The following is a 240,977-nucleotide window of genomic DNA, read 5'->3' on the forward strand; positions in this document are numbered from 1 at the left end:
CTGATGGACACATGCAATCAAATACCATGCTGTAATAAAAAACAAGGAAATATTTACGTTGTTGAATGGGATACCAAGAGACAATGCTAATCAGCAGGAGCAAACTGTGGAACACTGTGCCAAAACAGGGAATGGAAAGTATGTAATATATACTTATAACGTGTAATATATAAATACATATCTAGATATATTTGTTGGTGTAATCACAGAAATGCCCAAGAGAAACACTCAAGAAAATGGTAGCCCTGTAAGGCTCGAATTTCCTGGTGTAAATTTTCTAAGAATTTCCTGAGTGGCCAGAAAATTTTCTGCTATATATATTCTTTTCATCTTTTGATTATATGCTGTGAATATGTATCTTATTTTTTAACAATAAATCAATATAAAGTATATAAAACCCTCATGCTACATAAGCATGCAACATGTATTAGTGCTTATTTAAAATTTCAGCTTAATGGTAACTGATTATCTTCCACTAAAATAAAGATACCCAGAGAATTTTAAAAATCCACTGTTTAAAAATTTAAACACTACAGATTTTATAATACAGGACTAATTTTAAATAATTTATAATACATAAATGATTTTATAATACATATATAATTTTAAACAATACAATTTGTCTTCTTATAAATTGTAAAGGCATTTTGTTTAACTCATGAAGTCCCACAATCTGGGTCTGTAATCATTCACACTTCTCAGAAAGGTATTAGAGTATCTGCTAATTTAAAAAAATCTACTTCTGCAAAGAACATGATTAGAAGGAATAGTTTTCCGGATACAAATGAAAATTTCTCAGGCGTTAGTCTTGGAGCAATTGAGAGCTTTATGGAGATAACAGGTATCACCTAAGCTTCTCTCAAACATTATTAGATTTTGAAGAAGGATTGGAAATACTGAACATATTCTAGAATTTTTATTTATGGTCGAATTTTGCTTATAGTTCTGAGTTTTGAGCAAATTGGGCTGAATTGTGAATAAATGGAGAATTCTTCTTCAATTTGGCTTTCATGTGTAGACCATCAGGCTGCACTAGCTTTTTCCTCAATAACTGTGCATTTTGGTTTCTCACTTTTATTAGATGTGTCAGTTTCTGGTGTGCAGCACAATGTCCCAGTCATGCATATACATACATATATTTGTTTTCATATTCTTTCTCATTAAAGGTTATTACAAGATATTGAACATACTTCCCTGTGCTATACAGAGGAAACTTTTTTTTAAAATCTATTTTTATATATAGTGGCTAACATTTGTAAATCTCAAACTCCCAAATTTATCCCTTCCCACCCACTTTCCCTGGTAACCACAGTATTGTTTACTATGTCAGTGAGTCTGTTTCTGTTTTGTAGATGAGTTCATAGTGTCCTTTTTTCTTGTCTTTCTTTTTTTTTTTTAAGATTGCGCATATGAGTGATATCATACAGAATTTTTCTTTCTCTTTCTGGCTTACATCACTTAGAATGACGATCTCTAAGTCCATCCATATTGCTGCAAATGGCATTATTTTATTCTTTTTTATGGCCGAGTAGTATTCCATTGTATATATATACCACTGCTTCTTTATCCAGTCATCTGTCGATGGACCTTTAGGTTGTTTCCATGTCTTGGCTATTATAAATAATACTGCTATGAACGTTGGGGTGCGTGTGTCTTTTCAAATTAGAGTTCCTTCTGGATATATACCCAGGGGTGGGATTACTGGGTCATACGGTAAGTCTATTTTTAGTTTTTTGAGGACTCTCCAGAGTATTTTCCATAATGGCTGCATCAAACTATATTCCCACCAACAGTGTAGGAGGGTTCTATTTTCCCCACACCCTTTCCAGCATTTATCATTCATGGACTTATGAATGATGGCCATTCTGACTGGTGTGAGGTGATACTTCATTGTAGTTTTGATTTGCATTTCTCTGATAATCAGCGATATTGAGCATTTTTTTCACATCTATTGGCCATTCGTATGTCTTCATTGGAGACTGTTTAGGTCTTCTGCTCATTTTTGGAGTGGGTTGTTTGTTTGTTTGTTTTGTTATTAAGTTGCATGAGCTGTTTATATATTCTGGAAATTAAGCCTTTGTCAGCCTCATCATTTGCAAATATTTTCTCCCATTCCGTAGGTTGTTATTTTGTTTTGCTTATGGTTTCCTTTGCTGTGCAAAAGCTTGTAAGTTTAATTAAGTTCCATTTGTTTATTTTTGCTCTCATTCCTGTTTCCTGGGAAGACTGCCCTAAGAGAATATCGCTAAGATTTATGTCAGAGAATGTTTTGCCTATGTTTTCTTCTAAGAGGTTTATTGTATCTTGTCTTATATTTAAGTCTTTAAGCCATTTTGAGTTTATTTTCATGTACGGTGTGAGGGAGTGATTGATTTACATGCTGCTCTCCAGTTTTCCCAACACTTCATTGATTTACATGCTGCTCTCCAGTTTTCCCAACACTATTTGCTAAAGAGACTGTCTTTTCTCCATTGTATATTCTTGCCTTCTTTGTCAAAGATTAATTGACCACAGGTCTCTGGGTTTATTTCTGGGCTCTCTTTTCTGTTGCATTAATCCATATGTGTGTTTCATGCTGTATTGACTACTGTAGCTCTGTAGTACTGTCTGAAGTCTGGGAGGGTTATTCCTCCAGCTTCTTTCTTTTTCTTCAGTATTGCTTTGGCAATTCTGGGTCTTTTGTGATTCCATATAAATTTTAGGATTATTTGTTCTAATTCTGTGAAAAATGTCTTCAGTAATCTGATAGGGATCACATTAAATCTATAGATTGCCTTGGGCAGTGTGACCATCTTAACACAATATTTAAACCTTACAGGTTTAAAGATAGTTGTCAGGTTCTATCTTTCTAGTACATAGTGAGTCGGCTTTGGAATCACATGAGGCTACTTCCTTAACCTCACTAGCACTTATTTATCTGCTAAATAAAATAGGATGTTAAGATCACCAGTGACACAATTATTTTGAGGATTAAATAACATTAAGTATGTAAAACACTGGCCGGGGAGGGATAAATTAGGAGTTTGGGGTTAGCAGACACACACTACTGTATATAAAATAGATTTTTAAAAAAAGGCACTACTGTGTAGCACAGGAAACTATATTCAATACTTTGAATAGCCTATAATAAAAAAGAATATATATATGTAACTGAATCACTGTGCTGTACACCAGAAAGTAACACAGCAGTGGAAATCAACTATTCTTCAATTTAAAAAAGTCAATTTTTAAAAGTATGTAAAGCCCTTTGCACAGAGGCTGGCACACAGCAATGGGCAGTAGATGCTCTTTATGATTATTTTTGTTTGCGATAATCAAAAAATCCATTTTGAGGAAGTCTTTTCAGAATAATGTGAATTTTTTTCCTTTGGAGAAAAGGAATACTAAGGACTTGAACAGTGGTCTTATTGGTTCAAATCAGTGTATCACTGATTTTGGTTCAGCAGGTAAATATAAACTTTGCAACTGAAAACAGTTAATCTTATGGCTCCTCAGAAAAAGAACAGACGCAAACCCTCCTCACTGGGGTTACTGTGAACTGATATCAACATCTGTTTTTTTGTCATATCGCGTCCCGCTCCTGGGAGAAGAATCTTGTCCTCCTCGGAGTCCCCAGGGAAAGCCCTCCACACCATTTCTGTCTGTGGGATGATTTCTGCTGGTGGCAGAGACTTGGCGGTGCCCTGGTGGCATCTGCTGTCTTCCATTGGCTCAGTGTTCCAGCTCAGAACACCTACAGTCAGCAGCCTTGGAGAGTCACCCATTTAGCAGCCAGGGCCTGACAGCGCCTCTTCCATTCTGTCTGTGGTCACTGATCTCGTAGTGGAAGCAGCATTTCTCTATATGATTCAGAGTAGGGGGCCTTAGTTAGGGCTGTCTCCCACTCATTGACACCAAGTGCTCCCTTTGGGAGCAGAATAACGTTGTCTCCTTAAGGACTTCTATGTTGGCCCCCCTCGGATTTCTAATTTTGCGATCAGAGCCTAACTGTGTTACATATAGGATCCTGAATCTTTCTCCCCAAATTCTGGTGTCCTTCCTGATTTCTTACCTTTGACAAGGCGCTTGGGTTTTCCTTCAAACTTGTCTGGGTCCTAGTGAGGATCTCAGTCATCCATGGCCTGTGCCCATGTGAGGGTGTCAGCTCAGGTGTGGATGAAACGCAAGTTTATTTTTCTGTAACTCATCTTCAGTTCGATTTTGAATGGCCTATTCCAAAGGATCGGTAATACCATATTCTTTGCCAGTTTCTGGTATCCCACCTTTTCCCAGCTGGGTTGGACCTAAATCTGAGAACATCTACTTTTTGGTGGCAAGTTGGGAGCCTCTGGTTCCTAATGTCATCTCTGTATGTAGGCATCCAGGGAGGAACCTGACTAACTCAGTCATCAAGCCTCCACTGAGTTCAGAGACCCCTTCTGCAAGCTCCCGTTTAGGTGTGGAGGCCGCCTGTCTTTCCTCTTCCACGGCACACTTGGATGTACAGGGATACTGTTTTGCTCTCACTCCAAGTCCGGGCATAGGAAATCTCTGGGAGTCTGTCTCCCCCACCCCGGACCTACCTACTCCCACCGCGAATGCACATTCTCTCTCTAGGGCCCGCTGCCCGCCTGGGCTGTACTCAGGAGTCTGGGCGCTTTCCTTCTGCTCTCAGAGCTCACCAGCAGCTCCATGGAGGTTTGCTTTTCTGCAGGCATGTGACCGGGGAACATGGTTCAGACTCCCCTTTTCTGCGACAGTGGAAGCCGACCCACCTGCTTCTCCTCCTCTCCTATCTCCACCACTCACAACCTCTTCACTCCCAACACAGCACATGGGTTTCTTTGCTTGAGTTCTAATGTTTCCTGCAAGTAGAAAGCTGTCCTCTTACAAAAGATGTTTTATTCAAATCTCTTGCTATTATATGCCAGGCGTCTTTTTGGTTCCTGCAGAGCCAACCCTTTGGCAACCGCAAAGCCAGGCAGGAAGGACTTTTTCTTTTTACTCTTTCTTTGTTGTCACATTGTTTCCTTAAAGCAACTAGCACCGAATCCCTAGCTGCTTGTTTGGGGTCCAGCAAAGCACAGAAACACTGAGAGGAGAATGCTGGTTGGCAGACGTATCTGTTAATATTATCCTGCCACATTTAGTAGGAAGAGATGGAAACAATAATCATAGGGCTCTTAGAGCAAATTCTCCTCCCTCCATCCAGATTAAATTGTGTCCTTAGCCTTAAGAAATAGTGCATAGTTCTGGCTCTGTTCCTGGCTACACAGAGGCTTCAGAACTCAGAACTTCAGAACTCAGAAACCCTGTCTTAAGTAATCAGAGTGACAATGAGACAGTTTGTCATCTATGAGAAGGATTTATCTTACTAGTTTGGTTCTGGAGAGGTTTCCAAAGGTATGATTCTGTTATATGGTTGGTTCTAGGAATATGACAGTTTATATAAAGCTGTGACTTTCCTGTGAAAAGTCTAGATAAGTGAGAGTAACATGTGGATTAGTCTTTTACACCCAGGAAACTGTGTAACAGAGAGAATCATGTTATACTTTCTGAGAATTCAGAGGCGTCCTCCAAGTACCTCTGCAGTCTTAACTTTCATTTTGAAATATGTTGGTATTAGTACATATTATAATAAACTATTACTATTTATGGTTAATTATAATTTCTTGCAGTTTGAGAACTGTGTGTCAGATACTAAAAACACCTAAATAATCATGTAGTCCCCATAAAAACCTTCAAAGATACATATTATTATCTTAACTTATAGATGAGGGAACTGAGGACAGAGAGACAAAGTAACTTGCCCAAAGTCCCAAGTACCTATTAGACCGAATTTGAACCCCAAAAGTCTGATGGCCAAGAAATGTGTAGCTACACTGCCTAGTTAACCATGCTATTCATCATGGTAAGAACAGTTAAGAAGTTACAGTGTATAAGTGACCATTCTTGGAATAAGCTAAAATGTGAGTTTAAGCTAGAAGATCAGAATAAAAATTTTAATTTTTACTTATCACTAAATAAGAGACAAAGTCTAAGTGACCAGTTTGCAGCCTGGAAATGAGACTGGAGTAAGAAAGAGAACAATTTTCTTCTTTTTACTAAAGTATAGTTGGTTTACAAGGTAGTGTTAATTTCCGACTTACAGCATAGTGATTCAATTACGCATGAGAACAACTTATTTTGACTCTGTTACTTATCAAGGGACCCAAAGGTTCTGTGCTGAGCTGTTCTGGACCTTCAGGGAACCACAGCGGATAAACACCATGGAACTGAAGGTCATCAACTCACAAAAAATTAACATTTTACATGAATTTCAATGTGCTGGGATTTGAAAAGATCAGCCTGTCGGGAGCTGATACAGAGAACCTTCCGATATTGTACGTAAAGGCACATGGAAGTGAAACCTGTGGTTAAGAGTTTCTCTAAACATTCTCCTGACACTGCCAGAAGTGCTGGGCACAGAGAAATGAAAACACAAAAGAAACTCCTGTCCTCGTGGAGTTTAACGCTAATGGGAGGAGACTGATCAAATCACTAAGTTAATTACAATACTGCAAAACGCTAAAGAACAAACCACTCTTGTCCAGAATGAGGCTTTATCAACGGTGCGACTGCGTCCTCGCACAGAAGGGGAAGCGTGTGCACAAGCCCCCGAAGTAAAGTGCGCGGAGGGGACGCAGGCTCCCGGGGAACGAGCTGCCCTCGTCTGGAGCCTCCGCACTCACTCCCGCTGTCGGCGGAGAATCAAACTACAACTGCACGACCGCGGGCGAGCCGCCACCGGGCTGTGCCGGCACCTGCTAGCCGACTGGCGCCTTTACCGTCACGACGACCCTCCCAGGTGGGCACTTTTATTCCTATTTTCCAGAAGAACGGGGTTTCGGAGACGCAGCCCCAGGCGCGAGCGGCGCTGAGGCCGGAACGGGGATGGCGCCTGGCAAGCTCTCTCACACCACGACGGCAGGAAGAACGACGGGACGCGAGCGAAAAGAATAAAAGGGACCGGGGCTGCAACGTGAAGGGGTGAGAAAAGCGGGAAACCCAGGGACAGAGAAGGTGCCGCCAAGCCGTGCGCCAGCTGCTCGAGGGCTGTGGACGCAACGGGCAGCGGCACCGGAAGTCGGGCAGCGGCGCCGGAAGTCGGGCAGCGGCACCGGAAGTCGGGCAGCGGCGCCGGAAGTCGGGCAGCGGCGCCGGAAGTCGAGCCGCGGTTCCAGGACCCCGCGCCGGAAGCGGCTCGTCAGCGCCGCCTTTCTCTGCGGAGCGGGCTTTCCTGGGGTTCAAGCTGCCCGGTGGCCACGCGGTGGTGCGAGCCGCTCTCAAGCGCATTTGCAGGTCACAATGTCGCACCCTTCCCCCCAGGCCAAGCCCTCCAACCCCAGTAACCCCCGCGTTTTCTTGGACGTGGACGTTGGAGGGGAGCGAGGTGAGGAGGCGGGACGCCCCGGGAGGGGTCGGGGCCCCCGAGGTCGGGGTGCGGCTCGGGCCGGGGTCAGGCCTGAGGCGCGGGGACGGCTACCCACGCCGGATTCTGGAACACTCCGGGCGTCCGTGGCAGGCTCGAGCCTGCGCTCTTGAACCAGTGCCGCCGGGTGCGCGCCAGTTTCTGGAAATTTCTGTCCGGAGATGGTGGCGGCCTTTGGGTTTGTCTCCTTATTTGCTCGCATCTCCCCGCCGCCCAGCACCGTCACGTGGGCATAAAATCAGAGGACTTTGTGTTCAGGGGATGTTCGGAAAAACCCCGGGTTATGCGTCTGGTGGGCTCCCTTCACGCGCTGATTTGCCACGCGCCGTATATCTGCATTTGCCATGTTACTTATAAACTAAAGCAACCTTTGCTTATTATTATTTTTTCTTATTAGTAATTCTTAACTGAGAGGCGCAGTCATACTGGGAGCGTTCTCTCAAGTTTTCGCGTTGGGGAGAGTGAGAGCAGTGTGGCAGACTGGTTGCCTAGGATACCGCAGCGGCCCCGAAGCTCCCGAGGTCTCGTGAATCAGCGCATTGCTTTGCCGCCGAGTGCCCCGGTTCTGCAACACGTTGTAATTGCCGGCCAGGCAGGGTGTCTGAGTGCGTGTGCATACGGACACACCCGGATTCAGAGACCCGGGGGTGGTTATGGACACACACACGCACACAGACTTATGTGTACATTTAGTTCGTTTTGAAATTTAATGCTGAGTTTATTTCTAGCTGCTTTAGGAGTTAGTCTAGCTAGAAGGGAAACTTTTTCAGCTTTTGCTTCAGGGACAGCACTACGCAGATTCCACAGAGCACAGAGGCTATAGCTGTACCTGAAACTTGGCCAGCCTCACCACCCAAAGGATATTCATTTTCTCCTGTTGGTTACTTGGTGATTGTAAGTTGTGAGCACATGTCGGAGAAATTACTCAAAGCCATTTGTAGTTAAGCGGTGTCATTATATGGGGTTAATCTTCTGGGTACTGTACTTACGATCCTTTATAGTAAGATAGTTGCTTCAAATTCATCTAGATAGGTGGTACTTAATGTGAGGCAAACCAAATTTGAATACTAGAAAAATGACCAAAAAAGAGAACTTGGTATTTCTGTCACCATAATTTTACCAGCTCTCCTTTTCTCATTTGCCTGTTTGGTTGTTTTGTATACTAATGCAATTTCATTTTTTTTCAGTTGGTCGAATTGTCTTAGAATTGTTTGCAGATATTGTACCCAAAACTGCAGAAAATTTTCGTGCGTTGTGTACAGGAGAAAAAGGCATTGGCCCCACCACTGGGAAACCTCTGCATTTCAAAGGATGCCCTTTCCATCGAAGTATGTGTACATTTTCTGAATCTGATTCTTCCAGCGATAAATGAATCCTGTTTTGTAGGAGTTACAGAAGAAAACACTGAGTAGGGGGTGAGAGTTAAAAATGACTGTTAGTTTCCAAGAGGATGCTCTGACATCTGAGACCGTAGCTCAGTTTCATAAAGGCTGGGCTGTGAGAGGCGGAATTACCGAGGGGAGGGTGCTTAGGTGTATTTATAGAGAGATGGACTGCCCTGGCTTCACCAGGGTGTGGCTGTGATAAACAGAGCTTGGATAGCTTGACTGCCTGGGGTCAAAAGGTTATGGCTACTTCTTGGGCAGGATCGCTTGGGAAGATGGCAGCTGATTTAAGATTGGACACCTGGTGTGATGTGTCATTAAAAGGTGATCTTTCACACTGCTCTTCACACTGTGCGTCCTGCCTTTGGTGATAATTTGATGGCTCCCGCAACAGGCTGTAGGCTCCATGCGTTCAGGAACTGTATCTTCTCACAGTTTTGTCCTGAGCATGGAGTATAGTTGCTGAGTAGGTGCTCAATGAGTATTTAGTGAGTAAACAAATAAGTTAAAGTACATGTTTATATATATATGAGTAGTTAATTTAAAAAAACTTGATTAAGAAAAAAATAACATTGATTTTAAAATATTTAAACTGTTGATTTACTTTAGTGTTTAATAAAATATCAAAATATAGGCATACCACAGAAATCCTGCAGGTTTGGTTCCAGACCACCGCAGTAAAGTGAATATTGCCATAAAGCGAGTCACACAAATTTTTAGTTTCCCAGTGTGTACAAAAAATTATGTTTACACTGTCCTTTAGTCAGTTGTGTGCAACAGCATTATGTCTTAAAAAATGTATGTACCTTAATTTAAAAATACTTTATTGCTAAAAAATGCTAGGTCTCTAAAGGGCTTTCTGGGCAGAAACATTGTACATTGTACGTGGTGCATTTTCTGTGCTGGGGGAAGAATGTGCCCTGTGACCTTTTGGGGCCGGGGGAGCATAAGGGAACTCAGGGATTCCTCCAGGCTCTGCCTGTATCTTCCCTTTACCATCCAGCCGTGTCTCCTCACTGCCTTGCTAAAGCACTGACAGTTCCTGAGACACGGGAGTCCTAGGCAATCTCTGAACGTGGTGGTGGCAGTGTTCTTGGGAGCCTTTGGTCTAAGCGCTTCCATCACAGTGTAACATCTCCAGGGGGTGGTGGGCTTGTTCAGGAGGCATCATTGAGTAACCAGCGTGTGCCCAGCCACACATGTGGTTACTTAAGGAGCTAATCATTTGCTGAAAGAGACAGATCGCTCTGATGCGTATTATGAAATGGAGGTAGAATCAAGATACTGTGGTGGGGGAAATTAGGAGATCCAATTTTGGGGTCTCTGACAGTTTCATAGGGGAGGTGCTGTATGATCTCACACAGTGAGTGTTAGGGCATCAGACAGTAACTGGTTGGAACTCACTGGGAGAAGCGTTTTGAGAGTCTGGAGCTGTTGGGATGGGTGGGGAGAGACGGGAGTGACAAGACTAGAGACACGTTTTAGGAAGCCTTCGTCACTGTTAAATACTTGTTAGTCAACGTTGCTGAGGTTATTTTGTAGTTTCTAATAGCTGTTTTCCTCTTTTGTAGTTATTAAGAAATTTATGATTCAGGGTGGCGACTTCTCAAATCAGAATGGGACAGGTGGAGAAAGTATTTATGGTGAAAAATTTGAAGATGAAAATTTCCATTATAAGGTAAAGTTGACAAAAATGCATGTTTATTGCTGATAATAAAGGTTGTGTGTGTGGGAGAGTTGTTGGATTAGGGTAAGTGCCTCAGGTGTGCTTTGATTCTCCTTTTCTTGTGAAAGGTATCGTATTTGTAAATATGCATCTTTAATACGAAAAAATTTTATCCAGGAGTGACTTTATTTGGCAAGAACACAGTTATTTCATTGTGATCCAGGTTTATGTACTTCAGTAAGGCCAGTGAGTTTTTACTGGTGGCCACCACGTGGCAGACTTGTCTCTAGGAGAAGTGTTCTCATCGGAAGGACAGTAACTTGAGCATCTTTGTGGTTAAATTTGAAGAGCAGCCACACCATCGCTAATGTCCAGGCTGTTGGGCTTGGGAACTGGCACATCTGGTTGGTGTCCAGGCTCCTGAAGGACATTAGTGGTGCCTGTGCCATCTCATCGTCATTGTCCCAAGACGTCCCCATCAGGGTACGTGGCGTCAGTCAGGTTGTAAGAATGGACGTGTTAAGTACAGAAAGGGAGATCTTTGGAAGTGAGCAATGTGAGCAAGGTAGTTGGGTTAATTTGATAAAATGTCATCAGTCTTTTAAAAGTATTTATTGACTGCAGCTGTACGTGCTTAGTGCTGTCATGGGCGCCAAAGGGTTTATGAGAATGAAAAGTCTTCACGGTAAGGAGCTTAAAATCCTGGCAGAAAGACAAGATTAAAACACATGGACAACTGGGGAATAAGTGATTGAGACTTTCTGTGTCTGCTCTGGGAGAAAGGTGTCACTGATGAGGCCCAAATGGTGTGAGAAGATGAGGAGGAGGAGGAACGGGTACCTAGGCTGGCACACCAGGCCCTGCGGGGTGGCTGAGGTTTGGTTGGATGGGAGGTGGAGTGTAGGTGCCAGTGGAGGGAGGGAGGTGACTGAGGGAAGACACAGGCATGAGGAGGCTGAGGAAATAATAATATTGGGGGGGAAGCACCAGATTTTTGGGAAGGAAAAAGGGAAGCTACCAGAGGGATGAGACTAAGATCAGGTGATGAACACACTGATCAAAAGAAAGGGGCCCGGAAGGACAGGCGCTTCTTGCAGACTCGGCCTCGGAAACCGTAGGAGATGCAGGCATGGGTTGCGGGCGTTTCCCTGGGAGGCTGACATGAGTGGCCACGTGTGGCCCAAAACGGGACACGTTCAGGAAGCCCAAGGGTGAGGTGGGGAGAGGAGGAACGCGGGTCTCACAGAACCTGCGGACAGGTAGGTGTGCAGTGGGACCTGCTTCAGGGTGTCTGCAGCAGCTCCTCCAGGGCCGTCTCCTAAGCAGTGCTCCCCTGGGATGCAAGCCGTAATCCTTGGCTTCCTTGGAGGTTAGGAAGGTCACTGTGAAGGTCCTGTGCATGCCGAGTGTCCTCAGTGTTCCCAGGTTACTGATGTGTAAAGGAAGAGTCATGATTCATGCAGGCCTTAAAGTAAGAACACTGTCCAGTGCTTTTCCGAAGAAAGAGCACCTGTCATAAAAAAAGCTCTAAATTTCCACAAGGCAGCACCTTCATCTTAAAGATGGAGTGCAAGCGTTTTCTCAGTGTGGCCAGTTTACAGGGACCAGGCCTGCCCCCACTGTTGTGTCTCTTGTCTAATTTGATTTCATAAGCTTTCCTTAAAGTTGAGAAGCGATGAAGTGCCCTTGTTTTCTGAACTAAAGGTTGCACTTTATGCAAGTCAGATTACACCCGTGGTTTGGTCTCGCAGTTGGATGTGAGTGGTCAGTAAGGAATGGTTCAGGCTTACCCTGACCAGGCTCTCAATGCTTTTATCTCTGCAGCACGATAAGGAGGGCCTGCTGAGCATGGCAAACGCCGGCTGCAACACCAATGGGTCCCAGTTCTTCATCACGACCGTCCCAACGCCTCACTTGGATGGGAAACACGTGGTGTTTGGCCAAGTCATTAAAGGAATGGGTGTGGCGAGGATTCTGGAAAATGTGGAAGTGAAGGGGGAAAAACCTGCCAAAGTGAGTAATGAGTCCCGGGGCGGCCCCTCGTTGTCTTAGGATGTGTAAGTGAGGGGGTCAGCGATTGTTGACTGAAAACCGTTGGGGTGACTTGTGTGGAAGCCTGGACCCGCCACTTCTTCAAAGCTGTTCTCTGCAGCGGGAGAGATGAGGGCAGTTCAGAAGGAGATTCGTATTATTTCAGCTTCAGTCTTGGTGATTTTCGGTAGTGAAGTCTCCTGTATCTGCACAGCGTGGTGTCAGTCTGTGCTGGCACAGAGCGCAGAGCACAGGAAAGCAGGGCTCCTGGTCTCCTCTCTGCTGTTTAACTTGTGGTGTTAGCCTTGATCATGTTATGTAACTTCTTGGCCTATTTCCTCGTCCTGTATAAATTTCCTGTGGGTTTAGACCAGACCGTGTAACCCTGGAGGTCCTGGTGTTCTGAATGTCTGGGGGTCACAACGGCCATCCTTCTCGACCTCACTGGCCGTGAGGGAGGGGAATTGGAGACTCGAATACCTACAGGTGGGAGGCTGCCTTGAGTACGAGGGAAACAGGAGTCAGCTGAAAGCACGTGCCCCACCGGAAGGAAATTTCACAGAAGATGATAAAATGTCCAGCTCACCCTGCGCTGTCGCGTAGCAGTAGGACACTTTGTGCCCTCGCACCGTGCTGCTACTTGGAAGGCGTGTAGAGGGCATTATTGCACTTGGAGCAGCTGAGCCTCCTAGGGTCAGCCTGTCACTTCAGGAGCGACTCGGATGGTGTTGGTGCCTTGCAGCGGAGAGCTTTTAAACCCAGAGCTTTCTTGTAATCACCGTTAATGTGGTGGTGCACTTCTACAATTGAGGGTTATTTTTACAGTTGTGCGTTATTGCAGAATGCGGGGAGTTGAAGGACGGGGATGACTGGGGAATATTCCCAAAAGACGGTTCTAGTGACAGTCATCCGGATTTCCCTGAGGATGCGGACATCGATTTAAAAGACGTGAGTACTTTCAGATAAACTTCAGTTACTTAAATTGCTAAAAGTATTTAGTACTAAAATTTTGAATTTTTTGTATCAATCTGTCTTACTGACAAAACTTAGCATTAAAGCACATTACACATTCAAACCCAGCATATTTGTGTTCTTTGTTTTATACAGGTAGATAAAATTTTATTGATAACAGAAGACTTAAAGAACATTGGAAATACTTTTTTCAAATCCCAGAACTGGGAGATGGCTATTAAAAAATACACAAAAGTTTTAAGGTAATAAAATATTTTTTACGAATTGCTTTTAAGAACTTGTAAATTGAATTTTAAACTGAAATTCAAGAGTTTTTTTTTGCTTGTTTGTTTTGTATTTTTGGCATATTACTTGCAGAGTAACCCAGTGTATTGAAATAGTTACATTGCTTCGGTTGCCTCCAGATTCTTATATTGAAAAATTTCAAAATACAGAAAAGTTAAGAAGAGTACATGAGTGGGGAAGGTGTAGCTCAGTGGTAGAGCACATGCTTAGCAGGACGAGGTCCTGGGTTCAATCCCCAGTCCCTCCATTAAAAAAAAAAAAGCAGTACACGAACACTCACGTACCTTTACCTGCTTTCACCAATTTTTAACTTGCTCTATTTGTTTTTTCAGAATCATTTGAAAGGAAGTTGCAGATTCTGTGACAGTTAATTCCCTAATATTTTAGCAAATGTTTCATAAGAAACAAGGACATTCTTCTGCTTAGCCTTAACAGCATTAAAAAATCTTGGAAATATCATTGATACAATATTATCTAGTACATAATCCGTATGCAGATGTCCCCAGGTGGTGGTGGTGTTTTTAACTCCAGAATCCATTGTAGCAGTTGGTTTTTATGTCTCTAGCTTTCTAACTTTCTAATGGTCCGCACTCTACATGGTTTTCAGTCATTTGCATTTTGTGGCATCCAAGTCAGTGGCCTTACAGAATTCCGTCTGCGTTTGTTTATTGCTTCCTCAGGTTCAGTTAGCGGTTGAATATTTCGGCACGAGGACTCAGACGGGATGCACGTTTCCCGTGACGTCACATCCTGAAGCCACACGGCAGCCTGGCCTGTTTTGAGGTCTGGCACCTGGCTAAAGTGGCGTTAGCCGGATGTCCTACAAACGCACCTGCCCTTTGTCAACAGTGCCTCCTCTGTGAGGTGGTCCTGTGCGACTGTGTGAATACCTGGTTCCTGACCTTCCGTCAGGTGGCTTCAGCATCGCTGAAGATCTTTGCTGAATCCGGTGTTACACTGAAGCTTGGACAACTGTGATTTTCTAGTTTTAGCCTTCAGTTACTAGCTGGCATTCTTCTGTTTGAAAGGACCCCCCCCCCCCCCCTTATGGGGTATCTTTATAGACGTGTGGTTTTCTTTAGCTGAACGTATTATACTACTACCGTCATTCTTTCTGATGCTCAGGGTCCCACGTTCATCCAGGGGACGCCCCCTCTCCCGTATCCTTTTGATGTGTTCCTGTTCGTCTGTGAGCACGCGCTTGCTTTCTGGCACGAGGCCTTCTAGGCTCATCTTACACTTAACCTTGTTTCTAGATCTACTTTCTCCAGGGAGCCCTGATTCCTTTCACTGGGGTGTAAACTCTATAGAGAGCAAAGTCTGGGGGCCAGGTGTGCTTACTGGTTCAGGGCCCTTCTCAGTAAACAGAGTTGGGAACTACATTAAAATACATTCAGGATCAACACGACTTCTCCCGTCCGTTCCCTCCCACAGTGAGCATCTCGGCTCCAGTCCTGATTACATTGCAGAGTGGACAGTGGAGACCTGAGTTTTAAAAGACAAAAGTGTTAGCGTATAATCTTTAGGTTTGGGGGTTGGTCTTAAATCAGCCTCTTTGAACACTCTGGGAAAGGAGTTGGAACAAAGAAAACAAATCTTCTAAAGGAAAGTATTTAATAAAAGGATTGTTGGCATGGAGAATGTTAGCGTCTGGTGAGCTTTTGTGCAGAAGTGAGGCGGCAGCTGTGGTCTCGTGGAAGCAGCAGAGTGAGTCATGGCGGTGGCTTCACGCTGCTTTTGGTCCCGTGTCCTCCAGGTACGTGGAAGCGTACAAGGCTGTCACCCAGGAGGCCGACGCTGCCAGGCTGCAGTCCGTGGCTTTAAGCTGCGTGCTGAACATCGGTGCCTGTAAACTGAAGATGTCCGACTGGCAGGGCGCGGTCGACAGTTGTCTGGAGGTAAGTCTGTTGACGTCAGCTTTTTGAGAGTTGGATTGTGACTTATTTTGAGCTGAAAGCAGTTTATGTGATATTAGCATGTGTGTCTTACTGCATAGGCCCTAATGAGACTCAAAGAACATAAAGCATTTTATCCCTAAATGTTTTGTACCTTCAGCTCTTCCTGTCAAACCATTCATTTAGCATATGACACCGTATCACCTAACTTCTCTGCAGACCCTTTTTCCCTCAAAGCACATGTATCAGCTCATTTATTCATTTAACGGTTGAGCTCCTGTTTGGTGCTGGGCTTAGGAGACAAAACCAGGAACGATTAAGAAGGTGGCTTATGGAGTCAGTCAGTGGATGTGGTGGTTTTGTTTTTTTCTTTTTTTTTAGTTTTCTAGATTCTTTTTTTTTTTCTAGACATGGTTTTTTCAGACACCATTGTCACTTACTTTCTGATCTTGAGAGAGTTCCTAATTTTAGAGAGTTGTGATTTCTTTGTATGCGAATGGAGACACTCTTGGGGTTGCTGTGAAGACTGTGTGACGTACGTAAAGCATTTAGCACGGTGCAGGGCACATGATAAGGGCCTCATAGAGATTTAGGTATTTTTAGTTAAAAGGCAACACACAGGAAGGTCACCTGTCTTCGCGGGGACATCCAGGAACACTGGCTGACACGGCTGCAAAGGTGGCGGCAGTTCTGTCCTTAAATAGAGCACCAGTGAACGCCTCCCTGTTGAGGAGTTGGAAACAGTTTTCAAACTACAGCATGCATTTCTGAAAGCCCACCTCTGGTGCTGTGTATGTGTGTGTGTGTGTGTATTTGTGCAGACACGTGCGGTACAGGAGCAGAGCACACTCCCTGCTGGCGTGGGGCTGGAGGGACAGCTGTGCCTTGCTGGGTGGCAGAGTTCCCCGGGCACCACGCCTGCGGGCCGCGGGCTGGGCAGTAGGAGCCCGGAGAGGGGGCAGCGGGCCTCGGGGGGACGGGCTCCTCCTCCACGTCCATGCCGCACCTGCCCGCGCCCCACAGAACCTCACACCCACCCACTGGCTCCGTGGCCCCAGAGCGGTGGAGTCGTTTTGGAGCTGACAGGCAGTAAACTGAAATCTATTGTGTACCTGCCGGGTACTCAGTATTTGGATAAAAACACTAATTTTCTAATTTTTTGTAGGCACTTGAAATAGACCCATCAAACACCAAAGCCCTGTACCGGAGGGCCCAGGGATGGCAAGGATTAAAAGAATACAATGAAGCATTGGTAAAATTTTGTCCTCAATTTTAATTAAAAAAAAAAAAACCAAAAACACCACTGTCATGAATCATCATCTTTTATTTCTTTTAATGTTTTTTCAATTACAGGCTGATCTTAAGAAGGCTCAGGAGATTGCACCGGAAGATAAAGGTAAGGGGGCAGTTTCTGTAGTGAAAGTCTTTTGTCCTTTAATAACCCATCCTCACGACCCACTGGCCCCTTGTGTGTAGGTGCTTGTTGAGCAGGGGTCACAGACGCCTGCTACCGGCCAGGCCCCGTGACGCTGCCCTGAGCCCATCAGGGGCCCCGCCTTCAGAGCTCACACCCTGGTCCCTCCCAGAAAACTCACGTTCACGTGTCTGAACTGTTCGCTCTACTGTATCGCTTGGCGACTGGTTCCTAGTCCTGTCATTCTGGATGAAGAGCGGCATTAGAAAACACAGTATTTAATGTTTGGCAGCATTCCTTAAGCTGCACGTGGCCATAGCCTAAATACTCCAGCCACTGGGTGTGTTGTAGGAGCGTCTTGGAAAGCTTCGGGCACCACCCAGTTAATGTTCTGACTTGCTTGTTTTTCAAATAAACCAACTACAAATAGTGATACTAGATCTGGATGTTAAAATACGTCTTGGTCTCACTGCTGAAGTGAAGCAAGGGCCACACTTGGTGTCCTCCGTTGTGGAGATGGAGAAGGCGGACTTCATTAGTCTCTTGGTTGACAGTCTTCTAAAACACTTCATGGTTTGTGTGATCGCTTTTGCAGAGTAAAATACTCTGTCATCAGGGCTCAGTTCCACTTTAGAAAGGAGTTTATGAGGGGGAGTAACTGTCACCCTAATTATTTGGATGTTTGGAGAACAACTCATATTACATATTTATTTTGCAGCTATCCAGGCAGAACTGCTGAAAGTCAAACAAAAGATAAAGGCACAGAAAGACAAAGAGAAGGCAGCGTATGCAAAAATGTTTGCTTAGTAAGGAACCCAGCTTTGCTTAACTACACGCTGGTTGTGCAAAGGGTTTTGTGTGTTCCGTGCGCCTGATGTGTTCCCTTCGCTACGTCAGCCCCACTGTGTACAGCCTGGGAACACCCACAGGGACTCACTCTTAACACATACAGGGAAGTTGATGTTTTTAAAAGTGGCTGTGTGCATTATTCACACGGAATAACGGTGTCCAGCCTCTTTAAACCCCTGAAGACATATCTTCTCTGAATAAAGAGATGGAAGTTTGAGTGTGTGTATTGTTTTTCTCAGTTCTTGGAGGCCTCTCTGGTTGGTTTGTCCTGGTGTTTTATACATGCAGGTGACAGACACACATGGTTGGGGGTCAGCAGCCTCCCTGAGGGGTAGACAGTCTATCGTGGCTCCTTGGCCCTGCGCTGGTAGCTCGGCAGCCGCGGACGTGTGTCGCTGCATCCAGGAGGACCACTCGTAAGCAGCGTGGTGGCCTGCTCTGGAGTGTACACTTGTTTTACCTTTGAAGTCTTGGATTTGACAAGTCAGATGTACATGAAAGGCCGACAGTGTATTCTGCTGTTGGTACTGAATCTTGGAAGAATTGGAGAGGTAAATAGATGCTACATAATTTATGAAGTTTTATTTAAGAGAAATATTCATGATTTTTTTTATGGGACAATTTTACATATAGTATAGTTATTTCCCTGATAATTATTTTATGAACATTCTGATCAGTAATGCTCCGTAAGGTAACTTGAAGTTAGCTTGCCACCCACTTCAGAGAGACTGGCCGTCGGGTGCACCGGGGAAGCAGGTGCACCTCACATTCCGTTGTAGGCGGGGCCTCCGCCCCCTTCGGGTACCACCCAGTTAATGTTCTGACTTGGGTCTTTAATGTCACATGTTTTGCAGTGCACACAGTTCTGAGCGTTTATCTGCAACCGAAATCCATCACCTTGTTCCAAAGGCACAAACTCGTAAACTCCTGTGAGGAAAAACAAAACGGTGCTGTGAGGTCCCTAACTTTAGACCTCAAAGTCTAGGAGACGTGAGCTATGAAAACCTTGAAGGTTTGTAGACAATGTTTACTCACAGGGACTATTACAGAGATCTTGCTGTGTGCATTTGCTGTTGGTGTAAATTACAGACAAAAGCAGAAGGTACAGCAGGATTTGGCCGAGTTAGTATTACTAATGAGGGAACTCGACGTCGAGCGGTGTGAATTCATGTTATACACAGGCATACTCGGGAGACGGTGCAGGTTTGGTTCCAGACCACCGCGGTACCTCGACGTCGTAACAGCGAGTTACATGAGCGTTCTGGAGTCTAATGTGTATAAGTATGTTTGCACCATACCACACCTGTCAAGGGTGCAACAGCATTATGTCTAAAAAATGTACATGCTTTTATTAAAAATACTTGATTGCTAAAAAGTGCTAACCACCATCTGAGCCTTCAGTGAGTCATAGTGACAACAAACATCACTGGTCACAGCATCTAATCATGGAAAAGTTTGAAAAGTGGCAAGAATTACACGTGACACAGACAAGAAGTGCGCAGACGCTGGGAAACCGGCAGCAGAACGATGTACCCCGCGTGTGTCCGCCTACGGCTGCAAGGACGGGGCGTGCGGGCCCCGCCTGCAGTGTGACTGACAGCCCGCGTGGGGCAGAGGCGATTAAAGCCCTCGGAGCGCCCACCCTGGTCCCCATCCAGAAGGCGCCGGTCTCCGTCTCCACGCCCCTGAGTGCTGCTCCACCGTCCTGGGAGGCCCGATCCTGCTACAACTAGTGACCGCTCAGCACTAAAAGGCACAGTGTTCCCGTGGGCCTAAAGCCTGGGACCGTTTCCCTGAGCTGGAGGCGGCTGTCGTGTAGTATTTTAGGTATGTACACACGGGCCACGCGCTTGTGTGCGTGTACGTGTGTGCGTACACTTACAGGAGCAGCCGCGACAGGTGACTTAAGTCACGTGAACATGGAAAGGCATGTGGTGCTTTGTTCCATCATCCTCACCTTGGGCTGAGAGTAGACAGGGAAAGGCCTTTTCCTTTTTTTTTGAGAAATGCCACCTGAATCAGGCTTAAGAAAACTCCCTACCACTTTAACATCGCGAGTTAGAGTAGGAGCCACAAGAATGTTACTGAGGTTTCAGAAGGGAGCTGGACGTGGGAGTCACCGACAGTTTCCAGGCCAGGGGAGTTTCTCAAGACGCCGGAAGCACGCTTCCGACTACACGGACTTCGGGGGCGGGGGCCGCACTGACCTGCGGGGCAGAAGCGCTGCTCCGGCCCGTCGAACACGGCCAGGTTCCTGCTCACGGGCACGCTGTCGTCCCTCAGGGTTAGGTGTGCCGGCTGGTCGTGTTCGTGGTTCGTTCCGCTCAGAGCCACGGACGACAGGAGGTCAAAGCTGATCTGTCCGTCCGGCTTTGGATACTCAATAGGTGTGCAGTCCTTGGCTGGCTTGAGCTGATCAGAGTCAGAACCTTCTCAAGTTTTGAGGAAGATTTTAATAAAGATATAACATTTAAAAGTACTTCCTTAGTTTAGACATTTTTATTAAAACTTGTAAATATTACACTAAAGAAACAGGACTTCAGCCCTCTCAAAACAATGATACACTGTTCTCGTAAAGCTACTGAATTTATAATTCGCCAATAAAGCAAGTCTTAAAACGTTAAAAAAGTTGGCCAACTTCACTACTCATCAGAGCGCCTTCCTGACTCTTCAGTGACTGACATGCACCCTCTCAGAGTGGGGAGTTACCTTTATGTTTGAGGGTCCAGGGCTCCATCCCTCTGAATATCCAGTAGAAGATTCCGGTGTAAACCATCCCTCCGTACACACCCAGGACCCCGTGGCAGGACGGCCTGATGTTCCGAACAGCATACAGCTCCTTCCACACCCACGATTTCTTCAAGCTGTCCTCATACTCAGTTACATGGAGTCCTTTTCATTAAGAACATGAAATGCTAAGTGTGAAATTGCCACAAGGAGTATAAAGCACTTACTGTCCGGGTCCTTTGCTATTGAAATAACGATGAACCTCAGGCCATTTTAAAAAGTGGGTGGTCCTAGAAGACCACGTGTTGATGTCTTCCACAAAGATAACCCTTCCATGTATGTTGTCAACAGGCAGTAAGGCCAAACTGGTAGATGGAAAATTAGTGTCAAAATTCAGTGAATCTCAAAAGGAAGCTAAGACTCTGTACGGTACCTATAAAAGTGGGACGTTTCACGACTCATCAGTGACACACTTCTGCCTGTTACGGTTGAACCCATCATGTACCGGCTCTGCCTAAGGCTCACGAGCTTGGTGGCGGCCATCCTCCCCGCGGGCTGTACCCCTCCCCGGGCCTGGAGACCTGCTCGCTCCAGTCCTGTCCGCGTGGGAGAGAGGAGCGGGGCCGCCGGGACAGCAAGGACAGGTCCTTGGCGAGAACGCAAGGAGCATTCAGGCCCGCTGTCAGCCAGCGCCCCCGGCCTGCGCTGGCTGGTCCTGCCCCCCCCCCCCCCGGTCCCCCCTCCTGCCCTCCCTGGCCTCCACCTCCACACAGGCGCTTGAACGTGGTCAGGCTGCATATTCTATCTGGAGGAAGGTCTGTCACCTGACCCTAAGAGACAAGGCTTCTTTATCCAGCGTCTATCAAGCAGCTCCTGGTGTTTGTGACTCAAAGTGAATGAAGCCCCTGCTCTCGGTGTTTTCCATCCAAGAGGTGGGAGACAAGAGGCAATAAATAAGGATATGGCACAGTGAGCCCGACGCTGGGCAGTAACCCTGGGAGGCCGCAATGTGGGAAGAGGGCCTGGATGCCCCGTGTGTGCGCGCGTGCACGCGCGTGTTGCAGATTAACTGGTTCGGGGCCAACGTAAGGCCACCAGGAGAGACCTGAGCCCAGGGAGGGGCCCGGGGTGGGCGGCGAGCAGACACGGGCGCACTGGAGAAGGGGCAGCTGAAGGCTGGCTGAGCCGCTCGGCTTTACTCTGAGACATCTGGGTGGCACTGAGCGGTCCCGCTGGCAGAGGGAGCACAGGTGGCGGTGCTGGCTGCGCCCGCACTCGGGAGGGCCAGGAGGTACAGGAACGGGCGCTGTCCGCGGTGATGCTCATGTGCAGGGCAGGCACGCGGGCCTCTCTCCATGCCAAACAGACAAGAAACCACCGAGGTCTTAGACTGTATTTACTTTCACCCTCTCTCTGTGTTTAAATAGCTTCTTTTCAAATGTCCCACTGAAGGCCCTGGCAATTTTCTATACTCTAAATAGGAAGTTCTTACCTATTGTCTTTGATTGGAGATTTTCACTAGTTAGTTGATTAAAAATAGATTCTGCTGCCAAAATCCCACTTTTCATGGCTGTGTGGGTGCCTTTGATCTTGGGAACGTTCATGAAGCCGGGGCTACAGCCAATCAGTAGCCCACCAGGGAAGGTGAGTTTCGGTATAGACTGAGGAGAGGAACAGTCAGGGCGCATTTGTTAGCTTGCACTGAACAAGCAGAACCCAATACTCCAACTTAACAGCCTCTTTTAAAGCTGTAGGGAAAAACTGGGGAAAAAAGACATGAAAATGAATACAGAGAAGGAAGACAGCGGAGCAAGGGCACCCCCTCCCCTGAGAACGGGGCTGGAAATATGACTATTTGTCCATGAAGACCTTTCATTCTCCCTCTCCAAGATGCACCCACATGGGACAGACTTAAAGCCAGAGCGTTAACGTTCATTTTTATTATGGTTTTTCTTAACGGGGGCACTGGGGATGGAACCCAGGACCTGGTGCGTGCTTAAGCATGTGCTCCGCCACTGAGCTATATACCCTTCCCCTCCAGAGCATTAAGATTTAAAGTGTGTTTATTTATACGTATCCGTGTCATAATTAAAAATATTCTCTAACCCTGAACGACTATTATCTACATTGCAATCTGCTTTTACACACATTGGGGGTAACACATGATTTACAAAGGATCTTGTCTTAACTCTATTTATCCTTTTATTTTACTTTGACGTCTAGGGAGGGGGACCTAGGTCCCAATCATGACATCACTATAATTAGCTAGTACCTTAAATGATCTATTTACATTAACCTAAGAATAAGCTGAATCTCCAAAATAAAAACTTAAGATGGTTGTTTGGGCGTCAGAACACATTTCTGATGAAAAGCAGCGTGATCAAGGGCGGTGATATTTTCTGTCTCCGCCCCACACCAAGCAGCTGACTTAGGGACCGTGGGCGGGGGCGCACACTGTAATCTACAGTTAGAGAAGGGACAAGGAGGGGCCAGCGGGGGTGCGCTTCCGTCTGGGCTTTTCCTCCCCTGGAAGCTACTCCTACAGCCATGGGTCTTGATAAGAGAGTGGTGGGTGGCGGGGGCCAGGCCGGCAGTGCTGAGGGGCCTGGGGGTGGAGCATGGGGACAGGGAAGCCACTGCCTCAGTGCAGGGGGTGTGGTGAGCCCACCGCGGCCATAGCCGCAGCTCCTGTGGTCACAGAGTTCGAGCTGTGACAGGGAGAGGCGGGGCTGGGGACAGAAGGCAGGCTGGCAAAGGACAGGGCCCAGTTCCCTCAGCAGGACCCGCAAGAAAGGAAGGAATGCATGACTGCTTCTCACACCAAGCTCGGCACCAGAACCACGTGGGTCAGAGAGTAGACAACGGGAGGGGCTTTCTGGAACGCTGAGGGCTGGAAGCAGAGGGGACGGCCAGGAACCTGGGGAATGACAATGACCTTCTCAAAGAAGGCTGGGCCTTGCTAATAGTAGGCTTGAGTCAAGAACCAAAGACTGAAGTTTAATAAAAGGACACGGATTGCTGGTGTAAATTCTTCCAAATTGGTGCTTAAGTTCTAAGAATAAAAATATGGCCAAAAGGAATGGGTGATTTTCAGTGCAGGGAGGACCCTACCCTGCATGGGCAGTGCTACTGGGAGCTGGGCATCCTGTTAAGGAACTAGGGACTGAGGAAAAGTCGCACCAAGAAATGCATCCTGGGACATCTGTTAAACTGGGGCTAAGTAATTAGAAACCCTCCAGGCACAGTGAATTTGGGTACAGACTGAGGAAAGGAATAAAAAGTCACGTGATAATACTTGTTAGCTCAAAATAAAGCTGAATGTTCCGAATTTTTACATCTTAAGAGTCTTCAGAAACTTAATGGAAATTAAGTTTCTACATCTTTAACTAAGTCAGAAAATTTAGGTAAAAAGTGTGTGTGTGTGTGTGTGTGTGTGTGTGGTGTCATCTCTGTCGATCTAAAAATCACCCGAGATGCTGAAGCAGACGAGGCTGGTGTTTTAAACACGAATCTGCCCTTACTACTGAACATGCCAAACCTTTACACTAGGAATTAAAAAGAGCAGAATTGGGCTGACAGTGGCTATTGAGGACATTATTCAAAAGAGCTTAATGGACTTGAACACAGGCAATTTAATAAACACTGTTTCACATGAATTAATTATTCTGGAAACAAAAATCGCCTCCTAAGTGGTACCCCGTACCTTTAACAGAACTTGGGGATGGTGCTATTTTAGGGTTCTAGTGATTACATTCAGAATTTCGCTATGATGTTACAAATCACCGTTACAATAATAATGTATTTAGAACATCACTTTAAAGGTTAAATCAGTTCTTCGCCCTAATTTTCTATGATCTGTGACTTTCACAACAGACTTTTCTTTTTTAAAGATACGCAATTTCTAAAATAGTTCTAGATCCCGAGAACACAGGAGACAGAAGGGGTCATCTTTATCTTACAGATGGTCCCCGAAGGCCAGAGGAGTAAAGTAACTTGAGCAAACCATCTGGTCTAAGTTCTAGAGCAGATCTTCAGGTCATCTTACCTGTCTCATGCTGTTCCCACAACAGCACTAATAGCTTTTATCTTACTGGTATATACTTTATGCACTGACTGCATGTGGAAGGACTTATTTTGAACAGATGCTAAAATAGGGCAATCAAGGGTAAAAACTTAACAGAGGCCTCCTAAAAGCCATAGATGTTACTAGGTAATTGAGATGAATTAATTACCTTTGCTGAAAATTACATTTGTCCTTGAGTTTCCTGGCAGCTAAAGAATAAAGGAAAATATCTTGATCACATAGTTTAAATTTTCTGTTTAGAAACAGACCAACAAACAAAAAAAGCCCATGAATTTGTCCCTAGAAATCGAGATATTCTTAAAATGGATTCATGGTGTCATTGATTTATCTATGTCGTGGTACAGTTTTATAAATACTAGGGTGCTTTGCTTAGTTACTTAAATTTTCTTCCTATGAGATAATTTTCTTTTCTTTATCTACATTTGTTACATCACATTTCAAGGTTGAATTTGTAATACAGAAACAAGAAACAGTGCGGAGGGTTACCTGAAAGCCGCCTTCATTGAGTGCCCTGGCTCCGTATGCAATCCTTTTCCCATCTTCCAACGTCGGCCGGATGCTGGGGTGGTGTTTCCACCTCTGGAACTCTTTAAATGGACTTAGGTACGGATTTTGATAGTCTAGACCAACCTTAAAATTTTTATATTTAAATTAGATGTTTATTTCAAATTATATCAGGCTAAATTTTTATATTTAAATTAGACACTTATTTCAAATTATATCAAGCTAAAATATTGCTCAAAAGTGAGCAATATTTATCAGAAAATACATTCATTAAATTTCCTATACTCAAAACACTTAGAAAAATACATGCAGTGACTGAGATTTAAATAACTGAGTAAAATCTGTTTGGAAAAGAAAGGGCAAATAAAAGGAAACCATGTGTTTATAACTGGCAAAACTTTAAAACAATTTAGGACATACTAATAAATACTGTGCTCTGTAAATCTAAGTCCAAATTAGAAAAAAATATTGGTAGGTGTCTTGCATTATGTTTCTACAAAAGGAGCTGCCACAGTTTATTATTCGTTTATCAACATCAACTCCAGAAAGAAACAGCACTACTGAGGCCAGAATGAAGAGGCAGAATGCAAGCACACTTAAAGAAAAAAAAAGAGGACAGGAACTACTGGTTCTATTTTACAGGGCATTGCCAAAACGCTGAAATTAATAACTACACCTTTGTTGCTCTGAAAAAGATGAAGTTTCTGTACAAACCACACAACAGCGCTGCGCTGAGCACAGCGAACCCGCACGCACTTAACACGGCGACAAGCCTAATTGTGGCCTAAACCACAGGCTGCGGCCAAGTGCAGGTGCGGCCACAGGGAATGGTCTTCCCATTTCTTGTAACGGTCAAGATGTAGTTTGTTGCAAAGATGTGAGTGACCGAAAGGGAGAAAATGCTCCTGTTTTACAAGGTTACGGGATCCAGCCGCGAGCCACTGCACCTCTGCGGCGCCGGGCCCCGGGGCAGGCGCACGCCCGCGGGTCTCTGGGTGCGGGGCCGGAGCGCCTGGCCTGCGCTGGTTCTCCCTCCCGCAGAGGAAGGCCGGCCCCGCCGCCTCGGGCACGCGCGCAGCAGCCGGCACGGGGCCGGTGCAGTGGGACAGCGACGGCCCAACATCCACAGCGGCCACCGCACGTCACACACAGATGACACTGGACAGTGCGTGAAACAGGAAAAGCCCTTTACAGCCTCCGGATGCGGAACCCTGGTTTCATAACCCTGGAGGCCCTCACGGGGACTGTCCACAGCGGGCCCAGAACTCACCACCAGGCCGAGGGCCACGAGCGGCTCGCCTTCATTCAGGTGGTAGAGAAAGGAGCCTCCATACGTGTGTCTGTCCAGCGGCCAGCCCACTGTGTGGTCCACCCTCCCTGGCTTCCACTTCTTCTCATCAATAAGCCACAGCTGAAAAAAAAAGCCCAGAGTATTATTTAAATGTTTATGTCATCACTATGGGTAAAACATACTAAGGTTTGTATCTTATGTGTGAAAGTGACAAGAGACAAGCTGTAACAGGAGAAACAGAATGAGGACTTCAAACATCCAAGAGAGGGGTGTCACCCCGCAGCAGGATGAGTCGGAGCAAAGTCACAGGGGGGAAGGTTAGGGACTCTAAGACACTCATGAGACTCTCAGACTGGAAGGTGTCCAGGCGATTACAGGGGACGCCATCGGAGAGACAAGGAAGCTTCCTGGGGCCGGGAGATCGGGTGGGGGTCACATGGGCATGTCCCCCTTGTGAATACCCACCAAGCCCGCACCTCAGAGCTGTCACCTCACAGCACAGCTGTTATTCTGCAGGAAGGAAGGTCACTCTCTCCCACACTACCCTCTCCCCTGCTGAAGGGGATTCATCACCTTACTTTCACAATGGTGAGTTTTAAATTTTAAACCATTTCCGTATGAAACAGTATCTAAAAATCAGGCATCACTGGCTATCAGGTAGTGTTGTGCAATCCACCAGAACTAAGCCCATATTCACAACACAGTGAATCTAGTCACACACAGAATCTGAACCATTCTGAGCTTTACCCTAAAAAAATTTTTAACTGAAGAATTATAAGGAAACTTTTACACTAGTAAACCTCGGGTTTGAGAAAATAGATTAGAGACTGGATAAATAGAAAAGATGCAACACTTAATCTAATTACACTTTAGGTTGCAGATGGCTAAAATTTCATTTAAAGCTTATTTTCCAATGTTATACTATAGCTGAGTATATATTTCATAAAATAAATTCTCTTTATATTATAATTTTGAATAAACAATTCCTGTGAGGGGTGGCCATCTTACAGAAAGCATTTGGGTAGCAGGTCAAATTGTATTAGGGCAGACGGCATTACAATGAAAAACAAAATCAATGTTACAAATATGTTCCACTTTTTCTTTCAATCAACATTTGATAAAGCAATTAGAACATGTACAGACAATTTAGAGAATAGTGGACTTTGATTAGGAATATTTTCTAGTCCCTTAAAAAAAATCCCAAATATTTTCAGTCACTATGAACATTTTGAGTCAATAAAAAAAATACAACTGTAAAATTAAATCAGTTGTATAAACTACACGGCAAGACAGATGAAGGTAAGCTTCATCTTCCAGAATTAAAACCATGGAGCCAAGCCCAGATACCTCCTTCAGCCCAATCCCATAGGTCTGGGGCTCACAGCTGGCCCTCAGGTCGAACTTCCTGTAGAGCTGCTTGGCCAGGTGTCCGTGGCAGCCCTCTGCAAAAACTGTGACTTTGGCGTGCAGTTCCAGTCCTCGCTCGAAGGTGGCCTAAGAAATAAAAATCGGTTAAACCGCAATGTTTGACAGCTGAAAAAATATTCACACTCCGTCAGCTGCGAACTGAACTATGACTCAGGTGCAGAAGGGACAGTGCAAATATATCATATTAGGGTAAAGCAGAGCACTGTTGTACGTGGAATCGAATTTAAATTTTATCACGTATCTTGTGTCTTTGTTACAGTTTTCTTTTGGACCTCAAAGGTACTAGACTGAATGGTTAAATCTGTAAGAATTAAAAAAAAAAACAAATAAAGCATGCTCACCACCCCCACCCGAATTATCTACAAGTGACAATACAGGTAGGAGTGAAGGGGGTAGCGAGGCGGGGGAAGGGATCAACTGTATGGTGACCGACGGGAACCAGACTTGAGGTGTCATCACTCTGCAGCGTCTACAGACGTTGAATTACAACGCTGGACACCTGAAAGCTACATAATTTAAAAACTTTTTTGTAAAGTGAAAGGCCATCTCTCTGCTGTTCCTGATTTTCCAGTCCCATGACCTGAAGCAAAAAATACTATGAGTAGCTTTCTTGTGAATCATGCCAGAAAATTTCCATGAATAAAAAAGTGTATACAGAGTCTACTCATCTTTCTAACACAGTCAGGATCTAAATATACTCAACGACTCGCATGCACTTTAATCTTACTTGCTATCTCCTGCTGGAGGTGCACGATAGAACTGAAATGTTTCTCCCAAAGGGAGAATAAAGCTCCGACTCAGCTCCTTCTCTACTGCTGTCTGTATTTTGCACTTACATCTGGCACATGGTAGTTACCCAATAGTTACTGAATAAAGAAATACAGAATAAGAAAATCTCTTATAAAATATGTTATTTACCGATACCTCTCTGTTCATAGATTTGCATGTACACATGCACACAGACACATTCACACAAAAAAAGGCTGACGTGGACGAAATGTTTCATAACTGTTTTCATGTTATAAAGTGACTTGCCGAAGGCAATATACACCAAATAAAGCTTGATTTTTCTAATGCTTGAATAGATTTCTCTAACTTTTCAACCAATTCTCAACAGCTGTACATTTAGGTTGTTCCAGTGTGTTTCACTGTTACAAGCACCGCTCAGATTAATATCCTTGGTGCTAAATATTTTTGGTCTAAATGGTACGAACTATTTCATGACTAATTTCACACCTTTCGCTACTAGCGTTTGCTGGTGTCTGTTTTTCTTGTGCGGTGCTCCCCCACCGTCATGCACGTGCACAGTCTAGAGGTGACACCTTTTTACTGTCCCCTGTCTCTCACTACATTACACTGTACTCGTCTGTAAAGCGTGTTGTCAGCCTGGCATGTGACGTACACATGTACGCACTGAGACACTTCCACAGACACTTAAACTTTTTTGGTTCCTGGTTTATTTTACAAAAAGAGGATCATATAACACACATTTTTCTAACTAGTAACGCTTCAGGGAGTCTCGTCAAAGGACCGGGCAGCTCCAACCTCCCTCTTTAGTGGCTGGGCAGTAGTCCGGGGGGCACCGGAGGTCATTCAGCCATTCTGTTAGTGGACAACAGCCAGCCACTCTGTGTCCAGTTCATCTGCGACAGTAAACAGTGTCACACAGAGGACACCCCTGTACAGGACCCTTATGATACTGGTGCTCTTGTTCCTGGAGGAGGTTCCCAGGGGGGCACCGGAAGGTCAGAGGGCACACCTCTTTTCATCTTGCTGGGTATCACCAGACGGTCTGCCCCGAAGCCTGAAGCAGCTGACATCCCCACCTGCAGTGTGAGAAGACCCCTCCCTGGGCCCAGCTGCTGACAGAGCTAACGGTGCCTCTTACAGTTTCGCCAAGTGCGGTGCCAAATCACTGCTGTTTTAATCTGCACTTTCCTGACCACTGTTTCCAGCATCTTTTCCTTTTTGATTGAAGAACTACTAAATGAGCACCTCAGTGTGCCAGGTTCTACGCCAGGCACAGGGAGAGAGAGAGAAAGAAAGGAAGACACGTCCCTTTCCTGCAGGCGAGTCACAGAGCAGAGCTCAGTAAGGACCTGAGGGTATAATCACACTTGTGACAGTGCCCTGGGAGGAGCACATGGTGTCAGGATGGGGCGGGGAGGGAGGTCTCCGGGCAAGTGGGAGGGGCTCCGGGAGGTGTGACACTGCGGACGACACTCCTCACAGGGAGGGCTCGCCAGCACCTGCTCTTCCGTGAACTGTCACTCTGTAAGATTCTGCCCATCTTTTAACGTGCTGTCTTTTTCTTGTCAGTGTACACGGGCTCTCTGACATCACAGGCAGTCAAGTATGTTTTGCCCAATCTCTGCTTATTCGCAGACTCTATAGTATTTCCGGCACACAGAAGTGTCTAAGTTTTAAATACTTAAAAGAGGTCTATCTCTTACAGGTTTTCAATTTCTTGCCTACACAGGATGGCTCACTCCACCCCTAGGCTGTGACTGTAACCTAGATTTCTTTCTGATTTTTTTTTTACTGTTTTACAAAATCATGACTGTTAAGAAAAAATGAGGGTCCGACTCTCTTTGCTCCCAGAAGGACAGGGAGTTTTCCCAGCACCACTTATGAAACAATTCTAGCTTAACGAACTGAACATCCCTGAGCACACTCCCGCTTCCTCTTAGAGGCAGCCTCCCCTCCGTGTGCCGGACCCCCATCCCAGCCCCTCCACTCAGGGCCGTCTGACCCCGGGCAAGTTACTTACAGACCTGGGAAACGGAAGCACGTCCAAATCCCACTTCTTACAGCCACGCGCCTAACAGACCTGAGGCTGGGGCTGTGGAATAAGCAGCAGGACACGTGGTCCGGACTCAGTGAGGAGGCATTCAAAGCCGTGGGCCTGCAGAGAACGTAGGTGTGGACCCGACATGCAGCCTGGAGCCTGGATTGTTCGGAGGACGGGAGGGAGGGGAGGAGGAGCAAGCAAGGCAGCAAGAGGCCCCGAAAACACAAGGAAACCAACAGGAGGTGGCGTGGAAGCCAGACGGTTTTTCCAGGAGGGAGACGTTAGCCCGCTGAGCCGGTCCTGCCTCCGGGGCCGTGAGAGGACAGAGGACTGACCCTGGGTGACAGGCGGGGGTCTGTGGTGGACGAGTGTCAGGGAGAGGACGTGGAGGAGCCTGAGTGTGCTGGGCTGGCAGAGGTGGACCAGCGGGGTAAGCAGAATCACCCCTGGCTCCCCCCGACCTGTTGTACCAAAGTACTTTTCTAAAACCTCTGATTTGGGAGTTTCGGTTACTAAGAGTCCACTGCACTCTTCTAGGCTTTTCTGTCCGTATAAATACAACATAGATGACACAACTATTTCTACAACTACAGAGCACAGAACACAAAACACACCCTGGACAAATACCAGGACACACACACACACACACACACAGGAAATATCAGAATGGTAGACTTTGTGTGCTCCGGTTTTGCTGTAATAGTAAATATGCAAATTTTTAAAGAATAAAATGTGATTTAAAATTAAATGATCATGATACAGAAAAGAGTAACCACAACACAGGAGAGAATTCAGAGAAAACGACATCCTTTAATTGTTACTGAGCCCCCCACGCCTGAGTTCCCTCACCAAGTTCATGGCTAATCTCTCTATTCAAGACTTTACTCCTTCCTCGTTCCCTCTGACCTCGACCCTCTGCTACTGAACACCAACCACCCAGAGGCATGACCAGGCTGCTGCTGTGGACAGTCGGTCATGACCAGAGCTGCTGCGGGACACCCCGTGCATCGGACGTACACACTCAGGGCAGGAGGAGCTCAAAGAGCGCCCACCCCAGTCGTGGACCACCTGCCTGAGAATTGTAAACCATGGACATCCTGACTCCCGAAACTGGATTATGAAACGTCACAGAACCGGCACCAGACAGTGATTAATCCTAGCCTCTTTGTTCTTCCCGTTCAAAGAATCCCCAAGTCAGAGACCAGGCGGCAGGGGACCTGCCCTCACCTGACCCTGGCTCGGCGCCCTGCGATAAACTCTGACTTGGCTGCAAACTCGCACTGCCGGTCCAGCCCTGCGCTGTGGGCACTTGAGCCTGGGCTCAGACGCGCTATGAGCGGCAGTGTGAGGTAACGGTTGTTTGAAAACCCAGGGATGCATGAGACACCCTGGGGCTTGTTCAATCACCTTCCTGGGCCCTGCTGACAGGCCCACCGAGCCTCCAGACCTCGCGCGACTCTGGTGCAGCGGTCAGACCACCGGGAGGGATGGCGGAGCGGGGAGACTAAGAGCAGGAGGCTGTGCTTCGGGGGGCGCCGGCCTGGGAGCCCAACTCTACTGAAGAACGGTTGTGACCCACAATGGCAAAGAACAGGTGCCCGAGTCACTCTGCTGTATGCCTGGAACTAACACAGCTCTGGGAACCCACTCTCCTTCCACATGATTAAAGGCAAACCAAAAAGAACAGCAGAGAGGACAGGCTGAGCTCCCGAGGCTGCCGGAGGCCCTGGCAAGGCCTGGCATGGCCTGGCACCACACTGGCTCCGGGCCGGCCCTCACGGAGCCTCTCAGCTGGTTGGGAACTTCAGACAAGGAACAAACCAGCATGAAGAGATGAGTTAATTTATGCAAGTGTGAACGTGTGTTTTGCTCTTGTCACTGTAGGAACACAAGGCATTTTTCCTTGTCCTTTCCAAGAAATCTTACAGGGTGTGAGATCCGAGTCTCAAGGGCTCTTCTTTTATGAACCCCAAATTAACTATTTGTGGAAACTTCTGAATGAGAGGAAGGCAATCAGGTTTCCATTTACCTAAAGATGTCAAACTCCTGGCAAAGACTGCATCTGCATTACTGACGGCAACACTGCCAATGACTCCTGCCCTCAGGCACGGGGACTGGAGGCGGTGGAGCGGCTGGTCCCTGACCTACGTGGTATGTTTGTTGTTTTTTGTTTTTTTCCTAGGCCACTTGTTTTTTCTCTTCCCTCACTTTATATTCTCACTCTTACATAGGTTTTTAAAAATATCTTTATGGAAGCATATTCAGTTTACAATGTTGTGTCAATTTCTGAGTTATGTATTTATACATATATATATTCCTTTTCATATTCTTTTTCTTTTTAAAAAATTTTTTGTTTTATTATTATTTTTGGGGGGGTGGGGAGGCAATTAGGTTTGTTTGTTTACTTATTTATTTAATGGAGGTACTGGGGATTGAACCCAGGACCTTGTCCACGCTAAGCACACACCCTCCCCCCATATTCTTTCATTATAGGCTATTATGAGATACTGAATGTAGTTCCCGGCGCTCTACAGTAGGACCTCACTGTTTACCTCTTTTATGTACAGTAGTGTGTGTCTGCAAATCCCGGACTCCCAATTTCTCATTGAACGACCACATCTTACTGATACCCTCATTAACTAATGAGTGAAATAAAATCTGTGACGTGTTTGTTTTATATTCGTAGGAGTCAAGTTTTTATCTTAAAAAAAATTATTCTTACACGTTATATTTACTTGCCTAAATTACATTCAGTGCAAAAATGCTTCTGTATTTTTACCAATGAGAGAGAGAGTCCACATTAACACCGCTACTCACTCATGTGCAGTCTGCAGCCAGGCCGAGCTATACCGCCTGCGAGTTGGCCCTCCCAACCCCCACCTACCCCACCGGCCTGCTCAGTGCAGACCCTCAGCGGTTACCTTTGGTGCCCCGTCCTTCTGTATCCCTACATCGTTGGTGGCGACCCCCTTCACACTTCCGTCTTCATGATAAAGGACCTAGAATGCAAACACATTTCCTTATCACCTCAGGATTCGTAACTGCCTTGGAAAGAAACAACGAACAGCCCTAGACTTTCTAGGAGGTGAACCTGTCCTCTTGATGACAGGCTTAAGGATGTTCCAGGGAAAAAAAGGCAAGTTTCTAAGACACAGCCTTCTAGATGGAGCAGAACGCGGCCCAGACAGGCAGAGATGGAAGAAATGCTCCATCTGATGGGGAGGGACGGGGCTGGCGGAGGGGACACTGACAAAGCAGGCGAGATGCAGCAGGGAGACTTCTGCTGGGTTCGGGGGTCAGAGACACATGCGTGAACCTGGAGTCAGGGCCAGGACAGGCAAGGGCTGCCAGTGGGGTGGGACAAGGACACTGTCAGGGAAGCTCTGTCCCCAGGGAGCTGCGACCCGGACACAGACATCACAGAGGGGTTGAAGACAGCCTGAAGGTGACTCAAGCTTGTTTCCAGACCACGGAGGAAGGAGGGAAACTGTCCAAAAGTGTGATTCCGAAGATGAAAAATAACAATTCTCCGTAGCCCTTACTTGCTCTGTTTCCTCTGGAGGAAAACGCTCTTTGGATAGAAGAGAACAAAGTGTAGTTATTATCACACCGCAGGAAGCCCGGGAGTGGAAAGGCGGAGCAGGACTCGCAGCAGGGCTATGACAAACAGTTATCAACTTTTTATTGGGCACCCGGGAAACACAGCAACAGCAGGATGTGGCTGTGGCCTGGACTGGAGGTCGGCCTCCGAGTAACAAACACCGAGGAGGAGGAGAGGTGCAGAAGAGGTGCAGGAGAGCTGCGGGGCCCTCTGAGAATGTGTGTGCGTGCGCGTGCAAGGGCGCGCTCATGCGCATGCGTGCGCACACGTTCAAAAACCGAAAGTCACGGACTCTGCAAACCACCTGCTGTGACTGAGACAGTGACTCCCGGTCAAGAACAGCTTATGAGGAGAAAGGCACAGCCACGTGCACACCTGTGCCCCGGGGAACAGCAGCCAGCAGCAGCAGGCGCACCGCGGGGACCCGGGTGTTTTGTTTGACTTGCACACTGTCAGGGCGAGAACGTTTTTTGAGTTTTCGCTGGTGACAAGAACAAAAGAACTCCTGCTCCCATGCAGAACCTTCTAGCGTTTCCTTCAGACAACTTAACTATAAGTCCTTTCCTGTCTCTCTTAGATCTATGGGAAGCGTGTCAGTTAGGAGCGAAATGAGCCCCGCGGCAGGCCTGTATCTCAGCTGTGCGTTTCGCGGGGCCTCAGAGATGGCTCTGCCGTGTGAACACCGAGCATGGTGTCCGTCTCCGTCTGCGGGGGAGTCCGGGCTTCCTGCTGTTCCAAGCTGTCCCTCCCTGCGGGTCAAGGAGACACAGCAGGCTTTACTTCCCTGGATAAAGATCGTGAGCACGCATGTAACACATCGCAGCTGCCCGGCTACGTGAGGGGGTGGACGGCCCGTAACTGCGCTGAGGTCTCGGCTTAGTGCTCATTCAGTAGTAACAGTTTCAGTCTTCTTTATAATTTGGAGAGGTGCTTTTTCTGCGTTGGCAGGAGACTTTGTTTTTAATAATTTCCCAATAATACTTAGTGAGAATCTACAGTAGGATGTGGCTGCCAAAAGAGTTCTTTTGAGGGAATTATTGGAAGAACAGCTTCTAGAATGAAGGCGGCAACAGTCCTGCTGCACACGAGGCTGGAATTCCTCCCCGTGCTGCTTTAAGGAGGGGACAACAGGGGATGCGCTCGGAGGACAGCGACAAAACAGACGCATCTTGAAGTACGTTACATGACGGCTCTAAGAATGAACAATATGTCATCGGGGAAAGAAACACACCAATGAAGGTGGGGAAGAAGAGCAGGGCGTCATCGTAACTGGAAAGCTGCCCTTGGAAGGGGACACAGGGTCGCTCTCTGTAGTACAGAACAGTGCATAAATGTCTCTTCACTGCAAGGAAGAGGGTTTTACCAACAACCCAGACGTCAGAGGCCTTCTTCACCCTTGGTGTGTTCAGTCCCACGCCGGACGACCACTTGGTGTAGGCACGAGGGATTCAAGCATTCTTTGGATTAGCTCTTGTTAGGATTCCCTCTAATCCTGCAATTCTAAAATCCTATGGCCTTTCTAAAATATTTATTTATTTACTCTGCACCATTCTTGGGTTATACTCCACAGACAAAGGGGTCCCATCCACTAAGCACCAGCCACAGAGCCGCACCCACCTCGGCGGCCGCGTAGCCGGGGTAGACTTCCACCCCGAGCGCTTCCGCCTGCTCGCCCATCCAGCTCACCAGGTGCCCCAGGCGCACGATGTAGTTGCCGTGGTTGTTCATGGGGAGACCTGCAAACATACGCTCATTTTACACGTCGGACTTTTCATTGGTAAACATCTCCAGAACATATATACTCAATTTAGAAATTCTAATCACATGTAATTTCTGCATAAATACACACATTATCTTAAGGCCAGTATTCAATTTATTTTCCAACAATTCTGGTTTAGAACTCAAATGACTAAATTGAAAACAACATTACAGAACTAACTTAAACATTTCTGGTGGCTTACAAGACTACCTCAATTCTTCTAGACTAGAAGACAGAAGAACCGAGCTCTAGTCCTGCCTTCCTACCCAGAGTTTCACAGCTGGCTTGTGGGGAAGTCCTTCAAGACCCTGGGCTTTACTTTTCTCAACTATAAGAGGAAGAGCTTTCCCCAGAGGACATGTAGTTCCCTCCAGCTGTGGGACTGTACATTCGACGACTGTCTATCATTCCCTACCTGGAAGAATTGGCACAGGGATTCTGTATTTCTCTGTTAAAATCCCAAATCGATCTTCTGTTACGGGAGTGTTCAGTGGAGCCTGGAAATAAAAGGGGAGAGAAAAGGATGTTTTTAGCTCATACCCATGAAATATAAATAACAAACAAAAAAACTGTATCAAAAAGGAAAGAGAGCGATCCTCCTCACTTCTCCTTCATCACTTCCTTTGGAAAACTCGACACTGTCAATCCTTGTCTCCCTGAGATGGGTGGGAATCTTTCTAAAACCTGAGTAAGCCAGTCTGCATCTCAGGACTGTCTTTCTCGGGGGCCTGGAGGGCTGTCTTTGGAATGTGAAGGCAAGGAGGGTAGCTTCCTGTCTCCCTGTCTCTGTGGGACATGAGCCTAGGCACCTGCTTCCAGCTGTCACTTCCTGCTCGATGGAAACAGAAGAGAAGTTTTATTTTTCCTTCAGGTAAAGACAATTAACATGTGTGGAGTGGACTGGACCTGCCCAGCTACATAAGGCCTCGGTCTGAAAAACGTTTTCTCCTAGATCTGATATTATGTCAGTAAGTCAAAGATACCCACTTCTGACGTACGATTGAAGAGAGAACATTCATCAGGCACAACCATGGTATTTCTAGGTGAAAGGAGTATGCTGCTTTAGAGAGGAGTGCGGTCATGTGTGCTAAGCACCACGGCCGCAGCCCAGCTTGGTCCCGCCTCAGCCTCTCCGAGGTACGTCACCGTCACCGTGGTCTCGCTCCCCGTACTAACGAGGTCGCCTCCCGTAGACCCTGCCTGGACGGTGACAGTGCCTGGACTAATCCTCCTGCTTGTGATCGTGTGCCCCACCCCTCGGCCTTCAGAAACCTCTCCTTTCCAGCAGCTCTTTGGAGCCCCTTTCTATTCCCTAGACGACTCACAAGTCACCAAATAAGGCTAATTTGACCTTTAGATTCACTTGGCTAACTTTTGTTTTTTCAGTCTTTACGAAGTGTATTCACAGATACTCAACACTCTATAACCTGAGAGGTGGGAGAGGTGTAGTTACACATCTGATAGAGGAAAAAACTGAGATACACAGAGTATAAGAGTTTAACCAAGGACATACAAATAAAACAGTGCCATCATACCAGACTTTGCTTCTCTATGTATCATGCCAGAGATTTTTCTGCTTAGATTATTTAATTTATTATTACTATTATTTCCTTAGAAAATTAGATTCAGTTATTCCCTGTGGCTTTAGATACTGCAACATCTCAAGGAAGCTACCTAACATTATTAAGAACAGTGATATAAACAACTACGGAACAAGTTAGGAAAGACCCTCTAAACCAAAACTGTATTCCTAGGTCTTCTCAAGGTGAGGCCTCCTCATAAAGCCGGTACACAAACACAGCACGTGCAAGGCATTAGGTAAAAGTGAGTTGACATCTTAAAGTTGTATTCTATATGATTCAGATTTTTGGTCCTTTTTAACTTAACTTGCATCTCCAATTATCCTCTAAGAGACAGAATTCTGTGAAGAGGGTGTCCCATATCCCATTAATTTGGAAACAGAGCTACTACAGAGGTCAGACTCAGCACAGAGAATAATTTTTCATACTCCCTTCTCCTTCCAGTCTGGGAAGAGCTCCTGGAGAGCACGGGGGTCAAGGCAGGCCCCCGAGAGGGTGTGAGCCCCGATCTGGGCCGCCTTCTCCACCAGACACACGCGGAGGTCCTTGCCGTGCTGGGCGGCCAACTGCTTCAGCCGGGCAGCGGCCGAGAGCCCGGCGGGGCCGGCGCCCACAACCACCACGTCCGCCTCCTCTGCAAACCTCTCCATGTTCACTCCTGCGAGGGGAGGAGGGGAAAACACAAACAAACACTGGGTGACTATGATCCGACAGAAGCCCAGGCTCACAGGTCCCCACCCTCCTTCAGAGCGTCGTTTACACACGTCGCCCTCCGCTCTGCGTGAGGATTACACTACATTCTTCATTGTCTTAGTGGAACGTTCTCTTCCATTCTGTTCCAGGGCACGTCTGATTTTGGCTTTGAGGTTTATTACTATCACTTCTCAAATATCTGCTTATCTAAATATTAATATGTACCAGATTTGGTAAAGTTATACAATATCAGATGATTTTACACCATCATGAAAGATACAGTATTTACTCCGACGGAAGGATCCAAAAGAAGAGTCTCAGCGATTTTACACAAACGGTCACTCACCTTCCCATCGCTTGTCCTTGTCCCGGGGGTAAATGGTGTAGTGGGTCGTAATTCGAGGAACTACAGAAGTGGAGGACCATCTTGCGGCACACAGAGGTAGGTAATTTTTCTTAATTTTTAAGGCATGATAGCATGGATGTGCTGCACAAAAATTAGGAACATTATTTTTTTTTAATTAGTTTTACTCAGGAGTTGACTGGAAAATAAATTTTTTTAAGCAAAAAACCCCAACAACCCCCCAGCAAAAACCCCCCAAAACAAACTTAGGATTGGGGATCCTCTCTGGCTTCTGTTTAGTTTTCCTTTAATTAGCCCTAAAACCTTAAACAGATCACTTAACTTCTCTAGATTTCAGTTTCCTCATCCAAAAGAGTAAAGGGTTTCTAGGTTGGTCTGATATCAGTAGGGTCAGGGAAGAGTGAGCTCTCGCTGTGGAGCTGTCAGGTGACATGACAGGTGTGCTCTGTCCTGGATGAACAATTCAGAGCCTTTCCTCACAAAGCAGGGCTTTCAATTAGTCATATTTACAGAGCATCTAACAAACGATCCAGTTTCCTTCACGTCAAACTTAACCCAGAAACAGGATGACTGTGTAAGCTGTCATCTGAACTGGCCGCTTCTGAGAGTAACGAGGGGCAGTGTTAAAGACAACGCTGGGACAATGTGGACAAATCACATTCTATGCTCAGCTTCCTGTTAAATTAAGTTGACCCTCCCATATGCCAGTAACTTCTGAGCACCTCAAAAATGGGTATATTCTTTGAGTTAGCAAACGGAATTTTATGGAAATAAACAGAAGTGTGCAAAGATTTATCTGCAAGAATGTTCATGAAACCTCTGTTGTCCTTAAACCTTCACCTCCGTCTCCCTCCCTCCCTTACCTGAAGCCCCACACATCAAACCTCATGGAAAGGAAGGGCGCCCAGGTGGGAACTCTCTGCGCTCCGGCCTCCAGCGCTGGTGTAATCTGTACTTGTGCCCACCCTCCCTTCATGCTCTCAGGTCACAACAGCTTCACTGGGACTAACCCTTCTGCCTGCGGATTTGCGGCTTACCCTTCCCGTCTTCCCAGAGGCATTCCTACGTCAACCCCCCCCCCCCCCAACTTACGCCCGGTTTCTTCCAGTTCTCACTCCTTCTCTGGTAATCCTCCCCATGTAAAAGGCAGGACAGAGAATCCTCCCTTGGGAATAGCCCCGGAAGACATAAACACTTACATCTGGAGCTATAATCACTTAGAAGTCCGCTGTGGGAGAAGAGGCAGAGTAGGTCCCAGTGTGAGCCTATATATAGGCATAAATATTTGCTGACTGACTATCGGTCCTTTTTATATTCTCCTTTATTAGGGTACTCATTTATGACTCATGATATTATTAAGCAGGTTAGTGCTTTTTCAGTGTAATTTTCTGTTAAAAGGCACACTAGAGTCGTAAATCAGAGGCACTAAAATGCCAACGTGAGGGAATGAAAAGCTAAGCCAGAGGCTGCAAAACACTCAGTTGATAAAGAGCTGGAATCCAAAATATACAAAGCACTCATAAACACCCAACAAGAAAACAACTCAATTGAGAAATGGGCAAAAGATCTGAATAGATACCTCAGCAAAGAAGATATTTAGATGGAAAACAAGCCTAGGAAAAGATGCTGGACATCTTGTGTCATTAGGGAACTGCAAATTAAAACAGTGAGATAGGACTACATGCCTATCGGAACGGCCAAAGTCCAGAACACAGACATCACCAAATGCTAAGAGGACACAGTGGAGCAGCAGGAGCTCTCGTTCACTCCTGGGGAAACGCAGTATGGCGCAGCCACTTTGGAAGGCAGGCCAGGCCGGCAGTTTCTACAAAGCTAAACACACTCTTAACATAGCATCCAGCAGTTGCCAGTGCATTCCTTGGTATTTACCAAAATGAGCTGAAAGTAACATCTGCACAAAAACGTGCAGTCACGCGAGGTGAGTCATTTCTAGAGGGCCACTGTACAACACAGACCTGCAGGCAACAGTAGTGTACTGTGCAGTCGGAACTTCGTCCAGAGTGCGTATCTCATGTTATCACAACAAAATGAAATATGCAGAATTAAAAAAAAATCTTCACATGAATGTGTAAAGCAGATCAAAGCTTGGAAGATGTCCTTCAGTGGGTGAATGGATAGTCTGGTGCATCCACTCAATGGAATATTACTCAGCACTAAAAAGAAATGCACTATTAGCCATGAAAAGATGTGGGGGAAATGCAGACACATATTGAAAGAAGCCAACCTGAAAATGCTACATGCTGTATGATTCCGACTATACAAAACTCTGGAAAAAGCAAAACTATAGACACAGTAAAAAGACCAGTGGGTGCCAGGGGTTCAGGAAGAGGGAGAAGGAGTGTGTATGGAACATGGGGTTGTTTGTGGGGCAGGGAGACTGTTCTGATAATGTAATTGATGGTGGATACATGTCATTACACATGTGTTAAAACCACGGGATGTACAACACATAGCGTGAACCTTAGTATAAACTATTGACTTTGATAATAATGTTATCAGTATTGGCTTCCTAGTTGTGCCAAATGTACCACACCAATGCAAGATGTCAGTGGGGAGTGGGGGAAAGTTACACGGAAACTCTGTGTACTTTCTGCTCAATTTTTCTTTCAACCTACAGCTGCTAAAAAAAAAGTTTATTAAATGAAAACAAAACAAACACAAAAGACAACACAGAAAAAGGCAGCAGTTAAGTGTACACAACTTGGAGGCTGTCTACTTTGTGTTCGAATTCAGCAAGTTATTAACTATCCCCACCCCATCAGTTCCAAAGTTTACAGTCAATCTTTGCCTTGGAAATACTGTGGTGTAGGATTTGGTGCATGTCTTACCCAGAGCAAGTAGCTAATACACATTTATTAACTGGGTAGGTACCTTCCTACTTACAATTTTAACTGTCATCCAGGAATTTGAAAATCCCTGGTTTAGTTTCCTAAAACTAACTCCTGGGTTACAGAGCAATAATAATAATAACGAAGCCTTTCCCAGCTTTTGTCTGTTGTAATGAAGCATCTATCTGCAAATGAACAAGTTTCTAAGCATGGAATAAAAAATAAATAGTAAAGATCAACAAAGAGTTTTTTATGGGTCTGGAATATATAATGACATTTACATCTTCATGGACATACTGCTCAGTTAGGAATTTTCAGCACCACATCTTTTTTTTTTTTTTTCAGTTTTTAACACTTCTCTTTCATTTATTTGCAAAACAGGTATGCCAAAACATATTAAAGACGTAGATGACTTGAAGAACATTATCCACTACCTTGACCTAACTGACTTTTGTAGAATACTTTATTCAACAATGGGAGACTATACATTCTTTTCTGGTACACATGTAATATTTATCAAGATAGACAATATTCTGGGCCATGAAACAAGTCTCAATAAACTTAAACTGATTGAAATCTTACAAAATGGGTTCTGTAACCACATCAGAATTAAACAGAATTGTATCTGGAAAATACTCAAATTTTGCAAATTAAGCAATAAAGTTCTAAAAATAACTGGGTTCAAAAAGAAATCACAAGGGTAATTAGGAAATACTTTGAATTGAATTAAACTGAAAAACAACATATTAAAATTTGTGCCATACAGCTAATGAAGTCAGCACCACATCTTATCCTTCATGAATTTATGCGACTTGTGGGGTGGCTCCAATCCCCATTTACAGCAGATGAGGAGGAATTCAGGTGATTCCAGCCAATCCCGGTCTAACTCTCCCAACACCAGTCACTCCAAGACCACAACTGGATTTCAAGTGATCTCAGAAGTAACAGAACCTGAGCTGTGGGGAAAACAAGTTGTTTTCTTTTTTTCTTTCCTGATTAAAAGGAGACATGACAGCCTGGCATTGGCTAATTATTTTTATTCATTAGCATCCAACTGCATAATATATTCTTACGTTTTCTTTCCAATACAATGACTTTTTTTTGAAGTTAAAATCTGGCAGCAGACAACCAACAGTTAAAAATTATGATAAATGCAGGAGGGGAAAAGATTTGAAGTGAACTCTAAAGCCTCTTAAACACTAAAAAATCTGTTTTTGATAATCACTGTAAAGAAAAAAGTGTCAAGGTAACTAATTTTATCTACTTGTAAACAGTATACTAAAAACCATAATATTGGGAATAATTTTTTAAACCACAGTTAAACCCTTCGCCTATCCTAAATCTTGAAAAAAATGATAAAGGTATCACAGGAGAGCCCAGTTCCACTGTTCAAATACAGTATTACCATTATTCAAAAGAACATTTAATTATTAAATATTTAGCAATATATTTAACATTTAATAATGCTTCATTATTTATTATTAAACATAAATTTATGATGCACTGTAGTTTAGTGTATGAAGTTACCATTTGCTTCTGAAACTGCTGATTTGGTGTCAGACAACACTAATTCTATTGCTTATACAGTGACTGATTTTCTCAAAAATATCTGGAACTGGATCATCTGATTTCCTCCTGGGGGCTGGAAAGTAAAAGTCATGACCTTCACCCCCTTTCTGAAAACAAATCTGGAACTTTAGAGATTTAAACACTTAGACATCTTGGCTGGATTCTGGTGGAGAAGTGAGGTCAAAAGTCCACTGAACTCCGGACATGTCAAAATCACACCAGTGGTGCGCCTGCGTCCGTGTCTGATGCCAGCAGTGCTAACACTGGGCCATGAAAATGGCGATGACTGAAACATCTGAGGAAGATGGAAATGGTGATTTTGGTGGGATTTGGCTAACATTTGGCCCAAGAATGATTTCAGCTAAATTAAGAGTAGGGCAGACAGCACCCCGCTCCTTTGACATTACAAAATAACATAGAGCATACTGTGGGTGAAGAATGTCACCGGCCACCGCTGTAAACAAAGGACGTTGCTGCCATCAAGCCCTCAGCCACAGCAGCCCCCCCCCCCCTCGCCCCAACCTGAGAAAACAGGACACGGGCCCTAGATAGTTAAGGTGCACATGAAAGGGATGATTTTAATGAGCCCAGACTCCTGCATCTTCCCATACACAGAAAAGTGCTAAATTCATTAACTTGAGATATCTGGTTTTCTCTAATTAGCAGTAATCTCGTGATGCTCCGACTGCATGGGGGTTTTCTGCACAACTCCTGTATCTCCTGGCTCCTCCCTACCTCTTGGGAGCAGTCCCTCAGAGAGATCTGGGAGGCTGTCTCTTGGGCTTACGTTCTCAGCAAGCCTGCCAAATAAAAGGTAATTCTCAACTTTTAGGGTGTGCACTTTTTTTTTTTTTTTTTTTTAGTTGACAGCTTTGGGGATCACACAGAGACCCAGAGCAGACCTCTCTCCTTCGCCTGAACTCTGTGAGGGTCTGGAGCCTGGTATCAGCAGAGGCCTCTTAGGCCCATTCGCCGCCTCACAGGGTCCAGACAAATCTGCATGAGTCTCTCCTGGTTCTCAGTTCTCCTGATTATTGGCTGATGATGCTAAGTTTCACCTGGTGGTGTCTAACAGGTACCTGGCTCCCCATTTGAAAGACACTGGGAGTTGCTGAACAATCCGGCCTGGGTGACTAAGTGAGAAGCTGGCGTAACATCTCTGCCTCCAGTTAACAATCCAGCCAGGTTCCCGTATGCACAAGACTTACACTTACAAGTACTTACTTAATTAGGAAATAAAGGAAATCTTGCCTGAAAATGACTAACATGGGGGGGAGTCTTTTATTGCATATGCAGTTAAGTTAGGGAAAGTGGGCTTGATAAAACATCTTTTCAGAACTCTGATCTTAAAGAAACAAAAGCCCTTCTTGAGGGGAACTTGCATTTCTCCTTTTGTGTCTTTGAGATGTAAATGATTTACCTGATCATACTCAGTGTTTTGTGTGTATGTGTTCCAAGAACCTGGACTCTGCCATCTGGAAGGTACACACATGGTGGACATGTGGCAGCCTACTGAATAGACTGGGATTCTGAGCAGTTGTCCACCTGACCCTGCCAACTCTCAAGGGCTTTCTGCCATCCTAACCTTCACTGCATCAGCCTGTACGACGAAGGCCTTTACCTCCTTAGACTGTTTTGGGAGTAAACCTTCTGGATCTTGTTCTGGTGCCATCCTTCACACTCCTGTGGGGAAGCCGCTTGCACCTTATTGGTTTGAGTCACTATAAAGCTATATCTCATTAATGGCCAGAGGATGGATCTTTTAAATTGGAGCAGCTTCTAAACTGGTGAATGTTTACAGAGCTCTCACTGGAAGCAGCTGTTCTATTGCTACCTATGGAAAAGAACAAATTAGAAGGTGGAAAAAGATATATATATAAAATGGTTAACCTAAGAACTCCTTTAAAACAAAAAAAACCAGACTAGTTTGGGAAGCCTTACTTGTCGTCTCCACTTCCCCTGAATGGGTCGTACAGATGCTAATAAAAACATTAGGATAATTAATGTTAACTAGGTTGATTAACAGGGAGTTAAAAAAAAAACTGAAGTGAAAGTTTAGAGACTTACTCCCAACGAGGTGAAAATTTTAAAGACACTTGTCTCAAAATGATAAAGAAATCTACAGACGGTTATTAAGAAATGAGATGACTGGCAGCCAAGACAGTGGAGAAGCAGCAGCTGGAACTCACCTCCTCTCAGACACAGCAAGACCACAACTAACTGCAGAACAACCATCGACAGAATACTAGAAACTACCAGACAAGACCTTCTGTAGCTAAAAACTTAAAGAAACCATGAGGAGACTGGTAGGAGGGGTGGACTCACGATATAATCAGGTCTTGTACCCTCCGGGGGGGCGACCCGCAAACTGGAGAATAATTAAATTGCAGGGGTTCTCCCAAGGGAGCGAGAGCTCTGAGTCCCATGTCAGCTCCCCAGCCAGGGGGCCCAGCACCGGGAAGAGGCGCCCCCAGCATGCTGGGCTTTGGAGGCCAGACACAGGAGCTCTGCGAGACTGGGGGAAACAGAGACCATACGCTTAGGGTGGCACCGGAAGTCCCACACTCGCTGGGACCAAGGGCAAAAGCAGTCATTTCTCAGGAGCCTGGGCCAGAACTACCTGCTAGTCTTGGGGGTCTCCTGGGGAGGCGTGGGGCAGCTGTGGCTCACCCTGGGGGCATGGACATGGTGGCAGACATTGGGGGTGTTCATCTGAATGAACTCTCCTTTGGGGAGGCTGACATCTTGCTTGCACATTAGCACCGAGACTTGGCCCCACCCAACAGATTTTAGGCTCCTGAGCTGGGATGCCTCAGACCAAACAACTAGCTAGGTGGGGATGTATCCCCACCCATCAGCAGACTGCAACAACCCCTGACTCACAGCCACCTCTGGACATGTCTCTAGACACGGCCCTGCCCACCAGAGAGCCAAGACTCAGCTCCACCCACCAGTGACAGGCACCGGCCTCTCCCACCAGGAGGCCTGCACCAGCCTCTAGACCAGCCTTACCCACCAGGCGGCAGACAGCTGGAGCCAGAAAACTTCGATCTCACAACCTGCAAAACAACTCCACAAACACAGGCCAGAATCTGCCCTGGGACCAGCTGGCCACAGGCCCCCGGGTGACGAGTGGGGAGTGCACTGCCGGGACACATACGACATCTCTTAGAGGGGGCCACTCCTCCAAGGTCGAGAAACGTAACTAACGTGCCATACACAGAAAAAAACAAATAGAAATTAAGACAAAATGAGGCAGCAGAGGAATATCTTTCAGACAAAGGATAAGATAAAACCCCAGAGGAAGAACTAAGTGATGTGGAGACAGGCAATCTATCCGAGAAAGAGATCAGGGTTATGATCATAAGACTGATCAAAGATCTCAGGAGAAGAATGGATGAACACAGTGAGAAGCTAGAATTTGTTAGCAAAGAGACAGAAAAATAAGGAACAACCAGAGGTGAAGAATGCAATAACTGAAATGAAAAATACACAAGGAACCAATACTAAACAAGGCAGAAGAATGAATCAGTGAGCTAGAAGACAGAGTAGTGGAAGTCAATGCCACAGAACAGAAAAAAGAAAAAAAGAATGAAATGAAATGAAGACAGTTTAAGAGTATTCTGGGACAATATCAAACGCACTAACATTCACATTATAGCGGTCCCAGAAAGAGAAGAAAGAGAGAAAGGGACCAAGAAAATATTTGAAGAAATAATAGCCAAAAACTTCCCTGACCTGGGGAAGGTGTGATTAGATTAAATTCAATTAGGTAAATGGATTTTGTTTTACAAGTAGGCTGGTGCAGAACTGGACCCAGTTTCTGTCTTTGTTAAGAGAACAAAGTTTTCTGGAAATACTGCTTTTGATAACAGATTGTGTGAACTTCATTGCCTTTAAGTGATCTGTATTTGCTTTTGAAATCTTTTGTCACTATGGTTAAGTGAATAAACATTAGTCCACAGTAAACTACGATCCTATTTGACCAAGTGTTTCGAAACCTTTTTGATAGTTTTGACAGACTTCCCAAATACTGAATTCTAACTAAAGTTCTTTTGACCTCCAGCTAACTCTGGGACGCTTCAAAGAACCCTGAGACATATCAAAGAGAGATATTAAACTAATTAGGTTAATTTATGTTAAATAACATGGGAAACATTGTCAAATGGGCGAGGATAAAAGCTTCTAAGGTTAGATGTCATTAATAAAGATATTCCAAAATTTATATGGAATTCCTGAAAGTCTGATACATTCTGGTGTAACGTGATCAGTCATAATTCTACTTACTACCTTAAAAATGTTGTTTGTCACAGTATATCCAAGTTTCTTGTCGGCTGCATTGTAATGTGATCTTTAACCACGCCATTTTAAGCCTTTTGTCATTTATAGATTATCACTGTTTTACTCTGATGCTTTTATAAAATGAAAATCTTCAAGATTTATAAAAAGGCCTTTCTGACAAATACAAGTTTTGGATAACTTTTAGATCATACCACTGACTGGAAAACCTCTCCTCTTATGACATGACCTACAACAACTTGATAAAGTGTAGCTCTGTAAACAAAGATGAAACAATTATCTTTTTCTCTCTACCCGATCCCTCCAGAGTTTGGCTTCTCCAGCGGGCTTCCCTGCAGACTCAATGGCTTATTTCCACCAGATTACAACTAGTTATACTAATCATTGTTTTAATTTGCCCTCGGGGCTTCAAATTATTTACACCTTGTGCCTCTCTCTGCTGTGCTATGACTTTATTATTACTAGCTGTGTTACTCACATCCTGTTTTGTAAGATTGTTGTCTCTTGTCCCAATATGTAACCAGGCCTCCAACAAAATTAACGTCTCGAGACAGTTGATCATATATATAACTCTACATAGAACAGCTGTAATAGTGCAACTCTAGATACGGCAATAAGCAACAAGGGAAAAACATCTCCTGGATCATAACAAACCAGAAAGACAGACGATCCAGAGACTTATAGATTATTAACAGGGCCTGATCCAAAAATTAACACAGAGTGGCCTATCAACAGAATCTTCACCTGACAAAGGTATGAGCCTTCCTAGCACCGTGAGACAAATTGGTCAAGAAATGCCTCCCACACGCTGGTCAAATTTATGACTAAGAGGAGACACTATGGACAAAGAATGTCACCAACCATATTGGTAAACAAAGGATGCTGTGGTCATCCACCCAGCAGCCACTCCCAGCTGTGCACCCTGAGGGGAGTCAGGATAGAGAAAAATAAGATACTGGCCCTAGATAGTTAAGGTGCAGATCAAGAAATGATTTCAATGAGTCCAGACTCTTGCATCTTTTCATACATAGAAAAGCAGTAAATTCATTAACTTGATATTTCTGGTTTTCTTTACTTACCAGTAATCTTGTGATATTCTATCTTTTTGCAGAAAACTCCTGTATATCCTGATCCCTCCCTTACCTCTTCAGAACAGTCCCTCAGAGCGATCTGAGAGGCTGTCTTCCAGGCGTAAGTCCTCAGTATGTCCACTGAATAAAACATAATTCTCAACTTTTAGGCTGTGCATTCTTTTCAGCCAACACTATCTACATATTAGATATAGTAATACATGCACGAGTAATAGAAACTTTAAACAAAATTCTAATTATTTAATATATGGTGGCCAAATTTGACAAAATTCTACTTCCATGAAATTTACCTAAGAATATCCTTGAATTTGCAATATGTATATTTGCTTATTCTATAACCAAAAATTAATTTAAATAAAAATTAAGCCAGTTGTGAGAGAATTCAAGATCCTGTAGTAAACTTAAAACATTTTTTTAATGTTCTTTTTGTTTTTAAGTAAAAAAGAAACAGAAAACCATCCAAATGCGTCATTCTATCTTCTTTTTTTGAAGTGAAAGGGGAAGTAATAAGGTATCTCATCAAGTCATCGTGATGATTCTAGAGGCAGTCAAAATACGAAAAGCCCCTAGAGATAATTTTAGACGAAGAAGAGAAACTCCTGGCTCCAGAAAGAACCGGGTGACTCGGGCAGCGCAGGAATGTTGACACTGATGTGACAGATGAGACTTGGAATCCCTCAGAATGGACTAGGACGGCTGCAAAGTCGCAGGTCCGGTGGGACCAAGGAGAAAACCGTGCAAACACTACTGTACCCACTTTCAACAAGGCAGCCGGTAACACCTGAGCTCTGGGATGCGGGACAGCGCCAGGGCTCGGGAAGACGCTTCTCCCAAGTCCGCGGCAGCGTGTTGACAAGTCTTTTCGCTCACGACCTTTGGCCTAGTTATCAACTCGTCCAATTGGGACAAGCCCAGCGGAGGCACCGAGTCGGCCAGAGGGCGCGCGCGCCGCGTGCCCTCTGCGCTGGTCCTGCCTGAGAGGCGACCCCGGACAGCCGCGCGCGCCCCTCCCCGACTCGCGACCTCGCCGTCCCCGTCCCGCCGGGTCCCCGCTCACCCGGGCAGGCCAGCCTGGCCAGCGGTACCAGCATGTTCGCGGTCGCCCGGACTCTGGCGACACCGCGGGGGAGGCGGGCTGCGGCTCGCGGGGCGCGGGACCTCTAGGCCGCGGGTGGCACCATCCTACCGGGATGCAGCCTGTCTTAGTGGAGTCTGCCTCCAGCAGCTCAGCGGGCCGCTCGGGCTTCCCCGCGCGCCCGCCTCCGACTCGCTCTGCGCCTGCGCCACGCGTGACGCGCCGACCTGCATCGCTTCCGGGTCACAGCCGGGAGGGCGCCGGAGCGTGCTGAGAGACCACAAATCCCAGGGTGCCGTGCGCGCGCGGTGCCCAGGCAGTGGAGGCGGAGCGGCGCGCACGGCACTCTGGCCGTTGTAGTCTTCTGCTCGAGGGTACCGGGAGCCCGGGCGGAGGTTGGTGCTGGAGCGAAGAGCCGCCCTAGGCGAATTAACCGGCTTCGGATTGGCTGTTCCGAGAAAATGACGAGGCTTCGCGGTCCTGGGCAGAGAGCCGCGAGGAGGCGGGGCCTCTGGGCTTTGGGCGCGAGCGGTTGAAAGGCGTTGGTGTCGGTTCGGCTGAGGGGGTCCGGCCCCGCCGCCCAGCCCGCTCCATGGCGGAGCATGAGGAAGCGCAGGTTTCCTCGCCGCCCCCGCCACCGCCCTCGTCTCCGTCGTCGTTAGACGGCTCTTCAGCATCTTCCCCCGGTGTCCCTGTGGGCTTGAGTTGGCCAATTCCGAGCAAGAGCGACGTTAGGACAGTGGACCCCCTGGAGGAGGTGGAGCTGCAGATCGGAGACGTGAGTGTCGGGGAGGCTGGCCCGCGGCGGGGCGGGCGGACGGGGGACGGAGCCTGCGGGGGCCGAGGGATGCGGTGTGTGTGGTGGCGGGGCGGGGGGGTCCGAGCATCCCGCCCCGGCCGCACCGCCGTCTTAGTGCCCGGCCGTCTGGTTTCCCTCCCGGCTGTAACCCGAAACCGCGCCCACCCCGCCTGTGCGGGTGGCGAGGGTCAGGCCGCGATGCTTTCCCGGGACTTAGGGCTCCGCTGTCCTAGCTGGCCGCCTGCCCGGAGCCGCCCGCAGCGCGCTACCTGCCCCAGGCTGGCTCTGCGCCTGGCACACTTAGGGCCACCGCCCCGTGGTCCGGAGCGGTTTCACGGACGGTTCAAAGACCCCTCCCTGGGTGGCTGGGATGCCAGGTCTGGACGGTTTCTGTTGAATCTCGAATTTCCAGACACTGGCGCGCGCACACGCCCCACCAGAGGGGCGTGTTTCAGTTTTTCAGAACTCGAGTGGTCAAGTGGATGGGGTCTGTAGGGCGCGATCTTAACTGAGAGACGCCCCCTCCCCCCGCCCCCGGCCCGGTGCAGACTGCAGACTCGGCCCGAACTCCGTGATCTCATCGCTCACGCAGGATTTGTGGCTTTAAAAGATGGCTTAAGTGCTGACACAGTTTGTTTTTGCTGAGCAAGGCTGTTTCCAGGGGAGCAGTAGAATGGCGTACTGATGTGTTATCTAGGAACGGTGTTATTTAATATTGTAGTTGAAAAAAAATTTGATCAGGAAGTGAGTTTTCTACCAAGAGTCAGGTATTTTCTGTTTGACTTTGTTGATGGCTGTTTGTGAGCTCATTGTCTGTCATTTGGTCTCTGCGTTGTCGGGGTCTGCTGCGTTCACAGGTGAAAATAGTGGAGTGGTGCCCTTGTTACCCACCGGTAAGAGCTGTTAGTGAAGCCCCTCAGATACTTCTGGTACTTGGTGCCAAGGGATCCAAGTCGTCTTGCTGAGCTAAATGAGACGCCAGTGTATTTTCAACTAAAAACATACTGACTGCCATGTCTCCTACACAGTGGATATCTTCCTAGCAGACGTATTTCCTCAAAGTTTACTTCATATTCAAGAATTTCTTACCGTTCCTTGAAAGAGCTGGTATTTTAGTTTGAAGATTTTTTTTAACTTTTAAAGAAAATAACTTGAACATTGGATTCAAGGTTCTAAGTTTATTTTCAGCCTAACTTTGTAACATGAGGTAAGAATGAAAAAAAAATGAGCTTCTAATGTTGGACTTCATTTTTAAAAAAATTTCAGGCAGCGTTTTCGTTAACCAAACTTCTGGAAGCCACATCTGCAGTATCAGCTCAAGTAGAAGACCTTGCCTTCAAATGTACAGAAAATGCACGTTTCCTTAAAACATGGCGGGACCTCTTGAAAGAAGGCTATGATTCTTTGAAGCCTGACAGCTGATTCATCTGTGTTTGTCTGTACGTCCTCATGTATGGCGTCTGCACGTGTACCGTATGTAGAGGATAATCTCCAGCAGTTCTCTATACTGAAACTGAAATTTTTCTTGGTTTCTTTATTTTGATGTGGGTCAGCATTTGTTTCTCTTTAAATAATTTCTTCCTCTAAACTTTCATGGACTCTTTTATGAAAGTTAATTTGATTTGTACGTAGTATTAATAATGCCACAGTGTTACCAGTAGCAAACTGGGTAGACCGTTTATCTGTTCAACTTGCAAGATGCCAAGAATGGCAAAGGTTGAAGTTGAGCTTCGTTTTTTCTGGACCAGGAGAGGTAACTTTAAGGTTTTACCACTGCTAGATCTAGCTCTGTTAGGCTAAGTTCCCGAGAACCAATGATTGTCTGACTTCTGTATTTCCAGCACCTAGACCACTATCACCCAACAATCACTAAATATTTGTTGAATAAGAGTTGATAACAAAATTAAAAACTGTTTTTTTTCCTATTTTTAGCAGGAAGACTATGATTGTTTCTCTAAAAAATATTTGAGTCAGAACTTCATTGACTTAAAGGACATTTTCTTTTTTTTTTTAAACAGGGATTTGGACTTTAACTGGTAAAATATATGATAAATATTTTTTTGCCCTTCTATGATGCTTTTCAGAAAATCTTTTAGTTCGGAAAATGAAACATGTCTTGAAAGAAAGCAAATTTTTTCCCCTGTGTGCTTCTAAGGTTAACTGCTTTTACAGCTCCTCGTATTTGATGTTGTTGTATGTTTGATGGCTCTCTTTAAAGTGTCTTATCAAAATTACAGCTCTGTAGTCTGAATTTTGAAACTTTGCAAGCAATAATTCAAATTCTAAATATGATGATTCTAAACAAGTTACTTTTTGAAAATGCATCAAATTTGAATGATATAATTGTTTTCATATTATTTGACCTGAATGACAGTGTTCTATTTTACTTGTCCTGAATCCTCAGTTGCTCGCTCTCTCTTTTTTTGGTGGGTTTATGTCACGTGTCAGCGATTAAGCCAAGCAATCCTCTGCTGTGTAACTTCTGGACATCTCTGATGTGGCGTCTTAATTCTTTGTATGCAAAGAATACTGTACAGAACTGTAATCTGTCCAGAACTAGATTTTAAAGGCCCCCAATGGGCCTGTGAAAGGGGACAAATGGACAGGAAAGGATATCTTGTTTAGCTTATTAGGTCATAGTTCTAAATTAATTTTTTTAGTTAAAGATAACACATATGGTGTCCTCCTATACCAAAGAGAAGCCTATTTTGGTATTAGAAAAATATCTTTCTTAAGTGTCATGAAAATTACAATGTTTAAAATGTACAAAAATAAACACTTGTTCAAAGCAGATGTTATTTCCATTTCTTTGAATTTGTTATTTTAAAAAGTTGGTGTTGTAATATTTCAAACCTAACAGGAAAGATGGGTGATTTGAAGAACATCCCTGTACTCCCAGCATGCAGAGTTAATAAATATTAGCGTTAGGTTACGTTTTCTGCAGATCTCGGTATGATGTCAATGTTAGACACATTTGAAGCTTGTTACCTCTTTGAGCCCACTTCCCCTTCTTCTCTGGAGGTGGTGCATATTCTGGTTTGTGTTTTTACATTTTTAGTACACATGTATGTTTCAGAACACTACAAAATACTGTGCTGAAAGTAATATTGTCAATCAACTATACTTCAATTGAAAAAGTACTGTTTTGTGTCGGTAGTAACCAGCCTCCAGTTGGCCCCAGTGGCCTCCTGCTGCTTGGTATTCATGCCCTCAGGGTAGTCTCCCTCCTTGACTGGTGCTGACTTCTGTAACTACCAGGATACTGATGAAATGCAGCGTGTGATTTCTGAGACCATTTCTTTTCCTTATGGACTTACAGGTATTACATATTTTGAGTACTAACTAATGATATATTACGTATGTTTCAATTATCTTCTGTAGTCTGCAGTTTATCTTTGTGTTTGATTATAGAATCTTCTTGAATAAAAGTTTTTAGTTTGAATGTAATCTTACCAGTCTTTCGTAATAGTGTTTTTTGGGTCGTGCGGAGGACATGTCATAAAGATACTCTCCTATCCAAGGTTTAAAAAGTTTGTTTTTAATGTTTAGGTCTTTAATCCACCTGAATTTATTTTTGTTTACAGTTCAGTGTTTGGCTCTTCAGTGTTTACTGTGGTATAGTTGTTCCTCCAAGTACCTGTTTCAAATGCTGCATGTCACTCAAATACCATGTAAATGCCTAGTTCTGAGCTCCCTGTTCTGTTCTTCTGATTTATTTGCTTGACCCCATGCTAAGATTCTCTATAACCCCCCCTGTTTTAGCTGTGTCATAAGTGTGATCTGTACTACTTGGGTTTTGTGTGTGTGGCTTCCTCTCACTGCCCACCTCCCCTGCATGTTTTTTTAAGTTAGAAAAAACATGTTCATTGATTTCTAATTTTATTTAATTGCCATCAGCTTAGGTTAACCTGTTCTGTGGACACTTTTAGTTAATACCTCTACCAAGACTCATAGCTGCTGGCATCTGAAGTCCCCAGTCCCGCAGTTCAGCTCTGCTTATAGTTTCTGTTGCCATGTGTGGTCCACGGAGAAGTTCATCTTATTTCCAAGAATGGCTTTAAAAAAAAAATCATCCCTATTAAAATTTCTTTTTGCTCCGCTTCATGGGAGAGGTTAGAAAATAGCTCAAAGCATAAACATTTTCTTAAAGACTTAAGAAAAAAATTTTAAGCTTAGTAGCTCATTACCAGTTCTACACAAACCTCAGTGGACAGCTTACCATTCTGATGATGTAAATTTTTAAAAGCCTCAAGAGGCTGAAGTCAATAAGTTGGAATTTTTAGCAATAATATAGTGTATTTGGTTTCAAAAATTCTGGATATGAAATATGCACTATCAGACACTATGCTAGGAGCTGTATCAACATTATTTCATGTAACCATTTTAGCTCTTTGAGGAAAGTGATGTTATTCCTGTTGACAAAATAGAAAACAGGTGGAGATGAAATAATTTGCCTGAGAATCTTTGATGTCAAAATTAGTATGCTTGTTTATACCACACCTAACTGCCTAGCTCTTGGTTAGACTTGTTAATATTCAAGGCTACAATTTTATTTACTCTCCCCATACGTGGCGGCTTATTTTACATGTCAACTTGGCTAGTACTCATGTATTTTGGTCAGACATTCTCGGTGTTTGTGGGAGGGTGTTTTGGGATGAGATTAACAATTATATTGGTAGCCTGAGTAAAACGGATTGCCCTCCATAATGTGGATGGGCCTCAGTTCAATCAGTTGAAGGCCCTGGAACAATGGCTCTTCCTGTCTGATGACTTTGAATTTGAACATTGGCTTTTCCTGGTTCTACAGTAGCTTCTGGCCTTTGGACTTGAACTGGAACACTGGCTCTCCCAATTTTGAACTTACCAGCCTCCATAATCACGTGAACCAATTCCTTACAATAAATCTCTTTATGTATATAAATATATATAGTTTTGTTAAAAGTACCACATTCTTCATGTGGAAAACTTACTGGTATCATGTCAAGTAAGAACAGAAAGGACTCCAAGCAAGCTATATTTTTAACAGGATTAAATTTCAGGTAATTTATTTTAAAAGAAATCTATACAATTATGTAGTCAATAAATTTGTGTTTTTTATTCCAGTATTTCATGTTTCAGACTTTTTTTTTTTGGTGTATGTACAACTACCTGAAAACGTTTGATTCCTGTGTAAATTTGCAAATTATGAAACCAAAAAATTTCAGTAGTTCAGAGAGTGAAAGAATAACTAGCTAAAAAGTTCATATCTGATGAACTGACCAACCACGTCAACAGAAGGCAAATTCATTCCTTGATGACATCTAGTTTCTCAGTAGAGTCAAAATGGATCATAGAGTAGAGTAAAACAAGCAGACCTTTTTTCCCCGAAGTTCAGTTCCTTTATCAATGCGTCCTAGGTTTTCTGTCTTTTTCCTTAACTGCTTTATTAACATATTAATCCACATAATGTAAAATTCACTATCTAAAATGTACAGTTCAGTGGCTGTAGTATAATTGCAGGGTTGTCTGTCTACCACTACAATCAATTTTAGAACTTGTTTTTGCCCGGGAAGATAGTTTGTACTCCTTAGGCATCACCTTCCCAACTCTCCCACCCCAGGAACCTCTAATCTACTTTCTGTCTCTATGAATTTGCTCATGTAAATGGAATCATACAGCTATTTGAACTTTTATGCCTGGCTTATTTCACATTCATCATGTTCTACCATGTGTCAGAACTTCATCCCTTTTAATGGCTGAATAATATTCCATCATATGTATATACCACGTTTTGTTATCTGTTCATCAGCTGATGGGCTCTTGGGTTGTTTCCACCTTTTGGCTACTGTGAATAATGCTATAGTGAGTATTTGCATACCGGTATCTGTTTGAATCTTGTTTTCTTTGAGGTATATACCCAGGAGCGAAATTGCTGTATCATTTGGAAATTCTATGATTAGAGGAACCACCAAACTGTTTTCAACAGTGACTGCATCATTTTACATTCCTACCAATGTAGAAAGGTTTCAGTCTCATATCCTTGCCAATACTTGTTATTTTCTATTTTTTAAAAAATGATAGATAGCCCTCATAGTAGGTGTGAAGTGTTACCTCATTGTGGCTTTAATTTGCATTTTCCTAATAATCAGTAATATTGAGCATGCACATTGGCCATCTGTATATCTCCTTCGGAGAAATGTCTACTCAAGGCCTTTACCCATTGTTAAAATTTGGTTGCTTGTCTTTTTTTTGTTGAGTTGTAGGAGTTCTTTACGTATTCTGGATATTAAACCCTTCTCAGATATATGATTTGCAAGTATTTTCTTCCACTCTGAAGGTTATCTTCACTTTTTTGGATACTGGTCTTTGATACACAAAAGTTTTAAATTTAGATGAAGTCCAGTTAATTCATTTTTTCCTTCTGTTGCTCATACTTGTGTTGTCATTTCTAAGAATCCATTGCTAAATCCAAGATTTTGAAGATTTCCCATGTATTTTCTTCTAAGAGATTTATGTCATGGTTAAGTTGTTGATTCATTTTGAGTTAATTTTTGTATATGGTATAAGGTAGGGGGTCCAGATTCATTCTTTTGCATGTGAATATCCAGTTGTCCCAGCATCATTTATTGAAAAGACTACTCTTTTCCCATTTGATTGTCTTGGCATCTTAGTTGAAAATCAGTTGACTGTAAATATGAGGATTTTATTTCTGAACTATCAATTCTGTTCTACTGATCTAAATGTCTATCCTTTTAGCTTTTCTGATTCATTCATTTGCAATACTTTTATTCTCTTTTTACATTCCCATATAATGGTGCTCATTTAAAGCAAAAAGACAACTGGGCAGGAAGTGACAGAGAGGTGCTGTTTTGAGTTACTATCAAAGCATCTTTTCTCATAGTAACGAATATCAGTATTCGCTCTTAAGTGTATGGAGACTTGAAGAGAGGTAAGATGGCTTCTTAAAACAAAACATCTATATTTTGCGAACAATCAGGCATTTTCTCTGATGCTAGTATTTGATTATTCTGAAACCTTAAATTTAAATCATACACCATGATTCTTATGTTTGCTGATAAGCAAGACAGACAAAGCTCTACCTTAAACTAGGAGCTGCCAGTGGACTTTGTATATTCTTATAGTTAAATACAATTTAACATTGGAGTTTTAAAAAATTCTGTAGTGTCTCCTCCTAGGAATTTACCGCAGTGAATACTCAGTAAACGAATGTGTGCATAGTGAGTACTCAGTAAACGAATGGTAAAAGAATGAACGAACCTTCCTGAAGTAGAATTCTCTTAATTTCCTGTACAAAATATGTACTAGAATATACACATTATCAATATAATTTATTTACCTTTTTATGGGCATCAGTCATTTTGATTTTTCCCAAATAACCTCATGTCCTTGTAAGCTAGTTTACTTTAGCCATTATTATAAATTATTTTGTGTCATTTATTTTATACTAATAAATCCATCATGAAGTATCCCACAGTGTTCTCTGTAGAAATGGGTTTCGGAGTCAGTTATGAATAAGAATTGAGTCTAGTTGATTGAGAGATTAGTGACAATTCACAGGGGTCTGTGAAGAGAGCTGGCTTCATTAACTCAGAGGGCACCTCCTGCAGGGGCCACATCTCTACCCAGATGAACGATGGAGTATATGTTTTCTGACTTCCTTTGCTGTCAAGAGATCTTCTTTGTCTATAGTTGTACCAAAACTGATGGATCATTTCTTTGAATGGTCTTGTGGTCAGAGTATAGAGAATCGGGTTCAAAGCACTGTTGATAGGCAGAATAAAAATCACCACCCAAGAGGTTATGGTACCTGGAGGAGAAAAATGAAACACCTTAAATGTTTATGGATGTTTACAAGGTATAGAAACACCTTTTCCCTGTTTCTCCCTCAGCTGTCTTTTGAGTCTTAATTTTCCCCCTTGATGTCCCATAATTAAATACCAAGTCTATATGTGTTTCCAGAATATATTTTTCCAGGGTGCCAGTGTTTTGAGGGAGGTGCTGACACTGCAAAAACACAGGTTTTTGCTAAGTAGCTTTTCTTGAATACACCAACAAAAGTATTCCATTAGATAGAGATATTTTCTGCCAAGTGATTACATATTAGTCTGATATGATTCCAGTTTAGGAAAAACAATGTTTAACATTTAAATCATACTTTTTCAAATGTTTTAATTACTAGATAGTACATGTAGTATTTCTCAAAAATATATAGATGTATCTCTAATAGATTTTTTTTCCCCTACTGTTTGGTTTTTAAACAAGTATGCATTTTTAGGCTTTTGACCAGATATTTATTTCAGTAAAAACATCTTTGGCTAACTTTATCTTAAAATCACTGTAGTATATATGCAACTACCAAATGCTCAGATTTTTATTGTAATTCAGTGTATGCTATCTTCCTTCTTTATTACTTATAAAATGTAAGGCACTACCACCAACAACCATGGGATAAAGCAAAATTAAAATTGTATGTTTATAAATTTTTAAAATGTGATTATATATCGCATTATACATACAGTAAAGAGGATTTTACACATTTTTTTATCGTGGTAAAATATAAATAACATAAAATTTTCCATTTTAACCCTATTTAAGTGTATAGTTCAATGGCATTTCATTACATTGTTGTACACCACCATCCATCTCCTGAACTTTTTCATTTTCCCAAACTGAAAACTGAAACTCTGTACCTTTAAACAGTAACTTCCCACACCCTCTTCCCCTCAACCCCTGACAGCACCATTTACAAACTTTTTGTCTCTGTGAATTTGACTACACTAGTTACCTCATATAAATGGACTCATACAACATTTGTTTGTGACTGGCTTATTTCAGTAGCATTGTGTCTTCAAATTCTATCCGTGTTGTAGCATGTGTCAGAATTTCATCCCTTTAAAGGCTGAATTATAATTCCTTGTGTATATGTAACACATTTGGTTTAACTTTGTCCATTGATGGACACTTGGGTTGTTTCCATATTTTGGCTGTTAGGAACATGCATACATGAATATGTTTAATTCCCTGCTTTCAGTTCTTTTAGGTATATACTAAGAAGTAGAATGGCTGGGTCATATTGTTATTCTACATTTAATTTTCTATGGTGGAGGACCCACCATACTGTTTTCTACTGCAGTTGTGCTATTTTACATTCCCATCAGTATGAGTTCCAATTTCTCCACATCCTCACCAATAGTTGTTTTTTTCTTTGTTTTTGATAACAGCCATCCTAGTGAGTGTGATACACACTATTTTTAAATATCAAGAGTGCTTTTATCATCTCTCACTCTGGGGTAATGTTCTCTAAATTGCTCTGTATTCTAGGAAGAAAATTTTCCTATGTTCTGAAAAAAGTGAAGTAATTATTTGATAATCACTTTGACTTGTTTTCTTTTCTGGTCATCTCAAGCATGGGATTATCAGAATTTCAACACACTGAGCATAATTTATGTGAGTCGTTGTTCCTTTGCTCCCAGAGTGATTGTGTTTTTGGCATCTGTGGAAAGACTTGAACAAGGCAGCAGCCACTGGCATGTGCTGGGAGAATCTGTCCCCACCACACCCCCACCCCGTGCTCTGGCTCTGGCCCCTCTGGCTCCAGTCCCCCATCCCCAAGGTAGCAGCTGCCAATGTACCCCGGGAGAATTCCCCTGGCTCACATGGGACTCTGACTCTAGCCCTTTCATCTCCAGCCCCCAACCCTACACCAAGGCAATGGCCTTGGCATGTTCCAGAAAAAGCTCTGCCCTATGTTTGTTTCAGACCCAGCACTCCCACCAGAGCCACTGGGCACACGCAGACAACATAGGGTGCTCCCGCACGAGGACACATGTCAAAACCAGAAGTAACTGTTACAACTGATTTCACAAAGTGAGACAAAATGAGGAGACAGAGGAATATATTCCAAATTAAAGACCAAGATAAACCCCCCCGCCCCCAACTCTACAAAAATGGAGATAAGTGATTTTCTTGACAAACAGTTCAAAGCAATGGTCATAAAAATGCTCACACAACTCGGGAAAAGAATAGAGGAACACATAACTTTAACAAAGAATTAGAAAAGATAAAAAACCACTCAGAGCTGAAGATTACAAAAGCTGAAGTGAAAAGTACACAAGAGGGAATCACAGTAGATTAGATGATACAGAAGAATGCTTAGCAACCTGGAGGACAGAATAGTGTAAATCACCCAATCAGAACAGCAGGAAGAAAAAGTAATTTAAAAAAATGAGGCTAGTTTAAAGGACCTCTGAAACAATAACAAGTATACTAATATTTGTATTATAGGGGTCCCAGAATGAGAAAAGTGAAGGAAAGGGGCAAAAAAAAAAAGAAACACATTTGATTAAATAATGACTGAAAATTCCTCTAGCCTGATAAAACATATATCCTGACCCAGGAAGCACAGAAAGTCCCAAACAAAATGACCCCAAAAAGATCCACACAAGACATATAATTAAAGTGGCAAGAGTTAAAGAGAAAATTTTGAAGGCAGCAAGAAAAAAACCCAAGAGTCACATATAAGGGAACCCTTATGAGGAAGGCTACTAGCTCATTTTTCAGTGGAAATTTGCAGGTCAGAAAGAAGGTGCATTATATAGTTAAAGTGATGAAAGAAAAAACTTGCAACCAAGGATACTCTGTCTGGTAAGGTTATCATTCAGAACTGAAGGAGCACTAAAGAGTTTCCCAACAAGCAAAAACTAAAAAAGTTCATCACCACTAAACCATCCTTGTAAGAATGGTTTTTAAGTGGAAAAGAAAAGGCCATAATAAATAATAAACTAGATGAAGGAAAAAAGTCTCACTGATAAAGGCAAATATATATTAAAGGCAGTGGATCAGCTACTTAAAAGAGCTAGTATGAAGTTGAAAAGATGAAAGTTGTGAAAGCAACTATAAGTACAATAAATAGTTAAGGGATACACATAAAGATGTAAACTATGACATCAAAACAAAACTCAGGAGGGGGATAAAACATAGAGCTTTTAGAATGTGCTCTAAGTTAAACCGTCAGGTTACAAGTCTCTCAGCCTCTCTCTCTTTCTCTCTTTAATGGTAACTGCAAACCATAAATCAACAACAGATACACAAAAAACAAAGAGAAAGAGACCCAAACATGACACTAAATGAAATCATTAAACCACAAGAGAGGATGCTAAAAGAAGAAAAGAACAAGCAAGAGTTACAAAACAACCAGAAAACAAACAGCAACGTGGCAATAAGTACATACTTATCAACAATCACTTTAAATACAAGTGGACTGTATGCACCACAAAAAAGACATAGAGTGGCTAAATGGATTAAAAACAAGCACCATCTAAGTGCTGTCTACAAAAGACTCACTTCAGAGCAAAAACACATATGGACTGAAAATGAAGGGATGGAAAAACATATTCTATGCAAATGGAAATGAAAACTGGATTAGCAATACTTAAATCAGACAAAATAGACTTTACAGTCTATAACAAAAACCAGAAAAGGGCATTATATAATGATAAAGGGGGTAAACCCAAGAAGAGGCTATAACATTTGTAAACATATATGCACTTACCATAGGAGCACCTAAATATGTAAAGTAGCTGTTACTAGACATAAAGGGAGAAACTGACAGTAATACAATGATAGCAAGGACTTTAATACCTTTAATTAATACTTTAATTCACATCAATTGCTAGATCATCCAGATAGAAAATCAACAAGAAAACTGGCTTTAAGTGACACGTAATACCAGATAGACTTAATAAATGTCTACAGAACATTTCGTTAAAAAACAACAGATTATGCAGTCTTCTTAAGTGCACATACAACATTCTCCAGGAGATACCACATGCTAGGCCACAAAACAAGTCTCCAAAAATTTAAGAAGATTGAAATAATATCAAGCATCTTTCTAACCACAATACTATGAAAGTAGAAATCAATTACAGGAAGAAAGCTGGGAAACACAAACATGTGGAGACTAAACAACATGCTACTAAAAAACCAATGGGTCAACAAAGAAATCAAAGAGGAAATAAAAATACCTTAAAATGAATGAAAATAGAAAGACAATACTTCAGAATCTATGGGACACAGCAAAAGCAGTTCTAAAAGGGAAGTTTATACTGATTCAAAGCTATTTCAAGAAACAAACAAAAAAATCTCAAATAGACAACCTAACCTTACACCTTAAGGAACTAGAGAAAGAACAAACAAAACACAAAGTTACTAGAAGGAAGGAAATAATAAAGAGCAGAGCAAAAATAAATGAAATAGAGACTAAAAAAAAAAAAAAAGTCAATGACACTAAAAGCTGTTTTTTTTTGAGAAGATGAAAGATGGATAAATTTTTACCCAGACTCATTAAGAAAAAAAGAGACAGAACTCAAATAAATAAAATTAGAAATGGAAAAAGTCAAAGTTAACAACTGATACCATAGAAATACAATCATAAGAGAACACTACTAACAGTTATATTCCAATAAATTGGACAATCTACAAGAAATGGATAAATTCCTAAAACATACAATCTTACAAGGGTGCATCAGGAATATATAAGGAAAAAGGTATTCCATGCAAATGGAGATCAAAAGGAAGCTGGAGCCACAATACGTATAGCAAATAAAATACACTAAAATATTGTTATAACAGATGAGGACACTACATAATGATCAAAGGATCAACCCAAGAAGATATAACAATTGTAACTATATATGCATCCAGCAGAGGAGCACCTAAATGAATAAGGCAAATACTAACAGACGTGGAAGGAGAAATTGACAGTAACACAATTATATTAGGGAACTTTAAAACCCCACTTACATCAATGGACAGATTATCCAGATGAAAAATCAATAAGGAAATACTGGCCTTAAATGATACATTAGACCAGATGGACTTAATTGATACATAGAGAGCATTCTATCTGGAAGCAGCAGAATACACATTCTTTTCAAGAGCACACAGAACATTTTCCAGGTCACAAAACAAGCCTAGACAAATTTAAGAATATTGAAATTATATCAAGCATCTTTTCTGACTACAATGCTAAGAGACTAGAAATCAACTGCAAGAAAAAAAATGCTGAAACCACAAACACGGGAGGCCAAACAATATGCTATAAAAACCCAATGGATCACTTAAGAAGTCAAAGAGGAAATAAAAAAATACTTTGAGACAAATGAAAATGAGAACACAATGATCCAAAACCTATGGGATGCAGCAAAAACAGTTCTAAGAGAGAAGTTCATAAAAATACAAGCTTACCTCAGGAAACAAGCAAAATCTCAAATAAACAACCTAACCTTACATGTAAAGCAACTAGAGAAAGAGGAATAAATAAAACCCCAGGTTAGTAGAAGGAAATAAATCCTAAGGATTAGAGCAGAAATAAATGAAACAGAGACTAAAAAAAAAAAAATAGAAAAGGTCAATGAAACTAAAAGCTGTTTCTTTGAAAAGATAAACAAAACTGATAAATTTTTAACCAGACTCATCAAGAAAAAAAGGGAGAGGGCCCAAATCAGTAAAATCAGAAATGAAAAGGGAGATGATATAACCGACACCACAGAAACAGAAAGGATCTTAAGAGAATATTATGAACAACTATATGCCAACTTAGAAGAAATGGACAAAATCTTAGAAAGGTACAATCTTCCAAGATTGAGCCAGGAAGAAATAGGAAATATGAACAGGCCAATTCCCAGTAATGAGATTGAACCAGTAATTTAAAAACTCCAAAGAAACAAAAGTACAGGACAAGCTGGTTTTATAGGTGAATTCTAGCAAACATTCAAGGAACAGTTAACACCTATGCTTCTGAAACTATTCCACAAAACTGCAGAGGAAAGAACACTTCTAAAGTCATTCTATGAGGCTAGATACCTGATACCAAAACCAGACAAAGATATCATAAAAAAAAAAGAAAATTACAAGCCAGTATCACTGATGAATATAGATGCAAAAATCCTCAACAAAATATTAGCAAAATGAATCCAACAACACATTAAAAAGATCATACACCATGATCAAGTTGGATTCATCCCACAGTCACAAGGATGATTCAGTATCTGCAAATTAATCAGTCTTATACACCACATTAACAAATTGAAGAGTGAAAACCATATGATCATCTCAATAGATGCATAGAAAGTATTTGACAAAGTTCAACATCCATTTGTGATAAAAACTCTCCAGAATGTGGGCATAGAGGGAACATACTGCAACATAAAAAAGGCCATATATGACAAACCCATGACTAACTGTATTCTCAGTGGTGAAGAGCTGAAAGCACTTCCTCTAAGACCAGGAACAAGACAAGGATGCCCACTCTTGCCACTTTTAGTCTACATAGTTTTGGAAGTGCTAGCCACAGCAATCAGAGAAGAAAAAGAAATAAAAGGAATCCAACTGGAAAGGGAGAAATAAAACTGTCACTGTTTACAGATGACATGATACTATACATAGAAAATCCCACAGATGCCACCAGAAAACTACTAGAGCTCATCAATGAATTCAGTAAAGTTGCAGGATACAAAATTAACATATAGTAACTGGTTACATTTCTCCTCACCAATAATGAGCTATCAGAAAGTGAAATTAAGAAAATAATCCCCCTTACAATCAAATCAAGAAGAATAAAATACCTAGCAATAAATGTTACCAAGGAGCTGAAAGAAATGTACTCTGAAAACTATAAGGCATTGATGAAAGAAAATGAAGACATCAAATAAGTGGAAAGATACACTGTGTTCTTGGATTGGAAGAATTAATATTGTTAAAATGTCCATACTGCCCAAAGCAATCTACAGAGTCAATGCAATCCCTATCAAAATATCCATGGCATTTTTCAGGGAGCTAGAACAAATAATTCTAAACTTTGTATAGGACCACAAAAAAAAAATGGAATAGCTAAAGCAATCTGGAGAAAGAAGAACAATGCTAGAAGTATCACACTCCCTGACTTCACACTATACTACAAAGCTATGGTAATCAGAACAGTATAGTACTGGCACAAAAGCAGACAGAGAGCTCAATGGAACCCATGCACTTATGTTCAATTAGTCTATAACAAAGGAGGCAAGACTATAGGATATGGAAAAGAGAGTCTCTTCAATAAATGATGTTGGGAAAGCTGGACAGTTACATGTAAAAGAATGAAATGAAAACAAGTTTCTCATGCCATACACAAAAATAAACTCAAAATGGGTTTAAGATTTAAATATAAGACCTGAAATCATAAAAGGCCTGGAAGAAAATAAGATGTATGCTTTTTGCCGTCAGTGTTAGCAGAATTTTTGGATGTCTCCTCAGTCAAGGGAAACAAAAGCAAAACTAAACAAATGGGACTTACCTAAATTAAAAAACCTTTTGCCCAGCAAAGGGAACCATCAATAAAATGAAAAGCAACCTACCGAATGGGAGAAGATATTTGCAAGTGATGTGACCGATAAAGGGTTATTATCCAAAATATATAAAGACCTCATACAACTTAACATCAAAAAAACAAAAATCTGTTTAAAAAATGAGACCACCTGAATAGGCATTTTCCCAAAGAAGACATACAGATGGCCAGCAGACACATGAAAAGATGCGCAACATCGCTAATCATCAGGGAAATGCAAATCAAAAGCACAATGAGACATCCCTCACACCTGTAAGAATGGGTATCATCAAAAAGACAAGAAATTACAAGTACTGATGAGGATGTGGAGAAAAGAGAACCCTTGTACACTGTTGGTGGGAATGTAAATTGGTGCAGCCACTATGGAAAACAGTATGAAGGGTCCTCAAAAAATTAAAAATAGAATTACCATATGATCTAGCAGTTCCACTCCTGGGTATTTATCTGAAGAAAATGAAAACACTAATTGGAAAAGATACATGCATCCCAATGTTCATTGCATTATTTACAATTGCCAAGATGTGGAAACAACCTAGATGTCCATCAGCAGATGAATGGATAAGGGAGATGTGATGTATATACTACTCAGCCATAAAAAAGAAAAAAATCTTATTTGCAGCAACATGGATGGACCTGGAGGGTATTATGCCTAGTGAAATAAGTCAGAGAAAGACAAATACAGTATATTTTCATATATATCTAAAGAACAAAACAAATGTAACAAAACAGAAACAGACTCACAGATATAGAAAACAAACTAGTAGTTACCAGACAGGGGAGGGGGAGGTAAAATAGGTGAAGGATATTAAGAGTTCCAAGCTACCAGTTATACAATAAATAAGTCAGAGTTACAATGTATAGCACAGATAATATAGGTAGTATTTTATATTAACTTTGTATGTTGGTAATCTATAAAAATATTGAGTCACTATGTTGTACACCTGAAACTAATGTAGTATTGTAAGTCAACTATACTTCAATACATTAAAAATTTAAAAAGAAAAGTATATCATTTAAGACAAAAATTTAATTTACAAGTAACTCATATTAATCTAAAAATAAAATGGAATGGCTTAGGGAAAAAAAAGAACTGGACAGCTTCCTGCCAATAAACATTTTATTGATGAACAGAGCTTTAAGTATATATAACTCTGACTTATACTTCTTGAGATGTGTTAGTGTTAGGGATCATAAGTGTCTTTCTTAGAGAAACTCTGTAGAAAGAGATTTATTTTTTCTTTACAGAAAGAAAAAAAATTGTACCTGGTATTTCTACCTGAAGCAATGAAAGAAATTTCAGTACAAAGATGGGCATCCAACATAAGGCATCAGTAAATACAATAAAGAAAAACCGTTTGGCTAAGATCATCTCTTTTCTAACTTGATTCCGAACTTCAGTGGCTGTTAGGGCGCTTTGATGAACGCTGTAAAACATGCTTCCATAGGAAAAAACTATGATGATAAACGCTGCCAAATTAATACCTATGAAGGACACAAAGTTTACTATTCATGAATATGAACATTTTCAAAACAAATAAACATTCTCTTAGCAGTTATTACAAAGAAGATACAAAGACCACAATGTGTTTTCTGTTCTTCGTAAGAATGACTAAAGTACAAAAATCATGAATTAAAAAATTTAAATATCATTGAAGTAATAAACAATGATGAAATGTTTAATTTTAAAATGGCATATTAAAATTAGATTATAGCCATTCAGTGAATATCTTGGGCTTATTAAATTAATCTTCCTCATATTAATTTTTTGGTAATTCAACTATTTTAAGCTCTACTTTGAAAATGTTTTCACAAGAGAAAACACTTGTTTGTCTACTCTCAAGCCAAAGAGTTGTGTGACTACTTTGAATTTGTTCATGTTATAAAGGCAGAGTTAAAATATATTTTGCTTAGTATTGTTAGAGTGAATGCGTGAAAGGCAAGTGTTTAGTAGCTTGTCTAAATTAATATGATAAGGTGGTAATTTAGAAAACAGATCCCTTCAGGAGATTCTGATACAATCCACCCCAGTGTCACTTTCGCTTAGAAGATCTGAGATAAAAAGCTGTAAACGTTAGAAGGTATCATGAGAGTCCTACTGGGATGTATTCTAACATTAGAATGAAAGCGCTTATCAGACAGAATTTCTTACCAAGAAAAATTGCCACGGAATAAACCTGGGCTCCAATACTTTCTGTATCTTCTGAATGAAGAGGGAAACATACTCCGTTGGTGCCGTAGTAGTTTTTGAAAAATTCCTTATTGCTCAGTGGGACGAAAGCCACGATGAAGCCAACAATCCAGATGAGAATCAGAACGGTGATGGTTCTGCACTTTCCGGGTCTCAGACATCGAAAAGGGTACACAATGCAGATGTACTTCTCCAGCGTCAGGAACGTCAGGAGCAGCACCGACACTTCCGTGGACAGGATGGCCACGGAGCCCAGCAGCTGGCAGTGCGGGCTCTCCGTCCACAGCTGCGCGTGCTTGTTGTACTCGCCTCGGAACTTCAGGTCAAAGGCTCCGATCGAGAATAGGTAGATGCCCATCAGGCAGTCGGCACCTAGAGCGATCAGGACATTTCACAAATTTAGAGAGAAAAACAGGTAAAATGAAGTTATCAGTCAGTAGTCATATTTTTAAGATTAGCTAAAAAATAGCCAAGTTTCTTCTGTCATGGTGGGGAGGTAGTTTTTATTCTAAGAATTAGTTTGTCGGTAAGGACCACTTCACCAACTCTCTTTGGTCCCCACCAGTAGAGACCCTCTGCAGCTGATTGTGTAATCAGTTCTCTGCTTTTGACTAATGGACAGGTCTGTGAGAGCAGGGATCTTGTCTGTTTTGTTTTCCATTCTAGCCCCATCACCTGGAAGTGTTGAATAAATGAGTAAAATGCAATTATGTTGAGCATCCGATTAGGGACAAGATGGGGAGGTTATAATTGGGTCCGTCTCTTCCCCTGAGATTCTCCTCAGGGGAGAACCAGCTAAAGGCATCATTCGAAAGCCCAGAGAAGGTAATCCAGAAGTTGCTATGATAGCGTAATGACTATAAATTTTGAAGTCCATAATTTAGAAGACACGACTAATGATGAAGTTCTTTGCAGTCAGTGTAGTTTTGCGGGGCTTAAATGATTTACCAGAGGTTCTCTCTGATTCTCTCTTCCCATTTTAACATCTTCCTCTGTCTCTTTAGACTTCTCCAGCCCCCAGATCAGCTGTTAATGTGATACACTTCTTGGAGTATTCGCTTTTTAAGCAAATACTACATATCAGAAAGCAGGTGATTTTTGTTTGTTTGTTTGTTTACATACAAGCATTCTACACAAAGATCCTAAAAATCACATCATGGTATAAATCATTAGGCTGGCCCTAATCTTTAAACACAGAGGCTATATTCTAGCTTTTATCAGGGAATTTGAGCATATTCAAAATGCTGTGGCTAACAATACAGAGTAGTAAACAATTTCTGAGTTCTGCTTCTTGGCTAGCTTGCAATGAAAAAACAGTTAGACATTAGACTTTGAATAGGGTGTGGATAAGATGTGGAAGGGCACGCAGAAGAGTAGAACATGGTGTGGATTGATGCTTGTTTGAAGGAGGATGGCTAAATCACAGGCCACTTGACCCAGACTGTACACCCCCTGAGAACTGGTTTATAACTTTAATCTATTTTTTTGTATTCCTCATTTAACAAAATACCTTGCAACCACATTTTCAAAACTTAAAAAATTTAACACTATCTTAAAAACACTTGCTTATTTAAATGTTTCAAATTATGAGTGGGAAAGATGTTAGCAGGTTAAAAGCAACTTTGGAGTCAGTGTCTATGAACTGGATGTGCAAACAAGAAGATAATAGCAGGTCTGGATGTGACAATGTGGCTATGGAAGTTTCTCTTTTATTCATTGCAAAAGATTTTATATGCTTTAATAAAATACCTTCAGAGAAGACAGCAAATGAACCAAAGCTTCTTTATGAGACAGAATTCATGAGTGGGAGCTTCAGTCATCTGTGTGAAGTGACTGAGTTTTCTTAGTTAAAAAACTTTCTTACTGCTAAAGTAATTTTATTTTCATTGTAGTGAATGTGAAAATGATATACAAGCCAAGAGGAGAAACTGTAAAGATCTCATAATTCTGCTACTCTGTTTCCTTATTTTCTAGTAGCAATGCTTTTTATATATTTTGAAAAGGTAAATTCCTCATTAGCCAGGAGGTACTCACAGCAGAGAGAAATGATGGACATGGCGTGCAGTCTGTTCTCAGATCTGATGTAAGGTCGCGTACAAATAACAAAGATGTTTCCAAAGCATGTGACTGCAGACACAACCCAGACAAACACTCTCTGAATGATGCTCGCCAGGAGATTCTCTAAAGATGAGATGCCATCAGTGTTCGGTTTGCAGCTGCGGACATGTGGGGTGTAGCCACAGTACTGGAATTTCTTAAAATAGCTGAGGTACAAAGAGAAGGGGAAAGAAGATTGTAAATTTGATTCAGCGTCACTCTACATGCATATCAGTTGTCTACATTTTCTCAGTAGAAAGAAAATGTCTTAAGATGTGAGGCCAGAAAGAGAAAGAAAAATACCATATGATATCATTTATATGTGGAATCTAAAAAAAGAGAAAAAGAGGACACTAATGAACTTCATCTACAGAACAGAAACAGACTCGCAGACATAGTAAACAATCTTATGGTTACCTGGGGAAAGGGGGGGTGGGAAGGGATAAATTTAGGAGTTTGAGATTTACAAATGTTAGCCACTATATATAAAAATCGATTTTAAAAACCCACAAATTTCTTCTGTATAGCACAGGGAACTATATTCAATATTGTGTAATAACCTTTAATGAAAAAGAATATGAAAACGAATATATGTATGTATATGCGTGACTGGGACATTGTGCTGTACACCAGAAATTGACACATTGTAACTGACTGTACTTCAATTAAAAAAAAAAAAAAGATGTGAGGGATACTGCAGCTTGAAACTTAAGTTTAGTTCTCATTAACTTGATTTTACTGTAAAAGAACATGTGAGAGCAGCAAACAAGCAAAATGAATATACAAATGTTAGGTAAGACTTAGAATATGAATGAACTATGAACATGTGATCCAGGCAGCCCACCCAAGGAGACAGTCACTGGGCTTTTAGGGTTTGGTGTATGTGAATGCACTGTTACCGAACTCCTACGATCACTGCAGCTGACTTTGCTTTTTCACACTCAGGGGGAGAGAGTTAAGTTCTTTGTCCTCTGTACTTCCATGACTTTCCTATTACAGAAGTTAATCATGTGATGTGTAACTACTTGCTAACATGTATATCTCTGACACTGGATTTTGGTACACAGTAAGGTGTTCAGGAAGTATTTGTTGAGTGAATTCTTTCACCAGTAGAGAGACCTCCCTTGTTAACAGTCACCACCTGAATAATCAGTAATTACTACTGTGTTACCACCAACACCCCCACCGTTTTTTGAGCATCTTCTAAGTATCAGGGGCAACCCCTCACATCAGCTCCATGAGGTTGGTGTCAGTATCACCATACGAGGAGATGAAGCTTCAATGGAGACAAATTATCTGCCAGGAAATTTTCTAATAAGTGTAGAAATTAGGATTCAATTTCGATCTATTTGCCCCTAAAGCCATGTACTCCGGCATAAAATAGAAATGATGTTTATCGTATAAAGAGTTGCAGTAATACAAGGTAACTTGAGGATTGCAGTATATCGTCCTGCAGTTTCACTCTTGCTGCCTGGATCCCTGTATCTGATGTGGCTTCTGCCCAGTTCAAGTCGCCTCCATGAGTTGTTTCTCGGGTTTTGTGAGCTATGCCATTTTCTCCCAATAAACTCTGCTTTGCTTAATTCAGTCGGAGTGTTTTATGTTGTGTGCAACCAAGGGAATTTTATAAGCATTCTCTCTGAGGAACTATGGAAAGCAAAAACAGTGTCCTCTGTTGGATTTAAAATACAAGCCAGATGATAGACTGGTGGTCGCTGACATGCCACTTTCTAAATTATTGAGAATTAATTACCTTGGCATGGAGGTCATTCTAATCCTGGCTATAAGATCGCATTCAATTAAAGAAAATGTTTGTAAAGCATGTAATCAATGGTGCGATGAGACACACTGTTTGAATGAAAGATTTTTCAAAGTTTACCCTTCTGTCCATGTACCCTTGCCCCAGTCATGCCCTGATGCTCTGGGCAGTTTTCACTGAGGAGGGCTTCTCTCTTCCTTCCTCCTTGTAGAGCAGTTATTTATCTATAATTGTTTTGTGCTGTCTGTACACACTCCTCTTTCATCTGGTCTCATTCATGCCACGTGTACAAACGACTAGCTCATCAGGCAAACATCAGTATTGGGAGTGGCCGCAGAGTGGAGGGGGGCTCACGAGGCTGAGTGGGTTCCCGCCGCACTCCTGTTCTCTGCCATCCAAACACATCTCCTTTGACGCCACGAAACTACGGAAAACTAAAGTCACTCTAGGCAACGTCAGCCATTTAAGAGTTAATTATTGTTTAGGTGAATTAGTCCGTAGGAAATACTAGCAGATCGGATGCATTGGGTGTGGCGGTATTAGCACAATACACTTGGAGACGGAAAAGATTAACATCGAAGTGAAGAACAAGAAAAACGTCTGCTTACATGTGAGAGAGATTCGCGAGAGGTCTGAACATCCTGTGTTGGATATTGGAAATTTCAATTCCTTCCAGGCTGCTAAAAATATCAAATTGATTATCAAAAAAACGTGTTGTGCAGGGTATAATAAAATGAGTTTTTGTGAAGGAAGATTTAATAAAGTGCTGTTAGTTAACACTTACTCCGAACCAAACATTCATACTCAATCTTCCCGAGGCACTTCCCCACCACCTTTTTCATTCTGTTATTTATGCACATACATGTCCCCTGTTTGGGATTTTTGCTTCTCATAGATCGTGGCACAGTAATACTCAGTAAGTACTTGATTTTTTTTTTCAACTGAAGCATACTCAGTTACAGCGCTCAACAAGTATTTGTGAAATAAATGAGCGAGAGTTATCTTCTAGACAATGTTACAATAGCAGAGGCATTTTACATTCTTGAAATGTTTCTAATAAGTTTTAAAAAATAATTTTTTTCCTAACAAAATGCCATTTTACTGAGGGAACATTTAAAAGAACTGAAGCTTATCTTCATAAGGCAATTCTTAGATCCTAACAGAATTTGTGTGTGTGTGTGTGTGTGTGTGTGTGTGTGTGTGTGTGTGGTGTAGGTGCTGCAAGTAATGATTTCCATAATCTAGAATGTTGCCCCTTGGGATAACAATGGCTATAATACATTCTTAGATATCCAGTGCTAATGAAGGGGTGAAACGCATGTATGCCTGTAGAAGATCAAAGCGAACCATCCAGCATAAGCTCCTGGTGATTATAGAGAATATAAAATAATCATTATCTAATTTTTGCTTATAAATACAGAAGATTAAACTAACAGCTATTTGTTTGTTTATAGCCCAGCAAGCACTCATCTTAAGTTTTTGTGGAGCTTAAGTAATATCCTGGGAATAAAGCTTCTGATTTGAGAGGCTCTATAAATCTTATTTTACAGAATTTATCAGTTATCAATATATAAATAAAAATTCCATCATAAAACTATCCCCATAGGTTTATACTTACAGAGACTTGAGTTTGACAAGATAATCAAATTGGTTTGCTTGAATTTTCTGGATTGGGTTATAGGAGAGATTCCTGTTTTTTAAAAAAGGCAGCAAAAGGTCATTTCTAGAAACTACTTGAGTAAAGAGGAAGGGTATCTGTTGACTTAGGGTTACCTTTTGTTTAAAGAACATTAACCAAAAAGGACCGTACTGGCACTTGCCCCTGTAGGGCTCACTGGACATTTAAATGGAGTAATGGAGAAAGAACACTTGGACAGTGCATGGCCCCTTTAAGTGCTCTGTGACTGTGTCAGTGAGAGAGAGAAAGAGAGCCAAGACCACGTGAGCACGAAGGTGAGACTGTCAGGAAACAGCTCCCACCAGAGAGGCGCTCGGGTACCCAAAGGGAAGACACACCTACTTCTGGTTTTCTACCCTATAATCAGATGTGGTTTCAATTAAACAATAACCTCATTTCGTTGAAATTTATATTAATGAAATCACATTGAATACATTTTACAATAAATCATGCCAAGAGTGGCATATTGTATTAGCCATTTGTGAGACACAAAATGAAAAGTAAAAAAGGCTGTAGCTGGGAACAAAAGAGGTGTAGATGGAGTGACAGTACAGCTGAGTTTAAATGGAGAAAGTTTCAGAATCTTTGTAAAACAACACCTTGAAACAAGGACTATTGATTAAAGGAAACTTCTCAAGGCAGGTTCACTTTTCAAGATTAGACCATTAGTTGGGAGGGAGGAGCTGCTGGAGGGTGGTGATTACAGACAGAAGGACAGAGAGGGGGAATGACAATGAAACATGAGTTGTGTGAAAGAAATGAAGGGGACCCAACCACCTGCAAATAGAAGGAAACTATCTTAGTATAACAAAGGTTGTATGTGAAAGTCCATAGCCAACGTCACACTCAGCGGTAAAGGCAGAGAGCTTTTCCTCTAAAATCAGTAATAAGACAAGGATGCTGACTTCTGCCATTTCTATTCAACATAGTACTAGAAGTCCTAGCCAGAGCAATTAGGCAAGAAATCAAAGGCATCCAAGTTGGAAAGGGAGATGTAAAATAAGCTCTGTTCACAGATGACATGATTTTATGTGTATAAAACCCTAAAGATTTCACACACACACATACCCACAAAAACTGTTAGAACTAATAAACTCAGTAAAATTGCCAAATATGAAACCGACACACAATAATCAAACAATAATCAATAATCAAATGCAACAACAAGCAATAATCAAATGCATTTCTATACACTAACATGAGCAATCCAAAAAGAAAATTAAGAAAACAATAACATTTACAATAGCATTGAAAGAACAAAATACTTAGAAATAAACTGAATAAAGGTGAAAGACTGGTACTTTGTAAACAAACTTGCTGAAAGAAATTAAAGAAGTAACCAATAAATGGAAGGACATTCTGTGTTTATGGATTGGAAGATTTAGTATTGTTAAGATACCAACACTACCTAAAGCAATCTACAGGTTCGGTGTAATTGCTGTCAAAATCCCAATTTTTTTTTGCATAAATAGAAAAATACATCCTAAAATTCCTATGGCATCTCAAGGGAACCTGATAGCTAAAATAATCTTGAAAAAGAAGAACATAGTTAGAGATCTCACTTCCTGATTCAAAACTTACTACAAAGCTACAGTAATCAAAACAGTGTGGTACTGGCATAAAGACAGTTATAAAGAAAAATGGAACAGAATGTAGAGCCCAGGAACAAACTTTTGTATATATAATTTATAATTTGTTTATATAATTTGTACAGATAATTTTTAACAACATGCCAAGAAAGTTCAATGGAGACAGGTCGATCTTTTCAACAAATGATGCTGGGAAAACCCAACAGACATCTACATGCAAAAAGAAAAACCAAAAACAATGTGCTTAGACTCTTAGCTTACACCATGTACAAAATTTACTCAAAATGGATCAAAGGCCTAAATATAAAAGTTAAACTGTAAAACTCTTAGAAGAAATCATAAGAGAAAAGTTTCATGACATTGAATTAGGCAGTGATTTCTTGCATATGATACCAAAAGTATAGGTAACAAAAGAAAAAAATACAAAAATTGGACTGAATCTAAATCAAAAACTTTTGTGCATCAGGAAACACTATTAACAGAGTGAAAAGGCAACCTACTTAATGGGAGAATGTATTTGTAAATTGTATACCTGAAAATGATTTAGTATATAAAATATATACACTCCTACAACTTAATAACAAAAAATCAAACAACCCAATTTAAAAGTGGGCAAAGACTTGAACAGACATTCTGCAAGGAAAATACACAAATGGCCAACAAGGACATGAAAAGATGCTCAATATCGTTAATCATTAGAGAAATGCAAATCAAAATCACAATGAAGCACCATTTCACATCAATTAGATTGGCTAGTATTAAAAAAAATAACAAGTGTTGTTGAAAACATGGAGAAACTGGAATCCTTGTGCACTGACAGTGGGAATATAAAATAGTGTAGCTACTATGGAAAAGAGTATTACGGTATTTCCTTAAAAAATTAAAAATGGAATTACCATATGATCTAGTAATTCTACTTCTGAGGCTATAAACCCAAAAGAATTGAAAACAAGTTCTTGAACAGATATTTGCATCCCCATGTTCGTAGCAGCATTACTCATAACAGCTGAAAGGTGGAAGCAACCCAAATGTCCATCGATGGATGAATGGATAAATACAATGTGATATAGACACTCAATTTACTATTATTCAGAATAATAATATTCAGAATTTTTAACACATGCTAAAACATGGATGAACCTTGAAGACATTATGCTAAGTGAAATAAGCCAGTCACAAAAGAACAAATATTGTGTGATTCCACCTATATGAGGTGCTGAGAGATGTCAGCTTCATAGAGACAAACCAGCATGATGGGTGCTGGTGTGTGTGAGGGGGTGTTGATGGGGAGTTACTGTTTAATAGATATGGGGTTTCATTTTTGAAAGATGAAAGTTCTAGAGATGGATGGTGGTGATGTTTGCACAACAATGTGAGTGAATTTAATGCCACTCAACTGTACAATTAAAAATGGTTAAAATGGTAAAGTAAATATACATATGCCATGTACGTTTTATCACACTTTAAAAATAAAATATATTTAAAAATAAAGGTACAAAATTAATATATCAGCCTTACAATTGTGAGAGCTCCTTCAGATCCTTAAACACATGTGGTGAAAGATTTTCAATCTTATTACTTCCTAAATCCCTAGGGAAATAATTGCAAACATGTCATATTATTTTCTTAAGACTTTATCCATAGTTCTGTAAATTATTAGAAAATGATAATACAACTTTCAAATAATGCTATTAGTGAGTTATATTAATTAATAGAAGTCAAAGCTTTTAAAAAAGGGAGTGAAATGGTAAAAGATAAAAATATTTTATCCCACATTATTACTCAGAGACAATACTTGATGGTATCTGATCTGGTTCTAATAGATACAATTTTCTAATTCCATTAATATACATGTTGTGCCTTCTTCCTTTCTCTTCTTCCTCTCCTTCCTTTCTCCCTCCCTCTCTCCCCTCCCCTCTTCCTTTCTTCCTTCCTTCCCTGTTAAAGTAGAAATGTGGTTTGGAGCCTTAATGTTTTCTTTTGCTTGGGTTTGTTATGATCTTCAGGTGGAAGTGGACTAATTCAGGTGCCAGCTTCTCCCACAGCTGACATACACGGGGTCTCATACCCTCCTGGGATGGGTATGTCACGTGTCACCTCCTGTATGTATAGGGGTCAGGCTGCCTATCACGGTGTGACCTTGCAGCCTAGTTGTGACAAGATTTGATGGTAGCATCTCTTGTGGTAGCTTTGACAGTGACAACTCTCAGGAGAAACGCCTTGGATTCTTCTAAACGAGATAATCTTTCAACAGGCTGGAATTCTCCAGCGTGATCAAGAGATACTAAAAGAAAGCCTGCGCACTTGTCTTCTCCGTCTCCAAGTCCTGTTAGTTGCCACAGGGGGAGGTAGGAGATGAGACCTATTTGTTGCATAGCTTGGAGTGCTTGTAAATCAGAAACTGGATTATTCAACTTTGAAGGGCAGCATAGTTTTAGACTAAGTTTTTTAAAACTAAAAATAACTAGCTAATATAATCAATATTATAAATGTCTTTGCTGTTAATGTTTTGTTTTCATATTGTAAACATGTAGCTCTGTCCACACTCCATACTCTTTTCAGAAAACATAAAATCAAACTAGTTGCTAACCCAAACTTTAGCAAAAATCAAATTGAAGAAATTAATACTAAAAAATAAAAATTGTCTGAAGGATTTGCACTCCATCCATTGTCCTGCATATACTTTATTTGGACAATCAGGTGCTGTGAACTTGGACCACAAGGCTCTGGTGTATCAGAGAGTTGTTTTAATGTCCTTTGGAATTGTGTCATTGATCTTAAAAAAGGGACTATAGATAGCTGTCTTAACTCATCTCTTTTTTCCACTATTACAGGTTGGGATGTTATCCATGGCAGGGTCTCATTTCCTCACAAGATTATCCTTTGGTTTCAGAATTAGCAAAGTGGTGTCTTTTTACCTGCTGGTCTCTGAATCATAACTCGCTAGGAAACTTAGAGATAAATCTGCTGTCCCTCTCTTGCAGTGGGTCAGAGTGGTGTAGGATGTATTTCATTTATGAATTTTCCATGACTTTATTCTTTTTCCACAGCTATGTTTCCTTTACCTTACTTTACTAAAATATTTATTTTATATTTTTCTTTTACACATATTTTTAAGCTATCAGAATTCCTTTGTGGCTCAAGGTGTATATATATAATGCTAAGAAAAGAAAAAGTAAATATTGCTTAAATGTATAAAAAATGTATAACAAGTATGAACTGAAATAATAGAAAATTCTTATCAATATGTGTAATCAAACTTACAATTCATGTAGTTTCTGGAGAGGTGCAAGCGTGTTTTCATTTAGGTAATTAATTTTGTTCTTCGTCATTACCCTGAAAGTAAAAAGAAAAATCTGATGTAGCTTCTGGGGGTAACAGATAAATGAGTCATTGGAGAGGAGATTAACAGCCTGCAAAAACAAAGATAATTATATGTAGTGCATTTTCACATCAAGATCCTTTGAAGTAGTAGCATGATAAATTACCCAATCTAATTTTAATCTTCAATTTCCCAGATCTTTTAGTTATGATAAAAATAAAATATTTTTGGAATTTTTAAGTGAAGCAGGGAAGAACTCGGCAGGGGAAATAGGGAAGAACTTGGCTCTCGCAAATCCAGACTGTCGCACAGCAAAGAGCACGGGGAGCTGTCTCAGCCGCCCCTGCCCTCTGCGGGGCACACCTCTCTAACAAAACGCTCCGCCCTCTCAACAGTAGCACGCATGCTCGTTTGGCAGTTGATGTGATTCTGGGTGGAGATGCCGGAGGAAGTCTAAGCTGGACCAGCTCAGAAGACCTCTCCTTTGGGATGTCAAGTCAGACTGTACCTCCTGACAGTTCATTGCTGCACTGATCCCGTTTTATGAGCCAGCATAAAGGACTAACTCAGAAAAACTTTGAAAGGATTTCCAGTTCTTGCAACATCGTGGGACATGCCTGGAAGTTGCCCTCGTCCCATCCTGAAGTATTTATTTCCTCCCAGCACTCCAAGCCATCACCATTTTCTCCCAGTCTCCCTGGACCAGACAAGCCCAGGCACCTGCCAAGAGGAAACTCACAAATGACTGCTTCATACACAGGTTTCCTTGAAAACAAATACAAGTGCAACAGAAAAGAAGTGCTGCGGTTTCTAAGTATCTGTTTGGTCTATGCCCTTTCAGTGCAATTCGGTTTTCTTTGGGTAATTACTATGAACCGTTTTGCATGACTAAGGGAGAGAAGCCTGCATCTGAAGACTGCTGAACTCACCGCAGAAAAGTTCAAGCATCTCAGTGGCTTTGAGCCCGTTGGAATGGGCGGGGAGGGGGCGTAATTGGAGAAACATCATTGTATCAGTGGTAGCTATTGCATTGCCTACACAGGGGTTCTGTGCATTCTAGTATGATTTTCAAACTTTTCCCACGGTAACCTACAGTTAGAAAAATGCATTTTACATTGAGACATAACATACACCCACACAACCCCAGAGTCATGAAACAACACATTTAATTATCTCAGTTGCACTCTGAGATTTTTATTCAATGCAATTTCATTTAAATAATGTGGCTCAGGACATAGTATATTGTTTTTATCATCCACTTGTGAACTTCGACCCACAGTTTGAAAAATACTCTTCTGGAAGAATAAACTGCGAAGGAGCAGTTGTATTTTTAAATTGAAGGAAGCCCCAGCATCCTTCACTTTCAGGAAGAGGCAACGTGAATTTAACATAAGTCAGAGAGGCATAAGGAGAAATTAGACTCGGTGACATCCTAAGGTTTATCCTGGTGTCCACAGTTACATCCTCAGGGATGTGAATACTCCGCAATTTTTCAAAATTACAATTAACTTCTCCCCAATCTTTGCAGTAATAATTCTTACAGTTTAGGACTTTAACTTAGTATTTCTCAAACTGAGATCCAAGGATAGTTTCTAGGTGGTTTATGAGAAATTCGTTCCATTAAGTTGGGAATTACTTAAGTTTGAGAAAAACAGGTCTCATGTGATACAGTGTCATTGTGATGATTGATTCCTATATGTTGTGACTCTGTGGTTATGCCTGGTTTGAACTTCAATAATTTTGCCATTGTGCTTCAGTTTCAAAAAGCTTCAAGCTGAGTGGGAACATTTGCTGTAATTACTTTGCATGTTTATGCTAGATTATACTCACACAAATGATTCATTTTGTTTGTAAAGAGATATAACATTACTTCCAAAGGACAAAACATTACTTACAAAACAGTTAAGTTACTGCAGGAAATAAAAGTCAAATTTCTTAAATTATGGATATGGTTGCCTTCAAAGTCCCTGAAATAGAAAAATCAAAAATGAGAAAGCTAAGTTTTAATCATAGACAAATAAATTGGTTAAGAATTATTTGATTTCTGCTAAAATATCATTTTTCACATACTGTTTATTTCCTATAGATTCTCACATGGTGGCCACTTACATAACACCTGAAATTGTATAATATAATGCCTCTTTTGTTCTGTGTTAATGTAAAAAGGTTTTAAAAAATCACATTAAAAACATTTGTTATGGTAAATACCAGCTTTGTAAACAGACATCTAGTGGTGATCTGTATGAAACATCTGTCCAGAGTTAACCAATGGCGTTTCGCTAAGTGATATGAGTCTCTTTGCTACAGAGGATGCTACTGCCCAGACGATATTTAACCTCCACCTCCTTTGCCCAAACGCTCCGTAGAGAAACATTCTCAATAGCCCTGGACCACTGAGAACCCCAGTTCCAGTTGCTTTAGTACATGGCCACCCCGGCCAGGGCAGACTCTGTCCTTGGTGCTGCACTCCCACTTCAGGGCGTGCGTGCAGACCCTCCTCCAGGCCCCTTGTTGTGTGATCGCAGGTCACCAACAGGAGTCTGGTCTGAGCAGCAAAATTTGCCAGAAAGTTTATGTGTGATCGTCTCTTCTGCATGGTTATCACAAACGTGTTCCTCTATTGCCCGTCTTTTATGGTATCGTTCATTCACAGTGGAAGTTTGTAGAACAGGGTTAGCTGGGCTTAGGGATACACTTTCAGAAGTAGATGCTGGTCTTCAGTCTACTCAGTCTGCCCCCACACTGAGCCTACTGGTCACCATCCAGCAGAGAGCCATTCAGGAACAACTGTGACTAAAGTACGGGAGCTGAAGGGTGACACGACTGCTCAAATCTGTAAGGGAAACTTGAGGAGCATTAACAGAAGTGCCTGTATTCTGCTGGCCAGGCTACATCTGGGATAGTCAGTTCTGTTTTGGCACTGCAGGAAAAATAGATGCTGACAAATCAAAGTCTGTCCGGATGTAAGGGTTCTAGAGATCAAGTCAATGGGATGTCAATGAAATAGGCATGTTTATAACAGAGAGGAGCAAGCCAGAGAGCTATATTTGAAGTCAGGGATGGGTTTTTCTCTGTTGCATCAGATTGCAAAATTAGATTGACTGGTTGAAGGACCCAAAACATTTCAAATTTACGCTCACAGTCAATGGGGTCCGGAGAATGAGCTTCCCACCGCTAGTGTGACTTAGCAGGGGCATTTATCGTAACTCAGAGGTTTTGTAGACAGGATTTCTGTACTGTATGGAATATTGTATTAAAATCTTACACCTTGACTCTAGATCATCCTTCGAAAGAAAAACATCTATTACTCTATTAAGTTGGACACCTACAGTACTACTTTTTTTGGTTGTTAGGTTTGGCTAAGGCTTTTTGGTCTCCTATAAATGGTATGTTGTCAATGACAAGAGACCTTCTTTCTTTCCCCAATTTTGTTGTTGCCACGAATCTGCCACCAGGTGGTGACGCTCGCCTAAGCCTCACAAAATAGCTTTAGGTGCGTTGATGTTCTTTTCTTGTTAACTACTTGTGAAACCTTTTTTTTTTTTTCTGTTAAGGTAGAAAAAATATTTCAGTTGCTCTTAATTCACTAATTTGTAAAAATCACTAAGAAGCACACCTTGAGGCATAAATTAGGGACTTTTGATTAAACTGTTAAAATTTAATGCTGAGTTTATTTTCATCTTTGTGAATTTGCTTTGGCTTTCTTCCTAAAATTAGAGGTTTTTGTCCCTGAGATGGAGAGATCTGGCTTGCCGCACAAGTGTTACCCGAGGCATACAAATCCGCTCCTTGTTCCAGAGCTCCCAGCAATCCGGGACCTGAGAGCATGTTTTGCTTACTTCATGTCTGGACCACTTTTCCAACTGAATGAGCCTCTGAACCTAACCATTTTATTTTCCCCTTTATACAAGGCAGAACTGGCTGAAAATGAAAAATGTGCTTGTATCTGAAAAACGATAACAAAAAACAAAAACACCAATAATCTCACCTGTTCCCTCTCCACTTCCTCTCTTATCCCCTGGTGGCGCTCTAAACATGCAAACCTCCCCTATGTCTGCTTCCTCACCTGCCTTCTTTAGACATCTCTGGTTCCTACCTCATAGAGAAAACTGAGGTGATGAAGGATGGAAAAGCCTTTGCCCTTCTGCCCGACATCTGTAACTTACCTGTATGTGCATCTGGTCTCCTATTCTCAGAGGAAGCTATGACCCACATCCTGCTTTAGGCTAATCCTGTGTGTCATGAGTTTGGTTTGTGAACATATGTATCTTAAAATATATGATCAATTTTGGTGAATGTCTTTGGGCATTCTTCACTATCAGGTTTATATTTATTGGGATTTTTAGGTTCAGGTGCATACAACAGAGACCCAACTAAAACAGCATAGCTACACAAGGGCTTTTTTGTTTGTTTGTTTGTTTGTTTGTTTCAATTAAAGAAAACTAGGGTTAGGTAATTCAAGGCAAGTCTGGGAATTTTACAAAGTTGTTAGAAACCTAAAATCTTTCATATTCACTGTTCACATGTCCTTGTCTTCATGGTCCAAAATGTTGCTAAAACTCAAGCCATTGCATCCATTTTTTTTCTGGATGAGCAAAGAGGGGAAGGGTCTGCCTGTTTCTTTTCAAGGAGATTTCCTGGAAGTTCCACACATAATTCTTCCCCCTCATTAGTTAGGGCTCAGTCACTAGGCTCCTCTCCATGCAGGGAGGCTGGGAATGCAGTATTTTAGCTGGGCACATTTCCCCAAGTAAACCGGTTCTGTTGTTGAGAAGGGACATCGCAGTTTGGTGTGGATCAGTGTTAGCTTATTAATTATGTATTTAGTTCTCCATATCCTCTTTCGGTTTCACTTATCTTTCATGGACTGGAAGAGGTGGATTACTATCTCTTACCACTGTGTGTCTATTTTTCCTTTTGTTTTGGTTGCTGTCTGAATCTCTTTGGGGCACGTATACTCCTAATGTAATATCTCATATTGGAAATTGCACACTATAGTGTTTAAATGCCCTTCTTTGTACTGTTGGCCAGAATTCTGCCTACTTGGCCAAAAATATACGACGCCTGTGTTTTGTTTGTTTGTTTGTTTGCATGTACATGGCATACTTTTGAGCAGCCTTTTATTTTTAATCCCTCTTAATCACTTATAGTTGCAATGTTTTGGTTAATAGTCCTGAGTTAGGTTTTACTTTAGAAGCCAATTTGAAAGTCCTTTTTTGTCTTTAGTAGATGAATTTAGTCCACTTATATTTATTGATATGACTAATATAACTGACCGTAACCTGCTATTTAAAAATATTATTATATTTACAGGTTGCTATGTTTATACGTATTATAACCTATATATTATATAGATATTGGTTGCTATATTTATAGGTTAAAAATCTTTCAACAAATGGCTTAAAATTTTTACTTCTTCCAATATTTAAAAAGGCTGAATATTCTATTGGTTATCTTGATAACTACCCAATAGACTGTATCTTCTCCTTCTTAGAGAATAACACTAGTACTCATTAATTTCCTATTAAAAGAAGTGATGAAATTAGTATATATTGTCTTCCTTTCTGTTCTTCTCTCTCTCCCACCACAGGATTTTGATCAATTACATGCTATTTATTAGTGTTCACCTTAAGAATATCAAATATCCACATATTGGTAGATCTGTTAGTTTTAAATGACATCTCTTGACTCCTAGCTATTCTATTTTTATGGTTCTGTGGTTTCCACTTCATTCATTTTGAGACTGCTCACCCATCTAAGATTATTATGTCCTCTTGCCGAATTGACCCCTTTATCTTACATGTTATCTCTCTTTATCGCTGGTGATAGTCTTTGTTCAGAAGTCTATTTTTTCCTAATACTAACACAGTCCCTCCAGCTTAAAAAAAATTAGTGTTGCACTTCTTATCTTCATTTTACAGTGTGTAGTATCTCCATTTTTTCTGGTTGCCCCAAGGTTTTTTCTTTATCTTTGGTTTTCACCAGTTTGACTGATTTGTCCAGTTTTTTTTTTTTTCCTTTTCTACTTCTGCTTGTTTTTTTCTGAGGTTCTTAGATTTTTGGTTTGTTGTATTCTATTAATTTTAGAAAATTCTTGGTCATTCTCTCTCCAGGTACTTCTCTGAAACTAAGCAGGACCCTGTGAGACAAGCCCCCCTGTGTCCCCTGACCTGCCTCTTGTTTGTAGGAAATCTTTAGCCTCCTAGGCCTTCCCCAAGTTCCAAAGAGAAGATTTAATCAGGAAAATGAGAAAATGCAGAAACAAAGAAAAACAGTCAAAATAATAATAGTTTAGCCATAAGACAAAGTCAAGGGCCTTTAGTTCCTCCTCGGGGGCTAGAGATGATATCCTGAGCTGCATCCTTGAGTCATTTTCAGATACTGAAACCCCCACCAGGTGGGAGAAGTTAACTTTGTGCTGACCATTAGCACGTAGACCCCAGACTGATGGGAACCAGAAGGCTGATGAATAAGATTCCCAAAATACCACCCAGTTACCTTACCACCAACCAATTAGAAGAATGTTCACAAGCTGATCACACACTCTGTGACTGCCTCCCTCATCTTGCCTTGAAAAGCCCTTCCCTGAAAGCCATCAGGGAGTTTGTGTCTTTTGAGCATGCTCTGCCCATTCTCCTTGTTTGGCACCTGCAATAAACACTGTACTTTCCTTCACCACAACCCAGTGTCAGTGCATTGGCTTTACTGTGCATCAGGCGAGTGGACCCAAATTTGGCTTGGTAACATCATCTGTCCTGATTTCCCTCTCTCTCTCTTTCTTTTTTCTGTGACTCCTTTTACACATTTTTAGACAATCTTATGTTATCCCACAACTTCGGGATTCTCTGTTCTGTCCTTTTAATTCAAATGAGAGCCTTCTGTCGGCCTATCTTCAAGGTCATTGATTCTTTCCTCAGTTGTGTTCAGTCTGCTGCTATACCTGTCGAAGTAATTCTCTGATTCACTTTAACAGCTTCCCTCTCTTTGCAGACATTTCCCATGTGTTCATCTATATGGACCACCTTTTCCACTAAACTGTTTAACTGATAAATCATTAGTATTTTAATTTTAATTTCCTTGTTTGGTAGTTGTAACATTTGAGCTATCTCTGGGTCTGGTTCTGTTGATTGCACAATAATTTGACAGTGGAATGTTTTTCTTGCTCTTTTAGGGATAGGGCTTTCTCAGTATTGCTGTCCCCCATACCCCAGATGCCCCAACCCAAGTGAGCATCACCCACTACTTTGTAACAGGGCAGAGTGCTGGGCTGGAGAGGTTTATCTGCCTCTACCACTGGAGCAGACAGCTTTCCCTTCTGATGCTCCTTTGGAAGCAGTAGATCTCTGCCTGGTCCCTGGCTGCAGGAGGACTTTCTGTCGCTCTCCTGGTGGCATAAAGCTTTTATTCATAAGAGGAAAGAGTCTAGGGAAGAAGGTGGGTTTGTGCCCCTGTCCACCAAGGAGGACTCTCTCTGGTTTCCTTACCTGCTCCCATCTTCTCTTGTGAGCTGGGGGAGACCAGAGGAGAAGAATCTGGTGGGAGTAGCTGGCTCCGCTTGAGTGTGGGTTCCCAGTTATTCCAAAATTTTACATAAGCCCACACTTAACCTTCACAGGTTTATTGAAATTTTAGCTAGTTTCTTTGTACCTGCTCCATGACGGTCAATTCTTCACCCTGTGCTCTGCCAAAGATGAAACGTTGTGTATGTCCCATCTCTCCTTGTCACTCCTTAGGATTCAGTTCACTTGCTTGCCTTACTACTGTAGCTCTCTGACGGGCTTGAGAAAATCCTGATTGTGTAGATTACAAAGTTCTTTCTCATTGGTAGAGGGAGCAGTGATGTCTTGTGACTTTCTATACCTTTAGCAGTATTGTTGGAATGTGGGATTGTAATATACGATACATACTCTTCTGTGACTTTTTCTTTATATTATATTTTACATTATGGTCTTGACATTGAGCCATGCTGATTGAAGCGAGGAGTTCACTCATCTTCATTGAGCCCGCATGTGTATCACATTTTATTTGTCCATCATTTCCATGGTTTCCAGGACCTTGCTCCATAATGTATCCTTGTTTTCTGTATTTTCAAATTCTTTATATCAGCTCTTTCTGCCTATATATAAACTTGCTTAGTCTCATCCTAAAATTAAATTTACTTTATTCTCTTGATCTTTAGCTCACCTTTGGCTATTTTCCCATCTGCTTATTTATTACTTATATTTCTTCCTTTTTGAATTTCACAACTTTTATTATTGTGTTTATAGTTTTATTTATTGCTTTGAAAGAACAATAAAAAGTTTTAAGCACATGTAAAAATATATATAAATATATAAAATTTATATAAAAGGTTTTAATCTGTTGTCTGTCATATATCTTGCAAGTATATTATCCTGGGCTGCCATATGTCTTTTTATTTCACTTATATCTTTCCACTTAATCATAGTTAAAAAAATTTTTGCCAACACATCTATCAGATTTTCTAGTTGATACTTTACTAAACAAAAGTTCGTGTGCAAGGTAGAACTATTGTAATTAATTTTTAAAAATGAATACTTACAAAGCAAAAAATAATTATTACTAGCATTAAGATTGGAATAATGTTCACCATCAGGAATACATGTGGAATGATTTGTTTTGGAGAGCTAAAATTTAAAGATTATAATTTTAGTAATGAAATATTTAAAAGTCCACCTCTTTAGTAATAAATTCTAATCATTTTTATTTTAATCTGAAATGTACATATGGCTGCCTTTTTAAAAGCAAAGTAAAGATTTATTATTGTATGTGTGTAGTACCTGCCACATTTGCTTCTGGTCTCAGTGCATGAATTTTTACTTGCTAATTTACTTATGCAAATATTGATCAATTTTACTTCATTACTAAGTTTGGATTACTGAGCATGTAATAACTGTTAATGACTGTTTATTCTGAGGAGGAGATAATTAAGTCTATTTATTTTTAGTGGAGGTACTGGGGATTGAACCCAGGACCTCATGCATGCTAGGCACTCACTCTACCACTGAGCTATACCCTCCCCACTTTGTAATAACTGTTAATGAATTCTTTTGAATCAAAATTTCATCACTACAAAGGCTACATTGAACCTAATTTGCCCTTTCCTTGATGACTTAGTTTGTCATCAGTGAGGGTACTGTACTGTCATACCAAGATGCCCTCTGGACTTTGTAATGATTTGGGGGCTGTTTCTGTTCCCTATATGGTTCCAAACTAGTGTGTTTTGAATGACTGTTTTTGCTTTTTATAGCACTTCTTGCTCCTGCTTTACTATCAGGTTGATAATTACTACTTCTCACTAAAGTCAACATCTCTAACTTTCCCCTCCTACTATTAACTTGGCACTTATAATCTGCTGTGAGCTTAGAACTCAAACAACCAAACTTTTGGGAACTTCCTACGAAATGAGAGACAGAGGGAATTTTCACAAGATATGCAGTTTACTGAATTGTTATTTTGGATTTATTTCTTCATGTTATCTGTGTTTTAAATAGACACATTTACTGGGTAATTGAGTTCTGCATAGGTAGAGTGGTGCTAATCACCACAAGCAAAGCTACTATGGGAAAAATTCTGTGGAATATATTCTGTTGTGATGGACTTCAGAAATCCCTGCCTCCAAAGTATTTTTGGGTTCTTTTTGAGATGTTTTACTTTGGTGAGAGTTTAGAGGCATTAGTTTAGATAATACGGATGCTTAATAAAAAAAAAAAATCATGCTAAGAAAATTTGAGGAAATGTGACACAATATTAACAACCATCCTTTGGGAAGAAAACCTAACATCTGAAGTAAGCTAGGCAAACCCAGAACAGTCAGTTGCCTCCTGAAGGGAGAGAGACCGCAACTTACAGCCAGTGCAGTCTCGGCATGTGCTGGCAAAGGGGCTTGTTGGGCAGGCGGGTAAGGACGTTATTCATCAATGCTCTGAAAAAGAAGAGAAACAGAGAAGAGTCCCATTTCCCATTTCTTTTCTCAACTTACGTCAAACACGATTTTATCACGATTCTTACAAAACGGTGAAAATCCACTAAGTTGTTGTCTTCTCACTTTAATCTTTTCCTAGATGCTGTGTTAGATTTCAGTGCATGTTAATAGTACAATCAGACAAAGTAGCTGTCATGCGGAGAAAGCAGTAGGTCAGCAGCTGGAAAGAGGCTGTGCCCTCCGGTAAGTGGGCAGTCAGAAAGGAGGTGACTTTGAATGACGGTGGTTTTTCTTTACCAAAATTAATATAGGCAGGCTAGTTCTGGTCTGCTTAAGAATATTCCAATATAATATGTCAGTGAGGCTGTGTTCATTTTTGATGAACTGACATTCTGGAAGACAGAAGATCTTATAAAATGGTTAGAACCACAAAATAGCCTCATAGAATATGATTAGAGATGGTTTTTAGCTGAAAGGCCTTTGTAGGGCTTTAATTCCAAATTTAATGCCATTAAACTTAAAGCAGTAATTTTCTTTTTCTTTTTTTTTTAATTGAAGTACAGCCAGTTACAATGTGTCAATTTCTGGTATATAGCACAATGTCCCAGTCATATATATATATATATATATATACACACACACATATTCATTTTAAAGCAGTAATTTTCATTCATGTCTTTTCCTTCAAGTGAAATATTTGCTTACGTTCTTAATACTTACAGGAGAATAAGAGAATTTAGTCCATAAAACGTTAGTGGGGAAATTCGATTGAGGGCATTATCTTCGATTATCCTGCCGGCCAGAAGAAAAAATTGATTCATTTATATATTTTTTCGAACATAAAAACTAATACTATGAAATGCCACCCAAAATAAACATACAGCCATTCTAGTCTATGGAGATCTTCAAAAACACCTGGCTTCAAGAAGGTTATCCTGTTATGACTGAGATACCTGAAAAAAGAGAAACGACTCCAGTAAATTTGTTACCTTCCTAATAGTACAAGGAAAAGAACAATAGTCACCCATCTTCAAGTTTCTCACATGCTGTTCTCATCGGTCATTTTCCTGCCTTTGGTCTCTAAAAGTTCTTTAGCACTTACCTTTCTGTGTCTAGTTTTTAAATTCCCACTGATCAACCAACCACCCATCAGTCAATCACTCTGTCTATTCATTTATTCATCAAATTATTTTTTTAATCAAAACATAGTCAATTTACAATGTTGCATCAATTTCTGGTGACCAGCATCATGTTTTAGTCATATGTACACATACATATATTCCTTTTCATGTTCTTTTTCACTATAGGTATTGAATATAGTTCCTTGTGCCATGCAATAGAAATTTGTTATTCATCTATTTTATATATACTAGTTAGTATCTGTAAATCCTTTACTCCCGGTTTATCCCTTCCCACCCCCCTTCACCGCTGGTAACTGTAAGTTTGTTTTCTATGTCTGTCTTTCTGTTTCATAATAAGTTCTTTTGTGTCATTTGTTTTTTTAGATTCTGCATATAAGTGATGTCATATGGTATTTGTCTTTCTCTGTCTGACTTACTTCACTTGGATGGACAATCTCCAGGTCCATCCATGTTGATGCAAATGGAATTATTTTATTCTTTTTTATGGCTGAGTTGAGCAAACTGTTTTTGAGCACCTACTGTACAGCACTGTGCTAGGTATCAGATCCCTTTCTTCGAGGGGCTTTGGGTCTAGAAGAAGACAGCGTGGGAGCAGGCGGTCACAGAGGGAAAAGCGAGTGTATGTAGCAGACAGTTGCCCTGACTTTGTAGCAGAGGAGACACCAGGCTCTGCTGGGGGTTGGGGGTACGGAGTTTGGACGGGTGAGGAGACAGGAAGTCTTAACTAAAGGAGGCTCAGTTGAGAAGAGTCTTGGATGGAGACATGTCACGAATGGCTGGAGTGGCTGGAGTGATTCTGCACAGGGGAGACGGCTTGTGCAAAGGCAAGAGGCGTAAAGGGGGGCAAAATGAGGTGAGAGGCTCGCCAGGGGACTTAGTGCAGCTTCGCCACAAAGAGGCTGTGAGGAGTGAGAGAAGATAGTCACGAAAGACCACATTCTGTATGACTGCACTCATACGACCGTCCAGAATGGGGAAATCTATATACAGAGAAAGTAGACTAGTGGCTTCTTAGGGCTAGGCTAACGGATGGCGGCCAGCGGGGTAAGAGCTGAAGAGTATGGGGGTTTCTTTTTGAGGTGATGAAGACCTTCTAAAATCAGTAGTTTATAAAACCACAGTGATAGGCGCACATATTTGTGAATATAGGAAAACCACTGAAGTTTGCACTATAAATGGGTAAATTGTATAATATGTGGATTATACCTAAATAAAGTGGGTTTTTAAAAAAACTTAAAAAGAAAAGAGAGAGTCTGTGAGGAGAGATGGGAGACATACCAGGGGCAGGCAGGGAGATGCTCTGGAGAAAAGGACATTGAAGTCTTCCTGGAGACTCTTTCCCCACCTCACTCACCCAACTTGACCTTTCACTCTTCTGCAGAGCGAGCCGACTCTCTGTTCTACGGGGCTGACGCTGACCTCCTCTTGTGTGTTTATTTCTATCTCAACTTCTCTAGTGCAGCAACTCGCTGCTCTGAGTCTGCTATCAGACAGACTGGTTCCCAGCTTTGCCACTTGTTAATCGTGTGGCCTTAAACAATCAACAGCTTCTGAGAGCCTCAGTTTCCCCAAGTGTAAAATAGAAATAATACGAGTACCTAATTTATTGGGCTGTTGAACATTTGAGGCCGTGCACATCATAAGCACTGGGTGCATCTTATTAGAGCCATGTCTCTGTTCAACTTCCAACTTCAACTTCTTTCCTCTCCACCTACAATTCCTATGCAAGTATTCCTTCAAATTCCACTTCCACTGATACATGGACCACACCAGTTTCACTCTTTTCTCCACCCTGACAGATCTTGGTGCTGACGTCCTGGAAAATTCCTCCTGCCAGGAATCTCCTCTTCCTGCATCAGGGTGACTTTGCTTGGGGGTGGCAGGGATAGTGCCTCGAGTTAGGGCCACTCCCCTCCTTCCCTTGCACATCCAGAGCCCCGGCTCAACACTTCCCCATGAACACCTCAGGGAGCGGGGAAATTATTGGCCCCGGTACTTACAGCTTGGTGAGACTGGACAGTCCTCTGAAAGCATGGATGGATATGGATCTAATCTTATTGTTTTGCAGACACCTGTGAAAATGATGATTAAAAGGAAAACATAATGAAACTGAGTTTCAGTTTTGCCAAATGAAGAGTCCTGTGGGTGGATGGTGGTGATGGGAGTGCAAAACTGTGGGTGTCCTTAACGCCCCTGAATGTACATTTAAAAATGGTTAAGACTGTATGTTTCACGTCGCATGTTTTTTGCCACAATTAGAACTTTTTAAAAATGAAAAAGGGTAGCCACAACAAAATAATGTAGCGAAACTGCATGGTACTTTGCTTTGCTATTAAGTTAGTGTATGATTAGGCTCGTCTTTATGTAGAAATTCCCATTATAAAGGTAAACATATGAGAGCTAAAATTTAATGTTTGAATTTTCTATGAGTGAAACTTTAGTTTACTGCATAGTAAGGCATTCACTAATCAAAGAGGCCTAGAGGCTTTGTTTTTCTTTAACTTTTTAACATTTCCTGCTGTAATTCTACAAACTTGACAGTGCTCGACACAGTGCTGGTAAAACTACAAGTATGTGAGATCGTTAGGACTCCAAACCATATTCCATGCTGATCACAGATCAGCCAAGTGGACTTGAATTTTATTAATGTGATATCCAAGTCTTAACTCCAAACAGTGTTTGAGGAAACTCATCAGGAAGATAAATGATGAAAGAGAAAAACAGAAATAAAGAGAATCCAGACTGGAAGGATATAAATTAGCTTGGAAGGCCAAGCCAGAATGATGCGGGTTCACATAGTTCCCCGAGGTCACGCTGGGTGTTGGGCCTGGAGTTTACAGCAGGTCAGAGGAAACAGAACCCGGACACCAGCCACTGCATCACACGCACCCATTTAAGCATCGCACACCTGTGCACACCAGCCACAGGTTGTGAACAGGACAAGGAGGGGCTTCGAGCCTGATTTCCTCTTCTGATGCAGGTCACCATTGTCCTTTAGGGTTTTCTGAGTTTTTGTATAATTTTTCACAGATTTTAGGAGTAATAAAGGATAAGCCCCTATGAAAGAAGTCTCTTAATCAGAAACGTCGACTAAAGGAGAGTCCCTATTTCTCCAACATGCAAGAAAACCTCACTTTAATTGTAAAATATTATTATTAAGTCTGTCATCCACCTAGCATGCTGAGGGTCCAATCGTGTAGGAGATAATGCAGCTTCCTCACTAAAGCACAGTCAAACTTTCATGGCATTCATTTATACATGAGTTTATACCTGAGTCGTGGTGTTCATTCATTTATTTCTAACTATGGTAATGATCTACTGAACAATAGACTATATTGCCTGGAGTTTGAGACAAACTATGTCTCTAATAACCTATTAGAATTTTTTTTTGTAATTAAGCTATTTTGACCTCTTACTTGGAACAAATTGGTTGTTCAAGAATTAATTCAGCGTTTGTTGTGTGAGAAATGCTAAATGACTGAATTCTGATGTTTAGAGTTGAAGTCCTAACCCCTTTTAAACGATGTGGACATAAGGTGGAGCTGCAGCTCAGAAAAGTCCTCTTACTCCCAAAATCAGAAAACAGAAAAAGGAAGTATCTTGAAATTTTTGTATCAGGCCTGATTTTGAAAAGCTCTTCCCTGTTAGTCCATCAATGTCTACAAAAAAGTTCTGAAAAGCCATTTTATTGGAATTTAATTTTCCAATATGAAACACTTTTCCGCAGCTCATCGGAGCTTTGAGAACATTTTATCAAAGTGGGTAAATATTTCTTCTGATTCTACTCTGTTTCTGTTATCCTAAAGAAAAATGTACAGGTGGATTGTATCCACGTACCAGAGTTCTCCAGTGGTTTTTTGTTTTCGTTTTTTTACAGAACTAAAACCCATATAGACGTGAAAATGAAGCCAGAAGTTCTGAGACATTTTCTAGATAGTGTGGTGCCGGCATTTCAACGCAACCGTTTAAGCACATGACAGTATGATCTAGCCACAAAGTTGACCTAAAGAGCAGGCAGCCGTCACCTGGTCTATTATGGATCCTGCAAGTACATAGATAATCTTAAACTGAAGGGAAGCTGCATGTCAGATAACTACTCAAGGGTAAAATAAAACTCAGCCAACAAGGCAGAAGTGAAAATGGAATTAAGTCCCCAAACCAGCATGCTTGGAGGTTTCAACCCACAAGGACTTGCTCTCTCAGGTAGAGCTTGAATTTGCAAACATAGGAAAGCTCTTCACTATCTAATCTCGATGGCAGATCTGGTGAAAGGCCATTACATCTTTCTCTAAGATGCACGGAGGGGCAGCGAGTGACACCACCTGAGTATCTTCACCAGGGGGGAGTGTGGTGGGAGGATTCACAGCACACGTCCTCCAGGTTCTTTGGGGGTAGGTATCTGAGATTTTTCTCAGATGGCTTTTAGAATTGCTCAGGAAAAAAAAAAAATGTTACCTCGTAGTCTCCAGCTAACAGTGAAATAATTCCCCAAAGAGGGATTGGACTTAAACAGTTGGTTCTTGCAGAAGTGGGAAGAAACAGGTATGTCCCCTGCAAAAGTCAGCTAATTTAATACCAAGAATTAAAATTTTTCTTACAGTTGCTGAAGATCATGGTACTTCTTGAAGCCATCACGAGGAAGCTTTCTTATTAAGTTCCACTGAAGCGACCTGAAATAAATGCGAATTTTGGTTCTTAAAGTTTTTTCTTTACTTTTAAAAACAGTATGAGTAACTATAAACTTTATTTACTTTAACACCAGCTCTCAGGAAACACTTTGCTTCATGGTGTCACTCTTGTATTCCTAATACCATTTAAAAATTTTTTTAACAGATTTTGAGAGTTATTTTCATTTTATTTATTTAAATTAATTAATTGTATTGAGATATAGTTGATCCACAATATTATATTAGTTTCAGGTGTACAACAAAGTGATTCAAAATATTTATGGATTATACTTCATTTATAATTATTATAAAATATTGGCTATATTCCCTGTGATGCAGCTCATTTATTTAATACATAGAAATTTGTATCTCTTCTTCCCCTGCCCCTGTCTCATCCTCCCCTCTTCCCTCTCCCCACTAGTAACCTCTAGTTTGGTCTCTATATCTGTGAGTCTCTTTCTGTTTTGTTATGTTTACTAATTTGTTTTATGTTTTAGATTCCACATGTAAGTGACAACATACAGTATTTGTCTTTCTCTGTCTGACTGACTTCACTGGCATAATATATTCTAGGTCCATCCATATTGCTGCAAATGGCATTTTATCCTTTTTATCACTGAGTAGTATTTCATTGTGTGTGTGTGTGTATGTATTTAAAACATCTTTATCCTTTGTTCTGTTGATGGGCACTCGGTTTGCTTTCATGTCTTGGCTATTGTAAATTATGACGCTATGAACAGTGCGGTACATGTATGTTTTTGAATTAGTGTTTTCATTTTCTTCAGATATACACCTGGGAGTGGAATTTATGGGTCACACGGTAGTTCTATTTTTAATTTTTTGAGGAACTTCCATACTGTTTTCCACAGTGGCTGCACCAAACTGCATTCCCACCAGCAGTGTATGAGGGTTCGCTTTCTCCACAGCCTCACCAACACTTTTTATTTGTGTCCTTTTTGATGACAGCTATTCTGACAGATGTGAGGTGTACCTCATTGTAATTTTGATTTGCATTTCCCTGATGATGAGTGATGTTGAGCATCTTTTCATGTGCCTGTTGGCCATCTGTATGTCTCCTTTGGAAAAATGTCTATTCAGGTTTCTGCCCATTTTTTAATCATGTTCTTGGTTTTTGTGACATTGAGTTGTAAGTACTCTTTATATATTTTGTATATTAACCCCTTGTTGGTCATATCATTTGCAAATATTTTCTCCCATTCAGTAGGTTGTCTTTTCATTTTGTTGATGGTTTCCTTTGCTGTGCAAAGGCTTTTAAGTTTAATTAGGCCTCATTCGTGTACTTTTGCTTTTGTTTCCTTTGCCTTAAGTTGCTGATCTGTTGATTTCAAAAGCATTTTAATACTCCTGCATTTTTCACTCTCCTCCCCCAACAACAGTTGTTTTTGACATCACATTGTACATCTGTTTGTTTTGTGTATCCCTTAACCGCTAATTGTGGATATAAATAATTTTACTACTTTAGTATTTCACTCTTCCCACTAGCTTTGTATGAGGTTGATTTACTACCTTTACTGTATATTTGCATTTACCAGGTTTTTCCTGTAGTGATTTTCACGTTTCTAGTTGGGTTGTGGCCTTTTCTTTTTTGCTTAGAGAATTTCCTTTAACATTTGTTGTAAAGCTGGCTTGATGGTGCCGAACTCTTTTGGGTTTTGCTTGTCTGTGAAACTTTTGAGCTCTCCTTCAAACGTGGATGAAAGCTTTGCCGGGTACAATACTCTTGGTTGTAGGTCTTTCCCTTTGATCACTTTCAATGTATACTGTGCCACTCCCTTCTGGCCTGTAGACTTTCTGTTGAAAAATCAGCTGATAGTCTCATGGGAGTTCCCTTGAATGTTACTTTTACTTTTCCCTTGGTGCTTTTAATATTCTCTCCTTATCTTTAGTTTTCTCATTTTAATTACAGTGTGACTCTTTAGGTTGATCCTGTTTGGGACTCTCTGTGCTTCCTGGACCTAGATGTCTTGTTTCCCCCCAACCAGGTTAGGGATGTTTTCAGCTATTATGTCTTCAAATATGTTCTCCACCTCTCCTTCTGGGAACCCTGTAATGCAAATGTTAGTGCACTTGATGTTGTCCCAGAGGTTTCTTAAAATGTCCTCATTTCTTTTCATTCTTTTTTCTTTTTACTGTTCAGCTTGGGTGGTTTCCTTTACCCTGTCTTCCAGTTCACTGGTCCATTCCTCTGTATCATTTAGTCTATTGTTGATTTCTTCTAGTGTGTTTTTTCATTTCAGTTATTGTAGTCTTCAGCTCTGTTTGGTTGTTCTTTATATTTTCTAACTCATTTTTAAAAACTTCTAATTCTTGCTCTGTGCATCCATTCTCCTCCTGAGTTCTTTGATCGTCTTTACACTCAGTATCCTGAACTCTTTCTCAGGTAGATTGCCTATCTCCATTTCACTTAGTTCTTCTGGGGTTTTATCTTGTTCCTTCATTTGGAACATGTTCCTCTGTCACCTCATTTTGCCTCATTTTCTGTTTTTATTTCCATGTATCTGGTACGTTAGTTATGTTTCCCGACCCTGGAGAAGTGAGTGTTTGTAAGAGACGTCCTGTGTGTCCCAGTAGCACACTCCCCTCTGGTCACCAGAGCTGTGTGCTCTAGGGGCTCCCCCTGTGTGGGCTGTGTGGGATCCTGGGTCTAGTGCCTGCTTACTGGTGTGTGGGGCCAGGGTTGTGTCCAGGGTGGCTGTGGGTGCAGGAAGTCTGAAGGCAGACTCTGCTGGGTGAGGCTGTGTCTCCATACAGTTAGTTGCTTGGCCTGAGACGTCCTAGTCCTGGAGCCTACAGGATGGTGGGCAGGGGTAGGGCTGGGTCCTGATGCTGATAAACAGAAGGAAGACTCCACAATGGCACTTCCCAGCATCAGTGTCCACATGGTAGAACAAGCTCCTCAAAACGGCTGCCACCAGCATCTGTGTCCTCAGGGTGAGCTTCAGTTGCCTCCTCCTCTCCTGGAGACTCTCCAAGATGAGCAGGTGGGTCTGACCCAGGCTCCTTTCAGATTACTGCTTCTGCCCTGGGTCTCGGTGCATGTGAGATTTTGTGTGCGCCCCTTAAGTGTGGAGTCTCTATTTCGCACAGCCCTCTGGAACTGCTGAAAGTAAGCCCTGATGGCCTTCAAAGCCAAATGTTCTTGGAGCTTGTCTTCCTGGTACAGGACATGGAGCCCAATGTGGGGCTCAGACCCTCACTCTTTTGGGAGAATCTGCAGTTATAATTATTCTCCTGTTTGTGGGTCGCCCACTTGGGGGTGTAGGTCTTGACTGTATCGTGACTCTGCCCCTCCTACCTGTCTTCTTGTGGTTACTTCTTTCTGTCTTTAGTTGTAGAAGATATTTTCTGGTAGGTTCTGGTCTTTTTCATTGCTGGTTGTTTTGCAGATGGTTGTGATTTAGGTGTGCTTGTGGAAGGAGGTGAGCTCAGGGTGTCTGTACTCTGCCATCTTGAGAACTCCTTCATAGTTCCATTTGGACTAAGTCTAACTGTTGATCTTGTATTATTAGAGATATTCATCTTTTCTTAAATTTAACTTAGAACATGGTTTAATTCTGACAACAAAGACATAATAAAACTGGGAAAAAAATTTTCAGTTGTGTTCTCCCTTTCTGTTTTTATTTAACAAACAGAAAGCATCTCAGTTTTTGCATGACAATAAAAATAGTGTTTTCTTGTTTAAAACACATCCAAGAACTTAAATAATTTTATATTCCTCAATATTTCAATTCTCACATTCCACTACCTTTGCTTCCTTTAAAAATTAGTTACAAAGGAACCTGTCAATTGGTACATACAATTGAACCATTTTTAATCAGTAAGTGATTCCATTGCGATTTCTAGTAAATCGTATAGAAAGATTTCCCCTAGGGTCACAATTTGATAGGCAGCTTGACACAGACCAGGTTCACATAATTGTTGTTGCATTGGAAAGGACCTAACCTTTAATTTTTTAAGCAACGATACATGGTAGGAAAGAAATAAAACAAGCAAAAAACCCAAACTATCAAAGTTGGGGGGGGCGTCCCTTGTATGAATCATACACAATCTTTCCATGTCAGTTTCTTTAACAGTGAAAGGATGGATTTGGACTAGATGACCTCTAATAATGTCATGCCATTGTTATTACCATCATTATATGTTATGGTGGAGCAGATGCTCATTGAGAAAAGAGCAACAGACTTCACTGTAGTGAGTCTGACTTGCTGTGGAATAAACACATGGAAACACTTCATCAGGTGAAGACAGTTTCATACAAGACTCTAATGATGTTATTAGCTTTCATGTTGGTTTTGGACCAGTGCTGCTTGAACTTGGCAATGAATCCTTCTTATAGAAAAAGAATTTCTCAGACTCCCTATGACACATTTTTGGAAACTAATAGGAGAAATAAACTGTTCTGGAGTCTAGAAAACTGTGTATTCTCAATGCGAGTGTTAGTATTCCAAGGGGGTGAAAATTGGTTCTTAGGGAGTGAAAAAAAATCTTACTTTTTTAATGGATAAAGAACAGACATATGTAAATAGAAACATAGTATACACATAGTATTAATATATCACAGAGGGGGACAAATAAATGTCTGAAAAGGCTTGGGAAGGGGGGCAATATTGGTAAGAAAAAAGGTTAAGAAGCATTATTCTAGACTATGCATTCCAGTCGCTTAGTGATTTTTTAATAAATGAAGGTCAAAGTTTGATTAACTAGTAACCCTCTCTTGAAATGCCTGTTACCAGATGTTCTTTCATTCCTAATATTAGCGAACTGAAAATCCCTTTTTTCTGCTGATGAGTCTCAGTTGGCTTAGACCTTCAATTCTCCTTTATATCCAGTTTATATGTTTGTGTTGTATAAAGACAAACTGAAATATTTGAGTTTGATTTAAGGATACTGATGTGCTCTCAAAAAAGTCCCATACATTCATTCATTCATTCATTTTCTCAACAAATGTGTTGAATGCCTTCCATTTGCATACTGGGAAAAAAGGTAATATCCTTGCCCTTAAGAAGCTTATACTCTGTTTGGATGTCAGATAATATACTTTGTTTTGATTGTCAGAGCTATCTCTAGTTTTTATAAAGAAAGCTCTTATTATTGGATTATGTGCTTTTAGTGATTAAATTCTAGGATCTACACGTTAGCTGTCACACAAAGCTAACATTTAGCAAGCTAGGCAATGTATACATAATACTTTTACCCGTTTGTCTCTTTTGTTCACTAGCATTTATATGAAATGTCTCAAAAAATTATAGTTTTGAAAAATATTACTTGGATTATTGTCCTCTTTGATACTTCAGTACTTACTTACATATGAGTCAACTCGCTCATTTCTGGCATTTCCCTATGATAGTTCCCGCTCAAAAATATGGTACAAGCCGAGTAAAAAAAATGATATTTACTCTTAATATATTTTCTGTAAAGCCTAGAGTTCCATTTTTCTATGGAATTGAACAGAGACACTGATGGGAGTCAGTGTTCTGCAGATAAAGGTGGAAATGGATAACCTGGATTGAGCCCTTCAACCCAAAGCACAAGAAAATGCTATTTTTCAACAAAAAATAAAGTGTAATAGACATAAACTCCTGAGCTTGAGTCCCGCTTCTCCAAATGCCTGTTGGAAATTTCCCGAGTGACCGTTAATCACCAAATGAAAAAACATCTAAATTGGAGTTCAAGTGCTCCCCACTGTCTGTCACCACGTCTCCCCATCACTTTTACTCAAGATGGAAACCTTGGAGTCATCTTCAGCCTTGCCTTCTCCCTGGCCTTTTGTAGCCAATCCTTCATGAAGATCTGAACCAGTTTTTTTCTTTATACCAAGGGCTGTAAACTCGTGGCCCACAGGCCTGTACACACCTCTCTGTGAATGTCTGTCTGCATGAATTTATGTGTCTGTACGTGTTGAACCAGGTCAGTTTTTAAAACTGGAATCAGAATGCCTTTAGGTAGGGCTTACACTCCCACCCTAGTCATCATCATCTCCACTTCCATTCCTCCAGTCCCCTCCCTCTCTTCCTTTCTTCCACAAAGGCGAATTAAATTGTTGAAGAATGGGTTCAAATCTTACTTGTGGGAAAATGAGAAATGCTACTATCAATGTATTCATGGATTTGGATTTTCTAGTAATCTGACACAAGCAATATGGGTGGTAATGTTTTCTTCTTTGAAAACCAAATGAAATCATCACACATTTTTATACCCAGCCATTCTAGTCAGCGTTTAGATCATGGAAACTCAGTGGTACCTCAGATTTTTTGGGGGGAGGGGATTTTTTTTTCTAGTAGGACTAATTACTAAAAAAAGCTGTGGTAAATTGAGGGTAGGATAGAATGCTGTCTTAGTACAGGTGGGAGTCTCACCTCTGGAAAACAAGTCGTCGTGGCTTAACCTGCCTGCTCTCCTCATCTCGTTACCAAGTTGGATAAGTCCCCCAGACTCTGCTAATTTGATGGTACCTATGTACAGGAACCAAGCTGAGGCTCTTCCCCACCCCTTGTATGTGTTAAGCACGTGAGTTGCAGTGTTATGTGGTTTGGGTTGAAAAAAGGCAAGTCTCGCCAACATTTGTAGCCTTAAAGATCCCTCCTAGTCTGTCCTCATATATACAAAAGTCAGAGCCATAAGGCACTAAAACCTATGGAAGAAAACCAAAAACTCAGCAAAACTTGGACTAAAATGTTTGTCCTCTGCTAATGTCTTTTGAAAGTTTCAGCCAAATGTCTGTTTGTGTTGCTGAAGTTTGTTAAATTCAAATTAATATTGGATCCATAAACTGCTTATTATGAGGATAATTTTCTCTTACATTCATACGTTTGAGTTACTTCAGGGAAAAACCAACATCAAATCTCTGAGTCAAAATATGGTTCAGAAGAGGCAGATTTTAAATGTGAAGTTCTGGAATATTTTATCCAACTTGTTTTACTTGCTTCATATTTTTATTTATACATGAGTGTATTACAGTTTATTTCCAATAAAGTCAAAAACTTTTCACTTTTGACACTTTTCCAATAAGTGTCAATTCTTGTAACAAGAAAGCTCTATATGATAATTTAATTGGTAGCCTTTTTTCTTTAGTAGCACATACATTCGATTGCATCTTTTGTTTAGATGAAATATGGTGGTACTAAATACTCTGTAAGATTGTTATGAGGAACTAAATAAGTGAATATATATAGAATAATTTAGAGTAGGATCTATCTTTTAATAAATGCAAATAAGTGTCAGCAATTATTATAATTGACCAAGGAACAATGATATCATCTTTGAATGACAGTGCATTAGTAATAATGACAATTAAGCCTTAGTTACAACACATTTTACAGGTGCTGTTCTGGCAGTCAGGGTGAAGCCATTCTTTTCTACTTACATCAAAGTCACATTTGAAGAAACTGACGGAACAGCTCGTAAATTGGTCTCATCACAGTTAAGCTCTAAACCTCGGCAAAGACATTGCCCGGGCACAGAACCGACCACTGAATAAAGAGGACGTAGTGAGGAATGGGGATACCGAGGGACCAGGAACAGGAAGGTAATGAAAAGAAAGAAACGAAAAGCTATGAGAAAATTATATACAAAAGTGGGTCACGTCTTAATGTAAGCCATTTGCGCAAAGCTTTAAATTAAGGTTCCAAGGTTTTGCTTTTAATTTAACATTAAAATGATGCTAGAACTCTAAGATAAGGAAACATACACAGTTACCAGTTCATGCATTTTTTTTTAAATAGCTAACTGCTCTTCTCCAGTTGGTGCAAAATAATGAATGACGTCATCCTCTCTGACTTGTCCTCGGAGAGTAGCTGTGCCCAAGGGCGACATGACAGTGTGTGATGGGCTTTGTTGTTCATATTAAAGCTGCTACTTAAGAATAAAGTATCTACGAATAGCTTTAATGGAGGACTAAGCCATTTTTAATTAGCAAGAAAGAGAACTAAACTCTGAACTCAGTGCTGGTAGAATTTTTTTTTTTTTGGAAAACTCAGGAGTTCTTTAAAAGATTTTTAGTGATCTGCTTTGACTTATGCAGGGATGTAGAGATGTCCACAGCTTCACTTATGGAAGTGAATACTTTTTATGCTGAGCCCTTCTGTTCTCGCTGGGTGTTGGAAAAAGAGGGACATTAGGACGCATGCTTTGGCAGTCTCATGGGGCTTTCATGATAGTCTTAAAAGATGTGATCTGATATTTCTAAAGTCTGTTAGAGACTTGCAGCGGTGTGTTCATATAGCTAAACAATGAGGTGGGATTATTATTCAGTGTGATGGACTGTCTGATTCCTGACTTGATGGGACTGGACCAGTACTGAGAGCGATGAGGCGTACCTCCCTTCTGCTTTTATCTGCAAGCCCTGCACTTCAAGCAGGGGTTACAGACTCAGATATCTACAGGGGCAGGCAAAGCAGGCATCAGCTGTGTCCAGATGACCCGTGGAACAGCTTCTCCTGACCATTGCCATGTGTGGCCAAGTCAACCAACATCCTCAAAGAAGCCAGAAAGACAATGCTTTGTATATAATTACCTACTTAAAAATAAGAATAGCTAACTAAAGCATTGTCACTGCCAAGAAGAGATTCCGGTGACAAAGCTGGTGGGTGGTGGTAGTGAGCACCTTGGCACCAGCCTTGGACACAGTGACGTGTCCCTTTGCTCAGATCTGAGGCCACAGATGTTTTTCCTCTCCTCCGAAATAACTCTGCAGACTCCTTACGGGACCACGAGAGCGCAAGATCACAGCTGGGGTTTTCTGCGTTTTGTAAACAGAGGCTCTGCCAAGAACTTTTAAACAGTTTTATGGTTGTAAGTGACCATTTTGGCAAGGATTCTGTCTCTCTTGGTGAAGTCATGTGCTGATGTGACTGTTGTGGGGAAGAGAAGGGAAGCGTTGGCAAGGAAGATGAAGGTCCTGCGAGGGACAGTAAGAGGGTGAAAACAGAGGGCAGTGAAGTCAACATTAATTCCGGTGTGTTTTTTCTACTTCTATAGACTGAGTTGAGATAACCCATACATGTGGATTACGGGGGTTACTTGTGACGGGGAAAAATGAACAAGATAACACCTACATACCCAACAACAAAACAAGGATGAAGCAAATTATGTCCCTTAAAATATGTATAGTATTTTGAAAGGTTTGTAATAATATGGGTACCTGATTATGCCAAAATGCTAACTGAAAATATGATAAAAATGGATGGCACAGAAAATTGCAACTATGTTGAAATTTCAAAAAAGATGATGAATGCACCAGTAAGTTAATGCTGGTAGCTTTTGAGAGGTGAAATTATGGCTGAGTAAAGAATTCTTGACAAGTCTCTGTGCTTTCCAAACTCCTCACATTTAAAGTGTATTAATGTATTCGTTAATGATGGATATGTTTTCCATGATAACTGTTCTTGGGAAGTGACTTTATAAATGTGAATTCCATTCATTCTTTCATTCAATCAAAAATTATTGGAAGCACTTCTCACATTAATTTCCAATAAGTCCTTATGATAATCTGATTTAAATAAAGTGATACAATAGGAACCTTAATTTAAGTTTCACCCTCCCAATTTCACACTAGTCTTCCCATTCCATTTTTACACTGCTTTTAAGCTTGAAAAAAGACATTTAATTATTCATTACCACCCCCCCAATCTGTCTTGAAAGAACTGTAATTAAAATTAGATATTTGTTCATTACAAAAAATTGTTTAAAAACTTGCGTTTGTAATTTTTGAACCATCATTTTTGGTGCAACTGTATTCTGATGCACGTATACTTAGGACACACTTCTCCCAGAGTTCAGGATTGGGCAAAAATTTATTTCTCTTGCTCACTTGATCCATTTCCCCCCCTTTTGTTTGTTTTTGCTTTGCAAACCGGACTATGAAAGCTATGTAACCCATTATTTTCCCTCTTTGACCTCATTCCTCATTGCTTTTCCCATTCACCATGGAATTTTTGTCTTTTACATCACATTAGTTGTTTAAGCCTGTTAGTAGCCATATTTTTATCGTAAACTGCCTAACAGCCTTTTGGGAATAGGTGAAATATAAAAAGATTTTATTGAATTTTAAGAAATGAAAAGAATTTATAAAAAAAAAAGAGAGAAAATGAAAACTACATTTTGAGATAAAATGGTTTAGTCCCTTAGTTTTTTGCATTATATTAGTAGTTAAATTATACCTGTTAACTTTTTCCTTTCTCAAAAACTTTTAGCTTTTTAATGATCAAGTAATTTGTTCTTCAGATTTTGACAATAAGACAGTGTGAGGTTGAGACAAATCACTGAGTAATCTGAGAGACTCTCAAGAGGGACGTATAACCCCTTAAGTTGGGAAGTGCTCCACTTTTTATTAGTCTCATTTGAGTAGAGAGGACAAAAGCTAATAAAAATGTTTTTAAAAAGCTACACTTTACAATTTGTGGTGGAACATAAAGGGAAAAATATAGTAAAGGATTCTTTCCCCCAACCCCCGCTTTCAACCAAGGTTTGAAAAGCTAGTGTTAAAATTACAACTTCAAGACACGCACTTACATTTGAATATTTTATTAAAATGGACAAAATTTATTTAAGAGGAGTAATTTATATAAATCTTCCTGATCTAAAATATTATACTCTCCCACTTCCCCCCAGGGTTTTTGTAAATTTTTGGTATATGTCTAAACATAGTAGGTTACAATTAAGAAGGCTTTTTGGTAGCTCTGAAGTACGGTTTAGACCCCAGAAGCTTTTTCGCTTACAAACATTAAAATCCAAGCAGCTTCTCTGATCTTCTATTTTCAGTTTTCTTTATATCAGAGTTTCTTTTAAATCAGTGTTTTTAGTGATTGTGAAAAAGGCCCTGCCAAATAACAATGCTGACTGCTGACATTAATTGTTTTCACGACAATATCTGGCATGATTTATTACTTTTATAATTATGATTCCCGAATGATTTTTAAATAAAATTCTCAAATTGAGGCTGCATTTCTAATAGAAAATTATAATTTTGCAAATAGAAAACTATAATTAATTTTTTTTAATGTTGGATCTAACTTTGAAGAACATGGTGTCTTACAATGAACTCAGAGGCAAGGACTCTCAGCCCCTCCAGTTACTTACGGCATTCAGATGTTCTTGCCTCAAATGGGTACGGAGATGTCGTAATAATTTTGTAGTAATTGGCAAAATATTTGTCAAGTTGCGCAGACCATCCATTGTTGTCTCCTAAAATAAAATCAGAGAGCAGAAAAGTTGAAGAAAACAGAAATATTCTGGGGTGTTGGGGAAAACAGGTCCGCCTTAAAATAAACAGGTGGTCGGCAGACTTAGAGAGGGAGACATCGCCCGGGGGCTTGTCAACACTGTGAGTTGCTGGCCCTCACCTGGAGTTGCTGATTTCATAGATCTGAGATGGATCTCCTCGTCTCCATTTTTAACAGGCACTGTAGGGGATTCTTCAGCAAGTGTTCCAACCAGATTTCAACAAACAGCACTTTAGATGTACTGAGACCCAGCGCACTGTTCTTAGCCTATTAATTACGGTTAATTGTCTTCAGTTGTTTAACCTGATATTGGAGATGTATTAACGTGGATAGATAAATGGCCATGATTGTTAAATAGGAAAAGAAAAAAAAATAACATGACCGGCACCATCTCATTCTTCTTTTCTTTTTTTCAAAGGCATGGTGGTATTGCTAGGTAGTTAGATAAGTGGGGGCACTGGGCAGACAGGTGGAGGAGAGAGAGAATGGTCCAGACGATGGCATGGTGCCCACCTCCAGCATTAAGGGGCTTTACTTCCTCTAAATGAGTGCCAGCAAGAAACTGGTTAGAACCCGACAGCTGTGACTACGCGGCAGTGACAAGGACCTAACCGGACATGACCCAGTGCTCACTGTATTATAATTAACACTGCAGTTGAGCCCCACCAGGGGTTTCTCTGTGTGCCTCGTGGGTAAGGACATGCGCAAAGCGGGACAAACATGACTGAGCACTCCAGGGGCAAGAGCTGTCAATCAATCAAAAGATCACCTCTGAGCAAGGGTGTAAGGGAAAGGGGAGCAGACAAAGACTGCCGCTTTCCTTCCCTTGGATGAGCCCGCCTCCTGTTCTTGGAGGTGCACTTTTCCTTTTCTTAAATAAATCCTTTGCTGCACAACACACTCCGCCTCCTGTCTGTAGTCTTGTCTTTCAGGTGAGACAAGGACTGGGGTCTTTTCTTCACCTCTTGGGGTAACAATATCACAGATCGCACTGAGTGTTTATCCTCTGAGCCCTTACGGATTTTCTCATCTATATTTTCTGATTTTGATATTAAACTCTTGCATAATTTTTTTAAATAAAATCAAACAAATAATAGTAAAAGTCTTCACTGAGTTGGGGGAGAAAAGAAATTTTTTCCTCACAAAATTCCTCATGACCTTTTCAGTTATTTTTAAACATGAGACCATGAAGCCATTCATGTGGTGGAGTGGACAGTGAATGGGGAGGCAGGACCAACTTCCCTGTATCATCTGCAGATGGCACAAGCCTTCATCCCCCTGTGGGGGGGGGGGGCGAGTTTGAACATGACCCTTTCCAGAGGTTCCAAAATTTTTTCAGATTGCTGCTAAGACTCTTTAAGGATGCATAAATATATAAACAGATGATAGAAATGATAAAAGTTTATCCTTCTTCCATAAAAGTATTAAATCTAGCATTGATTTTATGAGTTGTTTCTGCACATATGTATAATTCAAGCCTGAGACTAAGACCAGGTATTAAAATTTTGTTCAGTTTGCTTGGATTTGGTGAACTTGACTTAATCATATCCATGGTTTTAATTCTTATCAAAGGATTTCAAAATTACGTTTTTAGCCTGCACTGTATCTACTGTGTAACATGGGATCAGTTCACATGTTGCGCTGGTTGGGGCAGCTGGGCCAGTGATGGTGTGGGCAGCCGTCAGTCTCCGGATGGGAGCCCTGGTGCTGAGTTCCTGGGTCCCCTGCCACCAGTGGCTGCGGCCCACACCTCCATCCCTTCTGAGAATTTTCTAAGTATCTAATTTCTGTTTAACAGACCTAGAGTGAGTTCTCTTTCTTGCATTAAACCCTGATAGATATAGAGACTGACTGAATTGTTGAATTAAAATGTTGTTTAAGTGTGACTGGATTTTTAGTTAGTTTTCAGAGCCCAGGCGGAGTCTCATGATTTAGAACAAGGCAGTGCATTTTTTTTCCTAAACCCACGAGCGTGAGTGTAATTTAGTTCCGTGGTCTCACTGTGGTAACATGGGTGATGCTTTCCCGAATTTTCCCCCATCTTCCAAGTGGATTCTGGGAGTGGGGTCAGAGTAGACCGCTCAGCTCTCCTGGGCTCCAGAAACACCTCTTTGTTTCCTCGGATGTCAAGTGTGAAGTTTACCGCATTTGGATTGTCCCCCTTTCCTGGGTTGGCTGAGTTTGTTGACTTTTAGGCAAGTTTTTACTTTTAAAAACTTAGTTCATATCTTTAGATACAAGAAAGGAAAATTCTAGGAGAGACTTAAATTCCCCCATTTTTTAATGGAGATTTTGAATATTAGCACTTAGCGCTGAGAGGACTAATATTCAGCAAGTACCTGTGTTATTACTTTATTTTATCCTCATAGTAACTCTATTTGGCCATTATTGTCAACTCTACTTACAGGTTGAAAAAACTGATTCTGAGACGTTTAAGTGATTTGACTAAGAAACAGAATTATTAAAAATACCTGAAAATTAAAATAAAATTATTTAAATCTTTTATAGGCCCCAAAGATTATTTAATCAGTTTATATTCTACCTATACAATTCCAACTTTTATGTGACACTGCCTTTAAATATTTAGCTATTACTGGGAGGGATAAATTAGGAGTTTGGGATTAACATATACACACTACTGTATATAAAATAGATAAACAACAAGGACCTAATGTATAGTATAGGAAACTATATTCAATATCTTATTCTCTAATGGAAAAGAATCTGAAAAATAATATATATACATATACACGTATAACTGAATCACTATGCTGTATACCAGAAACTAACACAACACTGTAAAGCAACTATACTTCAATTAAAAAATTTAAAAAACATTTAGCTATTACTGTTACCTATTTTTCTGTTGCCTGTTTCATTTTCACTCTAGAGGCTCTTACACCAGCATTGTGTGAATTACACAAAAATGTATTTAACAACCAGAAGTAGTTACTAACTAGAATTTAAGTTCGTCATTATCATTATCCATGGAATCCATGAAAGTATTGCTAATCATTAAGGTATTACTAAAAAAGTTTTTTAACAAATTAATTTTTGTGCTAATGTTATGATTTTTTTTATCCATTTATAAATGCTGCACGTAAAACATGTGAGTAGGAGAAGTCATTTGGCTCTGGATATGTTGAGGAACCGATTATTTTTATAAGCGAGGTTTTGTGTATCTGTAGGGCAAGGGTGAAGAGGGTCCGAAGGACTCGACCCTGCAGGCTGCCGAGGCCTTGCTGGGGGAGGAGGGGTGGCGTTCATGGTCACATCCGTGTTCCTGACACAGCTACCTGGACCTGAGTCACAGCGGTGGCACTTCATTGTGGTGACCGTGTCCCAGAGCCAGGCCTGTTTCTGCGGGTGGCCTTTCCCGGCTGCTGTGACATTCGTGAGACAGGGAGGCTGGCTGACCTCCAGAAGTTGTTGCTTCTCCTTCCCTGGTTCTCCAGCAGGCCCTGTATGCAACTGAGCTTTCACAAGTGAACTGGTTGAATCTGTGGCATTTTAACCATTAATAGATGGTACGGGGAGCGGGGGAGGTTATAGCTTAGTGATGGAGCACGTGCTTAGCACGCACAAGGTCCTGGGTCCAATCCCCAGTGCCTCCATCAAAACAAAAATAAGTTATAAAACCTAATTACCTCTCCCTCCCCCCAAAAATTACAAGTTAAAAAAATTTAAATAATAGGTGATGCAGGGCTCAAAACTGTGGGCCTTGGTGGCCTCTCCTGATCCTTCGTTCCCCACCACCTCTCTCTTGTCCTTCTGTCTAAAAGGGGCTCACTCCGCATGGCGTATTTGCAAAGCTTTGGTGCAGCAGATCCAAATGGTGTTGTAGTTGACATTCCCATCTCCTCTCTGTCTCTTCCTGAATCCTGTTCCTTCCTCTCCTTTTCTGCCCTGTTGTGCCTCGACACACACATGCAGTTGAAAAGCCAGGCTAAGAAGGAGAAAGAAAGGGGGAATTTGAGAATCTGAAGGAAAGGGGACAAGACTGCTTGTATTTCCCCAAAGCAGACCACATATTTTGTGGGGAGACCCCTTTTTAAATAGCAACGTCTTCAAACAAACAAGCTCTTTACTAAGGGGTATTCACCTTCCTGCCTGCCTTCCCGAAGCATTCTCTCCTTCCCACCCATGACTTCCTCTCACCAGAAGGCAGGGATACAGAACATAGGAGATGTGGCCCAAACTGCAAAGTTGGAAAGCTAGCTTTCTTAAGAGAACAGCTTTTGGTATGTGTGTTTCTATATTTTAAGCCCTATATCCCTCATATTTTAAGGACGTAGTGGGCAGTGAGCGGGATGACTTCACCCTTTAGTAACGATCCCACTGAAACTGATTCTCCGATTTTCCCTGAGGAATCACAGAGCTGTGCATAGGGCAGGGTACTAAAGAGGACACTGTGTTAGGGGACACGGCTTCTAGGGGTGTGGGTAGTGGTATATGAACAGCATTGATTAAATATATATATATTTTCCAAAAATAGTTTTTTTCCTAAAAAAGCTAAAAAATGATATAATGATGCTGTGAATAAAAATGAATGACATAGACCAAGAAAAATCCTGTCTTACCTGTGGCATGAGCTCAATAAATACTTGTTAATTCAATAAATGAATGAATGAATGAATAAGTGGATGAATGAATGAAAGAGTGGGTCTCGGCCCTCCAAGTCACTTCAGAGAAAACCCAGCCTTCCTCATGCAATCATAAAATTTGGGAACTGGGACACTTAACCAGAACACAGATTTCCAGGCTCCTCCGCTGGAGATTGTGATCTGTTTGGTCAGCATGGGGAGCGGTGAACTGTATTTTCCGCAAATGGCGCTAGAGGAGTCTTGCAGAGAGTTCTGGGAGAACCGCAGTGTGGGATTTTCTCCAGCGCAGCCCTTGTCACATGGCAGTGGGGGACAGCTACATTTAGTATCAGAAACATCCTGGCAATTGGAGGGAGCGGTTTTTTGTTGTTTTTTCCTTACTAAAGTTGCTGACTGTTGAGGGTCAGTCTGGTAGTCCAAACACTCGAGATTAATGGGAGTGGTCCCAAGTTTAAGGGCATGCACGTATCTCTTGTTACTCTTATTGTAACTTGCTTCATACTGTACTGTTTAGGGAGGAGGGTATAGCTCACTGGTAGAGCGCACACTCGGCATGCAGGAGGTCCTGGGTTCAGTCCCCAGTACATGCTTTAAAAAGAAATGCTATGCCTATTAACATATATATTTTACCTCCTTAAGAGAGTCTGACAGAAATTAGTCTTTTGACCTGTGTATTTTTATTACCTCAGTGACTTCTAAAGCATTTTAATAGCACAAGGGATTTTTAGGGCAATGAAATTATTCTGTGTGATACTATAGTGGTGGCTACATGTCATTATGCATTTGTCAAAGCTCATAGAATGTACATCAAGAGTGAGCCCTAATGTAAACCATGGACTTTGGTTGATAGTAATGTGCCCATGTTGGTTCATCGATTGTACCAAATGTGCCACACGGATGAGGGATGCTGAGGGTAGCGGAGTGTATATGTGTGAGTGGGGAGGGCTATGTGGGAACTCTGTATTTTCTGCTCAATTCTGTTGTGAACCTAAAACTGCTCTAAAAGAATGAAGTCTATTAAAAACAACAACAACAAAAAACCAAAAACCAAAACCAAACTAAAACAATACAAAAAAACCCCACAAAAAATAAAGTACTTTTAATATAAAATATGGCTGTTTACTAGCTCTCACAAAGTATATGAAATGGTAAATCTTTATTTCGTCTGCACCAAATGTTAGTTATAATTGAGTTTAATGGAAAAGTGGGTTAGACACACCAATCTGAATTCTAGAGAGGGCATCACTCTCCTCTGCACGCTCAGACTCCCTGGCATTGGCATTGTGGAGGTGGGGGGCAGGGGGTGTCAAGGGATGAGGTCTGGGTGGGAATGGGAGAGGTTCGAGTCCCTCGAATGCACTCCATGCTTTGTTACGGTGCTACATTAGGGTTTCCTCAGTTTCCCAGGATTCTCCTTGAGAGGAGAGTTATGTGATTAAATATCCTTGGGAAATGCTGCATCCTGTGGTCCCCCTTTGGAATTGATAATGCATGCTAGTATGAGGACAGGGAACTCAGGCTTAAAGAAATATCTTTAAAGTTTGTGTAACCCTGTTTATATGACACCTTTGACCACATTTTGGGAAGTGTTTGCTTTTGCATTTGTACGAGAAATAGCAGGTCCCAGAGGAGTGGTTTTCAAAGTGCAGATTCAGGGCAGGTAGTATCGGCATCATGTGGGGACTTCAAAGAAAAGCAAATTCTTGGGCCCCATGCCAGGGGCTTTTAATTAGGAACTCTGTAGAAGGGGCCCGCATTCTGTGTTTTAACAAGCCCTCCAGCCACTCTGACTCCTACTGAAGTTTGAAAATCACTGCTCCGGACTAACTGATTACTTTCCAGGTGTTCTGAATTCGGTAATAAAATTGTCTGCATTGGGAAGGGGATCATTTCAAAATTTTAACAGGTGTGACATTCATCTATGGGTTAAAACGCTAGTTTCTGGGCTCCACCCCGCCCTGCCCCGCAGCCTACCCGCCCCATCAGGGATCAGTGTTTCTGGGGGTGGGGAGCAGGACCCGGCTTCTCTCCAGCCGGCAGGAGGCTGCTATGCCTCCCAGACATTCACCGTTCCCGGGTTCCTTCGAGGTTTGGATTTTGAATATTCAGAAGCCGAGGAACTTGTTCCTCTGTCACATGCCTCTGTAAGAGAGGATGCCGTGAGGCTGTGTGTGAAAGGGTCTGCACTTTTATCAGAATGAAGGCATACATCCTATTGCTGATTGATGAATGAATGAATAGGTGGTTAACTTCTAATTGGATTGACGCGCAGCGGAGGTATTTACTCGGTTCTCAGCACCTATTCCGGGGACACAGTGAGTGGAGCATGTTTTTCTCAGAAAGTAACGGTCCCCAGAGTAGAGGTGCCCTGGGCCATCAGAAGAGGCCCTGGGGTGTCGCCTGGCCTGGCAGAAAAGTCATCAAACCCGTAGTGTGAGAGCTCCTTGAATCTGAGTGACAGCAGTCGTCTGCTGGACAGAATGCATATGCCTCTTTCTGGTTCTTAGTACCTTTAGAGGCAACTCTTTGAAGAAGTGGAAGGTGTAACATTATCCTGGGCATATTTTAAAGGCAATCGGGGCCAATACAGAAACTTCCTTTTGTGCCTATTCTGTAGGGAGCCTTCTGGGTTGGAAGTCTTTGTGCCGTGAACTCAAACGTCATTTACGCGTTGTTGGATACAACAGATAAACCTATTGGGGTTAAAATGAGGTTTGTCTTTTATAAAAAAAAAGCCAAGGCTCAGCTCCTTAGGTATTTCCAGTGCTATTTTGAGAATAATAAATAGAAAACCAGCCGTTTTTGAACATACAATGCATAGTTGTGTATTAATACACATATTTATGACCCGTGCTACTTTTCGCCTGTGTTTTTAACCTTAAAAGAGACGAACTGTCACCTTTAATTCTAAAATGAGAACAGCTAAGTTCTACGACAGACTATCTGGCACTGCCTTCATCCTGACAGCTGTGTGAAAAGCTGTATTGAGGAAATGAAAGACCGTTTAGCATTCCAGAATTTTAAATGCAGGTCCAAATCACAATTAAAAGGATCCTTGAATACACTTCAGACAGTCTTACAATCCTATTAAAAAGCATATATCCTCACCATCACACCCATAAAAAATACTGTTTACCTACTACTCAGAGATTATTAGTAAGTACCAGCCAGTGACAGGCAAATATTCTGGGGTATTAAAGTTTTCTTTCCTTTGCATTCCTTGCACTCAGCCTTTTTCCTATGCAGGAGGCTAGAATTATCCACTTGCATTGCTTTGGGGAAGGGATGACACAGCAGTCTGCAGATAACAAAGGAGTCGAATTCTAAGTATTTGATTGTTTCAGCATTGGCCATAGACGTGGGGAAAAAAAAAAGAGCTGGGCTTTGCTGTTTCTAGACTGGACAGGAGAGCTGGACCAGAGACCCGGAGGGGAAGGGTCTTCCTTCCCTTCCCTCTGCCTGGGCGGAACCAGGGGAAGCCAGAAGCCCCTCACCTTCACTATATCCACAAAGACCTTATTTCCACATTCTAAGGTTCCTGGTGGACATGCATTTTTAGCAGACGCTAACATAATACATCACCCAAAATGTACTGTAAGAGGTTTCTGTTTTCCCTGTGGATCAACGAAGTACAGATGTGGAAATAGTGACATCCTCTCCCTATAGGCAAGGCTGTGAGCGTGCAGAGCAGGAGTGATGTTTAGAGCCTCCCGCGGGGAGCCCCTGAACTTGGGTCTTCATGGTAGAGGGATTCAGCCTGCCTCCAGCAGGGGGATGAGGCTGGGCTGGTGTGACCGTGATGGGAGCCTTCTCCATAGAGACATCTGTTTACAATGCAGAAGGAGGGGTGCTAGCACATTCTAATCTGGAAATGCAAACGTTCCTTTTAAATAAAAACCTGGATATAATCAATAAATTCTGTAGCATCTGATAATTTGATGCTATTTTAATATTTCATTTTTACTATTGAGTTAGAACTCAGTTTGAGATGGACAAAAATAATTCATGAACTTGAGTCCTTATCTTTTTGTAACCAGGTTCCTTTGGTATTTACCCAGGCATATTCTTCCAAGTATCTCAGAGTTTTAGCTGGAAAAGTGAGAAGTTCCTCTTTTTTCGATTTGTCACTGTTGCACTAAACACTGCGCATATGACTGTTAAAGATTTTTTTTTTTTTTTGGCCTCTATTCTGATGGCATCTGTGATAGTTCTGGGTACAGATAAAAAATAGGTTAGTAGCAAAAATGTTTTTTACCAGAGAATTTTGAATTTCTAGACGGCTGTGAGGATTTTATGTTTTATTGTTTCCTGTTAGTAAAAATAATTTTACTAACTTGTGATCAGATAATTTGTTCTGTGTTGTTTCTACATTTGCGAATTTATTGAATTTTTATAGCTTAACGTATGTAAATTTTTATAAATGCTTAAAGGAATTTTTGAAAAGTTGTTTTTATTTTGAGGGTATTGAATTCAATATCTACCTGTAAGTTCTGTGAGATTGTGCGTTAGGCCTTCATATTGTTACTTATTTTTCTATCTCCTTAATCGATCGTATGCTGAGCTAGGGGTTTTATTGTTGTCCTTTTTCTGTTCTACTTGTACTTCTGCAGCTTTACCTTTTTGAATTTTAAAACTGTTATTTGGTGCATAAAGTTCCTTGAGAGATACAAAATAAATGCATTAATGATATATGGCAAAATCATTTGGGAGTTATATCAAACCACGTAATTCAGGGAAAAAATGTGTATATTTCCATATTGAGTTTATCAGTAAGGATCAGATTTGTGAAAATGCTGCAGTCAGTTTTGACCAGGACTCCCCTAGTCTGGAGTCCAATCAAATGTAAACGATTCCTGTGATAGAATGAAAAAGATGTCAGCTGCAGAGTAATAGACTATGTATTGCCCAAATATTTTAGAAGGAAAATGATCTCTGTGAATTCAGATAGAAACTTTAATCGAGCTTTAATCAAACTTGATTAAAACTTCTCCTTGCATTGTGTCCAAGAAAAATGTTCAATGATTTTGATGTCTTATGTTTTTGTTTGAGATATTTTATTTTTTAATATTTAATATGATTTTATTTTTTATGGATTTTCAAAGAGAACTGGAAACGTAAGACTACTTGTTTCGAATGTTTGTGATGATACAAAACTAACAGTTCTTTCTAAATATAATTAGTTTATATTATAGGTCAGTACATGGGGAGTCAGTTTAATTTATTTGATGGCATTTCATTTTTTAGTGACTTCCTTAAATTTTATTACCGCTGTTTCCATTTGACTTATTTCTCCACTTTTATAATTATTATTAGTGTCAATATTTAAATAGTTTAAGGGAATAAGGAAGAGGGTTTTGGAGCTATTTTTCTAAAAGGTCTAATTAAGAACAAAGTTCCCCGTTTCAGAAAAAAGGTTTTTTATTTGACAACATACTAAGCTGTAAATGATCACTCTTAAAGAGATTTTTAGCTGTGCGTTCTTCTTTTATTTATGTCTAAGATATTGTATTTTATATGACTGCAAATATATTTAATGTTGCTTATTCAAATATGCGTGAAGGTTACATATTCTGAAAAGGGTCAACTTTCTGACTTAATTTAATAAGCATCAAACCAAATTTAAATATGGATGTCTTAAAAATGAACAGCCCAGGGAGCATAAATTATCCAGATACCATAAAAAGAAGGAAAAAAGCACATCTGGTGAAGGAAATTAAAGCAATGAGAAGCCAGAAGAAATAACTACATCTAATACTTTGTATCACCTGGACTGTGCAGGCGGCGTGAAATTCTGACATCGTTTCCGGGAAGTTCCAGCCTCCTGCCGCACAGACAGCAGCAGCATCTCAGCTGCGCATCTCTGAGGCTTTGGGCACAGCTCCCTCTTTTGGTATTTGCAGCTAGTAGAGTGTCAGTTCTTCTTACAGAAACTAAACAATTTGATAATAATGGAGTCTGTTATTGAGTTGTATGAGCAGGTTAGAATGCTGGCATGCCACGTTGAAATCCTGATTCCAGTTTATTTCTGCTGTGGCTACTGGGTCGTGTGCCCTCCTTATTTTCTCCTCACTCGGGCTTGGGTCAGCGGTTCTCAATGTCTAGCGTGCCCCTCTTTACCCTTTCTTGTTTACTGAAGTATAGCTGATTTACAATGAATGTTAGCGTCTGGTGTACAGTATGGTGATGCAATTATATATATTTCCCTTTTCATATTCTTTTCCATTACTGTTTATTACAGGATATTGAATATATTCCCTGTGCTGTACAATAGAACCTTATTGTTTATCTGTTTTATATACAGTAGTTAGTATCTGCTAATCCCAAGCTCCTAATTTATCTCTCCTCCATCCCCTTTCCCCTTCCAGTAACCATGTTTGTTTTCTATGTCTGAGTCTGTTTCTGTTCTCTAAATAAGTTCATTTGTGTCTTTTTTTAAGATTCCATATAGAAGTGATGTCATATGGTATTTGTTTTTCTCTGTCTGACTTATTTCACTTAGAATGATGATCTCCAGCTCCATCTATGCTGCTGCACATAGCCTTATTTCATTCATTTTTATGGCAGAGTAGTATTCCATTGTACATATATACCACAACTTCTTTATCCAGTCATCTGTTGATGGACATTTAGGTTTCCATGTCTTGGCTATTGTCAGTAGTGCTGCTGTGAACATTGAGGTGCGTGTGTCTTTTCCAATTAAAGTTCCCTTTGGATATATGCCCAGGAGTGGGCTTGCCGGATTATATGGCAACTCTACTTTTAGTTTTTAGAGGAACATCCATACTGTCCTCCATAGTCGTTGTACCAATTTACACTCCCACCAACAGTGTAGAAGTTTTCCTTTTCTCCACACCCTCTCCAGCATCTATTATTTGTGGACATTTTAATGATGGCTGTTCTGACCAGTGTGAGGTGGTAACTTCATCATAGTTTTGATTTGTATTTCTCTAATATTTACCAATGCTGAGCATCATTCTAAGTGAAGTAAGTCAGACAGAGAAAGACAAATACCATATGACATATTGGCCATCTGTGTGTCTTCTTTGGAGAAATATTTATTTAGATCTTCTGCCAATTTTTTGATTGGGTGGTTTGTTTTGATACTGAGTTGTAGGAGCTATTGGTATATTTTGGAAATTAAGCCTTTGTCAGTTGCATCGTTTGCAAATATTTTTCCCAATCAGTAGGTTGTCGTTTCATTTTGTTAATGGTTTCCTTTGTTGTGCAAAAACTGATTAGTTTGAATAGGTCCCATTTGTTTATTTTTGCTTTTATTTCTATTGCCTTGGGAGACTGACCTAAGAAAATATTAGTATGATTTATGTCAAAGAATATTTTGCTTATGTTTTCTTCTAGGAGTTTATGGTCATATCTTATATTTAAGTCTTTAAGCCATTTTGAGTTTATTTTTGTGTGTGGTGTGAGGGACTGTTCTAATGTCACTGATGTACATGCTGCTGTCCAGCTTTCCTAACAACACTTGCCAAAGAGACTATCTTTTCTCCATTATATACTCATGCCTCCTTTGTTGAAGATTAATTGGCTGTACGTGTGTAGGTTTATTTCTGGGTTCTTTATTCTGTTCCATCCATCCGTATGTCTGATTTTCTGCCAATACCATGCTGTTCTGATTACTGTAGCTCTGTAGTATTGTCTGAAGTCTGGGAGGGTTATTCCGCCAGCTTTGTTCTTTTTCCTCAGGATTGCTTTGGCAATTCTGGGTCTTTTTATGGTTCCATATAAATTTTAGTATGATTTGTTCTAGTTCTGTGAAAAATGTCCTGGGTAATTTGATTGAGATCCTACTAAATCTGTAGATTGCTTTGTATAGTATGGACATTTTAACAATATTAATTCTTCCAGTCTAAGAGCATGGGATATCTTTCTGTTCTTTTTTTTTTTTAACTCATCTTCCATTTCCTTTATTAGTGTTTTATAGTTTTCAGCGTGTAAGTCATTCACTTCCTTGGTCAGGTTTATTCCTAAATATTTTATTTTTTGATGTGATTTTAAAGGGGATTTTTTTTTCACTTTCCCTTTCTGATATTTCATTGTTAGTGTAAAGAAATGCAACAGATTTCTGTATGTTAATCTTGTATCCTGCTGCTTTGCTGAATCTGTGTATCAGTTCTGGTAGTTTTTGTGTGGAGTCTTTGGAGTTTTCTATATATTTCTTTTTCTTGTCTGAGTGCTGTGACTAGGACTTCAAATACTGTGTTGAATAGAAGTGGTGAAAGTGGGCATCCTTGTCTTGTTCCAGATTTTAGCAGGAAGGTTTTCAGCTTTCCACCATTAAATATGATGTTGGCTGTGAGTTTGTCATAAAAGATTTTTATTGTGTTGAGATATGTGCCCTCTATACCCACATTGGTAAGAGTTTTTTAAATCATACATGGATGCTGAATTTTATCAAATACTTTTTCTGCATCTATTGAGATGATCATGTGGTTTTTGTCCTTTTTTTGTTGATGTGTATCACATTGATTGATTTGCATATGTTGAACCATCCTTGTGACTCTGGGGTGAATCCAATTTGATCGTGGTGTATCATCTTTTTTTAAAACTTTTTAATTTGTCTATTTTTATTGAAGTATGATCTTTTTTATGTGTTGTTAGATTCAGTTCACTAATATTTTGTTGAGAATTTTGCATCTATATTCATCAAAGATACTGGTCTGTAATTTTCTTTTTTGGTGGTGTCTTTGTCTGGCTTTGGCATCAGGGTGGTAGTGGCTTCATAGAATGAGTTTGGGAGTGTTCCCTCCTCTTCAGTCTTTTGAAAGAGTTTGAGAAGAATCAGTGTAAGCTTTTCTTTGTATGTTTGGTAGAATTCCATAGTGAAGCCATCTGGTCCTGGACTTTTATTTGCAGGGAATTTTTTTAAATTACAGATTCTATTTCACTTCTAGTGATCACTGTGTTCAAATTATCTATTTCTTTTTGATTCAGTTTGGTAGGCTGCATGTTTCTGGAAAACTTGTCCATTTCTTCTGGGTTGTCCAGTTTGTTGTCATGTAGTTGTTCATTGTATGCTCTTATGTCCTTCTTTGCCTTTCTTTACGAATTTTGTTTTAAAGTCTACTTTGTCTGATATGAGTATTGCTACACTTGGTTTCTTTCCATTTCCATTTTCATGAAATATCTTTTTCTATCCTCTCACTTTCAATCTATATGTGTCCTTCACTCTAAAGAGGGTCTCTTGTAGGCAGCATATTGAAGGCTCTTGTTTTTATTATACAATCTGCCACTCTGTGTCTTTGATTGGAGCATTAGTCCATTGATGTTTATGGTAATTATTGATATATATGTTTGGATTGCCATTTTAAACCTTGTTTTCTGGTTGATTTTGTGTTTCTCCTTTGTTCCTTTCTTTTCCTTTTTGTTTTTCCTTTTGTGGTTTGATAGTTTTCTTTTGTATTATGCTTGTGTTCTCTCTCTCTTTTTTTTTTTTTGTGAACCTATTATATGTTTTTGATTTGTGGTTACCCTGTTTTTCAAGTATGTGAACCCATTACTATTCCTGCTTGCTTTAGACTGGTAGTCATATAGGCTCAAACATATTCTATATTCCCCACATTTTGATGTCCTCTCTTATATCTTCATATTTACCTTTTTGATGTCCATTATAGTTATCATTGCTTTCACAACATTTTTTTTGGTTTTTAAAAATCTGTGTGCTGGCTTATTTAAGTGATTTACTTTCCAATTGTGATTTTTCTCTTTCCTATAGATTCTTGCTTCTTTTCTATTTAGAGAAAATCTTTCAATATTTCTTTTAGGATAGGCTTGGTATTGCTGAACTGTTTCAGTTTCTGCTTGTCTGAGAAATTCTTTCTCTCTCCTTCTATTCTAAATAATAATCTTGCTGGGTGAAGTGTCCTAGGTTACAGGGTTTCCCCTTCCAGGACTTTGAATGTATCTTGCTGCTCCCTTCTGGCCTGTAATGTTTCTGTAGAGAAATCAGCTGAGATCCTTATGGGAGGGTCCCTTGTAATTAACTCTATTTTTCTCTGGCTACCTTTGGAATCTTCTTAACTTTTAGTTAGTGTCCATCTGAATGACACGAGGAGCTCACAGAAACACTGCGGAGTCACTGGCTGCATTTCTGATTCAGAAGGGATGGGGCCTGAGAACCTGCATTTCTGACAACTTCCTGGGTGCTGCTGACGGGTTTGGTCCTGAACTACATTTGGAGATCTGCTAGTCTAGTGAATTTCAAGAGAGTTATGTGATTCCAGCATATGAAGACCAGGGACAGTTTACATAATATTTGTTACAAAGATATGTCTTCATAAGAGTGGGTTATGATTTTCCTCATATTTCCAAAATTGGACATGGGACTTTTTTAACTGTTGACAATGGCAAATAAGAAAATTTTTAAATGATCATACTCTTTTTTGTCTAATAAAATTTTGAACATTAATTGCTTTTCAAATACCATGTGTATTTTTAATAATTAGTATTAGTTAATTAAACAAAGTGTTGTTTATTTGCCCATATGTAAGGTATTTATATACACCTGTAGCTAGAAATTGTTATTCAATCCATGCTCTGAATATTTATTTTTCATAAAAGTTAGTGGTCCACACCATTCCCTGCTCATGTCAGAGACCCTGAAGATGACATACAAACAGGACCTTGGGGATAGATTGCTTACACTACCTTGTCTCCGCTTGCTTCATACTTCCCTTAATACCTACAAACTAGGACTTCCCTGGTTTGGAGTCCAATAAAATATAAACAGTTCCTGGCATAGAACTGGAAGCTGTGAATTCCAGAGTAACTTCCAAGTATATAGTCAATAATCTGATCTGCACAGGTTTATTGCATGCCTGGTATATGACAAGTATTTCTGTGCAAGTAATTTATTTAATCCTCATAATGAATGTATTATTCCAATTTCACCAGTAAGGAATGGGATTTAACCCTAAGAAATGATTCACTCAAGTCACAACAGACAGAAAGAGGCACTTCGAAGATCTGAGCCTGAACCTTCTGATGCCTGGTTAAGGAATCTTCCTACAACTTTGTTTCTATTTTAAAAAGAAATCAAAGAAGGTAAAGAAAAGTTATTATTGGTGCAATTATTTTTTTAAACTACTCACAACATACTGATTTTACATGAGTGAATTTGGAGTGCTAATTGGGAGAAATTGATTCCAACTCAGGATGAAAGTGTTTGTTTGTTTTCTTTTTTTAGATTTCTGTTTTAGCCAATGACAGGAATAAGGAAGCTTTTTGCCTTTTAAACGCTCTAAACCTTTTGCAAAGCTGATAAGATACGGACACTTTTCTCATTGAAAAGGCACATCTACACAAATACACAACATTTTCTAGTTTTCAAGGGATTTACAGAGCCCCCTGAAGAGTTCCTTGATTCTCAAAGAGGCCCCTGACCCTAAGGTAAAGACCACCTTTCTGGGCTGCTGAGCCCAAGTGTGGGGAGGGACGGTGGGAATCTTTTGACATCTAAGTAAGATTGAAAAGCAACTTCTTGGATTTTTTTTTCCTTTGGAAGTAAAGGTGTTAAAATCTTTGTAACAACTAGCCTACCAACTTAATGAAGTGAGCTAAATAGTAATTAAGATCTCATTTATAAATATTGTGGTGGGCTTGGTTTGAAAGAGGAAAGGACAGAAGACTAGATAAGCATGAAACAGAAGGCGGAGTTGAGAGACATTAAAAGAAGGGACTGGGGATGGTTGGAGAGGAGGAACAGAAGTGGGAGGCAGGTGGAAACGAGACGGAGAGGCAGGGAGGGGCCGGCCTGAGACCTGCAGAGAGGGGACACCCTGGAGCAAGAGGAAGGCAAAGAGGTGGGAAGTAAGAAACAATTATGGAGCGATTCTCCTCCACCCTGATTTTTGTTCCCATTAGGGACGGTTTCCACAGGCATGATGCCCATGACTGTCATCAGAATTCAATTCTAAGTATAAAGAAATAGACCCTGACATTTTCCCTAGAGTTACATTCTCTCTATTAAAATTCACCAGGATGCAGAGTAATGAATGTGCTTAACAGCCAAATATAGAAATCTACATAATTGATCTCCCCCCAAATAAACCGTTTAGGAGATGTGGGAAAGCTTACCCACCTCCTGAATAACTACCCCAGAACCAAGAGGACACACAGACACACACGCACACAGACACACACCCCTACATACACACAACAGTACAAAATCAAGACTGTAGAAAAGTATTTCTTCAATTATCAGCTGCTGTTTCAAGACAATAAGTAGACAGATGAATCATGGTTGCTCCTGGAAATATTTAAATTGCTTAACAGACAGAACTTCCTAAGGTCATGCGGCTGGGAAGCCTGAGTGTCTGGGAGTTAGTGTTTGTGGGAAGAGCAAATATAGAACCAACTGTGGCAGAATTAGCAAGAGTGGCTGCAGTCTGGACTCCCTCTGCCTGAGCTCCTTGCAGTTGACATGGAGGTCCTCTCAGCAGGAGAAGGGGGTGTTTCCCCTGCTGGGACAGGGCTGGCCTGGTGACTTGCTTTGGGAGGGATGTGGTGGCAGTACCAGTGTCCCCAGCTGTTCCAGCCCAGGTCCCAGGCAGGATGCCAAAGCTGACCCTCAGATCACCACCGAGACACTGAGAAAGCCCAGCAGAGGCCAGCAGACTGTGCAGCTGATCTCAGCTGAGCCCAGCCCTGGTGGCCAACCCCCGGAATCCGAGCTAAGCCACTGAACCTGGAACCCAGCCGCAGGTGACTGACAGACCAGCTCGCATTTACAGAGAGGGCGATTATCTGTTGGGTGCTTGGCTCAGCATCTTAGACACAACATCTCAGCGAGTCCTCTGACCAGCTCAGGGATGCAGGCACTCTTAATTATCTCCATCTCATGGAAGACTCCCCAAAACTGATGCCCTGGTCTCTGGAGCCTGATGGCGAAACTCTAATGTGTGTGGCCTCCATCGGAATTTGCTGCTTAGTGGATCCCAAGAAACTGGGACAGCTGGAAGGATTAGGACATTCTGGAGGGTTCCTCTTGTTACTTGGTCTCTTTAAACTTAGCAGGAAGGCAAGACTTCCCAAACCCTCTTCCCCAAGAAGCTACTTTTGGGGCTGAGTATGCTGTCCTCCCGGGTTCCACTTCCCACTTCCTGTTTCCTGCCACCATTGCAGTTGGTGGGGAGCGCGTGTCTCTCTCCAAAAGTGCTGGCAGCTTGAGGGGGAGGTGGTTGGCAGTGGGCAGGACACTTGCATCTTAGTTTTTTGAAAATAAAAACTGTGTAGTATTCAATTATTTTAACAAGATGGGATATATATATATATATATTTTTTTTTTTTTTTTTAAAGAAGAAAACACATATGCATGGCCACCCAAATCAAGGGCCAGTGTAGCTTACTCCTGAGTTACCGCCACCCCCAGAGTCTGTGCTCCAGACCGAGAAGTGTAATTCCTTCAAGGCAGTGTCTTAAAAAGTCTGTGACTCTTGAGGGAGTGATGACAGCGAGGTGTCTCCAGGGCATCAGCTATTTATGCAGCCCTTAGAACTGTTGTTCATCTGTGTCCTCCAAAAATAGTACTTTATTTCCCCATGAGTATGAAATCTCCTTATTTTACATTTATTAGCCAAAGCCCATTTTTTTCCTCCAGTGAGTCAGATCCAGCCAATTCAAGTTCTTTTATACATGTGGGTCTTTTGAGGCTTCAGAAATTTGAACAAAATCCCCACTGAAAGCCAAGTTTTCCCAGATATTTTCATTGGCCAGACGCCCCGCTTGTTGGCTTAATAAGGTCATGAATAGGGCTGTTGGTTAAATGACAGGCCAGCTGGGCTTCCTGTTTCTTGTCCTTGTTAGGAGGTCTCATCTCTCCTTCACGGCTGTAGTGAGCAGGAGGCAGGAAAGCAACAGTGGTTGACACCTGAGTGGCACCTGCTGCTCGCCGGTGCGCTTCTAATTCTTTATGTCTTCCCAAGTCTCTTGTTGTGCCAGCTTCAAACCAGGCAGCCTGGCCCGGGAGCCCGCATTCTGCTTTAAACCATTCTGCGGGTTGAAAACATAACTATGTCCCAAAGCCACCCCTTCCCTGAAATATTGCCTGTGATACTAATACACAAAAGAATGGATATATATATATATATATATATATATATATATATATAAAATTTTTATCGGAGTATAATTGGTTTACAGTGTTGTGTTAGTTTCTGGTGTACAACATAGTGATTTGGTTATACATATATATTCTCTTACAGATTCTTTTCCATTGTAGGTTATTACAAGGTACTAAATATAGTTTCCTGTGCTATAAAGTAGGACCCGGTTTGTTTATTTTATGTATGGTAGTGGGTATCTGCTAATCCCAAACCCCTAATTTGTTCCTCCCTACCTTTTCCCCTTTGGTAACTATGAGTTTGTTTTCTATGTCTGTAAGTCTGTTTATGTTTTGTAAATAAGTTCATTTGTATCATTTGTTTAGATTCCACATATGTGATATCACATGGTATTTGTTTTTCTTTGCCTGTTCACTAAGTATAATATTCAAGGTCCACCCACGTTACTGCAGATGGCATTATTTCATTCTTTTTATGGCTGAGTAATATTCCATTGTGTGTGTGTATGTGTGTGTGTGTGTGTGTGTGTATACCACATCTTTTTAAAATAAGAATGGATAATGAAATAAATGTAAGATTTCTTAAAGTGCCCTACATTTTGTATTTCAACTTCATTTTCTCTTTTACATTTCTCTTTGTTCTGAGCTGTCTCAGGGACTTAACCTTAATCCTCCCACCCCTGGTCCTGCCGTGACTCAACCCCCGTCCTTCTGCCCCCGGTCCTGCTGTGACGTTAGCCTGGTCCCCTTGCCCCTGGTCCCCCTGTGATGTGCCCCTGGCCCCCTGGTTCCCTGGGCCCGCGGTGACCAAGGCGCCGCACTCACCGCAGTTGTCCTCGTCCGCCCGGTTCCCGCAGTCGTCCACGCCGTTGCAGTGCAGAAGCTGAGGCAAGCACTTGGTGGTGTTCCCGCAGGGGAAGTAGCCCAGGGCGCACGGGGCATCCTGCCCACTTGTGGGAGTGACTGTGACGAGGGAAGGGGAGAGTGTCACACAAGGCACTGCTGAGACTGCTTCCCCCTCCTCTGCAACTCCGGTCCACCCGTCCCTGCGGGTGCCGCCCTCCCTACCGCAGCCCCAGCTGCTCCCTCGCCCGACGCCCCCAACTCTCCAAGACCCGCCACCCCCAGTGGGTGTTCTTTTCCGTGTCCCCGGAAGATGCCAGGAGTCTCTTTCCTCTGCCTCTTGTCAGGTTTCCCGCCAGGACTGTCCCCGCCATCCGTCTCCTACGAAATTCCTGCCCATACTTTACAGTTGAGCTCAATTCCCCTCTTCTCCAAAAATCTTTTAGCCAGTCATTTAAAAACTCAGGACTTTTTTGCATCCTGACTGTTGGCTCAGAATCAAGGCTCGTCTGGTTCTGGAGGAGGAGGAAGAGGAAGGATGCCAGGACGGCACCCTGCTCACTCACACATCGGTCGGCTCCTCAGGATGAGGTTCTGTGCCAGACTTTGTGCGCAGAGCGCTGAATGAAACAGAGTTCCTGTCCTTTTCACACTGTCTTATTTCTCTTAGTGACAAGCATTAAGGTTCCTCCATGTCTTTTCATGGCTTAGTAACTCATTTCTTTTCACTGCTGAATAATATTCCATTGTCTGAATGTACTAGCATTTATCTATCCATTCACCTAAGGACATCTTGATTGTGTCCAAATTTTGGCAGTTTTGAATAAAGCTCCCAGTAACATCTATGTACAGGTTTTTGTACAGACCGATATAAATTAGCTATGCCATTTTAAAACCTGAGATTTATATAATTTCAAAGATAGATGGTAGAATCCAAGATAATCCTATTGCTTAGTATCCTTACCAAGTTTATAAATCTTTGGGACTTTCAAAAATAATAGTCAATTTTAAAGAAATAAAAACAGAATAGTTTGAATAGTCAATAATGCTTATTGTGTAAAAACATATTTGTGGTCTATCATCGAAACATAAGAAGAATAAAAGTGACTATTTCCTTTGGAAGATACAGTGGGACCTTCTAATAACAGGGAAGTGACATTTCTCATAAGGGAGCAATCCACCTAGGTCAGGTTTTTACTGTGCTTGTTTCATAGCACATAATTTGATGAAGGAAATAGTCAAATCTATGTACTAAGAAGCTTCTTGTAAATAGTGTTCTCACTTGTGAAATTATTTAAAAATTATCAATCTTTTCTCAACACATTGATTAAAGCAAAGTCAAAACAAAGGATTTGTATGCCCCAGGATGTCATTAGTAGAACATCACACATTTCAGAGACCTGAAGTGTGTATCTAAATAAACTGATCTGTGTTGAGACTGACTTTTTTATTTTTATTGATTATTTTAAGAGCAAACTTTAAAAACCAAGGGTTTCAGAAAAATTCTTTGGTGAATTGTCAGCCTTCAGCCACAGTGCCTGTCTGAAGATATTTTAACTAGACATACCTGCCTGTGTTTTCATGCTGCTGTTCTGAAAATTCTTCTCTGAGTAACTTACTCTTAGGGATATTTTGATTTTATGTACTGTCTTTAAAATTTCTATTTAGAGGCAGATATAGTTCGTTAATGATTGTATCATGAAATTAAGTCCTATATTTTCATAACATTATGATTCAACAAATATTTTTGAAATCTTAAATAGTAAGTGATATCTTTCAAATAAGTTTTTTTTTTATTTCGAGATGATCTCAAACTTAAAGTTGCAAATATAGTATAAAGAACATTTTCCCCCCATTCTTGAACCATTTGAGATTAAGTTCCTGACCAGATACCCCTAAAAACTTTGGCATGTGTTTCCTGTTAGAAAGAACATTCTCCTACGAGACGGACATTCCCCACATTAGAACTATCAAGATCAGAAAATTGACATTGATATCTTGCTGCCTTTTAAAGCTCAGAACCCATTCAAGTTTCACATATCGCCCCCAAAACATCCTTCATAGTAAAGGATTCAGTTTACAATCACTCCTTGCATTTCCTTGTCACAGTTCTTTAGTTTCCTTTGAACTGAAGTCATTCCTCAGTCTTTCCTCATCTTTCATGACCTTGGCACTTCCGAAAATTGCAGGTGAATTACTGTGAATGCTCCTGAATTTTGGTTTATTTCATCATAAGCAGATTTAGGTTATGCAATGGGAGTGTTTTTTTTAAACTAGGACCATTTATAACTCCTATATGTGTACAGAAATGTTTGCCTAAGTTCTGTTGAAGCTAATATTGCTACAGCTGTAATCCTATGCTTACAAACACTAGTTCAAAATTATTGTGTTCATCAGCTTCGCCTCATTATTTTTATTGATTGGTTATAATAAATACATTTTATAAATATGTTCAGAAGTTTGAAAGCCATCGATCACTTAGCTTGTTTCTTCAGTTACATGCCTTGGCTTTTCTGTCCCCCAAACTCATTATTCTATGTATGACAAGCAGTTGCCTGTTATAGAATTCACATAAATTCAAGGTTTCTCAAACTTTAAAAGTGTATCCCTGGTTTTGATGATCAAATATATTTTATAAATGTGTTTCTGGAGATTCTGATATATTTCTCAAAGAGGTAAACATATACCTTGCAAAAGATTATCTTTTTTAAAAAATATAATTAATTTATAATATATTAATTTCAGATGTACAACATGGTGTTTCAAAATATTTATGGGTCATACTCCATTTAAAGTTATAAAATATTGACTGTATTCCTTATGCTATACAATACATTCTTGTAGCTTATTTATTTTATGCATAGTACTTTGTACCTCTTAACCCCCTACCCCATCTCATCCCTCACTCCTTCTGTCTCCTCACTGAAAACCACTAGTTTGTTCTCTATGTCTGTGAATTCCTTTTTGTTCTGTTATATTCGTTCATTTCACTTTTTAAATTCCACATGTAAGTGATAACATACAGTATTTGTCCTTCTCTGTCTGACTTTTTTCACCAGGCATACTATCCTCTAGGTCCATCCACATTGCTGCAAATGGCAATATTTCATTATATTTTATGGCTGAGTAGTATTCCATTGTATATATGTACCACCTCTTCTTTATCCAGTCATCTGGTGGGGGACACTTAGGTTGCCTCCATGTCTTGGCTATTGTAAATAGTGCTGCTATGAACGTTGGGGTGCATGTATCTTTTCCAATTAGTGTTTTCATTTTCTTCAGATATATACCTAGGAGAGGAATATATGGCTCATAGGGTAGTTCTATTTTTAGTTTTTTGAGGAACCTCCATACTGTTTTGCACAGTAGCTGCATCAAATTACATGCCCACCAACAGTGTAGGAGGGCTCCCTTTTCTCCACATCATCACCAGCATTTGTTATTTGTATTCTTTTTGATGACAGCCATTCTGACAGATATGAGTTGATACCTCATTGTGGTTTTGATTTGCATTTCTCTGATGATTAGTGATGTTGAACATCTTTTCATGTGCCTGCTGGCCATCTCTGAGAATCTCTGTTTAGATGTGTCATTTGGCACTAAATAAAGAAGACTCAATGATTAATGATTTCTGGATGTCAGGCCTAAACAGGGGGAAAAAAAGCCCTTTTCCTCTCTCTGTTTATGTTCCTCTCAGGTGTGAGTGGATTTGCAAACTCACATGCACCAAGCTTTGAAGCACATGGGAAGGAGAGAGCAGAAGAAAGACAATGAATTCTTCATTTCAATCCATTTTTTTTTTTACTTATTTTAAAATTAAGTTTATTTAGTCCTAAATGCCATAGCAAGCTCTTTTCAGATAAAGATTGAATCAGTGAGATAGAAAAGTTTAAGAAAATGGGATTTAGTGCAAATGTTGGTCGATGTATTTCTAAATAAGTTTTTGAAGGCTTTCTGACCACAATAAATGAAGTGTTAAATGTATCTGGATAAACAGATGCGCTGGGAATTTGTCGGGCAGTGGGACCAGGAAATTAATAATTTCAGCAGAGACTGGGTAGCAGTAGGCTCAGAACTGAATTACAACACTTGGCAGAGCTCTAGAGATGCCGGGGACAGTCGATGATGGTGACAGCGTGGTGGCGCTGGCTCTGTCAGCATGGTATAAGTTCATACGTAATATTGGTGTAAGTGCATCTTGCTTTGAGAGATACTTGGAATTAATTTTTTATGACTACAGTTGTTTACTTTGAATACTCTCATCTCATACAAAAATCACTCATAATATAAGAAATTTTATAAACGATTTTTTTAAAGCACCCTAACTGAAAAATTACTCCAGTGCATAAAAATTCAAATAAATATTAGTCAGAAATTGAAGCAATTGGGGAAAAATGCTTAATAATTTTAACTGCAACAACAGAAACATTTTTGATGAAGCACTTCAATCGCTTCCTCCTCCTGGAAATCCTTTGAGATTAAGTGGATGGAAAAACAGGGAACAGTCATATATGCTGATTGCCAAGTGAGACACAGTACTGAGGGAAAATCAGTGCCTTTCTTTTTTTCTGCCAGAGAACAAATTATTGTCATTCCCATATGACTAAATATGTGTACGTGCCTTGAATGCACTTTGTGGGGCTGTGGGAGCTGTCGTACACCAGAAGGAAAAAATGGTGCAGACTTTGTGCAGTGCCCTAGCTTTCTCTTCGACTTAATTGGGTTCCCATGTAATTCAAGGGCCAAAACCAAAAAGCACGAAGCATTTTTACAATGCGGTTTTGAGGAAACTGCTCTAGTTTCCACATAGTAAGGTGACTACGCTGTGGCTGTCTGTCATCATTTGGTGGGGGGGAGGGGCCATGATTTGACCTGAGTTATGCCCAAGTCTTGAATCCCTCCATCAGAACTAAAATCTTAAGGGTTTCAATAAACATTTCTGGAAGCTACATTCCTAATGATTTATCATCAATGGAATAAAACAGCTTTGGCTTTTTAATAGACCTTGCCCGAAACACACAAGCACTTACTATTGCGTCTAGGGAAATCATTTTCTGTGGAAAACACCAACTCGGTGAAATTATAACCCTCATTCTGTAACAACATTAAATGTTAATATGGAAAATGTTACCATGGTTGCTCTGGAATCAGTGCAGTCACTGCATTAAAGGCAGCTCTGTATACTTATGTTCAAAATCAAGGAGGTGAGTGTACTCGGTACATTTCATCGTTTCTAGTGTTTCTGAATAGCTAAGACTTGGGCAAGCACTAAGAGAAGAGTTCCACTGGATTCTACGACTTATATCCAGCCTTTGAGATCCCTTTTGTAATCAATGGAAAATATGCAATATTCCTGTTTTCATGGGTAACTACCCATGTATCAAAAATATAGAGGGGGTTTGCTAAGATACTTTGTTAGGAAGTAAAATTAAAAATAAAAAAACAAGGGAATATATCCAGAGAAAAATCTAATTTGAAAAGATACACGCACCTCAATGTTCACAACAGCACTATTTATAGTAGCCAAACATGGAAGCAACCTAAATGTTCATTGACAGATGACTGGATAAAGATACATATACATGTATCTTATGTGTGTGTGTGTGTATTATAGAATACTACTCAACCATAAAAAAGAATGAAATAATGCCATTTGCAGCAACATGGATGGATCTAGAGATGATCATACTAAGTGAAGTAAGGCAGACAGAGAAAGACAAATACCATATGATATCACTTATATGTGGAATCTAAAAAAAAAAATGACACAAACGAACCTATTTACGGAACAGAAACAGACTCACAGACATAGAAAATGAAATTAAGGTTACCAAAGGGGAAAGCGGGGGGAATGGGTAGATTAAGAGTTTGGGATTAGCAGATACACACTACTATATATGAAACAGATAAACAACAAGATCCTGCTGGGCAGCACAGGGAACTATATTCAATACCTTATAATAGCCTATAATGAAAAAGAATATGTATATATTATAACTGAATCACTATGCTGTGCACCAGAAACTAACATAACACTGTAATCAACTATACGTCAATAAAAAAAAATGAAAAACCAACAAAGAAACAAACAAACAAAAAAACCCAACAAAAAAACCCACAATGGCAAAATTTCCCTATATTTAACCCATTTATTTTATAATTTCTATCTTAAATGCTATCAGTAACTATTTCAGATATCCAAAAACAAAACAAATAAAAATACCAGTAATAATTGAGGGTTTTTAAATAAATATATGGTGTAATTATAGAACTATACACTCTTATATAGATATTCAGTTCAACAGTTTGGAAAGTGAGGTAGATATATATCTGCTAATATAATAAGATATTCAATGCATATCATTAAGCTACAGAAAGTATGTTGAACAATAGCCTATATAGTTTGATCTTATTTGTGGAAAATAAAGGAATATATAATACTGTGTTTATAAAATTCTGATATATTAACTAGAAACTGTTACCAGTGGTTGTCTTTGGGAAGTGGGACTAATAATGGCAGGATAAAGGGGAGATTTTTCTCTTCAGTTTATACCCTTAGGAAAATTTGAATTTTTTTTTTTCAAAGTGAATATTCCCTTAATAATAAAAAATGATCTGGAGCAATGTACAGCTAATTCAAATGCATGAAAATTTGGTTCCTTGTCTACAGATGAAAAAACACTGATTTCTAATTCGCTGGTTTTCTTCAGACCTTTAGTGACAGGCCAGTGATTCTCAATCAGGGATGATTTTGTAGCCTAGGGGACATTTGTCAAAGTGCAGATCTGTTTTATTATCATGACTTGAGGGGAGCTACTGGCATCTTAATAGGTCGATTCCAGTGATGCTGCTTGAATATCCCACGATGCACAGGACAGCTCCCCAGACAAAGACTTATCCATCCTAAAATGTCAACAGGGCCCACGCTGAGAAAGCAGGGGCGAGGCACTGGGGAAGCACCAATGGGAAACCCCCGTGTCAGCAGCCTAAACACGTGCTCACTCGCAGGACAGGCAATTCGTTCTTTCTGTGGCTGTTTGTCTTCCAGTGGAGATTTTCTAGTTGATTTCATGAGTTCGGGGAAGTGGATGCACATTACCCGGCAAGGGCACCAGGGCAGCTGCTGTAGCTCTTCAGAGGTTGTGACGCTGTTGTTTTGGCTGATAACTTGGGGAAGGATTTCGGCCAGTAAACTTGGGGAATGGGCGGTCCTCCGACGCCAGAGGTGATAGTCAAGTTTGCTGTAAGGAATAATTTCTTAGCTACAAGGACTATCAAACAACAGACTGGGTTACTAAGACAATCTCTCCAGGTTGTGAAAAAACTGGATAGATAATTTAAGTATGTTCTGCCAAAATTAAAGGAATCAACCCCAAAATATTTTCAGGCTGTTTGAACTAGTTCCATCAATCTCTGAATAACATCAACAGATGTTTAAAAGAAGCACATTTTAGACTTCAAATTTGATATTTTGAGACGTGCATACTCTGAGATACACAAAAATCCTTGAAAAAGTTCAATTGTCCATACCTCAATAAAGCTAGAAAAAAAATAGTCAAAAAAATCCACCGTCCTGACAAAATCCAAATGCTCAGTATCTCTTCATGATGCTGCCTTCGTCCAGCTTCTCATTTTAAATCTTTGGTTAATGTTCTTTCTCATAGCTTGTGCTGGACCATATGAATCAGACACTTCGTTTCCCAAGAATGATGGGAACTCTTGGGAATGCTGGGAGTCTCCCTGTCTGAACTTCATGCCACGCAGACTGCAGACCTCACCCAGAACTGACCCAAGGACAGAACTGTTTACAGCCCCGAAATGTGCAATGCACACTGCTGCCTCCTTCCAATAAAATGGGAGTGGGGGTGGGGGCACTAATGCCACTCAGCAGCGGTTCCCTCTTCCATATGCTCTCCCTTCTCCTAGATGAGCACTTCATTCCTTCTCTCCTCAAACCTCCACCCCCCTGAGGCCATCCCAGGAGCCCCATGGCACCCTACGGACCACCCTCGTGCACTCCGCCTCCTCCGAGCCCTCTGCTCCAGTCCCTCTCCTGAGCTCACCTCCATCCCTCTCACCTGCTCAGGACAGAGCCAGTGATTCTCCCTCCTATCTCAGCATCATAAGGTTTTTACCTCTTTCTTAGATCGTTCCCACTAGCCTGAAACAGGCTCTTGTGTCTCCCTTCTTAAAAACAAGACAAAAGAGAACACATTTCATTCCCCCTGCTAGGTGCCTCCTCATTTCTCAACTCCCCTCTAAAGAGCAAAACTTGTCAGAAATTGTATACTGGTGTTCTGATTCAGTTTTGGGGTGTTTACCACTAAACGTTTAGAGCTCTTATGAACACAAGAGTAACTTTCCTTTGTGAATCTGGGTTATCATGTTTGCAACAGGGAAGAACAAATCTGACTCCATATTGGGTGTTTCTTTTACCTGAACCTGTGTATCTATTGCTTTTGCTACAAGTTCATCACTAAAGGGATGCTGCCTGAAAGCTTAAATTATACATAATGGTCCAACGCTGGGAACCCTGCCTCCCAGGTAATGAGCGTTAAGCTAAAATACCTTTGCTGAGCGCACAGGAAGCATCCTGACCAGGCTGACCCGAGAATGACTGCGGGAAGGAAGAAATGACACATCTCCTCTGGAGTCTGGCTGGAACAAGGAAGTGTTTGCAACAACTTACCACCTTTTTCACTTTACCTCCTCACCTCCTCCTCTTTGTTCTATGAAAGAAACTAGCATCCAAATCCAGGCAAGATAGTTCTTTGGGACACAAGTCCACCATCTTCTGGGTCTGCTGGCTTTCCAAATAAAGTCACTGTTCCTTGTCCCAACACCTCGTCTCTTGATTTATTGACCTGCCCTGCGGTGAGCAGACTGAGCTTGGACTCAGTAACATGCTGGGCAGGACAGTGATGCCTTAGGGCCTTTGAGGCAATGGTGTCCTATAACTTTGACCACAGACTCCTTGGCTTTAAGAGTTCTGTCAACTTTTTATGGTTTTTCCTCCACAGTTCTCTACCAGCTGTCATTCAACTGTCATTAATTTGTCTGCCTCTGTCATCTCAGTGCTGCGATCACCATTTCTAATTTATTACTTGAATCTGCTACAGCTGAAAACGCAGATGCCCAGACACGACATGACTTCTGTGTAAACAGGGAACAACTGAGCTATGAGTGTGGGACTGAAAAAGGACACACTTTCCTTCTTTTCTTAAAATTTAATTTAATTTATTTTATCTGTGAAATTTGAATGTATTTGAATATCCCAGCCTTAATGCACAATTAACCCAAGTCCATTCCTCGATTTTGAAAGCCTCACCTAACATGGAGATGGCAGTTCACGTTTCATCTGCTCAACACTGATAGATGTTATTACTGTTTTTCTGGGATCAGTGGCCTTCAGTTGGGTGAGATGTTATTATCAACATTGCGAAGGGCTTAGTATCCCACTGTCATGAACGCTCAGCGAGCACTTACTGGATGAGTGCACTCATTTCCCACCACATGGAACAGCTGAAAGTTCTAAATTTTGTATTCACACATTTCTAGCGTATGCCTCAAACTATGGTGAAGCTCCCTCCTTGACTTTCCAGCTATCACATTGGATTCCTGCTCCGTGGTGTGACAGCAGCAGTTTACCCATGACACTACTGGTACGGCTGAGACGAAAAGACCCCAGGTCAAGGGTGGGTGTGCATCTTAACAGCTCACTTCCACCCGCTCTGTCTCAGCCGTGTTCCCTTCCGGATTCTCTCACGTCTGGCTAAGACGTCTGCAGTGGCTTCCTTTTCATTACACTTTAGCCTTTCGGGCAAAGCATCCCCAGCTGGCCACAACCTACTTTCTTAAACCTCAGAGTCCACTACATTACACTTTGCACTCTGATCAGTCGTTTGTTTCTTTTCTTTTCCTTCCACGTTTTTGGGTATTTACTGTATCAGTCACTAGCACCGAGCACTTTACATACCTTATTTCATTTCATCCTCAGAACAACGCCATTGCTCAGTTAGGAATACCATCACAGCTTTGCAGTTTAGAAGGCAAGGCACAGAGGAGTGAATTGCTTGGGGATCCCAGAACAAGAAAGTGGCGGGACTGAGAGTCAGACTCTGTCTGATTCTGATTTCAGAACATGTGTTCTCAACCACTCTGCCTCCGCTAGTCCCCCCATATTGCCCTGCCTGCGAGCCGCTGAACAATCACTCACACTTCTGCTTCCCTCTCTTGGCTGGTGACAGTGTCCTGCATACCATGTTTTCACCTGGGTCTCACCCGTCACGGCCAAGATCAATTATGCCTTCAGACGGACATCCTCTCTGACCACGACGCTGCTGGTGCGGCTGAGGAGACCTGCCCCTCTGTTGGAACCTTTCAGCGCAGGGACGAGATGCTGGCTGCTTTACTGGTGGCTGCTTACTAGCTAGCAGAGTCCAAGAGGCCCATTCAAGACTGAAAGCCGTGTTTTCCCGATTTTGCCTTTTTTTCCGGCGTTACCGTGACCACAGACCAGAGCGGTTCCCACGGCTTGCTCTGTACCCCTGTGCCCCACGTGCCCAGCGCAGGCTAAGTGTGGCTGCCGCTGGGCAAGGGGGCACCTTGGATGTTCCCAGCTGTGCCCCTGTGGCCTCTGTGTAGGTTTTGTAGCTTTGCAGCTTCCTGTTCTAGGACACGGGGATTAGTGGAGCTCCCTCCTGGGTTTTTTGCTGTGATTAGACATAGTTAATGGATGTGGAGGAGTCCCTTACTGCCTCTCACAGACATCACAGGCACTAAATGTGAATTTCTCTTCATTTAAAGTCCAGTGGTCTTAATTTCCAGATATTTTCTATTGTCACTGACAGCTGTGCTTAAAATATATCTAATAGAGTCTGTACCGTACCATCCATGAAATTGTAAGCAGCATGGGCTGGATATCCACTGAGATGCTAAGAGTCACGTGTGGTCCACTTGGACCCTAAGACTCTCTCTGACACCAAGCAAATAATGCTTATGCCTTCCTCTCCTTACAAATGTCTACTGGGAACTGGTCAATACTCCTCTCCATCTTTTGTAGATCTCTCCATCCTCAAATCTTCCACGATTGAGTCTTCATGAACACAGCCACCCGGGGGTCCTTGGTTTGTGCTGCTGAAGGCCTGACTTCCTATTTCTGTCCACACTCCCATCTCAGGTTAAGAGTGAAGGCTGAGATGGGAGGTGCTTGCTAATTCAGGTCTCCGGGTGAAGCCGTGAGGAAGGATTCATTTTCTCTTCCCTGGTCATAGTCTGCGATTGCTGACCCTGAGTGGCTGACGGCTGACCTGCCCACCGGTTCCCAGCTCACCAGACCGACAGGTGGGTGGGACGCTCATCTGTGGCAGGTTAAGAGGAAGCACCGTTCCTCTAGAACTAGGCAGAGAGGCCGTGGATGCGCGACTGTTTTCTTTCATATTCCTCTCTCCTTTCAAAGAAAATCCCTTTCACGGCTCTCTGGTCCTTACAACTCCTTTTAGGGGTAAAGGACTCTCTCGCCCCTCTTCCTCCCACACCTGCGATCCTTCCGCAAAGGCGGCCTCCTCCCCACTGCGCTCCCGGGTGTGTGGACTCCCCTCATCTTCACTTCTTTCCCCACAGAATCAGCCACTGTCACTTCTTAGTGGCAATGGCCTCCCCCTCTGCCTCTTTCCCACCTGTTCTCCTCACAGCAGCCAGAGGGATCGTTCAGAAGTAAATTAGATCACAAAAATGTCCCCTCGCAAATCTGTGAGCGTCCCATGGTTCTCAGCATAAAAGCCGAACTTCCTACCCTCCCCTTCTGCCCTCCCACGAATTGACCCCTCCTATTCGCTGGCTTGGTTTCTTTCCACTCTTCTTGCCTCACTTAGTTGGGGCCATACCGACTGTCCTGTGGATGAGCTACGTGTGGTCTTGCTTGAGGGTTTTCGGGTAGCTGGTTCCACCCACCTGGACGCCTGGATTGTTCTTCCCTGGGGCCCTGGCTGCTTACTCCTCATCATTCAGGCCCACCTTAGACTTCGGATCACTCTGTCTGAAGATTCTTCACAATCCTTGCTGGTTACTATCCTGTGACACTGTCCTTTTTTTTTTCTTCTTCACAACGCTTTCTACTATCTGAGACATTTTATTTATTAGTTTACTTCTTCTGGGACTTAAATATCACCACCAGCATGTAAATTCCCTTAGTGAGGGTGCTTTCTTATTCTGTCCGCGATTGATTTTCAGTGTCTGTGTTGGTGCTGGGGAATATTGTAGGAATTCAAAAAAAAAAAAAAAAAAAAAAAAAGAGTTCAAGGAAAGAAAGAATGAATAATTGTCCATGTATCTGAAACATTTAGAATGGTATTTTTTTTAATGGATCTGACTATTTTTCCTTTTAATTCCATTAGTTCCTAGTTCATAGGTTTTTTAAAAAAAAACCTTTTATTGATGTATATACAGTTAGAGTGCATCAATTTCTGATGTACAGCACAATGTCCCAGTCATTCATATACATACATATATTCACTTTCATATTCTTTTTCATTAAAGGCTATTACAAGATATTGAGTATAGTTCTCTGTGCTATACAGAAGAAACTTTTTTTTAAATCTACTTTTATATATAGTGGCTAACACTTACAAATCTCAAACTCCCAAATTTATCCCTTCCCACCCCCTTACCCCCAATAACCATAAGGTTGTTTACTATGTCTGGGAGTCTGTTTCTGTTTTGCAGCTGAGTTCACTCGTGTCCTAGTTTTTACATGGTGGTGCCGTGAAGATCTCCTTAGTAGCTATGGCATGGGGCCTGTAATGAGGACTAGTTTTTCAGTAAAGCTGGTGGTGGAATAATACTGTTTTTACCACAGCTGTAGTTTGTCATCAAATGACGGTGAAAATCCGAAAGGTTAGATTTTAGATTCACAGTCTAGAATATTCATCTGCATTAACTGCGTGAATAAACATTTATTTCCCTAGATTAGCTAGGTTTCTTTAAATTGACATGAGATTAAATCAGCATCAGATTTACTTTTCGGGGGAACCAATAAACAAAACTTTGTGCTTTCATGTGCATGGAATTCTTTCCGCCCTCCTGTGGAAACCCTATTGTGTACACTGATATTGCAACTCCAGAATGTATATGATTTTCTGACTATGTTATTTCTAGAGTTAGTAGAGTTTCCAAATGTGCATTTAATTTACACCAGAAAGTAATTTATCCAGTGGAATGACATTCCTTAGTCCAGCTGAAGGTGAATCACTTTTTTTTTTTCATAAATGTATTGAAAACTATTTTTTTTAGTGTTCTGTGAACTGTAGTTAAAACATTTCTAGTTGTATCAGAAGCTATTAGCATGTTTTTTGACATAATGTGTATAGTATTTGAAAAAGAGCCCATTTTCAGTCATGTATCTCTTTTAGTTCATTACCTGAGTTAATAATTACCTGTGAGAATGATATAAAGTATTCTTACTTTAAAGATCTGGGCAAGCACTTTCTCTAGATGGCATGACCACAGTTCTGCATTTTTAAGGGAGATTACAAATGTGCTGAGGGTTGAAATTGTCTTGATGCATTTTCAATGGGAATAAACAAATATCTTCACTTGTATCCACTTGACATGGTTGGAAAATACAGCTGAATATTTGATAATGTATGTTTCGCAAATTCTCAAGAGTTCATATTTTACTAATGTATGTCATTCTAATTATTATTTCAAACCCCTAGGCTTTGTGTTTATAATTCCTGTTTGCCCAATGCCCCATGCTTATAGGATATAACCAAATATACTTCTTTCCTGGTTATTCCTTTTTAACCCTTTCCCACCAATATGAGGCAGTTGGACTGTACTTTATTGCTCAGGGAAGGGAGACCAGAAAAGAACCTTTCTAGAATGGTCAACTGCCAAAAACAGTCAACTGCAAATCCAGATGCTTGAGAGACAGAGAGAGAGAGTTTTTTTTTTTTTTTAATTTTAATAGGCTTTTTTGAACACTTGGCTTGAAGATCAAGACCAAAGACTGAAGCACACAGGGCATTGAGTTTTTCCACAGCCTGCAGAGAAGGTTAAGTGTGTTGCCCTGACCTTGGTGAGAGCTGCACGTGAGAACAAAGCATCCTGTCCCATTGGAGTTTCAGGCTCCTTGGGGGAAGGGAGAAGGTGGGAGTCGCCAAGGGCGGGGGCGTTACCCAAGCAAAGGTGATTCTCCTCTTAGATTCTAATACGCAGCCCAAGGGAAGGGCACGACTCCGGAAGCCTATGCTCTGGTTGGTGCGAGGGGCCGGGTGGCAAAGGGAGAGGTAAGGCAGAGATGGGGGTCTCAGTGAGCCCCAAGTCTCCCTTGGTCCTCGACAGGGGAGGAAGGACTTCGGGGTTTTCTTAGGCTAACGAGAGAAGGCTGGCTGCGAGCAGACAGTCCACGGGAAGTGGCCTTATTGCTTGGGTGGGAAACATGGGTTTTCTGGCCTGGTAGTTGGAGAATGTGAAAGTTTTGCATGCTTAGTAGGTACTGATGCCAGCACCCAGAGCAATGAGTGAAATAATCTGTGAGAAGCTGGCAACAGAAGTAGATATTCAGCCCTCTACCTGCCCCTCCACGTGGATGTTTCAGAAGCTGCCCTTGAACTACTGGGCAGAAGCTATTGGGTGGAACCGGAAAAGGGCAGACCAAGTAAGAATTCTTCAGTGATTGATAGTACTTTAAAGAAAGAGTGCCTGATTTTTAAACCAAGCTACTTGGAATGAGCAAATTTAAATGTCCTGTTATTTTATGTAGAAGTCGTGAATGCTAAGTTTAGTCATAGAAACATAAAATTTCTTTCTTTTCTTTCTTTCTTTCCCTTTCTTTCTTTCTTTTTCTTTCTTTTTTTCTTTCCCTTTCTTTCTCTTTCTTTCTTTCTTCCTTCCTTCCTTCCTTCCTTCCTTCCTTCCTTCCTTCCTTCCTTCCTTCCTTCCTTTCTTTCTTTCATTCTTTCTTTCATCTGGGTGTTAAATTAAGGGAACAAGGAGGCCATTATACTGAGGTGGCTCTAAAGCCAGGCGCAGAGGTAAGCAAACCAAAACCAAAGTCCATCAAGGCCTCAGGGTTATGAAACCCAAGTGCTAAGAGTGACCAATCAGAAACAGCCAACGAGGCTTCAAGCAATCAACAAATGCCCATCAACAGTTTCCTCGCTTTGCTTTGGTAACTTTCTCTCTCTGTCTCCCACTCACCCTTTTCAGGTTTGGAGCTGCCCAATTCTAATCCATTTTTGCTCAAGTTAACTATTAAAAATTTTAACATGCCCATTTTATCTTTTAATATGAAATGTGTGGCCTAAAATATGAAAAATTTCTATGATATATGCTATGCTATCTGGTTTCGATAGACTTAATATTAATGATGGAACAGAATTGTTTAAGTGCAGGTCTGTGTGACGGTTTGTAACATTTCCCTCCACCTTCAAACTCTGTGGCAGAGAATGCTGGCTGGCAGTTCTTTTAACCCTCTACTGTGAACTCCTCCCCCACTGTGTGCTTTCTGCAGGAAAAAAAGGACAAACTTCTTTTTTTCCTCCTGAAAAAATTAGTCAGAATAGAAAAGAGACTTTGTGCCCAAGAACAGCAGAGGAGGATGTAGCATTAGGGGTGAGGGCTGAATGATAGGGAAATAAGATGCAGATGGGATCCAGGCAGCCTTGGACCAGAAAGAAATCTGGGGGAAAAGAGGCAAGGCTCCAGGGAATGAAGAATTACAGAGAAGAGGAAAGGACATGGGACTTAATAAGATTCCTGTAGATCTTATACAATCAATGGACTGTTCTTTAAACCTTTTCAGAGGCATGGATAAAGGTGAATGACCTTCATGTATCCAAGGGAACTCTAATTCAAAAAGACACATGCACCCCAATGTTCACAGCAAAACTATTTACAACAGCCAAGATATGGAAGCAACCTAAATGTCCATCGACAGATGACTGGATAAAGAAGTTGTGGTATATATATATATATATATATATATACAATGGAATACTACTCAGCCATAAAGAAGAATAAAATAATTCCATTTGCAGCAACATGGTTGGACCTGAAGATCATTATATTAAGTGAAGTGGGCCAGAAAAAGAAAGAAAAATACCTTATGATCTTACTCATATGTAGAATCTAAAAAGAAGACAAATGAGCTTATTTACAAAACAGAAACAGATTCACAGACATGGAAAACAAACTTATAGTTACCTGGCGGGGAAAGGAGGTGGGAAGGGATAAACTGGGAGTTCAAGATTTGCAGATACTAACTACTATATATAAAACAGATAAACAACAAGTTTCTTCTGTTGAAGAAGGAACTACCTTCAATATCTTGTGGTAACATATAATGAAGAAAAACAAAAACATAGATGTATGTTCATGTGTGACTCAACTATTATACTGTACACCAGAAACTGACACAACATTGTAAACTGACTAGACCACAATAAATTTAAAAAAAGGTGAAAGCTCTTGTTCTAGATGACTTTCTTTAGATATGAGCCCATTCTAGGACTAGACCATGTATAATTAATGGCTTTATAACAGTTACATCATCCACAACACAAACATGCCTTTCCCTGTTCCCTCCGCTGCCTGTACCTCTGATCCAGCTGAGTGATTTCACTGCGTTCTTCTTTTATCTCTGAAGGCTTGCACTCTGCAAACACTGCTTATTTTTGTTCAATCCCATGTGGCCTCAGTGCTTCCTTTGATTCCTCCGTGACACACTGCCTTGTTAAATTCCATTCCTGACCAGTACCACATTCATTCTCCATTTATCTATCCAGGCATCCATGATAACTCTTCCACAGGCAAACTGTTGAGAGGATACAGTCATCTTAACATATTTGGCCTTGACTTATCTGTTCTCATGTTAATTTAATAATTCTAGCCTGTGTGCCTGCATGTCTGTCTTATATGTCTCTCTTTGGTCTGTACTTAGAGGGGAGGGAGGACATGTATTTAATTTATTCTCCTAGGTAATCATGATAATGGACCAGGAGAGAGTATGGAACTTGCTACATCTACTAGCTTAGAAACTTTGAAAAAGATGCCTAAGAGAGCAGCAGCATGCCAAGAAGATTTGTACAGATTTTTTTTTCCATTAAAGTGGACATGATGGACAGTTGATTTGCCCCAATAGTTCACATCCAAACTGGGGATGGATGCTCAGTTGCTGAGAAAAGTTATTAAACATCAACTAACAAAATAATCCCTTTTTCCAGGGAGCAGAAATTCCTGTGCTATGAGCTCGGGACAGCAGGGGTAATGACTGCAATCAGGAGGGCAGAAATAAAAATCTATATTTAACTCAGCCAAGCTCACCACCTCTCCCGATCTCAACACAAAGAGGGGAGGTTAAATGGAGGTTACGAGGAGCTGACGGACAGTGTGATGGGTGACGTCTTCACGTCTAAGTTTGAAATGTGTGAGAAAGTAGGAACATTTATAAACCAGGAGGCAGTTTTGCAATTTCCAGCAAATCAGCTGCAACACAGAAAGCACAAATGGCAAATCTCTGGACCACTGAAAATGAGTCCAACATCTCCAGCCTGCTCTGGGAAAAACCTATTAAAATACCAAAAGGCCGGGGTAGGAGGGGAGCAGCTGAGGATGAGAGAAAAGGGAGACAAGAAAGATGTGGATGGGAGTGGACATGGGAGTGCCCATAGTGGCACGTGATTGGCGTTCTCAGCGCCGATGCACCTGAGGTCTTAATTAGTTATTCTCATTCATTTATAACTGCAATGTGTGTCCTGGATAAAGTCTTCCCCAAAAGCCATGTGGGGTGGCTTCTCTGACCTCTCTCAGCAGAGCCAGGCACACACATTTAGACACGCTGTTCAGAATTTGTCAATTCATGTCGATTTGCACATCTCAGTCTCTAACATTTCAATTTTCAGTCTGTAAAGTCAGGTTTATCTGTTTAAAAGCGGCTGCAACTACAGAAATTTGCATGCTCATGACTTCCTTACATGGAGTATTGGAACCAACTTACTAAATGTTGCAAAAATCAGCCCAAAATGTCCATGAATAACTGCAAAATGGGGCCGGGTGGGGGATGACCTGAATACGGTGTGTTTAATAGGCAACTGTCCTCTAATCGGCAAGGAGGGGATCTTAGGGAGAAGAGGTGGGTAGAAATAAGAATTCTGATGACAAGGTTTGGAACCAAGAGAGGACAGTTTCTTTAGCGTAGATTTTGTCCAGAGGGGTGGTGAGTTAGGCTAAGAAAGAGAGAGAACCGTTGAGATTAAAAAAGGGAGAAATTAAGTGCGAGGGGAGGAAGGGGACCTGGCTGATTAGAACTGGGTGTCAAATCCGGGCCCCCCGGAGGCCCTGTGAGGAGGAGCTGCTGGGATTCCACGTGGAGGGATGAGAAGGGAGAAACTGACCACAGAGCAGGGTCAAAACCCCAAGGCAGTGGGAACATGGCTAAGGAGATTCATACACAGCGTTCCCTTTATTTCGATGCCTGGAGCCAAAATGCAAAGACAGCCTCACCCTGCCAGGTGAACAGGAAGTCAAGCCGGCAGAGAGAATTTACTACCAGCGTGGGAGTTACTTGCTAGCAAATCATGAATGGTGGATACCTTTGGGTAGCATCGCACGGCAGTGAAGTTGGGTTGCCTGGCTTCTGTAGGCCTCCTTTAAATCCCCAGGAAGCTGTAAAACACATGACTCCATCTCAGGAAATCGTGTGTGTGCCAAGGTGGGGTAAAGGAGGAAAGAGTGAGTTTGGGGGGCTCTACTCTGTATGAGCAGAGTCTCAACTGTACCTCCTCCTCCTCCTGTACCTCAAGTACCAGCCTCAGCACAGGCACAGAGACAGAAGACTCAATATTTTGGGGGTTGGGGAGGAAGGGGTTATAGGAGAAGTGAAGCACATTGGTATTTGGAGCCCAAGCTACTTGGGGGCATCTAGGGGAAAGAGGGCACTGTCTTGAAAGGAGAGGCAGAGAGATTCTGAGAGTACAGATGCCTCCTGGGAAGCAGACGGTTTCCTTCCTCCTGTCCAGCAACGCTCAGTGTCCCACAGCCTGCAGCCCTCAGCCTCCCCCGCCTTGGTGGGATGCCCCAGGGCCCCGTGCCTTTGTCTGCACGGTGCGTGATGAAAATGCTGCCTCTTTAAAGATGACGTAGTTGTCTGGGGAGCAGCATGGGAGCGAGGAACGCGGATGCAAAAACACCCACTGGATCTGAATTCACTCTGAAAAATGTGGAAGCCCCTTTCATGAGGGTTCCTCCGGGCCTGACTGCAAGCCTGGACTCAGGAAGGTGTAACAAGGACCCCTCTCTCCTCTGCCCAGTCTCTCCTGGGTTGTGAGAATAGTTTAAAATGATCTGCCAGGCAGGTATGTGGAACGGGATACCAGCGTAGCAGATGGGCAAATCTCAATTTTTGAGGCTAGGACTGTGCTGGATAATAAATGTATGCGAATAACCTCGGTCTAGGTTCTTTGACGGTTCACCCTCTATCCTACATGCGAGATGGAGACCCGCTTTCAGCAGTGAGTAAAGACGGGGAGGGCACAGCTCAGTGGTGGAGCACGGGTTCTTACTCAGCACCGGGTCCTGGGTTCCATCCCCAGCACCCACATTATATAGATAAATACCGAATTACCTCCCTCTCGCCAAAAAAAAGTGAGTAAAGGATAAGGAAGCTGACAGCAAAAGGGAGCCCAGCCACCGGCCTCCGTCTCCTCCTGGGCGAGAAATGAGGGCATTGAACTCTAGAAGCTTTATGTTGAACTCAAAAAGTCTAATTTTATGAAACTTAAATTTAAAAAAAATACTTGAGAGACAGAAGAGGAAACTGTTTAACCAAATTGCAATTTACTGGTGACTCAGACAGCTGGAGGCAGAAAAAGAGACTTCATATAATTTTTCCTTAAATGAATTAGATAAGAATCAAGAGAAAATACTGTTAGGAGACAATAGTACAACTAAATTTTTTTAATTGAAGTACAGCTGATTTACAATGTTGTGTTAGTTTCTGGTGCACAGCATAGCGATTCAGTTATACATCTATATATATATATTCTTTTTCATATTCTTTTTCACTATAGGTTATTACAAGATATTGAATATAGTTCCCTGTGCTGTACAGTAGGTCCTTGTTGTTTATCTATTTTATATACAGTAGTGTGTGTATCTTAATCTCAAACTCCTAATTTATCCCACCTCCCCTTTCCCCTTTGTAACCATAAGTTTGTTTTCTAGGTCTGTGAGTCTTTTTCTGTTTTGTAAATCAGTTCATTTGTGTCATTTTTTAGATTCCACATATGAGTGACATCATATGACATTTGTCTTTTCTCTGTCTGACCTACTTCACTGAGTATAATCATCTGTAGGTCCATCCATGTTGCTGCAATTTTTTTTTACACCTAAATATTTTTGTCAATGAATTAAGTCATGTCATTGAATGGCCTCTTAGTTCAAGCTCACACTCAACCCTCTGCCAAAAACAAACAAAAAAATGACTTAAAATCTCAACTGCCTTCTGAAAAGGGTGAATCTCATTGTTAAAGAGTACATCCAGTTATCTGCTGTCCCTTTCTGTAGCTGATCCCATGGGTGGGCATGGAACTGAGTTTGGAGACAGGGGCTCGACAGGAGAGAGCTCTGGGTGGTCCTTCATGACAGAATGAGAACTGAAGCCCCTGGGGTCACGTCAGGGTGGGGGTGGGGGACAAGCTGAGGAGGAAGGCGGGGATGGGTTGGGGAGAGGGACCTGTGCACAGACCAGAGACCAGGGCTCCACGTGGCCTGGAACAGCCCAGGAAAAGCCCGAAGGTCCCCCTCCGCAAAGATCATTCTCCCATTTTCGAGAGCACTGATTATTTTAAACAGATATATTCATTATTATAGAAGATTTAAGAAATAACGAGACTCTAGTTAAGTCCAGTAATACTGAAATAACTGTAAAATAAATCTATGTAACAGAAATCAAATCTCCGAATTACAATAAAATGCACCTATTTTACAAGAAAATAGCAATTTCAAACGCAAATAGCCAGAGACCCCACTTTATACTGTCCTTTCCCCCCACTCAACATTGATCTTTGCTGTGCTAGAGACTAATACCAAAATTTGATATACACACAACTTGCCCCTGTTTAGCTCCAAAGAAGGGAAGGGCTTCTGGTTTCAGTGATGGACCCTCGTGGTTCTGGTCAGGGTGATGGGTGGAGGTGCAGAATTGAAGAGGATGAGAGAGCACTGGATGGCTGTGCATAAGATGGGATCCAGAGCCACTGGGCTGTGGAGGAAACGAGGGGACAAAATACCCAGGAGGAGGGAGAGGTAGGCTCAGGTAAGAGGTAAGTCACTCGGTACTGGCCCTTCCTCTGTGTATAGCTCTGGGCCGGGGGCTGCAAACCAAAGTGCTTCCCGAGCAAAATCCTGGAGGCAATACAGGTTGAGTCTAAATTTCCATACAAATTATTTAAGCATGTGTCTCCATTCATCAATTTTTGGCACACACTGAGAATATATGTAAAGCAGATGGTACCAGCTCATAGGGGAGATTTGTAAATACCACCTGGGTGAATTTCTCAGACGCCCCTGGGATGGGGAGGGCCTTGCTCTCATGGAAACTTTGTTTTTGTTTGGATTCACCAATGACCTTGGGCTGGTCAATATTTCTCTATTGCTTAATAACGAAAATGGAGAAATATGTAACTTGCTGAAGGATCAGTAGGCTAGACGAGGGGTCCTGTTCTGGTCCCTTTTAATTCTAAGATATTGTAGCTTTAGAAAATATTAGCACTGAATCAAGTTTTACTAGCACAGGCCTTCCAAGGACACAGACTTGGACTGAAATCTCTTTTGCAAGACCTCTTAAGGATGATGCCAGGCATGTGACTTAATATTTCTCATTTTCTGTTTCCTATTTTGTAAAGTAAGAATATCACTTAAGGTTGTTACAGGGATAACGTCAGATGATACTTGTAAAGCATTTGGCACAGTCCGCGGTCCATGGAGAGCTCTCAATAAATGGTTGCTATAATGACCACCACATCCATAACCACCATCCCAGAACTTGAAATTAAAATGGTGCAAATGCTCACAGTGTGTTTGTTGAGAGATTTTTGTTACTGTTTCAGTCTCCTTACCAGTAATGAGTCTATGCAGATTTTGTTCATTGTTGGATGACTGGGTAAAGTAGCTCTGGTATGTATACACAAAGGAATACTACCCAGCCATGAAAAGAATGAAATCCTGCCACGTGAGACAACATGGATGGACGCTAAGTGAAATAAGTCAGATAGAGGAAGTCAAATACCGCATGATTTCACTCATATGTGGAATCTACAAAAATAAAACAAAGAAACAAAATAAAACACAAACTCATGGATACGGAGATTAGATTAGTGGCTGCCAGATGGCAAGAGGGTTGTGGGGTGTGAAATGGGTGGAGGGGTCAAGTGTATGGTGACGGATGGTAACTCGACCTTGCGGTTGTGATCACTCTGTAGTGTATGCAAACGTTGAATTATAATTCTGGACACCTAAAAATCATACAGTGAAAAAATGCTTATGGTTTTTTCAGTCCAAAAATAAATCTTGCAAGAATACCCAACTCCAGGCATTTCAGCTGAACAATTTTGTCCTAACGTGTAATGAAGCTTGCAAAACTCTTTAGTTCACAAATATAATAATTTGTTTTTCTTTATTCAGATGACAATGATGCATTTGCACAGACTTGTTCTTTTTTTTTTTTCTATTTGAACAGTAAAAATATGATTCCAAATTCAGAGGAGGGCAGTCCAGACTTGTGAGCAACCTTAAAACACGGGAGGTGAAATGTTAGACGCTTCTGTGGTCTGTATATTGGCAAGTCTCTTCTTCTAGCTTTTGGAGGTGGGTGGATGCATCGTGTACTAATGGTCTGCTTTTCACGTACTAATGGTCTGTCCAGGACCATTCCCCTCCACCCCATCTTGGTCCAGGCCAGTGCCAGGACCTAACGCAAATACCAGGTGGCGCTGTAGGTATCCGCGTGAAATCTAACAGTGAGGACCTTACCAGCCGGGCCAGTTCTTGGGGAAATACTAAAGGGAATCAAATTTATATTTGAGCCTCTTCTATTTCCTACTTCCTTCCTTGTTCCCTGCCTATCCAAAGCATTGGAGGTGGGGAGGGGACAGCTCGGTGGTAGAGCACATGCCTAGCATGCATGAGGTCCTGGGTTCAATCCCCAGCACCTCCATTAAATAAATAAATGTATAAATAAATTTAAAAAACATAATTACCTCCTCCCCTAAAAATAAAAAATAAACAAACTCAGTGTGCTAAGTGAAAGGATTGCTTTTTCTTCATGATACTGGTTAAGGGCTGAGTAAAGCATTTGCTGATAAGGACTTGTGATACAAGAAGTTGCCAAACAAGTGCAAGGGGTCCCCACAGACCATCACCCAGCTTCCCCTTGTGGTGCAATCTCACACAACCATAGGACATCATGAAAACTGGGAAATCAACATCAGCACAATACAGCCAACTGGACTATAGATGGAGGAGTTTTTAAGAATAAAGAAATCCTCAAGGCTAAAAGGAAATCTTTTTTGAATCTTTTTTTTTTTTTTCCCTGCATCTTAATGTGGCTCCTCTCTGTGTGCACCTAGGTTTTTGCCCTGTCTCACTGTTTGGTCATCCTTGAAACCCTCTCTCTTCTCCACTCTAACCCTTCAGAGCAAGGGTCATGCTGCTTTTTTTTTTTTTTTAATTGAAGTACAGTCAATTACAATGAGTCAATTTCTGGTGTGCAGCACAATGTCCCAGTCATGCATATACATACATATATTCATTTTCATATTCTTTTTCATTAAAGGTTATTACAAAATATTGAGCTTAGTTCCCTGTGCTATACTGAAGAAACTTTTTAAAAAATCTATTTTTATATATAGTGGCTAACATTAGTAAGTCTCAAACTCCCAAATTTATTCCTTCCCACTCCCTTTCCCAGTAACCATAAGACTGTTCACTATGTCTGTGAGTCTGTTTCTGTTTTGTAGATGAGTTCATTAAGTAACTGGCATTCAATACATACTTTTAGTTAAAAGGATGACCAGTAATTGCTTAGGTCTATAGAGGGCCTTCTGTTTTCAAAGTCCTTTTGTATTTACTATCTACTAAGAATGATCAAGGTCTAGGAAAGAGAGCAGAGACTAAGGAAGCCTTCCAGTCTTGGCACTATTTAGCTTGAGTCTTGTGACGAGGTACTGAATGTCCTGGTCTTGCCTTCCTCATGTGCTTAACTGTGTCCGTGTAATAGAGTTGTTGTGAAGATTCGAGGAGGTAATTTACCTAATAAAGAACCAAACACACGGGCTCTGGGAGGTAGACAGGGTCAAAGATTTTATGGCCCTTTTACAAACTAAGGCTCTCAGTCACTGCGGGAAATTACAGAGCGAGGACATGGTAGTGCTGTTAAGCACCTTAAATCTCCCGGGAGAGCACACTGTCTTTCCTGGGCAACAGGAGAGTGGATTGAAAAACAAGACTATCAACACCCACGGGGTAGTTACAGAGATTTAAGACGTTGTCCTTATGTAGTTGACTTCTCCTTGGCTATCTGCACAGGAGATCCTCTCCTGATGGGGGGAGCTTGGTGATGAGATAAGCTTGCAGGTAAGTCATGGGTGTGGGTTGCTACTTTGGGGGCACCTATCAAATACCTGCCCCATCCCACCCGGTGACAGCATGTGGCCGGGAATCCGACTTGCCTGGCTGGGAGGCGTGGAAGAATGAGAACTCAGTGCCCAGGACTTACAGGACATTACCAAAATCTTTTAAGGATCCAAAAGATAAATGTGGAAAGGGTTTTGGAGGGTTTTGACATCATCATCTTCATCACTATTATCCATTTTCTGCTCATGAAAATAAATTTTTATGGACAAGAGAAAACAGGGAAACAGAATTTTTTTTTTTGCTGAACGTGGACCATTTTTACCAAATGGCTGGGAACACATGAGCCAAACTGCCTGTCAGCTTGCCCTGAATACCTTCCACCCTCCCCTGAACCCCTCACACTAGGATGCTTCTCTGCAAGTATTCATTTGACTTATTCAGTCTGCTCATTTCATTGAAATGGAAGAGGAGATGGCAAAAGATGTTCTGGATTTATGAGGCTGTTGGCTGCAAGTGTCAGCACTTGGATTCTATTAGAAACCTGCGATTTTTGATGTGGTTTACGATTTGACTTTGCACCTCTATTTGGAAGATGGAAGTGTCAGCAATAAGATTAGAGCTGGAGAAAGCTGGAAACTAGGGTGTTTCTCCAGGATTTGGCATCATTTCCTCGGTTTGGATGCTGTCTCCCCCTTTAGACCATTAAAGTAAAGTGTACTCGAAGTCAGGAAGAGAGGAGATAAAGGAAAAAAAAATCACTTTGGGGCAGTACATGCATTAGAATTGGGAGAGTTAGGGTTGCAACTGACTCCCAGACATTCCTCCGTGGAATGTCTCCGTGTAAATAAACTTCTGCAAACTTTGAAGAGACAGAGAAATGTAAACATGCTTGTGAATTCCCAGTCTGTTAAAGCTTAGTGATTCCCAGCACCATAAGGTATGAAAGGTTCCCAGAAGGTTTTCTTTCTTGGTTTGCTTTGATTTTTCTCATCATGTATTACCTGAGAAACAAAAACATCTAATTTCTATTCACCTGATGTTTGAATAAGGTTTAGTGCTGAACAACTCCTTCTTTTGATTAAAAAAAAAAAAGATTTTCTGAAAAATGAATTAGGGCACACACAGAGAGGAGGAAAAAAAAAATCACAATAGCAAAAGGAAAACTTGGGCTCCTCGTGTATCTGTGGGGTTTCACTGCTTTGTGCTTTCCTTTGTTCTTCTTTCCAGGAATAATGAGAAACCTTGCTAAATAAAAAAGGAGTTTTCTGAATGCATTTCCCCGGGAGGAGGGTCACTTACGATACGATCACAAAAGACCGGGCACAGGAAGGGGAAGAAAGGTACAGACCCCCCAGGTATGTGAGCGGGGCACATCTTTGGAACACAGTCTCTTTAAGGACCACTCCTCTTGAAATAAACCATGATTTATAAAACAATCGTTAATATCAGTGAGACCAGCTGGTTGTTCACAAGCACAGGATTACATGACACATTAGCCTTGTTTAACTCTTGAGCTGACAATTTATCCCAGTTTTTAATTTAAGTACCAGAAATGTGTCGAGAAGAATGATTCTGAAGTGAGATGACAGTTTTATCAGAAAGAGCATCTGTACCTTAAAAGCATACATGTAAGAAACACACATTTGTACTTTTGATTATGTCATAAAATCCAAAGGCATACAAAATAAATACTGAGCATACTTACAGTATTTCCCCAAAATCAAGATGTAGAAGAAGACAGGACCAGATGGCATTTCCTTCTTGCCGGGAAACAGGTTAACGCAGGTGAACACAGCCAGGTCCTGGTTTCTGAGCCGCGTGCAGGCACGGAGGTTGTGTGCTATTTCTGTCTGCGATCTGAGCAGCTATAAACCTGCCGTCCCTTCCTCTCTCACCGCCTCTCCCTCTCTCTTTCCATTTCCTCTTCTCTCCTTTATTCCTTTCTCTCTCCCAGAATCTCCCCTCCCCACCCTCCTTCTCTGACAGCCTTGATATCCCTTTTCACACGCACGCACGCGCGCACGCACGGACAAAGCTGAGCAGGGATGAAAAGTTTCAGGCAGAGAACGTGCAGGCTCTTCTTGACTCCAAGCACTATCCTGTTCCCCTGTCCTGCGACAGCTACCGAGGAGCGTGTGTGGGAACACTGACAACCACCTGAATGGATCAAAGTCAGGCAGCTAGAAGGAAACAGGACTCAGAGATACCTCACAAGCCCAGACTGCTTTTCCCCCTAGTGACTCGCGAGGAGGGGAAGGGCAGAACCACACGGGGCAAGATGCCTTTGTGGGATGAAATCTCAGGCAAGATTTAAGTGTAACAGCAGCAGTCTTTCATGTTCTGTCTGGGCTGAGGCATTTGAATGATAGAATTTTGTTCAAAGAAAGATCTAGAGGGAGGAGGAACAGATCTTCAATGTTGTCAGACTCGTGAGTTCATTGACGGTGGAGTAAAACCTTCCTCGGTTTGAGTCTGTGGCTTGAGAGCTGCGGAGCTGCTGATTCTGGGCTGAGCCTTGCCTCTCCAGAGGGAAACACCTCTCCAGCCAAGCATCTGTGATGCTCAGCAGAGGGCACACAGGACGTCTGGCAGAGGTCCTAGTGCACGCAGGTGATTACTACCTGGCAGCCATTCATCTGACGATGATTTTGATTATTTTTAGCAGTGGGGGAAAAAGTTTGCAAATGCAAAGAACATTCGCATGGAATGCCTTTTCTTTAAACCAAGCTCTATCATTCTTATTTTGCACTATGATCATTTATTGCCAGAACCAATGAGCAGCGTTTGGACATGAGAGATTTGTTTGTGAGGTTAATGTCTCCTACCCACAACACATGTAGAATCTATTTAAATTACGTGACTTTATATTACTGATGCCGACCTATTTAGAAGCCTATTTCTAAATGGTGGCTAAAAGGTTATAGTAACACTACTTTCCTGTCTTCTTGTAGGAAGAAAGGAGTCGAAAGGAGACACGAGGTAGAGGAATCTTCACAATTCCTTATTCGTTTAGCAGAGGTGCTTAATGAAAACACCATTCTTTTGGTGGAAATGCTTATGGTTAACTGAATTTGAACACTCATTTAATGTTCAATAAGTGTTCCTGACATGTTTACTGTTTATAGTAACACTTGAAATGTTTTAAGTAGTTTTAAAGTAATTTTAAGTAATTTTCTTAGATTTATTTTAGAAATAGTGTTTCTGGGAAGGATGCCCAGGACATGTCATGGGCGTATCTGAAAGAGGGACCTAGAAGAAGCTTCTTGACATTAACGCTGAGGAACTTGCTTTAGGAAGTGTTTGGCGTAAAGCAAGCTATTGAGGGGGAGGGCAAAACTCAGTGGTAGAGCACGTGCTTAGCACGCATGAGGTCCTGGGTTCAAATCCCAGTGCCTCCACTAAAAACATAATAATAATTTAAAAAATAAACAAGCCTAATTACCCCCCAAAAAAGCTTAAAATAAATAAATATAAAGTTTTAAATAGTAAGCTGTTAATACAGAGATTTTCAAAGTAATCTTAATGTTGTTGTCAGCTTGGAACGTTTTGCCTGAGCTGATATAACGGACATGTATGCTTTTGCTAAAACAGCTGTTTAACTGGAGGAAAAGTTTTAGACATTTGCTTATATCAGGATACCAATTCTTTCTTACTTCTGGCAAAGACAGAGAATCGGGAAAACTTATTTTATATAGGCATGTTGCTGGAAAAACACCCAGGAGTGAACACAGGGTCCCCCTACCATACATTGTACGGGCACTGTTTTTATTAGGGCCAGAGAATTCTTTATTTGAGGTGCTGTCTTTTGGTTTAGTGGCATCTCTGGCCTCTACCCACTGGATGTCAATAGCACACCCTTGATGCGACCATTGAGGATGTCTCCAGACATGGGCTGATGTCCCTGGGGGGCAGACTTGCTCCCGGTTGAGAACTGCATTGTAGCAAAAGACTCCCATGAACAAAATTTAAGTACTGATTTTTACCAGCTAGTTAGAATTCTTCTTACCTACATTTAAAGGGCGTTTTCTCATTTTCTGGTTTCACAGCTTTGAAGACATTTATTAGAGAGTTTTCAAAACAAACAGACGTTTGTCAACCTGCACCGTGGGCCCCGGAGGGTCTGTGATGTCACTCCCTCTGTCTGGCTAGGCACATCCGGGTTTCCACCCCGCATCTGTTGCTGACATGGGCTAATGTGTCAGCAATTACAATTAACACATTTTCTTATCTTGAAACCTGTTCTTAAAACTTTATTGCAACTCTCTGAATAATTTAAAAAATTCTTCTATTTGGAAAGCACTTCTGAGAACAACCCAGTGAGTCAAGCCAGACGAACTTGACTGTGCTCCGTAGATTCAAGTTTCTAACCTTGTGGTTTTTCCAGCCCACGACCACTGAAATTCACCACGATGTTCTTCAGCATCATAGCTAAAGGTGACACAATAACCCTTGAGGGCTTTTGCCCATGCTTCTGAACCTACTGGCCACCATCATTTTCAGCAGTAGAAACAGTCCTGTTCTTAAAGGTTTGTTTGATTGTAGACCTGGGCAAGTCCCAGTGAAAGAGGCTGGAAAAATCTCAATCAGGGCATCACGATGTAGAGATATTCAGGTAATGGTGAGCCACCTGATGCAATTAGGATAAGAGATTTGTAGATACACACTAATATTTATAAAGTAGACAAGGTCCTACTGTATAGCACAGGGAACTATATTCAATACCTTAGAGTAACTGAGAGTGGAAAAGAATCTGAAAATGAAAAAAAAAAAAGAATAAGTGCAATCCAGGAGCTTTTAAAAATGCTTGCTGTTACGTTGTTCATCTCTGGCTCCATTTCTAATTGACAGCTGCCAATCAGGCAACACTCTTGCGATACCCATCCTCTCTCAGCCACCCCCTAGGCAGTTTTAGCTGTGTCGATTTAGCATTAATTAAACAACTCTGGAGTGAAACGACTTCTGGGGAATGGTATCAAGCAAAATGCACAAAGTGCGACAGAGCAACAAGTAGGGACAGGTATTTCAAAAGACACCGTGTACAAATTCTAAACAATTTTGCCCTCGGTGGAAGTGATTAGAAGTTATTATGCCCTTTCAGCAGAAAATCAGCGATTAAATGGTAAACCAAGTCCTGTGTGGATTCATGTGTCACCTTTGAGGGGTATGACTGGGACGTAACAGAATTAAGTTATCCTCTGGAAAGCTGCCAGTGTGGAGAGGAGGAAGACAGGGTTAGCAAGCTTAGCGCCGTCTGTCTGTCTATCTGGTATCTAATCTACCTAGCTAGTCTGTTATCTATCTATATATCTGTCATTTATCATCTTACCCAGTAAATACCAGTTGATGGCATTTGTTAAGTGCAAATTCTGTCTAGAGCTTAGTATTATTAATCTTGCTGTCCTTGGTTCTCTCAAACTATTGTAAGTGAAGACATTCAAGTTTCAGGCTCATTCCAACCAGATTGAGCCCACCTAGTTCAAGACAGTGTAAGGGAGCAGTTCTCTGCAGCTGGTGGAGCCAGCGGGTGGGACCTGGAGACTGGACGTGCAGTGTCGCGTTTGGACCACCTGGGCGCCCAGAACTCCCGTCTTCCCTCGCTTCTTCCCTGCCAACCCACGGCGCATGCTCACTCATCAGAATGTCTGGCTGCAGAATTCCGGCTCGAGTTCCCGCCTCCTTGCTGCCGCAGGAGCCCTCCTCTAACCCCTGCTCACTTGCCCAGGATTTAGCTTGCTGTGCCTCCGTGGGGTCAACCGCACAGGAGATTCAGTGCTCTCGGCCCTACCCTGGGAATCCCGGTCTGCGCGATGCCTCTGCTCGGCTCACTGGGGGCTACCTGATTTACGCGAGGGCCATCTCCTATGTGCCGGAAGGAAGAATGAGTTGGAAAAGTAAAGGTGGCTTGACCCAGTAGCGCCAGTAGGAGATGGAGAGTTCCTGCCCCAGTTACGCCACTAATGAGGCGGATAACCTCCGAGCAGTCACTGAAAGGCTCTGGTCCTCCCTTGGAAATGGTAGCGGAGAGCCAGGGGTCATCAGTCGTTGGAGAGGGCAAGACATTAGGTTGATTAATTTAGGTAACGAAGTAGGTATAAACGTGGATGTTCATTTCTGAGCAACGAGTTGGTACAAATCAAAGAGATACTGACAAGGAGGATGAGTCTCCCGACCGTTGGGCGCAAAGATGAGCAGTGACAGCGGCTGCAGTCCGGACGCGAGGCTGTTGTGTGACAGATGGAAGTCGGCTAGTGTGGTCCAGCGTGTCTGCAGACGAGCCACTGCCAGAAAGAACACAGCCGTAGTCATGGCCAATTACGAACACACATTGGCTTTAGACAGGTGTGTCCAACAGACGGACAACACCAGGCACCTGTGCCGTTTTCCAGGAGCCATATTTAAAAAGGTGAAAAAAAAAAAACCAGGAGAAATTAATTTTAATAATAACTTTATTAAGCACCCAATTTATCCTTCCATGTCTCCTTCCCCCCGGGTAACAGTAAGTTCGTTTTCTATGTCTGTGAGTCTGTCTCTGTTTTGCAAATAAGTACGCTTGTGTCCATGTTCTTAGATTCCACATGTAAGTGATACCCTATGGTATTTTTCTTTCTCTTTCTGGCTTACTTCACTTAATATGATATCTCCATGTTGCAAAGCAGAACTATTTTGCTGAGCCCTGCTAATGAGAGCTGCAGCCTGCCTTTCTGACCACCTGTGGGCATAACACACTAATCTCTTCTCCAAGGGAAACACCCCCGAAGTTACGTGCAGTCACAGTGCCAAGCGCACAGTTCAGGGTCTCTGGGTGACGCCCAGTAGGCGGTTCCGACCTGAGGTCTAGCGGTGGGTTCTCTGGACTAAACCTCTATGAACTCCGAAGACAAGCTGTCTGCCCCCGACACGTGGTAGTGGTCCGGGACAAGATAATGGCCATAAACACTCTCATTAGAAAGGGGATTGGTAGGGGAAACGCGGCAGACAGTCTGCAGGACTTCCGAAATTCTGCTGGGCAGACGAGTGAGGCTCCCCGCCCCAGGTGGGCGGGGATGCTCCTTAATTAGGCAGAGTCTGCACCCTGGGAGGGCCTTCCAGCCCCTTGTCTGGTCTGCACTAATGGAGGGTCCTTCTTCCTCATTATCGGAATTCTCCGCATCTAAAGTGGATGTTGGAGAGTGTGCCCTCCAGTGTCCTGGGGCTGAGCAGAGGCCACAGCCTCCTCTTTGCCTTCAGTTGGTTGAGTACCGCCAAGGTTGCTTTATAAGCGAAAAAATCGCTGTCTTTTTTTTTTTTTTTTTTTTAATTAAGCTCAGGCTAGTGGTCCTTGTAGCAGTACGACTCAACTCTTTTAAGAACTTTGCTCTGTTCTTATTTATTTGGTTCCAATTAGTTTCAGTTAGTTTCTTGTGTCAATAGGCACCTCTATAGTTCTTTTCTTAAAAAAGTTTTGTGAACTTAATTCCCAGGTTGGCTGCGCTGCTTTTCTTGCCCCCGCCGCCCCCCTTTCTCTCTTTCTCTCTAATGATTTATTGCAGGTGACCTGAGTCTGTGAAGTTTTGCTGACAACCACTTCCTTCGTCTTTTCCCTTGGTCCAAGTGAGAGGATTTACAGAACCACACTCTTAAGTTTCGCTTTTACTCTCAGATATTTCAGTGCCTTCAAAGATTTTTAGCAATGATTGTAATGGCCATCACCCTAATTTAATCCTTACTGCAAGGCTGATTTTGATTGACCTTTGTTGCTAAGGGAATTTTTCAGTCTTATCTTGCACTGGTTGTGGTTGAGAAGCACACAGTCCTAATTCTTCAAGTTCTGAGTTTCTGGACTCTAGTTCCCTTCATCTATTTTTTTTTTTTTTACAGACTGGCAGCACCCGATACATCCTCCTCTGTTTCTGGGATCTCTTGTCCCAGGATTATACGCTCATTAGGTGTACGATCTGATTGCCAGGTTGTCACTGGTCACAGTGTTGCCAGATCATTTGCCACTTCTTAACATGGATAACTGTCCTCAGCTTCTGACAATTTCCTTCCTGTCTGCCACCTGGCTTTTAAGCCAAATACCGGCTATTTTCTGTTTGTGGTTATGACAGCGCTCCGTATCTAGCCACCAATTTCTGAATCAGCCAGTACCTACTAGGTTGTACTGCAGTAAAAAGCTGGCCCCACAGAAGTTTAATTCTTATATTGGGGTCCCTCAGGGACCCAAACGGATAAGATTCTATCTCTTTTCTGCATTTTTTTTTTAATTTACAATGTTGTATTAGTTGCTGGCGTACAGCGTAGTGATTCAATTATACATATATACATATATTATTTTTCATATTCTTTTTCATTACAGGTTGCTACAAGCCATGGAATATAGTTCTCTGTGCTGTACCTTGTTGTTTATGATAAGATCCTATCTTGATACACATTTCCTTGGTCCTTGGTTGTGGTGGGGAAAAAGGAAAGGAGAAAACCACATGCCAGTCCTAAGCCACAACAGACAACAGAATACAGTGAAGCTTTTTGACTGAATGACTAAACTGCCAACTTTTCAGTCTGGGACTGAGGAATTGCCATTGCTCTCCACCCCTTATCAGCTCAGTCACGCCCACAGTTAGCATCTCTCACTTCTGACAAGCCAGTCCCCGTTTTTGTATTAGTCAGGACTCCCTGGGTGCAAGAGACTTAAACCCAGCTCAGCCGAGGGCATCGGTCTCTCTGCATCTGTCTCTGTTTCTGTTCTGTACTCCTTTACTCCCTCTGTCTCTCTTGCTCTCTTTGTTTTTTTGTCTCTGTTTCTCTCTGCTTTATTACTTTAGATGGGCTTTCTCCATGTGGTTGAGATGATGTCTTTTGGGAACTGCTGATTCTCACCTTTTCAGATCCGTAGTCCGTGATCCCCAAGGGAAGGCTAGATCGCCTGCTCTGTTTAGAGAGCTACTGGGGCAGGCCTTTTACGGTGGCTTTTCAAGTTGGCAGTTTGGGAAACAAACCGGTCATGATGCAAGAGGATTGCAGGGGGAAAGGATGTGTGTTTCATTTTCAGAAAAATGGATTTTTGCAAGTGATTAACAGTTGTCACTGGGCTTTGTACCAGGTGTCAAACAGAAGTCCAAGGGGTCGACAGAAAGATCAATCTCTGACCTGAAATAAAACTATTCTATCTTTTTAAATTGTGTACTTTGGGAAAACCTGTCTTAGGAATCTGTGAAGGAATTTTTGGAATGTTAAATGTTCTCTTCAATCTGCTGGACAGGGAGCAATGGGAGAAAAGACATTAAGTATACAAAAGACTAATTTTACGTTGCCTTATTTTTTCTGGGAACAAGAAAATCTTGTATTTGAGATGGAATATTTGAGGCCCAGTGATTTCAGAACGTCCTGCTATGAAGACCTGAAGCCAGGCTCTGTTGTTGGAAACAAACCTGACCCTGTTGTATCTTTAATTCCAAGCTAAACACCTGTTTGTTCTTAGATCACAGAGAATCTTGAATACAGTGAAGCAAATGCCTTTTTTTAATTGAATTGCAGTCAGTTTGCAATGTTGTGTCAATTTCCAGTGTAGAGCACAATTTTTCAGTCATACATGAACATACATATATTCACTGTCACATTCTTTTTCACCGTGAGCTACCACAAGATCTTGTATATATTTCCCTGTGCTACACAGTATAATCTTGTTTATCTATTATATATACACCTGTCAGTATCTACAAATTTTGAACTCCCAGTCTGTCCCTTCCCACCCCCCACCCCCTTGGCAACCACAAGTTTGTATTCTATGTCTGTGAGTCTGTTTCTGTTTTGTAGTTATGTTCTTTTTTTTTTTTCTTTTTAGATTTCACATATGAGCGATCTCATATGGTATTTTTCTTTCTCTTTCTGGCTTACTTCACTTAGAATGACATTCTCCAGGGACATCCATGTTGCTGCAAATGGCATTATTGTTGTCTTTTTTATGGCTGAATAGTATTCCATTGTATAAATATACCACTTCTTCTTTAAACAGTCATCTGTTGATGGACATTTAGGCTGTTTCCATGTCTTGGATATTGTAAATAGTGCTGCTATGAACATTGGGGTGCAGGTGTCTTTTTGAAGTAGGGTTCCTTCTGGATATATACCCAGGAGCAGGATTCCTGGGTCATATGGTAAGTCTATTCCTAGTCTTTTGAAGAATCTCCATACTGTTTTCCACAGTGGCTGCACCAAACTGCATTCCCACCAACAGTATAGGAGGGTTCCCTTTCCTCCACAGCCTCTCCAATATTTTCCATTTGTGGACTTTTGAATGATGGCCATTCTGACTGGTGTGAGGTGATACCTCATTGTAGTTTTGATTTGCATTTCTCTGATAATTAGTGATATTGAGCATTTTTTCATGTGCCTATTGATCATTTGTATTTCTTCCTTGGAGAATTGTCTGCCCATTTTTGGATTGGGTTGTTTAGAAGAGGTAAAATTGTCACTATATGCAGATGGCATGATACTATATATAGAAAACCCTAAAATGTCCACACAAAAACTACTAGAAATAATCAAAAAATTCAGCAAGGTAGCAGGTTACAAGATTAACGCACAAAAATCAGTTGCATTTCTTTACACTAACGATGAATCAACAGGAAAAGAAAGTAAAGAAACAATCTCCTTTAAAATAGCACCCAAAGTAATAAAATACTTCAGAATAAATCTAACCAAGGAGGTGAAAGACTTATACATGGAAAACTATAAAACATTGATTAAGGAAATTAAAGAAGACTTTAAAAAATGGAAAGATATCCCATGCTCTTGGATTGGAAGAATCAATACTGTTAAAATGGTCATGCTGCCCAAGGCAATCTACAGATTTAATACAATCCTTGTCAAATTACCCAGGACACATTTCACAAAACTAGAACAAATCACAATGAAATTAATATGGAATCACAAAAGACCTAGAATTGCCAAAGCATTACTGAAGAAAAAGAAAGAGGCTGGAAGAATAACCCTCCCAGACTTCAGACAATACTACAGAGCTACAGTAATCAAAACAGCATAGTATTGGTACAAAAAGAGACATATGGACCAATGGAACAGAACAGAGAGCCCAGAAATGAACCCATAAACTTTTGGTCAAATACTCTTCGACAAAGGAGGCAAGAACATACAGTGGAATAAAGACAGTCTCTTCAGCAAATGGTGTTGGGAAAACTAGACAGCAGCATGTAAATCAATGAAGCTGGAACACTCCCTTACACCATATACAAAAATAAACTCAAAATGGATCAAAGACTTAAACATAAGACAAGATACAATAAACCTCCTAGAAGAAAATATAGGCAAAACATTGTCTCAAATACATCTCAAAAATGTTCTCCTTGGCAGTCTACCCAAGCAATAGAAATAAAAGCAAGAATAAACTTTAAAATGAAAAAAAAATAAATAAATGAATAAAAGCAGGAATAAACAAATGGGACCTAATTAAACTTACAAGCTTTTGCACAGCAAGGGAAACCATAAGTAAAACAAAACAACAACCTACAGAATGGGAGAAAATTTTTGCAAAAGATGAAACTGACAAAGGCTTGATCTCCAGAATATATAAGCAACTCATACAACTTAATAAGAAAAAGAGCAAATGCCTTTGTGACGGTGTATTGTAGAAAGACTTTAATCATCAAAGGAGTAAGGAATGTTGCCAAATATCATTCTACATCCTGCTGAAATATTTACCAAACGAATTTACATACTAGTTTACTTCATTCAAATACACTACATAGTTCTTAAGGAATCTCCAAGTTAACATATGGCTTCTCCCACTGAACTATGAAAAGTGATTTCTACTGTATAAATAGACTGCGGTGTCCAGCTAAACAGGTTTTCTTTGTTTAGAAGCAAATGATACCAGCAAGAGTTACTGCATGTCTAGTGTATAAGGTGGTTTGTCCTTGTTGAGTTCTGAACTTAAAATACCCACCTAGGCTATTTAAAAGAGGTCTCAGAATTTTACACTTAAATTGTGTGACTTGGGATTTAAGTTGAAATTATCCGTTTGGTTTGTTTTGGGGTTTTTTTGGGGGGGGGTAATTAGATTTATTTATTTTTTAATGGAGGTACTGGGGATTGAACCCAGGACATCGTGCATGCTAAGCACACACTCTACCACTGAGCTGATCTACAACCTGATCCCTTTAAGCTGAAACTGTCTGATTTGAAAAGCTCTAAATGAACAGACAGAGAAAGACAAATACTGTGTGATATCAGTTATATGTAGAATCTAAAAAAGCCAAACCTGTAGAAACAGAGAATAGAATGGCAGTCCCCAGGGGCTGGGGGGTGGGGAGGTGATGTTTAAGGATGCCAGCTTGTAACTAGGAGATGACTAAGTTTTGGAGCTCTAGTAATCCACAGCGTGGTGATTACTGTCATTTATTACTGTAATAGATGCTTCAACATGGCTGAGAGACTAGATCTTAATGTTCTCACCATAAGAAAAGAACTGGTAAGTATGTGACACGATAGAGGTGTAGCTAAAGCTACAGTGGTCATCATATTGCAATATGTAAATGTGTCAGATCAAGAGTTGTTCCCCTTGCACTGCTGCAAACTCTCCTTTTCTTTCGAGTCATTTCTTATTTGTCAGCCAGTCAAAGGTAGAGAGTATCAAGAAGTGAAATAAAAACAGTTCAGTTAGTTTTGTGCAGTGTTTGTACTGGTTTGATAAGTATTCATGTGTAAGCTGCAAAATACAAATCATATAATTTTGATAATTTTGCACGCAAGGTAAATGCTCTTGTATTTGTGAAAGCAGCATTACACAATATAGAGATGGACAGCAAAATGTATGCTCATAATTTAAAAAATTTTTTTTGACTTAGAGCAACATTAAGTAGCAAATAAAAAACATTGGGGGTGGGGAGAGAGAGAGAAAGGGAAAGCCTTTATATCTTTTGTAGCTTAAAATATATTTTTTATGACATCTAGTTGATTTACAATGTTGTGTTAGTTTCTGGTGTACAGATTCAGTTATACACGTATATATTCTTTTTCATATTCTTTTCCACTATTGGTTACTACAAGATATTGAATATAGTTCCCTGTGCTGTACAGTAGGTCCTTGTTGTTTATCTATTTTATATACAGTAGTATTTATCTATTAAGCCCAAACTCCTAGTTTATCCCTCCCCTTTCCCCTTTGGTAACCATAAGTTTGTTTTCTATGTCTGTGAGTCTGTTTCTATTCTACACATAAGTTTATTTGTATCATTTTTTAGATTCCACATATAAGTGATATCATATGGTATATTTGTCTTTCTCTGTCTGACTTACTTCACTTAGTATGATCATCTCTGGGTCCATCCATGTTGCTGCAAATGGTATTATTTAATTATTTTTTATGGCTGAGTAGTATTCCATTACACACACACACACACACACACACACACACACACACACACACACACACACACACACATCTTCTTTATCCAGTCATCTGTTGATGGACATTTAAGTTGCTTCCATGCCTTGGCTATTATAAATAGTGCTGCTGTGAACACAGGGATGCATGCGCCTTTTCAAGTTAGAGTTTTCCCTGGATATATGCCCAAGAGTGAGATTGCTAGGTCATATGGTAAGTCTCTCTTCTAAGTTTTTTAAGAAATCTCCATACTATTCTCCATAGTGACGGCACCAATTTGCATTCCTACCAACAGTGTAGGAGGGTTCCCTTTTCTCCACACACTCTCCAGCATTTTCATTTGTAGACTTTTTGATTATGGCCATTCAGACTGGTGTGAGGTGGTACCTTGTTGTAGTTTTGATTTGCATTTCTCTAGTAATTAGTGATAATGAGCTTTTTTTCATGTGCCTCTTGGCCATCTGTATCTCTTCTTTGGAGAAATGTCTATTTAGGTCTTCTGCCCTATGTTTTTGTACCTTTAATGACACCTTTTTCCCCCTGCTTTTTGAAAAAGGAGTCCTGACATTTTGGTTTGCACTGGGACTTGCAAATTCCGTAGCTGACCCTGTGTTTGTACCAACATCAAACTCTGCACAGGTGTCAATTTCCTTTTTCCTTTCTTGGCTGTTTGGGGTTCGTACAGGAACGAGGACCCGGCAGCCACTTTGAAAATATGGGTGTCCCCCTAAGGACTCATTCAAGATGAATCTTTAAGAAATGCATCACTTTACAAGCTCTTTCAATGTCAGATTGATGTATTTGTTACATCTGCATCTCAGAAGATGAACTTAATACTTTAAAATCTTGACTCAAGTGCTATTCTGAATACCTGGGAGCAGAAGTGTGACATACTTTGCCGAAGATGGGAATTCTTGTCTCATAGTTTATTCATAGCAAGTATCAAGCCTGGCTTAATTATTAAAAATTAGGAAATATGTCTGTATTCAATAATGTAATTTTATACAATTCTGAGAAATAATATATTTTATTGCAGAGTGAGCAGCATCACGTTAGCATTGCTGAAGCAACTTCACATTGTGTAATGATTTTAATGCTGTTGTAACTCAAATTGGCAGGTAAAGCAGACTTCATTTCCCTCCGTAAACATTTATAGTCCAACTGCCTTAGGACATTATGTCTTGCAGTATCTGGCTCATAATAAAGACTTGAAATTGCCCATTTTGTTTGGCTTATAGCATTTTTTGATAACTGCTGTGTCTATTCTTACCTAGCATTAAAGATTGTAGAATAAATGGGTGAATATCACATAAATAATAATTATTTTTATTAACAAAAAAGAAAACTGACTAATGGGTAGAAAATTCAGTGACTAATCCTTTAGGTAATTTATGGTTCAGTTATCTGCTTTGTTTTCCTCCTCTTCCCCTGTCTTCTACGATGACCCTCTGTCTGTTTTTATTTGCAACATTAGGAAATAAATGGAGAGATATTTGTACTCTTGTTTGGTTAGCCATTCAATCAAAAACGTTTATAGACCAACTGAATCTAATCTGTTTTTGGAACAGGAAAGCTAGACACTATGTTTTAAAAATTGCAGATGGTCCCTAGTACCCATCAGTTGAATAATCACTCAGTAATTATATTGCTTTCCTTACATCCCAGGCACTGGGAACTCGGGGTTCCTGCCCACAGGGAACTAACTCTCTTTTAGTAGCAGAGACATACAACACACATGCATGTGTTCTTGAGCTCAGCAGTCAAAGAGGGCGGTGCTAAGAATGGACATTAGAGCCATATCCTGAACGAGGGGATGGGGCATTCTCCCACTGGCGATGCATCCTTCTCTTTTCCAACACTTGTTGTCTCTTTTCTTTTTGATAGCCGCTATTCTAACACATGTGAAGGTATCTCATTGTGGTTTTTATTTACATTTCCCTAATGATCAGTGATGTTAAGCACCTTTTCATGTACCTGTTGGCCATGTGTATGTCTTTGGAAAAATATCTGTAAAGATCCTGTGCCCATTTTTTAACTGAATTGTTTGTTTCTTGCTATTGAGTGGTATGAGTTCTTTATATATTTTGGATATTAACCCCTTATCAGATATATGATTTGCAAATATTTTCTCCAGTTGGGTAGGTCACCTTCTCCTTTGCTGATGGTTTCTTTTGCTATGTTGAAGCATTTTAGTTTGATGTAATCTCACATGTTTATTTTTACTTTTGTTGCCTTTGCTTTTGGTGTCATATCCAAAAAATTGACAAGATTTATGTCAAGGAGCTTACTGCTTAGGTTTTCTTTTAGGAGTTTCATGGTTTCAGGTTTTATGTTCAAGTCTTTAATCCATTTTGACCAAATTTTTGTGTATGGTGTAAGATAGTGGTCCATTTTCATTCTTTTGCATGTGGCTGTCTAGTCTTCTTAACACCTGTTAATTTCTCTAATGATTAGTGATATTGAGCATCTTTTCATGTGCCTGTTGGGCAACTGGATGCCTTCTTTGGAGAAATGTCTATTTAGGTCTTCTACCCATTTTTTGATTGGGTTGTTTGTTTGTTCATTTTTTCTGATGTTGAGTTGTATGAGCTATTTTTATATCTTGTATATCAGACCCTTGTCAGTCACATTGCTTGAAAATGTTGATGCAAATGTTTTCTCTCAGGGAATTCCTTTTTCATGAGAACTGACTGGACTCCTGTGCTCCTCAGCAATCTCAAGTCAGCAAACTCATTCACTTTCTGAATAACTGTAATCTCACTCCCACACTGTTAATATTCAAGAAAGAGATTAAAAGGCATAGCAAAAGACAAGAGATAATGTGTTGGCAAGGAGGTAGAAAAAAGGGAATCGTCCTACACTGTTGGTGGAAATGTAAATTGGTGCAGCCACTATGGAAAACAGTATGGAGATTCCTTAAAAAGTTGAAATATGATACAGGAATTGCACATCTGGACATTTATCTGAAGGAAAAAAAACACTAACTTGAAAAGATATATGCACCCCCATGCTCTTTGCAGAATTATTTACAATAGTCAAGATATGGAAGCGACCTAAGTGTCCATCCATGAGTGAATGGATAAAGAAAACATTATATATATACACACACACACATACACACACATACATGATATATATAAAACATGATATATACAATGGGATACTACTCAGCCATAAAAAGAAGGAAATCTTGCCATTTGTAGCAACATAGATGAGCCTTGAGGACATTATCCTAAGTGAAGTAAGTCGGACAGAGAAAGACATATATTGTATAATTTCATTTGTATGTGGAATCTAAAACAAAAACAAAAACAAATCCCCCTTCCCAAATCTGCCAAGAAACTGAGGTCATAGATAGAGAGCAGATGGGTGGTTGCCAAAAATGAGGGTGAAGGGTGGAGGGTTGATGAAATTGCTGGTGGTGAGGAAGTCAAAAGGTACAGAATTCCAGTTGTGAAATAAATGTCATGTGGATGTAATATACATCATGGTGACTAAGGCAAATAATATTGTGTTGAGTATCTGAAAGTTGCTAAGGGAGTAAATCTTATGAGTTCTCATCACAAGGAAACAATTTTGTATCTACGTATGGTGTTGATTGTTAAGTAGACTTCTTGTGATCATTTTGCAATACATACAACTATCAAGGTCTTATGTTGTATACCTGAAACTGTTATATGATGTTACATGTCAATCATACCTCAATTAAAAAATACTGATTCTTCACTGTTTTAAGAATAAAACAGCAGTGAGTAGTTAGACACCAGTACACTGATATTATAAGGATAAACAAATGAAATTATACACATTTTTGATCATTGGTTTGTTTGGAAATTATTCATTCATTATTTCATCAAATTTGTTTTTTCTGTCCCATTTCTGCTTCTGGGATTGCAATTACCCAAAATTAGACCTTTTGATATGTCTCTCTGTTTGAAAGTTCTCTTAGAAGTCTATCTGATTGCTAAATATCTTCAAATTAAATTACATCTGGAGATATGGGTTGATATTTAGGAGTATTTCTTTTTTTGCTTTGAGTGTTAGAAAGCTGAAAAAAAAACCCCGACAAAGTTAAGACTCAATCAGAGAAAATATGTTTTGCTTATATGATTTCTTCCCACACTTATATTTTCAGTTTCCATTTTGTTAACATAATTAAATATTACTATTTTGCAAGCCATCTGTAATTATTTTGTGAGAGCCACAGCATAATAACTATGCAGTATACAATAAATGCTTTTGAAGAAAATGAAAGAGCTTATCCCAGGAAAACTTACAGAAAACACCTCCTAAATGCCCAATGCATGAAATCTGTGAAAACTGACTCACCAAAAGAAATATAGTTAAATGCTCATCCAATGAGTATAATATGTTTTAACATTTTGACATTTTTAAATTGAAGTACAGTCAGTTACAATGGGTCAATTTCTGATGTACAGCAAAATGTCTCAGTCATATGTGTATATATATATATTCATTTTAATATTTTTTTCATTAAAGGTTGTTACAAGATATTGATTACATCATTCCCTGTGCTATACAGAAGAAATTTATTTTTATCTATTTTTATATATCGTAGTTAATATTTGCGAATCTCCAATTCCCAAATTTATTCCTTCCCACCCTCTTTCCCCTGGTAACTGTAAGATTGTTTACTATGTCTGCGAGTCTGTTTCTGCTTTGTAGATGAGTTCATTAGTGTCTTCTTTTTTCTTGTTTTAGATTCCGCATATGAGTGATATCAAATGGTATTTTTCTTTCTCTTTCTGGCTTGCTTCACTTAGAATGACAATCTCCAGGTCCATCCTCATGTGTTTTGAATTATTCCATTTACTATGTTAGATAAGAGATGATCCTGACCTTGAAAGCATTTAAAACTGAGAGAAGTGCAAAACTATACATAAATAATAATTTTGTAATGAATTTGTGATGTAAGTCATGGTGACCTCTGCTTGTGTAGACAGGAAGGAAAGTTCTGTGGAGCACAGGGAGTAAATGGTGAGGAGGTGGTATTTGATGTGGGTCTTAAGGAATGTGTGAGATTCTGACAGATGGGGGAAAAAGTTAACAAGTCACATGGTGAACTATATTGGAAGTCAGCAGAATCTGGGGCTTGGGAGCAGACTAACAGCATGAAGTGGGTGGTTAAGTTCACAGAGGAGAATGTGACCAGAGGAGGGAAAGAGGGCTCCATAGAGCTGAATCCCAGGAACACCCTTGCAGGGGCTGAGAAGTAGCAGAGAGTTTAAAAGCTCTAGATCAAACATATGGACCAATGGAACAGAATAGAGAGCCCAGAAAAGAACCCACAAACTTTTGGTCAAATAATCTTTGACAAAGGAAGCAAGAATATACAATGGAATAAAGACAGTCTCTTCAGCAAATGGTGTTGGGAAAACTGGACAGCAGCATGTAAATCAGTGAAGCTAGAACACTCCCTTACACCATACACAAAAATAAACTCAAAATGGATCAAAGACTTAAACATAAGACAAGATACAATAAACCTCCTAGAAGAAAATATAGGCAAAACATTGTCTCACATACATCTCAAAAATGCTCTCCTAGGGTAGTCTACCCAAGCAATAGAAATAAAAGCAAGAATAAACAAATGGGACCTAATTAAACTTACAAGCTTTTGCACAGCAAAGGAAACTGTAAGTAAAACAAAACGACAACCTACGGAATGGGAGAAAATTTTTGCAAATGAAACCAACAAAGGCTTTATCTCCAGAATATATAAGCAGCTCATATGACTTAATAAGAAAAAAACAAACAACCCAATCCAAAAATGGGCAGAAGACCTAAACAAGCAATTCTCCAAGGAAGAAATATAAATGATCAATAGGCACATGAAAAAATACTCAATATCACTAATTATCAGAAAAATGCAAATCAAAACTACCATGAAGTATCACTTCACACCAGTCAGAATGGCCATCATTCAAAAGTCCACAAATGACAAATGCTGGAGGGGCTGTGGAGGAAAGGGACCCCTCCCACACTGCTGGTGAGAATGCAGTTTGGTGCAGCCACTGTGGAAAACAGTATGGAGATTCCTCAAAAGGCTAGGAATAGACTTACCATATGACCCAGGAATCCTGCTCCTGGGTATATATCCAGAAGGAACCCTACTTCAAAAAGACACCTGCACCCCAACGTTCATAGCAGCACTATTTACAATAGCCAAGACATGGAAACAGCTTAAATGTCCATCGACAGATGACTGGATAAAGAAGAAGTGGTGTATTTATACAATGGAATACTATTCAGCCATAAAAAGACAACATAACACCATTCGCAGCAACATGGATGCTCCTGGAGAATGTCATTCTAAGTGAAGTAAGCCAGAAAGAGAAAGAAAAATACCGTATGAGATCGCTCATATATGGAATCTAAAAAAAAAACAAACCATAAATACAAAACAGAAACAGACTCATATACATAGAATACAAACTGTGGTTGCCGGGGGACGGGTGGTGGGAAGGAACTGGGATTTCAAAATGTAGAATAGATAAACAAGATTGTACTGTGTAGCACAGGGAAATATATACAGGATGTTGTGGTGGCTCACAGTGAAAGAGAATGTGACAATGAATGTATGTATGTTCATATATAACTGAAAAATTGTGCTCTACACTGGAATTTGACACAACGTTGTAAAATGACTATAACTCAATACAAAAAATGTTAAAAGAAAAATAAAAGCACTCTAGATCTACGCTAAGCCAAAAACCAAAAGGCGTCAGCTCTCACAAACACGTTGTTTACGGTGGGTGGCGGGGTGGTGATGCTGGTGGGGTGGGAACATTTGCAGTTGCAAGCAGGAAGACCAGGCAATTTCTCCTGGCAGCAACATCGGTGTTCCAGGTGGATTAATTGTCTTCAGCACCAGGTAGTGGTCCTCCACAGCACACATGGTCTGATGAGTTGCTGTTGGATGGTCAGTTTGGGTTGCAGCTGATTTTGTGACAGAGCAGGAGAAACAGACACAGAAATGAGAAATAAAGTGAGACACGTAGGTTGGGAGTAGAATTGGGCAGACCTCATTAATTTAAAAAAAATTTAAATTAATCGAAAACAAAACATGTGCACGGTTGATAATCAAAGAGTAGCTAACGGTTTATGATGAAAAGTTCTGTCACACTTCTTCCATTTTTCTACTTCTTCCTCCCCAGAGGAAGGTACTTCTCAACTGTTTCTTCCTGAAGTTTCAGCCTATATGATGTAGAATACACAAATCATTAATAGTTGACTTATTAATTTTAGACAGGATTTATTGACTTTTCTGCTATCATAGATAAAAGTTAGCTCACTTACATAATTTACTCAGTTTCCTTTTAACCTCATGCCAATATAGTTATTATTTTACTTTTGCTCCTCATGATCAATTTAAATAATGTTTTTTACTGAAGTATAGTTGATGTACCATATTGTATGTTACAGGTGTACAATGCAGTGATTCACAACTTTTAAAGGTTACACTCCATTTATGGTAATTATAAAATATTGGCTCTATTCCCTGTGTTGTACAATATACCCTTGTAGCTTATTTTATACTGAACAGTTTGTACCTCTTAATCCCTACCCCCATATTATCCCTTCCCGCTTTTCTCTCCTCATTGGTAGCCAATAATTTGTTCTCTATATCTGTGAGTCTGCTTCTTTTTAGTTACATTCACTACTTTGTTGTATTTTTTAGATTCCACACATAAGCAATATCAGGCAGTATTTGTCTTTCTCTGCCTGACTTATTTCACTTAGCATAATGCCCTCCAACTCTATCCATATTGCTGCACATGGCAAAATTTCATTCTTTTCATGGCTGAGTAGTATTCCATTCATGTGGATGGACACCTAGGTTGCTTCCACATGTTCTCAATTGTAAATAATATGGCTATGAACATTGGGATATAGATGTCTTTTCAAATTAGTGTTTTTGTTTTTTTGGGATATATACCCAGGAGTGGAATTGCTGGGTCAAATGGTAGCTCTCTTTTTAATTTTTTGAGGACCCTCCATACTGTTTTACACAGTGGTCACACCAGTTTACATTCCCACCAACCGTGCACGAGGGTTCCCCTTTCTCCACATCCTTGCCAACATTTGTTAGTTGTGTTCTTGTTGATGATAGCCATTCTGCCAGGTGTGAGGTGGTATCTCATTGTGGTTTTGATTTGCATTTCCTTGGCGATTAGTGATAATTTAGCATCTTTTCATGTGCCTGTTGGCCATCTGCATATCCTCTTTGGAAAAATGTCTATTCAGGTCTTCAGGCTATTTTTTAATCAGGTTCTTTGTTTTTTTATTTAATGTTGAGTTGTATGAGCTGTTTATAAATGTTAGATATTAACCCATACCATTTGCAAATATTTCTCCCATTCAGTAGTTGTCTGTTTGTCAATGGTTTCCTTTGCTGTACAAAAGCTTTTAAGCTTAATTAGGTCCCATTTGTTTATTTTTGCTTTTATTTCCTTTTCTTTATGAGACAGATCCAAAAATATTGCTGAAATTTATCTCAAAGAGTATTCCATCTATCTTTTAAATAACTAGTTAAATAATGTATTTTTAGTTCTTGTTGCATACTATATGCAATAAATTTTGACTCCCTACATTATAATGTGACTTTCCTTCACTTTTTCTTTCTCTCTTTCACCAAATTTCTGGCATTTCACTTTCACTTTAAATTGTTAAGGTTAATAAAATATAAATTTTATTTAGTAATCAGAAGTAATTCTTCTTTTATTTAGTGATTGATTCTGAAATTGGAAAATTAGCAAATCTATTTACTTTGTTATGACAATGTAACTACTTTTGCTCTGGCTACCATTATGCTATGATTATATTTCTTTTTTTAGGGATCTTTCTGTTTTTTTCCTGAAGATTTTACTTATGTTTCTAATTTGTTGCATTAACTGTTTTTATTACATTCGCAAGTTCTTAATAACTTCTCAAGAACAATATGAAGTCTGCAAATATTTTTCTGAGATAATGTCTTCCTGGAATTCTGTCTCTTCCAGCCACAAGGTTTATAGTGAGTTTATAACTACTTTATTCTTTTATAACAATTTTAAAGGGTTTTGATAAAGAGAGAAGATCAGTACTTATGGTTATGCCTCCATTTCAACCTTTGTTACTCTTTTACACTTACTGAAACAGGAAGATGCCTGCTAGGACTTAATTCTAACTTAATCTGTAAAAAAATTCAGTCTTTACAAATTATGTATAAATAAAACAGAACTCCTTTTATCATTTCCCATCCCCTATCCCGACCTGCTCTCCTTGAAAATGCAAATATTCTGAATAGGCTAAATCTTCATTCTCAAGAAGATCCCCTGGGCCTTGTTCACATCTTGTTTTCAGATTCTTGGGGAAATCTCATCTGACCCTAGTTTCAGTAACCATCCGTTTGCCGCCAAGTTCTGGATCAGTACCTCCAGCTGAGACCTTTCTCTGGATCTCCTTTCTTTCCTGGTGGCTGTATCCTGCGTGCTCTCACAAGCATCCGAACCTCAGTGGTCCAGAGCCCCTCCGTCTCTCCTGCTCAGTCTACTCCGCCTCCTGTGGGCGCCATCCTCTAGTCCCTCCAGCCAGGGATCCGGGAGTCACTCACGACTCCTTTGGTTTCTTCACTCCCTCGTTTCTCACCAGCCGTCCATTGCTGTCAAATCTATCCCATAAATATTTCTCAAATTCATTCTATTTCTTAATCCCCACTGCCACCGTTTGAGCTGATGCCCTCATGTGAATTACTCCAATCATCCCAACTAATCTCTCTGACTCTCCTTTACGTCTGCCCTGGACCCCTTCCCCTCCCTTGCTTTGACTGATTTCTGTTTATCTTTTAGACAGTTTTCTTTAGGAAGACAGGCAAGAAGCCATGTATGAGGTGAGATACTCCTGCTAAGTATTTCCCCATCACGTCTCCTGTCCGTAACGATATGTCACTTTGTAGTAGAATTTTCCTTTGATAGCTGGTTCTATTGAAAATGGTGTGTTTCCTACTCAATATTATGTTCCTGGTGCCTGGCACACCATCTGGGACACAGAAGAGGTGAAATACATATTTTGGGGTTTTGAATGAATAAATGAACGCGAGTATTCCATTGGAAGCTCTTTCTCTATTTTGATCTTTGTAGTGTCTGAATATTATATTAGGTTAATCATGTACCCAGAGTCAACTCTTGACCAACACATTTCTCAGTTGTTAAACAACCATTATCTTGAATTTTACCCACAAATGGAATTTTTTCTTTCCTTGCTTGCAAAAGCATTTCTCACTTTTGAGATTTGCTTCCTACGTTTCAGGGCTGTGAGTGTGTGTCATTTGTTGTTCTCTGGGGGCCTCCTGGTTTCTCAGGATGCTTTTGTAATAATTGAGTCATTAGATTTTTCATTAAGAGAAGTTTTCAATTAGAAATATGGTAAAGGGTTTTATCTACAAAGGCAAAGTGTAACTGAATGGAGATTAAACCCTTGGATATACACCTGACAAATCAGAATATAGTAAACTTCTGAGTGATTATCTTAACGGAGCATATTCTAAATATCTACCATGTAAATTCTAAAACTGGAGACTGCCTCAGCCATGAATTTAACACATGGAATGACAAATATGTGAGGGCATGATGGCTGTATTGTTAAAGGAACTTAATGTAGGAAGGTGATGAATGAATGATTTAGAAGTAGTAGAGATGGAACAGGGCAAAGATAAACCCTTTTTTTCCTGTTTCACTGGGTTAAAGAGGAACTGGAAAACGTGAACCTTCAACAAAGGGAGCAGCTGGGGATGTGCTGTGAAAAACCCTCATTTTCTTCCCTGTATTAGATCTCATGTTCATTAATTTATCCTTGAACTCCTCAGGCAGGTCTCTTTGAAGCTACCAGCAGCCACAAAGCAGTCGGTGTCAAGCCAGGAGCCCAAAGACATGTGTACATACTAATGTTTCCTACTTTGATAACTTTGGCGTGCTTTCTGAATCAGTCCTTTGGATATTTCCCTCTTGTTTACTTTGATAAAACTGGATGTTTTTAGATGTCTTTTCCCTCATCTCCTTAGGTGCTTTGAACACACAGGGACATGCTGTAGGACCCAAGAGGAATATACAAGTGATTTCTAGGTGATAAATATCAGAGTGTAGTCATTAAGTTTCGAAGATGTGTTTTATAACATAGATGAATAGATGGAGCACAAGGGATTTTTAGGGCAATAAAATTATTCTGTATAATATTGTAGTGGTGGCTACATGTCATTATGCATTTGTCAAAACCCATAGAATGTACAACATCAAGAGTGAGCCCTAATGTAAACTATGGACTTTGGTTGATAATAATGTGCCCATGTTGGTTCATCGATTGTACCAAATATGCCACACTGATGAGGGAGGCTGAGGGCAGGGGAGTATATATGTGTGGGTGGGGAGGGCTATGTGTGAACTCTCTGTATTTTCTGCTCAGTTCTGCTGTGAACCTGAAACTGCTCTTAAAAAATAAAGCCTATTGAAAAAAAAGAAAATTTACATGGTATACCTAGAGTTTAAAAAAATATGTTTTTATGGACACTATCTATAAAAGTGAACAACAGGTGACAATGAGTAAACTGCTTTTCGATAGAATACGGCAGAATATTAAGAAATAAGACACTAGGTAACAAACGTGGTTTATGTTATATGGGCATCTTGGTCTCTCTAGGAAGATATTTACAATGTGATGGGCTCACGGAAGCGTGCATGGTCATGATGCTGCCCAGAGGATCCTTTATGTGATGTTACGGTCTCGGGGAGGTCAACTCAATCCTGCAGCATGTGCTTGTTGGACCTGGACCTGAGATGCTGGGTTCTTCTCACTGGAAAAGGCTTCCTGTTTCTCCTTCCAGTGCTTCCACTGCAATACTTATGCTCCTAGGGTCACAGAGCTAACTGACAAAAATGATCTCTTGAAGTCACACAATTGACATCAATCCAGAGGGACTGTGAATAAAATATGTGTTAGCAGGCTACTTTCACGGCGGGCTCATCAGCCTGGGAGGTAGGTCATTTATGAGAAGGTTTTAGAGTTCACATCCCATCTCGCATGTTGGTACAGATAATTAACATGGTTTTCCTGCTCAAGGAAGTCATCTAAACCTGTTTTTTTCTGCTGTAGAACTGAGAAAGCTACAAAAAGTTATCCTTTAACACAGCGTATAAGGGAAAATATGCTACATTCTGCTTCTCTGCAGAACCAATTAAGGAGGGGAGAGAAAGAGACAGAGAGATGTCTATGCATGAAGAGTTTTATTGTAAGGTATTGGCTCACATGATTGCAGAGGCCAAGAAGTCACATGATTTGCCATCTGCAAGGCAGCGACCCAGGAGAGCTGCTGGTGCAGTTTAAAGGCCTGAGAACCAGAGGGCCAGTGGTGTAGACTCCAGTCTGAGTTAGAAAGCTTGAGAATCAGGCGTGCCCAGGACAGGCCTCAGTCAATGTTCCAACTCAGTCCATCAGGCTGAGAGCAAATTCAACTTTCCTCTGCCTTTCTGTTCTCTTCAGGGTTGGGGATGCCTTCCCACATTGGTGAGGACCATCCCTTTCACTCATTTCACCGATTTGAATGCTAATCTCTTCTGGAAACACCTTCACAGACACACGCAGAAATAATGTTTAACCAGCGTCCTGGGCATCCCTTCACCCAGTCGAGTCGACACACAACATTAACCATCCCAACTACCCAATGCACCGCGCTCCTTCTCTTTAGAACTTGACCTCAGTTCCATGTTGCTGTTCAGCCAGACACTAAGTCACGTGGCATAGTTAGCTTTTCATAGCTTTCCCAACCGAGCGTGTGGAGCCTCTTGTCCTGGAGCAGATCTATGTCTGCTTTGCACTCTCTCTCCCTTCCTAATCAGGATAATGCCACCTGCCTTACCCTGTTCCATGAATCCGGCCTATGGTCTCTTAGGCAAGGTCCTTTGGTCATTCCTAAGGAAACTACCAAATTGCTAGACCAACATTGCAGATGCTGCAGAAATATAGGTTATGTTTGCATGGTTAATTGCCTGAACATAAATTACATTTGCTCAGTTAAGAGTCTGGCCAGCAGACTGGGAGGTTGCCCCAGGAGCAGTTCAGTGGGCCCCTCCCAGGCAACCCACAAATGCCCTGGGCAGTCAGGTCCTCAGAGAACCAGAGGAGACCTTGTAAGAAACAAACAGAATGCATCTAAATATCAGGTTATTCATATTCTTCTTTCAGCTAACATTTGTTCAGCAGGTACCCTGTGCCAGACACCAGAACAAAGGGTTTTCCATGTAACTATAATTACAGGGACAGTATTATTTTTCAGAGAAGAAGGTTGGACTTAGAGAATTAAGCAACTTGCTCAAAGTCACAGAACTTAACTGGCACTCAGCAGTTGGGATTTGAAACTAAGTCTGGTCTGGATTTACAGTGCGTGCTGTTGACAAGGGAGGTGTTCTTTGTTACCACCACGTTTGAGAGATGGTGGCGATGCTGTCAGAGAGCAAATTATCTCAGCAGATTGCCCTGAGGATGGTCAGTAGCTGCCTTTAAAAACTCAGTCTCCTTCCCCAGCTTGCTCTGTGGCGTTTATTTAACTCTGTCTCATCTTCTTAGGCATGTTTCCTGTAAATGTTTCCAGTTTTAGGTCAACTGTCCTTGCTCTGTGTTTCCTTCAAAGGTTGTAACGCTAGCTTGCTCTGAGGGAGTGATTTTTGCCTTAACATCCCTGCTACATAAGAATAAAGGGACATCTGAGATTTCCTTACGTAATTACTGCATAACCTGCCCTGGCCCTCGCCCCCCAAAAGGATGTAAACCAACGTGATCCTGGTTATTATTCCCAGGGGGGTTTGAGGGTTGATATGTTCATGTGTGTGTGCGTGCATACACTTTGGGAGAGCAAAGATAAAACATGATAAATCTTTGTTAACCTTAAGATCTCTTCATTTTCTGTAGTAATTGCACAAGAATGACATGTGAAAGTAATTACGGAAGGTCACCCTGAGGAGTGCACCAGTTAAAATGCTTCGGGTTGATTTTATTCATTAGAAGACTGAGTATGGGGGGAAAATTGGGTTTTTGTAAAAGTTATTTCCAAATGGAGTCAAATAAATCTATTTAAAATCACTAGGTTAGGCATCCTTCTATTTCAATGAAGTGATTCTCTGAAAAATACACATCTCACTTTGTTGACAAAGATCTCTAATGTATTTTATTTGGCCTTTTCTACCCACTCCACTCAGTGAATTGGTTTTTACCCAAATGTTTTATACATGTTGTCTTATTTGACCATCTGTTGTCTTTGAAACACTGTTTTGCTCTGAGTTTTATTTATTTATAATTTTAAAGTAGTTTCTCAGTGAGTTTTCCATTTAATTATTTTTAGAGATATTCATGTTAATATGAGAATAAAGGCAATTTATTGCCTTTTAGAGGATCACCATGACCATACTTGGTAAATATGCCTGATTCCTGGCTTGTGTATGTGTTTCATGTATGGCTGTCAGTCCTGGATGATGGACTGCAGTGAAGATGGGTCAGGACAAAACGACACAGTACGCAGAGAGCTTGTGGATGAGACACAGAGAGAAAGACATGAGGTTACAAGCTGGAGAAAGTGAAGTCAGTTACACAGAATATGAGAAAAGAGAGTACCATAAATTCAGAGGATGAAACTGACATCAGGGTCAAGGGATGGTGACAAAGTCAAAGGAGTCATGGGAAATTCTGTTGGAAGAGTTGGAAGGGAAATCTGGAGGTGGTGGTATATTAGGACAAGAGTCCAGGAAATAAGATTTAACTGAACAGGAATACAGAGACTAGAAAGTCTCAGAGTCTAATAACATTTGGTGGGTCCATACATGTGTCTTATATGAATATAACTCCTCATCTCTGGAAGCTGGGTGGCACTTCCCAGTCTAGAGAAAGGCATGGCATTGAAGTTTGGGGTAAATTTCAGAAGGGGAAAGCTAGATAATCCAGAGTATTGCCTTCTTGACTGGCATATTTTGAGGAATAATGATACAATATTGGTAATTGGTAGGACTCACTTGAGAATTACGGCATAAAATCAATATCGCATACCAGTCTTTTTCGTGCCAGATACCAGCTAAACTGTCTATGATCAGGAGTTTCAGCTATCAATATTTGCCCATCTTTTCAATGGTAATATTGAGTTTTGTTTTTCGATAATCTTAAAATTTATCTCTGCAGTAAATAAAAAGGAAACCATGAAATTACTGTAGAAATTCCAGTTTGAGGCTAGTATTCTCATGAAAATAAGCAGTCCATTTTCCGTATACAACCCACTCCTAGTCAACACATATCACCCCTGTGTCAGAAAACTCCAGTTCTGATGGCAAGATAGGAGTTACCAACCACTTGACAAGGTCAGCAATATGATTCACGGATGCAAAACAGGCAATTTTTGGAAAGACCAGGTGCTGGTTTATGCAACTGGTCTGTTGACAGACCCAGCAGATGGCTCAGAAAGGCAGGCTTAGGAACACTCCATGTGGATCTTTCCATAAACATGAATCGTTCTTGAAAAATTCGTTCAGTTTTATTGGATGTGGAACTCTTCTTCCCATCAGGGATGAACATTTCCCTTCACCAATGTCAAAATACTAAATTTCACCATTAATTTTGGAAATCTCAAAGAGCAGAGCTTTAAAAGAGGTACAAGTGTTTACTTTTTAAAAAGAGATAGCTGAAACTCCATCAGGGGTCTTAAATGATAATTTGTATAAACCAGGATGTTTTCATGGACCAAGAGGTCATAGTGAAAACCACTGGGATTCTGTGATACTGAGATAATGCCAGCATTATAATACTAAATTAGTAAACTTGCACTTTATTTCTCCCTCTCCCAGTGATTGAATTTACTGGATAACCTTAAATGAATTGTTTAATATCTTTGTTCCTCCATTCTTCCTTTTGAAAATGTAAATTAAATTGACACACAGTACAAAAAAGTTTATGTCTAATCCCTGGATGGTTAGGTGTTTTGTATAAACTAATGGCACTGTTTCTCTTCCAATGAATCCATAAGCCAAGATTTTATAAGAATCAGACATGAAAATGGTAAACCCTGTTTACTCCTTTTCTGAAAATGATACATGACAGATTAATGCAGTTCACTAACCATTACCTTTTTCCCCCCAATACAAAAATTTTCTTGAATTACTACAAGAATTACTACAGAATTACTACTTCTCTTTTCAAATTATTTTCATGAATCATTTGAATTTGCTCATTGTGTTTTTATTCTGAATAAATCATGTGTTTTTAAATAGGTCCTTCCCCTCAATACTTCATAAGCACATTTTGTCTTTTAGATTGAGTCTGTGGTCCTTTAGAGTAATGATTTGGCTCTGAGACCCCACTCTAAAATTTAAACTAAGAGTATAATAGTTCTCAAAAGCCATCTTGAATAAAATTAATGGTAAAGTATTTTATGGAATTTTCCTCAATTTACCATTAAAATACTAATTCAGGTTCTCTTGCTAATTTAAGGACAAGGAGATATCAGTAGAAAAATGAGCACACTTATTACTAAGAATGACATCTAAGTAAAACCATTGATTGATTGGGTTATTTTATTATTCTGTAATGAGATTCTTGATTCTAATTACATATAACTTAAAAATTATTTAATCAATTTGTTTTATGTGAAGTTGGACATCAAATTTTGCTGCTTAGTGGGAATTTAAAATTTGAGGCATAGATCTTTCCTCTGGATAGTCTGATCTAATTATTCTGGATGTGGCTTTGATCTTGGGAGTTTTAAGAGCTCACAAGGTGACTCTAATGTGCCGCCCTTGGTCTATAGACAGGACATGACTGGGAATCCAAAGGCATCACCTCCTGACACCACAGCCTACAAATTTCAGGACAAGTCAAGAGCAACTTAACTCAGATGGGGATTGAGAGTGGTGCTAATACCAAAGTGTTGGTCACTCTCTCACGTGTGAGGATGACCAAAAGGGGGAACTGTTAAATTAATTAACCTAGGAGGCCAGAGACTGATGATGCTCTAATGCCATGGTGGCTGACACGAACAACCCCAAATCTGAGCTTATGGCTCCTCAAGGTTACAAAACTGAAACCTGAAGTCAATCAACCACAAAGAGCCACCTGCACTGTAAGCTCTAGCCCATCAGTAATTTGCATTCTGTGCTTTAACCTTTTCCCTGTAAAAGTTCTCCCCTTACTCCTCTTGGTGGGTCTTTCCGAACCAGTTTGGCCCTGCTCACTTAGAATTGTTTTTCCTCAAATAAACTCTTAAAATAAAATGTAAAAAAAGACATCAGCTCCAAAGATAACCTTCATTAAGTAGGATACGTTGTCTGAGGATAAAGTACAGGACAGTGGGTAGACGTTACACTTAACAGCACCACCTCCAGCTAAGATGAATCTTCAGTATGGTAGATTGTGTTTTATTCTTCTCATCTAGAAGACTCGGCCTTGTAAAGTATGGCCTTAGGTCAGCCGTGACGAAATCATTCTGGGCTTCTGGAGGTCTTGTCTAATTCTCTACTGTATACCTTTTCTGTGATATTTTAATGGTGGGTAGAAACCCATCCCTGAATAACAGGAATAAACCTTTGACTTTTTCTAATCACCTCTTCCAGCAACAGTATCACAGCTGAGCAGGAGAATAAAATCATTTCCTAAGACTCCAGTGGGATTTCTCTTTAGAAATCTTTGAGGACAATTTTTCTTTAAATAGAATGAAAAACTTTGCTTTTTTTCCTCATAAATACTGAATATACAAGGGATGGAGAGACTTTTGTGCCGGAGAGATTTTTGAAAAATTTCTGGAGAAAGCTGAGTGAATTTCTTATGGGTATAATTATTCAGAAAATATACCAGATTCCTTCCTAGCCAATGACAAGTTAAACTAAGAGCTGCTACTCTAGGAAATGAAAATAGGAAAGGTGGCATAAATCAGTGTTTCCACAATTACAAATGTCATTTAGGTGTTCTACCCTGTGTTCATCTGGGTGACTGACTGTTCTCTCAGCTCCCAGCCTCCTGAGTGTAGCTGAGATGATCACTGCTGGTTCCCAGTTTGAAGATACTTAAGTTTAGAGTGAAACGCAACTGACGTTAGCTCTGAAGGCAATGATGACACTTTTCTTTTTTTTTTAAAAGATTTAGTTTTTTTTCTAAAACACCTTTATTGTGGCATAATTCCCATGCAGTAAACTACACATATTTCAGATGTACAATTTGATGAATTTTGATAGATATATATACACTCATGAAACCACCACCTCAATCAAGATAGCTAACATTTCCATCACTCCCCAAGAGGTGCACTTTTGACTGCAGAATTTACCTCTAAATTGCTTTAGTCTCAGAGAGGCTCTGCAGCCTTGCCTGTCCCTTCCACTGTCCCTTGAACTATCCTGGCCCTGAACTATATGACCTTTCACATACTGGCTCCTACCTGCATCTCCATTTGCTCTCCAAATGCACAGTTCCTCTGCCATATTGTACTATTTACTGTCACCCCAGCAAGTCTGTATTCTGGCACCATTTGAGGGAGTCCAGGCATGGTCTGGGCCTTCTCATCTGAGGCAAAATGGAAAACAACACAAGGGCATAATAAAATGATGAACAAAGAGCGTGAAAAGAATTTTTTCAATAAAGAAATACGAAAAACCAAACATAGAAAACTGTAAGATACCTAGGTAATCAAGTGATGCTAATTATAATAAAATATCTATTTCAGCTATCCAGTTGATTCAAAATCTTAAAACATCTTAGGATTGGTGGTGTGTGATTGTTTTAATGCTACCTGGGTTTGGTTTTCAGCAGGCATGGTGAGACGCAGTCACAGAAGCGACTGTCAGGGAGGAAGTTTCTCTTACACGCATAATTCCCTATGAACGGGGGGCTAAGGCAAGATGGGCAGGCAGAGAGGGAGAGGAACTGGGGGGTGGGAGCCTTTCTTGTGGCTTCTGTGGGAAGGACCGGACACGGTAGGCAAGCTGAGAAGGAATGGATCATCTGAATGACTTCTGTGGGCTCTGGACTGTTGAGGGGGCTCCAAGTGGTCCAGTAACTGGCCTTGGGGTGACTAGGGTGGGGCTTCGTGTTCCCAGACAGTGAGACCCTGATAAAATGAGGCAGATGGGGGTATGACTCAATCGGTTAGTTTTCATATCAAAGGCATGCTGCCAGGTAAGCCCTTTACTGTCTCTAAGAATTGGCAGACCTGGAACTAGTGTCTCCTCCCATCAGCAAGGCCCCAGATGCCAGGACATCAAAAATACAGAGAAAAAGAAAATAGAGCTGATATGATGATCACAGACAGTCTCAGATCCACACCGTGAAAAGATTTCTGTCTCGAATCTTCTCTGTAGAGAGAAAAAAAGAACTGGGGTTGCTCAGAGAGTCTTGCAAGAAAAGACGTTGGAAGACTTTCATTATCAACAGGAAAACAGATACTTACATTGTGGTAGACTCATACAATGGGGTACGAATCAGCAACAAAAAGGAACAGGCTACTGATGTATGTATGTAACCACATGAGGAAATCCCAAAAATCTGCTGTTCAGCAGAAGCCAAACAAAAAAGGGTGCCCATTGCTTGAAAGTGACCTGTCAGTTCTGCCCATAGTCCACTGGTCAAAGCAACAGTGTCTCCACCTATGTTCAACAGGGCAGGGGATGGATAAACATCCCATAGGAGGACAACTGAAAAATCTGAAAACTAATACAGTTTATCACACTTAGATGATGGTATGGGAGCAATCTCCCTATTATAGAAATTATCACTGTGTGTTTTGAATTGCTATTTTGGGGCCAGATTTTATCTTTTGACTAGGTTTTGGCAATGTAGACTAAAAATACAGTTTTTTTGTTCTTGGTCCTATAATTAAGTGGAATCAATACTCAGTGCCAATCCTTTTGCAGTAATTTTTCCATTCATTCCTTGTTTGGCTGAAGTTTATCTTCCAGCAGTTTCTTAAGCAAAGATTAATGCAAAGTTTATTCTCTGGATTTTAAAATATTTCAAAGTATTTTTCAGTTGCCTTTATGCTTGAGTGACAGTTTGGCTGGGTATAAAATTCTTGGGTTGTACTTTCTTTCCTTGAGGGCTTTGTGGGTGTTATTCTAATGTCTTCCAGCAACGAATGTTTTTTTAGAGAAGTCAGAGCTGGTAAGAATCATTACTGTACAGGTTACTTGATCATTTTCTTAGATACCTTTCTCTAATTCTGTTTTATTACAGTTGTAAAATGCAGCTAACAGTAGTGCCTATCTCAGTGTTATGAGGATTAAATGAAGTACTACATGCAAAACGTAAATGTGAATGATTATTATCATAATTTATTAATATGGGTCCATTTTCTTGTGGAAATGTTCTTTTCAATATGTGATTTAATTCTTTTATTTTATTTTACACTTCCTTAATTTATATCTTTTTTTTTTTTCTTTTCTGGTCCTTTGACTTTCTTCTTTGGTAACATTAGATATGCAAATATTGGATCTCCTTCACCTTTCTTCCTCAACCACTATTTCCTTGATAACATTTTAAAATCTTCATTTCTTTATTTTACTCAGTTTTGTAAAACTGTGCTCTTAAATGTTTCTGGTTTTTGTTGCACTGCTTCTACTTGGATTCTCCTTTTTGTGATGGATCTTTTTCTTGTCCTTCTTTCTTGAGTCAGTCTAGTGTATTTTCCATCTTCTATTGTTGTTTTGCATGACTTCTCTGAACTCTAGTACATCTGGTTTGTGTTTTTGTTTTAGAACAGCACTTCCTTCATGATGTTTTTCATATGTCGCACGTGATATTTGGCTGCAGTTTCCATTTGCTCCATGTTGTTATTTCTGCAGTAATTAGTCTACACACCTTTTATTTATTCTCCTTGCTGCTTTCCTCCTTAAAAAATAGATCTTATGTAGCTTTCTTTTTTGTTATTTTTTGGTTTTGTATGAGGTGAACTGTTCCTGGATAATCTTTTTTTGCAGGAGAGTTTAAGAGAGGAGAGTGCTGTGATCTGGGCTAACAAGAATTCTACTTAAGACATGGGGCTGTATACATTCTTTTAGCTTTTCTTCCTCTCCAGTCAATTAAAAATGGCACTATAGTGTGTTTTTAATTTTCATCTTTGTCTCCCACTCAGATGGTTGCCAAAATATAGCTTCTCCACGTCTTTCCTAAATTATCTACAGCCGCTCAGATATTCTAGACCTGATGCCAAGTGGGATCCAGAGAGCCTTCCACGATTAGCCTACACACCTCATTTATCTTATGAAATAGTTCCCAAAAATATCTCAGGACATGACACTCACTGCAGAAAAGCATGTCCAGGTGGCATTTTTGAGCTTTTCAGCTGGACTGTCCTCTCTTCCTATCTTCCTGTTCTTCTGTCTGACCTTCATGATTTTTTGTAAGCTTCCTTTTGTTTTCTGATTTTGAGGTTCAGATTTCTCTAGTCTAATCAAAAATAGATTTATATTTCTGTTTCTCCTATTGTTTCTGGAAGGAGCAATGCTGAATTTATTTCATTATGATTAAATTCCTCTAGGCTAATATTTTTATATCTCCATCCATCAAGGTGCCTACTGGAACAAAATGTAAGACTCTTGGTCTGCCCAGGTTGGGCAGTAGTGCATTTTTAAGTAGCAGATTTCATTTTTTCTCATTATATGTCTGCACATATTCAAATCACTATCTATGTGTCTCTTTATTTAGGAAATAAACTGGGAGGGAAAATTCTAAAATATTGATTGTGATGGTCTATGCAAGGAAGGAACCGATGAAGTCCAAAGTCTTGTAGGTTTACCAGATTCTAAGAAATTTCTAACTGTTTAGCAGGTTGCAAATGCCAAAGTGAGAAAGACATACATATGAAAGTCCTAGTGTTACACTGTTGGTGGGGATGTAGTTTGGTGCAGCCATTATGGAAAACAGTATGGATATTCCTCAAAAGACTAAACATAGACTTGCCATATGATCCAGCAATCCCAGTCCTGGGTATATATCCAGAGGGAATGCTAACTCTAAAAGATACATGCACCCCAGTGTTCATAGCAGCCCTATTTACAATAGCCAAGACATGGAAGCAATCTATATGTCCATTGACAGATGATGGGATAAAGAAATTGTGGTATATTTATACAATGGAATACTGCTCAGCCATAAAATAGAATAAAATAATGCTATTTTCAGCAACATGAATGGACCTGGAGATTATCATACTAAGTGAAGTAAGTCAGACAGAGAAAGACAAATACCATATGGTATCACGTATATGTGGAATCTAAAAAAAAAGGACACAATGAACTTTTTTACAAAACAAAAAGAGACTCACAGACAGAAAACAAACTTACGGTTACCAGTGGGGAAAGGAGGTGGGAAGGGATAAATTGGGAATTCGAGACTTGCAGACACACACTACTGTATATAAAATAGATAAACAACAAAGCTCTACTGTGTAGCACAGGGCACTATATTCAATATCTTGTAGTAAACTGTAATGAAAAAGAATATGAGAAGGAATATATGTATGCATATGTATGACTGAAACGCCATGCTGTACATCAGAAATTGACACAGCATTGTAAACTGACTCTGCTTCAGTAAAAATACATACATACATACATACATACATAAATACATACGTACACATACACATACATACATAAATAAAAACAAAATCCAAGTGTGGAGCTGAGTCCAAGGATAGGCAAATCAGGGATGAATTAGTGGTTGGTGTGGGAGGAGAGATGAGGTCAAGAAGCCCTGTTTATCTTTAAACTTGCATTTCTGAGCCATGTGGGAACACTGTGTGTGGGTGTTTTGGTCTGACCTGAAGGCCATTGTGTCAGGAAGAAACAAGAATGCCTTAGAGCACGTTCGTTCCTCCATGCCATATGCATCCTGTCAGCCTGGAAATTTCTTACTTATTCTTTAAGGTATAGTTTGAGGATGAGCAGTAGCTTTCCAGGCTCCTGCCGTCTCCCCACTCCACTTGGGTTTCTCCTTACCTCTCTTTTTGCTTCCCTTGGCTGTTTAAGCATGTCTCAGTTTTAGCCCTTAGAAGATGCATTTAAATTATTACTTGTTTGTCTGTTTCCTCTTTGCGATTATGAATTCTTTGAAGGTGAGGATTTAATCTTACAATTTCCAGTTCCTAGCTTGCAACTTGAGATACATTGGATTCTTCTGGAAACTTCATAGCTTTCATGGAATCCTGTTTTTTTTTTTTTTTTTTTTTTTTTTAGTAGTATTAGATGTCTTGGCATGATGGGTGCTTAGGAGTTCGATAATGGCTAGTTCAAAAGTCTTAAAATTTGTATATATATATTTTTTATTGAACTAGAGTCAGTTTACAATGCTGTGTCAGTTTCTGGTGTACAGCATAATGCTTCAGTCATAAATGAACATACATATCTTTGTTTTCATATTTTCACCATAAGTTACTATAAGATACTGAATAGAGTTCCCTGTGCTGTACAGTGTAACCCTGTTCTTTATTTGATATATAGTGGTCAGTATCTGCAAATCTCGAACTCTCAATTTATCCCTTCGCACCTCCTTCCCCCTCCAGTAACCATAAGTTTGTTTTCTATGTCTGTGAGTCTGTTTCTATTTTATAAATAAGTTCATTTGTCTTTTCTTAAGATTCCACATATAAGTGATATTTGTCTTTCTCTGTCTGATTTACTTCACTTAGAATAATGATCTCCAGGGTCATCTGTGTTGCTGTAAATGGCATTATTTCATTCTTTTTTTTTTTTTTTTTACAGCTGAGTAGTATTCCATTGTATAAATACACCACAACTTCTTTATCCAGTCATCTGTTGATGGACATTTAGGCTGCTTCCATGTCTTGGCTGTTGTAAATAGTGCTGCTGTGAACATTGGGGTGCATGTGTCTTTTTGAATTAAGGTTCCCTCTGGATATATGTCCAGGAGTGCGACTGTTGGATCATATTGTTTAAAATTGGTATTGATATTTAAAATATGTCTACACTTACAGTTTCTATGATTTAAATGCCTACAAATTTTTAATATAATTACAAATATTTTAGTTATAAAAGCAGGATTCATTCATTGCAAACCTCCTTGACCATTCTGTGGAAACAATTCTAATGTTCAGGAAAGTTGTAGAGAATAACATCACAGTGTGCAAAACTTTCATTGCTCACCCTTCATGAATTTTCCAGTGAATCTGAGGAACTTTGGTTCTACTCTACCTGACTAAAATCCACTTCCTCAGGCCATGCTTAGTTCAACAGACCCACTGCAGAGCAATTCTGAGAGTTATTTTCCAATGTTCTGATGATCTGTGATCTGAATATACTAGTATATTCAGCAAAGGTGGAAAGTGTGATTTGCTGTTACTATAATAAATAACATTTATCGAATGCTTAGTATTGCCAGGTGCTGTGCTAAATAATTTACACAAATTGCTGACTTTGCTTCCCCATTTGATTGGTGAGAGAACTAAAATTTGGGGAGGTTAAACAACATGTCTAACCCCGCACCACGAGCAAGTGACCCATCAGTGTCTCCCCAAAGCCTGCATTTTCAGCCACTACGCTGTTCTGGCTCTGTGAGGATAAATGAAAAATAGTTACTGAATTTGACTCAGACAGATAAAAAAAATTGTCCTTTAATGCTTCTGGTTTTGCTGATGCAGACTCAAAGTCAGGTCTAGAGAAACTCAGAGGTTTCTTGGCAAATGATACAACTTGACAGAATTTTCCAATTACTATGCAGAGCATCATGGAGCCAGTCTCAAACTCTGCCAACCTGTGTGCTTGAAACCCCAATTCCTTGTGAAATGGCCGAGGATGTTTTAAAATTGGAAAAAGCTTCAGAAGTCTGGCCTTCCACGACCTCTTCTGCCTCAATCAGAATGATGGTGCGAGGCTGGGGAGAGCAGAAAGGTGGAGCCCATCTCGTAGCAACAAGGTTCCGTTGCTGGGCACAGTTGTGTGTGTGTGTGTTTGTGAGTGTGTGTATGTGCCAAATCTCTGATTCTAATTAAAAAAAAAACAATCAAAGATGTTTTGTTTACAACTGAAAAGCAAGGCACAAATTTAACATGAACATTTTTATCTCTTTTGTTTTGCCGACGCCAGTAAATAGAGACTTTCAGAATTAGAAGTGGCTCAGGTCTTTATGGGAAGGGATATTGGTTTACAGATTTATATTTGTAATACAAAGTTGAAAACTGTTCCTAATGACCAAGGTGTTTTTTTTTTTAATACCTGGAAACAAAATCTAGGACATTCAAACACTCACCCCCAAATTAATTTGGACACATAGATATGGTCTTTTGGATTTTTATACATTAAATCTGAAATGTAATTTGTGGATATAAGGCCAAGGTGAGAAACTAATCTGACAAATAAAATGGATGGATTTTTAAAAAATATAGCATAACTTTTCTTAAAAACAAGATAGACCGACCCGTGGGCTGTGGTGAGTGACTCTCTATATTGCTTCTCCTTCTTTCTACTCTATAAATGTGTGTTATGCCTAAACAGAAAAGAAAGGGAGAGAAAGTGGAGGGACGGGAGGAGCAGGGCATGGGCTACTGTAGCCTGTGTTGCCTTCAGATCCACACAGCACCTCGGGTGTGCGGTAAGCAGCTGTGAGAAAGACAGGTGAGTTCTCACCTCCCAGCAGTCAGCTCCCCGGGGCAGAGAATAACTAGCAACTCCACGGCTGGCAGCCAGGTGGGCACTTGATGGCAAAGAAAGACCACACAGTGAACGAGATAGTATAAAGCCTAGCATAAAATTAGGCCAGAATGTATTTCCACACCTCAGCCTGTGCGATAAACTGGAGTACCCATTTATAGGAGGATTATTAAGGTCTGTATCAGATCTGCTGTCGTAACTGAATTTTGCTCCGGGATCTACAGAATATGACTAGATTGTTTTTCCAAGCCAAGTACGCCTACTGACTGTAATGAATGTTCTTTCTGTACTCAGACCCTTGGGAGCTTGAATAGACATTTTCCCAAAGAAGACATATAAATGAACAACAAGTACAGGACAAGTTGATTAACATCACTAATCACCAGGGAAATGCAAATCAAAACCACAGTGAGATGTCTCACACACACGTTGGGATGGTGATTATCAAAGACAAGAGATAACAGATGCTGGTGAGGATGGGAACAGGGAACCCTCGTGCACTGTTGGTGGGAATGTAAACAGGTGCAGCTACCATGGAAAATAGTATGGAAGTTCCTCAGGAAATTAAAAATAAAACTAGCAAATGATCAGCAATCCCACTTCTGGGTATCTACCCAAAGGAGGTGAAGTCACTGTTTTGAAGAGGTATCTGTACTCCCACTTTCATTGCAGCGTTGTTCACAGTAGCCAAGATACGGAAACAACCTAATTTGTATCCATTAATGGATGAATGGATCATGAGAATGTGATACATGCTATCTATCCGTCTCTCTCTCTATCTCCCTATCTCCCTGTCTATCATCTATCTGTCTGTCTGTCTATCTATCTATCTATCTATCTATCTATCTATCTACTTACCTACCTACCTACCTATCTAAATTCAGCATTAAAAAAGAGGGGAATCCTGAAATTTGCAACAACATGAATGAGTCTGGAGGGCATTAAGCTAAATGAAATATGCCAGGCAGAGAAAGACAAATACTGCATGGTATCACCTATATGTGGAATCTAAAACAAAGTCAAATCATAGAAACAGAGTAGAAAATTGGTTGCCAGGTGCTGGAGTGTGGAGGAAATAGAAAGAGGTCGGTACCAGGGTACACACGTTCAGTTACAAGATGAATAAGGCCTGAGGATCTGGTGTATAGCATGGTGACTACAGTTGATACCACTGTATTGTAAAACTGAAATTTGGTAAGAGAGTAAAGCTCAAATGTTCTCACAAAAAAAGGGTAAATAGGTGAGGTGATGAGTGTGTTAATCGTCTCACAACGTATATATATATCAAATCATCATGTTGTACACTTTAAATATCTTACAATTGTATTTGTCAATTATCTTTCAATAAAGCTGATAAAATACCCAATTGGAAAATTTGTAAAATGGAAAAAAATTATAAAACAAAAAACCCCTTAGGAGTTAGTGTAGGACTGTAGTAAGAATACATGAAAAACTGAGTCATTCAGTCAGCTGCTATTTCCTGGACTCCTATCGGTTCAGATCTTGTCTCCGGCACTCACTGGTGGTCCATCTCAGGCAAGTTTCTCCACCTTTCCATCCGGCGGCTTCCTCGTCTGCAAGGCGGGGATGATAACCTCTGTTCTGCTACAACACGTGTTGGTGTGACACAGACGGACTGGATCATGACTGGCCAGGGAGGGGACACGGCGGGGAAGATGCAGTCTTCGGCGCTGGTGCAGGAGAGCACGTTCACGCTTTGCGTCCCTCAGCAGCGGCGGCGGCGGAGCTCGGAGCGCAGGGAACTCCCGGGCGCGCAGGGCTGTGACTGGTGCAGACCTGCCCCATCTTCCCGGGTTGGTGGAAGTCCAGACAACCGCACGTTTGTTTTCTCTAGCATTTCTGCAGCGTTTCTTCTACGTTATTGACATAAACTATCATTTCTTTAATTATTAGGTATTTCTCACATTCTTTAAACATGCTATTGTAAATTAATTTTATGAGTGCTGTGCTTAGAAAATTGAGTACTCTTTGAATGGTCTCCGTTGAACCCTATGTCCACCACACACCCTGCTAGTTTTACTGCAAAATTTTGCAGAATGTGATGTTTTTCAGGAACTTGTGTAGTGCATCTTAGTATCTACTGAGTAATTCAGAGTGTAGATCTCATAGAATGTTTTTGGCGGATCGAATGGGTTAATACAGGAATAATCTCTGATGCCCCCACTCCTCACTGGGTTCTCAGCACTGTTCTGGACACTTAACCTGCAAATGTTAGATAAAGCTGGTTCTCCACAATAAATACTTCTTATCAAAGGCAACATTGAACTAATTTACATGCTCATGGTGCCTGAGTCAGAAGCACAGATTATGCCACCACATAACTTAGGGGCGAGGAGGGACACACCAAAGACATTGAATATTTGTATATGCATTATGATAATTTCCTGGTGGATGGCAGTGCAGTGCCTTGTTTTAGCAAAATCATACCTTCGGATGGTAGTAAACTGTCTTGAGGAAGAGGGGCCCTGTCTGAGTAGAGCAGAGGGGCCCCAGCAAAGAACCTGCCATGAAGTCTTCTTCGCTCATATAAGCCTCCATTGATGGTCAGATCTCAAAATACAGGAGTATAACATGTATTTACATTTATTTAAAAATTGTGGGTAGTTACCTCATGCATAATCATGGCCTTTTAGTAGAGGCAAGCTGTGACATTGAGACAAAGGGAGCCCCAGCGCTTTTCAGTTTGCCTGAGTAATTTCCTTCTGACACAGATTAACTCCGATTCCATTTTCTGCATGAAGCCTTTTCTTTTTCGTCCTGAAGAAAATGAATTGTCCTTTCTTCTTGACTCCTACGGTTCTTTGCTTTGATCTCAATTAAAGCACTTAATTCAACTCGCCAGCATGAAACGAAATGATTCATATACCAGCCCCTGTCTTCAGAATATAAGTTTCATGAAGAAAGCGTTGCGTCTTACGTTCCATTGAATGTATGCATTCATTTATGCATCTGTGCACCCATTCAACAAACATTTATTAAACTCCCTTTATTTGATTTTATTTCATTTATTCAGTGTTCTCATGGAGGTTCCGATCTCTGGGGCAGAGAGAGAAGGAAGTCTCTGATTTAGGACTCAGTGAAGTAAGTGCAGTGGAGACGAGGTTCAGGGTGCTGTGGGGGCACGCAGGGGTCCTCTAACTCAGACACGCATTCACATTCATGAACTGTCACTAACTCTTAAGGCTCAAGGAAAACCCAAACTATCTGGCCCTTAGCGCAATACAAAGAGGGCATATTATGATGCCCTCTTTGAATTTATCCAGAACTTATCCTGGACTCTTTCTAGTATGGCTACTTCTCAAGAATGTTCTGAGGAAATGTTGAGATTCAGAGACAGCTCTTCCTTCCTGAGCAGGGAGTATGGAAGACGGTGGATTGGTAAGGGGGTTGTTGGCCATCACTGAAGAGAATTGTATGTTCACACACTTGTGACAGACATGGGATTTTACAGGAGCCATAATTCCCTGCTATTTCATTTAAGGAAAATGTGCATCACTAGAAAATATTTTAGTCTTTTCAGACTCCTTTGCAACTCTGGATAGCAAATTGTTATAATTTGGCCAAGTAAAAATAAACATCAGTCTGCTAGAGATTTCTGGAAGAGCTGTTGCTTTTCAGATACTGCGCATTTCCTCCCCTCACCCCTGCCCCCATTTTCTTTGTGCCTGGAACATAGGTGTGAGGCTGGAGGTGGAGCAGCCACCTTATGAACATGAGGAGAGGATGACAACCACATGCAAAGTAGAAAGATGAGGAGAACTGGGTCTGTGATGGCATTAATGCATAGATGTATCAGTCTCCAAATTTCATGTGATGGGAAACAAATAGACCCCCATGTGTTTAAGCCTCTTGTACTCAGGCTTCTTGCTGCTTGCTGTTTAACAGATTTCTAATGACCCCAGCTATCAGTTGTAACCTTTTAGAGCCTTTTAGAAAATGAGTTCTACATTTTTATGCCCTCCTCCCTGCTTTCTGGAAATCTGGAGTAATGAAAATAGATGCTTTCCTGTGTTTTTTAATTATTTCATTATGTATATGGGATGCTTGATTATATGTTGGAAGGAAGCTGACTGTGTATTTGCAAGAAGAAGATAAACATGAAGGAAGCAGAGCCCATTCCATTTTAATTTTATAGCACAATCTCTGCTCCGAAATTCTGGTACCTCCAATTATAATTTCACACTTGAAATCCCACCAGTGCACACACATGTACACTCCTACAGTTTTCTCCTTCACCTGTCACTTGTATTCCCATAATTATAAAGACAATATATAACACAATGATAACTGGGAAAAGAAGTTAATTTTGCAGATCAATGCTTTATGAAAAAAGGAAAAAAAATATATTCCTGAAGATGAAGGACAAACCAATCTGTTAGCAATAAATATTTTAACATTTGGAAAGTAAGAAATTACTGTCTTAATATATATGCAGACTCTCTTTTCAGAAACTTTAAGACCCTGGTCCTATTTATTAAGAGGTTGAGAGAAAGGTGAGAATTTGTACCATGTTTGAGCATTGATAAAATGAACTTCAGTCTCATCTACATACATAAAGAATATGAAAGGACATTGGAAACTATAAAGTACGAAAATAGCTATAAATGTTGTTATATCCAGTGGACAAACAGGTGTCTTCACAAAAAGCCTGTCGAGTCAAACATTCTGCTAGTAAAATCAACAAAAATCACTGCAGATTTTTTCACAAGAGTTTTAAAATTAATTCTTCTGACAACCCTGTGAAATAGGCATTTCAACCCATTTTACAAAAGAGGAAACAGAGGTTTGAAGAGTGTGAAAGGAGGGTTGTGGGGGTAATTGCAACCTAAACTCTCAAGTTTCCTTTCTCTCCACCATTACCAGCTCCAGGCTATCTGCTTGTCCTAAAGTAAAGAGCCCTGGGGTCCGTGGGGAGGAAGGCTGAGAGCAAGGGGTGTTATGACGTTAGCTAGAGGTTTTCCAGAGATGCTTTTCATCTCGTTATGAAACTTCTCTCTTACTTTATCTCACTCTTTGTTTCTCAGAGGTTTGCTTTTGTTTGTTTTTTGTGTTTGTTTTTTAAAATCATGGATAGATGCTGGATGTTGTCAAAACCTTTTTTTTTAAATCCATTAAGGTGATCGCAAGGTTAATTTTACTGCATTGATATGGTGAATCATTGTGTATGATTTTTGAATGTTGAACCAAACTTGCATTCTTAGGATACATGCCCCTTAGTCCTGAAGTGCTAGCGTTTTATATTTTTATTTTTGGAAAATAATTTGTTAACACTTCAGGATCCTTTAAAATTTTACTTTTAAAACAGATTTTATTTTTAGGGCAGTTTTAGGTTCAGCTAAATTAAAAGGAAGGTACAGAGATTTCACCTATGCTCTGTGCCCTCCCTCCCCACGCACATACACATGCGAAGCTTCCCCCATTATCAATACCTCTCACCAGGTGATACATTTGTTACAGTTGATAAAGCTACATTGAAACATATTATCACCCAGATTCCACAGTTTATGTTATAGTTCACTCTTAGTGTTACATGGTCTATGGGTTTGGACATATATATGTATATACTACATATCCATCACTATAGTGTCCTCCATATGGTATCATACAGGGCGTATCATGCCCTAAAAATCCTCTGTGTGCCTCCTGTTCACCCCTCACTGCCCCTTAGCTCCTGGCAACCACTGATCTTTTTATTGCATCCAGTTTTGCCTTTTACAGAATGTTATATAGTTTTAATTATATGGTATATAGCTTTATCAGATTGACTTATTTCACTGAGTGATAATGCCTTAAGTTTCCTCCATGTCTTTTCATGGCTTGATAGATTATTTCCTTTTAGCACTGAATAATATTCCACTGTCTGGATATAACACAGTTTATGTATTCATTCACCTACTGGAGCACATCTTGGTTGCTTCCAAGTTTTGGCAATGAATAATGAAGTTGCAGTAAACACCCAGGTGCAGATTTTTGTATGGACACAAGTTTTCAATTCCTTGGATAAACACCAAGAAGCACAATTGCTGGATGGCATGTTAAGAGTATGTTTTGCTTTGTAAGAAACTAACAAACTGCCTCCCAGAGTGGCTGTACCATCTTACATTCCCGTCAGCAATAGCTGAGAGTTCCTGTTGCTCCGCATCCTTACCAGCATTTGGTGTTGTCAGCGTTCTGGATTTTGACCCCGCTAGTAAGTGTGTAGCAGTGTCTCATTGTTTTAATTTGCATTTCCTGGTGACACAGGATGTAAAGCAACTTCTCATGTAATTATTTGCCATGTGTATATCTTCTTTGGCGAAGTGTTTGTTAAGGCGCTTGGCCCACTTTTAAATTGGTTGTTTGTTTTCTAAAGTTTTAAGAGTTCTTTGTATATTTTTGGATCATGGTCCTTTATCAGCTGAGTCCTTTGCAAATATTTTCTCTCAGTCTGTGGCTCTTCTTGCAATTCTCTTGACATTGTCTTTTGCAAAGCAGAAGTTTTAAATTTTAATGAAGACTAGCGTATCAATTATTTCTTTCGTGAATCATGTCTTTGGTGCGGTATATGGTCATCTAGGTTTTCTCCTACGTCATGTTCTAGGACTCTTATAGTTCTGCATTTTACATTGAGATCTGTGGTCTATTTCGAGTTAATTTTCGTGAGGAGTGTAAGGTCTGTGTCTGGATCCTCTTTTTTTTCGGATTTGGATGTTTATTTGTTCCAGCACCATTTGTTGAAGAGGCTATCTTTGTTGCATCGCATTGCCTTTGTGCCTTTTTCAAAGGTCAGTTGACTATATATGTAAGAGTCTGTTTCTCTTCTGTTCCGCTGATCTGCTTGTTCTTTCACTAATACCATGTTGTCTTGATTATGCAGCTTTATAGTAAGTATGGAAGTTGGAAAGTGTCGGTCCTCCGATTTTGTTCTTCTCCAATATTGTGTTGGCTATTTTGGGTCTTTTGCTTTTCCATACAAACTTAAGAATCAACTTGTCTGTATCCATAAACCTGCTGGCATTTTGATCAAGATTGCACTGTACCTAGAGATCAAGTTGGGAAGAGCAGATGTTTTGACAATATTGAGTCTTCCTTTGTATGAACATGGACTATATCTCCATTTATTTAGCTCTCCTTTGATTTCATTCACCAGTCTTATAGTTTTCCTCATATAAATCTTGAACACACTTTGTTAGATTTAAACTGATGTATTTCATTTCTTGGGTGCTAATTAAATGGTATTGTGTTTCTAATTCCAAATTTCACTTGTTTATTGTCGGTATATAAGGGAAACAATGGACTTTTCTATATTAAGCTTGTATCCTGCAACTTTGCTATAATTGCTTATTAGTTCCAGGAATTATTTTGTTGATTCTTTTCGAATTTTCTACATAGAGGATCATGTCAGCTGTGAACAAAGACAGTTTTTATGTCTTCCTTTCCTGTCAGTAATCAGTAACAAGAACACTCAGTATTATCTTCATTTCCCAGCTCAGGAAACTGAAGCACAGGGACATCATGTGATCGGCATAGGTCACATGACTGGTAGTGCCAAGGCAATGCTTTTTGCTGTAAAGTGTTTATGCTCCCCAGCAATGCAAAAGATGGTACATCATTTTTATTTTGATAGTTATGTGTTTATTTTAATATGTCAGAAAATCTAGGACAAGCACATCTAGCTCATGATTTTATGTAGATTGTTGCCAAGTTTTAAAAGTGAATCCATTTAAAGATGAATGTTACATAGTAATATGGCATGTGGACATGACAACATATTAGAAATAAATCTGCCTGTTTTTATTCCTTCTTGACTCATTTCTTTTTCTTTTCTACTAAATCATTTTATACCATACTGTTACCTACAGGATAAAATCCAAAGTTTGGCATTAGTCTATACAGCTAGCTCTAGCCAGCTGACCTCTCAATTTATCCACCAGAGGCCAAGAAGTCTATTCACCGTACATCAAGGACACTGTGGGCTTGACTCTCTTGAAATGCCCACCTCTCTCCTTTCCATCTATTTTTCTATTTTGAGATCTACACTGTATTACCTCCTCTATGATGCCATGAAACACGGTTTCAGAATGGTCTCATTTTTCATTTATAGAGTTTAGTTTTAGAAATCAATAACTTAAACATTAAATCTATGTATTATGGATAATTTATCCATCAATGTTTATTAGGTAACTTTTGTCTTCTTGACTTTATAATCTTATAATTGAGGGGCAAAAGAGCCACACATGAAAAGTGAACTTACAAAAAACTAACAACAGAGGCCATGACAGTCATTTTATATATATATATATATATATATATATATATATATATTTTCTTTTTATTGAACTATAATTGATTTACAAAGTTGCATTAGTTTTTGGGGTACAGCCAGGTGATTCAGTTATACATATATATTCTTTTTCATTATAGGTTATTACAAGATATTGAATATAGTTCCCTGGGCTGAATAGGAGGACCTTGTTGTTTAACTATTTTATATAGAGTAGTTTGTAACTGCTAATCCCCAGCTCCTAATTTATCCCTCCCCCTCCCCTCTCCCCTTTGGTAACTACAATTTGTTTTCTAGGAGGAGTCCATGACAGCCATTATAAAAGGACACATGGATGTGTTGGAAAGGTCATAAGTTAGAATTAGACACCTGAATTTGTTGCTTATTAGCAGCAATTAATGGGAACTTGGGCAACTTACTTAGGTGTTCTTAAGATTTCTCATCGTTAAATAAGAGAAAAATGTATTTTGCAGACTGTAAACCATAAGATAATGTTCTGTAAAATGCTGTGTAAACTGCATAGCGATCTGCAAGTACATTTTTATTTGCCATAATCCTTTCTATGGCAGGAGTATATTACTAACGGGAATTTTGAGACTGAGTCATTTTAAAATTGGTTTCCATCTGTAGGCCTTGGACAACAATAAATTTAATATAATCAAAAGAAAATATAGCATAATCACAAAAGTCCCCCTTTGGAGTTATTAAATAAAAGATTCTAAATATGAAAGCACTTACTAGAAAAGGTTAATGTGTCTGGCCAGATTCCAAGACTTTTAATGAAATAACGGTAATGAAATAAGCATGGCTTTGATATCAGGAGATACAAATAGACTCCACACACACACACACACACAAATGTGGAATGTAAGACAGGTGCCATTGTAGACCATTGGGGGAAAAAGACTATTAAATGGGGTAAACCATTGCTAACTAGATGGGGAAAGGTACAATTAGATACCAGCCTCACACTCTCTATAAAATGACTAAATAATGTTCTGGTGGATGAGAGACCTAGATTATGAAAATCTAAACCTTAAAACCTTAAAAAGAAATAAAGGAGACTATCTACATAACATTAGGACAGATAACATTTCTTAAGACAAGTCATCATGAAATTAGAAGGTTTTTACTGCACTAAAATGAAAAATTTCCATATGACTCAAAAAATTAATTAAGAGCTACACCCCTTTATTGGAAAATTACAGTCACCATCATCACTAACAAAAACTTTGTGTCCAGAATAAAGAACAGATACAAATCAATCAGAAAAACACCAAAAATAGGGGGAAAATGGGCACAGGATATGAATAGACAAGTCACAAAAGAAGAAATGTATTAGAAATGTACTCAGAAATCAGCAAAACTTTGAAGCCTGTTGGTGGGAGTGTGGAGTGAATAAGAACCTGACATTGCTGTGGGAATGTAAATTAGCACAAATATTTCGGAGGATAATTCACTGTTGTCAAGAAAATCAAAGATGCACATACCCTGCAAATCAGCAACTTACTTCTACGTGTTGACCTTAAATAGACTCTTATCCCTGGAGGTGACAGATGCAAGGCTGTCTCTTTCAGCATTGTTTGTAACAGTGAAAACGAGACACGTGGGGTCAACCAAATTGTCTGTCTGTAGGGAAGTGAACAAATAAGCTCTGGTTTAGTCTTATGATGAAAGGCTTAGTTGAAGAAAAAGATGAAATAAAGAAGTAAAGAAAGTTATCAAAATGGCTAAATTTCAATAATATTTAGGGGAAAAAAAGCAAGCAACAGGATGATATGTTGAGTGTGGAACCATTTCTACAGAAATCCTATCACACTCCAAAAAGGTCTACATAGTTTATTTTATGGATGTGGACTTGCATAAAATATGCTTGGAATCATACAAGCCAACTTTGGTCTCATGTTTCATCTGGGGATGTCGGGGAACTAGCTGGGGGCCAGAGAATTGGCTGTTATCAGAAGTTTTACTCCTTAAAAGAAGTCACTGGAAGCAAACAAGGGAAAATGTTGATATTTTAAAAATCAGCATGTAGGGATATGAGGATAAAGAACCTTTTTGTTATTCTGTAGGATGCTTTCTGTTGTATCTCACATATTCATATATATACTTACAAATATATATATATTTAATGATCCAGCAGTTCTGCTCCTAGGTATTTATCTATGAGAAATGAAATGTGTACCCACAAAAAGACTTATACAAGCATGTTCATAGCAGCCTTATTCTTCCTGGCTCTAAACTGGAAATAATACATATGGCATTGTAAATCGACAACACTTCAATGAAAAAAAATAAAATGAAATAAAAAAGAAATAATGCGTATGTCCATCGACAGGGGAAGCACTCTGGTTAGACAATGAAAAGTCCCTCAACAGCAGGAAGGAATGAATGACCTCTACACACTCAGCATGGGTGTCTGTCATAAAAGCTATATGTGAGCTAGAGAAACACCCAGAAAGCAACATTATAAGGTTCTGTTTACGTGGCCACAATACTGGCCGCATAATTTGAATAGCCCGGCGCAGAATGAAAATGTGGAGCCACAGAAGAGGAAGAAGTGCCCTTAAAATTACCAAGACGTCAGGCTTTTCCTTTCTGCCACCGTCTTTTGAATCATCGTGGCATTTTTATTTGCTATTTAATCTTGCTTGAAGTAAAGAAAAGTTAAAAATTAAAATTGTTACATTTACTATTCAATATTAGAATGTATTGTTCCTCTTTACATTGTGCAATGCCAGCTTTAAATGCCAATATCCGAACATTTCTCTTGTACGCGGAATTACGGGACTGACGCAATTTGTATTTTGTTGCTCATACATCCGCGTGTATTTTGTTCTTACCCAAAGAGTGGACATGCTGCACAGAGCTAATTTAAGCATTTTTATTTCACTTCTTGATGCACGAACACTCTACCAACACTCTGCACCTTTGGCTTAATGATGAGTAAGACCTGAAGGGTAAAGGAACGAAGGTGCACTCTGCCCTCTCTCTCCTCTCCTCTTAGAGCATCATTTTTAGCGTAAGTGGCCGCCCAACGCAGGGAAGTCAAAGCAATAGGAAAGGACGTGTCATACCCTTCCTTGCTCACTGGTGTTCCCTAGAACACCGTCGCTTCCGTCTTGGGTTGGAAGCAAGTTCTGACTGGCATGTAAAAGCGTTTGTTCATTCCTAGTGGGACTATGCTTACCTCACTTTGTATCTTGCTGAACTCCCAGTCATCACTTGTGCCCCGGAATTTTGTCCTCCTGGGGCTTTGCAAAGGCCCCAAGCCAATGGGGCGACAAGGAACCAAGGATGCACTGTCCAATCAGACTCGATTTCCAAAACACAGGTTCAAAGATAAACTTCTCAAGAACTTCAAGACAGCAATAATAGCTGGGTGCAAACTAAATGTGGGGCCCTTGTGAGCACAGTTATTTGTGTCTACATTTCAGTTATGGGCACATATGTTTCCCCAAACTCAGCAAACTTAAAATCTGTGCAATGTATCACATGTAACTTGCAAGTAAATAAAAAATAAAACAACAAAAATCACCCCCAGCAGTTTTCTCCCAAATGCAAAACTGCAAAAAATTTTCATGTTATTGATTTAATTTTTCATGATGACTAATCATGTAACAAACAGAATAGATCAAATCGATCAAGTTGATCAGTTATCAGCCTCCTCCTACCACATCCTTCCAGTTTTATGATCTACTTCAGTAGTTATTTAAAAGTGGCAAAATGATTACACAGTCACAGAGTAATTTTTTGTCTTGTTCTGTATTATCTTCCCAGAGAAAGCACAGTTATTCCTTTGAATAGTGTAACACATGAAAAAGAAGATTGTAATGATAAGTCTACAATTTCAGCTAAACAACAAAGAACTGCTTCCTTCTTTTGTCTCGTGGAATACGTAATGTGCCTGTAACCTGCGGGAAATTTACATTCATTTTTCTCCAGGACAGTGTGAGCCCCTAGAAAGAAAGGCTTTGATAAGGATCACGATCTCGTGCCTCCTGGGCGCATTTGTCCCGGTCAAGGACACATGCTGAAGGGTGCTTCCCCTGGTGCGGTTATAATCACACCAGCGAGAAGGAATGAAGTTCAGTGTGGCTGGGCTTCGCCTCACACTTAGTTATCACATCTGCAATGCAATCAAGAACTTTAATGTATCTTCTTAAGATTTTACTTGAGCATTTTCCCAGTGATTAACCTTCAGGAGGATGGTGACTTATTTTCACGTTTGTCTGTAATAAGGAAGCTAACATACTGTCTGATTATTTCTCTGTTCACTGAAAGTGATGGAGGCACTTTGTAAAGAAACTTATGAATACAGGATGGTCTCTTTACTTCCTTGATGGTCACCATCAAAGAAAAATTTTGTTCACATATATATATGATATAAAATATGAAAACCACATTCCAACCATTCAGGTAAAGTATCTGTAACAATTGAAATTGTACTTCAAGCAGCTCTTCCATTTTTTTTCACCCAGAGAGAAACATTGAAATTATTTTTACTGTTAATGGTTTTTGAATCTCCTGGAACTTTTCCATATCATAATTTCAAAATAATGACAAGTCTCTCATTTGCAGAATGTAGGAGCATTTTTAAGGCCATCACCTGAAGCTGGTTTGAATTATAAAAGCCGCACATTAGTCACAGACCCACAGAAAAATTACAAATCTGCAAAAGCCAAGGTTCAGAGCCACTGCCTGGGGGATGCTGGTCAAGAATTTGGTCTGTCTCCCTGCCCCGACTGCCACCCCTGCGGGGACACTTAGGGCTGCCCGCTGCGCTCTTTGGGCATCTGGGACATGACCTCCATGGTTACGGAGGCTCCTTGGCCATGACAGGCAGCAATGATGCTGTAACTGGCTGCTGAACGAGACAGCCGGGTGCCGGGGTGCCAAGAACCGGCTCAGCTCTCAGCGGGGAAGCTGCAAGGGCTGCTGGTCAGGCCTCACTCTGCGAGGCCGCCTTCTAGGAACCCTGGACAGCGACGGTGGTGGCTGGAGGCAGCTGGTCTAGGAGCTCTCTGGCTGCCACCGCACAGCCCTATAGGCTTGGAGGATTAACTTCTTAGCGTGCCCGAACCCCTTTCCCGGACACCAGCACAGCGGGCTTGCCAGGGAGCGGGAGTTGGAAGGCACTGATCTAGAGCGCTGTCTCTTAAAAAAGGACATTTCAAGGCTGAGCAGATTCAGACATCCTGCCAAGGGATATTTTCCCAGGCTGAACTGAATAACTTTGGATCTGTCTCAGGCTTTTCAACCCAAACCTGCAAAAACAGACCTCCAATATCACTCTCACGCCACTGGGGATGGCCCTCTTGGTAATTAATTGAGACTAAATGTCACACCCTGGAAATCATGGCCTCTGTCAGGTTCCCTGAGCTATCCTTAACCCAACTGATCTCCAGCTTATTCGCAGATATATCCTACCTCATTTAAAGCTGGACACCTGGTGTGATGACGTGGACATGTCAACTCTGTTAAGCTGAGGACTCTATTCCGCCAGAATCAGCCTCTCTGGGTGGCTCCTGGGGGGCTCGTGGAGCAGTGGCCATTGCTTTTGCAGGTGGGCTTCGTCGGGTGCTCTGATGAGAGATGCACAGGTGCCTGTGGTCCAGCCTGTCCCGGCTCCTCTCCGCCACCTCCTGCCCAGCTCGCCTCCGACCTGATCATCCTGTTGCTCAGTTTCAGCTTCCGGCCAACATCCAGCATCAGCTTGGCTGTCCTCACAGATGCGCTGGCTTCACACCAAGGTGAAAGCTTCCTGTAGACTCCCCGGGGGCTCCCCTCCCAGGCCCGCTGGCAGCTGACGTGCCTGGTTCTCAGACTGACAGGTCCAGCCCTTCCTGCCGGACGCTCCTTTCCCAGGCTCCTCTCCCCACTGTGTGAGATCCAGCTCCTATCACAACTCCTGATTCAGTGTTCACCATGACTCTGCTGCCCTGTTCAGATCCTGTCTCCTACATCTTGCTCTCCAAGTACCTCTATTTCTCTGACTTTCTGAGCTTCCTTTCTTTCCTCGGCCGATGCCTTTCACCAGGAAGACTCTCCTTCCCCATTTGTGATCAGAGACATCCTATCCGTCCTTTGAAGATTCATCTCTGATGCCAACTGCTCCATGAAGGCTTGCTGGTTATCCCAAGTGGAGACCACTTCTCTTTGGAACTCCTGCACACTTGTAGTTCTTCTTCTCTGCTCTCACGCTCGTGTTTTACGGTCAGTCATTTTATTCTTCCTACTGGAAAGCAACTCACTTCCTAGACAGAAACTGTGGCTTGATCCCTTTGGTGCCCTAAGGCATTTCATCTGTACCATTCTTAGCACTTGATGAATATTTGTTCACTTGAGTTGAATATTGATACAGAAATAAAATCTCTAAGAAGTTTCATGATTAGCCCAAAGTTATAAAGGGAATTCAATTAATCTAGTTAATGTATTTGAGGAAAATCTGTTATTGCCCAACAGGCAATGATGGTCTCCAGGCATCATTCCAAGACTGTTTTTATGATGCGGTGCAGGTAATGTGGCGGGTAGTATTGGGTTTCCCTTCTTTAGAAACAAAGCCAAAATAATTTTGCCATTAGGCTCATGTCCGTTCACAGTCAACTGAGTTTTAGGCTTTCTTGTTGTTACATCAGGGAACTCCTGTCTATTTGTCTGCGAATGAAATGTGACATGAAATTCCAGTACACAAAACAGAGAATCAGAAAAGCTCTTCCACAACAAGAACAGCAACAGCAAAACCAAAATCTTTCAAATCAGCCACCCGTGAGCTTAGTGTATCCAGAGAGAAGAGTGGAGCAGCCCGAGGTGATGCAGAGGCCACCCTGCCCTTCCCCCTCCTGCCCAGGCGTCAGGTGCCTCTGGGGAACCAGGGGCTCCGTGGACCACAGCTGAAAAGCTGCCAGCCCAGCATGCCCATTCGTGAGGGCTGATCTCATTGTGTGCAGACACGGGCAGGTCAGACACGCGGCATCTCAGGCCCCTCTCGCCACCCACCCACCTGGACACTATGCTTTTTAGGAAGATTCCCAGGGGATTCTTATATGCCCTGAAGTTTGAGGAGCATGAATTTCGAGGATTCAGGGGAATGTCAGGATAGGAAAGGGGACACAATCAGAACTTATGTAAGTAGACAGGGGTAATGAGATTGAATGGATTGCGTCCACAAGGGAGAAGCGTGCTGGAATCTCCTTTCCTGTAAGATTCTGGGCCACACAGGAAACGCAGGCGATGTTTGGGAGGTTGAGGGAGCTGCGGTGATGGTGAGACACCAGCAGGCTCAGTGCAGGGCTCCAGCCCACGGTCTGCGGCTGGCCTCTTCCGGGCGGGGCAGCAGCAGGTGCCCCTGGCCCGGGTCTTGCTGGGTCTCCTGCTTCAGCATCCCCGAGTCCTGGGCCGGCCCGCGTGCAGCCTGGCGCTGAAGAGCACGGGTACCCATGTGCGTCGCTGGAGCAGCCGCGGGGACAGGGGCACAGTCCTGCTGGTCCTGTTGGATTTCCGTGTATCCTTGTGAGTCCCCGCTGCTCTTCAGAGATTCGAACTTGCCCTTGATCTCTCCAGCTTGGCAGCCAGATTTTCTTCCCCCCCCCCCCCCCCCCCCCCGCGCAGCTGACCTACAGCAACCTCCGCCTGGCGGCCGGATGCAGCCGCGGCAGCCTGGCGCATCTCCCTGCTTCCCGGGAGGGACGTTCTCTGACTCTGCACTCCTCCCCTCTTCCAGAGCCTTCTTTCCGCAGCTGCTCCCGCAGTCGGTGAGTTTCATCCCAATAACTCATCCCTTATTCCCCATCAGTCGTCGTGGTCCTTCCGCTCCCCCCGTTAAACCCTGACGGACACACGTACTGGGCCCCCCGAGAGCGCCTGCCTCCTGCTTTTCGCGGGGTCTCTGCCCACCTGCTCCTTCACAGGTCTTGTGTGGTCTCAGTCCAGGGTTTCCTGGATGCCTTGAAAAAGGAAGTAACATTTTCTAGAAGAATTTTTAAAATTTGATATGGTTAAAATAGCTTTTTCTTTTTGGGGTTTCTTGATGAGGCCCCAAACAATCGGTGAGATGCTACTTAATGCCTTTCTTAGAGATAAGAAAAAAAAAAAAAAAACCCTCCTAACCGAGGAGCACAGAACCAGAGGAGAAAGCTCAAGAGAAATAGGCAATTAGGAGGAGAAGGACAAAAAGGACCATTGGAGATGGAATAGGATGATAATGAACTAACATTGTTTTGTACCAAGAAGCGAATCATCCCAGGGGATCGGCCTCTCTCATCTTTCCTTTAACTATGTTTTCCCGCTAGCCTGTCAAATCAACCCCCTGTGAGTTTAGTGTAACCAGAAGACATACAATTCTCTTGCCTCGTATTTTAATTAATGTAAAGTTTGGTCAGAAACATGAGGTTATCTTTACTCCTAACCATGAAATAGTCTGTCTTACAATCTTAGGAGTTTTCTTGTGCCTTGAACTGAGCTATCAGATTGCAACCGTAAGAGGAAAGAGTGTCCGTTCTCCATAATTTAGTCCATTTAATCTGCAGCCAACTTGTTCATTGCCTCTGGGGGTCATTCCAGTTTCCAGGTTTTCCTTTCTACCCTTGACTGGGGTACTTAAAAGCCTACCTCTTCAGATATTGAATAAAATATTTCATTATTTTATGTTTTAACAAGAAGCCCTTACGTTTTGGAGCTAGCCCTTTTCTCTTTCAAGCAGTTGCCTCGGAAGCCGTAAAGGTTCATATTTTCTAGATCTTTATCTCAGAGAAATACAGAACGTGTGAATCTTGGTACCCTTCAACCGAGGGTTGCTGGCAGTACTAAAGGAGCCCCTGCAACACAGCCCTTCCCCTGCTAGAATGAGGGCTCTGTGGAGGGAGGGATTTGGATTTGCTCACCGTTGTGTTGCCGGCATCCAAACAGCTCATGGCACACAGTCGGTGCTCAGTCAGGAGGTCCTTTGTGGTGTGCCGCACCTGCTTTTATATCCACCATCAGCCTTGCATACAAATGTGCATGACTTAGGGAAGGCAGTCAGGACAAGCTGTGTGAAGGATGAAACACTGAACGATGGGTCCAGGATCTGCTGCTTCCTAACCTGATTCACATGATGTGATAGGGTGTTCTCCGTGGGTTCTGTGACCTGAATTGTAAGTGTGCTTGGCTGTTGACTGCGGTAGGCTGAATGACCCCAACCCCACTCCATCTCCACATCTTAATCCCTGGAATCTGAGCGTGTTACCTTACATGGCAGAAGGACCCTGAGATGAGATGAGAGCACCCTGAATTATCCATGTGAGCCTGATGCAACCACCAGGGTCCTTACAAGAGGCGGAAGAGCCCATGACTAGTTGGAGATGGAGGAAAGGGTTTGGACAGATGTGGCCACAATGTGGCAGCTTATAAAAGCTGGAAGGAGCTTGGAATGAGATTCTCTCCCAGAGCTTCTGAGAGGAGCCAGCCCAGTCAACACCTGGACTCTAGTCCTGAAACGCTCTCCAGACTTCTGACCTCCAGAACTAGAAGAAAATAAATTAGTGCTTTAAGCCGCTCTGTTTGTGGTAATCTGTTACAACGACCGCGAGAAAACTAATACACCGACTGTGTTATTTTCTCTGCATCAGGAGGCTTCTTTCCTTTGTTGCGATCTTTATAACTTTTTGGTATTATTTGGCCATCCTTAAGTTCTCAAGTAAAATAAAATTTTATAAAGTCAATAATTCAGTGATGATTTTCCCACTGCATTTTTGTTCCTTATTTTGAAATTCTTTGAAGTTGAATGATGGTAACATCACTATAAAACTGATCATAGTTTACTTAGAAGACTTAGAACATGCTGGGGGATGCCTTCATTTAGGGACGTATCTCTTCATATAGTTACTACAGACATACCTCAGAGATACTGCGCGTTTGGTTCCAGACCACCGCAGCAAAGCAAATATTGCGGTAAAGTGAGTCACATGAATTGTTTTGTTTTCCAAGTTCATATCAAAGTTGTGTTCAGGCTATACTGTAGTCAACTGAGTGTTCAACAGCATTATGTCTAGAAAACCTGCCTTAATTAAAAAAATGCCTAAGTGATAAAAAGTGCTACCCATCACCGGAGCCTTCAGCGAGTCATAATCTTTTGTAGCAGCAACATCAAAGGTCACTGATCACAGATCACCGTGACAAACATAACAAAAATGGAAAAGTTTGAAACATTGCGAGAATTACCAAAACGCAACACACAGACATGAAGTGAGCACGTGCTGTTGGGAGAAGGGTGCCGATAGATCTGTTTGATACAGGATTGCCACAAACCTTCAGTTTGTAAAACAAATACTCAGCATCTGTGAAGCACAATAAAGCCAAATTCAATAAAGTGAGGTATGTCTGTCATTGTTTCCATAGTGAGTTTCCATTTATCATCATTGTTCCTCTCAACAACCCTTAAAAGTAGGTATTAACCTTGTTTTACAAATGAGGAAACACTTCCAGAGAGAATAATTTATCTTGCTCCAGGTGAAATTGGGTGAAATTAGAGGATAACAGAGAGGACGTTTGAATTCAAATCTGTCTGTTTCTGAAGGATGCATCCTTATGCTGTTACTTTATTGCATCGCCCCTCCCACCCCAAGTTTAAAGAAAATCACTGAAATCAGTAACGTGAACTTTTAATACTGTTTGAGAAACCAAAGAATGTGTTGGTTATTGGGATCTGAATTCTTCCTCCCAGGAGACGGTGGCTGGTCTCCAAACAGGACCTCTGGTGTGTGGGTGTGGTGGCGTGAGGTTTGGACAAACCGTATCTACCAGATCATATCTGGTATGAGGTTTGGATCTTTTCTGCCAGACTGAGCTAGAATCAGGGCTGACAACAGAGTGTGAGCAGCAGTCAGCAATTCGTGGGAGTCAATTTGGATGAGAGAGTCAGTAAGGAACAGGGAGTGAATCCATGAAGATAAATATGTTTATCCATCAGTTGACACATAAATAAATCAATCCCTTAACCCTCCTACACTGTTGGTGAGAATGGAATTTGGTGTAGCCACTGTGGAAAACAGTATGGAGATTCCTCAAAAGACTAAAAATAGACTTACCCTATGATCCAGCAATCCTACTCCTGGGCATATACCTGGAGAAAACTCTAATTTGAAAAGATATATGCACCCAATGTTCATAGCAGCACTATTTACAACAGCCAAGACATGGAAAAATCTAAATGTCCACTGACAGATGACTGGATAAAGAAGTTGTTTAATAATATAATATATATAATATATATAATGGAATACTACTTAGTCAGAAAAAAGAATAAAATAATGCAGCAATGTGGTTGGACCTGGAGATGATCATACTAAGTGAAGTAAGTCAGACAGAGGAAGACAAATATATGATATCACTTATATGTGGAATTTAAAAAAAGACACAAATAAACTTATTTATAAAACGGAAACAGACTCACAAACTCACAAACTTACGGTTACCAAAGCGGAAGGTGGAGGAGATATAATTTAGCAGTTTGGAATTAGCAGACACACACTACTGTATATAAAATAGATAAACAACAAGGTCCTACTGTACAGCACAGGGAACTATATTCAATATCTCATAATAACCTATAATGAAAGAGAATATATTTACATATGTATAACTGAATCACTTTGCTGTACACCAGAGACTAACATAACATAGTAGATTAACTACACTTTAGTTAAAAAAAAAAAAAAGGAATAAATTTAAAAAACAAAAACAACCAGTCCCTTGACAGCAGCACTGTGAGAGAAGAGGACCGTGGGAGTTGGTAGACTTTTCGGAGGCCAAGTGGGTAGCGGTATCTCAAAATGAAGCGTGTGTACACTTTGGTCTAACAGCTTCGCTGCTGGTGTCTTGCAGGACCAGAGGAGCACACGGGCTCGGGTTTATTTCCCCCACAACTGAGACAGGTGCCCCGACCTAGGTACTCCACCGGGGCCCCCAGATTGGAGCAGGCACCTGGGAGGGTGCCAAGCGTGGTCCCTCTAGTCCTTCCAGAAGGTTCTGTCCCCAGTCGCGGACTGTTTCTTCCCACGCAGGTGCTGCTCAGGACTCGGCTGAACCCTGGAGGAGGACCCTTTGCAGACTTGCAGGTGTCTTCCTCCGGGCAGCTGTCTTCTCCAGGTCTCTGCCTGGCTGAGCCCGGCCCCTCCCTCTCCCCAGAGTCTCCGGTCCATCTCCTCGCCTCTGGGAGACCCTCCCCTCCAGGAAGGAGGCCTCCCTTTCCTGCCCTGGGGCTGGAGGCCCTCCAGGCAGGAAGCCAGGCTGCGAGGTGTCCCATTTCCCAGGATCAACTTTTCATTATTTGATGTGTCCCTAAAACCATTGTTCCAAAGGCTTTGACTATGCTTCCTGGCCGGGGAGGCTCTGGAGGTGGTGGCGGTGGTGGCGGTGGCCGAGGGGGATTCCCCAGTGGCAGTGGTGGCGGTGGAGGACAGCAGGGAGCTGGGGACTGGAAGCATCCTCACCCTCCATGTGAGAACATGGACTTCTCTCAGAGGAATGAATGCAACCAGCAGAAGGCCCCTAAACCAGATGGCCCAGGAGGGGGACCAGGAGGCTCTCATATGGGGGTAACCATGGAGATGATCGTCGTGGTGGCAGAGGAGGCCGAGGAGGGGATCATGGGGGCTTCTGAGGGGGCCGGGGTGGTGGGGACAGAGTGGCTTTGGCCCTGGCGAGATGGCCTCCAGGGGTGAGCTCGCACAGGGCCGCAGGGAGCAGCCGTAGCAGCCTGGCTTCTGACGTTCTGGAGCAGCTTTTCTTCCTGGACCCACTTTTATCCTCATTATTTTGTAACCTTCCAACTCCTGATCACCCACAGGTTTTTTGTGCTGAACTATGTAATTGTAACCATACCTCTGGTTCCCATTAAAAATCATCATTTTAGTTAAAAAAAAGAAAAAAAAACAAAAAATTAAACTGCTATCCCATGCTGGCCACAAGTGGAAGACGACCGCTTCTGAAAGAAGGACAGCTATGGAGAGAATAATTATTAACCAGAACGATGATGCTAGCCATAGCCGTTCATTGACAAAAACTCTCTTGTTTTGCAGCTGTCTACTCTTTCCAGGTCGCCTGGGTGACTTTTTCCTGGGGCAGAACTTTCTCTATTTGGGAGAGGGACACATCCTGGGTGTCAGGATGTGGGTGGGGCCGGGGGGGGGTACATCTCCAGACGAGATTCCTCGTGGTCGGGCTTTACTTCCAGAAGGGCAGTTCGGGCCAAGAGTCACACGCGGACCCCGCGGGAAGGGCGTCACTGCGTTCGTTTCCGTAATCTTACAGACTTCGTGCGTTTTGTCTCATTTCTGCATCACCCTCGCTCACAGTCTCCCTTTAAACAAACCCTTGCTCCTCACAGCGCACACCTGCTTTGTCAGTTTTCTGGTAAGATTCATGTACATCTCAGCATGTTCAGCTGGGGTTTAAAGATAATTTCCGATCATTTTTCCTTTTGAAAGTTCCTGCCGTCTTTTCATTTCTTCCCCTGAAAATAGGAAGTAAGTTGTCCATGTGAAGTATCAGTTTGTGGTGCTGTTGTGTGACTTTAAATCAAACCTAATTTCTGTCTTTTACTGTCCCTGTAATACACTGCAAAAATTGTTACTTTTTAAAAAGTTTTCCAAGTTCTCTTTAGGTATAACACTTTTCCTCTGTCATGGGTTAATGAAGGCTTCCTGTTTGGTTTGTGAATTTCATTTAAGAATGTAATAAAGGAAATATGCAAACAAGTCTCTTAATTTTGTTACGGACCCAGGGCAATAAAAATATCTTGTTAGTTTATAAAAAACCCTTTGGGATTGTTTCAGCAAAGTAAGAATCTCTGCTTGCCCAAAGAAATAATAAACTCCCTCTCAGTCAGCTGTAAATGTGTGTAAACAAACCTAGTGAGGGATTAGTCTGGCAAGGCATAGTCAGATTTTGATCTGGAGATTTCCTTTTATTTCCACATGACAGATTTATAACTTGAGCAAGGGCTTGAGGTGAAATGGATTGAGGGAAGCCTTGGCGGAGAGCATTTCTTCCTGTGATGGTTTCCAGCAGAATTCAGATCTCCCTGAAGGGCTAGCTTCTACGTGAGGACATCCTCTGGGTGTCCAAGCCCCATCATGGGACTCGAACTTCTTGGAGCCCACTTGCTGCAGACAAATATAACCATACCTCACAAACGCTGACTAGAATGGACGGCCAGTACTTTGTGTGTGAGGAAGCACCCTTCTTTCATCCCAGTCCTTGCAATCTGCTCCCCAGACAAGTCGTTATTTTAGTCACTCTCTGCCAGGACGCCTATTGACCCGTGAGGGGAGAGAGTCTTCTGCTGAAGACTTCAGGGTTTATTTTAGATAAAAATGATTTGCTGTCACTAAATGTATGAGTCTGATTTTTTTAACCCAGGTAATTTACATGAAATACAGAGAAGCAAGTTTCTTACCAGAAGCATTTAAAGAATTAAGTACATTTAGCTGTGGCTTTAAAAAAAATTATGTATTTATTGAGGGGGGAGGCAATTAGGTTTATTTATTTATTATTAACGGAGGCACTGGGGATTGAACCCAGGACCTCGTGCATGCTAAGCAGGTGCTCTACCACTGAGCTATGCCCTCCCCACTTGCTATGGCTTCCTAAGACAATGTTTCCAGTGCAGTGGCTGCACCGTCAGAGCCCTGGGTGCCCCGCCATTGACTCACTCCCTGGCCAGGGCAGCTGAACACCAGGAGCCCCCCACTGCTCCACCTCATCCAGTCTTCCCTGTGTAGAGGCACCGCCTTGCTTTCAAGACCCAAGCCTGTATTTGACGCCTGCACTGGCATCTTGCCCAGACAGATCCCCCAAAGCTCAGCAGAGCTCGAGTTGTTCACCCTGTGGCTGCAGAACCAAGAGGCACTGTTGAGGGTGTGAGCAGAGCTTGGAGATGTGGACTGAATCCTCTCCCCACTACCCAGATGTGCTCTGAGGCCCCTTAGAGGACTGGGTGGATCTGGGTGGTAGTGGGTGGGAGCTGGGGGGGCATCGGGACCCTGGGTTGCATTTTTCCTGGGCTGTAAGTGATGAGAGAGGGCTTTAGGTGGGGAGGTCAGAAGTTATGAAAAGCTGAGGTATGTAAGGTTTTTCTCTGAGATAGTTTCTGTACATGTGTAAAAGGGGTGCATAGCACTGAGCTTAAATAAAAGTACAATGAGAAGATGGCAATCAACTCAGTTGTCAAGGACAAGGGACCATTTTTATTCCTTTTTTTTATTGAAGTGTAGTCAATTTACAATGTTAGTTTCCAGCGTACAGCCAAGCGATTCAGTTACACATGTACATACATACATAAATTTTTTTCAGTTTCTTTTCCATTATGGCTCATTACAAGAAATTGAATAGAGTTCCCTGTGCTATACAGCAGGTCCTTGTTGTTTATCTATTTTATATATAGTAGTGTATATCTGTTAATCCCAAACTCCTAATCTATCCCTCCCCACCCCTTTCCCCTCTAGTAACCACAATTTGTTTTCCATGTCTGTGAGTCTATTTCTGGTTTGTAAATAAAATTGGTATCTTTTTCTTTTTTAGATTCCACATATAAGTGACATCATATGATATTTTTCTTTCTCTTTCTGACTTACTTTGCTTAATATGGTCATTTGTAGGTCCATCCTTGTTGCTGCAAATGGCATGATTTCACTCTTTTTTAGAGCTGAGTAAGTATTCCATTTATATATGTACCACAGCTTCTTTATCCAGGCATCTGTCGATGGACATCTAGGTTGCTTCCATGTCTTGACTATTGTAAATAGTGCTGCTGTGAACACTGGGGTGCATGTATCTTTTCAAATTAGAGTTCCCTCTGGATATATGCCCAGGAGTGGGATTGCTGGATCTATTTTTAGTTTTTTAAGGAACTTCCTTACTGTTTTCCATAACAGCTGCATCAACTTACATCCCCACCAACAATGTAGGAGGGTCCTTTTTTCTCCACGCCCTCTCCAGCATTTATTATTTGTGAATTTTTTAATGATGGCCATTCTGACTAGTGTGAGGTGATACCTCATTGTACTTTTGATTTGCATTTCTCTAGTAATTAGTGAAATTGAGGATCTTTTCATGGGCCTGTTGGCCATCTGGATGTCTTCTTTGGGGAAATGTCTCTTTAGACTTCCTGTAAGGTCAAGGGGTCTTCAAGTGATACACACTGGGTTTGCACTGGTGTCTCCTCCTTTCCCTTGTACTCCATCCTCTGAGGAGACCCCACCCAGGGAGCGATCCCAGTCACGGTGAAGGAGAGCAGAGGGCAGGCTGGAGGGCCGTCCTGGGCCACTTACTGTCCAGTTGGAACAGATGTGAGACTGGCCACTAGTGGTCTTGGGAATCATTGCAGAATTAGCTGAAGGCCAGCGCGGGTTCCAAGTCCATCACGGACAGGACAAACAAGGTGCTCCCAAGGCAGGTGCTCATTTGCATCTTCAGAAATCAAGGTGAGAGGACTTTTGTAGTAACAGGGAACTGGATTTAGCCTCTTGCTTGAACAACAAAAACTGGACATAATGAAACAGTGGCTTATCGACACGGGACATGAAGTAGCAAAGGACAAGAACCCCTGAGAGGGGAGGGGAGAAACAAGTGAGGGGAGACCTATGATCGCCCCAGTTTACTGCCTGAGAGAGTTTTCAGGCCAGGGCAGCGGGAGGGGGACCCCCGGTGGAGGTCGTGGCACCCTGAGTGGGGGAGCTGGAGAGGAGAAATCGGGTAGGCTGAGGCACAGAGGTTTATAGGGCGTTCTGCACAGCGAGATGAGTCAGACAGAGAAAGACATACCGCACAATGTCACTCAGGTGTGGACTCCACAAAAGCTGAACTCGTAGAAATGGAGAATAGGGCAGTGGGTACCAGGGGCTGAGGTCGGGGGAGAACTGGGGAGCCTTTGGTCCGAGGGTGCGAACTTGCAGCTAGAAGAGCTCCAGAGATGCGATGCACAGCATCGTGGTCACGATCAGCAACACCGGGCTACAAACTCCCACGGTGCCAAGAGACAGATCTTAATTGTTGTCACCACAAAAAGACATGATAATCACACGACGTGACAGGTGTCAAGGGACGCTACGGCGGCCCTCATGCTGCAGTATTATCAGCGCACTGGACCAGCACGCTGCGCACCTTGAACTCGCACGGTGTTGTGTGACAATTATGCCTCAATTAAAAGAAATTACGAGGCTGAGAACCTGAGAGAAGGGAGCTTCAGAGAACTTCAAAGATCTGTAGAGGGTTCCCTGGAGTCTTCACCTGAGTATAGACCAGTGCTCAAGGGTGAGGAAGTTACCCGAAGCCAAGGGGGAAAAGAACACCCCAAAGGTTTAGGGGAACCATCCCCCCAATAGTCTAAATAGGCCCATTAAAAGGCAGAAATTCTATGAAGGACTAGAAAAGCAGTGTGGTTGGAATAAATAATGGTACCTTGAAAGAACAATGAAGTACTTGTGAAATCAAAGCTTATTTGCCCAAATTAAAAAAAAAATCTTTTAAGTCTATAATGAAACCTGATTCATGACCATTGGGAAGGTTTGTAAAATTTTGAAAAAGTTGTATCGAAATTAAAATATGTTTGTTTCAATTATATCTGTGGTCTGAGAAAATTAATCACACATGAGCCTTTAACCTTTTTTTCCGCTAAATTTCTTCAACTCTCATCCAAAATGATGGATGAATAAAAATATACTACCAAAACTTTATCCATATCATATGATGTCATGGGATTTACTCTTTCCTTGGTGGGGATGGATTTTTTTTTACCTACTGAGTTCTTACTAGAGTCTAAATAAAAACAAGATTTGTTAAAGTTTTCTGGAGTCTATGCTTCGTTTTCTGGGTGAATGTTCGTTTATGAACTGAATTTGATATTCAGACATGTCGGGTCATGAAATCTCAGTGGAGAGATTGCCACGAGCCAGGCACGTTCTTAACATCCTCATAGTCAGTGGTGTGGGCTCTATTATATCATTTTTATTCTTACAGATGAGAAAACGGAAGTCCAGGGACGTTAAGGAATTAACCCAAGGGCTTCAGGAAGAGGCTTTGCATGAATCTCACATGTTCTGATTAAAAAGCCCATTATTCTGACTCCATTATATTGTGTTGGTTTGAGAATTGACTATACTTCAATAAAAGAAAAACAATTTAAAAAATAAAAATAAATAAAATACTATGTTAGTTTGGTATTCTCACTTCACTCTTTCATAGTAGAAAGGAAGCTGTTAGTCTCTTACACTTGAGCTGAATTTATTTGCTGACCAGCAGGGCCAGTGAATTCTGAATTAATCTCAGATCAAGAGTCTTCTGCCCTCTTGGCTGTGTGATCACCTGAGAAAACTTCACTGGGTTTCCCAAGTGCCTTTAGCAAGGGATCCAACAGATGTGACCATTTCTTCTTATTCAGCTATTCATAAATTATTCTAGAATAATATTCTTTTTTTTCATCTTGTGACATATTTCTAAATGTCCATGGAGTCCACTCAAAGTAATATATCTTTATTCCTATAGCAATATACACAGTTATTTCAACACAATCAAAAACTTTTATTTTCAATAACTTGTAATGACCTACAATGAAAAAGAATATGAAAAGGAATATATATATGTATAACTGAATCACTTTGCTGTGCACCAGAAACTAACACAACATTGTAAAGCAACTATACTTCAATTAAAAAAAAAATGTATGTTGGGGGGTGGGAAGAGAAAAACTGGGAGTTTGAGATTTACAGATACTGACTGGTATATAAAAAATAGATAAACCAGTTTATACTGTACAGCACAGGGAAATATATTTAATATTTTGTAGTGGCTCACAATGAAAATGAGTATGTGTATATTACTGTATGACTGGAGAATTGTGCTGTACACCAGAAACTGACACAACATTGTAAACTGACTATACTTCAATTAAAAAAAAAAGAAAAGTGAAAAAAAAAGTATGTGGGAAGCCATCAGCTTGGGGTGCTAGAACAAAACCCACAGGCTGGGTGGCTTCACCAGCAGGCATTTACTTCTCACGGTCTGGGGGCTGGGACATCTGGGATCGGGGTGCCAGCATGGCCTTGGCTGTAGATGGCTGTCCTCTGTGTCCTCACATGGCAGGGACTGGAAGAGGGAGAGAGCTCTCTGGTGTCTCTTCTTCTAAGGGCACCAGTCCCATCACGAGGGCCACCTTCCCACAACCTCATCTAAACCTAATTATCTTCCCAAAGTCTCAGTTCTAAATAGGATCCCACTGGAGATTAGGGTTTCAATGTACACATTTTGGGGGGATACAGTCCAGTCCATAGCAGTGTCTGTCTTGCCTCCTCAGCACGATCTTCTCAGAGACAACGACCTTGATTCAATTCAAAGCATCTTGTTGATGTCTTAACAAGAATGTAAAAAATAAATTCATTTTTTAACTTAAAGTTTTAAAAAGATGAATCTGCTTTCTGATTTTTTTTTCAGTGAAGATGTTGTGGGAGAATAGGTTCTTGCCTCGTGCCGGAAACAATTCAACAGCAAGGCATTATAAAGTGAAAACAAGTTTATTAAGAAAGATACACACTCCATAGACAGAGTGCCGGCTGTGTCACAAGGCAAAAGAGAGAGAGTGACCAAGAGGTGGGGGGTTGTTAGGTTTGATGGGTTCTGTAATTTCATATGCTAATGAGTAGGAGGATTATTCTAACTACTTTGAGGAAAGGGCGAGGATTTCCAGGAAACGCTCCCCTCCGCCCACTTTTTGCCCTTTTATGGTCAGCCTAGGACCTGTCATGATGCCTGTGGGTGTGCATGAGGCTCAAGGTCTCCTGGAGGTCGAATCTTCTGCCATCTTGGTTCTAATCAGCGTGTCCTGTCCTCAATGGCTGTGTCATTCCTTCAGTGGTTGTGCCCTGCCCCTTTCCTCCCACTTCAGAAAGATTTCTCTTTATTCTGGTGCTGCTACAAATGGGGGGAGTGAGCCCAGGACCGCCCCCCACTCAGATAACAAAGTCCGCAAATGCTCAAGTCCTCATATAAAATGGCATAGTATTCGCATATAACCAAGCACATCCTCCCGTATCCTTTAAATCATCTCCAGATAACTTATCATACCTAATACAAATTAAATGCTATGTAAATAGCTGCAAATACAATGCAAATGCTATATAAATAGTAGCCAATACACAGGGCAAATTTAAAGTCTTGCTTTTTGGAACTTTCAGGGACATTAAATTTTTTTGAGGCTTTTTGACGTGTGGTTGGTTGAATCCGTGGATGAGGAACCTGCGGATATGGAGCACTGATTGTGGTAAATTTGTTCTTATGTAAAATTTTGTGATCCGAATCTTTGTGATTTTCTCATTTACAGCACATCATAATAATTTGAGACACACATTTCAAAAAGCAGTTGAGATCTCAGTGGTTCCTGTGGACAAAAGCAACCTGGATAAATGTCACATGGTAATATGACTTAAAAAAATAAAGGGAATACTCCACCAAAAATGATGTGGTGCTGGAAGAAAAAAGTCGTAATACAAAGCACAATCTAGCAATGGAGAATAGCTCCAGCCAGAGGATGGTTAAGGAGTGTGGCAAATGGTAAAATTACTGATCACAAGTTAATCTGTCAAATATCTTCGTAGACGTCTTCTCCCCCTCCACTTCCTCTTCTTTCTCCTCCTCTCCCTCCTTCTAAAGCCTTTAAAATAATGCATGGATTCTGATTTTATTAGGATGTATCATGAAATTTAATAACAACTGCTTAAACATGATGCAAACTCTGCCTTTGTATTACCCGGTATCACCTTCATAGCTGCCCTTAAAACACGATTTTAAGGTGTCACAGAGGCTCAGGAATTTCTTTACCTGGCGCAGGTTCACAGATGGACTATCCGCTCAGGCTTTTGACCCAGAAGCCCATGCCTTTAACCACCACAGTAGCATTGATTCACTCGGGTGTAAATGCTTATTATTCAGGGGCAAGCCCCAGGTTTCTGGGTAGAACTTGCAGGCACCGGGCCGTCCCCTCGCGAGAACTGACTGCGCAGTTCTCGGCCGCTGGCTGGCTCCATCCCATGGTCTGTCACTGTGAGAAACTGGTTGGTTACCCTGTTTCTCTGCCCAGATGAATTAGAATCTTTCAACCTCAGGATTGGTTGCAAATAGCAAATTTGAAACTAGAAAATATTAAGTATCAAAAGGCAAATGGTTTTGCTTATTCTGACTTGGAAACTGTTCTGGAACATACCTCTGAGTGACTAAGAGTTTTCCTTATTATGGGAGGATGGAAAAATCTAAGGCATAAATTTAAGGCTGATTCTAATATCTATTGCATGTGGAAGAGGATGCAGAGGTTGACTTTCTTGTCTCAGAATCGTGGATGAAACCCAGAGCTGAGGACACCAGGCACTAAGTCTTCCTCAGCCACTTGGAGCTGCCAGGGCTTACTAAGTGGCATTTGTCCCGACTGCTACCCCCAGTTACATCTCTCTCCCACCCACCCCGGCCCCACCCCCGCTTCCTCTCGCTGTCCCCGAGCTCGAGGGAGGGAGGATGTTCACAATTTACGGCTGGAGGTTCCTCCCTCCCCTGCCCTTGGAGGAGGAGACAATGATGCATTTCCACCCACGGTGCCAAGTGAGTCAGCCTCAATAAAATCCTCATGAAGACTGGGGTGTCTTGAAAAAGGGGAGACTGACACCTTGTTCCTCTGGATATTTACTTAGCTGCAGAATCTGCAGGCTTATTTCACCGCTGAAAGTCTGAGTGCTTTTGAAAGATATCAGAATATGACACCCCAAATGTACTACTTTGGCATAAGGGTTATTTTGAGCTGAAGGCGACTGGGAATCAACACTTGCAGGGAGAATTTGCTCTCCTCCCCTCATCAGCCTACAGGGCATAAAATTCCCTTTGAGGGAGGTGTCCCTGCCAACCCTGCACCGTGATGAGAAGAATAACTCTTATCACCAAAGATGGGAAGTTGATACCAAGATGAGTTTGCATAAACAATCTTACTGAAGTAGCATCTTTCATTACTTCCCCCATTTATTTCCTAGTCATTTCCCTGTAATTTAATGCCCCTAGAAGCCCAAACCCTCTTTCCATTGTTAAAAGGATAGATGAACCTCCTCCTGAGTCTAAACACTTCTTTTCTGTGAACTCCTCTGTACACAAATATTAATACAAACTGTGTATCTTTTCTCCTGTTACACCTGTCTTTTGTTAGATTAATTCACAGCCCCCAGGGACAGAACCGAAGTGGGTAGCGGAAAGGTTTCCCCCACCCCTCCAACACTTTTCTTTTCAGTTCTCCTCCCTCACTATGGGCAAGAAGAGGGAAGTGCTTGACTATGTCTCTTGATGTTGGAAGACATGTCATGGGGACATTGAAGAAGACAATTTACCCCTTGGAGGGGCCATGGAGATTGGGAGTATTTCAGACACGGAGAAATCCAATGTGAAACTTCACATGTACATCACCTGTGGAGAGGCGGCCCCATAAGGAGGGGCCTCCAGGATCAGGAGGAATCAGCCTAAAGTAGTAGAGCAGGGACCCTCCCAACCAGCACTGCAGAGACAGTCACATACGACTGCTGTCACCCTCACCCCCATTTCCATTTTTTTGTCATATCAGAGTAGCATATAAGAAGGAGACAGGGAGGTGTCTCAGGGACAAGCCACACGCCCCTCCACTTCAAAGACTAAAGCTTGTGTGGGTTGGGGGAGAGGGTACGAGAGGGCAAGGGTTCTGAGTCAAGTGTGAGATGGAAGTTTTAAGCAAATGAACGGCATCAAGTCCTAATTCCTGGAAGAGAGATTGTTTCAGTAACTGAAAATGGCTATGGAATTAAGATACTGCTAAGGTAGCCATCACCCAGCTGGAGAAGAAAATTTGATCCCATATTGCTGGTGGGCAGAGTTGGAAGGAAAAGGTCATCTTGTAATTAAATTCCAACAAATTGAGATTCCTCAATCAGCAAGGATGTTTATAAACAAATTGTTTTTCCCAGCCAGTCTCCGTGTAATTTTCTTTATGGGCAAGGTTTCAATGACTTTGTAAGTTATCTAGACCACCGATGCCCAAAAGAACTGCCTGTGATGAAAATGTTCTAAATACATGCTGTCCAATATGGTACCCAGTAGACACATGTGGCCACTGGGCATTTGCTATGTGGCTTCTGAGAATGAGGAGCTGAACTTTTCATTTTGTTTATTTGTAATTGATTTTGACTTGTTTAAATATAGATGATATCATGTTACTAGTATCTAAAGCATAAAACAGACTCTTGAAAAAGAACTGGAGTAGAAGCAAGGGTAAGGAAAAGGAAAGTTGTGTTGATAAGTGTTTTTCTTTTCCTGTGAAATCATTTATTCTTTCTCTAAAGGGTAGTAGAGAAGCATCAGTGTGTACTCACTTGACTGGGACTTGTTTTAATCCAATTTAAAGGAAATCTTTACAGTTTTTTTTAAACTTTTTTAAAATTGAGTTATAGTCATTTTACAATGTTGTGTCAAATTCCAGTGTAGAGCACAATTTTTAGTTATACATGAACATACATATATTCATTGTCACATTTTTTTCCCTGTGAGCCACCACAAGATCTTGTGTATATTTCCCTGTGCTATACAGGATAATCTTGTTTACATATTCTACATATGCCTGTCAGTATCTACAAATTTCGAACTCCCAGTCTGTTCTTTCCCCTTTACTATTTTTTTTAAAAATAAATCTCATGTTTAATGACTCATTTATTAACTTCAGTGTTGAAAGAATGGAATGCTTGGATTCAAGTCTGCAAGAAACAGCCATAGAAAATCTTTATTCAAAGATTATTTCCCCACTGGTTATTTTTCCAGAAATATTTGCTTTGACCTTAGAGTAAGGTTAAAAGTCATTGCTTCTCTCTTAAGTTTCTCATGTTCCTCAATATTGCTGTCTTTCAGTTTGACTGTTTAGATCAAAAAAGAAATAAACCAAGGAGTGAAGGAAGCCAAGACAGCAAAGGACCTTTCCAGTGCTGGAGAATTTGTCGTGATGCTCCTGCCAAAACTGAGGTGGATACGATGTTGTTCTGATCCACTTTCCAACAGAGATAAAAGAAGCTAGGTTCTGCTCTCTCTTCTTATGAACATAAACCAATAGTCTGATTATTGTTGTTATTTAGATTAATTGGATGTGTTTCCTTTTGTTACAGTAAACAGAATAGCAGACAGACTTCCCTGTACTGACAACGCTGTGGTACTAGCATGAGTTAGAAGGAGCCATTCTTCTCCTTTTTTTTTTTTCTCTTTCCCTTTTTAGTGGAGATGCTGGAGATTGAACCCAGGACCTCAAGCATGCTAAGCTTGTGCTCTACCACTGAGCTATACCTTCCCCCAGATATAGAAAACAAACTTACGGTGAAGGCGGTGAGAAGGAATAAATTAGGAGCTTGGAATTAGCAGACACACACTACTATATATAAAATAGATAAACAACAAGGTCCTACTGTACAGCACAGGGAACTATACTCAATATCTCATAGTAATCTATAATGGAGAAGAATATGAAAAAAAATATTTGTATGTATATGGATGACTGAAACTTGATGCTGTACACCAGACATTAATGAAACATTGTAAACTGACTTTATTTCAGTACAAAAAACAGTTTAAAAAATAGAAGAAGGAGCTCTTCTCCCGGACTGCCCACTACTGATAAGAGAACTACAGTATGTATTCTTGGCTGACGAAGTCCAATACCCAAGTATGAATACTTTGAATATTTTTACCCAGCAGCTTGGCGCTACATTTTGTAGTGAACTCCTGGTTGGCTCGGCAGGAAGAATCGGTGCTCAGAAACAGCTGTTGTCAGCAGGGGCCCCAACAAATCTGCCAGGTTGCTTTTGCTCCTGAACGGGAATGCCTTGAGGCGAGCATCTCCAGTTTGCCACTGTTCACGCCTGGCCCCATCACCTGTTTGGTGTCATCTGAGGGGATTCTGCGTTGGCAACCTTCATTCTACCCAAACTATCCTGAAATTCTTCCTGCCAAGGAGGCTCACGGGCAATCTTAGCTGCCCTTAAACATTTCCAGTCCCAGTCACCTACATCCTGCTCTACAGGGCTCCACTTCGTGGTAACATCGTAAGCTTCTGAACAAATCCAAAGATTTGGGGTGGACGTTTATCCTGCTGTCAGGCAGTCTGGGGTCCCCAGATATTTAACTCCCATCAATCCATGATTAAAATGAGAGATGCTGGAGAGAAGCCACAGATGGCCCCATTCAGGTCAGTTCCTCTGGGTTCTACCCTTGCAGCAAGTTAGATCAAAAGCCATTGACCTGGACTATATGAACTTTTCCTATAAAAATGTATTTCCTGAAATAAAATGTAATATTGTGCCCTTGGCTTTATGAATAAGAAAATTTCATCGATCGAAGTCTTTATCAAAACACACATGGGTTACAGGTTTTATCCCTGTTGCCAGATCAGGAGTTTGACTCTTGAATTGATATACTTCTTCTTACTCCACTTGTAACTGTTTTTTTTCATCTTGGCTCTAAGAATTTGAGAATTAACGCTCCTCTCTCTCCGCGGGGTTTCTTGCCTCTCTTTCACTTTTAATGGTTTTCTGTATGCATGCATATAAATTGGCTTGGAATTGGTTTTCAAGGACCTTCCGAAAGCATATGGCTTAAAAAATGCAAACAAATCATGAAACATGAAACGTCATTACAGTCAAATATGCCAATGGCTTTTAAAGAGTTGATCACTCTTGTCTTACTCTTTCTCTCTATTTTAAACAGGAAAAAGCATGGAAAAATCTAATGTTTTGAGTAATTTTCTTAGGGAAATAACGAAAGTGGTATGCAAAAACTTAGCACAAGAAGCAGTCCTTGAAATGCTGTTTGTAATAATAAAATGAGGACATATCTATCTGTATTTATAAAAATACTGGCAATTTGCTAAAGAAATTCATGGATGTCTATCCATGCAGTGGAACATTACCCAGCTATTTGAAAAGAGGTTGCTGTCCAAGTATTTGTTAGCTGAAAGTTGTTTAGAATATTGTGATTCAAAACTATATATATATATATATATATATATATATATATATATATATATATATATATATAGTGTTAGAATTTTTTCTGGTGCACAGAAAAATCTGGAATTATGTATACCAACGCATTAACCATGATTGCTCTGGGAAATTGGATTATAAATTGGAATGATATGTATTTCAAATATGTTTCATTTTTGCTTATTTGTGTCTTTCTTTTTTACTCTCTGTAATAAACATGCCTTATTTTAAATAAAAGTTAATAGACTTCAAATTAAAAACAGAGCCTGTGGTTTGAGATTTTATTGTCCTGAGTGTTTGAAATGGCAGAGGGACGTGACCAGTGGATTGAGTGATCTACAGCCGTCTGTTGCGGGAACACCAGGCCCAGAGAGGAACTTCAAAGAGCAGCTCCCAGATGAGCCCCGACTGGTCCTTTGATGTGCAGTTTAGCGTCCTCTGCGCACCGTTTAACAGCTCTTGGTTAGTGACTGCTGCCAAGAAGACAGGATTAGGGACCTACCTGCTCAGTAAAGTAGCTTTGATTTAGTAGAGGTGGAGATCAAGGGATTTGTTAATAGATGTGATCCAGAAAGGTCTGTTGTCCTTGTTTTTGACATTTCTGAGAGATTTTTCAGAAAGACTATAGCACACAATAATTCAGCTCGTGTCTGTAAGATCCATCTGCTTTTAAAATACAGGTACTTGTGGACTTGGAATGAGGGGATTTCATAGTACCTGGGGAAAAAAAAAACCTGGTTCCTAGCAGAATAGCAGGCAGAGCCCAAGTTGCCCTGTTGTTACAAGCTAGTCCTTCAAAGCTGTCCATCTTTTATTCTTTTTTACTTCTTTCTGATTCTTTTAAAGTGTGGGAAATGTTCTAAGTTCCCTGCATCCACTTCTCCATGAGACAGTTTGCACTGACACTTGAGGCTTCCGTTTCAAGAACAGAGTCACTTTTAAACAACCGGTGTCTTGTCCTTTTCCAGCTAATCCTGACTCGGTCCTTTGGAACACCTGAGAGGGGCGTTTGCCCATCGTCTGGAAATAAAACATTATCGGGCTCACGGATGGTGTCTAACTGATGTGCAGGCTGTGAAAGCAAAGGTAGCTATTTGGAGAACGGCTCTGTTCTGGGGAAGAGCGGGAGAAATGTTCTCAAAGCTGTGGGTGCCATCTGTCTATGGGCTTAGGGAGCCACAAATCAGAGCAGTGGGTCTCATGGTCACTTCAGCTGCAACCTCATTTGGAAAAATCTCTGTCTGTGTCCGTTCCCAATAGGACGATTAAAGTCCACCTTCCACAGTTTGTGTTATTGTATCTGGTCTGCAAGCTGAAGAGACTGCGTCTTATTTCGATTTTTATTCCCAATAGTGCCTAAAATAGGGCTTTTCACGTTGTTCATACAAAAATCCTGCGCTTATAGAATTGACTCAATATTTTTCTTCTTTTTAAGCTAATGAATAAAACTTATCAGCTAAAAACAAAATCACTGGCTCAAAGTCATAAGGAAAGAAAGTCTATATAAATTTGATAAACTTGATGGAATGACGCTTCCTTGAAACAGCTCACTGTAATCTCTGTGGTTGATGCTCTCATATCAAAAGTCTAAGTATGGAAACCCCTCGCCAGGGATTGGTTTAGGAAAAAGCATATGATCTCATATTACTTAATAAGACACAAGGAGAGTCAGTTAATGTTCTTTGCGGAAGAAAAATATTTAACATTTTTAAGAAGAAGGTATACTAAGAGATGGTTCATTTCATTCTTGGACATTATTATATTTATTTATGATAAATAAGAAACTTTCATTGGGTTAATAACATTTCGTTCTACAGATATAACATTTCTGTTTATCCATTAAAATCAGTTACTAGACATTTGGTTGTTTCCACTTTTGGGCTATTATGAACAATGCTACCATAAATATTCATGTGACTATTATTCATGTGAAAATTAGTGCTTTCTTTTTTACTACACACATAACATTATATTAGTTTCAGGTATACAACGTAACGATTCAATATTTGTATGTACTGCAAAATAATCAACAGGTCAACAACTTCACATCCATCACCGTGTTTAGTTATAAATTTTTTTCCTGTGTAATGAAAACTGTTGTCTGCCCCCTTTGCAACTTTCATATATATAATACGGTATTATTAACTGTAGTCACCATGCTGTGACCCCTTGACTTATTTATTTTACAACTGGAAGTTTGTGCCTTTTGACACCTCCCTTCACTCATTTTGCTCACTGTCCACCCCAAGGTCCATCCATGTTATTGCAAATGGCAAGATTTCCTTCATTTCATGGCTGAAGAAATTATTTTCTTTATCCATTCATCTGTTGATGGAGCTTAGTTTGCTTCCATATCTTGGCTATTTGTAAATAATGCTGCAATGAACATAGGGGTCCATATATCTTTTTAAGTTAGTCTTTTCATTTATTTTGGATATATACCCAGCCGTGGAACGACCAGATCATATAGCAGTTCTATTTTTAATTTTTTGAGGAACCTCCATACTGTTTTCCACAGTGGTTGCACCAATTAACATTCCCACCAACAGTGCACGAGGGTTCCTTTTTCTCCACACCCTGTCCAACAGATGTTTCTTGCCTTTTTGATAAAAAGCCATTCTGACAGGTGTGAGATGCTATCTCCTTATGGTTGTGACTTGCATCTCCCCGATGATGAGTGACAATGAGCATCTTTTCATGTGCCTGCTGGGCATCTGTATGTTTTCTGGACATTATCATATCCAGGTGTGACACTTGGAACTCCTGGAGTTACTTGGGGCCACGTGGGCCCCACTTGAGGGCAAAGACAACGCATGGAGGCTCACATGGAGGTAAAAACAAAGCAGGTCTTTGATGACTTCATTGAATCACTGCATCAAACAACCTTGTAGGCTGTACTCCCTCAGAAACTCTTTTCATGTGACACCATATATTTCCTTACTAATTAAGGCAATTTGTATTTGTTATTTTTTGTTACATGTAATTAAATGCATCTTAACACACCCTCTACTGTCATCTCAAGAAATCTGGGGGAGGAGATCAGGATCGCTGAGGGGGAGGACGTGGAGCTCACTTCCCCCAATGAACACATCAAAAAAGACATCTGTGTGTGTTTCCTCACTGAAAACAAACTGGAGACGGGCAGAAAGACTTTTCTACAACCAAGGCTGTGAAGAAAGTTCCGCGTGGAGTTGGGTAGGAAGGGAGGAGAAGTGATTGGGTCAGGACTGCTGGGGCACAGAAGAGGAGGGGGATTACATGGGCTCGGAGGCCTCCCTTGGGGAGTGAGGGGTTCAAACCACACATTGGGCAGTCCAGCCTTCGGGTCTGACACCAGGAATATGAGTACCCTTAGCTGGTTTGAAAAACAGTGGTACTTTCAAGAGGCTGTAAGAAACCTAGACTCTGCTTGCTTACTCCTGGGAATGAGGTCGAGGGAGCAGATTGAAGCTGCCTGTGGCTCTGATGGGTTTCCTGCAACAGCCCCAAAGTGTGTCTCAGCTTGAGCCAAGTGCCTGCCCCAGCCCCTAGCTCTGGAGCAGCTCCCCACTGGGACAAAGGCTGCTGCCACCGAGGGGGGTGTACACGTGGGGGGATGGAGTTAGCTCGGACCCTGCACTGCATCTGAATAGCATGGTATAAATGAATACAACAAAACAGAAACAAACTTGCAGACACAGAGAACAAACCAGTGGTTACCAGCAAGAAGAGGGAAAGGGGGAGGGACAAGATAGAGGTAGGGAACTGAGAGGTACAAACTACTGTGTATGAAATAGATAAGCTACAAGGATACACTGTGAAGCACAGGGAACAGAGCCAAGATTTTATACCTTTAAATGGAGTGCCATCTATAACAATATTGAATCAGTATATTGTACAGCTGAAAGAAATACAGTATTGTAAATCAACTATACTTCAATCAAAAAATTACAAAAGAATAAAATTTCCTTTTCATAAAAAAGAAAAGAAAAGAAAAGAAATTCTGGAGAAAATACATGTTGTAAGCACAAACCAGGATGGATAACCAAGGATTTCCATCTTTGAGAGCTTGTGGGTTGAAAAAAAAATACCCTTTAAAAGAAACAAGGCAGATTATTAAAGAGGCCCGATGGGGCTGAAAAACATCATTTGTTATTTTATTTATGTCTCCATCCCAGATGCTGGAGTGAAGAAAGAAAAGATTTTTGGGTTCAACCCAGAGTTAGGGACTGGTAAAGCAAGTTAAATGGAAGGAAAAGTAGAACAAGGAATGGAGCACGCTGGTGCAAAAATAGTTGAGGTCATTTGTCATGTTGCCCTGGCTGGAAAAGGAAGTAAGTGAATCCAGCAGAGGCCAGATGGGCTGAAGGATTGGACGTGACCAAGCAGAAGGGGATTTGGATGGTGAGGACAAGTATAATAGTGGTAAACGGGCTGAACGCTACCATCCGTCTTGAAATGAAGGGTCAAAAATACTATGGCTATAACATTTATTTATATTTATTTACTCATTTATGCAACAAATGTTTCTAGTGGCTTATTATTAGAGCTGAGAGAATCCATTCTCACATTTTCAGAAGTTTTGCCCACTTTCAATGGTTAAATCTGAGACCGTTGGTCATCAAAATATTAGCAGTTGTTATGTGTGCATTATAATGGTGATGCTAACAAGAACTTTTGGAAGAGATATTCCAAGCCAAGCCTTCCTGGGTTCTTGCTGATAGATACCCCATTCCCAAGGACATGTTTCATAGTATCTTGCCCAAGGTTCTTATCTTAATTTTTAATGTAATAGAGTCCTCAATGCCTCGTGCCAAAAATTAAAATTCTAAATTGGATAAATTTTTATGTCAAATATGAGAAACATATGTGTGTATCATCCCATGTTGGACAGTCATTTCCAGGCACTTAAACTGACCTTAAGGTTGGAGACATGTTTAATAGAGAAGCCCTGATCCAACTACTTGGACCTAAAAACAACAGGCTAGATATTCACATGTCTTTGACCTTAAGCTATTGTCAGCCAATAATGCAGAAAATGAACTGTAATGTTTTCCCCACTATGAGTTTATTTCACTCTCCATTTTTATTATTAGATCTTAATATTTACTCTGGTCAAGGGACTACTGGCTGGTCTAAAGATAAAAAATATTAAGACTAACTCCACACCCGAGGAATTATTGTCTAGTACATGTGTTGATTATAAAAGATTGATTACACATCTCTTACGTAAAGTATTGCAAAGAACGTCATCATCTTCAAATACACGGTGGCAATGGTGAAGTGTGTATGTGAGGGTGTGTGTGAGGCACTGGTGGAAAGGAAAAATAATGGTTTTTAAAACGTACAAGTAAAATTTTGAGAGATCTCATTAGAGTTATGCTGTTGAAGCTGCTGATTAACTTACAATAACTAATTTTTTGAGCAGGTGGGTTTCCTACAGAAAATGACATATATAATTACTCTTGCTTTTGCCAAGTTTGTTCTCATGGACTTCTGACAATGTGTATGTTAGTAGTGGATTTTTGAATTCCACAGGAATTTGGAAGTAGTTTAAATTACTGATGACAAGAAATGTATCAAATACAAAAATATTTTTAAAGAAAAATAATATAAACCTCATACATTTTACATTTTTTGTGTGTAGCCTTCTGTTCCAGGTATCACCAGAGTATTCTTCAATTATTTTCTTTGATAAAATTTTCAAGCCAACCACACATAGGCAGCGGTAAGGAGATGGTGTGATTTCACAGATGCTGGCAAAACCTTTAACTTATGCAGGGTTTTCTCTCAGCAATGATGCCGGAAATTCACCCCTTTCTCTCCATGAACAAATCATATCCACATTTCACAACCAGTTCAGATGTTACCTTCTTACAGACCTTCCGAATCCTTTCCACTGAAAGTGCCTTTCTCTACCATGTCGTGTCTCCATCTACATTCTCAATGATATTGCCCCCAAAGAAGTGACTACTGGCTTTTGGTTAGGGGAGGGTGAAAAAGTCTTGGATATTACAATGGTTTGTGGTCCTCCAAAACTCAACTGTCCCCCCTCCCAATCTTATTATGAAATATTTAATTTCCTGGAGGAGGAGAAAGCAATTAGGAAAAAAGACGGTGGGAAAAGGTTCCTCAGAGGGGTGATAATGAACAAAAGTTTGAGAAACACTGTTCTACATTGTAAAGTATGTGCATTATTTGTACTTCCTCCCCATCACTATATGTCACTACAGCTTATGTATCTCGAGTGGACTTGAACTATTTGTGTGTGCGTGTGTGTACCACTGTACCCTGTTCACTGTTCACAATAAACAAAGTCTATTAGCTCTCTTGAGGCCGGGTCTACAGCTTATTCATGGATGTATTTCCCATGTGTAGTGTATTTTCCATGTGAGCTAAAAAATCCCCTCATTTTTATATTAGATACAAAATTAAAATAAAGTTCTTTACTGTTTACAAAAGAATCTACTAAAGAAAAACTAAAGAAAGGTTGAAAAAAAAGAGATGTTAAACAAAAAACCCAAGATTAACCAAAAGTGCCTGGTGCAGTGATACTAAACATCAGGCAAAATAGATTTTAAAGTAGAATTAACAAAACTTAATCTAAGTGAAGAGGGGTGCTATACAATAATAAACATGATATAGTTGTGTATATACCTACCAACTTAACCTTAAAATACATAAAGCAAAAATTAACCTAATTACAAAAAGAAATTAATAAATCTACAACTATAGTGTAGGATAAAAAAACTCATTATTGACTTTAATTTCCACTCACACACTGTGTCTTATAATCCTCCATGTCTGGCTAGTCCCCCTTCCCCTGCGCCGTCGCCTGAATAAATGGTTATAAGAAGGATTGGGGAAATCATTACCATATATCTTTGCTGTGAGGCTGCGGGGTCCTAGCTCACTGGGTTTTTCCTTTCCTTCAGTCAATGAGTTCCAGATGTGAAAACTGGCTCAAGTGCTGAAACAGGGCCGTGGATCTGATTTTTAATTGTAGGGGCTGCCCGCCTTGGCTTCCCAATCATTCATCCTTGATTTTGATTGTATAAATCTGTGTCATCCAATACAGTCACTCCATATGGCTTTTCAATTTTAAAAAAGTAGAAAAAAGTTACACCAGCCACACTTCCAGGATTGCTCATTTTCAGAGTCTCTCCACTAAATCACTGGCAAAAAGTAAACCCTTGAGCTTGCAAAGCTATGGGATTTCTCCGTTTGCTTTCAACTAAACTCACAACTTTCATACGGCAAAGAAAGCATTTCTTCCCTCTGCCCCCAAATTGAGTCTGCCCTCTGGCAGCAAAACTGCTGGTCATTAATCACCAAGCTTGGGGAAGGAGGGGGCTGTCCCAGGCAAGAGTCTCTGGCCACAGACTCCCCACTGTCCCAGCAGTTTGTCAAGAAGAAATGCCTTTCAATTTGTTGTTTGCCTTTGGCAATTTCTAATGCCCTAGATTAGTGCTTTTTGACCCCCCCTCCTACTTTTATATTATTCTTTGGGGAGAGAAATCACTGATCTCTTCACACACTCCCAATCAGAAGTTCCCCCAAGGACATGTTTTTCAGTTAGTATGGCCATTAACATAGAGTTAATTTCTCAGGCGGATAATGCCATTGATACAAGTGCCTATTACATAGATGAAATAAAATCATACCACTTATCTGGCAAAACCTTTTAGAAAAGTACCTCCTTATCTTTCTCAGATTAGAAGTCCATGTTGTCTCACTGGTCTACAAGGTTCCACGTCATCAACACCACCACCCACCCCATTTCTCTCTGACCGCATTTCCTAGGACCATGCTGATTGCTTCCCCTGTTCCAGGCACACTAGCCTCCTTGCCGGTTCTCTGGGTGCCAATAACACCCCTCTCACGGTCTTTTCACTTGCTGCCCCTCTGCCTGGAGGGTTCTTCCCCAAGGCATCCACGTGGCTGACCCTCCCACTTCTCATCAGTGAGCCTTCCTGACCAGGACACAGTAGATCCACACCCCCTTGTCTAGCACACCCTTGCTTTGTCTCCCCACAGCACTTGTAACATCTGACAAAGTAGATATTCCTGTACCATCTACCCCAATCTGACAGCTTCTCAAGGGAACTTTAACTCCTGCTGTATCCTGATACCCAAAAGATGCCTGGTACAGCCCAGATTTTCAGTACATATTTACTGAATTAATTGAATGCACGGCTACACCCTGGACTCAGCAAGGTGAAGAGAATACACCAGAACTGCAAGACAGCTGTAAAGAAGATCAGATTGAATACCTTCTCCTCTCTCATCACCCCTCCACAGGTAAAAATGCTTTAATGGGGACACTGGTTACACTTGTAGGATTTCTCCCTTTTGTTTCTCACCAACCACTACAAATGTGGTTGGTCATGTGACCGAATTAGGCGGAAGTGAGCTTGGAAAGTGCAGTGAAAGCTTTTGTCATGACGTAAACCTCAGGAAAATCTTCTGCATGTGCCTTGAACTTGAGACATGTCATTGTTTACTGTCATGTGCTACGAAGTCAGTAAAAAGTCCCAAGTTTCTACAGTTCATAGCTGCCCCTGCTTAATTACCTGAAGGTCCCAGTGAGGCCATGGGTCCTGAGGGGAAGCCTTTGATGATGATGATGTAATAATGAGGATGATTATGATGTTAATAATAATAACTAACATTTATTTGAAATTGCTCAGTGCCAGGCACTGTTAGAAGCATTTTACATGCATTATCTTATTTGATCCTTCTAACAACTCTATGGCACAGGTGCTGTTATTTTTTATTAATAATAATTATGATGATGATGCCCATTTTCCTGATGAGGAAACTGAAGTCCAGAGAAGCGATTTCTTGGGTACCAGAGCAGGAAAGTTAAGGACCGAAATGAGTGGCACAAGAGTTGAGCACTACTGGACAGAGATGGAACAATATCACTGTTTCCTCTGTCCCTACCCCAGGAAAACTTGCAGATTGTTATATTAAAGCCATGCAGCTGTGGCCCCGAGCCTAAGAGGATCCCTCTAGACCGGTGGTTCTTTGCCTCCCAGGGGATGTCTGGAGATATTTTTGATTGTCATAAAGAGGGTGGGAGAGGGTGTCTCTACTGGCATCTAGTAGGCAGAGGCCAGGGATGCAGCTAAACATCCTACAGGGCATAGGACAACCCCTCGCCCCTAGCCTGTGGTCTTTTCTTTTCTGCTTAGAAGGTTCCTTTAACATTTATTGTAAGGTTGGTTTAGTGGTGCTGAAGTCTTTTAGGTTTTGCATGTCTGTAAAACTCTGTCTCCTTCAAATCTGAATGAGAGCCTTGTGGAGTACAGTAATCTTGGTTTTAGGTTTTTTCCTTTCATCACTCTAAATATATCATGCCAGTCCCGTCTGACTGCAGAGTTCCCATGGAAAAGTCAGCTGACAGCCTTATGGGAGTTCCCTTGCACATAATTAATAGATTTTCTCTTGCTTCTTTTAAGCTTCTCTCTTTATTTTTTGCCATTTTAATTATGATATGTCTTGGTGTGGACAAACTTTTGAGTTTGTCTTGATCAGGATTCTCTGTGTTTCCTGGACCTGGATGTCTGTTTCCTTTACCAGGTTAGGGAAGTTTTCAGCTATTATTGCCTCAGATAAGTTTTCTGCCCTTCCTCTCCCCTGGACTCTTATCATGTGAATGATAGTCCACTTGATGTTACCCCAGAAGGCAATTAAACTGTCCTCATTTTTTAAATTTCTCTTTTCTTTTTTCTGCTCAGCATCAGTGATTTCCACTCCTCTATTTTCCAGTTCACTGTTCCTTTCTTCTGTATTATCTAATCCACTCCGGACTCCTAGTGTGTTTTTAAATTTCAGTTATTGTGCTGCTCAGCTCTATTTGGGTCTTCTTTCTACTTTTTAACTCTCTGTTAAACCTCTCACTCTGTTCATTTATTCCTTTCCTGAGTTTATGATGATTATTTTGAACTCCCTACTGTGTATATTTCTTATCTCCACTTCACTTAGTTCTTCTTCTGGGGTTTTATCTTCTTCCTTCATTTGGAACAGTCTTTGTCACCTAAGTGCAAATTCTCTGTGTTTATTTCTATGCATTAGGTGGATTGGTTATGATTACTGATCTTGGAGGAATGACCTTAAGTAGGGGACATCCTATGGGAGCCAGCATCACACTCCCTTCTGGTCACCAGAGCTATAAAATCTAAGGCTGCCCTCGATGTGGGCTGAGTGGGCCCTTCTATCCTGTTATGGTGGTTGGACTACTGTGGGTGTGCTGGTGGGGGTGCTGGTCCCCAGCCCAGTTGGCTGCCAGGTCTGCCTTGTGTGGTGGCTGCTGTGTTGCTGGTGGGTACTGCTGGGTCCTGGTGTGGCTGGTTACAAGGACTGGGGACTCATGGGTCTGGTTTTTGCCCACTTGTAGGTGGGCATAGACCCCATGGCACAGCTGCCTGTGGGCCAGGGGGGTCCCAGGGAAGCTGGCTGCATGATCTAGGGGGTCCTATGGCTGGTGCTGCCATCATAAATCAAAAAACTGAGAAACTTTCCACAAGTTTTAACAGGGGAGACTTTTTTTTTTATTATCTCCATATGTCAGGTATACATTTTAATTTTCTTCCTATTATTTGGTGTTTCTCTCCTTTCTATCTATTTTACTAGACTCAGCCAAACATTGGATATACTGAAAACGAAAGCAGAGAAGTAGCAACAAAAACCTTTGTAATAAAAGAGGCATGAAGACATGTTCCATTATTGGAGTAGGCGTTGCATTAGTCTCTTTATACTGGTGTAACAAAATTTTTTAGACTGCTGACTTGAACAGCAAGCATTTATGTTTCGCAGTTTTGCAGGCTGGGGATCCTAAGATATTTGGGGATTTGATGGTATGAATCTGACTCACGAGAGTATGTGGATTTCTTACCAGTTACAGAAGAGCTATAGAAAAAAAAATATAAAATTACTAGTTTTTTTTAAAAGGGATGAAAGCAGAGTGATTTATTTAAAATGTACCTCATTGTCATTAGTTAAGTGAAACATCAGAACACCAAAATCGAAACAATATTTTGGATTTTTAAATTTTTAGATAATCCAGCATTTTTTTCCATTCAGTTCCTTCAATTTAAACCTCTTTTCAAAAAGGAATGTATGCTCATGATTCGTAATGAAGATTTAGACCTATGAGAGGATTTGCCTTGGCTTGACCCTCTCTGCCCTTCAGTCCTGGTGTCCTTAGGGGACCATTTCCAACATCCTTAGCTATTTCCTCCAGTGTTTATTTCCATGTTTCTCAATGATATGTGCTTACAGTTATTTTTATTGATCAGTCTGAGACCTTCTCTCTGACTTCCTGTTTTGGTGGATGAGAATTCAGCTGGGTGAGTGCACCTTCCCCTTTCCTCCTGATGTAGTTATGACAACATATCTTTCATTCTAGTTCTCACTATGCAGTTGTGTAACTGCCCGCTTCTCAGGGTCCCAGCTGTTGGGGGCATGGGTCCAGGGTTGACTTAAGTATGTGTCTCTCAGGAATCCAAAAACAAGCCCCCTTTTCAATGCTCCCAGGGATCTTTAGGAGACAAGCAGCTTTTTCTCATAAAAGCTTTTAAAAAAAAGTTTCAATGAACTCCTTTTTATTACAGGATAGAACTATTAAACCATTTCTTAAAAGATATTCTCAAGCGTTCATTTTTGGACATACCCCCGTTCTGAAGGAGGCCACCTTCTATGCCTCAAACGTGATTTACTGTTCCAGGGATCTGCCTCCAATTATTCCAAGATACTCACCATCCCCTCTGAATTGGAGCCGCCTCCCGTGATTCCCAGGGGATATCAGACACACGTCCAGCCAGAGAAGAGAAAGAGGCAGAAATAGAAGGCCAGGTTTCATCTGTAGCGGGGCATCCCACCACCACAGCAGATGACCTTCCTGGGTGATTATGAAGAAAGAACCCTTCACTTAGAGCTATAGGTTGGTCTTAAAACTGGTTTGCTTTAAAGAAATGCCTCTAGACACTTTCCACACAGGCACAGAGAAGGGCAGGGCTGAGCAACAGTTAAGGTGATCAAACAAAACAACCAAAAATTCAATGTGTTCAGCATTCAGAAATGTGAATATTTTAAATTAGAATCTCTCTCTCTTCTCTGATAAGCTTGATTTTTTTTTCCCTCTGCTTGGACTAGAGCTGCCTCCTCCTCTTCTCTTCTGGAACATTTTCTTCTTCAACAATATAAAGCTATGTGTCATGCTCTAGATATGTGGCCCCAGGCTTTCCTGGAGGGGATAGCCAGTTGCACTGAGGGACCCTATGGCGTGGCCACCTCGACCTGGAGGGAGACCTGTGGGCTTTTGACTTGACTGTTTCTGGCTGACTCTCTCCCCCGTGGCATAGCCAGTTCAGATTTTAGTAGATTAATTTTCACCTTTACAAGTCTGGAACTTGGATTAATGAGAATAAAGCTAACTCTCCCTTTGATGGCAAAGCACACACATGCCTCTTCTGCAAGGTGTGTGAGAACCTGGGAGCATCACACACCCTTGCTGTTGTCCTGATGTCTCCTCCCTGCCTTTGGTGTCTGTGTTCAGCCTCCTCAGTGCACCCCTCCTGGACGTCTGCGTGGTGATGTCTCTAGGCGGAGTTAATGGCTCCATTTTTCTGGGTTTTGTTTTCATAACATTTTGTGCATATCTCTGTAATGGTTCTTTTTAACACCACCCAGTAATTTATCTTCTTATTTTCTGATTCCTCTATCCACTTGAGGAAAAGGCCCATTTATTTATCTTTTTCCAGAATAATTTTCTTTTATTGAACTGTAGTTGATTTACAAGATTATATTGGTTTCAGGTGCACAACCTAGTGATTCAATATTTTCATAGAATATACTCCATTTAAAGTTGTTTGAAAGTTGTAGCTGTATTCTCTGTGCTGTAAAACGTGTTCTTCTTGCTTATTTATTTTATACATAGTAGTTTGTGTCTCTCAGTCCCCTACCCCTGTCTTGCCCCTCCCACTTCCTCCCTCTCCCCACTGGTAACCACAAGTTTGCTCTCTGTATCTGTGAGCCTTTTTCTGTTTTGTTATATACATTTATTTGTTGTATGTTTTAGATTCCACATATAAGTGTTAACATAGAGTATTTGTCTTTCTCTGTCTGACTTATTTCACTGAGCATAATACTCTCTAGGTCCATCCATGTTGCTGCAAATGGCATTATTTTATTTTTTTATGGGTGAGTAGTATTCCATTGTATAAATATACTGCATCTTCTTTATCCAGTCATCTGTTGATGGACATTTAGGTTGCTTCCATATCTTGGTTATTGTACACAATGCTGCTATGAACACTGGGGTGCATGTACATTTTCACATTAGTGTTTTTGTTATCTTTGATAAATATCCAGGAGCAGAATTGCCGGATCATATGGTCATCCTATTTTTAGTTTCTTGAGGAACCTCCATACTGTTTTCCATAGCGGCTGCACCAATTTACATTCCTACCAGCGTGTGCAAGGGCCCCCTTTTCTCCCCATTCTCACTAACATTTGTTATTTGGAGACTTTTTGATGACAGCCGTCCTGACAGGTGTGAGCTGATACTTCACTGTGGTTTTGATTTGCATTTCTCTGATGATTAATGATGTTGAGCATCTTTTCATGTGCCTGCTGGCCACGAAAGGCCCATTTCTTAAGTACCTTTGTGTTCATGGTACTTAACTCAGTGCCTGAGTCAAAACAGAGGCTAAAGTGCTTATTAAAGAGATGAAGAAATTGATTCCAAGATGGCGCCCTGGGAACATTCTATAGTTTATCCTATTCCTTCTAGAGAATATAATGCCTAGCCTATATTTCACCTCAGGGGAGAGTAACTGTCTGACCCAAAATAGCCGTAGACTACCAGAGAACTCAACCAGAACTGTTCAGGTGTGTTTTTGAGAAATATTGTTCTTCCAGGGACCAAAGGTCTTTCCTCTGTGAGTGACACTGAGAGAACAGAGTAACTGTCTTGGTGTCTGCCCCTCATCCACACTGGGCTGCATAAGAGAAACATCCCTTTCTTCATTTTGCCAATGACATTCATTCCAAATTTGTCCTTGGCAACTAACTGATTGACACCTTTTTTTGAAGAAAGAGCAAAATGAAACATTTTGACAGATAAGGCATGTTATAATTAAAAAAAAAAAAAGAGGCTTTTTTCCAAATAGCCTCTAAAATTTGGAGGATTATATCATCCATCCAGCATCAAAATTGTGATTAGAGGGAAAGCATTGATTTGTAAATTTGTGTAAATAAGACTGCAAGTAGAAACTGGAAACTGGGGCACCTTGTACATCCTGTGCATCTGAATGACTAGTTTTTAGATTCTTTGCAACTAATATTTATCTCATTGTTTAACCATTTGTATTAGTTTCCTTGGGCTACTCTCTAACAAATTACCATGAATTTGGTGGCTTAAAACAATGTGAATGTATTCTCTCACAGTTCCCTTCTGCGTCTCTCCTGGATTCTGGAAGCTGCTGGCAATCCTTGATATCTCTCGGCCTGTAGACTCACCACACCCATCTCTGTTCTATCTTTCCCTCACTTTCTCTGTGGGTCTGTGTCTCAAATCTGCCTCTCCTTTTTCTTATAAGGATACCAGTCATTGACTTTACTGCCTGCTCTAAATCCGGCATGATATCATCTCAAGATCCTTAACTTCATCAAAGTTGCAAAGACCCTGTTTCCAAATAAGGTCACATTCACAGATACCAGAATTAGGATTTGAGCATATTTTTGGGGAAGATACAATTCCATCCATTCCACCAGCTATGGCTTTTAAAAATGTCTGCATTATATAAAAGCCCCACTAGATTTTGTATATATTAAGGATATGATTACAGAAGCAAAGTAAAGTGAAAAGTTGAGGTACTTGTCTGGAAAATTCTGGGAAAATGGTCAATTTTGATTCATGTGGCTGAACATTTTAGGCCATATGTACTTTGCAAATGTGTGTGATGCTTTGGGCAGCTTTACTTAGTCTTAAGAAATATGGAGTTGAGAAAAAGACAAGAATAGCTTGAAAAGGGGGTAAACTTATTATTAGAGACCAGAGAGGTAAGGCTTTTCAGGCTCAAAAGTATTCCAAAGGTCTGGTGACTTGTGAAAATGACTTGTGATGTTGTAAAATTACGTGACCATGGATGTGTTTTTTTATTTCTTACAGTCTAGAATTTGTACTTAAATCTGTAACTTTTCAGTTTAAGATATTAACTGGAATGAGTTATTTAGTTCACATTTATTGAATTCTAGTTGTTCAATTATGAAAAAAATCAGTAAGTGTATTTTCTTCCCCTTACAAGCTTCCATTGGCCAGTGATGTTTACATGATTGAATGAGACTGTGATTGCTTTAGTCTCAATTCCTTTTAATAATTTACCTGACCTATGATGAATCAGTATAATAAATTTTCATTAGCAATGGAGAATTGTATTTATATTTTCTTAAACATTGCATTCTATTTGATGATACTTCCTCCATACAGTAAGTGATTTGATGAATTCTTCTAAAATATGCTTTGCTTGGTTAAGGAATTAAAAAAAAAAGCTTTAAACAAAATACCCAGTTGAGTTCTTGTGATTAAAAAAAGAATAAAGTGTAATCGTTAGTTAAGGAAATTGTACAATAATGAGTCATTGTTTGAATAATTTGTTTTTTATGAAAGTGATGAATAAGAAATCTTTCAAAATATTCAAGACCAAGGCAGTAAAAAAGATCATGTTAGGCAGTTTTGGCCTTTTTTATTAACTAAAACACATGGCATATTTACTGCTTTGTAAAGAAATCCTTGGAGCATTTGATATCTTGGGTTTCTTAACTCATCTGGTCAATTTTGGATTAGAAAATATGAGAAAAAATAAAATTAGAGAAAGTGGAGTTGGAACAAACGTAGTAGAGAAAGAGAATCATTGTGGTGAGTGTAAACAGTCACCAATAAACGTAAGGGGGTGTGTGTGTGTGAAATGGATCATTGAATGCACTGTTGGCAAATGGAAAAAGTATAAATATTCTTCCTTTCTACTGTCTAATTTTTTCTCTTCTCCTGTTTTTACCACATTCTAAAAAGTGTTCATGTTAATTATTAAAAGGAACATTTATGTGATTGGACTGAATTAAAAGTTATATGGTTAAACTGTGTGGTAAGATTCAACTTTAGTAGAAAAGAGGAAACTCTCTCATTACTCTTAAATATCTAGTTTGGAGGGGGAAGCACTGCATAAAGACAGTCTACCATATTGGGAAAGTTTGGAGCAAGAAATATGGAAAATGATATCAGCCTAGCAGGTTTTCTTTACTGCTTGTGGAAAGACGACGTGTAACGTATGTTACATTGTATATCCTTTCCCCCTTTGTCATAGATTAAGGGGCTATAAGTGTATGGGTTTATTTTTGGGTGTTTTTAGGGTTTTCTGTGTATAGTATCATGTCATCTGAAAACAGTAACAGTTTTACTTTTTATTTTCCCATTTGGATTCCTTTTATTTCTTTTTCTTCTCTGATTGCTATGTCTAGGACTTCCAAAACTGTGTTGAATATAAGTGGTGAGAATGGACATTCTCGTCTTCTTCCTGAACTTAGAGGAAAGGCCTTCAGCTTTTCGCTGTCGAATATGTTACCTGTGGGTTTGTCATATATGGCTTATGTTATGTTGAGGTATGTTTGCTCTATACCCACCTTGTTGAGAGGAGACCAATGTCCACCCTTGGTTTTTGGCTCTTCTGCTAGTTTGTCTTCCATCTATCTCGACAGGTACAAAGACTATAACTCTCCTAGGACACCCTCAGTGAGAATGGCTTTAGTCACTAAGTGTTAGTTAAAAACAGTTTGATTCCATATAGCGGACACATAGGGATTCATTCCTTGCTGTGAACAATTTTTGGAATAAGGAAAATGATTAGAATACTCAAGATTGTCCTTCATCAGAACTCAGCGAGGTGGCTCACTCTTTAAGGGCTAAGTTTTCTCCTTGGTAAAATAATGGACAGTAGACCAGGTAATTCTAGGACTACTTTTATCCCAGAATTCTATGAACAGCTTCCCAGGGTTATGCTATGTTATTTTCCATTTTATTAAATGTTGTCTTCCTGAGTATGCTCCCTTTAGGGCCATCAAGTCAAATTTTCCTCGAACTCTGTACCACTAGGTGTGTTTTTATTTTCTTATGGTTGCCTCTAATTAGTTATTTCTCACCTACAGAAAGGAACCAGGTATCATTAGTGGTTGTAATAAAATATGGTGGTTACTCCAACATGAAACTACTGAAAAAATTCAGAAAGATGCTAGAGTAAAAGGCAGAAAAGGAGAGCAGGAGGATGCTCTGGTTTGGTCATGGAGCACTAGCTGTATAGAAAGTTCTGGTTAGATGAATGGCATTTTCTAACATATTTCAAACTCTTGGGCAATTTTGAAAATGATTCTGTAACCACATAGTGCACAATCAGACTGGAGCATATTTTTCTTTTTAGCAGAAAGTGAAATGTAGGATGTTCAAGGTGGCTGGTGAAATACTGCAATTAGGGGTTATTGAAGCCCTATCTCTTGACAGAAAGCTGAACAGACCAAGGAAGACTGAGTTAAAAAATGACCCATGGACCCAATGACTACTTTCTAAGGATCTTTTAGGGGAAAGTAAGTATGTCCTGAAGCAGAAGACACACACAACAAAGCTACAGTGTTCTGTGCAGCTTTTAGGACTGGACTTTCTCGTTTGGGGCTACACCCATTTCCAGTAGACTTTGTCAGATGACTGATCATCAGTATTTTTTGTACCTCTTAATAGGGGTGAAGCAGATAGATTACTTTAAAAAAAATTACTTTTTTCTATTTCCAAAATGTTGCGTAGCCTTAGAACCACCCCAAGTCACTGCATGAAAACACATGACTGTGAAATTAGCCTACACCTGTCTTACAAATTTCTACACATTTCTAAGCTCAGATTCAAAAGGAACTAAGCCAGGACTCAAATAAACAAGGCATGACTGAGGT

General features: G+C 40.9%; 4 protein-coding genes and 2 long non-coding RNA genes across 13 annotated transcripts; 3 read left to right on the plus strand and 3 right to left on the minus strand.

Moving 5' to 3' along the window:
* Nucleotides 1-6,630: 6,630 nt before the first annotated feature.
* On the plus strand, nt 6,631-18,164 carry PPID (peptidylprolyl isomerase D). 2 transcript variants are annotated; one of them, XM_032465948.1, is made up of 10 exons: nt 6,631-7,411; nt 8,638-8,778; nt 10,407-10,513; nt 12,326-12,514; nt 13,358-13,480; nt 13,640-13,746; nt 15,546-15,687; nt 16,850-16,936; nt 17,038-17,080; nt 17,161-17,795. In XM_032465948.1, exons 1-10 carry the CDS (start codon nt 7,327-7,329, stop codon nt 17,169-17,171), a joined length of 1,035 nt encoding a protein of 344 aa, XP_032321839.1. In that variant the 5' UTR covers nt 6,631-7,326; the 3' UTR covers nt 17,172-17,795. The 2 variants fall into 2 exon arrangements, with proteins under 2 accessions (XP_032321839.1, XP_032321829.1); XM_032465938.1 differs by lacking the exon at nt 17,161-17,795 and adding an exon at nt 17,817-18,164 and having other exon boundaries at nt 6,646-7,411.
* On the minus strand, nt 15,544-16,410 carry LOC116659062. Its single transcript, XR_004314365.1, has 2 exons — nt 16,315-16,410; nt 15,544-15,739 (listed from the first exon to the last, which is right to left on the minus strand). It is a non-coding gene; the product is annotated as an uncharacterized LOC116659062 (long non-coding RNA).
* Nucleotides 18,165-18,503: 339 nt separating the features above from the next.
* ETFDH (electron transfer flavoprotein dehydrogenase) lies at nt 18,504-49,838 on the minus strand. 3 transcript variants are annotated; one of them, XM_032465912.1, is made up of 13 exons: nt 49,635-49,832; nt 38,752-38,892; nt 38,141-38,370; nt 36,548-36,629; nt 35,991-36,109; nt 33,694-33,771; nt 27,901-28,047; nt 26,533-26,673; nt 25,245-25,388; nt 22,167-22,335; nt 20,657-20,839; nt 20,155-20,379; nt 18,504-18,874 (listed from the first exon to the last, which is right to left on the minus strand). In XM_032465912.1, the coding sequence occupies exons 1-13, from the start codon at nt 49,666-49,668 to the stop codon at nt 18,711-18,713; spliced, it is 1,857 nt and encodes a 618-aa protein (XP_032321803.1). In that variant the 5' UTR covers nt 49,669-49,832; the 3' UTR covers nt 18,504-18,710. The 3 variants fall into 3 exon arrangements, with proteins under 3 accessions (XP_032321803.1, XP_032321811.1, XP_032321820.1); XM_032465920.1 differs by having other exon boundaries at nt 20,155-20,376; nt 49,635-49,829; XM_032465929.1 differs by lacking the exons at nt 18,504-18,874; nt 20,155-20,379; nt 20,657-20,839 and adding an exon at nt 21,410-22,023 and having other exon boundaries at nt 49,635-49,838.
* Nucleotides 49,839-49,924: 86 nt separating this feature from the next.
* Nucleotides 49,925-53,242, plus strand: C2H4orf46 (chromosome 2 C4orf46 homolog). The gene is made up of 2 exons (XM_032465960.1): nt 49,925-50,430; nt 51,718-53,242. Exons 1-2 carry the CDS (start codon nt 50,245-50,247, stop codon nt 51,871-51,873), a joined length of 342 nt encoding a protein of 113 aa, XP_032321851.1. The 5' UTR covers nt 49,925-50,244; the 3' UTR covers nt 51,874-53,242.
* A 4,616-nt stretch (nt 53,243-57,858) lies between these two features.
* On the minus strand, nt 57,859-151,660 carry RXFP1 (relaxin family peptide receptor 1). Of its 5 annotated transcripts, none has more exons than XM_032465987.1 (18): nt 151,318-151,660; nt 124,962-125,099; nt 105,316-105,420; nt 101,603-101,708; nt 94,150-94,221; nt 91,552-91,623; nt 89,291-89,362; nt 89,130-89,201; nt 88,335-88,409; nt 80,362-80,433; nt 78,409-78,480; nt 76,663-76,734; nt 73,496-73,567; nt 72,486-72,554; nt 70,056-70,285; nt 67,983-68,393; nt 67,097-67,315; nt 57,859-58,258 (listed from the first exon to the last, which is right to left on the minus strand). In XM_032465987.1, exons 1-18 carry the CDS (start codon nt 151,364-151,366, stop codon nt 57,957-57,959), a joined length of 2,280 nt encoding a protein of 759 aa, XP_032321878.1. In that variant the 5' UTR covers nt 151,367-151,660; the 3' UTR covers nt 57,859-57,956. The 5 variants fall into 5 exon arrangements, with proteins under 5 accessions (XP_032321878.1, XP_014411859.1, XP_032321885.1 ...); XM_014556373.2 differs by having other exon boundaries at nt 72,486-72,557; XM_032466003.1 differs by having other exon boundaries at nt 58,143-58,258; nt 67,110-67,315; nt 72,486-72,557.
* Nucleotides 151,661-173,642: 21,982 nt separating this feature from the next.
* LOC116667216 lies at nt 173,643-189,680 on the plus strand. Its single transcript, XR_004324032.1, has 3 exons — nt 173,643-173,653; nt 177,605-177,607; nt 189,562-189,680. It is a non-coding gene; the product is annotated as an uncharacterized LOC116667216 (long non-coding RNA).
* The last annotated feature ends 51,297 nt before the right edge of the window (nt 189,681-240,977 follow it).

The sequence above is a fragment of the Camelus ferus genome, chromosome 2 (genome assembly GCF_009834535.1).
Source record: "Camelus ferus isolate YT-003-E chromosome 2, BCGSAC_Cfer_1.0, whole genome shotgun sequence".
In the NCBI taxonomy this organism is placed as follows: Eukaryota; Metazoa; Chordata; class Mammalia; order Artiodactyla; family Camelidae; genus Camelus; species Camelus ferus.

Bases quoted from the DNA above. Each gene is read 5' to 3' on its own strand.
- PPID (XM_032465938.1), top strand. From the start codon at position 7,327: ATGTCGCACCCTTCCCCCCAGGCCAAGCCCTCCAACCCCAGTAACCCC. The intron at 7,412-8,637 runs GTGAGGAGGCGG...ATTTTTTTTCAG, and splicing joins GGACGTTGGAGGGGAGCGAG to TTGGTCGAATTGTCTTAGAA. The intron at 16,937-17,037 runs GTAAAATTTTGT...TTTCAATTACAG, and splicing joins AAGAATACAATGAAGCATTG to GCTGATCTTAAGAAGGCTCA.
- ETFDH (XM_032465912.1), bottom strand. From the start codon at position 49,668: ATGCTGGTACCGCTGGCCAGGCTGGCCTGCCCGG. The intron at 26,674-27,900 runs GTATCTGGGCTT...TTTTTTTTTCAG, and splicing joins ATGGGATTGGGCTGAAGGAG to CTGTGGCTTATTGATGAGAA. The intron at 20,380-20,656 runs GTAACTCCCCAC...TCAAAACTTGAG, and splicing joins CTGGACCCTCAAACATAAAG to AAGGTTCTGACTCTGATCAG.
- RXFP1 (XM_014556373.2), bottom strand. From the start codon at position 151,366: ATGCCATCTGGTCCTGTCTTCTTCTACATCTTGATTTTGGGGAAATAC. The intron at 105,421-124,961 runs GTGAGTGCGGCG...ATTTTATTTTAG, and splicing joins GGCGGACGAGGACAACTGCG to GAGACAACAATGGATGGTCT. The intron at 70,286-72,485 runs GTAAGCAGACGT...TTTGTACCTCAG, and splicing joins CTCGCGAATCTCTCTCACAT to CTATTTTAAGAAATTCCAGT.
- C2H4orf46 (XM_032465960.1), top strand. From the start codon at position 50,245: ATGGCGGAGCATGAGGAAGCGCAGGTTTCCTCGCCGCCCCCGCCACCG. The intron at 50,431-51,717 runs GTGAGTGTCGGG...AAAAAATTTCAG, and splicing joins TGGAGCTGCAGATCGGAGAC to GCAGCGTTTTCGTTAACCAA.